A 288,358-nucleotide genomic window follows, 5' to 3' on the forward strand; every position below is an offset into this window, starting at 1 on the left:
TTTGGACCATTTCATAATCCCTTCCTCCAATACCTTCTCACCTCTCTTCTGGTAACTGTTGACCTGTTATCCATCAGTTTACATATGCTTGCATTTCTTAAAACTTCATAAAATTGGAATCATAGGATTTAATCTCTTTTTTGGTGACTTTGTTCACTCAGCATAATTACTTAGATTCATTCATATTATAGCATATATCAGTAGTTCATGTTTATTGATAAGTAGCTCTCGATTGGATAGGTGTACCATATACCACAATTACTTTATGCATTCATCTATTGACAGCAATTTGAGTTGGTTCCACATTTTGTCTATTATAAATAAAGCTTGAATGTACATTTGTGTGCATATCTTTATAAAGATTTGTGCTTTCATTTTCTCTTGGATAAGTAACTAGTGGAAGGGATAGATCATGTGATAGGTAGATGTTTAACTTTTTACAAAGTGGACTGTTTTCCAAAGTGGTTATACTATTTTACATTTCTGCCCGCAGTGGGTAAGAGATCCACTTTGCTGCCAACATGTGGCCTGGTCATCTTTTACAATTTTAGCCATTTAATAAGTCTGCACTGGCATGTCACTGTGGGGGGAATGGTTACCAAATTACTTTATTTGAAAACATAGTACACATGAGAGAATTTAAATGGATTCTTGGTACAACTTATAGAAGAGATACAGATAAACCCAAATGCATGCACTGCCTTGGTGGAAGTCACTCCCTTGGCTATAAGGGAACTAACCTAAGGTTTAGCTGTCAGCCTCAGTGTCTGTCAGGGTGAGCTTGTCAAAGACATACTTAGCTTTACCAGATTACAGGGCCCCCATCTCATGCAAGTTGGTTTCAGTGGTCACCCATCTTTATTGGATTTACCTGCTCATTGAGGTGATGACTATCAATGAAGCCACACAAATGGGGTCTGTTTTTTTTCAGTGATCATTTGTGACTGATTCATGCTTTTCTTCAGGTGTACCACATATTCTGTTGTATTCAGCCCACTCTTTCAGTGGCCGTGGCCTGGTTTCTTGATATCCTGAAGGAAGATTTGGCCACTTTGTTGGTTCTGCAGCTTCAACAGTTTCTCAGCATGTCCCCTCTCCTCATGAAATTGTTGAAGAAATTGTGAAAGTTTTTCAAAGCCACATAATCACAGTTAAAGTAGCAAGACATTGGCAGGTAGATGGGGAAGTGCTGAGCAAAAAGTTGATCGGGTGGTTGACAGTGACCTCCAAGTTGTGGTAGTAGTTATTGTGCACCTGCTTGGGGGACCAGTCATCATAGCAGGTGACAGGGAACTTGGCGCTGTCCAAAGGATCGATGAGGAGGTCTTGGAGGGCTGGTTCTAAGCAGCCAGACACCTGGGTAGAGAATGAAGTGAGAGGAGGACCAGGTTCATGGAAGCACTTTTATAGCACGAAGACACTATGATCTCTGAGAAGAACCTCTGGTCCATCTCATTGTAGATTTACTTGTATTTCCTTAAATATATTAAATATCTTATCTTGTGCTTATTTGCCACTTATATATCTTCTTAGATACAGTGTTGATTTAAAACTTTTGACCATTAAAAAAATGATTTTTGAGAGTTCTTTATATGTTCTGGATACTAGTCTTTTATCAAATGTATGCTAGGCAAAGATTTTCTCTCAGTATTGGTTTGTCTTTTTATTATTTGACATAATTTTCAAAGAATTTTAAAATTTTATGATGTCTAAGTTATTAATTTGTTCTTTTATGGATTATACTTTTGGTGTTGCATCTAAGAAATCTTTGCCTAATTCAGAATTACAAAGATTTTCACTATGTTTTATTCTAGAAATTGTAGAGTTTTGGGTTTCATATTTGGATTCGTGACTCAATTTAAGTTAATTTTTGCACATGGTATAACATATGGATAAAAGATTTCTTGCTTGTCTATTATTGCAGGTGTGCACATGGTATAACATATGGATAAAAGATTTCTTGCCTGTCTATTATTGCAGGTGTGCACATGGTATAACATATGGATAAAAGATTTCTTGCCTGTCTATTATTGCAGGTGAATACCTACTGGTCTCAGAATTTTCTGTTGAAAGACTGTCCTTTCACCATGAATTATCTTTGCACCTTGGTTGAAAATCAATTGTCATTTTCTAGATGATTTTATTTCATTGTTCTAGTCTCTATCTTTATACCAATACCACTACTATCTTAATTACTACTGCTTTATAATAAATCTAAAATCATGTGGTATTTGTGCTCTAACTCTATTTTTTTGTTTTCAAAGTTGTTTTAACCATTCTAGTACACTTGGCCTTCTTAAAACCTACAAAAATCAAAATCTAGCATTTCCTCCCAATTATTATGATGCTAGTATCTTTAATCAGGAACTGAATTTATGAATAACTAGATGCATTCAAATTGATGTTATCCATTTAGCAGTCTTGCTATCCCAGACCCAGAAGCTGTATTATTAGGAGAGTCCTGTGAGGGAAAAGAGTCTCCAAACAGGAGGAACCAACTTCAGATAGAGGGTGTTAAATCTTAAGATGGAAAATAAGAAAACGAGAAAACATTTGATTAACTTTGATTAACATATTCCAATTCCAAAGATCCTGTATTCAGGGCCCTGAAATAACTTGTGGATGTTATCTTTAAGGCACTGGTAATACAGTTTAAAAATTGTTTATATTTTAGGGTGAAACTAGAACAACAGAGATTAGCCCAAACTCTTACTTTACAAGTAGAGAATGACACCATAGGCTAGAACGATTCAATTACAAGAAATATTCTAGGATGTAACATTAAATAATTCTTTGTATTTAAAATTAAAAAAAATATTTTGTGTACTTTTAAAACATAACTTTCTGCTAATGTTATGTTGGAGTAATAATAAACCAAAGGGGACCCAGCAGACCTTCTGCTGGATGTCCTTATTCTGGCATAAATCACACCAGTTTATGGTAGAATACTGGAGCTCAGAACATCTGCCTAATGAAATCCGTAATAGTGATAAAATGAAGAAGACTTTAATAAACAAGATGGATTTTCAGAAAACCTGTGAGAAAGACAGACATATTTGCTTTGTCATGTAAAAACTTGAGATGTGTAATAAAAGACACCGTAAAGAAGTTCAAATGGAAAACAAGTCTGGTGCTTAGAAAGAAAGAAAAACTGAGACACAGATAAGAGGGAAGAGGGAGAAAGAGGGACAGAGAGTGAGAGAGAAAGAGGGACAGGGAGTAAGAGAAAGGGTGGAGGCAGAGAAGGAAGGAAGGAAGGAGGGAACAGAGATGATGACAGAAATGGAAGGAAGAAGGGAAGAAGGATGAGAAGAAGAAAACAATAGATGTGAGAGAAATAATGTCTACAAATTGAAAAAATTAAAATTACCCAACAGAAAAAACAAGCAAAAATAGGCAAAATGCTGTCAAAGAAGTGCATATCAGCAAATAGATTTTTAAAGAAAAACTCAAATCTACCACTAATGAGACAAAAATTTAAAAGATTGGTGATATCCAGTACAAATGAGAATGAGAGGGAAGTCCATACTCTCACATGCACTCGATTAGGAAATATTTCAAGAAAGGAGTCTAGAAATATTATTAAAATATAAACTGTATATAGCCTTTGACCCAGCTATCCCACATTTGAGATTTTCTCCTATAGGAAAAAGAAAAAAGATTACTATATGAAGTTTGAGTTTATTGCAGCATTGTTTATAGGGGCAAAATATTGGAAATAATTAGAATGTTTGTAAATAAGAGTCAATTAAATTATAGAAAATTAACAAGATAGAATATTGGGCACTGTCAAAAAATGAGTTGGAGGGAAAATCCAAAGAGCTGTCTATAATACATTAAGTGGAAAAAGACAGGTTACAGATTCATGAATAAATATGCTCTCATTTTACATGTTTATATATGCTTGTGTGAATGCAGAGGAGAGATACATTAGTTATCTACTGCAGGTGGGTTTGGAAAAAGATGAAGGGAGGGATGAGATTGTAAATGGCCTTCTTTTAGATCTGTTTTCTGTCTGACATACTACATAATACCAACTACAGAGTCAAAACAAAAGTATTTGTTCTTTGGAGTTATTACAAAGTGAAACAAGTGCTTTGAAAATTGAATAGAAAAGAAAATATTAGAAAGCGCAGTAAGAAATAGACAGCATGTCTCCTGGATTGAAATTAGAATGGTGCATTTGACTATAAACGTATCAGTGATAATAATATAGTGAAATAAAAGTTGTATCAACAAGAGTGGAGAATGGATTAGTGATTGGCAGAGGACCACAGAATGGTGGTGTTTATTGAGCCAAAATTAGGCAATAGAAGATCAGCTCAATCAAGCTTCAAGCTTACTCTCAGCAAGTCTGTGCCTCTTGCAGAAGTGAATTTTTAAGACAAGTGTCTCCTAGTCCCTTCTGCTTGCTCTATCCCACGCTTAGAAAATAACTTAAATTCTAAGTTTTTTTTTTTCATATTCTTTCCCACATTGGGTGAAAAACCAACTGATATTATAAACTAGGATATTTGAAATTTTAATTTGCACATCAATATCTCCTGAATTTGAAAAATATGAGTCAATCTCTACGAGTTTGATCAACTCCAAGGCTCAAACAGCAACAAAGTTTTCAATCTGTGAAACTGAGAGAGCCAATCTCCAAGCCTTAGTGACTTAAAAAAAAAATTTTTTTGAGACAGGGCCTCACTCTATCTCCCATGCTGGAGTGCAATGCATGATCATGACTCAGTACAGCTTTGCACCTCCCCAGGCTCAGGTGATCCTCCCACCTCAGCCTCCCCAGAAGCTGGGACTACAGACAGGCACCACCATACCCAGCTAATTTTTTGTCTTTTTAGTAGAGACAGGTTTCACCATGTTACCCAGGCTGGCCTCAAATTCCTGGGCTCAAACAATCCTCCCACCTCAGCCTCCCAAAATGTTGGGATTACTGGCAGAAGGCACTGCCCCCAGCCTCGTTGGTGACTTTCCTAAAACCACAGCACAGTGTGAGGTGATGTCTAGGCAGCCCCCAATCTACAGCATTGGTTCTTTTTCCCCTACCTTCCACGTATTTCAGTCAGACCCTCAGATTTGCAGGCCCAGAAACTTAGTGTTTGCATTTCAGAGTTAATCAGACTCAGATAGACTAACTCATATTTTCCAAAATGACAAAATATTAATAATAATGTCTCCATGTACCCTTAACAGCAACTAGAGACAAAGATGCTAGTGAGGTGGAAATCTAGAGCAAGATCACATCTTAAGTGACCCGAGAGACACGTAGAACAAATAAGCTGTTTCATCCAGAAATCAAACTTCAAATACCTTGAAAAGCAATTGATCTTCACTGATGTCTCAAAAACAAACCAAAGAGAGAGTAATAGAGTCAAAATTCCTAAAATCCCCCGCACTTGTGTCTCTCAGAGTCTGCAACCCCAGGCAATTATCCTCATATCTTTCTCTTCTCATACTACTCTCCCCACAAACTACTTATGTGAGCTCCAACTCTTCCTTCAGCATCCTGCCTTCCAGGCCCTTTCTGGTTCTCTGCAAAGGGCTCCATGTCTTTCTAATGTAAACCAATCTACATCCTCCTGCCTTCCTGTTTTCTTTTTTTTTTTTAATTTTTCTTTTTTGAGATGGAGTCTTACTCTGTCGCCCAGGCTGAAATGCAATTGCACAATCTGGGCTCACTGCAAACTCTGCCTCCCGGGTTCAAGCAATTCTCCTGCCTCAGCCTCCTGAGTAGCTGGTACTACACGTGCATGCATCATGCCCAGCTAATTTTTGCATTTTTAGTAGAGATGGAGTTTCACCATGTTGGCCAGGATGGTCTCTATCTCTTGACCTCATGATCCACCGGCCTCGGCCTCCCAATGTGCTGGGATTATAAGCATGAGCCACCATGCCTGGCCTCCAGTTCTCTTCTTCCCTTAGCACAACAAAGGCTCAGAACCTGAGCAGGACAACACAAGCTGAAAAGACATAAATAGTCATAAATGTAGTCCTAACTATACATTCATACTTTTTCTCTGTCCCAGAAAGAAATTCTGAGAATGGCAGTGGGAAGCGTATAAGATGAGTCAGCTGTTCTTGGGTGGCCATTTTCACTTAAGTGACATGCTAACATAAATTAAGTATATGTGGTTCCAGAATTGTTTTGCAAAGAATTTCCTTACAAGTGAAGATAGACAAGTTCTTTCTTCTTTTTTTTTTTTTGAGACAGAGTTTTGCTCTTGTTGCCCAGGCTGGAGTGCAATGACAGGATCTCAGCTCACTGCAATCTTCGCCTCCCAGGTTCAAGCGATTCTCCTGCCTCAGCCTCCTGAGTAGCTGGGATTGCAGGTGCCCACCACCATGCCCAGATACTTTTTGTATTATTAGTAGAGACAGGGTTTCACATGTTGGCCAGGCTGTTTTCGAACTCCTGACCTCCAGTGATCCACCCACCTTGGCCTTCCAAAGTACTGGGATTACAAGCATGAGCCACAGAGCCTGGTCCACTGGACAAATTTTAAGGTCATGTTCTTCCCAACATGAGGAGTTCAAAAATAGACTGGAGGACTATCATCAGGGTGTGAGGGAGGAAATTTCCACACTGAGTGAGAGGTGAACACCGCTGACCTGGAAGGTGATCCTATGCCAAAAATGGATCGTTTTGGGACCAGTTGTTTTGGCATAATTACAATAGATGATTAGTCTTCAAACTCTATCTAACAGGATTCCAACATCCATGGGTGCAAAGCGACAGCATTAATGTATTCTGTTGCTTGCCTCAGTTCTGCCCTAGCAGAGTACCACCAGGGACTGGATGGGCAAAATTCAGTAGGAGGTTATCACCAGTTTAAAACTCAAAGGTATTCTTCCCCCATTCTTTTACACTCTTGCTTATATAAACAGATATTGGCTTGGGGTGATTCAAGCCACATTTCACCCTTGACCAGCCCACCCTTCTGTGGGAATTTTTCCTTTGCTCACATGAAGGTCCACGTGAACTATTTTGGAATTCTGCAAGATGCAGCAATAAAAATGACTTTGGCTCAACATGTATGCCTGTGGAGCTATCTACCCCAGATCAAATAGTTTCCACTCTATAAATAAATGGTTGACCTGTTCATTTTAGCCAGCTTGTCTAAACATGGCAGTTTAGTAGAGAAGTGATCCAGATTTCAAGTCTGGAGGATTTACATATATAACACACATGCACCCATTTGCACACATAGGCAGCTTGTGTACACACGCATGCACAAATACAGCCGGAATGCATCCTGGTGTTCTTCCTCCTCTAATCAGCCTGGGAGCATCTGCAGAAGGATCACTCAGTGAATAATCAGTGCATGGGGGAAGAACGATCATAGGATTTTTTTTCTAGAGCAACTCTGGTTCCATAGGCATTACAGTGAAAAATGGGGCAAGTATCAATCTTAAATTGCATTGGCTATTTAGTTTTCAGCCAGAAAAGCAAAGATGGAGAAGGGGAGTACCTGTGGCCAAATGTCTGTGATTACTGTGGTGGCAGGCTTCCAGAGACACCAAGCCCTGACTTTGTTTCATCAGGATACTTCCTAAGTTGCTATTGAGAAGTATTTTCAACAATCTCATTTTTATTAGCTGTTTGTGCCCATTATAGTTTTCTAGTTGCTAGTCTGTTATGGCTTTAACATAAATAAGGTTCTAAAAATGTCTCACATGAGTAGTTGCAGAGCTGGGTATGCTATTTAGACCATATAAAAAGCCCATACAAAGGGCTTCCCTTGTAATGGGACTCTTTTATATTTAATAGAACTGTCATATAAACATATACTAGCATTTAAAATGCAGTTTCTGGGCTATAAAATAAACACCATTTCTAATATTGCTGTTGGCTTTCACATGCATGGAGCTCAGTTCATTAAATGCTCTTTACTCCATTTATGTGAAATTTTTTTTTTACCACCAGAGCAGCACGTAAAGTGCATTATGCCTTGAAATGCAGCCATGGTCAAGGAAAGAACTGTGAAACTCAGCCATGCCAAATTTCTTATGTAGATTCAAACAAATTATAGTTAATTTTAACACCTTGTCCAAACCCACAAACATGGTAAGCTTCTAATGAATTATTAAGGACAATGATAACAGCATTTGTACATAGAAATATAAATGGGAACATACCACACAGAAATGATTATAGCAGTATTTAGAGATATATTCATAGTCAATGTTAGCCTAAAAGTTGTGTAGTAGCAATATTTCATTTAAATTACAAATTGAAATAAGGCACATTTAAATAAGTGACTGCATTGACTATCTTTATAAACTTAAGTAAAAATTTACTACAATGTGGTCTATTATCTCATCTGAAAAATGGAAGATAATGCTATTCACCTGACTCATAGTTTTCTTATAATGAGTTAAAAGATATGAAGTTCTTAGATCATTACCAGGCTTACGATCTGTAATCAGTAAGTGTTAGCTAACACTGATATCACTTTTACAGAGTTTTATTTTAGGGCCACCAAAAATCAATATTTTTTTGCATAGTTGGAAAATTTTGGCTAGAAATCATGAGTATATATTTTATGATAGGTAGAAAATGCTATGTTATTTATAAATACATATTATCAGTCAACCTAGATCAATATGTCCATTAATAAATATTTTCTTTTATTTAATTTTTATGAAAGTTGAGGAGTTTGAGAGATTCAAAGAACCACAGGATGCAATCACTGTCTTTAAGAAACTCATGTGAACATCAAGAAATTAATACCATTAAATAGATTTTAAAATAATAAAATTAATTTAAAAAAAACACAGTGTCATTACCAAATGGTTGGAAACGGTTGGCACTTTGATACATGTTGTGGAACAATTGGCTATTCCTAAGAAGACAACACAGAAAAACAAACCTTTTATATTAAAGGCCTAAATATAAAAATTAAGATTGTAAAAACTTTAGGAGAGAACTTAGTTGGATATCTTTATGACATCAGGATAGAGATTAATTTGTTAAACCAAATTCCAAATCCACAAACTATGCAGGAAAAGATGTTTGAAATTTAACTATTGAAATTTAAGATTTCTATGTGACAAATGACAACATAAAAAAATTAAGACAAGTTACAGACTAGAAGATATTTGCAGACATAATAAAATCTGCTTTCTCTTAAATAGTATCTGGAGTTCCTCATGTATTATAAGCCAAAAGACAACCCAATAAATAGTGGTCAAGGAACTCACAGAGAAGAAAACGCAATGGCCAATAAATACATAAAAGTTTTTTGTCTAAAAAAAATTTTTAATCCACTTTCTAAAATAAACGCAAACAAAATAACAATCAGAGGATTTTCACTTTTAGTGATAGATGACTAGCTTGCACGAAACTAAATATTTTAATGTAAGACAAAAATATCTGGAAATTTTTTTTGTTTTAAGATTTTAGATAATAATAAAAATAATTAGGATATTAGGAACCAAGACTGCAAGGAGAACAGAATAACAGTGATGCAAGATCAACATTTACTGTTGCCTGGACCATTGAAATATTTGCCAATTCATAACTTTTGGCCAAGAGGCTAGAAGTCTAACAAAAACTGGTAACTAGAATGAAAAACAGTGGAGAATATTTTATGGTCTCCAAAGCTTGGGAGAATAACACTGAGGTTCAAGCCTCATCATAGAAGACTCTGGTAAAATACTCCAGTCATTCCCTTTAAAACCAAGAAAGTCTATACTCCTGGGCTAAGAAACATGGAAATAGAATACTTCTCACTATTATTTTAAAAAAAGAAAAACAAAAACAAAATAACCTTGAATCAGTTCAGTACAAGATCAATTACGTTTACTTATTTCTCTTTAATTGGCTATCTGCCAGAAGCAAAGATTTGTCCTCCATGTAGAAAATTAGCAACATCAGGAGCCTCAAATTATCTTTAAATCATCTCATATATAGTGTCTGACCTCCAGTAAAAATTATCAGTCATGCCAGACACAGAAACGAATCACTGAAAACAAAGAGAAAAACTTGGGATAATAGAAATAGAGCCATAGGAGATCAAAATATTAGAGTTATCAGACACAGACTTTAAAATAATGTGATTTAAATGTTCAAGAAAAATACATGACAAGATAGAGTCCTTCAGCCAAGAAAGAAAATAAAGAAAAAATCAGATAGAAATTCTACTTGGAAAAATAGAATAGACAAAATTAAGAACTCAATGGATTGATTTAACAGAGGACTGAACACTACTAAAAAGAGAATTAAGAAACTGAAAGATGTATAGGCAGTGACTCTTGCATAAAATCATTGTACTAATGTTATATAACTTTATCAATTTTCTTTTGGCTAATATTTGTGTATATGTATATTTGTTTAAATTTTTTAAATTTTCTTTCAACATTTCTACAGCCTTACATTTAAAAATGCATCTCATGTATGTCATAAATGTCTGGTTTTAAAAAAATTCATAAATTTTAATCACAGTATTCAGACTTCTTTTTTTTTTTGAGGCAGAGTTTCACTCTTGTTACCCAGGCTGGAGTGCAATGGCACGATCTCGGCTCACCGCAACCTCCGCCTCCTGGGTTCAGGCAATTCTCCTGCCTCAGCCTCCCGAGTAGCTGGGATTACAGGCATGCGCCACCATGCCCAGCTAATTTTTTGTATTTTTAGTAGAGACGGGGTTTCACCATGTTGATCAGGATGGTCTCGATCTCTTGACCTAGTGATCCACCTGCCTCGGCCTCCCAAAGTGCTGGGATTACAGGCATGAGCCACCATGCCTGCCCCAGACTTCTTACATTTAATTAAAACTCTTATATAGTTGTGTTTAAGTTGACTATCCTACTATTTACTTTCTTTTTGTTCTGATATGCTTTGCCTGTATCCCCACCCAAATCTCACCTTGAATTGTAATAATCCCCTCATGTCAAGGGCAGGGCTAAGTTGAGATTATTCAATTATGGGGAAGGTTTCTCCTATACCAATTGAGTTGTAGTGAATAAGTCTCATGAGATCTGATGATTTTATAAATGGGAGTTCCCCTGAACAAGCTTTCTTGCCTACTGCCATGTAAGACGTGACTTTGCTCTTTATTCAACTTCCACCATAATTGTGAGACCTCCCCTGCCATGTGGAATCGTAAGTCAATTAGACCTCTTTCCTTTATAAATTACTCAGTCTCGGGTATGTCTTTATTAACAGTGTGAGAACAGACTCATTGTTTTCTTTTTCCTCAATTTTAGTCAATTATTAATCAAGTGCTATTCCATATTAACTCTCCATTACTTTATAATTCATTTTACTGTTTTTTTACTGATTATCCTAAAGATTAAAACATACATTTTTGATTTATTACTTTTTAATATGTGACTAGTTTTGCTATGTCCCCAACAATATATATATATATTCTTTTCCCATCTTTTGATCTACTAGTTGTCATGCATTTTACTCACTCAAATATTGTAGACCACATAAGGTACTAAATAACATATAAGCATGTATTCAATTGTATTCACATAAAATATGTAATTTTCCAGTTTCTTATCCTCACATACTTTCAAAACTTCTTTTCTGTTCATCTCAAAATGTTTCCAACTAATTTTAATTGATCTATCATCTTAAATTATCAGTTGGATTAAAGACTTAAACATAAGACCTGGCACGATAAAAACCCTAGAAGGAAATCTAGGCAAAACTATCCAGGACATAGGAGTAGGCAAGGACTTTATGAACAAAACACCAAAAGCATTGGCAACAAAAGCCAACATAGACAAATGGGACCTAATGAAACTCCACAGCTTCTGCACGGCAAAAGAAACAGTCACTAGAGTGGATCGGCAACCAACAGAATGGGAAAAAATGTTTGCAGTTTACCCATCTGACAAAGGGCTGATATCCAGAATTTACAAAGAACTCAAACGGATTTACAGGAAAAAAACAAACAAGCCCATTCAAAAGTGGGCAAAGGATATGAACAGACACTTTACGAAAGAAGACATATATGAGGCCAACAATCATATGAAAAAATGCTCATCGTCACTGGTCATCAGAGAGATGCAAATCAAAACCACATTGAGATACCATCTCACGCCAGTTAGAATGGCGATCATTAAAAAATCTGGAGACAACAGATGCTGGAGAGGCTGTGGAGAAAAAGGAACACTTTTACACTGTTGGTGGGAGTGTAAATTAGTTCAACCATTGTGGAAGACAGTGTGGCGATTCCTCAAGGCCTTAGAAATAGAAATTCCATTTGACCCAGCAATCCCATTACTGGGTATATATCCAAAAGACTATAAATTGTTCTACTATAAGGACACATGTACACGAATGTTCATTGCAGCACTGTTTACAATAGCAAAGACCTGGAATCAACCCAAATGCCCATTGATAATAGACTGGATTGGAAAAATGTGGCACATATACACCATGGAATATTATGCAGCAATCAGAAATGATGAGTTTGTGTCGTTTGTAGGGACATGGATGAATCTGGAGAACGTCATCCTCAGCAAACTGACACAAGAACAGAAAATGAAACACCGCATATTCTCACTCATAGGCGGGTGATGAAAAATGAGAACACATGGACACAGAAAGGGGAGTACTAAACACTGGGGTCTATTGGGGGGAAAAGGGGAGGGCCAGTGGGAGGGGAAGGTGGGGAGGGATAGCCTGGGGAGAAATGCCAAATGTGGGTGAAGGGGAGAAGGAAAGAAAAGCACACTGCCATGTGTGTTCCTATGCAACTGTCTTGCATGCTCTGCTCATGTACCCCAAAACCTAAAATCCAATAAAAAATTAAAAAAAAAATTATCAGTTGGGTCTTCAGGTGGAAAATTGATTAACTTTTCATGACTGAAGAAAAATATCAATAGAACTTATCACATTTAGGCTAAGCTGAATGTTTAAGTGAAACAATTTCTTGGACCTGAGTTTCTTTGCATAGCTTTGCTATTCACATCTTTTCTAGGTGAACATGGGGGACAGAAAGGGAACCATAGAGAATCCTTCATAGTTTTACTTTGGAGAACAGGGTAATATGTGGGGCTGAAAAATCATAAAGGCAAGATTTTTCAATTGGATGTCTAATTATTTTTAATGTGTTATCTTTCTCTTAGCCTGATTTATATTAAACCCAGACACACTGTCTTTCATTAAAACAATTTTTGGTAACACTAAGGCAGAATTATTAATAGCTTCATCATTTTTCTTATCAAATCCTGAAATACTAAAGATAGATTTTTAAATTATTGATATCGAAAAAAACTCATCTCCTTCATTGTTTAAAGTTGGTGATTTCCCAAATTAACACTTAGCTGTTTCTTTAATGAGACACACAGAAATAAAAGAAAGGTAGAGATTTTTCTCTTGCATTTGGACCAAAATGACTACTTTATTACTCAGTATGGTTAAAATCATCAAAGACAGCGTCCATGTTTTAACAATGGATTCTCTGCAGTTTATAGGGATATTGTTCTACAGAGGAAAAACAAACTGAGGACTTTTATAGGAGGGCATTCTTGGTTCAGAGTGCATTATAAATGATACACTATCACTTTCAGGCATGATAATAAAAAGAGATAAGATTTTAATGTTAAAACACTAAAATTGATTTATTGATATTATACCTGTCAAGTACAGGAGGAACGGTCTTACAATGCTGATAAGGTGAGCAGAGAATTTAGTTTGGTTATAGATACAGTTGCTTATGTAATGCAATTATAAAAATAATTTCTTGATGGTTCTCTGAGGGTAGACTGAGTTGACGTAGCCCACTAGAACTTTACTGGATCCTTAGTAATCTGGAGAATAATAATGACCCCATCTATTTCAGGCAGCGAAACTTCTTTACCTTCATACCTAAGAGTTTATAAAAGTGCACGATAGCCAAGCCTGCCAAACTAATTACAGTCAGTTTTGAAGGGAGTGAAATGAAATTTTGATCAATTTCATTCTTCAGCTCTAATCTCTTCTCCAATTTATTTTAGTCTAGATTTCTCTAAAGAGAACCCCTAACACAAAGCCTTACCTACAGATAGTTTATTTGGGGAGTGATACAAGTGAGAAAGGGAGGAGGTATGAGGGGTGAGACAGAAGGGAAATAATCCAAGGGTGCATGTTGAATCAGTCATCATTATGGTGGCTGATGCACTGTGTAGCCAGAAACTGCTCAAAAATCTCATGGAACAGAACATGTCTCAGAATTATCCAACCAGGGGACAAAAAAGAGAAAAGCATTTATGAAGTGGCCCCATTTTTCCCATTAGTAAAGAAAGCTTCTACAGTCCTGTTATCTCTGCAGTTCTGGTTTGTATATTCATGAAAGCCAAGTGGGTTCATGCAAACATCCTGTGTTGTAGCATCAGAGATGTTTTGGGGAAAAAGTGATAACAGGTCTGAGTGAGGTGTAAAGAACCTCCTGAGGAAAGCTGGTGGATATCTGCACAGAAGATATGAAGTGATACACAAGAATGTGTGATGTAGTCCAACCTTTGTATTTTTTAGATCCACTTACGATTTCTACTAAGTCACACCCCTAACATAGGGTTCGCTATGTATACAGCAGCAGTAGCTGTAAGGACTCTATACACATGGCTTATTGTAATAAGCTACTGCAGTTGTTTCTGAGACTGAAACTGATATTTCTCATCTCACTCCTCCACAACCCATTCTAGAAATCTTTCCCTTTGACAGTGCCTTAGCTTGTGTAATGTGGTGACCTAGCTCTTCTTCCTTAGAGTCTAAGCCCTTAATGCCTTTCCCTTTTCTAACTATGGTTACTACATATACATTCACCATTGTCGCTGAGCACAGAAACACAAAGAGACATCCCAGAAATACCCAATGGTCTAGATACACCTCTCTCTGTTCTTATCATGTAACAGCAAACCGACATCTTCAGTGCAATTAGAGTTGATTACTTTATGATACTCCTTTTCTTGGTGACATGAGGAGCCCAAAGTAGATGAGTAATAGTTGGAACTTTAAATTCAGAGGACTCTTTACTATGTGCTCTACTGGAAGTGTTCCCTTCCCTGAGAACCGGAACACTTAATCTGGCAGAACAGAAATGGGAAACACGAATTCCAAAAGAGGGTCACCATGATGGTGAGAGTGATGTAGGGAAGGTGAACCCCAAAGTGGAGCTTAGTTCATGAGGGTTCTTGGCTTTGCCCAGGAAAGAATTCAAGAGCAAGCCAGAGGTAGAAGAAAACAGCTTAATAGAAAACAATGTTACAGTTCTGGCAGTGTTATATCTCTGTGACTACTCCTGCAGATTAGGGCTACCCTATAGGCAGAGAGTAGCAGCTCAAGGCAGTTTTGCAGTCATATTTATACCCACTTTTAATTGCATCCAATTAAGGGGCAGGTTATGCAGAGATTTCTAGGGAAGGAGTAGTAACTTTGGGGTCACTGAGTCATTGCCATGGAAAGGGGTGGTAACTCCTGAGTGTTGTCATGGCAAGGGTAAATTGGTATAGCACACTGGTGGGTGTATCTGATTGAAAGCTGCCTCCACCTTGGCTCTATTTTAGCTAGTCCTCAATTTGGCACAGTATCCCAGCCCTGCCTCTGGAGTCAAGTCCTACCTCCTACCTCAAGAAGATCCTGTATTTCTTCTGTGCTTTTGTTCCCAGACACAAGTATTCTAATGACTCTGCACCAAATATCAGGTGCTGGATGAGCAAACATACCACATCCTAGACAGTGACAACCCACCTTGCTGGTGCCTCAGTTGAGCTGCTTCTGAGCAATAAGACTTATAGTCTGGTATCGGATATCCCTTGTCACAAAATAAGCACCTCAATCTCAGCCACTTCTAGCTGGGATACCATACCAATAATTGACATTTTGTAATTACTTGCATGATGGTACTGGCTGAGGCACTACACGTAGGAAAGGCAAAGTCACATCCAGTGTGGGTTTTATTCTGACCAGGATATATCACTGCCCCCTCTGGGGTCTGAGGCAGATGTTTTGTATCTCAAAGTATTGTGCCACATTCAGATTTCCAACCATCTCTTCTCTGAATCATAGTCACTGAGGTCCTAACAGTAGACACTCAGACTCTATAAGGGCTCAAGAACACACTAGGAACTGCTTTTAAACAGCAAGTTGTCAATTTTCTGCTACAGTAGTATGCCCCAGCTCTAGAATGCTAGGTGTCTGAACTGTGACTCCCCTGGTGGAGCTTGCTAGACCTTCTATCTGCATCCTCATCCATGTGGATACCTCTAGCACTCTAAGATGTGCTGACACAAATGGCTCAAGGATCATGACAACTTTTACTGAGTCTGGATCTGGTACACAATTCTCCCTCATTCTGAGTCCTTCTCAAAACTGGTAGCCTTCTGAGCCATGTGACATGTGAGCCAGAGCAATATTCCCACATGCAGTAGAAGCTGTCTCAAAATCCAGAGGCCTGAAAAGCATCACACTTCTTTTGTAATGAGACTGGCTACAAGAAAAAGCAAGTTGTCCTTTATCTTATAAAGGATGTTTCATTATGACCAAAACCACTGGACCCATAAAAACCTTATTAATGTTACAAACCTCTAAAATAAATCAACATTTATCTCATGTCCTCTGCCATTCATCAATTTTACTAAGTATCCAAAGTATTTTTCACTATCTATTTATCCTATACAGTTAGCATCATGTAATCATGTTATGGATCAGTGTTGTGGACAAGCAGAAAACATTAATTGGGTTTTGGATATGGTAAAATAGTTGTAACAACAGATTTCTGTGTAATAATGTCCATCTGGCAACTACAAATGTAATTCTTATGAAATAAAATATAAGACAGAAGAATATAAATGAAGATATTTGATATGGTTTGGCTGTATCTTCACCCAAATCCCATTTTGAATTCCTACATGTTGTGGGAGGGACCCAGTAGTAGGTAATTGAATCATGGGGGCAAGTTTCCCTTGCTGTTCTTGTGATAGTGAGTAAGTATCTCATGAGATCTGATAGTTTTAAAAGGGGGAGTTTCCCTGCACAAGCTCTCTCTCTTTGCCTGCCGTCATCCATGTAAGATGTGACTTGCTCCTCCTTGCCTTCCACCATGATTGTGAGGCCTCCCCAGCCATGTGGAACTATAAGCCCATTAAACCTCTTTTGTAAATTTCCCAATCTCTGGCATGTCTTTATCAGCAGCATGGAAATGGACTAATACAATATTAGTTTGGCAATGGATTGTAAAGTGGTGATAAGGTCATCTAGGAATGAATTCATTCTCAGAAGAAAAAGACCCAAAAGAACAGTAAACCAACTCTGTCATTTTGAGTTGTCGTATGTCTTTATGCTGTCTTCATTTTTAATTAAAGGATAATTTTTAATTCTTTTTAAATTAAACTGAAGGCAGTGCACTGCAATCTACATGTTTGGATAATAAGTGTGAATAAATACAGCTTAAGAGACTGGGCACAGTGGCTTATGCCTATAATCCCACCACTTATGGAGGCTGAAGTGGGAGGATGGCTTGAGGACAGGAGTTTGAGACCAATCTGGGCAAAGTAGAGAGATCCTATCTCCACAAAAATAAAATAATAATTAGTTGATGGTGGTGCGACATGCCTGTAGTCATGAGGCAGAAGGATCACTTGAGCCCAGGAGTTTGAGGCTGCAATGAACTATAATCATGCCTGGGAAACAGAGTGAGAACCTGTCTCTAAAAAAGGAAACACACACACACACAAGCACACACAAAGTTTAAGAATCAAGGAAAGTGAAGAGAAGTTGTCAGCTTAAGGTGTAAGCCTGCCCAAGAAACAGTAGTTTATCTGTATCCTGGGAAGAACACTTTTGGTTTAGCCAATTTGATGAGACATGTTTAGTATGAAGAGTTAGCTTACAGGGGAAGGTCATAAAGTTGATGCATGAGATAAAGTAGTTTTTAAAATATGCATGGGAGATTTCAACAAGTTAGCTAGGGAGGAGAAGGGAAAGTACGAAATTGGTGAAGAAAAGAAACGGGGAATGGCAATTCAACAAGAGGAGATAAACCCAAAAATTTCCAGCAGAAGATTGTTGGGGAAAGAGAGGATAAAGATAATGGAAGAGTTTAAGTTAAGAACTTTATATTTAAGTTAAATAATCTACATAAACCTCTTGCCTTGCTCCATTTACTCTAAATCATCAGTAAAGGTCTATGACCTGCATTGGCTTTTTGTGAGTGTTTCGAGACGAAATTAAGGCAGGGGGCCTGTCTTCCCCATCAGGATCAACTGAAGGTATGCAGAAGAAAATAGAAAACAGAAAGGAAATAAAAGAAAGAATTTCTCAGAAGTAGAAAATCAGAGATAGAAGTGTGTAGAGACTGGGGATGTTTATTATCCCATCCCACACAAAAAGGATGGTGGGGGTGGAATCCAGGAAAGGGTGACCCCAGCTGATATCTGGGTATCACCTTACCTGTATTCCTAAGCAGCTAACAATTGCTTCTATTAAAGAAAAAACAGTTTTAAAGGAAGTGTTTATACTGAAGTCTACCATACACACGTCAAAGTGCAAAAATCCTAAGAGTACAGCTCCATAAATAATCACAAAGTGGAACATACCCATAAGACCACCCAGATCAATAAAGAGAAGGTTTCCAGATCCCCAGAAGTTTCCACCCTACTCTTGCCTGCTCTCCAGATTCATCATCATCGAGTTTTAAAACCATAGATTCGTTTTGCTTTTTTTGACTTTCATGTCAATAATTTCATAATATATTGTGTTTATGTCTGGCTTCTCTAGCTCAATTTTATGATTGCGAAAGTCATTAATATTGTTCTTTGTACCATTAAATTTTGTGGTTGTAGTATTCCATTGTATGATTACCACACTGTATTTAATGATTCTACCATTTACAGTCATTTGAGTAGATTCCAGTTTTTGGCTATGGCATATTTTTTGGTGAATATATGTTCCCATTTCTAATGGAGTATATACCTAGAAGTGCAATTATTCTGTCAAATTCATATATATAGTATATATATATAATTTTATACATATATGTATATATATATTTGTATATATATACATATATAAAAATATATATGTATATATAAATATGTATAAAATTATATATACATAAATTTTATATATATAAAAATTATATATACATAAATTTTATAGATATGTAAAAATTATATATATAGTAGATAATACATATATAATATATATATTTAGGATTATATACCATATATATATATATACCATATGTATATATGTATGGTAGATAATCCCAAGTAGTTTTTTTGTACCTATTCGCACTCTGGCCAGCAATATATGAGAGTACCAGCTACTCTGCATCTTGACCCATCACAATCTTGTGCATCTTTTACATTAGCCATTCTGGTGAATAAATGTGGTGTTTATTGTGGTATTAATTTGCAATGCTTTGATAATTCATGAAATTGAGCACCTTCTGATGGATTAATTGGAATTTTTGATATCCTTTCTTATAAAGTTAGACTTCTATTAATGTCTCTTGCCTATTTTTATATTGTGTTGTTTGTCTTTTTCTATTTGATCTATAGTGTACTCTGGATATGAGTCTTTTTATATTTATATGTGTTGCAATTATTTTCTCTCATACTGTGGTATGTCTTTCCACTATGTATTTTCAATTTCTTATTTAAAAATAATTTTAAAATCATAGAATAATTGTGAAAAACAGTATAGAGAAATCATATGCAGCTTCTCCTTATGTTAACAATTTACATAATTATAGTACAATTAGCAATGCCAGGAAATTATTATTGTACAGTACTATTAACCAAACTATATATATTATTCTAATTTTATCAGTTTTTCTTCTAATGCCATTTTTTGTTTGTTTATTTCAAGATGTAATCTCAGATACCACGTTGTATTTCGTAGTTATGTCTCCTGAGTCTCCTCCAGACTATGGCAGTTCCTCATTCTTTCCTTGACCTTGACAGTTTTTATAAGTAGTGATTAGTTTTTGTAGAATAGCTGTTAATTTGATTTGTTTGATATTTTCTGATAGTTAGATTGAGATTATGCATTTTCTGGCAACAAGACCATAAAAGTTATGTTAAGTTCTTAACGTAACATAAAGTAGGGAGTACATGAGGTCAATATGACATATTTCTGGTGATGTTAACCTTGAACACTTGATAAAGGTGTTGTCTACCAGGATTCTCCCTTTGTAATTGATAAATATCTTTGGAAAGATACTTTGACACCATTTAAATATCCTTTTTCTCCTCAAACATTTCCCCATCAATTCATCAGTGAATCTTACCTGTGGCAATTATTATTGTGATATTTGCCTAATTTTGTGTTTATATTTCCCTCTTCTATTGACATTTATTAATTAAATTTACACTGGAAGGTGGAGCTGTTGCTTCTCCTCCATTTATTTATTTGTTCAATTATTCATTTATATAAGCATGGACTCATGAATTTATTATTTTATTCTTTAGGTTATAAGACAATACAATCATTACTTATTTTGTGGCTCAAATTGTTCCATTGAGTGCTTCTTCCTGTGGCCTTTGGCGTGCCCCATCTTTTGTGAGTTCCTCATTATTTCCTGGCACCAAGTTTATCTTGTATTTTTGTTGCTCACTCCTCTGGAGTTAACTACTTTTCCAAGAAACTTATTTATTTTATTGGAGAATGGTATTTAGAAATCAGTAACTGGGTGCAACATGTGCTCATTGCTACTGGGATGTCATTGCTCCTAGGTTCTCTCAGCAGACAGAGCTGTGAAATACATATATGTGCACCAACACGTTTGTGCCATGTCTATATTAATTTATATGTTTACCTCTCTGTATGAAACCCTGAATTCATATGGATAGCTCTGATTCCAACTCAACACCAGAACATTCATTCTAGATTTCCCCTTTTCCTTATTTTTTATTATTTCTCCAATAGTGAGAATCTGGCTCTCATTATCTATTTACAATATATTCACTTATTTATTCAATCATACCATATACATAAAAGAGCTATAAAATTGCTAATCTAAACTCCTATGAAAAACAGATTTACTAAGTAGAGTACAGTGTTGTTTTTTTTTTATAGTTATATTTGTCTTTAGCTTTATAGTAGCAGGTAAAAATACTGTTTTGTCAAAGTTATTTAGGTGAATTCCTTTGCATCCCCTTTGGTGATTATTTTGTTAATTTTTAAGATGGCTAGTTTCATTCATTAGTGTTTATATTCCATTTTGGATCTCCCTACATCTCAATTGATTCAAATTATTTATTTACTTGGGTGAGGGAAGATATGTAAAAACTGCCACTATGTTCCTAAGAGGCAAAGATACACAAAAAGATATACTCAGAGAAGTGTTTCTCCCTTCTCATCCATGGTAATACATCTTCTTTCCTCCCTTCTTTCTACCATTTTCTTATCCACCACCTGTAGGTAACCCTTATCTTTAGCTTCTGGTTTACTATTCTTAATTTCTTTTCTACAAATAAATAGATACTTGTGTATTTTCTTAAATCCTTTTATTTCTTAACAAAAAAGTGGCACAATATAAATACTCTTTTGTACTTTGTTTTTGCCACTTATCATTATAACCTGGAAATCACTCCAATTGGTTCATAGAGAGCTCTTCCTAATTCTTTGTTTTCTTTTTTACAGCTGCATTGTACTTCACTATGTGGGTATATTAGATTTATTCATCCACTTTCTTATGTCTGGGTATTTTATTTATTTCCAGTATTTTGCAACTATTGTTATATTTTCTGCATTTCCCACCAACAATGTATGAGAGTGCCTGCTTTTCCATAGCCTAACCAAAAAAAGTGTCATTATGTTTTAAATTTTTGCCAATATGATAGATGAGAAATAGAAGCTCAATGTTCCATTTCTCTTGAATTAGGCTGAACATTTTTTACATGTTTGAGGGCCATTCTCATGGGGTTTCTTTGTGAATCATCTGTGGTACAGTATACAACATTTGTACATTAGTCTTCCACTGTCATTCCTGCCATTAAATCTTCAACGTACATTATTATGTTTTAAAATGCTCACCCTCAAACCTTTTGCTGAAAATTTTCCAGTCATTACAATGGTAGATTCCTCAAAAAGGGCTAATTAGTTCAGAATTTTCTAGATTCTTGTAAATTAAAATTGTTTTTCTACAGCCTTGATATTTGAACTACAGCTTAAGAACCGGGATACTTGGTATGGAAGAAAGAAGACATGTATATATTATTAATTGACTACAATATTTATAATACTAAATTTTAATTGGAAATATTATTATAAATTTATAAGGTATCATATTTATGTGTGTACATGTATGTATGTGTGTGTCTACATATATTTCTATGTACATTGACAGTCTTGGAATCAATGATTAATGCAGTTAGGAATGAGGCTCTGTAGTGCCCATATAGATTATGTTTGTAAAATACTTAAATTAGTTCAGGAAACGTTCAAGATGAGACTGAACCATCTTGTCATATCTGATTGATAGCTAGATAACTAAGAAGCTATCAAAGCACCAGGTTCATGTCCAAAAGATTGAGGAGCTAACTTGAAGATAATCTTATTGGTCAAAGATGGAATAGCTTAAGCTTAAAGATAATAATTACAGTGGATTGAAACCTATTATACTATTTAAATCCATGAATTGATAATGATATCCATGAGCTAATTGGTCACTTTTAAGGGAAATAGGAAACCAGTTAGTTAGCCAGAATAAAGATAAAGACAGGGAAAGATTCAGGAATTTATATTTCCTTTTCAATAACTGTACTCCATGGTGATCTAATTGGTGGTTAAAAAAGAAAAAAAGGTCTCTCCTTAAAAAGCAAAACTAATAAGTAGGAATTGACTGAGACTTCTGATTTCAGCCTGGGCTTATAAGAAGCTTGGAACTCATCACTCTTGTATTTACGAGAAAAATCTGAACAAACTGAAAATCATTGGCTTTCCTTCAACCACTCAGAGGACTGAAGCTGCATGGCAATTTGACACCCTGAAATCTGGAGAGGCAAATGTATACAGAGAGTCACAGCCAAGATCTTCTCGCTGGGAGCAGATGCCTCTGGAGCCACAAACTGGTAGAAATGTTTATATGGCAATTTTGACAGACTGCAGGAAACTGAATATGGACCAGCATGAGAGTTAGAAAGTTCTAAGGGCCACAGTCTTATGTCCAGGAATCACACCATGTTCTGTCAGTGAAGATGTGACAAGGATTCCCCACAGGTTCTGGCAGGAGGAAGGGAAAAGTGATCTCCTCCCCAAAACTTATAACCCCAGTCTAATCATGAGAAAAATATCTGACTAACCCCAATGCAGGAACGTTCTACAAGATACCTGACCAGTACTACTAAAAACTGTCAAGGTTATCAAAAACAAGGAAAGTCTCAGAAAGTGTCACAGCCAAGAGGAGCCTAATAGAGATGATGACTAAATATATTATGGTTATTATGGATTGCATATGTGTGTTCTTCCTAAATTCATATATGTTGAAGCCTTAACTCCCAATGTGATAGTATTTGAATATGGGGCCTTAGAATGATAATAAGAGTTAGATGAGATCATGCAGGTGGAGTCCCCATGATGGGATTAATTCCCTTAAAAGAGACACCACAGATCTTGCCCTTTCTCTTTGTCATGTGAGGACATGGGGAAAAGGCAGCTGCATGCAATCCAGAAAGAGGGTCCTCACTAAGAACTGAATCAGCTAACACCTTGCTCTTGAACTTCCCAGTTTCCAGAACTGGAAGAAACTAACCCACTAGTCCTATAGACTGATCTTTTGATAAACATAGATATTGAACAATCTGGCCTTAAAGCTTAAAACTTAATGTGTTCTGTCTGAGTTCCTTCCTCAGGACAGGACCTTCATGCCTCTAACTAGAGTATCAAAGAACCGAAACTCACCGGATCACTGCACCAGATGTGGGACCCCTCTTTCACCATGATTGCTTCCTAGCTCCTCCCTAGTTCTTGTTTTCTTACATGTTGTTACAGTTATTCCCTGCTATATAAACCCCAAGTTTAAGTCAGTTAGGGAGATGGATTTGAGACTGAGCTCCCATCTCCTATCTCCTCAGCTGCAGCATCCAATTAAAGCCTTCTTCCTTGGCAATACTTATGATTGGCTTTCTGTATAGCAAGCAACAGGACCTAGACCAAACCCCTGACATTTTGGTAACAGTATTATGGTGACCCAAGCAGACTGAGTTGGGATCCTGCAACATAAAAAGGGCATTAGGTATAGTTAATAATCCTCTACCAATATTGGTTCATTAATTATAACAACCATACTATACTATCATAAGATAGTAACAGGGGAAACCGGTTATATGGAGAGAAGGGAATATAGGCACACTGTACTATCAGCTCACTTTTTCTGTAAATCTAAAACTGTCCTAAAAAATAAAGTTTACTTAAAGTTGAAATATAATACATTAAAACTAATATGTGGAATTTTTAAAACTATCCTTTCATAACCCAAAATTGATTGATCTAGGCATATGGCATCAATAGTAGGTAAAAATACCTCCCCAAAAAAGATAATCAGACATTTTTTGCTTCATAATGAAATAGCACTTTCTATATCTTACCAAAAAAAAAAAGATTTCATTTAAGTCAGATCAAAACTTTGAATTCAAGCCAGGCACAGTGGCTCACAGCTGTAAGCCCAGCACTTTGGAAAGCTGAGGTGGAAGGATATTACTTGAACCCAAGAGTTCAGACCAGCTTGGGCAACATGATGAGCCCCTGTCTCTACAAAAAGTTTAAAAATGAGCCGGGTATGGCAGCATGTGCATGTAGTCCCAGCTACTCAGGAGACTGAGCTGGAAGGATTCCTTGAGGCCAGAGTTTCAGAGTTTGAAGCTGCTATAAACCCTAATCACACCACTGACTGCAGCATGGGGGACAGAGCAAGATTCTCTCTCTCTCAAAAAAAAAAATACTGAATTCATCTGCCAATTTGCAGAAAATACAGAGGACAGAGAAACATGTTGAACAGCACCATGAGTGTGTAGTCAGCAAGTTCAGACGGTAGAACCTATAGGGCACATGGCCCAGATTCTCAACAAATAAACTGTAAAGAAAATGACAGAAGAGGAATTTGTATTATAAGGGATGCCAAAATTCATTATGTTTTTAAAAGGTTAGACTAAAAATATATTAAATATCTTCCTTCTTTTTCAATGCTTCAGCATCTGAATCCCCATGTAATGTTTGAGGACTTTGCATCATGAGTCAGATACTCTATTTACCTGGCTCCTTTGGGAATAGGGATGGGAACACGACCTAGATGCAGCTGATCAGTTGACTCCATCAAAATCACTTAGACTTTCTACCCTGTCATCGAGTGTCAAGAGAGGCCCATATATGGGGAATAACCACCAGCTTCTCCAAAAATCTCAACTCTGTTAACATGTTAAGACAGACCCTAAAAACCCAACATAAGCAGACATCTCTTCCAATAAGTACACTGAGTCTGAGGCTACTCTCTCCCTGGACCTTTGCCACCATTTTCAGGGAGCAAAAAGGACCTGCATATTGAGCCTAAGACACAACTACCTTAAATTTCTTTATCTCTAGTCCACATTCTCTGCCTTGAATCCATCCAGGAATGCTCTCACTTAGCCCTTTTTCTCCATTTATATCAATTAGTACAAAGCCCCATGCTCCCAGATAACCCCTTGTCTTTTTATTCCCCATAAGTCTTAGCACATCCCTCATTTGTTCCTCTCTCCTCCCACTCTCCCCTATTCCAGATATCATTTCATTTTGCCTTCTGAAATGGTCCACATGCCATATTGCATGTTTCACAATGGCCACAACAATATCTCTAATTCCTATGCTTCTGCAAATCTCTGCTTGAATGTCAGCCTTTTCATCTTACCTTACCAACAACACCATTTAAAAATTGCATGTGTAAGCCCCCCTACCCTCACCCTTCTTATCTCCTGTAATGATTAATTTTATGTGTCAACCTGTTTTTCTGAAGAACTCTAACACATTCCCCTTACTCTGCTCTCCTTTCTTCCTAAAACATTTATCACTTAGAATCATCTTACCTAATTTACTTCATTATGGTATCCATTGGTATGGTCTGTCTCCCAATACCTCACTCTCCCCCACCCTCCCTAGAATATAAGTTTCAAGAGGGCAGAGGTTTATTTCCTTAGGGGATATTTCTCGAGTACCTACAATGGGGTCAGGCACAGCCAGTTTCCTGGGACTGATTCTGCAGCCTTCTCAATGATGATGTGTGACAAAATCCTTTTGAATAATTATTTTTCTGTTTAAGTCAGCCAGTGAGGAGTTCTGTTTTTTGCTAACAACTAAGAACATCCAACTGTTGGTCTTCTGAAAATGGATGAGGAAATTTCTGAAATATTCATAGGTTCAGAAAAATATCACTAAAACTCAAAGAGAAAATATTACAAGAGAAGGTAGTTCATCCAATTAACAATCAATATATGATGCTGATGAAACAACTGATCAAGAAAACTCAGAGTGGAGAAAGTCACAAAATGTGGAGATTTAAATAACCTTTACATTTCATCCAACATACATAGGCAGCCATCACTTTGCTTCCTTTTGTATGACTGGCCAGGAAGACACAGCAGAGTAAAGACATCTCTTAAAAAGCCATCCCTGGGACTAGTGTAATATAAAAGGCCATGCCTGGGAAAGGCCCAGCATGGATCCATATGGTTTGTGAGTCTTTTTCCCTGTGACATTTTTATGAAGGTTATGTATATGTCCCGTTCATCTTCATTCTCCCAGTGCTAATTGCTGTCTATTGGACCCTGCTACTGTGTACAGAGACCACATGCTTCCCTCCTGACACTGCCCCGGCTGCGGTGTGCCACATGGCCCTGCTGTCCTCAGATAAGAACCTGCTGCTGTCTAACCACAACAGCTGGAAATGTTCTGCCTTAAAGAGCTTATCGTGTGGAGACTCAAGTTGAGCTATGACAGTCGACAAGCATACAAAATGAGTGAATTCTCTGGGGGCAGTGTATGGCAACTGAAAGCTTCCCATGTCCTGTTGGACATGAGCTTCATGTTTCTAGTTGATAATGAGGTTTTGCTTGGACACTTCCTATGAAGAAAGCATTGTGTTGAAGGCAGCAAAAAGTTCAAGAGAGACATGACCGCAATTTCTCTAACAATTGGATTTTCTCTGAGCCCCTCAGTTATTTATTTCCTTTGATGAGGAGTAGAAAGAATTGAAAGAAGATAATTCTTAACTTCTTCCTTTCTCCTTTATGTCCTTAATATGATATTTGACATATACAAAAGAATATGTGTGACCTCTTTATGAATCATAAAGTGTCCACAATTCAAGAATTACAGCATCACCAAAAATTAGCCTGCAATGGGTTCTCTTTCCTAGTCCTCCATATCTGCCTCCCCCAACCCAGGTTGACCAGGATCCAAAGTTTAATATTTCAAACTTCCTTGCTTTTTAAAAATGATTCTATCACATATGTCTATAACCTAACAAAACAATATTTAGCTTCTGAGTGTTCTAAAAGTGGTATCATACTATCTATAGTATGCAGGATTTGCCTTTATATCACTTAACATTTTGTTCTAAGGTTTATGCCTGCTGTTCTGTGGTCATTCACTTTCACTGTTGTATACTAGCCTTTTGTATGACTAGATTAGAGTTTATTTATTGTATCCCTGCTGACACTTTTTAGAAGTCGGAACAGAGTTGCTCTATTATTCTGATTTCACACTGCTACAAAGATATACCCAAGAAGGTAATTGATAAAGAAAAGAGGTCAAATTGACTCACTGTTCTACATGGCTGGGGAGGACCCAGGAAACTTACAATCATGGCAGAGGGGAAGACGTACCTCTTACACGGCAGCAGATGACAGAGAAAAGTGCATGAAGGAGGAAGGGCCCACACTTATCAAACAACCAAATCTCATGAGAACCCACTCACTATCATGAGAACAACATAGGGGAAACTGCCCCCAAAATTCAATCACCTGCCACCAGGTTTTGCCCTCAACACATGGGAATTGTGGGGATTACAATTCAAGATGAGACGTGGGTGGAGACACAGAGCCTAACCACATTAGTTGCTCTAACCATTCTTGTCCATGGCTCCTGGTGCACTTGCGCTATTCTCTGTCCAGTGTGAACACCTAAGAATGAACTTACTGGTTATTTGCATGTTTTGCTTTACAAGATAGCACCAAATTGTTTTTCCAAAGCAATTGTTCTACTTTACCAGCAATGTATGAGGCCCCATTAATCCATGTTCTCTCAATATTTGGTATATTTGATTACTCATAAGATTTGTTTAGTGAGAGAGAAGAAATGTTTTCTAATGCAAGAGAATGAACTAATACTACTCAGATTGAGAACGCTGCTACCAGCTACCAGGCTTGCACTTTGGGACGCATGACTCCTTTCGGTTTTAATATGCATTTTTAAAAATTTATTTATTTTACACACAGGTTCTCACTCTGCTTATTACGCTGGAGTGGAGTGGGGCAATAATAATTCACTGCAGCCTCAACCTCCCAGGCTAAAGAGATCTTCCTGCCTCAGTCTGTCAAGTAGCAGGGACTACAGGCATGTGCCATCAGACCCAGCTCATTTTTTTACTTTCTGTGGAGATGGAGTCCCTCTATATTGCTCAGGCTGGTCTCAAATTCCTGGCCTCAAGTGATCTTCTCAACTTGGCCTCCCAAAGTGCTGGGATTATAGGCATAAGCCACTATGCCTGGCCTTAAGATCCATTATTCACACTTGTCAATAAAGCTGTTGCTTAGGTGTGGGACATTCCAGAGAGGAATAGACGAATGACTCAGCTGCAGAGAAAACAGATATACTTCTTTTTACGACCATCCCGGAACTCCCCATCTTGAAAGAAAGATAATTTTAGGGCTCTCTGACCCTTGCACTGATGATAGAAAAAAACATAAAGCAGGTGATGTTTTTCTAGGTATATCCATTGCTTTGGTGCTGATGATAGCTCCGTGCTAGATGTCCCTAAGCTTGTTCTGTCATTCAAAACACTCAGATTGGTTCTTTTCAGGAAGGAATTTGTGTGTGTGTGTGTGTGTGTGTGTGTGTAGATTTGAGAATATAGGCTTCAACTTCCACCTTTTACTGGCATTAGACTACGTGTGTTATCTTCAGAAGCAAGGCACCAGCTCAGTAATGCCCTGGTCTGCTCTGGACTAATATGAGTAACTTACTCTAGGTTACATGAAGGAATTCTGCATAGTGAAAATTTCAAGGTAGGCAAGAAAGAAGACAAGGCAGAAAGACAACTTGAAAGGTCATAACACCAGTTAGTAAGTAGCCAGTTAAGTGACTCATACTTGAGGCTAAACCAAATGTCATTTTGAGAAAATTTAGGCAGACTCAGATATGCTGATTCACTTACATGCATTTGATTTAAAGCCTGAACTTTTTTTTTCCAATATCAAACATTTTTATATTTGAAAAATCCACATTTAGAGCTGACATTTCTAGCAACCAACTGGCTGCTTCATATTACACAGACACAAATTTTAATGTTTATTGAGTTATCAGCCTGTAAAGTTTTTCAAAAGTCCTGGAAAATATGTGATATATTCAAGGTCACAATTTGCTCTTGTTCTGAAAATATCTTTGTATGCTGATTTGTGGCACAGTAGCCATTCTGAAGAAGAAAAGCTCTTGCTCATTGGGTATGCATACCCAAGATGTCCTTTTGTAAAAATGGAAATATTTTTATGTTGAAAAAGTGTTGTAGAAAGGAAGGAAACAATAGAATTGACAAGCTAAAAAAGATTGTGAATTGTGAAAATTAAATACCATGGTCAAAACATATTTCCTCTCTTGTTCCTCGTCATGAGAAGTATACACTTGAATAATAAATAAGCTATTTGCCACGCTTTCTTATTCCCTGACTTCTAAATTCACTAAATGTTTTCCAAATTAAGCAAAGGAAATCGGAAGATAAGTTTATGACTACAGTTTCTGGGGAATAAACTTGAGGCCAATTGGACATGACTTGAGTGAAGTAAAGGTGGTGAAATAGAGCAGTGAAATCAAAACAGTCTAACGACCCAATAAGGATGAATCATAATGCAGTATAATCTTAGGTTTGGAGGGATTTTAAAGGTCATCTAGCCCAGCAGCATGATTTATACCATAGAATATTTTAGCTCAGCAATATAAAACCAAAGTTGTGAAGTTTTTTCTTTAGAACCAATCCGAATTGTTCTGGCAAAATCAGATCTGTACTAACCTCAAATTCCAAGATATTAGCTTTTTGACCTATAATCTGTGAAAAAGGGAATCAAGGGGCCTTTTGAAGTGGAATGTAAAATTCTGTGGGATTGTGTGCATTTGCACTTTAATCTGATACAGTAAATATTGATCAATATAACACAAAAGCTCTTTGGGATCTTCAGTATTATAAACATTTTAAAAGGAGTCCTGTAATTGAAGAGTTTGAGAACTATTGTTTTATACATTGCTATTATTTTTCATTTCCTCCACAAAATAAGTGCCTGGTACAGTCATACACCAAGTAACATTTCACTCAATGGCAGATCATACATATGACAGTGGTCCCATAAGATTATTATACCATAGTTTAACTGTGTGGAGTTTAGCTGCATTTGTTGGAATTTTCTCAAATAACATGAAAATTGTTGATACAACTTGGCCATAGAATTGGAATGAAATGAACATCCAGAAGGCCTGTAGTGACAGTGGTGGAAGTAGCTGTTACACAGACAGCTTGCTAGATTACTCCAGCTGACTCTAAACGAACACGCCTTGGGAAAGAAGAAAAATGGAAAAGCAGAAGGCAGGAGAAATAATATAAAAGACACCAATTGGGAGACACCAATTAGGAGACACCAATTTCACAAGGCAAGGGTATTCCAGATGTTTCTCATTGCCACTGCTTTTCAAAACAAAGCACTAAAGGAAAACTGCTATGGCTAGAATGTTTGCCCCCTTCTAAACTCATACTGAAATTTAATTCCCTGTATAGTAATATTAAGGATGGCCTTTATGAGATAATTAGGTCATGAGAGCCCTGCCCTCATGAGTGGATTAAAATTAATTGTGAGAGTGGTCTCCTAATAAAAGGAAAAGCTCAGCTCTCATTTGCTATATGTCTTGTGTTCTCATTTTCCCTTCTGCCATGTTATGATGCAGCAAGAAGTTCCTCAATAGATGCAGATTCTTGATCTTGGACTTCCCAGCCTATAGAACCTAAAACCAAATGAATCTCTTTCCTTTATAAATTACCCAATTTGTGATATTCTGTTGCAGCAGTAGAAAACTGACAAGGAAGATCCTTTATGAATTTTTTTGTTTTGCTGGAAGATAACATTTTAGGAGATACCTGTTTCGCAATTGACCTGATGGGCCTTCTTAAAGTTTGAGAACCATATTTATATTAAATGCAATTTCACATTCTGTTACAGTTTCTGTTACTGCTTTCACAAAGAGTTAAAATATTAAAAAGAAGAGAAAATTAATTTCTCTTCTGATTTTCTGCTATAACAACAAATTAAAAATGGAATGATGTAATGTATTTACAGTAATATATATATATATGCTGTATTTACTTGTGTTCACATAATCTAAATTCACATATGTAATAGGAAAAACATGTTTGAAGTCAGGCAGACTTGTGTTTGAAAAAGTATGATCTTGGGAAAGTACTTAATATTTCTTCATATTTGCTTCTTCATCTATAAAGTGGAGTGTGAAATATCTCCCTAGCAGAATTGTGGTAAGATTTGGAATAAGAGATGTAAAGGACCCTAAGAACCACACTGGAAATATGATATAAACCCAGTAAGTGTTTGCATGTTACTTTTATTGCCACTATTACTGATTTGTTGGTATTGCTGATGATCTAATCAAAGACTCATTTTGAAGAATGGATACAGTAGATTAGACAAGTTTTCTAGGAGTGCATTCAAAAACAATATGACACTAAAGCAAGTTCCAAAAAACCACCATAATGCTCTTATCAGTAGCAGCAATAAATATATGTTTAGTACATATTATCCTTAGAAAACATCTAGGTCTCAAATATACAGTAATTTAAAACAAATAGCTTGTTCTTAAAACATTTTACAAGCTATATATTGAAGGACAATGTGTTAGTTGGGGAAAGTGAGGGGCATAATTTTTGTAAGACTCCACAATTTAAAATTATCAACAGAAATTCTGATCCTGGGAAAAATTGGACCTACTGAGCTGTGTGTTGTGAAATATAATATTCAATTTACTATTCTTGAGGTAACATTTCTTCAGAATCTGATGTATATAACATACACATATAAGAATACTTAATATTAATTAGGGCTTTATTATATATAAAGGCATAGTCTTAAAATTAATTTTAGCAATGGGCATAATTTGAAATTTTATTTTTTATTTCTTATAACAAATTACTAAAACTTGTGTCATTCTCTCTTTTACATATAATTTTATGTGATATTTTTAACATGATAATATTTAAATTCTTTTTCAGGAGCATATGGACATGAAGTACAGTAAATGTTTGCATAAAACGCAGTTGAAATGTTCCTAATCTTGGCTATAATTCTTGGCATATAGTATATGTTAAGAAGTGTTTGTTAAATCAATTATTTATCTGTTTTCATATTGAAGCAAAACACAAATGTAATATTGACCAATATTAACAATTTGTTAGGACCTATCAAACTGCTAATACTCAGTTATATAAATAATATAATTTAACAATATGTTTATTTTGTGCTCTTATCTAGTGAAGGGAAGATGAGAAAATCACAGTGTCCTATGAAAATTGTGGGAAGTTAGTAAAGATACTTTTACTCTGATTTACTATTCTAATAATAGAATAATTATATTAAAATAAGGGAGTCATGAATATTTTTTAAACAGGTTTCTGCAGGATGAAAAAGTAGACATGTTTATAAATACAATCTTGTGATGTTGTCAAAAGAGAATTTTGGGAACTATAGTTGTTCTACCAAACCTAAATTAGCATCAAGTCACATTCAGTAATAATGTTTGAAGATTAAAGTGAGTTACGATTTTTGTTCTTTGATCTAGCCTAATTTTCATTTAGTAATGCTAATGGCTGATATAGGTAATGAAAAGATATGACCATGTTTAGAAACATTCATAATGTTTATGCTAACATTTGAGACAGTTTCCGAAGACTGTTAATGCAATAACTGAACAAGAAAATCTAGTCAGAGTGAAATTTGTAAGAGGTTAATATACTCTAGTCACTTTTCTTTTAGAAAAGACCTGTGTTTTAGAATGTGCCTTCTCAGGAGGAGATGATGGTGCATAGTATTTACTAGTGATGTGACTGTTGAGCATAAGCATACCTTACCATCATGGCATTTACCAGCTGATCCTTGTCTTTTGTGTCACCTAGAGTGTATGGACCTGAGGGCTCTGGGCATGCAGTCTGAATTAGTCATCCTTGAATCCTCCTCAGTCTATGACAGTGACAAATAGGCATATAAAGAACAATTAGCATACTTGGTAACTGGGCTGGATATATTTTTATCAGGGGCAACACGCATGCTTTGTCCATTCTCTGTATCCCACGTTGGAGCTGGAACCAAGGAGTACTTCTTCCACAATCCCTTGCCAGCAGAATTCTGGTTCAGATCCTGACAAGAGGCATCTGCATGGAGTGTGAAATGCTGAGGGAAGGCAGACTCATTACTGCCCCTCTAGCAAGTGGCTTTGACAGATTGCAAATGTGCAGTTTGGTTGTGGTGTGAGCAATTTCCTTCAAATCACTCGCTGATGGTGTGGGCAGCTTAAATCTTGACTGTGGTTTCCTGTGATTTCTGAAAGCTACTGTGGCTTTTCTCAGAAGCTAATTCTGTAGCTTTATTACTGCTGGTAATACTTAAAATTGTTTCTGTATTGCTGAGCCATCTATGACTTAAAATGCTTAATAAAGTATCTGAATGATGTTTATCTGAATATTACTTCAAGATGACTCATTAATTAGAGATGAACCAAGAAAATTAACAATGAATTCAAAATAAGGCAACCTGGTTTTGCATACAAATCTGCAACCATATAAGCACAAGTCAAAAATGTCATTCTACACCTGTTTTCCTGTTTGTCAAATGCAAATACTTAGAAAATTCTCTTAACTCGTTGAATTTACATGAAGATTAAAATTGTGAAATTGAGGAAAATGTTGTGAAGACCAGAAATTCAAGGTGTTGTCATATTGACCTACTGCATTTATAAGTTTAGAATGTCTCTCTTGTTTTTCTTCATGTTAAATATAGTAATAGCCTAGACTAATTCAATCAATCCTATGATAAAATTAACATGTATTTTTAATATCACTTGAATTAATAAAACTCAATTACATGTAGCATACAGTAATCAAAATTCTGTTGACTTAAGTACATGACATATTTGTTTATAACAAAAATGTATCATATCCTCAAGCTTCTACTTTAAATCGTACAATGTAAGTACAAAATTCAGAAAGTCTATTCTCGAATGCTTCCCTCTTCTCTGTTATTTTATACTTATTGGAGGCATATAGTTCGTTCATTAACCATTTGTTTAATAATGATATTCTCCAATATCTGTACTAGTTTTTTTTTCTCTTCTATAAGGTTTATAGTAATTGCCTTCACTGATGATATTTTATACGTAAGTCAGACTGGTTCATTATCTTCAACATCATCCTACCTTCCCTAATTCACCACCACTGTATCTGTTCACTATATTCATTTCTAATTAATTATGTGAAATGTATATATTTTAACATACATTACATTATACATTATAACTTATATTGTTATTAATATAATATTTCTGATACAATGCATTGATTTTATTTTATCCTTGAAAGTTTCTGTGAAAATCATCTTCCTAGAAGTAGAAGAGAATGACAATAACAACCCCTAAACCTAAGTTAGGAAACCTGAATCCTAGTTCCGCCTGTATCATTAACTATGGACCTTGGGTAAGTTGCCTAACTGCTTTGTTCTCTATAGAAGTAAGTCATTAGACTATCTTCTTTCTTTCTTTTATAAAAAACTTTTATTTTAGGTTCAGGAGTACATGTACAGGTTGGTTATATAGGTAAACTCATGTCACAAGTGTTTGTTGTACAAATTATTTTGGCACCCAGGTACCAAGCTTAGTACTCAATAGCTGTTTTTTCTGATGCTCTCCCTGCTCCCACCCACCATCCTCAAGTAGACCCCAATGTCTCTTGTTCCCCTCTTTGTGTTCATGAGTTATCATTTAGCTCCCATTTATATGTGAGAACATGTATTTGGTTTTCTGTTCCTGTGTTAGTTTATTAATGATAATGGCCTCCAGTTTCATCCATGTTTCTGAAAAAGACATTATCTTGTTCTTTATTATGACTGCATAGTATTTCATGGTGTATATGTACTACATTTTCTTTATCCAGTCTATCACTGATGGGCATTTAAATAGACATCCTGTCTTTGCTATTGTGAATAGTGCTTCAGTGAACATTCCCATGCATGTGTCTTTAGGGTAGAGTGATTTATATTTTTCTGGGTATATACCCAGTAATGGGATTGCTAGGTCATATGATAGTTGTACTTTTAGCTTTTTGAGGATTGGCATACTGCTTTCCACAGTGGTTGAACTAATTTACACTCCCACCAACACTGTAAACCATTCCCTTTTCTCTGTAACCTCACCAGAATCTGTTATTTTTTTACTTTTTGGTAATAGCCACTCTTAATGGTGTGAGATGGTCTCTCATTATGGTTTTGATTTGCATTTCTCTAATCATCAGTGATATTGAGCTTTTTTCACATGCTTGATGGTCACATGTATGTTTTCTTTTGAAAAGTATCTGTTCATATCCTTTGCCTACTTATTAATTGGATTGTTTTTTGCTTGTAAATTTAAGTTCCTTATAGTTGATGTGTGATAGACCTTTGTTGGATACACAGTTTGCAAATATTTTCTTCGATTTTGGAGGTTGTCTGTTTATTCTATTGACAGTTTCTTTTGCTGTGCAGAAGCTTTTTAGTTTAATTAGAACCCACTTGTCAATTTCTGCTTTTGTTGCAATTGCTTTCGACATATTTGTTATAAAATCTTTGCCCATTCCTATGTCCAGAAAGGCATTGCCTGTGTTATCTTCCAGGGTTTTTATAATTGGGGGTTTTACATTTAAGTGTTTAATTCATCTTGAGTTGATTTTTGTGTATGGTGTAAGAAAGGGGTTTCAATCTTCTGCATAGTAAAAAATATTATGTCTAAGTTACTTCCAGTTGTAAATTTTCTTTTTATTTACATATTTATTGAACATCTACTATTGCAAAAATTTTTTTGCAAAATGTTTGTGCCAAGTACTATGATAAAAGTTGTTTTAAAGGTTCATAGAGCCTATTTAAAGAGTCTATACTCCATAAGGGGAGTAAGATGATTCAAAATGGATGACTGGAGGAAGAGAGAAGGGACCTCTTCATTCTTGTTTCTTATTGTATCTGCAATGAATTACACAAAGTCTGATACATGATAATAATAAATAAATAAATATTTAATAAATGAATATAGAGAAGGCGTAAATGTGCACTAAGTTGCACTTACATAAACTGAGTCTTATTTGATTATTTAAAATACAATCAAATTCTGGGTACCATTTGGCCACTAATTTCAATCCAATCATTTTATATTATGATTCCAAATTAATTATGTTTTCTCTATTAGAGACAGTAGCCATGTCCAAGGAATGAAAAAATATCTGAGAAATATAATCAAATGAACTACAAAATGCTTAGTTCAGATACCAGTTCGGCTGGATAAATGATTTGATATAAATTTTTCAGATATTTGTTGTATTACTTCTTGCGCTGCTAATAAAGACATACCTGAGACTGTGTAATTTACAAAGAAAAGAGGTTTAACTGATTTAATTGACTCACAGTTCAGCATAGCTGAGGAGACCTCGAAAAACTTACAATCATGGTGGAAGGGGAAGTAAGCACATCCTTCTTCACATGGCAGCAGGGAGAAAAAGAATGAGAGCCAAGCAAAGGGGGAAGCCCCTTATAAAACCAAATCTTGTGAGAAGTTACTATAACAAGAATAGCATGTGGGAAACTGCCCCCATGATTCAATTAGCTCCCATCGGGCCCCACCCTTGACACATGGGGATTATTACAATTCAAAGTGAAATTTGGATGGAGACACAGAGCCAAACCATCTCATTAGTCATAATAATAACTCTAAAATTTAACCTACATGGCTTATTTAAATCGCTGCTCACAAAAAAGGTCTTATTTAATACTTGTGTAATATAAATTATTATTCAATAAAGTATGTTGTTATTAATAATGATAAATCATTTTAACATATAATTGCAAGAATCTTTTTTGTGTATGTGGAGTGGAGGACTCTAGGAGCACTGCAGTTGGACTTTCCCTTATTTCATCTATACCCATTTGGCCTTACCTTAAAGGCAGCATTAAATATGCTACCTCAGATAATACAAAAGATTTTTCCTTTTCTGTTTTTCTACTTTATTTTGTTTTATGGAGTTAAAGACTGCAACATGACATTTTGATATACACACACATTGTGAAGTGATTGCTACAGCCAAGCAAATTAACATAATCACTGTCTCGTATAGTTACCTTTATTCTTTTTGTGGTAAAGTACATAAAATCTATTATATTGGTAAATTTCCACTATACAATGCATTAACTATAGTCTTCGTGTTATACATTAAATCTCTAGACTTCTCCATCCTATGTAACCACAAGTTAGTACCCTTCAACCTACATCTCCCCATTTCCCTCCTCAGCCCCCATCCCTAGTAACCACCATTCTACTCTGTTTCTATTTATTTGATTTTTTAATTTTAGATTTCACATATAAGCAAGAACATACAGTATCTTTCTTTCTGTGCCTGGTTAATATCACTTAGAATAATGCCCTCCAGGTCCATCCATGTTGTGGCAAATGGTAGCATCTCTAATCCTGCCATTATATTCCTGCCCACAATATTCACTATATCGTGGACTATTCTTCAGTCTTAAAACATATTATATGTATACAATAACTGTTTGTATATATATAGATCACATATATATGCATGTATAATGTGTATATATATATATGTGTGTATATATATATATATAAAACATTGTCTTTTTCATTCATTCATTGATGGCCATTGAGATTGTTTTCATATCTTGGCTATTGTGAATAGTGCTGATGAACATGGGAGTGCAGATGTCTTCACAAAGTGGTGATTTTATGCCCTAGAAGAGGGAGTGTAGATCATATGGTAGCTCTATTTTTAGGTACTTCCACACCATTTTCCACAATGGCCACACCAATCTGCATTCCCATCAACAGTGTTCTAGGTTTCCCTTTCTCCTCATCCTTGCTAACACTTATCTCTTGTCTTTTTGATAAAAGATACTCAAACAGATGTGAGCTGATGCCTCATTTTGGTTTTGATCAGTACTTCCCTGATAAGTAGTGATGTTGAACACCTTTTCATATACCTGTTGGCTAGTTCCATATCTTCTTTAGAAAAATGTCTTTTCAGGTCCTTTGCATACCTTTTAGTTGGCTGTTAGTTTTTGTTGTTGCTATTAAATGGTTTCAGTTTCTTATATATTTTGGATATTAACCTCTTATCAGATATATAGTTTGCTATACATCAATTTACTAACAATTGATAGGCTGCCTTTTCAAGAGTTTTTTTCCCACAAGAATCTCAGAGGGAACAGCCTAATGCATTAACTTTAATCTAGTTTCATTATTACTTCACCTCCTCCAAATTTCTTTACATTGAACACTAAATTCAATTCATTAAGCTTTTTTGCTTCCAATGTGTCTGTTACATTTTTAAGTGATTCTTGCTGTCCTGAAGCAGCAACATTAAATTCTTTTTCTCCCCCAAATTATAGTTTTAGATGACCATTTATCAGGTATATATTAGAGGTTAGTGCAATTTTTAGAAATTCAATCTGTTATATGCTCTTTGTGATCTTTGCACAGAACTTTCATTTGTCACAGGATTTAGCTCTTAGCAGTGTTTAGTTTTTAGGTCTTCAGAGCAAGTTAATCCATATTCAGACACCTAATGACATAATTTATGCAGTGAAAAAGACTTGACTGCCCTCTATCAACCTCTTTTAGACAATTGCTTTGAATATAGTCGTGGGTAACATAAAAAATGGACCTCTTGGCAAACCTTAAAGTTTCGTTAAAAACATGACTCTATAAATTAGACTTAAACACATTTGGCACAATGTCAGAAACTTCTAGAATATTCACTTATCCAACACTTGCCCAAAATAACCAATGTCCCAATGTGTCTGTGGATTTGTTTTGAAATCTGTTCAAAACTAAAATGTTAGAGACTGGTAACGCTAAAATCCATGAAATGAAAAAAAGTTCTACAACATGTATGACCATAATTACAGCAATGTCTTCCATTGTAAGCATCTTTCTAGGTATAAGGAAAACATAATTTATAAAGTAACAAATTATCTGCTCTATCCTTTTAAAATATATAACTTAAAAAAAAGCTGATCAGGGGATCACCTAGCATTGTTTCAGTGTCTAGTTCATTGGAATAAGTACCGACTAATATTAAAATTGAGATCTTAATTTATCTCATTAAGATTTATCTTGTGCTTTAAAAACTGAATTTGACACTTCATCAATCATTTTGCTTGTGAAAGTCTCCAAGGTGTTCCAATCTTTACCAAACAGAATTAATCATATATCCATTTCCATTTCAATTTTATTATATTACTTTGCCTCTATAAAAGAAATCTTTATGCTATATTAATTTATTAATTAATTGCAATTAATATACTGAGTTGTTGATTTCAAATAACTTTCCACCTTTCCACAAAGCAAAGATTTATGAAAAGATATTAGACACTCTGAAGTTCAGGATATTTTACAAATATTTTATATTTCTAAGTGTCTATTTGGAGGATTCATTTCTAATGACCTAAAGAAATTTTTTTAGCCTTTAGATGAATTACCAAAATTGATGTGATTTTGGCTACGAATCTTTGGAAATTTACCATAGTTCATTATAAATGAAGTCTAGCTACACATCATAAACCCATGTCTGAAGTGTGAATGCTAATATAATTAGTTAATTTAGGAATTATATTGATTTTAAAGTGTACATGAAAAGCCTTGGAATACCACAAAACATTAACTAATCATATTATCCATGAAAATATGCATCTCTAAAATGGATATTAAATGAATGGTTATTATGTATGAAGTGAATGCTAGGTTATCAAACGGCATACCTCATAAACATGTAGGCTTAATAGATTTGCCTTATAAATGCCAATTAATAGAGAATTAAGATTGTTATTACTCTTCTGCTAGCCTGAGATTAATCTCTTGACAGTGGAAAAGGAAGGTAACTTGTGATTTCTGCCTTGCTCTGGATGCTGACCTCATCTTCTACCCCTCATTCCCTCATAACATAAAAATGACATGCATAGGCTGATGCTTCTTACATCAGGGTTTTCAAATATTTTTAACAGTGATCTACAAGAAATATGTTTTGCATTGCAATCCAATGTGGTCACACGTGTACAAACATACACACAATAAAAATAAAATAATTTCTACTATTACTACAATTGACATACACGTATTTTCTCTATTATTTTATCATATTCTATTACATTTTTTAATGCTGTTTTCATACCACCAATTTCATGACACCTAAGTGGTCATGGGCTAGAGTTTGAAAAACACTGTCCTAGACCATATCTGATATGGCTGCTGTCAAGAATTTATCATAAAATATGAGCAACTTGAAGGATGATGGTCTGGAGCACTAACAATAGAGGCTTCTCACATTAGCTCAGGGCCAGAGAGAACAATGGCCTTAACTGGTACTCATGTATGTCCTAGGTTTTATTTTATTTATTTATTTATTTATTTATTTATTATTTTTTTTTTTTATTTTTTATTGGATTATAGGTTTTGGGGTACATGAGCAGAGCATGCAAGACAGTTGCGTAGGTACACACATGGCAGTGTGCTTTGCTTTTCTTCTCCCCTTCACCCACATTTGGCATTTCTCCCCAGGCTATACCTCCCCACCTCCCCCTCCCACTGGCCCTCCCCTTTTCCCCACAATAGACCCCAGTGTTTAGTACTCCCCTTTCTGTGTCCATGTGTTCTCATTTTTCATCACCCACCTATGAGTGAGAATATGCGGTGTTTCATTTTCTGTTCTTGTGTCAGTTTGCTGAGGATGATGTTTTCCAGATTCATCCATGTCCCTACAAACGACACAAACTCATCATTTCTGATTGCTGCATAATATTCCATGGTGTATATGTGCCACATTTTTCCAATCCAGTCTATTATCAATGGGCATTTGGGTTGATTCCAGGTCTTTGCTATTGTAAACAGTGCTGCAATGAACATTCGTGTACATGTGTCCTTATAGTAGAACGATTTATAGTCTTTTGGATATATACCCAGTAATGGGATTGCTGGGTCAAATGGAATTTCTATTTCTAAGGCCTTGAGGAATCGCCACACTGTCTTCCACAATGGTTGAACTAATTTACACTCCCACCAACAGTGTAAAAGTGTTCCGACTTCTCCACATCCTCTCCAGCATCTGTTGTCTCCAGATTTTTTAATGATCACCATTCTAACTGGCGTGAGATGGTATCTCAATGTGGTTTTGATTTGCATCTCTCTGATGACCAGTGACGATAAGCATTTTTTCATATGATTGTTGGCCTCATATATGTCTTCTTTCGTAAAGTATCTGTTCATATCCTTTGCCCACTTTTGAATGGGCTTGTTTGTTTTTTTCCTGTAAATCTGCTTGAGTTGTTTGTAAATTCTGGATATCAGCCCTTTTCAGATGGGTAGACTGCGAAAATTTTTTTCCCATTCTGTTGGTTGCCGATCCACTCTAGTGACTGTTTCTTTTGCCGTGCAGAAGCTGTGGAGTTTCATTAGGTCCCATTTGTCTATTTTGGCTTTTGTTGCCAATGCTCTTGGTGTTTTGTTCATGAAGTCCTTGCCTACTCCTATGTCCTGGATGGTTTTGCCTAGATTTCCTTCTAGGGTTTTTATGGTGCCAGGTCTTATGTTTAAGTCTTTAATCCATCTGGAGTTAACTTTAGTGTAAGGTTTCAGGAAGGGGTCCAGTTTCTGCTTTCTGCACATGGCTAGCCAGTTTTCCCAACACCATTTGTTAAACATGGAATCCTTGCCCCATTGCTTGTTTTTGTCAGGTTTATCAAAGATTGTATAGTTGTATGTATGTTGTGTTGCCTCCGGTGCCTCTGTTTTGTTCCATTGGTCTATATCTCTGTTTTGGTACCAGTACCATGCTGTTTTGATTACTGTAGCCTTGTAGTATAGTTTGAAATCCGGTAGTGTGATGCCCCCCGCTGTGTTCTTTTTGCTTAGAATTGACTTGGCTATGCGGGCTCTCTTTTGGTTCCATATGAAGTTCATGGTGGTTTTTTCCAGTTCTGTGAAGAAAGTCAATGGTAGCTTGATGGGGATAGCGTTGATTCTGTAAATTACTTTGGGCAGTATAGCCATTTTCACGATATTAATTCTTCCTAACCATGAACATGGAATGTTTCTCCATCTGTTTGTGTCCTCTCTGATTTCGTTGAGCAGTGGTTTGTAGTTCTCCTTGAAGAGGTCCCTTACGTTCCTTGTGAGTTGTATTCCAAGGTATTTTATTCTTTTTGTAGCAATTGCGAATGGCAGTTCGCTCTTGATTTGGCTTTCTTTAAGTCTGTTATTGGTGTAGAGGAATGCTTGTGATTTTTGCACATTGATTTTATATCCTGAGACTTTGCTGAAGTTGTTTATCAGTTTCAGGAGTTTTTGGGCTGAGGCGATGGGGTCTTCTAGGTATACTATCATGTCGTCTGCAAATAGAGACAATTTGGCTTCCACCTTTCCTATTTGAATACCCTTTATTTCTTTTTCTTGCCTGATTGCTCTGGCTAGAACTTCCAGTACTATATTGAATAGGAGTGGTGAGAGAGGGCATCCTTGTCTAGTACCAGATTTCAAAGGGAATGCTTCCAGTTTTTGCCCATTCAGTATGATATTGGCTGTTGGTTTGTCATAAATAGCTTTTATTACTTTGAGATACGTTCCATCGATACCGAGTTTATTGAGGGTTTTTAGCATAAAGGGCTGTTGAATTTTGTCAAATGCCTTCTCTGCGTCAATTGAGATAATCATGTGGTTTTTGTTTTTGGTTCTGTTTATGTGGTGAATTACGTTGATAGACTTGCGTATGTTGAACCAGCCTTGCATCCCTGGGATGAATCCTACTTGATCATGATGAATAAGTTTTCTGATTTGCTGTTGCAATCGGCTTGCCAATATTTTATTGAAGATTTTTGCATCTATGTTCATCATGGATATTGGCCTGAAGTTTTCTTTTCTCGTTGGGTCTCTGCCGGGTTTTGGTATCAGGATGATGTTGGTCTCATAAAATGATTTGGGAAGGATTCCCTCTTTTTGGATTGTTTGAAATAGTTTTAGAAGGAATGGTAACAGCTCCTCCTTGTGTGTCTGGTAGAATTCGGCTGTGAACCCATCTGGACCTGGGCTTTATTTGTGAGGTAGGCTCTTAATTGCTGCCTCAACTTCAGACCTTGTTATTGGTCTATTCATAGTTTCAGCTTCCTCCTGGTTTAGGCTTGGGAGGACACAGGAGTCCAGGAATTTATCCATTTCTTCCAGGTTTACTAGTTTATGCACATAGAGTTGTTTGTAATATTCTCTGATGATGGTTTGAATTTCTGTGGAATCTGTGGTGATTTCCCCTTTATCATTTTTTATTGCATCTATTTGGTTGTTCTCTCTTTTATTTTTAATCAATCTGGCTAGTGGTCTGTCTATTTTGTTGATCTTTTCAAAAAACCAGCTCTTGGATTTATTGATTTTTTGAAGGGTTTTTCGTGTCTCAATCTCCTTCAGCTCAGCTCTGATCTTAGTAATTTCTTGTCTTCTGCTGGGTTTTGAGTTTTTTTGATCTTGCTCCTCTAGCTCTTTCAATTTTGACGATAGGGTGTCAATTTTGGATCTCTCCTTTCTCCTCATATGGGCACTTATTGCTATATACTTTCCTCTAGAGACTGCTTTAAATGTGTCCCAGAGGTTCTGGCACGTTGTGTCTTCGTTCTCATTGATTTCGAAGAACTTCTTTATTTCTGCCTTCATTTCGTTGTTTACCCAGTCAACATTCAAGAGCCAGTTGTTCAGTTTCCATGAAGCTGTGCGGTTCTGGGTTGGTTTCTGAATTCTGAGTTCTAACTTGATTGCACTATGGTCTGAGAGGCTGTTTGTTATGATTTCAGTTGTTTTGCATTTGTTGAGCAGTGCTTTACTTCCAATTATGTGGTCAATTTTAGAGTAGGTGTGATGTGGTGCTGAGAAGAATGTGTATTCTGTGGATTTGGGGTGGAGAGTTCTGTAAATGTCCACCAGGTTTGCTTGCTCCAGGTCTGAGTTCAAGCCCTGGGTATCCTTGTTGATTTTCTGTCTGGTTGATCTGTCTAGTATTGACAGTGGAGTGTTAAAGTCTCCCACTATTATTGTGTGGGAGTCTAAGTCCTTCTGTAAGTCATTAAGAACTTGCCTTATGTATCTGGGTGCTCCTGTGTTGGGTCCATATATGTTTAGGATCGTTAGCTCTTCTTGTTGTATCGATCCTTTTACCATTATGTAATGGCCATCTTTGTCTCTTTTAATCTTTGTTGCTTTAAAGTCTATTTTATCAGAGATGAGAATTGCAACTCCTGCTTTTTTTTGCTTTCCATTAGCTTGGTAAATCTTCCTCCATCCCTTTATTTTGAGCCTTTGTGTATCCTTGCATGTGAGATGGGTTTCCTGGATACAGCACACTGATGGGTTTTGGATTTTTATCCAATTTGCCAGTCTGTGTCTTTTGATTGGTGCATTTAGTCCATTTACATTTAGGGTTAATATTGTTATGTATGAATTTGATACTGCCATTTTGATTCTAAGTGGCTGTTTTGCCTGTTAGTTGTTGTAGATTCTTCATTATGTTGAAGCTCTTTAGCATTCAGTGTGATTTTGGAATGGCTGGTGCTGATTGATCCTTTCTATGTGTAGTGCCTCTTTTAGGAGCTCTTGTAAAGCAGGCCTGGTGGTGACAAAATCTCTGAGTACTTGCTTGTTCGCAAAGGATTTTATTTTTCCTTCACTTCTGAAGCTCAGTTTGGCTGGATATGAAATTCTGGATGAAAGTTCTTTTCTTTAAGAATGTTGAATATTGGCCCCCACTCTCTTCTGGCTTGTAGTGTTTCTGCCGAGAGATCTGCTGTGAGTCTGATGGGCTTCCCTTTGTGGGTGACCCGACCTTTCTCTCTGGCTGCCCTTAGTATTCTCTCCTTTATTTCAACCCTGTTGAATCTGACGATTATGTGCCTTGGGGTTGCTCTTCTTGCGGAATATCTTTGTGGTGTTCTCTGTATTTCCTGCAATTGAGTGTTGGCTTGTCTTGCTAGGTGGGGGAAATTTTCCTGGATGATGTCCTGAAGAGTATTTTCCAGCTGGGATTCATTCTCTTCGTCCCCTTCTGGTACACCTATCAAACGTAGGTTAGGTCTTTTCACATAGTCCCACATTTCTTGGAGACTTTGTTCATTACTTTTTGCGCTTTTTTCTCTGATCTTGGTTTCTCGTTTTATTTCATTGAGTTGGTCTTCGACTTCAGATATTCTTTCTTCTGCTTGGTCAATTCGGCTATTGAAACTTGCGTTTGCTTCGCGAAGTTCTCATATTGTGTTTTTCAGCTCCTTTAATTCATTCATATTCCTCTCTAAGGTATCCATTCTTGTTATCATTTCCTCGAATCTTTTTTCAAATATTTTTTCAAGGTTCTTAGTTTCTTTGCATTGATTTAATACATGATCTTTTAGCTCACAAAAGTTTCTCATTATCTATCTTCTGAAGTCTAATTCCGTCATTTCGTCACAGTCATTCTCCGTCCAGCTTTGTTCCCTTGCTGGTGAGGAGTTTTGGTCCTTTCTAGGAGGCGATGTGTTCTGTTTTCGGGTTTTTTCCTCCTTTTTGCGCTGGTTTCTTCCCATCTTTGTGGATTTGTCCGCTGGTCGTCTGCGTAGTTGCTGACTTTTCGTTTGGGTCTCTGAGTGGACACCCAGAATGTTGATGATGAAGTATTTCTGTTGCTTGGTTTTCCTTCTACCAGTCTAGCCCCTTCGCTGTACGACTGTTGATGTCCGCTCCAGACCCTGCTTGTCTGGGGTGCACCTCTAGTAGCCGTGGCACAGCGAGGGATGCTACCAGTTTCTTTTTCTGCTCTCTTTGTCCCAGGATGATGCCTGCCTAATGACAGTCTTTTGGATATAGAGGGGTCAGGGAGCTGCTTGAGGAGACAGTTTGTACTTTATAGGGGTTTAATTGCTGAGCTGTGCACTCTGTTGTTCATTCAGGGCTGTTAGGCTGCTATGTTTGATTCTGCTGCAACACAGCTCATTAAACAACCCTTTTTTTTTTTTCTCAAATGCTCTGTGTTGAGGGGTTTGGGCTTTATTTTTGGATGTCCGATCAGGTGTCCTGCCCAGCTCAAAGGCAGACTAGCCACTGTTTGGCTGCCGAGGCTCCGCCCTCTATTTATTTATTTTTTATTGCATTTGGGGTTTTGGGGTACATGTGCAGAACATGCTAGACATTTGCATAGGTACACACAAGGCAGTGTGTTTTGCTGCCTTCCTCCCCTTCACCCACATTTGGCATTTCTCCCCAGGTTATCCCTCCCCAGCTCCCCCTCACTGCTGTCCCTCCCCTCTTCCTCCCAATAGACCCCAGTGTTTAGTACTCCCTTCCCTGTGTCCATGTGTTCTCATTTTTCATTACCCACCTATGAGTGAGAATATGCAGTATTTCATTTTCTGTTCTTGTGTCAGTTTGCTGAGAATGATGTTCTCCAGATTCATCCATGTCTCTTCAAACGACATGAACTAATCATTTTTTATTGCTGCATAATATTCCATGGTGTATATGTGCCACATTTTCCCAATCCAGACTATCATCAATGGGCATTTGGGTTGGTTCCAGGTCTTTGCTATTGTAAACAGTGCTGCAATGAACATTCGTGTGCATATGTCCTTATAGTAGAACGATTTATAGTCCTTTGGATATATACCCAGTAATGGGATTGCTGGGTCCATTGGAATTTCTATTTCTAAGGCCTTAAAGAATCTCCACACTGTCTTCCACAATGGTTGAACTAATTTACACTCCCACCAACAGTGTAAAAGTGTTCCTATTTCTCCACATCCTCTCCACCATCTGTTGTCTCCAGATTTATTAATGATTTCCATTCTAACTGGCATGAGGAGGTATCTCAATGTGGTTTTGATTTGCATTTCTCTCATGACCAGTGATGATGAGCATTTCTTCATATGTTTGTTGGCCTCATGTATGTCTTCTTTTGTAAAGTGTCTGTTCATATCCTTTGCCCATTTTTAAATGGGCTTGTTTGTTTTTATCTTGTAAATCTGTTTGAGTTCTTTGTAAATTCTGGATATCAGCCCTTTGTCAGATGGGTAAACTGCAAAAGTTTTTTCCCATTCTGTTGGTTGCCAATTCACTCTAGTGACTGTTTCTTTTGCTTTGCAGAAGCTGTGGAGTTTGATTAGGTCCCATTTGTCTATTTTGGCTTTTGTTGTCAATGCTTTTGGTGTTTTGGTCATGAAGTCCTTGCCTACTCCTATGTCCTGAATGGTTTTGCCTAGATTTTCTTCTAGGGTTTTTATTGCACCCAGTTTTATGTTTAAGTCTTTAATCCATCTGGAGTTAATTTTAGTGTAAGATGTCATGAAGGGGTCCAGTTTCTGCTTTCTGCACATGGCTAACCAGTTTTCCCAACACCATTTATTAAACAGGGAATCTTTTCCCCATTGCTTATTTTTGTCAGGTTTATCAAAGATTGTATGGTTGTAGATATGTTGTGTTGCCTCCGATGCCTCTTTTCTGTTCCATTGGTCTATATCTCTGTTTTGGTACCAGTACCATGCTGTTTTGATTACTGTAGCCTTGTAGTATAGTTTGAAGTCCAGTAGTGTGATGCCTCCTGGTGTGTTCTTTTGACTTGGTTATGCAGGCTCTCTTTTGGTTCTATAAAAAGTTCAAGGTGGATTTTTCCAGTTCTGTGAAGAAAGTCAATGGTAGCTTGATGGGGATAGCGTTGAGTCTGTAAATTACTTTGGGCAGTATGGCCATTTTCATGATATTGATTCTTCCTAACCATGAACATGGAATGTTTCTCCATCTGTTTGTGTCCTCTCTTATTTTGTTGAGCAGTGGTTTGTAGTTTTCCTTGAAGAGGTCCCTTACATTCCTTGTGAATTGTATTCCTAGGTATTTTATTCTTTTTGTAGCAATTGTGAATGGCAGTTCGTTCTTGATTTGGCTCTCTTTAAGTCTCTTATTGGTGTATAGGAATGCTTGTGATTTTTGCACATTGATTTTATATCCTGAGACTTTGCTGAAGTTGCTTATCAGTTTCAGGAGTTTTTGGGCTGAGGCGATGAGGTCTTCTAGGTATACTATCATGTCATCTGCAAATAGAGACAATTTGGCTTCCACCTTTCCTATTTGAATACCCTTTATTTCTTTTTTTTGCCTGATTGCTCTGGCTAGAACTTTCAGTACTATATTGAATATAAGTGGTGAAAGAGGACATCCTTGTCTAGTACCAGATTTCAAAGGGAATGCTTCCAGTTTTTGCCCATTCAGTATGATATTGGCTGTTGGTTTGTCATAAATAGCTTTTATTACTTTGACATATGTTCCACCGATACCGAGTTTATTGAGGGGTTTTAGCATAAAGGGCTGTTGAGTTTTGTCAAAGGCCTTCTCTGCGTCAATTGAGATAATCATGTGGTTTTTGTTTTGGTTCTGTTTATGTGGTGAATTACATTTATAGACTTGCGTATGTTGAACCAGCCTTGCATCCCCAGGATGAATCCTACTTGATCATGATGGATAAGCTTTTTGATGTGCTGTTGCAACTGGCTTGCCAGTATTTTATTGAATATTTTTGCATCTATGTTCATCATGGATATTGGCCTGAAGTTTTCTTTTCTTGTTGGGTCTCTGCCGGGTTTTGGTAACAGGATGATGTTGCTCTCATAACATGATTTGGAAGGATTCCCTATTTTTTGATAATTTGGAATAGTTTCAGAAGGAATGGTACAAGCTCCTCTCTGTGTGTCTGGTAGAATTTGGCTGTGAACCCATCTGGACCTGGGCTTTTTTTGTGTGGTATGTTCTTAATTGCTGCCTCGACTCTATTCATAGTTTTGGTTTCCTCCTGGTTTAGGATTCAGAGGACACAGGTGTCCAGGAATTTATCCATTTCTTCCAGGTTTACTAGTTTATGTGCATAGAGTTGTTTGTAATATTCTCTGATGATGGTTTGAATTTCTGTGGAATCTGTGGTGATTTCCCCTTTATTGTTTTTTATTGCATCTATATGGTTGTTCTATCTTTTCTTTTTTATCAGTCTGGCTAGTGGTCTGTGTACTTTGTTGATCTTTTCAGAAAACCAGCTCTTGGATTTATTGATTTTTTTAAGGGTTTTTCGTGTCTCTATGTCCTTCAGTTCTGCTCTGATCTTAGTTATTTCTTGTCTTCTGCTAGGTTTTGAGTTTTTTTGATCTTGCTCCTCCAGCTCTTTCAATTTTGATGATAGGGTATCCATTTTGGATCTCTCCACTCTTCTCATATGGGCACTTATTGCTATATATTTTCCTCTAGAGACTGCTTTAAATGTGTCCCAGAGATTCTGGTATGTGTCTTCGTTCTCGTTGGTTTCAAAGAACTTCTTTATTTCTGCCTTTATTTTATTGTTTATCCAGTCAACATTCAAGAGCCAGTTGTTCAGTTTCCATGAAGCTGTGTGGTTCTGGCTTAGTTTCTGATATATGAGTTCTAACCTGATTGCACTATGGTCTGAGAGACTGTTTGTTATGATTTCCGTTGTTTTGCATTTGCTGAGGAGTGATTTACTTCCAATTATGTGGTCCATTTTAGAGTAGGTGTGATATGGCGCTGAGAATAATGTATATTCTGTGGATTTGTGGTGGAGAGTTCTGTAAATGTCTATCAGGTTTGCATGTTCCAGGTCTCAGTACAAGCTCTGGATATCCTTGTTAATTTTCTGTCTGGTTGATCTGTCTAATATTGACAGTGGAGTGTTAAAGTCTTCCACATATTATTCTGTGGGAGTCTAAGTCTCTTTGTAAGTCATTAAGAACTTGCCTTATATATCTGGGTGCTCCTGCATTGGGTCCACATATATTTAGGATCGTTAGCTCTTCTTGTCGTATCAATCCTCTTACCATTATGTAATGTCCTTCTTTGTCTCTTTTGATCTTTGTTGCTTTAAAGTCTATTTTATCAGAGATGAGAATTGCAGCTCCTGCTTTTTTTTTTTTTTTTTTTTTTTTTTTGCTCTCCATTTGCTTGGTAAATCTTCCTCCATCCCTTATTTTGAGCCTTTGTGTATCCTTGCATGTGAGATGGGTTTCTTGGATACACCACACCGATGGGTTTTGGCTTTTTATCCAATTTGCCAGTCTGTGTCTTTTGATCGGTGCATTTAGCCCATTTATATTTAGGGTTAATACTGTTATGTGTGAATTTGATACTGCCATTTTGATGCTAGCTGACTGTTTTGCCCATTAGTTGATGTAGATTTTTCATTTTGTTGATGCTCTTTAGCATTTAGTGTGTTTTTGGAACGGCTGGTACTGGTTGTTCCTTTCTATGTGTAGTGCCTCTTTCAGAAGCTCTTGTAAAGCAGGCCTGGTGGTGACAAAATCTCTGAGTACTTGCTTGTTTGTGAAGGATTTTATTTTTCCTTTACTTATGAAGCTCAGTTTGGCTGGATATGAAATTCTGGGTTGTAAGTTCTTTCTTTAAGGATGTTGAATATTGGTCCCCACTCTCTTCTTGCTTGTAGGGTTTCTGCCGAGAGATCTGCTGTGAGTCTGATGGGCGTCCCTTTGTGGGTAACCTGACCTTTCTCTCTGGCTGCCCTTAGTATTTTCTCCTTCATTTCAACCCTGGTGAATCTAATGACTATGTGCCTTGGGGTTGCTCTTCTTGCAGAATATCTTTGTGGTGTTCTCTGTATTTCCTGGATTTGAGTGTTGGTCTGCCTTGCTAGGTTGAGGAAATTTTCCTGGATAATATCCTGAAGAGTATTATCCAGCTTGAATTCATTCTCTTCATCCCCTTCTGGTACACCTATCAAACGTAGGTTAGGTCTCTTCACATAGTCCCACATTTCTTGGAGATGTTGTTCATTCCTTTTTGCATTTTTTTCTCTAATCTTGGTTTCTCGTTTTGTTTCATTGAGTTGATCTTTGACTTCTGATATTCTTTCTTCTGCTTGGTCGATTCAGCTGTTGAAACTTGTGCATGCTTCACGAAGTTCTCCTGTTGTGTTTTACAGCTCCTTCAATTCATTCATATTCCTCTCTAAGTTATCCACTCTTGTTATCATTTCCTTGAATCTTTTTTCAATCTTTTTTTCAAGGTTCTTAGTTTCATTGCATTGATTTAGAACATGTTCTTTTAGCTCAGAGAAGTTTCTCATTACCCACCTTCTGAAGTTTGATTCTGTTGTTTCGTCACAGTCATTCTCCGTCCAGCTTTGTTCCCTTGTTGGTGAGGAGTTTTGGTCCTTTGTAGGAGGCGAGGTGTTCTGGTTTTGGGTGTTTTTCTCCTTTTTGCGCTGGTTTCTTCCCATCTTTGTGGATTTACCCACCTGTCGTCTGAGTAGTTGCTGACTTTTCGATTGGGTCTCTGAGTGGACGCCCAGATTGTTGATGATGAAGTATTTCTGTTACTTGGTTTTTCTTCTACCAGTCTAGCCCCTCTGCTGTATGACTGCTGAGGTCCACTCCAGGTCCTGCTTGTCTGGGGTATACCTGTAGCAGCTGCATGACAATGAGGGATGCTACCAGTTTCTTTTTCTGCTATCTTTGTCTCAGAATGATGCCCGCCTAATGTCAGTCTGATCGGTCCTTTTTGAGGTGACTCTGGATATACAGGCATCAGGGAGCTGCTTGAGGAGATGGTCTGTACTTTATAGGAGCTCAAGTGCTGAGCTGAGCTCCGTTGTTCATTCAGGGCTGTTAGGCTGCTACGTTTATGTCTGCTGCAGCAGAACTCTTAAAACCCCCCCTTTTTTCCTCAGATGCTCTGTCTCGGGGAGTTGGGGATTTCTTTATGAGTGTCCGTTGCACTATCCTGCCCAGCTAGGAGGCAGTCTAGTCACTATTTGCCTGCCGAGGCTCTGCCCTGCTGATGTGGGGTTCACCCTGTTGCTGCGGGCTCTGCCCTGCAACCATGGGCTCCACCCTGCTGCAGAGTTTCTCTGTTATGGCAGGTTGCCTCAGCAATGGCAGGCTGTGTCAGCAATGGGAGTGTACCTCAGTAGGGGCAGATTGCCTCGGTAATGGTGGACGCCCCTCCCCCACGGAGCTGCACTGTCCTGAGTTCATCTGTGCCCGCAGAGAAACTCTCCACCCAGAGCATTTCGAATTGCCAATTTGTTTGTCCCTGTGGGGGTGAAACCCACCAAGCCTGCTCGCCTGGCTCCCTGCCTCAGAGTGCCTTTCTTCCTTTTTGTTTTTTTTTTAAGTTGAACGGATGGCTCTCTCCCAGGTGTTTCGATCGCCCGCTGTTAGGGCACTGGGATCTGTGTGATTTCCCATGCAGCGACCCACTGCACTGGCTCAAACACCACTTCCCAGAAATCTCCTGGTCTGGCTCACTGTCCAAGTCCCGTTTAATCAGATGGATATGCTAATCTGCCCTCCCAAATCTCAGATGCTGGTTTAGCAGGGCACCTGGACCAGTGTGTTTTGTGTGGAGTGTTGTGGAGTGCCGCTGTGCTGCAGACCAGCCGAAGTGGCCACAACAGCCAAAATGGCTTCGCTTGCATCCCATGTCTCTCCTACACCTGGGAATTTCCCCATTCTGTGGGCAACAAAGATCTGTCTGGAAATGCGCCTTTGACTCACCCTCTGCACGTTCACTGACAGCTGCGATCCTGAGTTGTTCTTACCACGCCATCTTGAATGGATTCCCCATTTCCTAGGTTATAAAGGTTTAGATGGTTCTTTTCAACTTAACCCCGGCAGAAAAATATTTGCCAAAAGTCATCTTTGTTTTTTTCTCCTTTTCATTCCTTTTATTCAGTATTTCACCAACTCGTCTGAAATGTCACTTGGACTTTTCCTTTCCTGTCTATGACCTTTGTCTTCATTCCAGGCCAGTGCCATATCAACAAATACCTAGATCTTTGCAGCAGCCCCTCACTGCTCACCCATCTGCAACTGCTGCAAGATAGATCTTTGTGAAGCATTGTTTCAATTATTTCATTTACTCTGATTAGAACTCCATAATAATGTACTTCCTAACATGTGAGGAGAGGAAAGGGAATCAACATTTGCAGAACACTTATTTCATAGAAGGAATCAAGTTATGTTCTTTTTTATTCAGTATTTTCTATACTTTGGAAAACTACCCTATAAGATACATAATAATTGGCTTCTCTATAATAATTTGAAAAGAAACAGAATTATGGCTTTCTAAAAAAAAACCACATGGAACATTTGTATTAATTTCCTATTGCTGTTGTAGCAAAGTACAACAAATCTAGAGAACAAATATTGCAAACCACAAATACAAATATAAATTTACTACCTTATAGGACAGGAAGTCAGAATTCTCACTAAGCTAAAATTATGGTGCTGGCAGGCTTGCATTGCTTCTGGAGGCTCTAGAGAAGAATCTTTACTTTTCCACCTTCTAGAGGCTGTCCACATTGTTGGGCTTTATGTCCCTCTACCATACTTAAAGCCAGCAATTGTATTTTTCTAATCTCTGTTACCATGGACATGTGACTTTCCTGCCTCCCTTTCATAGTCCTTATAAAGGAGTAGAAGAACCACTGTAATAACATTAGACCTACTCAGATAACCTACGATAATCTCTTCATTCAGGATCCTTAACTAAGCACATTTGCAAAGACCCTTCTTCCAAATAAAGTAACATTTACAGGTCCCAGAGATTAGGACCTGATGTCTTTGTGGCCACCATTCAGCCTCCTGCAAGCAGAATAAATGTTCTTTTTAAGTGTAAATGGGACATTTCTTTAGATAGGCCACCTTATGGCCCATAAACCTAGTCTCAATACTTTTTTTTAAATTTGAAATATACAAAGTATCTTTTACGACAACAAGGAAATTAAACCAGAAATCAATAAGTAAAATGTCTCTAAAAAAGAAAATCCTCCAAAAGTTGTTCTATAATTCTAAATCATTCTAAGATCGAAAAATAAGTCACAAGGAACATTGAAAGGACATTTCAGTTAAAGAAAATAAAAATACAACATCCAAAAAATTACAAGATATTACTAAAGTATTGCATTAAATGCTTATATTACATTAAAAGTGTTGAAGTCAAATAAAAATACAGCCACAAATTTCTAGGCAAAACACTTTATCTGGGAATGCACATATATAAAAAAAGAATTGCAATTCGGGTCATACACACAGATCAAGGCAGTCTTCAATATATTCAAAGAAGAAAAGGTTGAAAGTTTTATTAGAAAGATAAATGTTGGGAGAGAGAAGATGGTGCTGTAGGACCAACTCAGGATTGCAGCTCCCAGTGAAACCGCAGATGGTGAGTGGATGCCGCATTTCCAGACAGATCTTTATTGCCCGCAGACCAGGAGATTCCCAGGTGTAGGAGCCCCACAGGCCACCAGCATGGCTGTTTGGGCTGGCGTGGCTGTTTAGGCTGGCGCAGCTGTTTGGGCCGGGGCCGCAGCACAGCAGCACTCCATACAAAATACACTGGATTGGTTGCTGTTAAACTGGCAATTGAAGATTTTGGAAGGCAGATTAGCACATTTATCTGATTAAATGGGACTTAAACAGAAAGCCAGGCCAGGAGATTCCCAGGCAGCAACGTAGTTCCAGCCAGTGCAGTGAGTCGCTGCACAGGAAATCACACAGATCCTGGCGCCCATTCAGCAGGCAAGTGGAACACCTGGGAGAGAGTCAACCATTCAACTTAAAAAAAAAAATAGGGCTCTGAGGCAGGGAACCAGGTGATCAGGCTCGGTGGGTCCCACCCCCACAAAAACAAACAAAACAGCAATTGGAAATGCTCGGGGTTATGTTTCACAGCAAGCACAGCTGAACCCAGGATGGTGCAGCTTGGAGGGGGAGGGGCATCCATCATTACCGAGGCACTCAACCCCTACAGAGGTACACTGCCATTGCTGACACAGCCTGCTGTTGCCACGGAAACCCGCCATTGCCAAGGCAACCCACCATAACAGAGAGAGTCTGCCACTACAGAGGCGGGCCATCATCACCATGGCAGCTCTAACCACACCCATATAAACAGGACTACAGGGAACTACACATGGCAGCAGAGCGGAGCCCATAGCAGAAGGGCAGAGCCCACAGCAGCTCAGCATAGCCACTACAGGGAGTAGTGATTAGACTGTCTCCTTGCTAGGCAGGAGAGTGCAACGGATACTCATAAATAAAGCCCTAACTCCCCAGGAAAGAGCACCTGAGGATAAAAAAGGGGCTTTAAGAGTTCTGCTGCAGCAGATTTAAAATTACCTGCCTAGCAGCCCTGAATGAACAACAGAGCTCACAGCTCAGCACTTGAGCTCCTATAAAGTACAGACAGTCTCCTCAAGGAGCTCCCTGACCCCTGTATATCCAAAGAGTCAACTCACAAAGGACTGATCAGACTGACATTTGATGGGCATCATTCAGGGACAAAGATAGCAGAAGAAGAAACTAGTAGCAACCCTCATAGTTCCCCAGCTGCTACAGGTTTACCCCAGGTAAACAGAGCCTGGAATGGATCTCAGTATACCTAAGCAGAGGGGCCAGACTGTTAGAAGGAAAACTAAGAAACAGAAATACTTCATCATCAACAATCTGGATGTCCACTCACAGACCCAATTGGAAAATCAGCAACTACTCAGATGACAGGTGGATAAATCCACAAAGACAGGAAGAAACTAGCACAAAAAGGAGGAAAACACCCAAAACCAGACAACCTTGCATCCTACAAATGACCACAACTCCTTACCAGCAAGGGAACAAAGCTGGACAGAGAATGAGTGTGATGAAATGATGGAATCAGACTTCAGAAGGTGGGTAATGAGAAACTTCCATAAGCTAAAAGAACATTTTCTAACTCAATGCAAAGAAACTAAGAACCCTGAAAAAAGATTTGAGGAAATGATAACAAGAACGGACATCTGAGAGAGGAATATGAGTGAATTGAAGCAGCTGGAAAACACAACACAAGAACTTTGAGAAGCATGCACAAGTTTCAACAGCCAAATTGACCAAGTAGAAGAAAAAATATCAGAAGTCGAAGATCAACTCAATGAAATTAAACAAGAAGGCAAGATTAGAGAAAAAAGTGGAAAAAGGAATGAACAAAGTCTCCAAGAAATGTGGGACTATGTGAAGAGACCTAACCTATGTTTGATACGTGTACCAGAAGGGGATGAAGAGAATGAAGCCAAGCTGGAAAATACTCTTCAGGATATTATTCAGGAAAATTTCCCCAACCTAGCAAGGCAGGCCAATATTCAAGTCCAGGAAATACAGAGAACATCACAAAGATATTCTGCAAGAAGAGCAACCCCAAGGCACGTAATCATCAGATTTACCAGGGTTGAAATGAAGGAGTAAATGCTAAGGGCAGCCAGAGAGAAAGGTCGGGTCACCCACAAAGGGAAGTCCATCAGACTCACAGCAGAGCTCTCGGCAGAAACACTACAAGCAAGAAGAGAGTGGGGACCAATATTCCACATCCTTAAAGAAAAGAACTTTCAACCCAGAATTTCATATCCAGCCAAACTGAGCTTCGTAAGTAAAGGAAAAATAAAATCCTTCGCAAACAAGCAAGTACTCAGAGATTTTGTCACCACCAGGCCTGCTTTACAAGAGCTTCTGAAAGAGGCACTACACATAGAAAGGAACAACCAGTACCAGCCGTTCCAAAAACATACCAAATGCTAAAGAGCATCAACAAAATGAAGAATATGCATCAACTAATGGGTAAAACAGTCAGCTAGCATCAAAATGGCAGTATCAAATTCACACATAACAATATTAACCCTAAATATAAATGGGCTAAATGCACTGATCAAAAGACACAGACTGGCAAATTGGATAAAAAGCCAAAACCCATCGGTGTGCTGTATCCAGGAAACCCATCTCACATGCAAGGATACACAAAGGCTCAAAATAAAGGGATGGAGTAAGATTTACCAAGCAAATGCAGAGCGAAAAAAAAGCAGGAGCTGCAATTCTCATCTCTGATAAAATAGACTTTAAAGCAACAAAGATCAAAAGAGACAAAGAAGGACATTACATAATGGTAAAAGGGTCGATACAACAAGAAGAGCTAACGATCCTAAATATATGTGGACCCAATACAGGAGCACCCAGCTATATAAGGCAAGTTCTTAATGACTTACAAAGAGACTTAGACTCCCACACAATAATATGTGGGAGACTTTAACACTCCACTGTCAATATTAGACAGATCAACCAGACAGAAAATTAACAAGGATATCCAGGACTTGAACTCAGACCTGGAACAAGCAAACCTGATAGACATTTACAGAACTCTCCACCACAAATCCACAGAATATACATTCTTCTCAGCACCACATCAAACCTACACTAAAATGGACCACATAATTGGAAGTAAATCACTCCTCAGCAAATGCAAAACAACTGAAATCATAACAAACAATCTCTCAGACCATAGTGCAATCAAGTTAGAACTCAGAATTCAGAAACGAACTCAGAACCACACAGCTTCATGGAAACTGAACAACTAGCTCTTGAATGTTGACTGGATAAACAATGAAACGAAGGCAGAAATAAAGAAGTTTTTCAAAACCAACAAGAATGAAGACACGACATACCAGAATCTCTGGGACACATTTAAAGCAGTTCTAGAGGAAAATATATAGCTATAAATGCCCACATGAGAAGAGTGGAGAGATCCAAAATTGATACCCTATCGTCAAAATTGAAAGAGCTGGAGGAGCAAGATCAAAAAAACTCAAAACCTAGCAGAAGACAAGAAATAACTAAGAACAGAGCAGAACTGAAGGACATAGAGACATGAAAAACCCTTCAAAAAATAAATAAATCCAAGAGCTGGTTTTGTGAAAATATCAACAAAATACACAGACCACTAGCCAGATTAATTAAAAAAAAGAAGACAGAATAACCAAATAGATGCAATAAAAAATGATAAAGGGAAAATCACCACAGATTCCACAGAAATTCAAACCATCATCAGAGAATATTACAAACAACTCTATGCACATAATCTAGTAAACCTGGAAGAAATTTATAAATTCCTGGACACTTGTGTCCTCCCAAGCCTAAACCAGGAGGAAGCCAAAACTATGAATAGACCAGTAACAAGGTCTGAAGTCCAGGCAGCAATTAAGAGCCTACCATACAAAAGAAGCCCAGGTCCAGATGGGTTCTCAGCCGAATTCTACCAGACACACAAAGAGGAACTGGTACCATTCCTTCTGAAACTATTCCAAATAATCCAAAAAGAAGGAATCCTTCCCAAATCATTTTATGAGACCAACATCATCCTGTTACCAAAACCCGGCAGAGACCCAACAAGAAAAGAAAACTTCAGGCCAATATCCATGATGAACATAGACGCAAGAATCTTCAATAAAATACTGGCAAGCCAATTGCAACAGCATATCAAAAAGCTTATCCACCATGATCAAGTAGGATTCATTCCAGGGATGCAAGGCTGGTTCAACATACACAAGTCTATAAATGTAATTCACCACATAAACAGAACCAAAACAAAAACCACATGATTATCTCAATAGATGCAGAGAAGGCCTTTGACAAAATTCAACAGCCCTTTATGCTAAAAACCCACAATAAACTCGGTATCGATGGAACGTATCAAAAAATAATAAAAGCTATTTATGACAAACCAACAGCCAATATCATACTGAATGGGCAAAAACTGGAAGCATTCCCTTTGAAATCTGGCACTAGACAAGGATGCCCTCTCTCACCACTTCTATTCAATATAGTACTGAAAGTTCTAGCCAGAGCAATCAGGCAAGATAAAGAAATAAAGGGTATTCAAATAGGAATGGAGGAAGCCAAATTGTCTCTATTTGCAGATGATATGACAGTATACCTACAAGACCCCATTGTCTCAGCCCAAAAACTCCTGAAACTGATAAGCAACTTCAGCAAAGTCTCAGGATATAAAATCAATGTGCAAAAATCACAAGCATTCCTATACATCAATAAGAGACTTAAAGAGAGCCAAATCAAGAAAGAACTGCCATTCACAATTGCTACAAAAAGAATAAAATACCTAGAAATACAACTCACAAGGAATGTAAAGGACCTCTTCAAGGAGAACTACAAACCACTGCTTGACGAAATAAGAGAGGACACAAACAGAAGGAGAAACATTCCATGTTCATGTTTAGGAAGAATCAATATTATGAAAATGGCTATACTGCCCAAAGTAATTTACAGACTCAACGCTATCCCCATCAAGCTACCATTGACTTTCTTCACAGAACTGGAAAAATCCACCTTGAACTTCATATAAAGCCAAAAGAGAGCCTGCATAGCCAAGTCAATTCTAAGCAAAAAGAACACAGCGGGGGGCATCACACTACCGGATTTCAAACTGTACTACAAGGCTACAGGAATAAAACAGCATGGTACTGGTACTAAAACAGAAATATAGACCAATGGAACAGAACAGAAGCATCAAAGGCAACACAACATATCTACAACCATACAATCTTTGATAAACCTGACAAAAACAAGAAATGGGGAAAGGATTCCCTGTTTAATAAATGGTGTCAGGAAAACTGGCTAGCCATGTGCAGAAAGCAGAAACTGGACCCCTTCATGACACCTTACACTAAAATTAACTCCAGATTGATTAAAGACTTAAACATAGGACCGGGTGCCATAAAAACCCTAGAAGACAATCTAGGCAAAACCATTCAGGACATAGGAGTAGGCAAGGACTTCATGAACAAAACACCAAAAGCATTGGCAGCAAAAGCTAAAATAGACAAATTGGACCTAATCAAACACCACAGCTTCTGCACAGCAAAAGGTACAGTCACTAGAGTGAATCGGCAACCAACAGAATGGGAAAAAATTTTTGCAGCTTACCCATCTGACAAAGGGCTGATATCCAGAATTTACAAAGAACTCAAACAGATTTACAAGAAAAAAACAAGCCCATTCAAAAATGGGCAAAGGATATGAACAGACACTTTACAAAAGAAGACATACATGAGGCCAACAAACATATGAAAAAATGCTCATCATTACTGGTCATCAGAGAAATGCAAATCAAAACTACATTGAGATACCATCTCATGCCAGTTAGAATGGCGATCAATAAAAAATCTGGAGACAACAGATGCTGGAGAGGATGTGGAGAAATAGGAACACTTGTACACTGCTGGTGGGAGTGTTAATTAGTTCAACCATTGTGGAAGACAGTGTGGCAATTCCTCAAGGACCTAGAAATAGAAATTCCATTTGACCCAGCAATCCCATTACTGGGTATATATCCAAAGGACTACAAATCGTTCTACTATAAAGACACATGCACACAAATGTTCATTGCAGCACTGTTTACAATAGCAAAGACCTGGGACTAACCCAAATGCCCATCGATGATAGACTGGACTGAAAAAATGTGGCACATATACACCATGGAATATTTTGCAGCAATCAAAAACAATGAGTTTGTGTCCTTTGTAGGGACATGGATGAATCTGGAGAACATCATTCTCAGCAAACTGACACAAGAACAGAAAATGAAATACTGCATGTTCTCACTCATAGGTGGATGATGAACAATGAGAACACATGGACACAGGGAGGGGAGCACTACACACTGTGGTCCGTTGGGGGGAATAGGGGAGGGACAGCGGGGAGAAGGGAGCTGGGGAGGGATAGCATGGGGAGAAATGCCAGATGTGGGTGAAAGGGGGGAATACAGCAAATCACACTGCCACGTATGTACCTATGCAACTATCTTGCATGTTCTGCTCATGTACCCCAAAACCTAAAATGCAATTAAAAAAAGAAACATAAATGTTACATATTGTTTTGAAAGAAAGCTAGTGCCAAGAAAGTTTGGCACTAGTAAAGTTTTGGGGTGCTGGCAAGATCTGATTGGTGAATGATGGCAGGAGGTAAACCCAGTCTTGGAGGCATAGCAGTTTGTTTGGCACCTACTAGATAAACCAATACTATGGTTGTAGGAGACTGTTTCAGCAGTTAGGCTTGCAGATAATTTTTCGAACTAGTACTACGTGCCCTGAGTGATTTTTTCTCCTGCCACTTAACTCTGATTTAGTTGGGTATGACAAGAATAACAGAAGGTATATATTTAATTTTCACAAAAGAAAGATCTAAAAATCAATAATCTGCATTCACCTGAAGAACAATAAAAAGGGGGGAAATTAAACTCAAAGTAAGTAGAAGGAAGGAAATACTAAATATAAAATCCGTAATCAAATAGTTTATATCTCTAAATACCTATTTTGGGGGTTCATTCTTAATGACCTAAAGAAAATGTTTACCCTTTGACTGAATTAAAAACTTTACCAAATTCAACAAACCCCCATGACACAAGTTTGCTTTACCAAAGTCATGTGTTTTTGGCTACTGAAGACTACCAAAGTTTATTATGGATGAAGTTTAAATACTCACCATAAAAGCATGTAAATTACCTAGAATAATCAAAGCTATTTTTAAAAAGAAAAATAAAGTCAGAGGGCTTAAATGATCAGATTTTAAGAGATGTTACAAATATAAAGCTCTAGTGTTAATATTAGATTTAATATTAGTTTAAAGCTCTAATAACCAATAAAGTCTGGTAGTGGTGTCATAGTATATACAAAGAACAGACATACAAATTGGAAAAGAAGAGTACAGAATAGAATATACATATATTGTTGGAAATTCTTTATGCTGTGGAATACTATGCAGCCATAAAAAAACAAGATCATATCCTTTGCAGAGGCATGAATAGAGCTTGAGGCCGTTATCCTTAGAAAACTAACACAGGAACAGAAAACCAAATACTACTTGTTGTCACTTGTAAGTGGGGGCTAAATGAAAACCCATGGAAACAGAGGGGAACAAAACACACTGGGGGCTTTTGGAGGGTGGAGGGTGGGTGGAGGAAGAGAATCAGAAAAAATAACTAGTGAGCATTATACTTAATATCTGGGTGATGAAATAATCTGTACAACAAAGTTTTCTGAGATAGGCTACAAAAAGCATGAATCCTTTCAAAATGTTGACAAATTGAATTTATATAAAAATTTAAAATATCTGCTCTTTGGAAAACACAAGAAAATAAAATATGAGACATGGAATGGGGAAAAACATTTTCAATAAGTGTATCATACAGACAAGACATCAGGTTTAATAAATATAAACAAAGAACATACACACATCCAGGGGTAGAAGTGCAGGTTTGTTGTATTTTCATTTTGGATAAATAATAAATGATTTTTTGAGGTGTTTGCCCCATTTAATATTTGGACTATATATTAACTGGCACATTATTCATTGTTTATCTGAAAGTCAAATGGAACTGGTTGTCCTGTATTTTATCTGGTGATCCTCCTTACAAACAATGTGTATTCAGAATACATAAAGAACTATTAATAACAGAAATTGGGCAGAGGATATGAAGCCAATAATATGCTTAGATGTTGTTAGTGGTGGGGATGAAAAGTTCTAAAACCACTTTGGGAAATAGTTTGCCAGTTTCTTATAAAGTTAGTCTTATACTAGTCATATGATTTCATAATTTCACTTCTAAGAGTTTACCCAAGAGAAATGAAAAACTTTTTTATTTTATTTTTGATTGTACTTTAGGTTCTGGGGTACATGTGCAGATCATGCAGGATTGTTGCATAGGTACACACATGGCAATGTGGTTTGCTGCCTCCATTCCCCCATCACCTACATCTGGCATTTCTCCCCATGTTATCCCTCCCTGACCTCCCCACCCCACTGCTGTCCTTCCCTTGGCCCCCTACAACAGACCCCAGTGTGTGATGCTCCCCTCCCTGTGTCCATGTGTTCTCATTGTTCAATAACCACCTATGAGTGAGAACATGCAGTGTTTGATTTTCTGTTCTTGTGTCAGTTTGCTGAGAATGATGGTTTCCAGATTCATCCATGTCCCTACAAAGGACACGAAAAATATATGTATTCACAAAGACTGGTAGACAAATGTTTACAGCAACTTTCTTCATTAATATCAAAAACTAGAAACAACCTAAATGTCCTTCAAGCAGTAAGTGGATAAACAAATTGTGGTATATTGATACAATTGAATACCACAAAGGAATCTACTACTCATGTACACAACAATGTGAGTAAATCTCAAAAGTATACTGTGCCAAAAAAGCCAAACACAAAAGAGTGCATATTATATTAATTATATTGACCCCTCTTTTTTCCTGAGAAAAACAATCTAACCTAAGGTGAGGCAATGCAGAGCCATGGTTATCTGGGTTGGGGGAGTGAGGGTGGGAGTGAGAGGCAGAGGTGATATCAAGGCAGAAAGAGCACAAGGGAAGTTTTGGGAGTGATGGAATGGCTTTATATTTTAATTGTAATAGTCACACAATTGTTCAAAGCAGTCACAACTCATCAAAAGGTACAATAAAATATGTGCATCTTTTCCTATATAAATTATATCTTAATAAAGATAATCAAGAAATATATATCATAAGTCATTGTAATAACCAGGTAAATAAATGAATATCTTTAAAATCAGTAGAAGAAAATTTGATTTAGCCTAAGAAATGGAGAAAGGTGAAAATACAGAAAAAAAAAACGAGCACAGTGGTGAACGCTTATAATCTCAGCTTCTTTGAAGGCTGAGGTGGGAGGATTGCTTGCATCCAGGAGTTCAAGACCAGTCTCAGCAATACAGTGATACCTCATCTCTAAAGAAAAGTGTTTTTTTAATTCGCCAGGTATGGTGGTGCAGGCTATTTCCAGCTGCTGGACTGGGGTGGGAGGATTGCTTAAGCCCAGGAATTCAAAGTTACAGTGAGCTGTGATCATGCCACTATACTCCAGCCTAGGTGACAGAACAAAACTCTGTTTCTGAAAGAAAAAGAAAAGAAAATACAGAAAAGAAAGTATGGTGAATAAAAACTGTAAAATGAAATTACAGAAATAAATTTCCACAGTGCAATAAGTGAGTTCATCAAAACTCACTTGACTTATCAAGAACATTTGATACAGTTAAACTAGTTCATTCTAGGACACTGCAATCTTCCAATTTTCTTTCTGCTTCATTAACCTGTCCTTAACCACTCATACCGACTCCATCTCATCTCCATGGTTTCTGAATATTCTACTACACCACATCTCAAACCTTGAACTTTTCCTCGAGTGCACTCATTTACTTTGTGATATCATTCTACCCCAAGTTTTTAAATACCATCTACAAGCTAACAGCTCTTAAATGTACATCTGCAGCAATTTTCCACTGAGCTCTCAACTTGTGTGTCTAAACTGCCTGCTCATTAGTTTCTTCTGAATGTCTAATTAGAATCTCAAACTTAGCACATACTGAGCAAAACCAAAACCTGACCTCTATCCTCCTCTCAGACCAGCTCTTCTTGCTGTCTGTTGCTGATATTGGCAATGCTCTCTTGTTGCTTAGGAAAGCTGAAATCCTTAAAGTCATTTTTGTCTCTGCTTCCTCTCACAACACATCCAATAAATCATCCAATCCAAGCTTGCCAGCTCTGCCTTCCAAATATATGCAGAATTTCATCACCTCTCATTACCTTCATGCGAGCACTCTGGCCCAAGCCATCACCTTTCCTCACTTGTATTGTTCTTTTATCAATCTTCCCTACTTTTCCCCTATAGAATTCATTCTCAACAAAAGAATTAGAATCTGTTAAAATGTAAGCAGGATCACATTAATTTTCTGCTTTAAATACTGCACTTGTTTCCAATTACAGCAAAGTCCTTGCTTGGGTGTACAAGACCATTAAGCGTTCTGGCCTCTCCTGCCTTTTCTGCATTCATCTCTTACCACTCATCATTTAGTTACTCAATTCCAGGCACACTGGCCACTTCTATGTTCCTCTAGTTCACATCTGGGTTTGGCAATAGCTTTTTCTTCTCCCTTAATATTCTTTTTCCTCAACTGGACTCTGACACACTTTATTACCTCTTTCAGGTCTTTTCTCAAATACCACTTATCAAAGAGGTCTTCTCTGATCAATGTCTTCCTTTCACTAGTTTCACTTTCCTGCCTTATTTTCTCTATAACATTTATCTTATATACTATATATTTTACTTATACATTTTGGTGGGTCTGTGTGGCCCACCTAGCATAACACATTCCACAGAGCAAGGATTCTTATCTGTGATCAATTTCTGACACACAGTAAGTAATCAGTATTTATTGAATATATGAATGACTTTACCTAAAAGCAGAGACATTCAAAATTGGAATTTAAAAGATTCAAAGATATCTTCAACAAAACACACACTAAAAACTAAAGGACAAGGCTGAGTGCAGTGGCTCACGCCTGTAATCCCAACACTTGGGAGGCCGAGGCGGGCAGACCATGATGTCAGGAGATCAAGACCATCCTGGCTAACATGGTAAAACCCTGTCTCTATTAAAAAAACAAAAAATTAGCCAGGTGTGGTGGAACACACCTGTAGTCCCAGCTACTCAGGAAAATGAGGCAGGAGAATCACTTGAACCTGGGAGGCAGAGGTTGCAGGGAGGCAGAGGTTGCAGTGAGCCAGGATCACTCCACTGCACACCAGACTGAGCAACAGAGTGAGACTCCATCTCAAACAAACAAACAAACAAACAACAACAACAACAAAAACTAAAGGACATACAATACTTAAAATAAAAGAATAAAAAAGACATGCCATAAAAAATATGCATCAAAAGAAAACTTGGATTCAACTCAAGATGGAAAACATTATAAAGCACCAAGATAAATATTCTTACAATAAAATAAGTAGCTGATCAAAAAGTTTTAGTTATCCTGAATATGCATGTAACAATATAATCTCAAAATATAAAAAGGAAGAACTGAAATTACTCTTGAGTGATATAGGCAGAACAATAGAGTTGCAAATATTAATGCATATTTAACTTGATTATTAAAGTAAACAAAAATGTAAACACGAGTGCCATGATTTTTAAGCTTATAATAATAAAAAGATTTCCTGAAATATTTATAAAAATTTTATTCTCGGCTGAGTGTAGTGGCATACGCTTGCAATCCCAGCACTTAGGGAGGTCAAGGTGGGAGGATCATGAGGTCAAGAGATGGAGACGAGCCTGACCAACATGGTGAAACCCCATATCTACTAAAAATACAAAATTAGCTGGGCATGGCAGTGCGTGCTTGTAGTCCAAGCTACTCAGGAGGCTGAGGTGGAAGAATCACTTGAACAGGGACACAGAGGTTGCAGTGAGCCGAGATTGTGCCACTGCCCTCCAGCCTGGTGACAGAGCAAGACTCCATCTCAAAAAAAAAGAAAAGAAAATTCCCTGGGCCACAAATAATCTCAGGAATTCGAACTAAGGAAGCTAAATTATCCAATTATAATACAATAAAAATAAATTTTAAAAAACAGTAAAAAATAAAGCAGAAAAAAATACATAAGAAAACAATGGATTTTATGAGTAAGGAGTCAATATAGGATGCAGGAACAAACTGAGTTACAGAATGACAATTTATTATAGAAATTAAACCTCATTGTGGGAGGAAGTGGGAAAGCAAATGTCCAAGAAGAAAGTTTGGAGACCAGAGGAGCCCCAAGTCAATCAATCTAAGAAGCCTAGCATATTTTGCCATCTCAATCAGACTGGAAAGGGAAGACTCCTGAAAAGGTCTATGAGAAGCTGTCCTTTTATGTTGCTACTACCTCTGTGATTTTGCTCCCAAGAATCTGGTAATGGATCTGGGATTTGTATTAGTCAACAGGGTCAGCAGGTGAGAAGAACTGGATGTGAAACAGACAAGACTGAAGATAAACTAGAACCCTATGCCACCTCTGTGTCTGTCACTGCAACTAATCACAATAACTGTCAGCTCATAATAGGTACTCCTCACTTTGACCTTCCAAATCTCACACAAATTCCTCTTTTGATCAATATGGAAAGGTACAGCAAAGAAATTCTGACATAGTTCCATTTTGACAAAGATGATACCTGCAAAGTACTACAGACACCATTTATTATAATAACAAAAATAAAGAAACAAAAGGAATTTAGGAATGAATCTAACAAGAATGCACAAGGACTTCATAAATAATTGTTAAAGTTTAATTTTAGGACATAAAAGAAAATCTCATAAAGAAAAGATACTATGTTCATGGATGGAGTGACTTAATAAACATAATGATCTTGCTCCAAATTTATCTGCAAATTCTTTACACTCCTGGATTAGTCCATTCTCACATTGCTATAAATAACTATCTGAGACTGGGTGATTTTAAAAGAAAAAGAGATTTAATTGACTAACAGTTCCTCAGCCTATACAGGCAGCATGACTGGGAGGCCTCAGGAAACTTACAGTCATGGCAGAAAGGCAAAGGGAATGCAAGCATGCCTTCACATGTCAGAGAAGGAGAAAGGGAGCAAAGGGGAAAGTGCTGCATACTTTTAAAAAACCAAATCTCATGAGAACTCACTCACTATCATGAGAACAGCGAGGGCAAAATGTTGTCCCCATGATCCAATTACCTCCCATCAGGTGTGTCCTCCAACACTAAAGATCATAATTCAACATGAGATTCAGGTGGGGACACAGAACCAAACCATATCAACTCTCAATCAAAATTCAAAATGAATATTTTGAGGACCCTGACATTTGTATACCAATAACTGTGTCAATATTCAAAAAAGAGCTGAGCAATTTTGATAAGGAAGAACAAATAGGAGGACTCTAGCCTTGCCTATGAAAAAATAAAAAGCAAGAAATTTAAAAAAAGAAAACAAATTATATAAACTGGCAATAAAGACATTCAGTATATAGAGATATTAGCGTCACTAAACATCAGAGAAAAATAAAATAATAATGAGATACCAATTTATGTCAAGAGATTGTAAGATTTAGGAAGGTAGAAACAGAAATTACATGCACTGCAGGTGGAAGCCTACCTACAGGGCAATTTCCATTCATCTGATAATTCAGGATTCCCACTCTGGGGTATACACCTGAAAGAACTGATCAAGGATATTCATTATGGCACTATTTGGGAGTATTTTAAGTGTTCATGCCAGGAAATGTGGAAGGAAATTTGGTAGATGTACACCTCGTAATGTTATGTACCAATTAGTAATAACACCAATACACATATACAAAACATATGAATAGTTCTTAAAAAGCATTACGTTTACTATTTTGAAAAACAAGAATAAGGAAGTTTGGGTTTTTTTGCTTTTGTTTTTGAGACAGAGTCTCACTCTGTCACCCAGGCTGGAGTGCAGTGGTGTAATCTCGGTTCACTGCAACCTCTGCATCCCAGGTTTAAGTGACTCTGTTGCCTCAGCCAGACAAGTAGCTGGGATTACAGGTTTGCACCTCCAGGCCTGGCTAATTTTTGTATTTTTAGTAGAGATAGGGGTTTTACTATGTTGGCTGGGCTAGTCTCGAACTCCTGACCTCAGATGATCCACCCACCTTGGCCTCCCACAGTGCTGGGATTACAGGCATGAGTCATTATGCCAGGTCCAAGAATAAGCGAGTTCTATAGCACAATGCAACTGTAAATATAAAACCCATATATACTAAAGCAATATATATTTTATGGGAATACACAAATCTAAACTGTATGCATCTATCATAACAGCATATTGTATCCCATAAATATGTACAATTATTATTTGTTGATTAAAAATTAAATTATTAAAAATGTACAGACATATCCAAAGATATAGATAATGCACAACATGTTAGTCTAAGGAAATATAAAATAAAACAACACAGAAACCCCTATGGACTGAGGATAAGAGTGTGCCATTAACTGAGAAAGATGGTTAATGCAATTATCTACTCTCTGAGAACTGAAAGAAAAAAATTAATGAAGTGTTCCCAATGAGTGTACTTTTTTTTGCAGTTCTCCAAGGGTGCAAAGATGAATGGATGAAGGTGGCTCTGTTAAGTTAGAGTACATTTAAGAAAATGAGGCATCTCCCTCATGGTAAAGGAATTCAAGGAATGTGTGAATTATTTCCTTCTTTTTAAGAATACACAGTTATTTGGGGCTGGGATATATTATGGAACTTTAATAAGACCCATGTATTCACACCAAATGTACAACAAATGATAAAAATACAGAATAAAGATGCACAATCCATATTCGTGGTAGTGCAGGTGATCACTTGCTTGCCCTGAGAGGCCCAGCAACTTGCTAAGGAGTTAGCTATGTATCAAGGACTACTTGAGAGCTACCCTAGGCTTCCCTTTTAGGTATAATTAAACAACCACTTACATACATTCATATGTGAACAATTTATCTAAATGTGTATGCTTTTGTAAAGTGGAAATAAACAGGTATTCATTTGTGAGTGCAATTAGACATTTTTTATATGTGTTACAGGTTAACCCTGAATGAGCCTTGGCACAAAAATTTTTCAATATTTGATAAGGAAAGACTGAGAAGAAGCTAGGCTCAAATTCAAGTAAACTAATCTTGACTAAATGTTGATAAACAAGTGTAGTGCTTACACACTGGGGTCTGTTGGGGGGAATGGGGAGGGACAGCGGGGGGTGGGGAGTTGGGGAGAGATAGCATGGGGAGAAATGCCGGATATAGGTGAAGGGGAGGAAAGCAGCAAATCACACTGCCACGTGTGTACCTATGCAACTCTCTTGCATGTTCTTCACATGTACCCCAAAACCTAAAATGCAATTTAAAAAAGTGTAGTGCTATTCAAGCCCAAATAAGCATAACTTTAGGGAATATACTATTGTGAAGCCATTATGTGACTATTCTGTCAGGTTCATAGGGCCATGCATGTTTCAAGAGTTAGAGCTGAACTTCCCCTCAAGGTAAAGAAAATTCTCATTGACATCATCTTAAGAATAGGTCAATATAGGAGCATACAATCTTTGCCTAAGACATACACAAAAATGGAAAGACCTCATATATTAATGAATTGGATGAATTAATACTGTTAAAATAGCCATACTACCTAAAGCAATCTACAGATTTAATGTAATCCCTATCAAAATACTAATGTCATTCTTCACAGGAAAAAGAAAATCTTAAAAATCTATATGGAACCACAAAAAAATCTAAATAGCTAAAGCAATTTTGAGCAAAAAGAGCAAAGCTAACATCATCACACTACCTAACTTCAAAATATACTACAAAACAATAGTAAACAAAACAGCATGGTAGTGAGATAAAAACAGACACATCGACCAATGGAACAGAATAGAGAACTCTGAAATAAATTCATGTATTTACAGCCAACTGATTTTTGACAATGGCACCAAGAACATATTATGGGAGAAAGGATCACGTCTTTAATAAATTGTGCTGAGAAAACTGAATATTCATATACAGATGAATGAAAATGGATCCCTATCTCTCACCATAAACAAAAATCAACTCAAAGTGGATTAAAGATTTACAATGTAAGACCTGAAACTACAAAACTATTAGAAGAAAACATAAAAAAAATACTTTGGCAGTTGTTGGACTCAGTGTCCTGCTATATATAATATGTTATTTTCCCCTGACTATTTCTGTTTTTTTCTACTTTTATGTAGTGTTGTGCAGTGTATGATGTGCTCAGGGATGATTTGCTTTTTATTCTGTGTGCATTCTGCTGAGCTTCTTAAATGTGCAAATTTGGGACATTTTTCATTTGTTATATATTTTTGCCATTATTCTTTCTCTCTATATTCTTCTGTAACTCCAATTACACATATGCTAGACCTTCAACATTGTCACACAGGTTCGTGAGAAAGCAGTCAGTCAATGCTTTTCTCTTCGTTCTTCACATTTGGATAATTGTTTTTGATCTATCTTAAAATATACTGGATCTTTCCTCTATCACTTTGAATCTGTTAAGCTCAATTAGTGATTTTTTTCCTTCAGTTATTGTATCTTTAGCTCTACAGTTTCCATGTGGCTTGTTAATAGTCTAATTACCCACTGACAATTCTTACATTTTTCACTCATTGTGAACATATTTTTGTTTATGTCCTTGAGCAAAGTTATTATAGCTACTTTAATACCCTTGTCACAGGGTGATGTTAGTAAGATGACAGACAAGGAAACTTGAATTCCCCACAGAAACATTGACATAACTATAACAATATATGCACAAAAATACCTTTATGAGAACTCTAGGGACCAGTTGAGAAGCTACAATACTCAAGCCAACATCAAATCAAGAAGTGAAAGGGGTAGGAAAATTGATTGCATTTTATGTACTCATATTTGACTCTCCTCTACCCAGCAGAGAGGTGCAACTGGAAGAAATCTTTCATACTAGGACTCCTCCCTAAGGACAGGAAAAAAAAAACTGTGATCCAGTGTTCTTGCTTGTCTGGGAGCTGCAAAGGGACTGCCTGACTTGAAGTGCTGATGGGACTGGCAGCATAATTTGGAAGCCAGTGAAAACAGAGGTGAGTGTTGCAGCATGTTGCAGCTACAGTTTTGGAGGCCTGTGGCAAGGAGCAAGAGATTCAAGAGATTACACTTCTGAGAAGAAGCAGGGGCAAGCTGTTTAGGGAATTTAGGACAGCTAAAAGCATATGCACAGCCCAGAGAAGACACATCTCTGGAAAATGTGTCAGAGGTCCTAGAACCTCTAGCAGGGCTGAGAGCTGAAGGTCTTCCCCTGCATAAAGTCAGCTCATAATGATTGAAGAGGTGATTGTTTTTTTCAAACGCCCCAATTTCAACAAAAGATCACAAGCAGACAAAGAAACAGGTAAAGATAGCCCAATCAAAGGAACAAAGTAAAACTCAAAAACATACTCTAAAGAAATACAGATTTATAGTTGGCTGACAAATAATTGAAAATAACTCTTTTAAAATCCTTGTCACCAAATTTCAAAACATGGTTGAACTAAACCTCAGGGTTTGTCTCCATTGATTGTCTTTTCTCTTGGGAATGAGTCACATTTTTCTGATTCCTTGTATGGTGAGTAATTTTGGATTTTATCCTGGGCATGGATAATGTTATGTTGTAAAGATTCAAGGTTATGTCAAAAATCCTCAAAAGAGGATTTTTTGCTTGTTGTATAACAGGTAATTAACTTGGTTGAATCCAAACCACAAATGACAGCTCAAAACCTTATTTCATCCTTAGTTGAGCATCTTTGAGTCTGTCTCACACATACATGGTCCAGGAGTCAGTCAGAGATTTGTGGAGAATTTATACGCAGAACTAGGTGTACTCTCTGGCTCTCTTCTTTCAAGGATTCTCTCCTCGTGCTTTTATTTTCCAATACCTGTGGTTGTCCTAGACTTTGACTTCTGATTCTTAAATTCAGAAATACTTTGAGTTTTCCATTGAAGTTTTAGCCACCCAGTACAGCACTATCTTTGGTCTGCCCTCAAGCTAAAAGACACATAAAATGGACACCTCACCCATGAGGCTCCCTTCTTCCCAGTGCTGACTCCCTTCTAGCATCTGTCTGCTGTTGTTCACTCATCAGTGCCTTCAGGTTGCTGTTGCTGATGTTGTTAAATATGTACTTCTTTCAGAGTTTACAGTTATTATCTGTGAAAAGACATGGTCCAATAGGCGCTTACTCAACCATACTAGAAGTGGAAATCTGAGATGATGTGCTATAAAGTATTAAAGAGAAGCACCACATCCCCTGTTACATGAGGCTTCGGTTTTGGTGTCAGTATTGACCACCTGTACAGGATGGTTTTGTATAGTAAAGAAGAAATTTGCCAGGGGCTGATGGCATAACAGATGACAAGCAGGATGGACTTGAAGGGTCTATTCATGAGAAAAACATGAAGAGTCTAGTCCTAAGAATTTGGGAGGTAGTGTCCCAATAAATTCCTTATATCAAGTAGAGAACACCTTAACGAGGACTCACTTCTGACAAGAGGCCCAGATGGAATGTATTCTATTTTAGTTTAGGTTATATAAGCAAAGGGAAGGAATTGAATCCCTATAGATGAGCTGAACTATTTTATTCATAAAACAGGAAATATTGAAGTAATTTCTAGTTAAATTACTTCAATTTACTCAATTTAATTTCTAGTTAAATTGAGAATACAATTAAAAAGGGAAAAAAGCTAATGCGCATGTGGAGGACTGCAAACTTAAATAAATATGCAATATGCAGTATTGCTCTTTCCAACACAGCTATAAAGCTTTGAAACATTAAAGACCTTCAGCAATTAACATTTACCTGGCCTATAAACTAGATTTGATGTCCCTTTATTCCTGTTGGAAAGGTTTTATTATAAAAATATAAGGAGTTATATTACTATTAGACCCATAGTCTCCAAATATTTACATGTTCAATTAAGGAGGCTGATTTTGATGTGCCAGAACTAATTAAACATATAAAGATATCATAAAAAGTCTACTTATATTACGTGTGAGGAAATAAATGCCACTTTCAGATGTACAGATGTGGCATTCCTTGTCATCATGACCTCATAAAAATGTAAAAGTATAAAATGTATAACATTATAGACATGTTTAGTATAAAGTATAAACATTGAGGCAGAGCAGTTCTAGCATAAAGACCGTGGCTAAGTTTTCCTTGAACTTACTACCTTAGAAATCAAAACACAGGTCGAGGACCCTCAGACAAGCCAAGGTAGCTTATTATTACATAGCAGCACAAAGAAGTAATACTGCAAGGAGCTAAAAGCTTTAAAACCTTACAAATCTGGGGAAAAGTAAAATATCTCAGCATGACGGCTTAGCAGTCAAATGGTAATTTTGAATTATAAAATTATGATTATATAGTAGTATGTATAATCTGCCACTTTTATGAAAATGCATTGAAAAGAAGGAAGGCAAGTGAAATTATTCCAGATATAATGATGCATTGAAAAGGGAAGGCAAGTCAAATTATTCTGGAAATAATGTATGAGAGGCGGGAATACCTGCACTGTTTTATTTGCTTTAACGAATAAATTAAAGAAAGAATAAATATAATTGGAAGCAAAAACATGTTAGAGCTGTAGAGAAAGAGATAGAACTTGTGTCGAAGAGGCTTAGGTATTCCATCATAATCTGGAAGTACTGAGATCTTGTAGATAGAAGAAAGATATGAGGAAGGGGATATAAGAAAGAATTATGTAAGAAAACGTGTGTGCTTGACAGCCATCGCCTTTTTAGACTGAACATTTTCTTTAACCTTCCTAGAATTCATTGCAACTTATTGATTGAGTGAATAAATTTATATTGAGCACCTCCTATATAATATGTTAGAGAACAATAGTCCACAAAAGGGCTCTGCCTTCTAGAAGTTTAGATTTCTGTAGTAGACACAGGCAAGCAAAAGCAAAATTTCAATACCTTATGATGGGCAGGTAGAGGTGAACTGCCTTGCTTTATGGAAACTCATAGGGAGAACACTTAACTTAAACTGAGAAGGGTAGAAAAGGAACACTTCACCAAAATAGTGCTTAATAGAACATGTTTTAGAAGCACAGGGAAGAATGCAGAAGAACTGGAGCCTGCAGTCGACATGAGGCTTTTAAGGCAAGAGCTGAGGCCGGAGAGAGTGCAAGGCTCAGTCAGTGAAGGGTCTCATATACTATGATGCAGAGCCTGGTCTTTACCTTGAGAACAGAAGGGAGCAGAGGAAGCATGATCAGATTTGCACAGCAGGAAGATCACAGAGTGGAGAACAGATAAGGGAGTGGGGCAAGGCTTGAGCCACGGTGCTCAGAGAGCTCTTGCAATATGCCATGGAGAGAGGCTGGTGGATTTATCAAAAGTAAAAGCAGTGAGGATGCAGGGAAGTGGAAAGATTTGAGAGATGACAAGGACATAGGACCACCAGAATCTGGTGATTAATCAAATGCTGAGAGTTAGGAAGAGGGACGTGTGAAGATAACTGCTGAAAATGCTGTTTTGGGTCATAAGATGAGCAATGCATCAGCTCTTGAGTAAGGAAATGAAAACAAAAAGAGAGTCAGGTTTAGAATAGAGGACTAGAAATAATGAGATCATTTTTAGGCATGCTCACTTGAGGCTTCCGTGGGACAAGACAGAATATAGAATGGTGGGTGAAATAGAGAGAGAGAGAGAGAGAGAGAAAGAGAGAAGAAGCTATGGGATCAGAGGAGATCTACCAGGGAAAATATACATCATGAGAAAGAAAACAGCTAGAAACAGATACTGGTATGAAACTACATTTCAGAGATGGGAAAAGGGCAATGATATAGCAAAGACTGAGAAGAAACATCTTGAGAGAAAGAAAACCAGGAAAGTGTGGTATCATGGGAGCCAAGGAGAGTCTTGTGGGAACATGGACGTGTTCAAAAACACTGAGAGAGGACAAATAAAATGGAGACTATAAAGTTTCCATTAAATTTAGTGACATTTACACAAATAATAACTGCCCTGTGTTGCAGACCAGTGGATTCCTCCTTTATAGAGAGGAAGTAAACTGTTTTTAATGACTCGCTGTGACCTGCCAGCTGTCTGGAATTGTTCAGTCTGCTCAGAAGCTCCGGCTCTCAGTGTGCTTGCCTCTCAGATACATTAACAAACACTAGCGTGTGTATGCGCCCTCTCAGCAGCCGACATTTGCCACGATCCCACCAATGGCTACAAATAGGCAAATAAAGAAATTCCTCCTTTGTCAACTGTTTTCTCTTCTTCTTCTTTTCCTCTTCCTCTGATTCTCCGCTTTTCAAGAGGATTCAGTACTAAGGAGTCTTAGATGTACAGGTTTGGAAAAACAAAGCCTTATAATCAGAATAATTCATTAGCATCAGGAAAAAAGGACCAATGTTTGGATACTGCTCCCCTATTTTCTACTGCAACTCATCTTTTGTACTATTCTAAAAGCATATGCTGTGGGCCTTGCTTTTATATTGCAAGAATTACCTCCCTAAGTTTTGCTACAATGAAAAAGACTTAACCATAGTTAACAGCTCATCATTGAAAGAGATGTCAGGAGGAGATCAGTCCTTACCTCCTAAAACATACGTGTACATACATGCACACAGAATCTTCTTACATACCATTTTTCTACTACCTAATGCCTCCTCTTTGGTAAATATTCTCTCTTACATCATAAGTGACTCTTTGCTTGCCTATTTTCCAGTCTGCATTTAAGCTGCTTCAAAATGGGAACAGTCTCTTGTACTTGGCTCCTACCAACACCTAACATCATGCTTTGAACATAGGAAATACTTCATATATCATTGTCAAATTTAAATTTTTTAAAATGAATTGATTGAAAATCTTATCAGTGTTCTTTTGGTTCTCAGTTCTTTACAAAGATTGGAAAGCATTATACTTTTTTTCAATTTCTGAAATAAATTATCTCCATCAGAGGCCTTCTGTGAGGATTTAACTTACTTTGTGGCTTAAACCATTAAGTTATACTCATTTTGCTAATTGACTCTTAGTGAAGTGACATGTAATAAGATACTTTAAATATAAAGCAAATGTTTCAAAAGTACAATAGTGAGCTCTTTGAACACTAGTGTCAGGAAACTCATTGAGCTTTGGCAGCATTTTCTTCCATGTAAATTACATCTTTCTAAAGTTCATTTTAAAAATTACTTTTGAATATACCAATAACTAATAATAAGACTGAATCAGCAGTCAAAAACCTTCCAACTAAAAAATCAAAACAAAACAAAAAACCCAAAACCAGATGGCTTCACTAGAGAATTCTATCAAATATTTAAAGAATCAACACCAACCTTCCAAAACATTAAAGAAAGGGAACACGTCCAAATTTATTCTATGAGGCCAGAATTACTCTAATACATAAGGCAGACGAGAAAAGAAAACTACAAGCCAATAACCCTGTAGATGCAAAAATCCTTAACAAAATATTAGAATTCCACAGCATATTAAAAGTATTATACCACATACGATTATTATACCACAACCAAGTGGGATTTATTCCTGAGATGCAAAGATGGCTTAATATATAAAAATCAATCGATGTAAGGTATCACATTAACAAAATGAAGGACAAAAACTAAATCATCTCATAAAATATAAATATTTTATAAGATTTAACTCTTTTTCCTGATAAAAACACCAAACAACTAGCAATAAAAGAAAACTACCTCAACATAATAAAGGTTGTAAATGAAGAGTCCACAGCTATCAAACTCAATTGTTAAAAACTGAGAACATTTTCTTTTTTTAATTAATGGCAAGACAAAGATGCCCATTCTCACCACTTTCTTTTCTTTTTTTTTTTTTTGGTAGATCACACATTTATTTATAAGATAACACTTCTATTCAATATAGTATTGTAAGTCCTAGCCAGAGCAATTAGGCAATAAAAAGATTTAAAATAAATAAGTAAAATTATCTGTTTGCAAAATATGTGATCCTATACATAGAAAACCCTGAAGATTCCATATACAGAAACCTGTTAGAACCGATAAGTAAATTCAACAACATTGCAAGATACAAAATCAATATGCAAAAAAATACACTTGTTTCTATACTTGAAAAGGAAATTAACAAAATAAATCCATTTACAATAGCATCAAAAGGAACAAAATTCTTGGGAATAAACTTAAGAATGTGACAAACCTGTTCACTGAAAACTACACAAGAAACAAAAACACAAATAAGTAAAAGGACATTCCATGTTTACAAATTGAAAGACTTAATATTGTTAAGATATCAATACTACCCAAAGCAATTTACAAATTCAATGCAATTCCTGTCAGAATCCCAATGGTACTTTTTGCAAAACTAGAAAAATGCATTCTAAAATTTATATGGAATCTCAAAAGACCGCAAATGGTCAAAACAATTTTGAAAAAGAAGAACAAAGTTAGAGGACTTATACTTCCCAATTTCAAAACATATTACAGAGCTACAGAAATCAAAACAATGTGGTACTAGCATAAAGGCAGAATAGACCAATGTAATAGAATAGAGAGCCCAGAAATAAACCTTAGCATATATAGCCAAATGATCTTCAGCGAAGATGCCAAGACACAAAATGGGGAAAGGACAGTCTCAATAAACAGCTTTGGGAAAACTAAATATCCACATGCAGAGAAATAAATTTGGACCTTCTCTTATGCCTTATGCAAAAGCTAATTCAAATGAATTAAAGACATAAACTTAAGACCTAATATTATAAAATTCCTAGAAGAAAACATAGGGGGAAAGCTTCACAATATTATACTCAGCAATGATTTATTGGCTATAACATAACACCGAAAGCATAGGCAACAAAGCAAACACTGTCAAATGAGACTACAACAACCAAAAAAATTTATGTATCAATGAACACAATAAAGTATAAGGAAACATATAAAATGGGAGAAAATACTTGCAAATCATGTATCTGATAAGGGGTCGATATCCAGAAGATAAAAAGAACTCCTACAGCTCAACAATAAGAAAATAAATAACCCATTTAAAAAATGGACAAAGGCAGCACTAAAAACAGATTAGCTATTAAGCCATGAAAATACATGGAGGAAATTTAAATGAATATTATCAAGCAAAAGAAACCAGTCTAACAAAGACTTCCATGTGATTCCCACTACATGACTTTCTGGAAAAATCAAAACTATGGAGACAGTAAAAATGATCCGTGGTTGCCCAGGGCTGAGGGAAGGAAAGAATAAGTGAGCAGAGTACAGGCAATATTTAGGGTAGTGATACTATAGATGTGGATCATTTTTATTATAAATTTGTGGAAACCCATAGAATATACAACACCAATACTAAAAGTTAATGTAGACTATGGACTCTGGATGATAATGATGTGTCAATGCAAGTTTATCAATTGTAACAAATGTACTGCTCCAGTAGGAGAGGTTGATAATTGGGAAGCCTATACTTGCATGAGGTCAGGGAGGTTATCTCTGTACCTTCTTTTCAATTTTGTTGTGAATCAAAAATTGCTCTAAAAATAATCTTTTCTTTAATAGGCAAAGGATTTGAATAGGCATTTCTCCAAAGATAATATACAAATGGATCAACAAATATGTGAAAAGATTCCCCAAATCGATCACTAGAAAAATGCAAGTCAAAAACATAATAGACATCCAGCCGTGTCTATTGTTGAAAAGACCATAACATAACAAAAGTTATTGGCAACAAAAAGTGTTGGTGAAGTAGAAATTGGAACCCTTTCTGCACTGCTGGTGAAATTGTAAAATGGTGTAACTGCTGGGAAAAAACAGTACAGTACTTCCTCCAAAAAATTAAAAATAGAACTACCATATGATCCAGCAATCACAATTCTGGTTACATATCTTAAAGAATTGAGTGCAATTTTGGAGCTTCCAAGAAATACACATTAAACATCAAATAACAAGTGTAGGAAAAAATACTATTGACTCCTTTGTGTACCTGTCTATTGTGGTTGTAGAAAATATAGTCTAGCAGTTTCATGAATGTACTCTAACAGAGTCAGCAAAATCAACATTTGAATGGAACTCTGCCACTTACTAGCTAAGTGGACTTGGGTTATGTTAGTTATACCTTACTGATTTTTTTTATTACTCAACTGTAAAAATGTGTCAATAGTACCTATGCTACAGGTCTGTTAAGAGAACTAAATAAAATATGTGGCAGTTCCTGGCTGCTCACTGCACAGTGAATGCTGTTTTCCTTAGTATTTTGAACCCACCCTTTTTTTTCTTAATTTCAGTTATATTTTATTGAAAATTAGTGTTACTTTAAAATTTTTCATGTTCATTTAAATACTTTAGAAGAGATTTTGATTTTTTTGTTGTTGTTGTTGTTGTTGTTTTTTAATTTTTTATTGGATTATAGGTTTTGGGGTACATGAGCAGAGCATGCAAGACAGTTGCGTAGGTACACACATGGCAGTGTGCTTTCTTTTCTTCTCCCCTTCACCCACATTTGGCTTTTCTCCCCAGGCTATCCCTCCCCACCTCCCCCTCCCACTGGCCCTCCCCTTTTCCCCCCAATAGACCCCACTGTTTAGTACTCCCCTTTCTGTGTCCATGTGTTCTCATTTTTCATCACCCGCCTATGAGTGAGAATATGCGGTGTTTCATTTTCTGTTCTTGTGTCAGTTTGCTGAGGATGATGTTCTCCAGATTCATCCATGTCCCTACAAACGACACAAACTCATCATTTCTGATTGCTGCATAATATTCCATGGTGTATATGTGCCACATTTTTCCAATCCAGTCTATTATCAATGGGCATTTGGGTTGATTCCAGGTCTTTGCTATTGTAAACAGTGCTGCAATGAACATTCGTGTACATGTGTCCTTATAGTAGAACGATTTATAGTCTTTTGGATATATACCCAGTAATGGGATTGCTGGGTCAAATGGAATTTCTATTTCTAAGGCCTTGAGGAATCGCCACACTGTCTTCCACAATGGTTGAACTAATTTACACTCCCACCAACAGTGTAAAAGTGTTCCGACTTCTCCACATCCCCTCCAGCATCTGTTGTCTCCAGATTTTTTAATGATCGCCATTCTAACTGGCGTGAGATGGTATCTCAATGTGGTTTTGATTTGCATCTCTCTGATGATCAGTGACGATGAGCATTTTTTCATATGATTGTTGGCCTCATATATGTCTTCTTTCGTAAAGTATCTGTTCATATCCTTTGCCCACTTTTGAATGGGCTTGTTTGTTTTTTTCCTGTAAATCTGTTTGAGTTCATTGTAAATTCTGGATATCAGCCCTTTGTCAGATGGGTAAACTGCAAAAATTTTTTCCCATTCTGTTGGTTGCTGATCCACTCTAGTGACTGTTTCTTTTGCCGTGCAGAAGCTGTGGAGTTTGATTAGGTCCCATTTGTCTATTTTGGCTTTTGTTGCCAATGCTTTTGGTGTTTTGTTCATGAAGTCCTTGCCTATTCCTATGTCCTGGATAGTTTTGCCTAGATTTTCTTCTAGGGTTTTTATGGTGCCAGTTCTTATGTTTAAGTCTTTAATCCATCTGGAGTTAATTTTAGTGTAAGGTGTCAGGAAGGGGTCCAGTTTCTGCTTTCTGCACATGGCTAGCCATTTTTCCAAACACCATTTGTTAAACATGGAATCCTTGCCCCATTGCTTGTTTTTGTCAGGTTTATCAAAGATTGTATAGTTGTATATATGTTGTGTTGCCTCCGGTGCCTCTGTTTTGTTCCATAGGTCTATATCTCTGTTTTGGTACCAGTACCATGCTGTTTTGATTACTGTAGCCTTGTAGTATAGTTTGAAATCCGGTAGTGTGATGCCCCCCGCTGTGTTCTTTTTGCTTAGAATTGACTTGGCTATGCGGGCTCTCTTTTGGTTCCATATGAAGTTCATGGTGGTTTTTTCCAGTTCTGTGAAGAAAGTCAGTGGTAGCTTGATGGGGATAGCGTTGATTCTGTAAATTACTTTGGGCAGTATAGCCATTTTCATGATATTAATTCTTCCTAACCATGAACATGGAATGTTTCTCCATCTGTTTGTGTCCTCTCTGATTTCGTTGAGCAGTGGTTTGTAGTTCTCCTTGAAGAGGTCTCTTACGTTCCTTGTGAGTTGTATTCCAAGGTATTTTATTCTTTTTGTAGCAATTGCGAATGGCAGTTCGCTCTTGATTTGGCTTTCTTTAAGTCTGTTGTTGGTGTAGACGAATGCTTGTGATTTTTGCACATTGATTTTATATCCTGAGACTTTGCTGAAGTTGCTTATCAGTCTCAGGAGTTTTTGGGCTGAGGCGATGGGGTCTTCTAGGTATACTATCATGTCGTCTGCAAATAGAGACAATTTGGCTTCCATCTTTCCTATTTGAATACCCTTTATTTCTTTTTCTTGCCTGATTGCTCTGGCTAGAACTTCCAGTACTATATTGAATAGGAGTGGTGAAAGAGGGCATCCTTGTCTAGTGCCAGATTTCAAAGGGAATGCTTCCAGTTTTTGCCCATTCAGTATGATATTGGCTGTTGGTTTGTCATAAATAGCTTTTATTACTTTGAGATACGTTCCATTGATACCGAGTTTATTGAGGGTTTTTAGCATAAAGGGCTGTTGAATTTTGTCAAATGCCTTCTCTGCGTCAATTGATATAATCAATGTGGTTTTTGTTTTTGGTTCTGTTTATGTGGTGAATTACATTTATAGACTTGCGTATGTTGAACCAGCCTTGCATCCCCAGGATGAATCCTACTTGATCATGATGAATAAGTTTTTTGATTTGCTGTTGCAATCGGCTTGCCAATATTTTATTGAAGATTTTTGCATCTATGTTCATCATGGATATTGGCCTGAAGTTTTCTTTTCTTGTTGGGTCTCTGCCGGGTTTTGGTATCAGAATGATGTTGGTCTCATAAAATGATTTGGGAAGTATTCCCTCTTTTTGGATTGTTTGAAATAGTTTTAGAAGGAATGGTGCCAGCTCTTCCTTGTGTGTCTGGTAGAATTCGGCTGTGAACCCGTCTGGACCTGGGCTTTTTTTGTGTGGTAGGCTCTTAATTGCTGCCTCAACTTCAGACCTTGTTGTTGGTCTATTCATAGTTTCAGCTTCCTCCTGGTTTAGGCTTGGGAGGACACAGGAATCCAGGAATTTATCCATTTCTTTTAGGTTTACTAGTTTATGCGCATAGAGTTGTTTGTAATATTCTCTGATGATGGTTTGAATTTCTGTGGAATCTGTGGTGATTTCCCCTTTATCATTTTTTATTGCATCTATTTGGTTGTTCTCTCTTTTATTTTTAATCAATCTGGCTAGTGGTCTGTCTATTTTGTTGATCTTTTCAAAAAACCAGCTCTTGGATTTATTGATTTTTTGAAGGGTTTTTCGTGTCTCAATCTCCTTCAGCTCAGCTCTGATCTTAGTTATTTCTTGTCTTCTGCTGGGTTTTGAGTTTTTTGATCTTGGTCCTCTAGCTCTTTCAATTTTGACGATAGGGTGTCAATTTTGGATCTCTCCATTCTCCTCATATGGGCACTTATTGCTATATACTTTCCTCTAGAGACTGCTTTAAATGTGTCCCAGAGGTTCTGGCACGTTGTGTCTTCATTCTCATTGGTTTCGAAGAACTTCTTTACTTCTGCCTTCATTTCGTTGTTTACCCAGTCAACATTCAGGAGCCAGTTGTTCAGTTTCCATGAAGCTGTGCAGTTTTGGGTCTGTTTCTGAATTCTGAGTTCTAACTTGATTGCACTATGGTCTGAGAGGCTGTTTGTTATGATTTCAGTTGTTTTGCATTTGTTGAGCAGTGCTTTACTTCCAATTATGTGGTCAATTTTAGAGTAGGTGTGATGTGGTGCTGAGAAGAATGTGTATTCTGTGGATTTGGGGTGGAGAGTTCTGTAAATGTCTATCAGGTTTGCTTGCTCCAGGTCTGAGTTCAAGCCCTGGATATCCTTGTTGATTTTTTGTCTGGTAGATCTGTCTAGTATTGACAGTGGAGTGTTAAAGTCTCCCAATATTATTGTGTGGGAGTCTAAGTCCTTTTGTAAGTCCTTAAGAACTTGCCTTATGTATCTGGGTGCTCCTGCATTGGGTCCATATATGTTTAGGATCGTTAGCTCTTCTTGTTGTATCGATCCTTTTACCATTATGTAATGGCCTTCTTTGTCTCTTTTGATCTTTGTTGCTTTAAAGTCTATTTTATCAGAGATGAGAATTGCAACTCCTGCTTTTTTTTGCTTTCCATTTGCTTGGTAAATCTTCCTCCATCCCTTTATTTTGAGCCTTTTTGTATCCTTGCAGGTGAGATGGGTTTCCTGGATACAGCACACTGATGGGTTTTGGATTTTTATCCAATTTGCCAGTCTGTGTCTTTTGATTGGTGCATTTCGTCCGTTTACATTTAGGGTTAATATTGTTATGTGTGAATTTGATACTGCCATTTTGATGCTAAGTGGCTGTTTTGCCTGTTAGTTGTTGTAGATTTTTCATTATGTTGATGCTCTTTAGCATTCAGTGTGATTTTGGAATGGCTGGTACTGGTTGATCCTTTCTATGTGTAGTGCCTCTTTTAGGAGCTCTTGTAAAGCAGGCCTGGTGGTGACAAAATCTCTGAGTACTTGCTTGTTCGCAAAGGATTTTATTTTTCCTTCACTTCTGAAGCTCAGTTTGGCTGGATATGAAATTCTGGGTTGAAAGTTCTTTTCTTTAAGAATGTTGAATATTGGCCCCCACTCTCTTCTGGCTTGTAGTGTTTCTGCCGAGAGATCTGCTGTGAGTCTGATGGGTTTCCCTTTGTGGGTGACCTGACCTTTCTCTCTGGCTGCCCTTAGTATTCTCTCCTTTATTTCAACCCTATTGAATCTGACGATTATGTGCCTTGGGGTTGCTCTTCTTGCGGAATATCTTTGTGGTGTTCTCTGAATTTCCTGCAATTGAGTGTTGGCCTGTCTTGCTAGGTGGGGGAAATTTTCCTGGATGATGTCCTGAAGAGTATTTTCCAGCTTGGATTCATTCTCTTCGTCCCCTTCTGGTACACCTATCAAACGTAGGTTAGGTCTTTTCACATAGTCCCACATTTCTTGGAGACTTTGTTCATTCCTTTTTGCGTTTTTTTCTCTAATCTTGGTTTCTCGTTTTATTTCATTGAGTTGGTCTTCAACTTCAGATATTCTTTCTTCTGCTTGGTCAATTCGGCTATTGAAAGTTGTGCATGCTTCACGAAGTTCTCGTATTGTGTTTCTCAGCTCCTTTAATTCATTCATATTCCTCTCTAAGTTATCCATTCTTGTTATCATTTCCTCGAATCTTTTTCCAAATCTTTTCTCAAGGTTCTTAGTTTCTTTGCATTGATTTAATACATGATCTTTTAGCTCACCAAAGTTTCTCATTATCCATCTTCTGAAGTCTAATTCTGTCATTTCGTCACAGTCATTCTTTGTCCAGCTTTGTTCCCTTGCTGGTGAGGAGTTTTGGTCCTTTCTAGGAGGGGAGGTGTTCTGGTTTCGGGTGTTTTCCTCCTTTTTGCGCTGGTTTCTTCCCATCTTTGTGGATTTGTCCGCTGGTCGTCTGCGTAGTTGCTGACTTTTCGATTGGGTCTCTGAGTGGACACCCTGAATGTTGATGATGAAGTATTTCTGTTGCTTGGTTTTCCTTCTACCAGTCTAGCCCCTTCACTGTACAACTGCTGAGGTCCGCTCCAGGCCCTGCTTGTCTGGGGTGCACCTCTAGCAGCTGTGGCACAGCGAGGGATGCTACCAGTTTCTTTTTCTGCTATCTTTGTCCCAGGATGATGCCTGCCAAATGTCAGTCTTTTGGATATAGAGGGGTCAGGGAGCTGCTTGAGGAGACAGTCTGAACTTTATAGGAGCTCAATTGCTGAGCTGTGAGCTTTGTTGTTCATTCAGGGCTGTTAGGCTGCTATGTTTGATTCTGCTGCAACAGAGCTCATTAAAAAAACTCTTTTTTTTCTCAAATGCTCTCTGTTGAGGGGTTTGGGCTTTATTTTTGGATGTCCGTTGAGGTACTGCCCAGCTAGGATGCAGACTATCCACTGTTTGCCTGCCGAGGCTCCGCCCTGCTGTTGTGAGGCTCGCCCTTGCTCCGCTGTTCTGCTGTTTTCCGCCACGCCCTGCGGCGGAGTCTCTCTGTTGTAACGTGTTGCCTCGGCAACGGCTGGCTGCGTCAGCAGTGGGTGTGTATCTCAGTAGGGACGGGTTGCCTCGGCAACGGCTGGCTGCGTCAGCAATGGGCGTGTATCTCAGTTGGGGCGGGTTGCCTCGGTAATGGTGGCCGCCCCTCCCCCTCAGAGCGTCTCCAGCCGTCTGCACGGGGCTTGTTTGAAATCGCGGTTTTGTTCGTCCCACTGGGCCAATCCTAACGCTCTGTTCCTGCAATCCCCTGGGCTGGCCCACTGTGCAAGTCTAGCTCAGTCTCAAGTCCAGCCCTCTCACGTCTCCGGTTGCCGGTTCAACAGGGCACCCGGACAAGTGCACCCTGTGGGGAGCGCTGGGTAGGGCCGGCCGCCGCCACCCTGGCTGCCGGCTTCGCCAGGCGGAATATCTGCCTGGCGTCCCGCGTCTCCTCTTCACTTGGGAATTTCCCCGTTCCGTGGGCAACAAAGATCAGTCTGGAAATGCAGCTCAGACTCACCTCTCCGCAGACACAACAAGAACTCCAATCCTGGGTTGTTCTCACAGCGCCATCTTGAGTCCTCTCTCTTCGAGATTTTGATATTTTAAGAAAGTTTACGATGAATTGCTTTATGAGTAAATTCCTTTATAAAGCAATTGTTCACATCTTATTTTTATATTTTGCAGTTTTGCTTAAATTGAAGTATACTTGTATTAAGTGCTTTTAGGTAGTGCTGTTTCTTCACTTAACTTCTTAATTCAAAGAAATTTTTTCATAGTCTCTGCAAGTGAGTGGTAAAATGAATAATAATCTATCTATAATTTTTTCACTCTTGCTAATTATCAATTAACTTTTGTCAGTCCAAATTAATTTTTGTTAGTTACATGGGCCTCAGAAGCTGTGAAATAAAACTGAACATCTCTCCATATCTAGACAGATCTTTAATTTGTAGAATCTTTGAATTATTTTCTTTTTTTTTTTTTAATTTTTTATTGGATTTTAGGTTTTGGGGTATGTGAGCATAGCATGCAAGACAGTTGTGTAGGTACACACATGGCAATGTGCTTTGCTTCTCTTCTCCCCTTCACCCACATTTGACATTTCTCCCCAGGCTATCCCTCCCCATCTCCCCCTCCCACTGGCCCTCCCCATTTCCCCCCAATAGACCCCAGTGTTTAGGACTTCCCTTTCTATGTCCATGTGTTCTCATTTTTCATCACCCGCCTATGAGTGAGAATATGCGGTGTTTCATTTTCTGTTCTTGTGTCAGTTTGCTGAGGATGATGTTCTCCAGATTCATCCATGTCCCTACAAACGACACAAACTCATCATTTCTGATTGCTGCATAATATTCCATGGTGTATATGTGCCACATTTTTCCAATCCAGTCTATTATCAATGGGCATTTGGGTTGATTCCAGGTCTTTGCTATTGTAAACAGTGCTGCAATGAACATTCGTGTACATGTGTCCTTATAGTAGAACAATTTATAGTCTTTTGGATATATACCCAGTAATGGGATTGCTGGGTCAAATGGAATTTCTATTTCTAAGGCCTTGAGGAATCGCCACACTGTCTTCCACAATGGTTGAACTAATTTACACTCCCACCAACAGTGTAAAAGTGTTCCGACTTCTCCACATCCTCTCCAGCATCTGTTGTTTCCAGATTTTTTAATGATCGCCATTCTAACTGGCATGAGATGGTATCTCAATGTGGTTTTGATTTGCATCTCTCTGATGACCAGTGACGATGAGCATTTTTTCATATGATTGTTGGCCTCATATATGTCTTCTTTCGTAAAGTGTCTGTTCATATCCTTTGCCCACTTTTGAATGGGCTTGTTTGTTTTTTTCCTGTAAATCCGTTTGAGTTCTTTGTAAATTCTGAATATCAGTCCTTTGTCAGATAGCTAAACTGCAAAAATGTTTTCCCATTCTGTTGGTTGCCGATCCACTCTAGTGACTGTTTCTTTTGCCATGCAGAAGCTGTGGAGTTTGATTAGGTCCCATTTGTGTATTTTGGCTTTTTTTGCCAATGCTTTTGGTGTTTTGTTCATGAAGTCCTTGCCTACTCCTATGTCCTGGATAGTTTTGCCTAGATTTCCTTCTAGGGTTTTTATCGTGCCAGGTCTTATGTTTAAGTCTTTAATCCATCTCGAGTTAATTTTAGTGTAAGGTGTCAGGAAGGGGTCCAGTTTCTGCTTTCTGCACATGGCTAGCCAGTTTTCCCAACACCATTTATTAAACAGGAAATCCTTTCCCCATTGCTTGTTTTTGTCAGGTTTATCAAAGATTGTATAGTTGTATATATGTTGTGTTTCCTCCGGTGCCTCTGTTTTGTTCCATTGGTCTATATCTCTGTTTTGGTACCAGTACCATGCTGTTTTGATTACTGTAGCCTTGTAGTATAGTTTGAAATCCGGTAGTGTGATGCCCCCTGCTGTGTTCTTTTTGCTTAGAATTGACTTGGCTATGAGGGCTCTCTTTTGGTTCCATATGAAGTTCATGGTGGTTTTTTCCAGTTCTGTGAAGAAAGTCAGTGGTAGCTTGATGGGGATAGCGTTGATTCTGTAAATTACTTTGGGCAGTATAGCCATTTTCATGATATTAATTCTTCCTAACCATGAACATGGAATGTTTCTCCATCTGTTTGTGTCCTCTCTGATTTCGTTGAGCAGTGGTTTGTAGTTCTCCTTGAAGAGGTCCCTTACGTTCCTTGTGAGTTGTATTCCAAGGTATTTTATTCTTTTTGTAGCAATTGTGAATGGCAGTTCATTCTTGATTTGGCTTTCTTTAAGTCTGTTATTGGTATATAGGAATGCTTGTGATTTTTGCACATTGATTTTATATCCTGAGACTTTGCTGAAGTTGCTTATCAGTTTCAGGAGTTTTTGGGCTGAGGCAATGGGGTCTTCTAGGTATACTATCATGTCGTTTGCAAATAGAGACAATTTGGCTTCCACCTTTCCTATTTGAATACCCTTTATTTCTTTTTCTTGCCTGATTGCTCTGGCTAGAACTTCCAGTACTATATTGAATAGGAGTGGTGAAAGAGGGCATCCTTGTCTAGTGCCGGATTTCAAAGGGAATGCTTCCAGTTTTTGCCCATTCAGTATGATATTGGCTGTTGGTTTGTCATAAATAGCTTTTATTACTTTGAGATACGTTCCATCGATACCGAGTTTATTGAGGGTTTTTAGCATAAAGGGCTGTTGAATTTTGTCGAATGCCTTCTCTGCGTCAATTGAGATAATCATGTGGTTTTTGTTTTTGGTTCTGTTTATGTGGTGAATTACGTTGATAGACTTGCGTATGTTGAACCAGCCTTGCATCCCCGGGATGAATCCTACTTGATCATGATGAATAAGTTTTTTGATTTGCTGTTGCAATCGGCTTGCCAATATTTTATTGAAGATTTTTGCATCTATGTTCATCATGGATATTGGCCTGAAGTTTTCTTTTCTCGTTGGGTCTCTGCCGGGTTTTGGTATCAGAATGATGTTGGTCTCATAAAATGATTTGGGAAGGATTCCCTCTTTTTGGATTGTTTGAAATAGTTTTAGAAGGAATGGTACCAGCTCCTCCTTGTGTGTCTGGTAGAATTTGGCTGTGAACCCATCTGGACCTGGGCTTTTTTTGTGTGGTGGGCTCTTAATTGCTGCCTCGACTTCTGACCTTGTTATTGGTCTATTCATAGTTTCAGCTTCCTCCTGGTTTAGGCTTGGGAGGACACAGGCGTCCAGGAATTTATCCATTTCTTCCAGGTTTACTAGTTTATGCGCATAGAGTTGTTTGTAGTATTCTCTGATGATGGTTTGAATTTCTGTGGAATCTGTGGTGATTTCCCCTTTATCATTTTTTATTGCATCTATTTGGTTGTCCTCTCTTTTATTTTTAATCAATTTGGCTAGTGGTCTGTCTATTTTGTTGATCTTTTCAAAAAACCAGCTCTTGGATTTATTGATTTTTTGAAGGGTTTTTCGTGTCTCAATCTCCTTCAGTTCAGCTCTGATCTTAGTTATTTCTTGTCTTCTGCTGGGTTTTGAGTTTTTTTTATCTTGCTCCTCTAGCTGTTTCAATTTTGACGATAGGGTGTCAATTTTGGATCTCTCTATTCTCCTCATATGGGCACTTATTGCTATATACTTTCCTCTAGAGACTGCTTTAAATGTGTCCCAGACATTCTGGCACGTTGTGTCTTCGTTCTCATTGGTTTCGAAGAACTTCTTTATTTCTGCCTTCATTTCATTGTTTACCAGTCAACATTCAAGAGCCAGTTGTTCAGTTTCTATGAAGCTGTGCAGTTCTGGGTCGGTTTCTGTATTCTGAGTTCTAACTTGATTGCACTATTTCTGAGAGGCTGTTTGTTATGATTTCAGTTGTTTTGCATTTGTTGAGCAGTGCTTTACTTCCAATTATGTGGTCAATTTTAGAGTAGGTGTGATGTGGTGCTGAGAAGAATGTGTATTCTGTGGATTTGGGGTGGAGAGTTCTGTAAATGTCTATCAGGTTTGCTTGCTCCATGTCTGAGTTCAAGCCCTGGATATCCTTGTTGATTTTCTGTCTGGTTGATCTGTCTAATATTGACAGTGGAGTGTTAAAGTCTCCCACTATTATTGTGTGGGAGTCTAAGTCTCTTTGTAAGTCATTAAGAACTTGCCTTATGTATCTGGGTGCTCCTGCATTGGGTCCATATATGTTTAGGATCGTTAGCTCTTCTTGTTGTATCGATCCTTTTACCATTATGTAATGGCCATCTTTGTCTCTTTTGATCTTTGTTGCTTTAAAGTCTATTTTATCAGAGATGAGAATTGCAACTCCTGCTTTTTTTTGCTCTCCATTTGCTTGGTAAATCTTACTCCATCCCTTTATTTTGAGCCTTTGTGTATCCTTGCATGTGAGATGGGTTTCCTGGATACAGCACACTGATGGGTTTTGGATTTTTATCCAATTTGCCAGTCTGTGTCTTTTGATTGGTGCATTTAGTCCATTTACATTTAGGGTTAATATTGTTATGTGTGAATTTGATACTGCCATTTTGATGCTAAGTGGCTGTTTTGCCTGTTAGTTGTTGTAGATTCTTCATTATGTTGAAGCTCTTTAGCATTCAGTGTGATTTTGGAATGGCTGGTACTGGTTGATCCTTTCTATGTGTAGTGCCTCTTTTAGGAGCTCTTGTAAAGCAGGCCTGGTGGTGACAAAATCTCTGAGTACTTGCTTGTTTGCAAAGGATTTTATTTTTCCTTCACTTCTGAAGCTCAGTTTGGCTGTATATGAAATTCTGGGTTGAAAGTTCTTTTCTTTAAGAATGTTGGATATTGGCCCCCACTCTCTTCTGGCTTGTAGTGTTTCTGCCGAGAGATCTGCTGTGAGTCTGATGGGCTTCCCTTTGTGGGTGACCCGACCTTTCTCTCTGGCTGCCCTTAGTATTTTCTCCTTTATTTCAACCCTGGTAAATCTGATGATTACGTGCCTTGGGGTTGCTCTTCTTGCAGAATATCTTTGTGATGTTCTCTGTATTTCCTGGACTTGAATATTGGCCTGCCTTGCTAGGTTAGGGAAATTTTCCTGAATAATATCCTGAAGAGTATTTTCCAGCTTGGCTTCATTCTCTTTACCCCTTTCTGGTACACGTATCAAACATAGGTTAGGTCTCTTCACATAGTCCCACATTTCTTGGAGACTTTGTTCATTCCTTTTTCCACTTTTTTCTCTAATCTTGCCTTCTTGTTTAATTTCATTGAGTTGATCTTCGACTTCTGATATTCTTTCTTCTGCTTGGTCAATTCGGCTGTTGGAACTTGTGCATGCTTCTCGAAGTTCTTGTGTTGTGTTTTTCAGCTGCTTCAATTCACTCATATTCCTCTCTCAGATGTCCATTCTTGTTATCATTTCCTCAAATCTTTTTTCAGGGTTCTTAGTTTCTTTGCATTGATTTAATACATGATCGTTTAGCTCACAAAAGTTTCTCATTATTCACCTTCTGAGGTCTAATTCCATCATTTCGTCACAGTCATTCTTTGTCCAGCTTTGTTCCCTTGCTGGTGAGGAGTTTTGGTCCTTTCTAGGAGGCGAGGTGTTCTGGTTTCAGGTGTTTTCCTCCTTTTTGCGCTGGTTTCTTCCCATCTTTGTGGATTTATCTGCTTGTCGTCTGCGTAGTTGCTGATTTTTCGATTGGGTCTCTGAGTGGACACCCAGAATGTTGATGATGAAGTATTTCTGTTGCTTGGTTTTCCTTCTACCAGTCTAGCCCCTTCGCTGTACAACTGCTGAGGTCCGCTCCAGGCCCTGCTTGTCTGGGGTGCACCTCTAGCAGCTGTGGCACAGCGAGGGATGCTACCAGTTTCTTTTTCTGCTATCTTTGTCCCAGGATGATGCCTGCCAAATGTCAGTCTTTTGGATATAGAGGGGTCAGGGAGCTGCTTGAGGAGACAGTCTGAACTTTATAGGAGCTCAATTGCTGAGCTGTGAGCTTTGTTGTTCATTCAGGGCTGTTAGGCTGCTATGTTTGATTCTGCTGCAACAGAGCTCATTAAAAAAAAAAACCCTTTTTTTTCTCAAATGCTCTGTGTTGAGGAGTTTGGGCTTTATTTTTGGATGTCCGTTGAGGTCCTGCCCAGCTAGGACGCAGACTAGCCTCTGTTTGCCTGCCGAGGCTCCACCCTGCTGTTGTGTGGTTCGCCCTGTTGTGCAGACTCTGCTGTTCTGCTGTGTTCTCCTCCACGCCCTGCGGCGGAGTCTCTCTCTTGTAGCGGGTTGCCTTGGCAATGGCAGGCTGCGTCAGCAGTGGGCATGTATCTCAGTAGGGACAGGTTGCCTTGGCAATGGCTGGCTGCATCAGCAATGGGCGTGTATCTCAGTTGGGGCGGGTTGCCTCGGTAATGGTGGATGCCCCTCCCCCACAGAGCGTCTCAGGCCGTCTGCACGGGGATTGTTTGAAATTGCGGTTTTGTTTGTCCCACTGGGCCACCTTAAACGCTCTGTCCCTGAAATCCCCTGGGCCAGCCCACTGTCCAAGTCTCACTCAGTCTCAAGTCCAGCCCTCTCATGTCTCTGGTTGCCAGTTCAACAGGGCACCTGGACAAGCGCGCCCTGTGGGGAGCACTGGGCAGGGCCGGCCGCCGCCACCCCGGCTGCCAGCTTCGCCAGGCAGAGGTTCTGCCTGGCGTCCCGTGTCTCCTCTTCACTTGGGAATTTCCCCGTTCTGTGGGCAACAAAGATCAGTCTGGAAATGCAGCTCTGACTCACCTCTCCACGGACTCAACGAGAGCTCCAATCCTGGGTTGTTCTCACAGTGCCATCTTGAGTCCTTCCCCCCTGAATTATTTTCATTATATGGGGATTGTTTTCTTTATACAGATAATTTAACTATGACTTTTTCCCTCTTACATCTTTTTTGTTTGCTACTATTTTACTTCTGTCAAGTAATCTTAAAAATTATCCTTATCGTGTTTACCTAATAGACCCTCTTAGGTATCCATAAAGTCTGGTAACTAACCATGTTAGGATGAATGGCACTTAATTATTAACTCCATGAATAATCTAAATGTATATTAATGCTTATTAGCCAAGATTTTTTAAAATATTTGTGATTATTTTCTTAAATTCTAAGGATGTCAACTGCAATAAGAATATAATTGCTTTTTGGTTAATAAATAATACATATCTGATGTTCCAATTTTTATATTTCTGATTTTTCAACTCCTCATTTTCAAACAAGCCAGATAAAATGAACAAGTACATCAGTATTTTTCATTTTACATAATGTCTTCAGTTCTTTGTCAATTCCTGCTACTCTGCTGCCTGAATTATTTTTCAACCACTTGAAAAGTGACTAGAATTTTTTAAATATGTCACAAATGTCCTAATTTGATTGAACCAAGATTTTTAGTGGATAGACTTTCTTCGTCCTCCTCGTTTACCACCTCACTTCCTCTGTTCAAATCCTTTTTTATTGTCTTTCACAATCTTAGAATGAGAATGCATCTTGCATCTAACTGTCCATACCTTTCTTTGTACTCAGCCCCCTCCCCTTTTTCTCCTTTTCCAGGACACTTTCTTTTAATTCTGTTCTTTATTAAGACATTAGATAATTATTAATGTTTGCATTCTTCCTTTCCAATGGAATTGATATTCTTATGCTTTACTATAATTAACCTAAAATATTCCAGGTCTTTCTGATTTTGTAACCATGCGCTTCTCTCCAAATGTCCCTGAGAAGTTAAACTCTGCTTCATCCACATAAAACACTACTGCAAGTATTTCTACCTTGAATCAAAATGGCTTCACATGAAGATTGAGAATTACTCAATTTTTACTAAGTGAAATAAGCCAGACACAGAAAGACAAATAGAGACTGCATAATTTCACTTACATATGAAATCTTAAAAACTCATTATAGAAGCAGAGAGTAGAATGGTGGCCACCAAGTGCTGTGGGAGAGATGGGAAACTGAGAGATGTTGGCCAAAGAGTACACAGTTTACGTAGGTAGGATGACTAAGTTCTAAATATCAATTTATTTATAATTAATAAATATTATAATTGTTATCATAACTATAGTTAACAATAACATGTACTTGAGAACTGCTAAGAGGTTAGATTTTACATGTTCTCACCACACCAAAAAACGGTAAGTCCATGAGGTAATGGAAATGTTAATTAGCTTGATTTAATCATTTAACAATGGTATATACATCAAAACATCATGTATATGTATAAATATATATAACTTTTACTTGTCAATTTTTAAAATTTGAATAATTATTCTCTTTTAAGGATACCATTCATCATAAAAATAACTAATTTATTTAGGTGACTATTTTTAAGGGCAAAATATTTTCCACTTGTGAAAACATTGTGCTTAAAATCCAGTTTTATCCCAAATATGTTTATGTTTCACACCTAATCTGGCTGTCTCGTGTTTTACATGAGAAAGCAGTTTCCATGAGAAGAAAATTCTATTCCCAGCACCTTTGGAAGACGCTTGGCTTATAATAGCATGAGTGAATATTTACCAAATGAATAAAAACATGAAAACTAAAATGCAAGCCTCTAAACTGATTTCTAAAATGAAGCACAATTTGTATTTTGACTAACACTCTGAATTTGTTGTTACTTAAGTCTGATTCAAAGCTCTTTCTGCTGTTGAGGCAGGATAGCACAGCCATTAAAAATGTATATCCTGGAGCCAGAATGTCAGGTTTAAAATCTAGCTCCCCACCTATCTAGCTGTGTGATCTCAAAGCAATCATGCAACATCTCTGTGCCTGAATTCCCCACTCTGTAGAATAGACATAATTGTCACACTTACCTCATAGATGTAAAAGTGCTTGGAACAGCTCCTGGCTATAAATGAGAGGTACATAAATGACTGATTGTGATTACTATTATTATTGAAATTTGGTCGCTAAATTTAAGGCCTCTAAATCTGCCCAACATGAGAAATCTACGTGGTAGTATACAGTGAATGAGGAACACATGACCAGCACTGCATGTTGAACACTTTCATTGCTGTAGAAAACCAGCCAGGAAGGGATTTCTCATTTCTATGCCTAATAAAGTGATATCTTAATGTATACTTAAACAAAATTCACTTTTATTAGACTATTTTGTTTAATTTGTCTGAATAAGAGTGTTATGATTTAATAAGTAGGCATTAAAATGTTTAGATCTTAGGTATTGCATATTACGAAATATCCAAATAATAAGTAAGAGAAGTAGGAAGAAGGCAAAGAAATAAGAGAAGTATCCCTGATGCTTTCCCAGTAACATTTGCAGGAGTTTTTTGCTCTACCTCATAAGTCTAATTAACTTATATACTTGCTCTCTAAATGAAACAAAATATTGATTTTCGTCTTTTCTAAAGAACTTAACTTCCTGTGAAGACATCATTTAAAAAGCAGTTTAGGGTTTCTGACAATGTTTTAAGGATTTCAAAATAACCTTTTTAAAAGATAAGATGCTTTGTGCTTTTAGGTGGGGGCTCTCCCAGCTCTCTATGGGAAGGTGATTTCCCAGATTATTCCTGAAATCTTTCTGGACTGATGCTTTCTGAAGCAGGTGAGGATATATGAGCATGAGCAGGTAAGAGGGACAGGTGAGAGGGTGGGTAGGTGCACTGACTCCATGTCTACTACATTAGTCTGTTCTCACACTGCTATAAAGATACTACCTGATACCTAGAAGACCCCATCCCCTCAGCCCAAAACCTCCTGAAACTGATAAGCAACTTCAGCAAAGTCTCAGGATATAAAATCAATATGCAAAAATCACAAGCATTCCTATACACCAATAACAGACTTAAAGAGAGCCAAATCAAGAACAAACTGCCATTCACAATTGCTACAAAAAGAATAAAATACCTAGGAATACAACTCACAAGGAATGTAGGGGACCTCTTCAAGGAAAACTACAAACCACAGCTCAACGAAATAAGAGAGGACACAAACAGATGAAGAAACATTCCATTATTATTCATTTTCACAAATAATTAATATCATAAAAATGGCTATACTGCCCAAAGTAATTTGCAGAATCAACTATCAGTAATTTACAGATACAGCTATCCCCATCAAGCTACCACTGACTTTCTTCACAGAACTGGAAAAAACCACCATGAACTTCATATGGAACCAAAAGAGAACCTGCATAGCCAAGTCAATTCTAAGCAAAAAGAACACAGTGGGGGCCATCACACTACTGGATTTCAAACTATACTACAAGGCTACAGTAATCAAAACAGCATGGTACTGGTACCAAAACAGAGATATAGACCAATGGAACAAAACAGAGGCATTGGAGGCAAGACAACATATCTACAACCATACGATCTTTGATAAACCTGACAAAAACAAGCAATGGGGAAAGGATTCCCTGTTTAATAAATGGTATTGGGAAAACTGGCTAGCCATGTGCAGAAAGCAGAAACTGGACCCCTTCCTGACACCTTACACTAAAATTAACTCCGGATGGATTAAAGACTTAAACATAAGACCGGGTGCCATAAAAACCCTAGAAGAAAATCTAGGCAAAACCATTCAGGACATAGGAGTAGGCAAGGACTTCATGACCAAAACACCAAAAGCATTGGCAACAAAAGCCAAAATAGACAAATGGGACCTAATCAAACTCCACAGCTTCTGCACAGCAAAAGAAACAGTCACTAGAGTGAATTGGCAACCAACAGAATGGGAAAAAATTTTTGCAGCTTACCCATCTGACAAAGGGCTGATATCCAGAATTTACAAAGAACTCAAACAGATTTACAAGAAAAAAACAAACAAGCCCATTCAAAAATGGGCAAAGGATATGAACAGACACTTTACAAAAGAAGACGTACATGAGGCCAACAAACATATGAAAAAATGCTCATCATCACTGGTCATTAGAGAGATGCAAATCAAAACCACATTGAGATACCATCTCATGCCAGTTAGAGTGGTGATCATTAAAAAATCTGGAGACAACAGATGCTGGAGAGGATGTGGAGAAATAGGAACACTTTTACACTGTTGATGGGAGTGTAAATTAGTTCAACCATTGTGGAAGACAGTGTGATGATTCCTCAAGGCCTTAGAAATAGAAATTCCATTTGACCCAGCAATCCCATTACTGGGTATATATCCAAAGGACTATAAATCGTTCTACTATAAGGACACATGCACACAAATGCTCATTGCAGCACTGTTTACAATAGCAAAGACCAGTAGCCAACCCAAATGCCTATCGATGATAGACTGAATTGGGAAAATGTGGCACATATACACCATGGAATATTATGCAGCAATAAAAAATGATGAGTTCGTGATGTTTGTAGGGACATGGATGAATCTGGAGAACATCATTTTCAGCAAACTGACATAAGGACAGAAAATGAAATACTGCATATTCTCACTCATAGGCGGGTGATGAAAATGAGAACACATGGACACAGGGAAAGGAGTACTAAACACTGGAGTCTATTGGGGGGAATAGGGGAGGGACAGAGGCAGGGGGGAGCTGGGGAGGGATAGCCTGGGGAGAAATGCCAAATGTGGGTGAAGGGGAGGAAGGCAGCAAAACACACTACCATGTGTGTACCTATGCAACTGTCTTGCATGTTCTGCACATGTACCCCAAAACCTAAAATGCAATAAAAATAAATAAATAAATAAAAAGATACTACCTGAGACTGGGTAATTTATAAAGGAAAGAAATTTAATTGACTTACAGTTCTACATGACTGGGAAGGCCTCAAGAAACTTAACAATCATGGCAGAAACAAAGGGGAAGCAAGGCACCTCTTACATTAGGGCAGAAGAGAGCACACACGGAAAATTGCCACTTTTACACCATTAGATCTTGTGAAAACTCCCTCGCTATTAGGAGAACAGCATGAAGGAAAAATCCAGTCATCTCCTACCAGGTCCCTTTCTCAACAAGTGGAGATTACAATTCAAGATAAAATTTGGGTGTGGACACAAAGCCAAAGCATACCGTCTACCAACAATACATGGTGTTTTTCTGTGAGATATAACCCCCATACCCAGCTCAATCCAGAGTAGCAGGGCCTAATCAACAATGCCAATTACAATAAAAAACCGCAATTATGAACTGACTGCTAGAGTACACCAAGTCAAAACTCAACATGAAATTTGTGCTATCTATGATCATGAAGGAAAATGCCTTCCCTTCAGTAATCTCTGCATACAAGACAGGTTCCACATATGGGCAGCGATTCATGCTGTCCAATTTAGTGGCCCCAAGAAAGCCCCTGTCCCTGTGCTTCACCCTGAACTCTCCGTAATGTCTGAAGCATTAACATTTGCCAGCCACCCATTCCTCTGGATTAGCATCACCGTCTTTGTCACTTTTTCCATTCCTTTTCTTTATCATAAGAAGTTAAGGGTTTCTATAAAACGGAGGAGCTGGAGGTGAGAAGAACACAGGTGAAGAAACATAAATCTGAACTGGGTGTTGGAAGAACTAAACTCTATGCCATATGAATATTTGGACTGATTCTTGCCACCAAACTCTTGCTCAGCTACAAATAAATCTGTGCCCAGTTCACAATGATACTCAGACGCAGCTGTTCACAATTTATGCTGAATAATTTTCTCACATAATTCTCCAATCTATTTTTCAAATTATTTTAAATAAACTCTACTGTTTTTTTAAATTAATGAATACAGGCAAAGTATGTAAAGGAATTTAATTACCTAGCAAAAGTCTTTTCTAACACACTGATTATTGAATCATTTGGACCGGAAAATGCAAAGAAATCACATCCTGCTCATTCCCAGGTCCTCTGGGGCTAAGACAGGCTGAGGGTGACACTGTGACCTGACAGGAGTCAATGACTTTGGGTGTAAAAAAAAATGTGCTTCACTGAAAATTTTCCATCCTTTTTATGAAAAAGGCCTAGGCTGGTGAGCTTTGGCTTTGGATTTAGAGGTTGTCTGACTGACAGTCATTTTTGGAGAACAGAATGAAAACCACATCCCAGCTGTGGTAGTGGCAGGAAAAAGGTCTCTTCCCAAGAGAGTTCATTGTTTGTCCATTAGGAGGCTTCAGCCTCAAATCCCACAGTGGAAAAACCTAAACAAGGATTTTACAATAGCTAGGTGCCTCCTCCCTGCAGCAACTCCTAATGTGGGCAGAGACGGCCTAATTACCACCCAAGCTTTTCCTATGCTGACTACAAGGTGACATGGAAAGAGCAAAGTGAAGGGGAGGGAGAGACATGTAATATGATCTATTATTTTGCAATTAACTGGAGTCTCAGTCCTGTCCACTATCAACATCTGCATATACACTACACACACAAACACACACACACACACACACACACACACACACAACCCAATCTCCAGAAACCCTAAGTCAGTTACTCCCCTGCCTCTCATCCTGAGAGGGGCTAGATCACCTTCTTCTTCTCCTTCATCAAAAACTGTTTCCAAGACCCCATGGATCAGGGGACCAGGTTCTTTTCTCACCCAAGAGAAAGTCAACTAATATTTCATTTGCACCTATTTCTTTTCCATCATTGCTTCATGATGCCTGTGACATGGCATAGGGTTCACTGTGCCTAATACAATGTAAGCTCTATGTAAATAGTTGTTATGTTCTTAATTTTCTAATTATATAATACTTTAATTTATTAATCATTTGCAAATTCTGACTTTTTCTGAGTGCTAACTGATACTCAGGAGTGGAGATGAATCACCCCAAATAATTACTGTATCTCCACAGTAATTATTTGATAAAATGAAAAACACCATTATCAATGATGCTTTACCTTTAACATCTAGAAATAATTCCAGAAAAACATTTTTTATTATGTCTTTAGATCATCCTCCATACTCCTGACATAATGTTTCTTCTTCCCACGTTCTCCAAGCTTAGCTGACTCATCTTGTGTGTCATTTTCTCTAGTGTTTGATGCTTGGTCAGTGAATATAAAACTTTAGTTAAAGCCTATGTAATAAACAAAGATAATTACTTGAAATAACCTCTTCTAAATAAAAGTATATTTTCCAAGTAGAATTTGCCATTTAATCAAACCACACATGCACTGAATAATGAAAGTGTTCAGGTCTGTGGACTAGTCTAAAAGTGGTCACTTCTACAGATCATTCATTTCTCATACTGCCAACATATAGACTCTGATTTCATTTCTTCGTATTGAGGCAAACTCTAAGATGAGAAAGAAAATAGGTTTTGAATTCAGCTATTTGAAAACTTTGTATTATAAGCCATGAGTCACAATGCAAAAAGCTAGAAAGCTTTATTCACCCTATTATGATGACTAGGGTCTTTAACATGTAAGGAAGAATTGACTTTAGATCTCCTTGCCCAGATGCAGAATTAACCATCAAAATTCCTACCAAAATGACTTACAACTGTAAAAAACACACGCACATACACATTTTAGGTGTGTAAATCTATAAAGCTGTTGGAGAGAGGGAGTTGTGAACATTATATGCAATTACCTTGTAACTGGAGTTATGAATCAATTTTCCCAGTGTTCCATCTTTTGCTTTCTGATGCCTTCCAGAGACTGAGTTTGATGTTTCTCATTTACAAAAAATGGTATATATCTCATTTAGCAAAAAAAAAAAAAAGTTGGATTTTACTCTATAATTTGTAAATATTTATGCATATTTCCAAAGAATCCATGAGCTTAACTAAATTTTTCCCTGATTACTTATAGGTCTAATATATCATGTTAGATCTCACATGTTGCACTTTGACAATAAAACGTTCAGATGAGAAGGCGATAACCAAAACAACCTGACAACCCATCAGTGAACACTCAGAAAAAGTAAAACCCAAAGGTAGAGATTATCTATAAAATGGGTGTAGATTTAATTTGGAGGCTGTTTTCTACTTAAAATTTTAAAAGTTGTGTTCAGGGATAAAATTGTTGTTCAGATTTTGCAGAGAGTTAATAAAACAGCCTAAAAAATGACCAACTGGTGTCAGTGACCCTTCCCCATTTCTCTTCCACCTTCACTCACATGGCAAGTGGAACATGAACACTTTGTTCTGCATTGTATTCAAAGATGACACTACTGACAGTGATTGCTCCACTCTCTGTGTGTTACTGAGAAGCCCAATATGGCACCAGGAGTCCTTCCTGTAGTTTGCACATATGAAGCGTGTTGGGGATTTGTGACTGCAGCTGCTTTTAACAGAGCCTGTCATTGTTTATATCTCTGCCTCCAAAATACAAAATGGTCCGTTGCTAGGAATGAACCATTCATTTCCTGGCTGCTGCAAGCCAGACGGGTGTCTCTGTTGTTCTTTCCCAGATGTTTCCCAGCATGGCCATGTTGCTTGAAGCTGTGCTTTGCCTCTGTCTGAGATGAGTAAGATAAATTAACTTCAATTATCAGTATCCCTCTTGTTGAAGATTGTAGGAATGGCAGGGATTTAACAGTAAAAATTGAGAACTAATCCTAAGTACCTACTATGCATTATATAGTGATGATTAGTGGTAAGCAGAACACAATGAAGGATGAGGTCTAGATTCTGCCATCGAGGTGTTTATAAGGCAGACACCCTCCCCAAATAGTGAAGGTCAATAAGTGACACAGCAAGCTGCATGTCAAGTGGAAGTTACCGGCACCAGGGACTGGTTTTATGGAAGACAATTTTCCCATAGACTGAGGAGGGGGATGATTTTAGGATGATTCAGGTGCATTACATTTATTGGGCACTTTATTTCTCTATTACTATTACATTGTAATATATAATGAAATAATTATACAACTGACCATAATGGAATCAGTGGAAGCCGTGAGCTTGTTTTCCTGTGAGTAGATGGCCCCATTTGGATATGATAGGAGATAGTGACAGATCATCAGGCATTAGATTCTCATAAGGAGCATGCAACCTAGATCCTTGGCATGCGCAGTTCACAATACAGTTTGTGCTCCTATGGGAATCTAATGCTGCCACTGACCTGACAGGAGGTGGAGCTCAGGCAGTAATGCCAGTGATGAGGAATGGTTGTAAATTCGGATGAAGCTTCTAGGGCTTACTTGCTGCTCATTTCCTGCTGTGCCCCCTGGTTCCTAACAGGCCATGGATGGCCCCAGGACTGGGGACTCCTGCACCAGAGGGAGAGATCGTTTCAGGTTTGAGTGTAAAGAAATCCTTCATCGAAGAGAGTACATTTGAAAAAAGATTATCAAAGTGGATCCTTTCAGCATAAAAACTGAAAAACAATTACCAAAGTAGTAGCAAATTGACATGGCGAGCATGCAGGTTTGGCCTTAAAGAAAGACTACAGGATACAAGAAAACAAAGTAGATGAAGCTTGGATAGAAGGGTTTAAGCCATTATAGAGATTTTATAAAGGCTTTAAAACTAAAGGACCAGTAAATCCACGTACCTAATCCTGATTCTGGCTACTGTGTTCAATATCAACAACTGTGATATTGAACAAAAAATTTAACCTCTCCAGGACTTATATCTAGATTAAGAAGGCAAGAATAGAAAAGCAGTTCTAGACATCTCAGTACAGAAATGTTTGGAAAATTATAAAGTGACAACTATGGCTCCCACAAAAATTTGAGACAGAAGAGTGATGCTGGCATCTAACAGACCTGGCCAGGGATGGCTGATGTCCTATTATGTACAGAACAGTCCCAGCCTGAAAATATAAACACAGCTTTCAAATGTTCCCCTGCTGCAAGGGAAAAACCTATTTATTATTATTTGAGCCTAGAAGCCAATTCTGTTTTGCCTTAAAACATAAATTATTTAATCAAATGTTAATATAAAACTTTTCCTGGAAATATAAAGCTTCTTCTTGTATTTGAGTTGCTAATGAAATATTCCCGTATCTCTGCATTTTACATTATCACATTCATGCTGAATCTAAGTATTTGTCAGAATATAATTATTTAGACCATATTCCAAAATGCCAATATAAAAGAAAGTATTTACAGCATGAATTTGAATAGTGTCTTTATTTTACTACAAAGTTATGCACTGTAAGTAGGTGCAAGCCTCAGACTACTTCATAGTATCTTCTAGTGTAGTTCCACCTAAGCTGTCACATTTTGAAAAGCATGTCGCTGATCTAGAACCAGAAATACCATTTGACCCAGCAATCCCATCATTGGGTATATACCCAAAGAATTATAAGTCATTCTACTATAAAGGCACATGAACATGTATGTTTATTGCAGCACTTTTTTTTATAATAGTAAATAGTGCTGTAATAAATGCTCATCAATGATAGACTGAATAAGAAGATGTGGCACATATACACCATGGAAAACTGTGCAGCCATAAAAAAGAATGAGTTCATATCCCTTGCAGGGATATGGATGAAGCTGGAAACCATTTTTCTCAGCAGACTAACACAGGAACAGAAAACCAAACACCACATGTTCTCACTCGTAAGTGGGAGTTGAACTATGAGAACACATGGACATAGGGAGGGGAATATCATACTGGGCCTGTCAGGAGGTCGGGGGCAAGGGGAGGGAGAGCATTAGGACAAATACCTAATGCATGTGGGGCTTAAAACCTAGATGATGGGTTAATAGGTACAGCAAACCACCATGGTGCACGTATACCTATGTAACAAACCTGCACATTCTGCACATGTATTCCAGAACTTAAAGTAAAATTTAAAAAAAGGAAAAGCATGTCGCCTTATTTTAAATTACTTTCTTATTATAGTCAGAAAATTTATTAAAGTTTTTTAAATGATGTATGTACCTGAAAAAACTATATGAGTTTTATTTTAGATTTTAAAGAGGTCAGTACAAAATATGTGTCATTAAAAGAGGCACGATATTTGCTGGGATTGAGAATTAATGGGTGAGTGATCTCTGTGGTCCTTCTAGATCCTGTCCTGCTGATGTGAGAGTCCAGTGTGCTCTCAGATACTTTGTGTACTACATTTTTAAACAAATACAGCCATAGATTAGTAAATGATTCCTTGATGGACTGAAAGAGCAATGCCAAAAAGAATCCATCTTTCACTAACAGAATTATATTTATCCTTACGATATTTACCATTGGGATAAATGTAAACATGAAATCCTTGAGGATTTTTTAGTGAATTCCTCACCCAAAATAAAAGGCTGTTCCCTTCACTTTTCCGAAGCATGCCTCTGGTACGCTGTGCCTCAACACAGTCACTTACTCATCTGATCATTTTAAAATGATAGTTGAAATGTCACAATATATATTTTCTTCCCTTCCCATTCTCACTCTGCCTCTTGCAGGAAAGCAGTCACGGCAATGACATTTTCACCATATCTTCAGTTCAGCAAATATTGATTTAAGGCTTTACACTTTCAGTGTGTCCTGGACTCTCCCAACATCTGTAGGTTATACCCTGCCCTGCATTGGGTACAGGCATAACGCAAAGCCTCAACTCTCAGAAGACTTCTGCTTTTTTTTTTTTTTTTTTCTTTTGCCGGTGGCTGTAGGATGTTTGCAGGGGCCTCCTGGAGATGTTCTGCTAATAGTGAGTTACAGGCTGCCTCATCTATCCAGTGCTTTGACTATCTGCCCAATCTTTATAAGCTTCTAACCTCATACTTCCTTCTTCCTCCTACTACATGTCCTTCTGGGAGACATTGGCTATAAGGATGAAACATCCTAATCCTAGGGCCTGCAGTCTTGTCAATGTGTACAACTCAGGGGTCTGTTTCTTCGTTTATCTTTCCTACTTGTCTAGTAGAGGTTTGGCAAAATGAGGAGTCTCCAGATTGCGAGTCTTGGAAAAATATCTGAGTGGTCTTGTTGTTTTTAAAATTCTAGTCATTCATAGTAGACGGCTAAAACCCTTTTACTTGAAAATGAAATTGCGTGCTTTAAATATAGAAATCTTTTCACTCTGAAAGGTCTTTCACATTCTATTATTTTAAAATTGATATTGCGCATCAGTTGTGAGTTCCTGCAGTTTGAAGATAGTAGCCAAAAGTGTAAGTTATCCTTACGTTAAAGAAGCAAAAATGTTATTTCCAAAGTAGGATCCTGTAGACCCTAGGTTAAGCCATGCTTTGTTTTTGACAGACTGAACAAATTGAAAGAAGAATTTCAGGATAGAGATTTTAGAAATGCTTTCTATTGTCTAATAATTAAAATTTCATTTAACCTGAGAACTTATGATTTAGAAAAAAAAAAAGTCCTAACCAAGTCAGATGGTGTTTTAATGTGGATGCAATATGAAGAAAACTGAAGCAAAGATGCCCTTCAATTAAGGATGAGTGTTGTGAAACCCGATCACTTGCCCTGCCTGGGTTAGAGAGGCTTGTAGATCCGGTTCCCAGGCAATAATAATGTGGATAATTAGAGTTACATTGACTCCTGACCCTTGATGTGGCCACATCTCTCTCCTGAGCAGAGGCCTTCAAAGGGGCCTGTTCATGGAGGAGGTTTTTGGTGAGGAAGGGGATGGAACATCAGTTGAATAATTTCAGTCTCAGTGGAGTTGTTCATCACAGCTAAGCTTTGTGAGTGTTGGAATGCTGTGTGTGTTATATGCAGGGAGGATCTGAGCTTCAAAGGCTGTAAAACACAGTATGTGTTATCTTACATCACTTCTCAAATCTGTGCAAATTCAGATTTCTCTCTGACAAGGCCTCCCCATTAGAATGGGAAGTTCAAAAGTCCAATGCGGTTTGGATTGACTATTCAATAATAAACATCCCTCATCAATGAAAAAGTCAAAAGCAATTGATAAATATGTTTGTCTTAAGAACTAGATACAATGTCATTTATGAGATATCATTTATCCATCAACTATAATGTACCTTTTTCCTTCTACTCATTTCTTCTTATTCTGTTTGACAGATGATTATCATTACATCTTTGTTAGCCTGAACCCTAGAATCTGCAAAAAAGTCTTATGAACTGAAACAGGAACACAATTTGTTATGCCCTAGAATTTTTCTCATTCACTGAGACTTTGAATTAAATGCCTAACGGAGGTGCTCCTTTGTCTAAACTTTATCCATGGGCATAAAATAGGAAATGGAGAAAGGGCTAGAACCGTGTTTCAGATGAAACCAAAGAAATGAAAAGTATTCTATAGTTCAAAAGACTTCTTGAGTAGATAACCTATCACAGCTGTGCTGGGCTGCAGCTAGGGTTAAATAACTAGTTCTCACTGCTAATCTGCAGGGTTGCTTATTAATCACAGAAAGTGTAATCAGTTAACCTAACCAGGAAGTTGATGTTGGGTATCATTCTTCTGCTGTACTGTAATCATTCAGTATTTTCAACAGCTCTACACACACTCAGTTAATGATAGGGCCCTTTCTCATAAGATAAGCATTCTTGAAAGAGTAGCTTGGGAGAAAATAAAAAGTATTTGGAAAAATATATCCACTGACATGACTTCCTATAATGTTAAAAAAGCTCTTGATTAGTCTGGGCACAGTGGCTCATGCCTTTATTCCCAGCACTTTGGGAGGCCGAGACAGGCGGATCACGAGGTCAGGAGTTTGAGACCAGCCTGACCAACACAGTGAAACTCCATCTCTGCTAAAAATACAAAAATTAGCTGGGTGTGGTGGTGTGCATCTATAATCCCAGCTACTCAGGAGGCTGAGGCAGGAAAATCACTTGAACCTGGGAGGCGAAGGTTGAGGTGAGCTGAGATCACACCATTGCACTTCAGCCTGGACAACAAGAGCAAAACTCCACCTCAAAAAACAAAAACACAAACATTATTTGTTTTAAAAATTAAACACAAAGAAAAAGAAAGAATAGCAATGACAAAAACCTGTCATGGTCGTGTGTTTCTAGCAAAGGAAAACAAGTAAGCCATTGATTTGAAGACCGGGGTTGGAAGACTAGGTAGTACATTGAACCATTCCTTGGTGGAATGGGAGGAATAGGGGATGGTGTAGATTGTTAAGGTCATCTAAGACTAGAAAAATTCTATGACTAAAACTTTTTACATTGACTTGAGCCCCTTCATCTTGGGCCAAGTTACTGATGGTGCTTGCGGCTGAAACTAGCTGAAGAAGGGCCATGTTTTCTTGAGAGCAGTTGTCCAGTGAACAGAGCCAGGGCCAGGCATTCGATAGTCAAAACAGCTGGACTTGAGCCTCATCTTTAGAAATAACAAATACCATACATTCTGGTGCTTTCCATGTGTCCAATACCAAACCTTGATTTTTAGTTCTTTATTTTGTTGGTTTAACACCAAGTCTTACATTTTAATGTAGAAGCAGTAAAAAGGACAATAATATTGAGAAATCTTGGAGGTTTAAAATATGGCTTTAGTGGCAAGTTTGGTGATTTCATTATTATTTTTGATATGCTACCACTCTGATCGTTCTTACCGTTATATAAGTTACTCGTCACACACTTCAGAATTACCAACCAGAAAACAAAGCTTCTTTAAATGTATGTGTATTTATTGACTCTTTAAGGGGAGAGTCGTGATCACTGTCGTGTCTCCTATCCTTAGTTCTTTCTGATGTGCTTACACTACGAATTTTGCCTAAGGCTTGAAAAATCAAGCACTTTCATAATTAGTCCTATTGTTAAAATAACCTTATAAAAATAAGATTTTACCCCAAATTGACTGTAAAATGGCTAGAATTGAGTGAAGTAGTATACATCATGGCTTTCTTAATTGTACTAAGGAATATTATATTCTGTGGAGTAAGAAATACTTCGAAACCAGAATGCAATGAGAAAGAAGAGGCAGAAATTGTTTCATTTCCCCCACATTGTCAATGACCAAATGATGGAAAGGAAAAATAGTAGTAATAAACAAGTATCTTCCTGGCTGTGAGAAATTATTCTCTTGCTTGAAATAGTATGGAAGCCGTAAGAGACCAAACACTCAAATCTTGCAAAACTTTTGCCTAGTAAGCAACTTAGGGTCAGGAAATTTTCTTTGACTTTGAGCTACATGCAAAGGGTGGGTTTTCAAGTTATTGGGATGAAATCTGAAGGAGCATGACAGTTTTTTATGGCTTAGGAACACACGTCTTCTCTCCCTTTGTTGTTTCTTTCATCTTTTTTGTATTCCATCTGCATTACCTGAGCTTCTTTTCTCTCCAAAAATACAGTAAAGACAGGGGAAAAGATAAAAGCCAAATTGAACAACTACATATTTTTTGATGTTCAGAGGCTCTAAAACTACATTTTCTCCCCCCAGAAATGTTTTCAAGGTCGAGGGCCAAAGGACCCTGAGTGAACTCAAAGATTTAGAGCATCCAACAAATTAAACTCCTTCCTTTGGCATGTATGTTAGACTCTTTGAGTCCTTAATATAATTTAAAGCAATTGTCCCTGTAGGGAGGTCTAGCATTTTGCACAGTTACGTTGCAATAGTTGACCTGCCTGAGGAAACTAGAAGAATTTCAAGGGTACATTTCAAGACTCTGTTTCTGTTGATAATTGTGTTCCAGAGTTTATGTTTATTAATATTGCTTTATTTTGGTCAGACTCCCACAGGAAATCCTGAGGAGTGTACGTTTCTGGCATATTTTATCTTAGATAGTTCCATCCCTTTGGTCTTGCACCCTGACTGCTAGGCTGAAGTGTACCTTTGAAAGCCTCTGCTCTTTAATAGAGCTGAGGATGACAACAAGCAGGAACTTCAACACTCTAGGAAGACAATCTATCTACTTTCTCCAGTTATCATTAAAATGTCTTTTAGACGTAGGTCATAACTGGAAACCTATAAATGATGTCTGTGTAGTAAGCACTTCCCACAGAGCTGAAGTCCCTGGTGATTAAAATTTATCACATTGTTCTTATGGTTACAAATACTGCTGATATGTGTCATTACTTAGACAGTACTGTTCATAACATTTTGATTTCAGTCCAAATAGCTTTTTTTTTCTGAATTTCCCATAAAATGCTCTTGATCTTCTTCTTAAAAGGTCTAATCCGCTTCTCCTTTGAAACAACAAAGAAAAGGGGTTGATTGTTCTTTACTTTAAATTTTGTTTAGTGTGATGTATTTATTGCCTAATGGAGTGCATCTAATTTTCCACTGGCTTTTCTGAGAAAGTAATTAGGAAAGAACTTAATCCTTTGCCACATGCAAGCTCTAAGCTCTTTCATGAATTAAAAATGATGGTGCTTAGTGCATATCTCTATTAAAATGATATAAAGCCCCAAGATGCTCATATTTGAGCAGTGCTTTGGTTTTCTTTTTTAGAAAAAAAATGTACACTTTGAATATACAGATTTGCTCTTCAATTAAACAGCATAGGGTGCACTGAAATGCTTTAGAGCAGGTCCTAAATATGGTAAGAGTTTACTAGAACATGGGATAACAGGGCAGTCTCTATTTTAGTCTCCTGGAAAGCTGAAAATGTAAAGTTCTTTCAATGTGATTGTCTAACCTTCATTCATTTTGCTATGCCCTAGCAGAATTTATATCTTAAGGAACAGGGTTAGAGCAGAATGTCCCCAGATATTCAGCTTTTGCGTATTTTACCTGAAAAGCAGTGAATTGAACTGGCTTGTGTTTATTGAGAAAATAAGAGTCAAGGCAGCACGTTGTCTGCTTTTCTATGTCAACATTTAATCCCTGAATGACAAGTTGATGATCCTGACAGGACAAGTCTGGTTTGAGATTTCTGTAACTGATTTCTAAATCCTAGGACTAAATGTACAGTGTAACAATATTAAGACATTGAGAAAGGAAAGAAAGATACTAGTGGAACTTAATGACAAGAGTTTTAACTAAGGAATATATCAAAACTCATATCATGATTTTGACTCCTAACTATAAAAAGTTCAGTACTTGCATTGCATTCTAACCATTTAACCATCTAATTTGGCTAACTAGTACATACACTATTGTACTAAAATTTAACATTTTACAATACTTTACAAGGGACGCTATTTAAAGATGTTCCCAAATTTTTACGTTCACAGTTTTAGAAATAAATAAAAAAGTGAAGACAAACTTCTTCATGTGGAGTATTTGGGGGTTAAGCAGACAAATATTCAGATCTAGGATTTTTTTTTATTTTCAAAACAAAATGTACTAGTTCTTTCCATTGCTGACATAGTTGGCTTCATATAACTTTTGGAACAAATTTCTTTTTGTAGAATTATCTTGTAGTTTAGAGTCATTTCGTGGTGGGAAAAAAAAGCCAGCTGGTGACTAGCAAAAATGAAATCGAGGAGGTGTTGATAGGAAGAAATACAGAATCATAGCATTGATTGCATTAATCTTATTAAAACAAACTCCAAGGAACTGACTTTCTTATTTTGTCATATAGATATTTTATAGTATCAAATATTTCTGAAAACAAGTGAACAATTGGCCAGGGCTTGACAAGTATTTGCTCTCTAGAGGTTTTTCATTGTATATTAAAAGGCTGGAAAGAGACAATAATCTGTAAGTGCAAGGAACACAAAATTCTGATTGTAATGAAATTTTACAGCTAATGTATTTTAAGAACTGCTTTGATCAGGGTTTTGTGTGTATTTTTTACAACTCATTTTGCCTTTTTATATGGAGTGTTACATTGAAAAGGCCTGTATGTGAGCAAGAGGACCCAATAAGCACAAAACAAGCGACATCTCCTAGATACCTACCCAGCAAATTGAAACTTCCAGTCAATCAACCAGCTGTTTTGTCTATGTGATAATGAAGGGTAGATTTGGTGGGGGGGGGGGGAGTTGTTTTTTAATGTCATGAAATTTCCTGAAATAATTGATTGTTTTAGAAGTTGTGTATACCAAAATCACATGTAACTATCCTAAACGTCCTTAAAATCACAGAATAGCAGATTCGGAAGAGACCACAAAGTTCTAAATCTAAATCTTTCTCCATTCCTTTCCAGGTGAGGAATGCTGATGTCCACATTCACAAAATGGCAGCCCATGCTATCTAGAAAGGACGGGTTGCAAGTAAGTCCATTCTTATATATTGGTCCTTGTAGAAATTCAACATCAGAGAGAATAAACCTTTTCCTCTTTAACAATGAAGGTCTTCTTTTCTCCAGGTAAAATAACTTCCATTCCTATAGTTTTTCTTCTTCTTTTTCTTCTTTTTTCTTCTTTTGACATGGTTTTATATCTTCTCATCAGGTACATTTTTCATTTTTAAAAGTATGCTTTTAAAATGTGGTTTCTAGATATAAAGTCAGTATTTAAAAAAAAAAAAGTTTGGCCCACTATGAAATGCATATTTGGAGTTATGTCTTTCTTAGTCTGGCAAGCTTGTTCTAAAATTGATCCTAAATCCTATTAGACTTATAGCAGCCCACCACTTTCTTAACTTACATTGAACTCACTGTTATCTAAAAGCCCTAGGCCATTGTTTTTCACCATATTTCAATGTGAACTACTTTTCTAGTTGCTATTCTGGATCCAGGTAAAGAGCTATGTGTTTATTGCTTATTCCTATTAAACTTTATCCTGTGAGATCCAGCCATTTGGCCAGCCTGTCAAACTCATTTGGAGCCTAATATTACTTTTATCAGATTCAATAAAACCCCAGCTCATTTGACAATATGCCTGCCAAATCATTAAAAACATTGGGAAGACAACCCATTCCAACATGTTATACTCTCCCTATCAAAGATTTGTTTTTCTAACCCCTAAATCATTCTTGCTGATGTTTAAATCCTTTCCCAGACAAAGCAAACTCTCAAATAAAGCATGGTTTAAAATTTAACTTACTCTATGAATTCACATGCTTGATTACTAATAGCACTTTATTTTTAAGCAGAAATAACATGACTACTAAAGTAAAAATAATTCAGGAAAACATAATGAATCCAAGTCATTCATTATGACCAACGTCTACTTTGGTTATTTATCTGGTCTTTATATGAAAGTGTTAATGATGAAACTCAGATTGTGTTTACCATAGTTAGATTTTTGTCTTTCCTTAACCTCATCTAAAGCAAAGAAAGGATTAGGCAAAGGACAATGAAATGCCTTATTAAATAAAAATTATCCAAGTCAATTAGAATTTTTATATCTGACTGTTTTCAAAAATACATATATGATTCCTATGGGATTTACTACCATTGTTCATTAGATACAATGAAATAATAATAACAAAAGCAATGATTACCATAACTTTCCTCGGTACACACACCCTAATTATAAAGAGGTCTTTGCATTTAACTTTAAAATGTACAATCATCAAAATGCTTGAGTGGCCACATGTGTAGGAGTGATAGGTCTCGCACATATTTATGAGCTGCCTTAAATCCTTTCTGGAGTAAGGAGAAAAGTAAACAAAAGACAAAGTCACATATTTAATGAGGAGGGAGAGAAAAATTTAAATTGGTATGGGGTCACTGCTCTCACAACCATTTTATTTTCTAAATGTTATATCAAAATATTTAGATGCAGCCTTTCAACCAATACCACAAACGTAGGAGACACACTACATGGGCCAATGTCACTGCTACCTGGACACCATTAAGCAAAAACACAGAAATAAAATATGTTTGTAAACAATCTGTTACCTTTAAATTTAAAAAATTTTTTTAAAAATAAATCTTTTTAGAGATAAGGTCTCATTCTGTTGCCCAAGCTGTTTCCCAGACTCCAGACTTCAAGAGATTCTCCCTCCTTGGCATCCCAAAGTGCTGAATTATAGGCACAACCACCATGCCTGACCAAATTTTTAAGTAAATACAACAGTGCTACATGCCACCCTCAAAGTGATTCCTGATTGTCCCCAAGCAGTGCCATCTTCTGTGACACTGGAAAGAATTCCATGCTCCTGAGTCATAGTGAAATATCTTTGCTCCAGTTTGGACAGGATTTGCACAGGGATAATACAATTCATGTCTTTTTTGCCCCACTTAAAAATTAAACAGGAAACACATATATGCCATATAAATGTATCTGTTTTTTCTCTTGCTGGTTTTATTTAACTTTCTCCTCCCTCTAAAGCATTTCTTCCCTTTCTCATGCATTTCTCTTATAAAAAAAAGAATAGTCAGACATTAGGAGTTTATTTGAAAGTTTGTTATAAGTTATTTTATTACATGATGTCTTGAACAAAGAAGTACTTTTCATTAGAGACAATGCTTTATTCGAGCTGTTTGTGTGTAACTGATAAGTGGCACATATGATCTAACAAGCCACAGGACAAACAGACATCCGTTGTGTAGGTTAATGCTATTTTTAGTCCCATTTACCATGTATAGCAAAGACCAGTTTCTCCAAGTGTAAGCTTCAGCCTGACTCTCTCAGCATCCCTCCTGGTGCCCCCAGCCTCACATGCTACACTCAAACAAAGCCCAAATGCACAGCATAGCCAGATTTTAACAAACTAAATCAGAATGCTTGGTTAAATTTGAATTTCCAATAACCCACAAATAATGGGTTCGTGTACATTCCAGTTATTGCATAGGATATACTAAGCCATTATTTGTTGTTTAATCGGAAGTTCAACTTTAATTGTGTGTCCTGCATTTTATCTGACAATTCTGCAATCACATCCTCCATGCCACTGTTTCAAGCTATTCTGGGCAGCCTTTCCCTCCATCTCAGATGATCTAGTTTGCCTTCTTAACAAGAAAGACAAGCTCATGTGGCATTTTCTCCTCCTCCATAAAACCTTGGCTGACCTGCTCCATGCAGCCCAGAGCTGATCATTCCCTGCTTTGTGCCACAACAGTGCCTGGTACATACTCTATTATCCCAATGAGTCACAAGCTGTATGCTACCCATTTGCGTGTGTGTGGATGTGAAGTCAGTGGGACACTGACGTCTTGGCTCACTGCAACCTCCACCTCCCGTGTTCCCTCAGCTACATCCTCACTACCAGAGCTAGTAGATACCTAGGGAGAACTTCTGGGTGGGGAAGGAGCAGATGGTCAGAGCCAGACAAAGCTGGACTTGAACCCAGGATACTGTGGCCAATACATTTACACTCTCAAGGCTTAAAGTTCCTTGTCTATGTTTTGAAAAACATAAATAAATAAAACATCCCTGGTGAAACAATTGTTAAAAATTAAATGAAGTATATGTAAGAAACTTGTCACTAAACACAAGACCACCAAAATAGTTAGTTACCTTCTAATCCCATGTTCTTTATTAAACTAAAAAATCTTTCCAGAGTCATAATGTCTTCCACTTAAAAAAAATCTGGAGAGAACTTTCATTTCAGTTTTTCAATTTAGCTTTAAATTTTGTCTGATTATGACCCGGTATGCTTAATAAGAAGGTAAGCTCAACTTTTCATAAGATATTTTATTTGTTCCTACCAATTTACCTGCCCAATTTTCTTCCTTTACAATTAAATGGCACTTCCAACTAGACCATATAAAAAGAGAAAAACTCTGCTCCCAAAAGCTTGCAAGAGAAGAGAGTTTCTAAAAATTACTCTTGTCTCATCTGTCTGACTCACATTTATCTAAAAATAAAAGGAAAACTAGGAGAAAAAATAAACGAACAGAGGATAACATGCAGCCTCATGTCTCTGAGTCAGATAACAAGATAATTTTTCTGCATGCTCTATATTTCACTTTTCTTTTCAAAATGACCTTTCTACCCTCTAACCCTATCACTAGAATATAAATCCATTAATGAGAAATCTTTTCTTCCCCTGTCCTTTTTCATATCAATTGCAGCAGGACACTAGACTGTTCTTTGAGTTCATTCACTTTATAGCTATTAAAAAGAAAATATAGCCTGGAGACAGCCTGTCTCCAATTGGTTAAGCACAAGATGAAAAAATAAATTCCCAAGTTTCTAGCTTTCATCTGCCACTGATTTTCCATGTAAAACCTAGAGAAGTGTCCAAACTTCATTTTTTAAAACTGTGAAATGGGTAAATCATTAAAAAAAAAAACACCTCTTTTAATGTTCGTTTTTGGCAGAAAATAAAAAGCTCTTAAAATATTAGTGTTTTATACTTAATGATTTTTAAATATGCTTGCTTGACTTTCACTCCCATAGAATTATATGGCATTGCTCATTAGGTGTTATGAAATAATAATAGTAATTATATTGGTAGGGCTGGGGTATGATGGGTCACTCCTGTAATCCAGCACTTTGGGAGGCCTAGGTGGGCAAATCACGAGGTCAGCAGTTCAAGACCAGTCTGGCCAACATAGTGAAACCCCATCTCTACTAAAAATACAAAAAATAAGGTAGGTGTGGTACTGTGTGCCTGTAATCCAAGTAATCCCAGCTACTCGGGAGGTTGAGGCAGAATCATGTGAACCCGGGAGGCAGAGGTTGCAGTGAGCCAAGATCGCACCATTGCACTCCAGCCTAGGCAACAGTGTGAGACTCTGTCTCAAAAAAAAAAAAGAAATCGTATTGGTAAAATGTAGTGGTCACTGTAACTCTCTCCAGAAGTATTTACATTGTAATCTAACTTCCGAAACTAAAGGAATCACTGAGAAAAATATATAGGAAACCTTAGAATAAATTGACGGATATCTTAAAAGGTATACATAGAGTGATGCCAATTCATTCAACCATTGACTTATTTGTTCACAGATGTTTAGTGAGCATATACTATGGGGATTTTCTGAGTTCCATTTCCTCAGTTTCCTTACAATCAGACTACACTAGTACATGTATAAACTATGTAACTAACTCAGGGGTTTTTAGCTTAATTGTTCCTAAACTAATCCTCTGATAACTTTGTTAATATTAGCATTCACCGAGCTTTGCTGCCTTTCGAATAACATTTGTACTTTTACTGCAGCATGGCTTTCTCCTGAAGACACAAGTATCTTAGATTTGACACTGTGCATGTCCAGTTGATAGTTAATGTATGTCAGGGACAGAACTTGAGTCCTCCAACAAGACTAACAACAAAAGCATGACAACTGAGTTTCAAAGAAGACTTTTTTGCTTGAGTTAGAATGCCAAGAAGTCTTTCACAGACCCTGGAAACTATGTTATGTCCCTCAGCTATCCTTGCTCAACGCCTTCCTTTTAAAAGGCTTCCTCTCCTTTCCTATTGAAACTGTCAGAGTGGCCGGGCGCGGTGGCTCACGCCTATAATCCCAGCACTTTGGGAGCCCGAGGCAGGTGGATTACGAGGTCAAGAGATCGAGACCATCCTGGTCAACAAGGTGAAACCCCGTCTCTATTAAAAATACAAAACTTAGCTGGGCATGGTGGTGCATGCCTATAGTCTCAGCTACTCGGGAGGCTGAGGCAGGAGAATTGCTTGAACCCAGGAGGCAGAGGTTGCAGTGAGCCGAGATCGTGCCGTTGCACTCCAGTCTGGGTAACAACAGCGAAACTCCGTCTCAAAAAAAAAAAAAAGAAAGAAAGAAACTGTCAGAGCTATGAGTGCAGGGACCAAGTGTGTCTTGCTCATCCCATAACTTCATGCCTAGCACAGCACCTAGTCTATAACAAATGTGCAAAAATGGTGAATGAACTTTAACGAAACTTTCTCAACACGTTATCCTATCCCATTTGATCCACTCCTCCCACACTCTCTTCACAAGATCACTTTCAATGTCAAGACCCATTACTGCAGTATACCACATACTCAGCAGTCAATGAACAGTCATTTCTCATCGTCTCCTTGCTGTGGGAGGGTGGGGAATGCGGCATCACAGTCAAGCAGATGTTATGGTAAGGCAAAAGAAAGATGAGCAGAAAGAAGGCAAAGTTTATATGGAAAATATTCAAATAGGAAAGCCAAGGTAGGAGGAAATTTTCCTAAGAGAGCAGCACTGTAGAGTAACCCAGCCCAAAACATTTCCAAAATAGCAGCGATATTGCTTTCTCTGCAAAGTAAACTACCAGGGATTACCAAAAGCTTCAAAAAACTTCCTGATCTTTAAGCTTTCTGATACTAAAGGAGTCTTTAAAGAAGGTGGCTAATCAAGGCACCCAGTTTCTAAAGAGCTCAAGAGCTGGCCTGGCTCCGATATCCAGCCACAGTATCTATTGTCTGCAGTGGTGTAGTACATTTCTCCCTCTTGCAGCTGAATATCACATTTATAAACCAAATGCAATGAAAAACTCAATAGCTTCTTCAGAATGTCTCTTCAATGACACTTAGTGAGACACAATCCATACTAAGAAAAGCTGAACAATACTTTGAGATCCAAAGTGTAAGGATCCCATGGGTATCTTGTGTGATTACAATTAATAATTATATGCAGGTGCATACAACTCTTAGTGCTTTCCTACCTTTTTCAAAATGGCTTATGAATTTGATCAGGGGAACCACTTTCACTCATACACCCTGGAATGTCAATTTGTACTTTCCCCATGAAGATCTTACCAGCAGACTGACTCAGTGGACACACACGAAGTGGAGGGAGAGAAAGAACAAGAACAGCCAGTTCAACCCAGAGTATCAATAGCTGTCATAGCTGCATGTCTTACATTTAGGTAAATTTCTTCCAATGATGGAAGAGAGATCTTGAGATAGTAAAACCTTGCCATCAAAATCTAAGCAGAGCACTTGGAAGATCCGTCTCAGACCAGCCTGTGGCACAGTGAAGCCTCCGAAGCCAGTCTGGGCCACCCTGTCAGGAGTGCCGTCACTTTACATCATTTGCAGAAACCACAAAAATAAGACCCCATCTTAACCCTAAAAGGGCGATCCTGATGAAATTCAAGAGGCAACCTAGAAGAGATTAACTACACTGCTTGGATTGTTTTGTAATAAGTATGCATCATTTTTACAAAAATGGCAAAAACATTTCTAAAGAGAAAAAGGAAGGAAGGGAGAAAGAAAGAGAGTGAGGGAAGGAAGAAGGAAGAGTAATGCTTTGCCCTTTTATAGTTTCACTTTGGGTCCTGCAACGTAGAGCGCTGGTAAAAGGAAAGAGAACTCCCTACAACTTCAGAGAAAAAGGCGAGAGGGCTTTCAGAATCTTCCATGCTAACGGGAAATATTCATTCTCGACCTCATTTCCTTTTCCTCCAGAGGCTTATGGCTCTTTGTAGACACAACTAGGGAGTTTGAACAACTTCTCTCATATTTCCAGGTCAAGAGAGCAACACTAGAATTGTTCAGATATTTACCGAATGCCTAATAAGTACAAAACCTAGTACTCGGCACTATATGGATCCAAAGAAATGAAGGATATGGTTCCCACTGCAGCAAGAAGAAATACATAAGCAAAAGTTAGATGACAAATTAACAGCAAACCATGAGTTTTAACAAAGTTATTGCTAAAGGCAAATGTAAAAACCATGAGACCTCTTCTGACCAAGTTAGCATATTTAATATACACTGCTTTCTTTAATAATTAATCATGGAATTATGAGTATGCACTTTGGTAAAATTAAATCAAAATAAATAATGGTTGAAAAACTACCTATCAGGCACTATGTTGATGACTTGGGCAATGGGAAAATGAGAAGCCCAAGCCTCAGCATCAGACAATATGCCCATGTAATAAACCTGCACATGTATCCCCTAAATCTAAAATATAAAAACTGAGGCCAGGCACTGTGGCTCACACCTGTAATCCCAGTACTTTGGGAGGCCAAGGCAGGCGGGATCATGTGGTCAAGAGATTGAGACCATTCTGGCCAACATGGTGAAACCCTGTCTCTACTAAAATATACAAAAATTAGCTGGGCATGGTGGCATACGCCTGTAGTCCCAGCTACTCAGGAGGCTAAGACAATCACTTGAACCAGGGAACTGGAGGTTGAAATGAGCCGAGACTGCACCACTGCACTCCAGCCTGGTGACAGAGTGAGACTCCATCTCAAAAAAAAAAAAAGAGTGAAAAATAAAGTTAAATTAATAAATAATTGATTTATTGTTTGTTAAATGAATACATACATATGCAATCACCAGTCTGTTAAAGTTGAAAAATATCATAAATATATATGAACTTTAAATGTGTAGAAACCAGAGATTAAGCAAAGATGGCATTTATTGAGCATTTTTACTGTGTGCCAGGTACTGTCCTCTAAATGCATTTTTCTCAATTAATTATTACAGCATATTAATGGGATAGAAACTATTGCCTTTTATGTCTGACTTAGGTTTATTAGAAAGGTTTAAATGATTTACCTAAGATGTTACAACTAACTCCATATTTCTGAAACATTGCACACCGTGTTAGAGAATTGGAGTGGTCAGCGTTGTACAGAAACAACTCTTGTCTGTCCTTAGAAAACTTAGCATTTCATATCAAACTCAGGAGTGTCACGGAGTTGACTTAATTATTCACATCAAAGGTCAATTATCATAAGAAAGACTCATATATTGGTAAATTCTCTGAGGAATAGAATTAACTGAATAAACTTTCTGGAGGGAAGTGGACATTTAAACCAATTTGTAAATAAAGTCTATGAATAATTCATTTATAGCTTCTCATTAAAGTCTTCTTGAACACCTAATATGTATAAGTCTAACCCTTTATGATGACAGAAACAGGAATAAAACAGAATCCTTGCCTTCAAGGAGCTGATAATAATGCAGTGTGAGGTGACGGGATGGTGGGAAGGTGAGGAGGAAGGAGACAGACCACACAAGGGATAGTAAGTCCTGTGATCAGGATATGGACAAAGGGATGCAGAAGAACAGGGATGGATCCACAAAGCTCTCTCTGTGGGAGCTGGGAATGGCTTCACTGAAGAGGTCATAGCTGATCTGGGCCTAAGTGGATTGGCAAAACTTTGCCTGAAGAATAAGTTATAGCAGACATTAGTGACAGAGAAGAAAGTAAGTACAAACACAGGAACATTATGAGGCAGTGTTTTCCAAATGAGAAAAGTTAAACACCTCTAAAATGGGACAAAGCCAGGAACTATTTCAGGTAAGCCTGGCACTAGTGGGAAACATTCTTTTTTGACCTCTTTCTCTCTCCCTCCAGAGACTCATGGCTCTTTATAAACATAACTAGGGAGATTGAACAGTCTCTCCCATATTTCCAGGTCTAGAGAGCAAGGCTAGAGTTGTTCAGATATTTACTGAATGCCTATTTGATCTTGGTGAAAACAAGAAAATGAGGAAAAGGCAAGACCAGTGAGTGTGAGAAAGGGGAAAAAAGGAAGAATTGTTAAGAAAGTATGGCTGATCACAGGAAACAAGGGAAAACTAATGTTTTTCCTTTTCAACCTCAGAAAAAAAAGTGATAATTTATCCAGTTATTCCACGAGAAAGAGAGGTGTCATGCATACCTCCTTCCATTGTCTCATTCTCTAAATCTCATCAGTCACTGAATGCATCAGTTCCAAAGCTTCTAAACGTATCTCGTGTCCACAGGCTTCTCTGCAACCTCAATGCTACCAAACTAGAACAGGCATCTGTGTCCTATTGCCTGACCTAATACAGCAGCTTTCTAATTGTGCCCCACCAGTCCATTCTCCTTCCTCTAGCCAGCATGATCCTTTTAGAAACACAAGTCCAATTATGTTACTCTTTCAGGGGCTTCCCGGAACCCTCAAGGTAAAGTTCAATCTGAGCCATATGGTTCACAAAGCCCATTGCAGCCTCTACTTATTCTGTACCCCACCCCACCTCCTAGTCCCACCCTCGCCTACTAAACACACCATGATCTACTAATGTAGGATTCCTTTCCTTTCCTAAGATACACCATGCCCTATCTTCTCCAGACTTTTACTTATCCCAAAGCACTTTTTCTGCATCTGACACACTCTTTTCTCCAAGTGTCACTTAGCTAACTCCCATTCATCCTGCGGGCCTCAACGTACATGCCACCTTTTCCAGGAAGCCTTCCCTCATGATCAGGGCAGGATTATGCATCCTCCCTTGGTGACTACATAACACAGTGTTCTTCTTCTTTCCCAGTACTTAGAGATGTATAATTGTCTGCTTAGGGATCTGTATTCCCAAATAGACCTTAAGTTCCCAAGAGCAGGGCTATATCCATCTCATTCATTATATCTCCCTTAGCAGCTGGTGCATAATAGGCCAGGAAGTACATGACTGAATGAATCTTACTCTGGGCCAATATGGAAGGGAGATAAACAACAGTGACTGAATCAAATGAGGTTCAGTTACCAATTCTGAGGCCAAACCACAAGGGCAATTCAGGTTTAATCAGCATTGATCAAGCAGGTTCCAAGCAAAATGAGACCAAGGTGTTTTGCCTACCTGGATCTGGCTGTGTAGTTTAGTGGAAGCCAAAAAACTGAGTGTCCATTCAGGACTGCAGATGGTTGTCTTCCCAGCTGAGGTCTAGAAGGTGAGAGTTATACAAATGAAAAAGCTGGAACATGGTGAAGTCAAGGTGAGGCTTAAGTCAAGGTGAAGGTAAGGAAATGATCTTATTTGGCAGATTGGAGAAATATCAGAAATTGAGTTTTAGTTCTCTACCATAAGAAAATACCTAAAATATGGGACATCTTGTTATAAGCAGTACAATAAACAACAACTTATTGTACTGCTTATAACAAGATGTCCCATATTTAAATTAAAATTACTTATTAAATTACAATTTATTCCATAAAATAATATGTATTACATACTTCAAAAAAATGCAAGAACTTACTTTCGTCATCTCCTAAATGTAAATAGGCTCTTTCCCCCTTTCCTCTACTTTGCACCTAAACCTTATTTTATTCTTTCACTGTGATAATCTTCCTTGAGTCCTTGTACTGGTTTGAGTAAAGTGGAAGGCAAGGCCAAGTGAACTATAGCTACCTACCCTCCATATATAAAATATAAGGCTGTGCATGTGGCTGAATAAAAATTCCAATAAATACCTGGATATTTGGAAAGGCCAGAGGAGTGGGCAAGAAATGACATGGGATAGAGGAGAGCAATGGTACCTGGCGAAGGCATCAGGAACGTATGCTGCACTTCTGAGTTTCAGATCTGTATCTCTTCTGCACAGTTGTTGATTGGCCTCTTTGTAGCAGCATCTGTCTAGAGGTATGAAAAGCTGGTCATTATCTGGCTTCCAATTGTGTACGAAGTCCGATAACACTTTCTGTTTTTCAAGAATAATTAAAGCTTTTCTGAACTTTTTGGGTAAAAGCACACTTAATCATCATGCAGTAAAGCTGGCAGCTGGCCAAAAGCAGGACAATCAAAGGGCTTGCTCTCAGAGAGTCCGAAGCAGATCCCTCAGCTTTGGATAAGTACTAGTGGGAGAAACACAAGGACCCTGGTTCTGGAAATCTTCAAAACCCTTCTGAGTAAAAGCAGATCCTTGTATGCTTCGGAGTAAAACTTCAGACTAGCACATGAAAAAGGACTGAATAGTCCATGAATAATAATTTTTATTTAATAAACAGAGAATATAGGACAGTTTACAATTGTGAGCCATAAAGATAATTCTTAAGCAAGATTTTTTTTAATTAACTTGTCTGAATATCCACCCTCCCTTCCCCCACTAGAATAAACCAAAGTATTACTAGCTCTGGCAGTTTTATACTAAAATGCAAGGTTATATTTAATCGGGGAAAACCTAAGATAAGCACATCCTTCCTAATGGCCTATTTCTAAGTTATGTTTCTTGTAACTCCTCCTGTTAGAAGCTCAAACCATAATTTCAGGGTATTTATCACATTTTATGCCTCTAACTCTGCCGTGTTCATCCTCATGGGGCCCATTCTAGGGAAGGCGACAGAAACGCAACCTAAGTGAATCCCTCCTTCTTGAACAAACCACATGAGTTGCCAATGCACTGATGTCATCAGCTAGATGGCTTTGTTCCTCCATTGATAATGAAGCACTCATTTTAGTTTATAATAGCTGTGAAAATAAAAAGAAATCAAAGACTTGGAAATGTGCTGGGTGATGGTCACTGGCTCTAATCTTACTTTATGTATGACCTTTAATTAATCCCATTCATCCTCTTGCCTCACTTTGTTCACTTTACAACTAGGTGTTTGGACTTCTAGAACATTCTCAAACCCCCCACTAAAATTCCAGGGGTTCTTGGTCTATTTTAGAAGTACCTTATTTAAAAACATATAAAATGTATCCTTCGTGGCAAAGACCACTTGTTCGCCTTCAAGTTTCATGTTTATTTTACATTTCGTTTTTTAAATATTCACTTGCACTTTAATACTTTCATAGTTTAATTTTTTAAATGTTTATCCAACTGAAATTTTATAACATTATAATTTAATGCAATGCAAAATTATATAAATCTCAAATAGTAGGTAAGAAAGCATTAATACATATTTTTAAAACACAAAAGCATTAAAGCGCTTTGAAATTAATTTTAAGTTTTTAACTTCTAGAAACTTAGCTGAATTGTGAAATATTCATAATGTGGTAAGATAGACTGGAGGCAAAAACCAAAATCATATGATTTTTTTTTTTAATTTTTTATTGGATTTTAGGTTTTGGGGTACATGAGCATAGCATGCAAGACAGTTGCGTAGGTACACACATGGCAGTGTGCTTTGCTTTTCTTCTCCCCTTCACCCACATTTGGCATTTCTCCCCAGGCTATCCCTCCCCACCTCCCCCTCCCACTGGCCCTCCCCTTTTCCCCCCAATAGACCCCACTGTTTAGTACTCCCCTTTCTGTGTCCATGTGTTCTCATTTTTCATCACCCACCTATGAGTGAGAATATGCGGTGTTTCATTTTTTGTTCTTGTGTCAGTTTGCTGAGGATGATGTTCTCCAGATTCATCCATGTCCCTACAAACGACACAAACTCATCATTTCTGATTGCTGCATAATATTCCATAATGTATATGTGCCACATTTTTCCAATCCAGTCTATTATCAATGGGCATTTGGGTTGATTCCAGGTCTTTGCTATTGTAAACAGTGCTGCAATGAACATTCGTGTACATGTGTCCTTATAGTAGAACGATTTATAGTCTTTTGGATATATACCCAGTAATGGGATTGCTGGGTCAAATGGAATTTCTATTTCTAAGGCCTTGAGGAATCGCCACACTGTCTGCCACAATGGTTGAACTAATTTACACTCCCACCAACAGTGTAAAAGTGTTCCTTTTTCTCCACAGCCTCTCCAGCATCTGTTGTCTCCAGATTTTTTAATGATCGCCATTCTAACTGGCGTGAGATGGTATCTCAATGTGGTTTTGATTTGCATCTCTCTGATGACCAGTGACGATGAGCATTTTTTCATATGATTGTTGGCCTCATATATGTCTTCTTTCGTAAAGTGTCTGTTCATATCCTTTGCCCACTTTTGAATGGGCTTGTTTGTTTTTTTTCCTGTAAATCTGTTTGAGTTCTTTGTAAATTCTGGATATCAGCCCTTTGTCAGATGGGTAGACTGCGAAAATTTTTTCCCATTCTGTTGGTTGCCGATCCACTCTAGTGACTGTTTCTTTTGCCGTGCAGAAGCTGTGGAGTTTGATTAGGTCCCATTTGTCTATTTTGGCTTTTGTTGCCAATGCTTTTGGTGTTTTGTTCATAAAGTCCTTGCCTACTCCTATGTCCTGGATAGTTTTGCCCAGATTTCCTTCTAGGGTTTTTATGGTGCCAGGTCTTATGTTTAAGTCTTTAATCCATCTGGAGTTAATTTTAGTGTAAGGTGTCAGGAAGGGGTCCAGTTTCTGCTTTCTGCACATGGCTAGCCAGTTTTCCCAACACCATTTGTTAAACATGGAATCCTTGCCCCATTGCTTGTTTTTGTCAGGTTTATCAAAGATTGTATAGTTGTATATATGTTGTGTTGCCTCCGGTGCCTCTGTTTTGTTCCATTGGTCTATATCTCTGTTTTGGTACCAGTACCATGCTGTTTTGATTACTGTAGCCTTGTAGTATAGTTTGAAATCCGGTAGTGTGATGCCCCCCGCTGTGTTCTTTTTGCTTAGAATTGACTTGGCTATGCGGGCTCTCTTTTGGTTCCATATGAAGTTCATGGTGGTTTTTTCCAGTTCTGTGAAGAAAGTCAGTGGTAGCTTGATGGGGATAGCGTTGATTCTGTAAATTACTTTGGGCAGTATAGCCATTTTCACGATATTAATTCTTCCTAACCATGAACATGGAATGTTTCTCCATCTGTTTGTGTCCTCTCTGATTTCGTTGAGCAGTGGTTTGTAGTTCTCCTTGAAGAGGTCTCTTACGTTCCTTGTGAGTTGTATTCCAAGGTATTTTATTCTTTTTGTAGCAATTGCGAATGGCAGTTCGCTCTTGATTTGGCTTTCTTTAAGTCTGTTGTTGGTGTAGACGAATGCTTGTGATTTTTGCACATTGATTTTATATCCTGAGACTTTGCTGAAGTTGCTTATCAGTTTCAGGAGTTTTTGGGCTGAGGCAATGGGGTCTTCTAGGTATACTATTATGTCATCTGCAAATAGAGACAATTTGGCTTCCACCTTTCCTATTTGAATACCCTTTATTTCTTTTTCTTGCCTGATTGCTGTGGCTAGAACTTCCAGTACTATATTGAATAGGAGTGGTGAAAGAGGGCATCCTTGTCTAGTGCCAGATTTTAAAGGGAATGCTTCCAGTTTTTGCCCATTCAGTATGATATTGGCTGTTGGTTTGTCATAAATAGCTTTTATTACTTTGAGATATGTTCCATCGATACCGAGTTTATTGTGGGTTTTTAGCATAAAGGGCTGTTGAATTTTGTCAAATGCCTTCTCTGGGGAATGATGTCAATTTAGAAAAATGTAAATTGTTGGGTGTCTTATTGTATTCATTTTCCCTACTTTTTATTTGGTACATTATTATGTACCAATATTTATGGATTTTGCACAATCTCCAAATATTATATACAGATAGAAACCCTTTCCTAATCTTTATGTCCATGTATTCCTATAAATATCAACATTAAAGTGTTATTGTCTTGAGCTCAATCAAGTATTGCATTTCCGTTTTGTAAAAACATTTTCTCTCCGTTGCCTCTATTCCTATTTTCTATCCCATGTTACAATAACCCCCATTATAGAAAGAATTTCTGTTACAGATTTTTGCCTCTTTGTAGCTCCTGCTTTAATGGAGTAGCCTTTTATTCATCTTCCCTGAATAAATACTTATTGAATGCTTACTATTGCTTGCCAGGGAATTAGGTGCTGAGGGGTCACAGAGCTAAGTAGACACAATCCTTGCCCTCAGTAAATTGACATTCTCAAAAAGTTATCCATCCTCCCTAAATCCCAGTTTCTTCATCCATAAAATAGGATAATAATAATTACTGAAGGAGCTGTTATGAAAATTAAATGAAACTGCAACTTTTAAGCACTTGGTAAAATACCTAACTCTCAGTAGATATTGTTTATTCCATTTTCTTTCATAGGTGTTATAATAGAAGAAACTCAATCAAGGAGATAATGTTTGAGCCATGTCGTGAAAAGAGTTGGTTTTCAAAGGAAGAAGGAACAAGAGAAGAAAACATTCTAGATATTGAGTGTATCCAGTCCATACATGAAAGAGCATATTATATGCTGTTTTAAAGAAGTAAAAATCTGCCCCATAAAGGTAGGAAGAACAAGCTGGACATGAAACTGGAAAGCTGGGCTGGTTTAATGAATTTAATCCTGCAGAAAACAAAGAGCCACAATGGACTTTGATAAAAGAAAATAACACAATTCCACTTGTGTAATGGAAATACCACTATGGCTTCACTATGGAGAATGGGTTTGTAGGGAAAGAGCCCAAAGGGAGTGAAATCAAGTAAAATATTCTCAAGATCAGGTTAGAGAAGATGATGTCTGAACCAAGACAATGACAGTTACTGAATTATATATTGAATTGAGAAATAATTTAGAGGCAGCATCTACCATATGTGGTCACTAACTATACCTTGGGTTAAGGGTTGACCCTGAGATTTTCAGTTTGGTGGTCAACCAGATGACTATACCATTAACTAAAATAAAAACTATAGACAAAGAATAATTATATTGGGGATGCAGAGGATAAGGATTTGGATAAAGTTGGAGATTATGGATATGATTTTAGACCGAGAAAACACGAAGAGAATATCAATCCTGAGAGGAAAGGGCAAAGGGAAGGAACCAATTTAAAAAGTCTATGAAGAAAGGTTATAACCACAGAGAATAACATATTGGGATCCAAGAGAACAGAGAGTTTTAAAAAGGGGGAATTAAAAATTTGTGCCAATATCACCGAGTGATCAAGTAAGAAAGCTAGGAGAAAGCTGGTTTAATCTTCAAACTCCAAGAGTGGGGGAGAGGGGGAATGGACAGCCTCCCCTCCAGCTGGGTTTGAGGGAGGAAGTGCCATCAGAGCAACTTTATGTCAAGTTGAGAAGGCAAAAGGAATACTCTATAGATCATTTAACAATCTTGGAGAAAATTAAAGATCCAGTATTGCAATGGACATGTTTGGGTGGAGGAGAGGGAGGTCGCCAGACCACCCAAAAAGGACAAGACCATCCTGGATGAAGATAGAGCATGAGGGGATTAATAATGAGGGAATTCTGATTCTTTTTATCTTTGTCTTAAATGAAATAATTCTTAGCACTTTGATTACCTATCTGACATTACATTAACATAAAAATTTAATAATCTGGCTGTCCTTTAATTCTTCCTTGTAAGTAAGCTGATACACCAATCTAGGATGGCATCTGGGATGCCAACCTCCATAATGAGAAAGCACAGTCAAGTGGGTCCAAAATTGCAAACGCTTTTCCCATTCAATTTGAATGCCACTAGTTCCCCTGTGAGCTTCTCAAGTGTCACCTCTGGAGTTTACAGTAGACTATAGTCATTTTCCCAACAAGAAAAGCTACTTCTGCATTCTTTGGACTTAGCTGTTTATGTTTGCAAAACACATATAGAGAACCATTACTTACTAGCCAAGCCAAGATGTTATTCTGCAGGAGCCACCTAAAACCCCATCATCACTGTATTAAAAAAAAGAAAAGCTGTCAGAGTCTAGGTGTGTCCTTGCACTTACTTAATAAGCTAAGAGAGAAGATAGGGTAAACTAGATGTCTAAATTGAAAGATAAAGTTCTGAAAATTGTTTTTGTCACTAGATATGCCTTGTTGAGAGCCCTGTTTTCTTTTGCCAGCATGCTGAGTCTAATATTTTACAGCCAGCTTTTTCAGCAGTCCTGTGGTTAAAGAAAAAAGATGGACTGCTAGAGATATCACATTTGGACCAGCTGCAGAAATAATTTAATCAACATGGCATGAAGGACATTGTTCAAGTCAGTAGTTTGTTCTACTCTCAAATTAGTAAATAAGCAGATTATCAAGGTCATGTGTTGATATGCTTACCCTAGTGTGGCAAATTTAAAATATGGGTAAAAAATTTCTTGACATTCATATCAAAAGGTAGGATCTATGTTCTATAGATCAGAAACACTTAGATTAGTTTAGCCAATAGAGTAGAGTGTAAGTGATGTGGTTTCCAAGGCTAAGTCATAAAAGGCCATAGAGTTTCAGTCTGGTCCTCTTGGAGCACTCTCTAGAAGAAGCCAAGCACCATGAAATAAGTCCAATTATCCCGCAACTACCATGCTGGAAAGGCCATGTGTAGGCATTCAGTAAAAACCCAGGTAAGCTCCTGTTGAACAGCCAACATAAATTCCCAGTAATATGGGAGGCATCTTGAACATCAAGCCCAACTGAGCTACTATATCCCCAAATAAGCTACTGTATCCCCAGATTACTGGATCTCCAGCTGATACCTGCCTGTAACTACAGATTTCAAGCAAGAATTGGTCCTCCAAGCCCTTTCCAAATTCCTAGCCCATAAAATTGTGAGCAAAACAAAGATTGTTTTAAGTTGCTAAGTTTCAGAGTAATTTGTTACACAGCAACAGTAACAAAAACAGAATTAGTTATCTAGAAGTGGGTTACTGGTGAAAACAAAAATAACAGCAACAAAACCAAAAAAAAAAAATGTGGATTGACTTTGAGACTGGGTGCTGAACATTCAGTTTAGGTGCTGAGAAAAAAAGCTGGAAGGGTTAAGGTTAGACTATCAGAAGTCTAATGGCTCTTGAAGAGACTCAGTGAGAGCATAAAAGTAATTGAGAAAAATGTTCCTGGAAGCTGGAGGAAAGGAGATTCTTGTTCTGTGGTGGGAAAGTTTAGCTAAACTGTTGCCTGCAGTGATAGAAAATGTGCCTCAGGAACTGATGGATTTGGCTAAGGAGATTGCTAGGCAAAATGAAAAAGTCAATTGGTTTCTTTTAGCCATGTATTCATAAGGCATAGATAGAGCAAGATGAGCCAAAAAAGAAAATATTCAGTTTCCAAGATTATGTGGAGAAAATAGAAAGAAGCCAAGGCTTAATGAACTTGAATACAAAACTGTTTCCAATCTCTCCCAGAAAAAGATTCTAAAAGTAAAAAAACTCTTAGGAAAAATGTTGAATCTGGAAAAATGTGGTCTCATGGTCAATACAAAGACTATGTTGTGACTACAAGTTTTAAAACTTCAAAATCATTTCAGATAGTGCCTCAGAAACATTTTCAAACAAAAATTATTTTTAAGTATCTTAAAGATTGCCTGGTGAGCCCTTCTGTTAAATAACAAGGCTTCTAGGACTACTAAGAAAGTGGTCTCATAGCCACCTTATAAGGAGCCCAAGGTAGAGAAGGACTTGCCTGGGAGAGATTTGTGCATGTGGATTTTATCTCATGGAGTAGATTTTAAATTGGTGCACAAGTTTTAAAAGGAATTGTGTGTGCTTGAACTGAAATGAACATAGACAATACAAAATGAAGAGACACCTTTGAGCAAGAAGCAGACTGAAAAAACTGACTCAGCTGCAACACTGGCCATTCGTTGTGGAAAGGAAGGATGACTCAGAGAGACAGAGCAAGATTCTGAGGGCAAACCAAAATCTGCAGACAATAAGTCCCAGACCACAGTGCTGATTCCTTATTTAAAAGAGGCAATTTGTGCTCAGCTTATTCCAGACACTATAGATCAGTAGTGGTTATCACTTCCATTCCCATCTTTTTAAATGAGAGTATCTCTACCTTGTCTAATGTCTATTCCACCATTTTATACTGGAAGTGTGGGAGTAGATAATGTGTTTCTTCTGTCATGGATCTTCAAATCAGGAAGAATGGTACTCACAGAGCTGAGCCCAAGAAACAATATCTGAAGAGACTCCTCCCTAGAATTGGTTTAGAGGAGAAGATTCTGAATCTCCAAGCCTGATGCTGAAATAGGATGATATACGGTTGGGGGGATAAAGAGGAGAAGGAGAATCCTAAGAGGGATGAGTCTATTTTGCATGTAGGAGAAATAAAAATAATTCGTGAGCAAAGAATAGACATTGGTTGTTTGAAATGGATCCAAAACCTTTTGACATTCCTTCTGTCCAAAGGTAGGATCTATGTGGATATATTTATGACTATTTCAATCAACAGAGTATGAAAGAAGTGATGCTATGTAACTTCTGAGTCTAGGTATGAAAATGTCATGCAACTTGTGCCTGATATTCTTGGACTACTCACCCTAGGGGAAGCCAACCATCCATCATGAAAGACGTCCAATTAGGCTGAGTCTGTCATGCTGGAGAACTCACCAGTAGGTACTCCAGTCAACATCACCAATAGCAAATGCCAGTCGTGAGAGTAAGTTATCTTGAACATAGAACCAAGTCATGACTTTAGATATTGGCAGCCTCAGCCAATATCTGATTGCAACTTCATGAGTAACTCCTGAATTCTCACCCTCAAAATATTAAGCAAAATAAAATGAATATTTTAAGCCACTGAGTTTGGGGAATAATTTGTTATTCAGCAGTTCTAAATGAAATACCTGTAAATATTTTTCAATGATAAATATGTCTTTTTAGGAAGAAAAGTCTCTCTTTGGGTTAGGTCAGAGAGAAAGATCAAATATATGACATAAATCATAAGCCCAAGAGGCCAAATGAAAGTCAGAAATAAAAGCTGGACAAACTGAAGGTTTAGTTACTGAGAGAATGCATTAAAAATGATGTGTTTACCATATAGAATATTTTGAAGCTATTGTCAAAAACTTGGGGCCATATTATTACATTTGGAAGGATTTTCGTGAGGTAACATTAAATGGAAAAAATAAAACAAAAAAGGATGTTAAATACCTTCCCTCATATATGTGTGTACATATACATTTGAGTGTGTATTTCTGTGTGGGTATGGTGTGTATATATACAGATTATTTTCTACATATGTGTTCTGTATGTACATGTGTATGTGTGCAGATGATTTTTAAGCACAATTAAAAAATATGGTAGTATACAGACTAGATTGACAATATGGCTACCCCACAGTTGGGAGGCAAAAGGTTTGGTAGTCAGAAAGGGAAGTGGGAAAAGGGAGACAAAACAAAAAGGAAAAGAATGACTGCATTAGGAATATGTGGTCAAACATTCATGAGTTTATGCACTATATATATGTGTACATAAGTTAAATTATTCATATATGTGTATATGTGTGCCTATGGGGACACAGGAGCATAGATCATAGATGAAAATATTATAACTGGCTGTCAGCAAGAATAAAGAGGGAAACAGAGGACAAAGAGAGTCATAGCAAAACAAAACACAGAGGCACAGATGTGAAACTAGATCAACACAAGCAACAATCACTAATGTAATGGTGACTAATTGAGGAACGCACAGATACAGGTCAAAGCAAATACTAAAAGTAACTGTAGTCAAAAGAATACAGATACTGAAGAACAAGATGGGAATACTGGGCAGGGTCAGGAATAAGAAAATATGAAACAATAGAAAAAGTAGAGCTAAGTACTGAAGCAGAGACAAGATTCACAGAGCTGAGAAGTCAGAGAAGGAAATGCTAGGGACCACCAGCCACACAAAAGACCTTAATACAACTGACACAAAGTCGTATCTTGGCCAAGGAACTTACAGATAAGGTTATTTATGGATTACTTGGGGACAGGCAGTATTACATGGGATAAATGTGTCTAATTAGTGACAACTAGAAACTCAAAGGCTACTAGAGTGAAACAGCTTACTATGGATACAAGCAGCATTTTCCAAGGTATGGAAACCCTTCAGAAGAGCTCTGAAATGTGTTTTCCAGAGGCTGGTGCTGCCTATCTACCCATAAATTTGACAGCAAGAAGATTCATTACTACTTTCCCTCGAAATTTCATATGGGGGTTTTTGTCCAACAAGTAGTTTAATTAAGTCATATTCATTCATTTCTAGGAAGCTCAGATTTCTTTCTCTACAGATAAATAACACTGTACATTTACACGTATCATTTGATTCATTTTGGAATCACAAATACCCCAATAAAAACTTTTGGGTTCATATGTCAATTTACTAAGTTATTCAGGTGGAAATCATAAGTATAGTAAAGCTTGCATTAGTAAAAAGAAAAAAAAAATTCTTCCCAAATGTGTCTATGATATACATCATCCAAAAAATTATTTCAGAAATGTCTCTCTATGCTAGAGAAAACAGCAAAACTTAGTGGAATAAAGTGGCAGGCAAAACTGTTTAGGGAAACTGTCTCCAAATCATTTTAACAAATTTCATAACAACAGAAATACAAGTAGCCCAGGCAGAAAATAACTAGTTATTCTGACATGAGAAATGAATTATTCTTATTTCTCCTAGTCCATGAGAGGAAGATCATATTTTCACATATTTTTATATTTTGTTACTGAATTCAGAAACCATGAGACACATGCCAAAATGTTAATAAAGCCTCCCTAGAAAACAGGAAAAGAGGTAAGGGAATTGGAATTCTTATTTTCTATTTCATTCTGAATTTTTAAATTTCTAATCAAGAGACTCTGTTATTGTTGATTAAAAATTTTTAATAATTAAAAAATAAAAACAATCCTATAAGAAATAAAACTGTCAAAGGTTTTAACTGCAATACTTTGCTTTCTCTTAAACAACAACTTTTTTATATTGCTTGCAGCAAAATACTATTATGGAGTATGGTACCAATAGCTTTTATGATTCAGGCAATATTCAATGATACATCCATTGCCACTACTTGATTTTTGACTTTGCAACAAGAGGTCTTGCCATCAAGGCATATCATTCATCAGAATGACAGTTCTTCATATACACTTTAAACATATGTTGAAATCAAATCACATGTCACAAGTCTTTTTTTCTTACCCTAACATTCAAAGAGTAATATTTTCTTTCCTCTCAAACTCTCTTACCATGGTTTTTTTTTTTTTTTTTTTGAGACAGTCTTGCTCTGTCACCCAGGTTGGAGTGCAGAGGCCCGAGCTCAGCTCACTGCCACCTCCTATTCCTGGGTTCAAGCGATTCTCCTACTTCAGCCTCCTAAGTAGCTGGGATTACAGGCATCCACCACCATGCCCAGCTAACTTTTATGTTTTTAGTAAAGATGGGGTTTTGCCATGTCGGCCAGGCTTGTCTCAAACTCTGGGCCTCAAGTGATCAGCCATCCTCAGTCTCCCAAAGTTCTGGGATTACAGGCATGAGCCACCACACCCTAGCAGGATGCATTTTTCATGATGGAAAATTTAAGTCATTTTTTTCAATTGGAAATTCATTGACATTTGCTATAGGTTTAATTGTTTTTAATGAAGAACATATTCAGAAGGTAATGTTTAAATTAGGAAATCCAAATCCAAAATTCAAATTTAAAAAAATGTCACAGCTCCAACTTGAAATTCCAGTTGCTTAAAAAATTATTGAAGGTGGAAAATATTTTTTTGTCTCTGAAGGGTTTATTTTTAAGCCTATTTTTCAACTTCACTGAGTTTGTTTCAAGCCAGTTTGGACTAACCTAAAGTCTGAAAAAGAGTGGGAAAAAATCAGTAATTCAAAGTCATTTCAAACTTGGACATGTGACCTAGCATGACTCATATGGGGAGAGAACACTGTCCAAATGTCCAGGGCCTTACATGACTATATTTTCGATCTTGGCAAATCCTAATGATTCACATTTGTTTTAAAAATATAAGCACATAGAAGATTTCTAAGCCCGTATGCAATACAAAACTACACTTATTATCTACTAAATTGGTTTATATACAAGTTACATTTTTACTCTTCTAAACTAAAACAGATTTATATATTTGACCCAGAGATTCTTCAGAATTAATCTTGCACCAATACAGTGAAATGTAGCCAGATAAAGAACATTATTCAAGTGCATGAAAACAATATCTATATTAGAACTGACTGGTGTTTGCAGTAATATCAGCCACATATTTATACAGTTAAGTGTTCCAACAATACCACTTAAACTGAGCAATAAAAAAACATTGTTTCGATTTTTGACATTGCTTTCCTAGCTCAAATGCAGAACTAGAGTAAAACATAACTATAATCTTTAATCTTTGATCTTTGTGTACTTTTTACCTGCAGTATATATGTACTATATATGTTTTGTGTGTGTGTGTGTGTGTGTGTGTATCTGTATATAGCATCTTAAAGCTTGAGTTCAAAATAATAAAAGACTTTTTCAGAGATAAAAATACAAGTTAAAATTCTAGAAGAAAAAGAAAGTAAAGTAATGCCTGGTAGAAACATTTATAAATATACACACATTATTTTATGAAACAAGAAACAGATTTGAGGCCAATATGTTTTATTACTAAAGAAATTAAATAGAGTTTGCCCATGGTTGCTGAATGCCAGAATTTATAATGTATCAACATTACTATGTGCACTATGAAAAATGATGTCACAAAAGATAAGATTATGTCTTTCAAAAAACTCTACATCTGTTTGACAAAGTAGCACACAGATTCGTGATAAATCGAATTACTTAGTTTAATCTGCTTATACTCAGTCTTGCTCACAAGGAATCTAAGATCTAGAAAAATTTAGCTATTAACAAATAGAAAGTGTTTCTATTCCATATTATCCAAAGGATTTGAGAGAGATAAATTTAATAATAAAGCCATGATTATAATACAGGTAAGCAATTGTACAAGGTAAAATGCTAGAAGTTCCAAATGAATAAAATAGACAATAGTATAAGAGGAAGAGAAACAACAGCAAGACTGACACAATATGATTAACTTACTGATCCAAGTAACACCTCATAATAGCAATTAGCACTTTATATTCATCATTTCATTAATTGTCTCATCAACAACAACTTTGGGAGAGCTTATAATTATCTGTGTTCCACAAAAGAAACCGAGGAGCTTCACACAAGCTTAAGTGGCACAGCCAGAAACTCAATGCACATTGTCTTCTACGTGGAAAGTCTGAGCTCCACACATTAATTAAGCTATTATATAACCAAATCTATTTTATGGCCAACTCTGGTTTGGGAGGCCTCAAAACATTTAGAATCTCACCAGTACTTTTCCTCCGGTGGCACGGGTACCACAAGAAAGTAACTATCCAAATGAACTATTTTTTTTCCAATGGTCATTGAATGAACAGTGTCAAGCCACTTTGGAAAGCAGTCAGATGAGCATTTTGTGTTTCTTAGGAAAAATAAAACCAGCTTTAGAGTTGACCACTTTTCAAGTAGCATCACATTGAAATATACTTTTCAAAGATAGCCAATAGCACACATGACAACTTCTGCCTCTCTTCCAAGGATAATAGTGTTGTCACTGTTTCTTCTAGATACTATCCTAGTGGAAATGTTTTCCACTCTGATATAGGCTCAGAGGAAATCTTCCAGGCGCTGAATATAAGTAAGGTTGTCCACGACTGTGGGAAAGGTTGTCAGTTCTGGTGAAATTAATTTTTATGAGAAAACTGATATAAATACATTATTTCAAGGCAAGTTAAAGATTCCTTTTAAGGATTCTGCATTCATTCCTTTCATCCCTGAGAATGTGAACTCATTTCTGGTATTCAAAAGAAGTGAAACTTTCCACATGAAACTACATTTTTTCTTGTCTGGTTTGTCTTTCTTTCACAATAACTTAATACCATGCTAAGTAAGTCAGGGCTCCTATGAGATGATTGAAAATTATAGATAATCACAATAAAACACTTTTTAAATTAGCTGTGAAGCCTACATATAGACTAATTCTTAAAATTAGAATAAAGTAGTTCACCAAGAACATGTGCTTATTTCAAAATTTAGGCTTCATTTAATTTTTTATTTTAAAGAATAACATTTAAGAGTTAGAAAGTACTTATTTGTACTGTTACATTTACTGCAGAAATGTTTTATGTATATACTTTTGAAATCCTATGTGCATAACATAAGCCTATATCAGAAGAAAGGAAAAGAAAGAAGAATAAAAGGAGAGAGGGAAGAAGAAGTTGAGGGGGATGAAGAAAGAAAAGGAGAAGGAAGAAAGAGAAGAAGAAAGAAAAAAGCAGTGAGGGAAGGGAAAAGGGAAGAAGAAAATGTAGAGGGTGGGCATAAAAGACAAAGAGAAAGAACGCTGACAATTATGGATAAAATTAAAGACTATTTGACCACACTTGGAATCCCACATCCCAGTCTCCCCTGACAGAAAATATCCACTCTCATTCTAGTACACTCTGAAGTATTATGCTTGAGATTTATTCCATCAAACTAATCACATACGCAATATCATTTGATGAGTCACTGTCATTCTGCATCATGATTTGGATTATATTCTTGTAGGTTGTTTGTGTCTAGGAATTTATCCATCTCTTTTAGGTTATCCAATTTGTAGACGTATAATTGTTCATCGTAGTCTCTTATGATCCTTTCTGTGGTATCGGCTCTCATGTCTCCCTTTTCATTTCTGATTTTATTTATTTGAATTTTCTCTCTTTTTTTCTTAGTATGGCTAAAGCTTTATCAATTTTATATTTTCAAAAAACAACTTATTTTATTGATCTTTTCTATTGTTTTTCTAGTCTCTGTTTCACTTGTTTCTGCTCTATAATTGTTTCTTTCTTCTTACTGGCTTTGGGGTTAATTTGTACTTCCTTTTCTTCTTCCTTGAGGTGTAAATTTAAGTTGTTAGAGATCTTTCTTCTTTTTTGATGTAGATGTTTATTGCTAAAACTTCCCTCTTAAGACTGCTTTTCTGCATCCCATAAGCTTTGGCATGTTGTGTTTTCATTTTCATTTGTTTCAAGATATTTTTTAGTTTTATTTATTTATTTATTTATTTTGAGAAAGAGTTTTGCTTTTGTTGTCCAGGCTGGAACGCAATGGTGTGATCTTGGTTCCCTGCAACCTCCACCTCCCAGTTTCATGTGATTCTCCTGCCTCAGCCTTCCAAGTGGCTAGAATTACAGGCATGCACTACTACACCTGGTTAATTTTGTACTTTTAGTAGAAACAAGGTTTCACCATGTTGGCCAGTCTAGTCTTGAACTCCTGATCTCAGGTGATCCACTCACCTTGGTCTCCCAGAGTGCTGGGACTGCAGGCATGAGCCACCGCGGCCCGTGTCATTTTTCTTTTAATTTCTTCTTTGCCATTGATTATTCAGGAGCATGCTGTTTAATTTCCAAATACAGGACCCCCATGGATACTGAAATGTACAGAAGCTCAAGTTCCTGATACTTGAGCACAGTATGTGTTTGCATATAACCTATCCACATCCTCTCAGATACTTTAAATCATCTATAGATTATTTATAATAACTAATTCAATGTAAACATGATTTAAACACGTTATGTTGTATCTTTTATTTGTATTACTTTTATCATTATGCTTTTTTATATATATTTTTCTCCATATATTTTTGATCCACAGTTGGTTGAATCCATGTGGAACTCACAGATAGGAAAAGACTGCTGAATTTGTGAATTTTCCAAAATTCCACCTGTTACTGATTTCTAGTTTCATTCCATTCTGGCCAGAAAAAAATGTACTTGATATGATTTCAATCTTCTTAAAATTATTAGGACTTATTCTGTGGCCCTGATCTACCCTGTAGAATGTTTCCTGTGTACTTCAGAAGAATGTTTACTCTGCTGCTGTTGAATGAAATATTCTGTATCTGTTAGGTCCATTTTGGTTATTTAATATTATAGTTAGCAGCTTTACATCTACATTCTTAAGTATTATTTGCCTGTAATTTTCCTTTTCTGCAGCATCCTAATCAAGTTTTAAAGTCATATTTTACTAACCTTATTTTGAAAACCAAACAGTTATTTTTCAATTTTCTGGAACAACTCAAAGAGTTTTGTAAACCTCATTTAGAAACTTTCTGGGCCTGAGGCTTATAATTGGGAGTGGGGGATATTTTTCTTCTACTTTGATTTTTTTAATGATTATTAATGTACTCAAGGGTTTTTTTTATTTCTTCCAGTGTTAATTTTGGCAATTGATATTTCTGTAGTTTTTCAAATTTGTTCATGTATCTTTATAAATACTTTGATTATATTTCCATGTTTCATTTGTAGTTATTTATTCTATATGTAATAACATATTCTCTCTCTCTTTTTTTTTCACTGTCTCCTCCCAAATCACTCTGATCAATGCTTTGCATATCTTAACAATGTATTGGTTATAGTACTCTACTGTTTGCTTATAGTTGTGTTCTCTGTATCATTTCTATATTTTTCTTTGTTGCTTATTTTTTTAAGGAAAGCATAAAGAATGGTCACATGAACACATTTACATCAATGCCTAGCTTAGGAAAGGAAACCTTACTAATAGACTTCAAACCCCTGTTTGCTCTTCCTCAAAAAAATCTTCTATGCACCAACATCAGAGGGAGGTACTATTCTGAATTTCATGTACATCATTCCTTCGCATTGCTTTATACTGCCAGTATGCACATAGATTTTCCTTAGCTACACATAGTGCTGTTTTGCCTATTTGTAAAGTTTGTTTACTGAACCTGTATCTGTGGGATTCATCTATGCTTCCTGAAATCCATGCTCCCAAATACTGGAGGCACTGGCTTCTCTGCCTCACGTGTCTGCTTTTAGGGGAACCCAAACTAGGACGCTTTCCACTACCAGTGCATTGGAAGATCTTTTACATTGTTAATCATAAAGAAGTGTTTAATATTTTAATATTTCTGCATCCTTTGAGATAAATTTTTGTCTCTTATTTGAAGAATTAAACTAATTCCTATTTTATTCTTTCAATTATTTGATTTTAATAATTCTCTTATTCCTGAGAAAACCAGTTTAAGCTTGATCTAATTTTTTTCTTTTTGATATTTTATTTAGCCCTTTTACATCTATGTTCATAAATTAGCCCATAATTTTCATTTCTAATATTTTCCTTATCCAATTTAGGTAGCAAGATTATACTAGTTTCATATAAAACCATTAGAAGATGTCCTTCTTTTTGATTCTTCAGGAAAAAATTGGGGTAAAAATGAAATCATGTTTTTTGACTCTTTGATTTAAATTACCTCTGATCCATGTGGAACTCGCTTTTGTGTGAGTCCATTTCCTATTGATTAAACTTATTAATGAGAAGAAGATTCATGCATTTTATTTATTCTTGAATCCACTCTTAAGTTGTAGCTTCTGTAAGAAATTCTTAGTTTTTGTGTTTGTCAAAAGTTAATTTCATAGTTTTATCTTTTTAGTCAACACTATTTGTATCTGTCTTCTTTTTTACTTCTAATATTGTTTATTTGTGTTGTTTCATATTTTCTGGCAACCCAAAAATGTCAATTTTATTAGTTTTTTTTCAAAAAATGAACTTTTGCCTTAGTTGATTCTCTCTACTGTATATTTGTTTTTCATTTAATTAATTTCCCCTTATCTTTATAGTTTCCTTCCTTCTGCTTTCTCTGTTTATTTTGTTGTTCTTCTAACTTCTTAAGTTGCTTAGCTCATTTATTTTCAGCTTTCTTCTTTTCTAGTGTAAGCATTTAGAGCTATAAATTCACCAAAAAGTATGCTTCAGTTGAATCTTGCAATTTGGGTATGTATTTGTTATTATTCATCTTTGGCTATAAATTATTTAGAAATGCTTTTTAAAATTAATTTTTGGAGATATGAATTTTTTCCTACATAACTATTTATTATTGCTTTCTAACATTGAAAAGTATCTAGATGATAAAAAGTCTACAAAACTGTAGGTAGGGTTGATTTTGACAACTGTTCCTTGTATAATTAAGAATACAGTTTATTCTTTCATGAGGGTTATTTTTCTTTCATCTCAAGCTTGCTAATTATGTTATCTAAACTTTAAATATACTCATAAAAATGTTTTGCTGCTTGATTCATCAGTTACTCAGAGGAGTTTGTAAATTCTTACACTCTTCTTATAGATTTGTCCATTATGGTCTCATACATTTTTGAGGTTATGCTAAAAAGTTTACAGATTATAATTAAATGTTTATCATCATATAGCAATACTCATTACCTTAATGACTTTTTGCCTTGAAGACTATTTTGACGGGCCTATCTATCTGTCATGATGCTAGTGGATTGGCGTCTAGTATATCTTTTCCCCTTTACTTTTGGCCTTTCTGTAAACTCATAATTTAGATGTTCCTTTCATTCTCCTTGACAATCTGCAACTTTTAACTGTCAAGTCTATTGAATTTATAGTAATTACTATTACTAATATATCTGAATTTATTTCTACAATTTTGTTTTGTGCTGCATCTCCTGATTTTTCAATAGTTTTCTTTTTTTTTTTTTTTTTTTGAGACGAGTCTCTCTCCATCACCAGGCACCAGGCTGGAGTGCAGTGGCGCAATCTCAGCTCACTGCAACCTCCGCCTCCCAGGTTCAAGCAATTCTCCTGCCTCAGCTTCCCAAGTAGCTGGGACTACAGACACACACCACCACGCCCAGCTAATTTTTGTATTTTTAGTCGAGATGAAGTTTCACAATGTTGGCCAGGATGGTCTCTATCTCTTGACCTGGTGATCCACTCACCTCAGCCTCCCAAAGTGTTGGGATTACAGGCATGAGCCACTGCTTTCTTTTGGTCTAATTAAGTTTTTTGTTTAACTCCAATGCTCCAACACATGCTCCAAAAAATATCTAGATGATATGTTTTAAATGTATTCTATTGTGGATATTCCCAATGATCCACATTTTTCATTAATTTTAAAAGTTCTGCTTGGACATCACCTTTCCATCATTCTCTATTACTGGATGTCCTGATATGTGTAAGGGCAAGTCTACCATCACCAACTTTCATGATTAAGGGCTTTTAGGTCTGACTACTCATGTCCTAGTTCAATTGGTGCAGTGTGATGAAAAAAGTCATAAAACAGAAGAAAAAATCAATTGAGATATGCATTTAAGATTTGTTAGGCATTTTGAGGAACTACCATGTCTCCTACAGTTTTTCTGTGTTAAAAACAAAAAGATTCCTACCCTCACACTGACCCATTTGCCACAGCCACCATTAATTAAACTATGACAGATATAAGTGATTCTATGAAGGAAACAAGGAAGCTTCATGTTCGATATTAAGTGTTGGGAACATGTGATGACATCTGTGGTCTCTTACAGACTGGAAATTAAGAGATGTGGTTTTTTAGGTCACACTTCTGTCATATGCTATAACCTTGCCAGGATCCATAATACCTTCTCGGCGCCTGTGAACATGTCATCACTATATTTGGACGATTAATAGATTTGCAGATTCACAACCAAGAGGTGGGATGGGAAAACCTCTACAGAGCACTTATAACATGAAAAGCACATTCATTATTATAATTTTGTGATTTCATATTGCTTTCACAATACAAACTAGAGAGGGTGGATTTGCCAAATTCCTCTTACATGGTGAAGACAGCTAGCAGTTGGACTTTTGGTTAAAACCCTAAACCTAGTGAACTATCAGAATTACTTGAGAAGCTTCTTAAAAATACTCTGAAGTGACTCTCACTCCAGGCTTTAAATATCATCCATTTTCTATACCAGGCTAAAACTTTCCCAGTTACTCCTTCACTTGGGTGAATTTTCATCATCGCTCATTCTGCAATACATAGAGTTTTGTTTGTTTATTTCTTTTAGATCAGTCTTCCATAGTGGACTATGTGGTCCATGAAGAAAGAGATGTTTACAGTTATTGTCTTCATCCTGTACATAAAGCTTACCCCAGGGCCTAGAACCTGGTAGGTGTTCAATAAATATGTGAAGGGATAAAGGAGTAATTTATTCCAACATTCCTGCTGGATTTCTGTAATCCAACAGAAATCTCATTCATGTGACCCAGGAATCTATGTGTAGAGTTCTGGAGATGATTTTGATGACCAACACACTGAAGAACACCCTAGCGAGAAAAAGGCGAGAGAAGATGGTGCTATAGGAGCAACTCAGGATTGCAGCTCCCAGTGAAAGTGCAGAGGGTGAGTGGACGCCGCATTTCCAGATGAATCTTTATTGCCCACAGACCAGGAGATTCCCAGGTGTAGGAGTCCCACAAGTTGCCAGCATGGCTGTTTTGGCTGGCGTGGCTGTTTCAGCTTGCGTGACTGTTTCGGCCAGTGCCGCAGCACAGTGGCACTCCATACAAAATACACTGGTCTGATTGCCCTGTTAAACCAGCAATTTGAGATTTGGGAAGGCAGATTAGCACATTCATCTGATTAAACGGGACTTAAACAGTAAGCCAGGCAAGGAGATTCCCAGACAGTAACGTTGTTTCAGCCGGTGCAGTGGGTCGCCACACAGGAAATCACACAGATCCCGGAACCCTTTCAGCAGGTGACTGGAACACCTGGGAGGGAATCTACCATTCAACTTAAAAAAAAAGATCTCTCAGGCAGGGAGCCAGGTGATCAGACTCGGTGGGTCCCACTACCACAAAAACAAACAAACCAGCAATTGGAAATGCTTGGGGTTGAAAGTTTTACAACAAGCACAGCTGAACCCAGGATGGTGCAGCTCAGTGGGGGAGGGGCGTCCGCCATTACCGAGGCACTCCACCCCTACGGAGGTACTCTGCCATTGCTGATGCAGCCTGCCATTGCTGAGGAAACATGCCATTGCCGAGGCAACCCACCATAACAGAGAGAGTCAGCCATTACAGAGGCAGGCCACCATTGCCATGGCAGTTCTAACCACACCCATATAAACAGGACTACAGGGAATTACACACTGCATCAGGTAGGAGCCCACAGCAGCATGGCGAAGCCCAGAGCAGCTCAGCATAGCCTCTGCAGGCAGGCAGTGACTAGATGGCCTCCTTGCTGGGCAGGACACTGCAACGGATACTCATAAATAAAGCCCTAACTCCCCAGGACAGAGCACCTGAGAAAAAAAGGGACTTTATGAGTTCTGCTGCAGCAGACTTAAACATACCTGCCTAGCAGCCCTGAATGAACAATGAAGTTCACAGCTCAGCACTTGAGCTTCTATAAAGTACAGACTGTCTCTTCAAGCAGCTCCCTGAACCCCACATATCCAAAGAGTCACCTCACAAAGGACTAATAAGACTGACATTTGGCGGGCATCATTCAGGGACAAAGATAGCAGAAGAAGAAACTGGCAGCAACCCTCACTCTTCCGCAGCTGCTACAGGTGTTCCCCAGGCAAGCAGGGCCTGGAGTGGACCTCAGCAGTCCTACAGCATAGGGACTAGACTGTTAGAAGCAAAACAAAGAAACAAAAATACTTCATCATCAACAGTCTGGATGTCCACTCAGAGACCCAATTGGAAAGTCAGCAACTACTCAGACGACACATGAATAAATCTACAAAGATGGGAAGAAAACAGTGCAAAAAGGAGGAAAACACCCAAAACTGGAACACCTCACCTCCTACAAGGAACCACAACCCCTCACCAGCAAGGTAACAAAGCTAGATGGAGAATGAGTGTGATGAAATGACAGAATCAGACTTCAGAAGGTGGGTAATGAGAAACTTCTCTGAGCTATAAGAACACCTTCTAACTCAATGTAAAGAAACTAAGAAACTTGAAAAAGATTTGAGGAAATAATAGCAAGAATGGACAACATAGAGAGGAATATGAGTGAATTGATGGAGCTGAAAAACACAACATGAGAACTTCGCGAAGCCTGCACAAGTCTCAACAGCCGAATTGACCAAGCAGAAGAAAGGATATCAGAGGTTGAAGATAAACCCAATGAAATAAAACGAGAAGGCAAGATTAGAGAAAAAGGCACAAAAAGGAATGAACAAAGTCTCCAAGAAATGTGGGACTATGTGAAGAGACCTAATCTACGTTTGATAGGTGTACCTGAATGTGATGAAGAGAATGAATCCAAGCTGGAAAACACTCTTCGGGCTATTATCCAGGAAAATTTCCCCAACCTAGCAAGGCAGGCCAATATTCAAATCCAGGAAATACAGAGATCCCCACGAAGATATTCCACAAGAAGAGAAACGCCAAGGCACATAATTGTTAGATTCACCAGGGTTGAAATGAAGGAGAAAATGCTAAGGGCAGCCAGAGAGAAAGGTCAGGTCACTCACAAAGAGAAGCCCATCAGACTCACAGCAGATCTCTCGGCAGAAACCCTACAAGCCAGAAGAGAGTGGGGGCCCATATTTAACATCCTTAAAGAAAAGAACTTACAACCCAGAATTTCAAATCCAGCCAAACTGAGCTTCATAAGTGAAAGAGAAATAAAATCCTTTGTGAACAACCAAGTACGCAGAGATTTTGTCACCACCAGGCTGCTTTAAAGAGCTCCTGAAAGAGGCACATAGAAACAACCAGTACCAGCCATTTCAAAAACATATTAAATGCTAAAAAGCATCAACAAAATGAAGAATATGCATCAACTAATGGGCAAAACAGCCAGCTAGCATCAAAATGGCAGTATCAAATTCACACATAACAATATTAACCCTAAATGTAAATGGGCTAAATGCACCAATCAAAAGACACAGACTGGCAAATTGGATAAAAAGCCAAAACCCATCGGTGTGCTGTATCCAGGAAACCCATCACACATGCAAGGATACACAAAGCCTCCAAATAAAGGAATAAAGGAAGATTTACCAAGCAAATGGAGAGCAAAAAAGAGCAGGAGTTGCAATTCTTGTCTCTGATAAAATAGACTTTGAAGCAACAAATATCAAAAGAGACAAAGAAGGTCATTACTTAATGGTAAAAGGATTGATACAACAAGAAGAGCTAACGATCCTAAATATATATGGACCCAATACAGGAGCACCCAGATATATAAGGCAAGTTCTTAATGACTTACAAAGAGACTTAGACTCCCACACAATAATAGTGGGAGACTTTACACTCCACTGTCAATATTAGACAGATCGACCAGACAGAAAATTAACAAGGATATCCAGGACTTGAACTGAGACCTGGAACAAGCAAACCTGATAGACATTTACAGAGCTCTCCACCCCAAATCCACAGAATATACATTCTTCTCAGCACTACATCACACCTACTCTAAAATTGACCACATAATTGGAAGTAAATCACTCCTCAGCAAATGCAAAACAATTGAAATCATAACAAAGAGTCTGTCAGACCATAATGCAATCAAGTTAGAACTCAGAATTTAGAAACTAACTCAGAACTGCGCAGCTTTATGGAAACTGAACAACTGGCTCTTGAATGTTGACTGGATAAACAATGAAATGAAGGCAGAAATAAAAGAAGTTCTTTGAAACCAATGAGAATGAAGACACAACATACCAGAATCTCTGGGACACATTTAAAACAGTCTCTAGATGAAAATATATAGCAATAAGTGCCCACATGAGAAGAGTGGAGAGATCCCAAATTGACAGCCTATCATCAAAATTGAAAGAGCTAGAGGAGCAAGATCAAAAAAACTCAAAACCAAGCAGAAGACAAGAAATTACTAAGATCAGAGCTGAACTGAAGGAGATAGAGACATGAAAAACCCTTCATAAAATAAATAAATCCAAGAGCTGGTTTTTTGAAAAGATCAACAAAATACACAGACCACTAGCCAGACTGATAAAAAAAGAAAAGAGAGAACAACCAAATAGATGCAATAAAAAACAATAAAGGGGAAATCACCACAGATTCCACAGAAATTCAAACCATCATCAGAGAATATTACAAACAACTCTATGCACATAATCTAGTAAACCTGGAAGAAATGGATAAATTCCTGGACTCCTGGGTCCTCCCAAGCCTAAACCAGGAGGAAGCTGAAACTATGAATAGACCAATAACAAGGTCTGAAGTTGAGGCAGCAATTAAGAGCCTACCACACGAAAAAAGTCCAGGTCCAGATGGGTTCACAGAAAAATTCTACCAGACACACAAAGAAGAGCTGGTACCATTCCTTCTGAAACAATTCCAAATAATCCAGAAAGAGGGAATTCTTCCCAAATCATTTTATGAGACCAACATCATCCTGATACCAAAACCCGGCAGAGACTCAACAAGAAAAGAAAATTTCAGGCCAATATCCATGATGAACATAGATGCAAAAATCTTCAATAAAATACTGGCAAGCCAATTGCAATAGCACATCAAAAAGCTTATCCACCATGATCAAGTAGGATTCATCCCGGGGATGCAAGTCTGGTTCAACATATGCAAGTCTATAAACGTAATTCACCACATAAACAGAACCAAAAACAAAAGCCACATGATTATCTCAATTGATGCAGAGAAGGCATTTGACAAAATTCAACAGCCATTTATGCTAAAAACCCTCAATAAACTCGGTATCAATGGAACGTATCTCAAAGTAATAAAAGCTATTTATGACAAACCAACAGCCAATATCATACTTAATGGGCAAAAACTGGAAGCATTCCTTTGAAATCCAGCACTAGACAAGGATGCCCTCTGTCACCACTCCTATTCAATATAGTACTGGAAGTTCTAGCCACAGCAATCAGGCAAGAAAAAGAAATAAAGCGTATTCAAATAGGAAAGGTGGAAGCCAAATTGTCTCTATTTGCAGACGACATGATAGTATACCTAGAAGACCCCATCGCCTCAGCCCAAAAAATCCTGAAACTAATAATCAACTTCAGCAAAGTCTCAGGATATAAAATCAATGTGCAAAAATCACAAGCATTCCTCTACACCAATAACAGCCTTAAAGAAAGCCAAATCAAGAACAAACTGCCATTCACAATTGCTACAAAAAAATAAAATACCTTGGAATACAACTCACAAGGAACGTAAGGGACCTCTTCAGGGAAAACTACAAACCACTGCTCAATGAAATAAGAGAGGACACAAACAGATGGAGAAACATTCCATGTTTATGATTAGGAAGAATCAATATCATGAAAATGGCCATACTGCCCAAAGTAATTTACAGACTCAACGCTATTCCCATCAAGCTACCAATGACCTTCTTCACAGAACTGGAAAAAAACTACCTTAAACTTCATATGGAACCAAAAAAGAGCCTGAATAACCAAGTCAATTCTAAGCAAAAAGAACACAGCAGGAGGCATCACACTATTGGACTTCAAACTATACTAAAAGGCTACAGTAATCAAAACAGCATGGTACTGGTACCAAAACAGAGATATAGACCAATGGAAGAGAACAGGCATCAGAGGCAACACAACATATCTACTACCATACAATCTTTGATACAAGCAATGGGGAAAGGATTTCCTGCTTAATAAATGGTGTTGGGAAAACTGTCTAGCCATGTGCAGAAAGCAGAAACTGGACCCCTTCCTGACACTTTACACTAAAATTAACTCCAGATGGATTAAAGACTTAAACATAAGACCTGGCACCATAAAAACCCTAGAGGAAAATCTAGGCAAAACCATTCAGGACATAGGAGTAGGCAAGGACTTCATGACCAAAACACCAAAAGCATTGGCAACAAAAGCCAAAATACACAAATGGGACCTAATCAAACTCCACAGCTTCTGCATGGCAAAAGAAACAGTCATTAGAGTGAATCAGCAACCAACAGAATGGGAAAAAAATTTTGCAGTTTACCCATCTGACAAAGGGCTGATATCCAGAATTTACAAAGAACTCAAACAGATTTACAAGAAAAAAAACAAACAAGCCCATTCAAAAATGGGCAAAGGATATGAACAGACACTCTACAAAAGAAGACATACATGAGGCCAACAAACATATGAAAAAATGCTCATCATCACTGGTCATTAGAGAAATGCAAATCAAAACCACATTGAGATACCATCTCACGCCAGTTAGAATGGCAATCATTAAAAAATCTGGAGACAATAGTTGCTGGAGAGGATGTGGAGAAATAGGAACACTTTTACACTGTTGGTGGGAGTGTAAATTAGTTCAACCATTGTGGAAGACAGTGTGGTAATTTCTCAAGGACCTAGAAATAGAAATTCCATTTGACCCCGCAATCCCATTACTGGGTATATATCCAAAGGACTATAAATCGTTCTACTATAAGGACACATGCACACGAATGTTCATTGCAGCACTGTTTACAATAGCAAAGACCTGGAACCAACCCAAATGCCCATCGATGATAGACTGGACTGGAAAAATATGGCACATATACACCATGGAATATTATGCAGCAATCAAAACAATGAGTTTGTGTCCTTTGTAGGGACATGGATGAATCTGGAGAACATCATTCTCAGCAAACTGACACAAGAACAGAAAATGAAATACCGCATGTTCTCACTCATAGGTGGGTGATGAACTATGAGAACACATGGACACAGGGAGGGGAGCACAACACACTGGGGACTATTGGGGGGAATAGGGGAGGGACAGCGGGGAGGAGGGAGTTGAGAAGGGATAGCATGGGGAGAAATGCCAGGTGTGGGTGAAGGGGAGGAAGGCAGCAAATCACACTGCCACGTGTGTACCTATGCAACTATCTTGCATGTTCTGCACATGTACCCCAAAACCTAAAATGCAATAACAAAAAAACACTAGCCTATGACAAAGTGATTTTGCCTTAACTAAGGAGAATATATCAGAAGTTTTGATGGCATGGGAGCAGGGCCAGCTTAATGAGGGTCTGATCAGGAGTTCTCAGAAGGGGTCCTTTCCATCCCCATCCTGCACTTGAGGCTCAGTACTCAGCAGTTTGGATGTTTTTATTTTTATCTTTGGATTTGTGTTGTGTAAGTGAAGTTAGATGGGATTGTGGAGCATGAGCAGGGGCTCTGAGCTTCCTCTCAGAAGCACATGCTTCTCACCACTTCACTACCTCTCCAGTAGGGGTTGCAGCTGCCTGCACCTGCCTGCACCTGCCCCTGCCCAGTGATGCTGCTACCCTTGCCCCAGGTGGGGTTATAGCACAGGTGTAGGAAGCAATAGCATCCAGCCCACACACCAAGTCATGGTATATGACCCTTGGATATCAGCGAGGGTCCAGAAGTTTGATGCTAAATAACAAAGAACACCATAACAGGTCAGTAGAGACAACAGAAAAAAATGAAAATGCTTTTTTCCTGCATTTTGAATAAGGAGCCTAGCATTTTTCTTTTATAGTCATCAATTTATGTAGCAAGCCACGGGCACAGGATATATTACTTTGACAAAAAGGGGCATGTATGTATATTTCCAGTTGAGATACACTATTCCTAGGTTTACTTTCTCAAGACATGTTACAACCAGTGGATGGTGATGCCTAGTTGTCTTTTGTTCCAAATAGAGTTCTCCATAACTTCTTTTCAACTAAATGAGACTTTCTTGATACAAATATGATTTTATGAAAAAGTTAAGCATAGATATTATTTTATTGCAAAATGTATTTTTGTCTCACAACTTGAAGAATTGTATATAAGCAACTTATTCCCTAACCCTTGTAATTATAAATTTTTATTCTTTTATCTTTTTATTTCAAATGTATGTTCTTTCCCTCCTCTCACTACCTACAATACCTAAACACTTCTAGCTTGCTTTAAAGAAGTGCCAGCAGCTTCCAGTTGGCTCTCTCAGCCTGTCTATTGTTCAACCTCTTTAGTGTATGTCCAAGAGTTTTTCTTTCTCTAGGGTGCTCTAATGTTTCCTCATGTAAATTTGCAGAAGTCTCTCAAGTGTTACGGTGTCAGTGGAAAACCTCAAGTCCCCAAAAAGTGGCCCACTTAACACCAAATGCTAAGATAGCCAAGAAGCTGCCTGGGAAATGCTGAGCCACTTGGTTAAACAATAATTTCTGATACTGAAGCAAGCTGTACTGAAACAGTTTCAGTATCTGAAATCAACCACCAACAAGAAATGCCAACTATTGTTCTTGACCATGTCTCAGCCTTGTCTCACTGCTCATGTGGTTTTTCAAATATTTGACAGATGCATAGTTTACAAATATTTTTCTGCCTTTCTGTCAGTTGTCTGTTTACTCTGTTAATAGTTTATTTTGCTGTGCAGAAGCTCTTTAATTTAATTAGATCTCATTTGTCAATTTTTGCTTTTGTTGCAATTGCTTTTGGCATCTTCATCATGAAATCTTTGCCAGTTCCTATATCCAGAATGGTATTGCCTATATTGTATTTCAGGGCTGTTATAGTTTGGAGTTTTACATAAGTATTTAATCCATCTTGGGTTTTTTTTTTATATGGTGTAAGGAAGGAGTCCAGTTTCAATCTTCTGCATATGGCTAGCCAGTTATCCCAGCACCATTTATTAAATAGGGAGTCCTTTCTCCCTTGCTTGTTATTGTCAGCTTTGTCAAAGATGGTTGTAGGTTTGTGGCCTTATTTCTGGGCTCTCTACTCTGGCCCATTGGCATGTACCAGAGAGCTGTTTATGTTACTGTAGCTCTGTAGTATAGTTTGAAGTCAGGTAAGGTAATGTGATGCCTCCAGCTTTGTTCTTTTTGCTTAGAATTGCCTTGGCTATTTGGGCTCTTTTTTGGTTCCATAGGAATTTTTAAAGTTTTTCCTAGTTCTGTGAAGAATGTCATTGCTAGTTTGATAGGAATAACATTTAATCTGTATATTGCTTTGGGTAGTATGGTCATTTTAATGAAATTGATTCTTGCCTATCCATTGGCAAGGAATGTTTTTTCATTTGTTTGTGTAATCTCTTTGTTGTGTAATTTCTTTGAGCAGTGATTTATAATTCTCATTGTAGAGATATTTCATCTCCCTGGTTAACTGTATTACTAGGTATTTTATTATTTTGGGGGCAGTGGTGAATGGAATTGTGTTTCTAATGTGGCACTTGGCTTGGCTGTTGTTGGTGTATAGGAATGCTTTAATTTTGTTTGTCAATTTTGTATCCTGAAACTTTGCTTAAGTTGTTGATCAACTGAGGGAGCTTTTTGGCTGAGACTATAGGGTTTTCTAGATATGGAATCATGTTATCTGCAAGTAGGGATAGTTTGACTTCCTCTCTCCCTACTTGGTTGCCCTTTATTTTCTTCTCTTGCCTAATTGCTTTAGCCAAGACTTCCAATACTATGTTAATAGGAGTAGTGAGAGAGGGTGTTTTTGTTGTGTTCTGGTGTTCAAAAGGAATACCTCCAACTTTTGTCAATTCAATATGATGTTGACTGTGGGTTTGTCATAGATGGCTCTAATTATTTTGAAGTATGTTCCTTCCATACCTAGTTTATTGAGTTTTTAACATGAAGGGATGTTGAATTTTATCAAAAGCCTTTTCTCCATCTATTGAGATGATCATGTGATTTTTGTCTTTAGTTCTGTTTATGTGATGAATCACGTTGATTGATTTGTGTATGTTGAACCAACCTTGCATCCCAGGGATAAAACTTACTTGATCAGGGTGGATTACTCTTTTCAATGTGTTGCTGAACCCAGTTTGCTAGTATTTTGTTGAAGATTTTTCCATCAATCTTCATTAAGGATATTCACCTAAAGTTTGTTTGTTGTGTCTCTGCCAGGTTGTGGTTTCAGGATGATGCTGGCCTCATAGAATGAGTTGGGGAGGAGTCCCCTTTCCTCAAGTTTTTGGAATAGTTTCACTAGAAATGATACCAGCTCTTCTTTGCACATATGGTAGAATTTGGCTGTAAATCCATCTGGTCCTGGACTTTTTGTAGTTGGAAGACTATTGCTGATTCAATTTCAAAGCTCCATTATTGATCTGTTCAAGGAATCAATTTCCTCCTGGTTCAGTTGTAGGAGGGTGTATGTGTCCAGGAATTTATCAATCTTTTCAAGGTTTTCTAGATTTTTGCATAGAAGTATTCATAGTAGTCTCTAGTGGTTGTTTGTATTTCTTTGGGGTCAATAGTAACATCCCCTTTGTTATTTATAATTGTGCTTATTTGGATCTTCTCTCTAGTCTCCTTTATTAGTTGAGCTAACAATCTATCTTATTTTTTTAAAAATACAACTTCTGGATTCATTGATCTTTTTAATGGTTTTTGTGTCATATATATATATTTTTTTTTAATTGTATTTTAGGTTCTGGGGCACATGTGCAGATCATGCAGGATTGTTGGTTGCATAGGTACATACATGGCCATGTGGTTTGCTGCCTTCATCCCCTGATCACCTATATCTGGGATTTCTTCCCATGTTATCCCTCCCCAACCTTTCTACCCCCCACATCCCTCCCCTAGCCCCCCTAACTGACCCCGGTGTGCGATGTTTCCCTCCCTGTGTCCATGTGTTCTCATTGTTCAACACCCACCTATGAGTGAGAACATGCAGTGTTTGATTTTCTGTTCTTGTGTCAGTTTGCTGAGAATGGTGGTTTTCAGATTCATCAATGTCCCTACAGAAAACATTAACTCATCATTTTTTATGGCTTCATAGTATTCCATGGTGTATATGTGCCACATTTTCCTTGTTTTCTTGTTTTTCTTTTTTCTTTTTTTTTTTTAAGTTTTCTCTAGATATTTAATGCAAGATGCAATGTAGCCATACTCCATGATGAAATGTGGTTACCAGTAGGGGAGTCATAGCCCTACTGAATCAATCAAAGTATTACAATACAGCTGAAAGCTTTATATAGACATGTTTCTATTCTTACTTGCACTAATGTAGACAGTTTGATAGATAAGCTTGTCTCTTGTGCTTTTTCTACTTTGGGGAGTTACATACTTTAGATAAGACTGAAAGAAACTCTACTGGCTTAAGAGTTCTAAGTTTTACTTTTACTATAAACCTTTTCTCCCCTTCAGTTTAGATGGGAAGGCCAGCCTTTGGTATAAATAACTTACTTCCATGACAATATTTAAAGGGAATCTTTGGTGTTCACTGTCAGTTGTGTAGTCTTTTGGTAAGGGGGTGGCTAGAGCTGTTTTACTCTCAGTAAGTGCTCTGGGCTGATGGGTAAACACACTAAATTTGACATCCTACTTGTTTGCAGCTCTGACAAAACCACTATTAGCTCTGACAAAACCACTATTAGCAGTCATTGTGATGGCTTTTAGGGTGTCTCCTGTCCCAAAATATGTTAATGCGCAGCTATTAATTTTTGAACTGGCCACTAGTCTCAAGGCAAGCTCAGAAGGCTGGTCTGGTACTACATTAATTCACTTAATTAACATAGTGGCCCTCTCTGTCTCTCCCCAGGTCCTCCTAAGGTATCTAAAATAGACTGAAAGTCCTTGACAGCAGATTCACAAGCAAACAACTCCTTGTCCTTCATAAAGTCCTCCAGCTGAGGTAGAACCTACTCTTTCCTGTTTTGCTCTGCTTGTTTTGTGAGCACTTTTTCTTTGAAAATGAAGTAGCAGCATCCATAGCTGAGGGCAGATACATATGTGATTAAAGGAGTAATGTCCAGATTTACTCTTTTGCACACATCGATCTTAATGTCTGTTGCAAATGCAACACTTGCTAGTATATTTTCTCAGTCTACTCTGGTCACCGGCAAAAGCTCAGGGCCCTCATCGTCTGATTCACTCTCACTCAGTTGGAGCTCTTCAGGGTGATCTAACAGAGAGTTGACTGCTACTATGACTCCTCTCACAGATATGCCCATTTCTTTCAGCTTCTCTGCCATGGAGCTGGAGACACCATTGTAAAATGCAAAGATAATATGATGTTTGCTATATTGCACTGGCTGCTGGTGACTGGCCTGGGGGAAGTCTTCAGCCTGCTCAATGATGCTTTTGTCACTATATTGGTCCCTGCCCAGCCAGATGTTATGAAGAGCTTCAGCCTTCCAGCCAATAACTTCCACCCAAGTAGGACCACCATTTGCTACCTACCATTTGCTAACTACATCTACCACAAGGGACTGCTTTTCTCCCAAGGTATCTATGTAACCAAAGACACACCAACAACTTCTTCCAGGTTTTTTGCTGATTCCACAATGGCTCTCAGATGTATTAGGTTAGTGCTATGTAAATGAAATTCTTTAATAGCTACTTTTCCAGCTTCTACTTTCTGTAAGAAATGCCTATCATTGATGGTCATTTGGGTTAGTTCCAGGTCTTTGCTATTGTAAACAGTACCACAATGTACATACGTGTGCATGTGTCTTTATAATAGAATGATTTATAATCCTTTGGATATATACCAAGTAATGGGATTGCTGAGTCAAATGGAATTTCTATTTCTAGGTCCTTGAGGAATCCCCACACTGTCTTCCACAATGATTGAACTAATCTACACTCCCACTAAGGGTGTAAAAGTGTTCCTGTTTCTCCACATCCTCTCCAGCATCTGTTGTTTTCAGATATTTCAGTGCTAGCCATTCTAACTGGCGTGAGATGCTATATCAATGTGGTTTTGATTTGCATTCCTCTAATGAGCATTTCTTCCTATGTTTTTTGGCCTCATATATATCTTCTTTTAAAAAGTGTTTGTTCATGTCCTTCGCCCACTTTTGAATGGGTTTGTTTTTTTCTTGTAAATTTGTTTCAGTTATTTGTAGATTCTGGATATTAGCCCTTTATCAGATGGGTAGGTTGCAAAAAATTTTTTCCATTCTGTTGGTTGCCAGTTCACTCTAATTATTTCTTTTGCTGTAGAAGCTCTGGAATTTAATTAGATCTCATTTGTCTATTTTGGCTTTTCTTGCCAATGCTTTTGGTGTTTTAGTCATGAAGTCCTTGCCTATGCCTATGCCCTGAATGGTTTTGCTTAGGTTTTCTTCTAGGGTTTTTATGATGTTAGGTCTTATATTTATGTCTTTAATACATCTGCAGTTAATTTAGTAAGGTGTCAAGAAGGGGTCCAGTTTCTGTTTTCTGCACATGGCTAGCCAGTTTTCCCAACATTATTTATTAAACAGGGAATCCTTTCCTCATTGCTTGTTTTTGTCAGGTTTGTCAAAGATCAGATGGTTGTAAATGTGTGGCATTGCCTCCGAGGCCTTGCCACACATCTACAATGTTCCATTGGTCTATATCTCTGTTTTGGTACCAGTACCATGCTGTTTTGATTACTGTAGCCTTGCAGTATAGTTTGAAGTCAGATAGCGTGATGCCTTCAGCTTTGTTCTTTTCCTTAGGATTGTCTTGACTATGTGGGCTCTCTTTTGGTTCCATATGAAGTTTAAGGTGATTTATTCCAGTTCTGTGAAGAGGGTCATAAGTAGCTTGATGAAGATAGTGTTGAATCTATAAATTACTTTGGGCAGTATGGCCATTTTCATGATATTGATTCTTCCTAACCATGAGCATGGAATGTTCCTTCATCTGTTTGTGTCCTCTCTTATTTCATTGATTGTGTCCTCTCTTATTTCATTAAGCAGTGGTTCATAGTTCTCCTTGAAGATGTCCTTTACATCCTTTGTTAGTTGTATTCCTAGGTATTTTATTCTCTTTGTAGCAATTGTGAATGGGAGTTCGCTCTTGATTTGGCTCTCTTTTAGTCTGTTATTGGTGTATAGGAATGCTTGTGATATCTGCACATTGATTTTGTATCCTGAGACTTTGCTGAAGTTGTTTATCAGTTTAAGGAGATTTTGGGCTGAGATGATAGCTAAATATATAATCATGTCTTCTGCAAATAGAGACAATTTAACTTCCTCCTTTCCCAATTGAATACCCTTTTTTTCTTTTCCTTGCCTGTTTGCTCTGGCTAGAACTTCCAATACTATGAATAGGAGTGGTGAGAGAGGGCATCCTTGTCTAGTGCCAGATTTCAAAGGAAATGCTTCTAGTTTTTGTCCATTCAGTATGATATTGGCTGTGGGTTTGTCATAAATAGCTTTTACTATTTTGAGATATGTCCCATCATTACCTCGTTTATTGAGAGTTTTTAGCCCTTATGGCTGTTGAATTTGTTCAAGGCCTTCTCTGGATCTATTGAGATAATCATGTGGTTTTTGTCTTTGGTTCTGTTTATGTGGTGGATTACATTTATAGACTTGCATATGTTGAAGCATCCTTGCATCCCTGGGATAAAGCCTACTTGATCGTGATGGATAAGCTTTTTGATGTGCTGCTGCAATCAGTTTGCCAGCATTTTATTGAAGATTTTTGCATCTATATTCATCATGGATATTGGCCTGAAATTTTCCTTTTTTTTTTTTTTTTTTTTTTTTTTTTGTTGAGTCTCTGTTGGGTTTTGGTATCAGGATGATGTTGGTCTCATAAAATGATTTGGGATGGATTCCCTCTTTTTGTATTGTTTGGAATAGTTTCAGAAACAGTGGGGCCAGCTCCTCTTTGTATGTCTGGTAGAATTAGACTGTGAACCCATCTGGACCTGGGCTTTTTTTGTGTGGTAGGCTCTTAATTGCTGGTTCAACTTCAGCCCTTGTTATTGATCTATTCAGGGTTTCAACTTCTTCCTGGTTTAGGCTTGGGAGGGTGCTAGTTGGCCAGAAATTTATCCATTTCTTCCAGGTTTACTGGTTTATGTGCATAGAGTTGTTTTTAATAATCTCTGATGGTAGTTTGTATTTCTGTGGAATCAGTGGTAATATCTTGTTTATCATTTTTTATTGCATCTATTTGATTTTCCTCTCTTTTCTTTTTTATTAATCTGGCTAGCAGTCTGTCTATTTTGTTGATCTTTTCCAAAAACCAGCTCCTGGATTTATTGATTTTTGAAAGGTTTTTTGTGTCTCTATCTCCTTCAGTTCTGCTCTGATCTTAGTTATTTCTTGTCTTCTGCTAGTTTTTTAGTTTTTTTGATCTTGCTCCTCTAGCTTTTTCAATTTTGGTGATAGGGTGTCCATTTTAGATCTTTCCTCACATCTCATGTGGGCATTTATTGCTATAAATTTCCCTCTAGACACTACTTTAAATGTGTCCCAGAGATTCTGGTACATTGTGTATTCATTCTCATTGGTTTCAAAGAACATCTTTATTTCTGTCTTCATTTCATTGTTTATCCAGTCAACATTCAAGAGCCAGTTGTTCAGTTTTCATGAAGTTGTGTGGTTCTGAGTTAGTTTCTTAATCCTGAGTTCTAATTTCATTGCACTGTGGTCTGAGAGACTGTCTGTTATAATTTCTGTTCTTTTGCATTTGCTGAGGAGGTGATTTACTTCCAATTATGCGGTCAGATTTAGAGTACGTGTGATGTGGTGCTGAGAAGAAATGTATATTCTGTGGATTTGGGGTGGAGAGCTCTGTATATGTCTGTTAGGTTTGCTTGGAACAGATCTGAGTTCAAGTCCTGAATATCCTTGTTAATTTTCTGTCTTGTCGATCTGTCTGATATTGATAGTGGAGTGTTAAAGTCTCCCACTATTATTGTGTGGGAGTCTGAGTCTCTCTGTAGGTTATTAAGAACTTGCTTTATGTATCTGGGTGCTCCTGTATTGAGTGTATATATTTATTTATATATTTAGGATATATATTTTAGGATATATTTAGGATAGTGTATATATTTAGGATAGTTAGCTCTTGTTGCATTGATCCTTTTACCATTATGTAATGTCCTTCTTTGTCTCTTTTGATCTTTGCTGATTTAAAGTCTCTTTTATCAGAGACTAGGATTGCAACTCCTGCTTTTTGTTTTTTTTGGCTCTCCATTTGCTTGGTAAATTTTCCTCCAGCCCTTTATTTTGAGCCTATATGTGTCCTTGTACATGAGATAGGTTGCCTGGATACAGCACACCAAGGGGTTTTGACTTCTTATTCAATTTGCCAGTCTGTGTCTTTCGATTGGGGCATTTAGCCCATTTACACTTAAGGTTAATATTATTATGTATAAATTTGATCCTGCCATTTTGATGCTAGCTGGTTGTTTTGCCCATTAGTTGATGCAGTTTCTTCATTATATTAATGGTCTTTACCATCTGGCACATTTTTGAAGTGACTGGTACTGGCTATTCCTTTTTATGTTTAGTGCTTCTTTCAGGAGCTCTTGGCAGGCAGGCCTGGTGGTGATGAAATCTCTGAGCAATTGCTTGTTCATAAAGGATTTTATTGCTCCTTTGCTTATGAAGCTTAGTTTGGCTGGATATGAAATTCTGGGTTGAAAGTTCTTTTCTTTAAGGATGTTGAATATTAACCCCCACTCTCTTCTGGCTTGTAGGGTTTCTGCGGAGACATCTGCTGTGAGTCTGATGAGCTTCCCTTTGTGGGTAACCCAGCCTTTCTCTTTAGCTGCCCTTAGCATTTTTTTCTTCATTCAACCCTGGTGAATCTGATGATTATGTGCCTTGGAGTTGCTCTTCTTGAGAAATATGTTTGCAGTGTTCTCTGTGTTTCCTGGACTTGAATATTGGCCTGCCTTGCTAGGTTGGGGAAGTTCTCCTGGATAATATTCTGAAGAATGTTTTCCAGCCTGAATTCATTCTCTCCGTCACATTGAGGTAGACCTATCAAACGTGGATTTGGTCTTTTCACATAATCCCATATTTCTTGGAGGCTTCATTCATTTCTTTTCACTCTTTTTTCTCTAATCTTGCCTTCTCACTTTATTTAATTGAGTTGATCTTCAATCTCTGATATCTTTTTTCTGCTTGGTTGATTTGGTTATTGACACTTGTGTATGCTTCATGAAGTTCTTGTATTGTGTTTTTCAGCTCCATGAAATCATTTATATTCTTCTCTAAGCTGTTTATTCTTGTTATTATTTCATCTAACATTTTTTCAATGTTCTCAGTTTCTTTACATTGGGTTAGAACATGTTCTTTTAGCTCAGAGAAGTTTTTTAGTACCCACCTTCTGAAGCCTGTTTCTGTCGATTTATCAGACTCATTCTCCATCCAGCTTTGTTCCCTTGCTGGTGAGGATTTGTACTCCCTTGGAGGAGGAGAGGCATTCTGGTTTTTGGTGTTTTCATCCTTATTGCACTGGTTTCTTCCCATCTTCATGGGTTTATCTAACCGTCATCTGTGTAGTTGGTGACTTTCAGATGCAGTCTCTGAGTGGATGTCCTTTTTGTTGATGTTAAGTTATTTCTTTCTGTTTTTTAGTTTTCCTTCTCAGTCAGGCCCATCTGCTGTAGGACTATTGGAGGTCCACTCCAGATCCTGCTTGCCTGGGGATCACCTGCAGCAGCTACAGAACAGTAAGAGTTGCTGCTGGTTTCTTCTTCTGTTATCTTCACCTCAGAAGGGTACTCGGCAGATGTCAGCCTGAGCTCTCTTTTATGAGGTGTCTCTTTGGATATACAGGGGTCAGGGAGCTGCTTGAGGAGACAGTCTGTCCCATATAGTAGCTCAAGTGCTGAGCTGTGAGCTCCACTGTTCTGTTCAGAGCTGCTAGGCAGGTATGTTTAAGCCTGCTGCTGCAGAATTCATAACCACCTTTTTTTTCCCAGGTGCTCTGTCCTGGGAAGATTGGGCTTTGTTTATAAGTTCCTAATGTGCCACTGCCTTTTATCAAAGATGCCCTGCCTAGCCAGGAGGTAGTCTAGTCACGGTCTGTCAGCAGAGGAATTGCTGATCTGCTGTGAGCTCTGTCCAGCTGCTATGTGAACATTCTTGAGGTTTTGTTTACAGAGGTACAGTTAGAACTGCTTTGGTAATGGCAGTCTGCCTCAGTAATGGGAGTCTGCCTCAATAATGGCTGACTGCCTCAGTTATGGTGGATTGTCTCAGTAAAGGTGGATTGCCTCAGTAATGGCAGACTTCCTTGGTAATGGTGGACTGCCTTGGTAATGGCTGACTGCCTCGGTAATGGTGGACTGCCTCAGTAGTGGTGGACTGCCTCAGTACTGGCTGACACTCTTTTCCCACCTGAGCTGGATCCCCATCTCAGATTCAGCTGTGCTTGCTGTGAAACTCTCAATCCAGAGTGTTTCAGATTGCTGGTCTTTGTGGCAGTGGGACCTGCTGAGCCAGATCACCTGGCTCCCTGTTTCAGCCCCCTTTTTTTCAGTTCAGTGGGCGGCTCTGTCTCCCAGGCATTCCAGGCGCCAGTTGAAACAGCGCCCAGATTTGTGTGAGTTTTTGTGCAAAGACCTGCAGCACTGGCTGAAACAGCCATGCTGGAAACCCATGGTGCTTTTCAGCCTGGGAATCTCCTGGTCTGTGGGCAGTAATAATTTGTTTGAAAATGTGGTGATCACTCACCCTCTGCATTGTTCTCACTGGGAACTGTACACCAGAGCTGTTCCTATTCAGCCACCTTTGATCTCTCTCAGTTTTTGTGTCTTGATCTTCTTCAGTTCAGCTCTGATTTTGGTTATTTTTTGTCTTTTGCTAGCCTTGGTGTTGGTTTTCTCTTGTTTCTCTAGTCCTTTTAGTTGTGATTTTATGTTGCTAATTTGAGGTATTTCTAACTTTTTGATGTGGGCATTTAGTGCTAGAAATTTCCTCCTTAACACTACCTTAGGTATGTCCTAGAAATTCTGGTATGCTGTTTTTTTGTTCTAACTAGTTTTAAAGAACTTCTTGATTTTTGTCTTAATTTTATTATTTACCCAAAAGTCATTCAGGAGCAGGTAGTTTAATTCCCATGTAATTGTATGGTTTAAAGCAATTTTTTTAGTCTTGATTTCTATTTTTATTACACTGTGGCTCAGGAGAGTGTTTGGTGTGATTTCAATTCTTTTGCATATGCTGAGGATTGCTTTATGTCTGATTGTGTGGTTAATTTTAGAGTATGTGCTATATGGCAATGAGAAGAATGTCTATTCTGTTGTTCTAGTGGTGGAGAGTTCTGCAGAGGTTTATCAGATCCATGTGGTCCAATGTTGAGTTCAGGTCCTGAATTTTGGCTAATTTTCTGCTTGATGATCTATCTAATACTGTCAGTGAAGTATTAAAGTCTCCCACTATTACTGTGCGGGAGTCTAAATCTCTTTTTAGGTCTTTAAGAACTTGCCTTATGAATCTGGGTGCTCTTGTGTTGGGTGCATATATATTTAGGATAATTAGGTCTTGTTGATTTTAACCCTTTACCATTAAGTAATACCCTTCTTTGTCTTCTTAAATCTTTGTGAGCTTAAGGTCTGTTTTGACTAAAATTAGGACTGCAACCCCTGTTATTTTATAATTTCCATTTTGCTTGATAGATTTTTCTCCATCCCTTTTTTTTTTCTGAGATGGAGTCTTGCTCTGTCACCCAGGCTGGAGGGCAGTAGCATGATCTCGGCTCACTGCAACCTCCACCTCCCAGGTTCAGGTGATTATCCTGCCTCAGACTCCTGAGTAGCTAGGATTAAAGGTGTGTGCTGCCATGTCCAGTTAATTTTTGTATTTTTAGTAAAGACGGGGTTTCACCATATTGGTGAGGCTGGTCTCAAACTCCTGACCTCATGACCCACCAGCCTCAGCCTCCAAAAGTGCTGGGATTACAGGCATGAGACTCAGTCCCTGGCCCATCCTTCTATTTTGAGCCTGTGGGTGTCACCACTTGTGAGATGGGTCTCTTGAATACAGCATACCATGGAGTCTGGTTTTTTATCTAGTTTGCCACTCTATGCCTTTTAAATAAGGCATTTAGCCTGTTTACATTCAATATTAGTAGTAATATGTGTGGATTTGAACCTGTCATTTTCTTGTTAGCTGACTATCATGCCGGCTTGTTTGTATGGCTGATTTATAGGGCCACTAGTCTGTGTACTTCCATATGTTTTCCTATTTCCTGGTAACAATGTTTCTTTTCCATATTTAGTGCTTCTTTCCATATCTATTGTAAGACACATCTGGTGGCTACAAACTTCCTCAGAGTTTGCTTATCTGAAAAGGATCTTATTTCTCCCTCATTGAGGAAGCTTAATTTAGATGGATATGAAATTCTTGGTTGAATTTCATTTTTGGGGTTGAAATTCATTATCAAAATGAATTTCATTATTTTTTTAAGAATGTTGAATATAGGTCCCCAATCTCTTCTGGCTTGTAGGGTTTCAGCCAAGAAGTCCACTGTTAGCCTAATGGGGTTCCCTTTGTAGGTGACCTGCTCTTTCTTTCTAGCTGCCTTTAGCATTCTTTTTTTCATTTCAACCTTAGAAAATATGATGATTATGTGTCTTGAGGATGATCTTCTTATGTAGAATCTTGCAGGGGTTCTCAGTATTTCCTGAATTTGACTGATGGCCTCTCAAGTGAGGTTGGGGTTTTGATGGATGATATAATGAAACATATTTTCCAAGTTGTTTACTTTTTTCCCATTCCTTTCAGGAATGCCAATAGTTCCTAAATTTGGCCTCTTTACATACTACTGTATTTTTTGGAGGTTTTGTTCATTCCTTTATTTTTATTTTTTTCATGTTTGTCTGACTGACTGTCTTATTTCAGAGGGCCAGTGTTCACGTTCCAAAATTCTTTCCTTAGCTTAGTCTGTTCTGCTGTTAATACTTATGATTGCATATGAAATTCTTGTAGTGTGTTTTACAGCTCTATCAGATCAGTTAGGTTCTTTTTTGTACTGGCTCTTTTATTTGTCAGCTCCTGTATTGTTTTTGTGATTCTTGGTTTTCTTAGATTAGATTTAGCCATTCTCCTGAATCTCGATGATCATTATTTCTATCCATATTCTGAATTCTATTTCTGTAATTTCAGCCAACTCAGCCTCATTAAGAACTTTTGTTGGAGAACTAGCGCAGTTCTTTGGAGGACATATGACACTCTGTTCATTTGAGTTGCTGGAGTTCTTGTGTTGGTTCCTTCTTATCTCTGCATGTGGGTGTTCCTTTACCTGCTAGGCTGCCTCTGATTAAAGAGATCAGGTGGGGCCAGGGTGGTTGTGCTGGAGTCCCAGATAAGATGGCCCTACCCAGTGAGGAAAAGTGAGAACCAGAACCCTGCATGGAGAATAGTTGGCCCCTTTTCCATGATGTGAATGCTCTGTGCTGGAGATCCAGACCAGCTCCTGGTCCCTATGGACTTTCCAGAGCCTGGCAACAAGGGCAAGGGCTGTGAAACAGCAAAGATGGCAACCCGCCCCCTCCCACTGGAAATTATAGGGCTGCTACTGTCTCTGCAGCCCCAGCAGAGTGTGACTGGAGACTTAGGACCCTCCCAGTGAGGAGATATGAGATCAGGGGACCCTGTAACAAAAAATCTGCATGCTGGGAGTCCACTTCAGTCCCTTGTCACCTTAAATTTTCCAGTACCTAAAGGTATTAACAGTGAAGGCTGCAAAACAGCAAATATGGCAGCCTCCCCGTTTCTCTGAAAACTCTGTCCCAGGAAGGTACAGACCTGTTGATGATAGCCCGAAAAAGCTGTAGAGGTGGTTGTAGACCGCAGTCAAAAGACTCCAGTCAGTGAAGAGAAACAGAATCTGGAACCCTCATGAAAAACCAGTTTGGCCACTCCTCTGTAAAGCTGCTGCATTGTGCTGGGTGACCTCTCCAGTCCCTAGTCACCTCAGACTCCTTAGAGCTCAAATGCAACAATGGCTTAGCCTGTGAAACAGCAAAGATGGCAGCTCATCCTTCCCTGTGGGAGTGCCATCCCAGGGAGGCTCAGAAGCACTGCCAGTTGCAATACACTGGTGGGGGTGGCTGGTGACCCCAGTTGGAAGGTCCTGCCCAGTGAGGAGAAGCAAAGTCAGTGACCTATGTAAAAAAAGCAATCTGGCTGCTTTTCCTACAGCGCCTTTACTAAAGCCAACAATGGCTAAGGCTGAGAAACAGCAAAGATGATGGCCTTCTCTGGTAGCTCCATCTCAGGGAGATGTAACACTGCTACTGGTGGCTGGCTGGAGTTCCAAGCCAGTGGGTCTTATCCTGTAAGGTGCCGTGGAAGTGGGGCCTGAAGACCATTGCTGCTCAGCTCCCTGGATTCAGTCCCTTTCCTAGAGATATTTAAAGGGGTCTATTCTCCTGCTTTGCCACAGTTGCAGTCGCTTTTGCTGGGGAGCTCAGATATCTAAAGTTCCCAGAGCTCTGAGTGTGCCTAAGCAGCTGAAACTCCACATACCTCTTCATGTCAGACTGCAGGCCCTGGTAGAACTGATTCACAAAGGGATCAACTGACCTGAGGGTTACAAAGATCCATGGGAGAAGCATGGGTCCCAGAGTCACTCATTCACTCACTGCCTCCCTGGGTAGGGGAGGCTCCCCTGGCTCCATGTTGCTCCTGGGTAAGCAGTCATCTGCCTTGCTTTTCTTAATTTTCTATGGGTTGTTTTCTTGATAAATCCCAATGTGTATGCCTGGATGTTTTAGTTCAAAATGCTGTATTTATTCACAACTTCTATTTCTCTCCATGAGAGAGGCACACATTAGATGCTCCCAGTTGGCCACCTTGGCCAGACTCGTATTTATTTCTTTAAAAGATGAGGTCTCCCTCTGTCACCCAGGCTGGAATGTAATGGCATGATCATAGTTCGTTGCAGCCTTGAACTCGTGGGCTCAAGTGATCTTCCTGCCTCAACCTCTCTGAGTAGCTGGCCACCATACCAAGCTATTTTTTTTTTTTTTTTAGGTTTTAGACACAGGGTCTCACTATGCTGCCCAGGCTGGTCTCAAACTCCTGGCCTCAAGTGTTCCTTTCCCCTCAGCCTCCTGGGTTGTTGGGATTACACATGCAAGTCACCATGCCCCACTCTTTTGCCCATTTTAATATCAGATTATTTGTTTTCTTGCTATGGAGTTATCTGAGTTTCTTATATATTCTGGTTGTTAATCTCTTATCAGATTAATTATTTGAAAATGTTTTCTCCCATTCTGTGGGTTGTCTCTTCACTTTGTTGATTTTTTCCTTGACTCTGCCAAAGCTTTTTAGCTTGATATAATCCTAGTTGCCAATTTTTGTTGTTGTTCCTTGTGTTTTTGAGGTCTTACACAAAATATCTTTGCCTAGACCAATGAAGCATTTGTGCAAAGTTTTCTTACCGTAGTTTCATAGTTGCAGGTCTTACATTTAAGTCTTTAATCCATTTTGAGTTGATTTTTGTATATGATAAAGAATGAGAATCTAGTTTCATTCTTCTGCATATCGATATCCAATTTTTCTAGTATCATTGATTAAAGAGATGGTCTGTTATCCAGCATTTGCTCTTGGTGACTTTGTTGAAAATGAGTTGGCTATTAAGTCTGTGTATTTATTTCTTTGTTTTCTATTTTGTTCCATTGGCATATATATATATATATATATATATGCTTTTATGCCAGTATACTGTTTTGGTTACCACAGCTTTGTAGTATAATTTGAAGTCAGGTAGTGTGATACCTCCAGCTTTGTTCTTTTTGCTCAGGATTGCTTTAGCTATTTGGAGTCTTTTGTAGTTCCATACAAATTTTAGGATTGTTTTCTCTATTTCAGTGAAGAATTTCATTGGTATTTTAATTGCATTGAATCTCTACATTGCTTTGGGTAGTAGAACTTTTTCTTTTCTTTTTTTTTTTTTTTGAGATGGAGTCTTGCTCTGTCACCCAGGCTGGAGTGCAGTGTCACAATCTTGGCTCGCTGCAACCTCTGCCTCCTGGGTTCAAGCGATTCTTCTGCTTCAGCCTCCCAAGTAGCTGGGATTACAGGTGCCTGCCACCACACCTGGCTAATTTTTGTATTTTTAGTAGAGATGGGGTTTCACCATGTTGGCCAGGATGGTCCCGATCTTCTGACCTCATAATCCCCCTGCCTCGGCTTCTGAAAGTGCTGGAGTTACAAGCATGAGCCACTGTGCCTGACCATAGAAACATTTTAACAATATTAATTATTCCTATCCATGAGCATGGGATATCTTTCCATGTATTGTGTCCTCTTCAATTTCTTTCATTAATATTTTATGGTTTTCCTTGTAGAGATTCTTCACTTCTTTATTTTTATTGAGGTAACATATACATACATAATTTACATCTTTAGCATTTTTGTGTACAGTTTAGTGGTAATAAATACATTTATATTCTTTTTTTCTTAATTTCTCTCCTCTCCCTTTTTCCAGGCCTCTGGTAACCACCAATCTAGTCTTGTCTTCATGAGATTCACTTTTTCAGCTCCCACATATCAGTTAATAACTCTATTTTTAACTATATTTCTGCAAATGGTAGGATATTATTCCTTTTTATGACTGAATAATATTTCATTGTATCTATATATGACATTATCCATTTCAGCCATTGATGGGCACTTAGGTTGATTTCATATTTTGACTATTATGAATAGTGCTGCAATAAACAGTAGTGAAGGTATCTCTTTGATGTACTTATTTCCTTTCTTTTGAATATATAACTAGTGATAGGATTGCTAGATCACACTGTATTTCTATTTTTAGTTTTTTGAGAAACCTCCATACTGTTCTTCCTAGTGGTTGTACCACCTTACATTTATTTCAATAGTGTATGAAAGTTCTTTTTTCTCTACATCCTCACCAGCATATGTTATTGCCTCTCTTTTTGATATAAACCATTATAACTGGGGTGAGATAATATCACTGATGGCTTTGATTTGCGTTTCTATGATGATTAGTGATGTTGAGCATTTTGTCATATACCTATTGGCCATTTGTATGTCTTCTTTGGAGAAATGTCTGTTCAGATATTTTGTCCTTTTCTTACATTGAATTATTATTATTATTATTACTATTGAGTTTAGTTACTTATATATTCTAGTTATTAATCCCTGGTCAGATGAATAGTTTGCAAAACTCCCATTCTGTGGGCCGTCTCTTTGTTGATTATTTCCTTTGCTTTGCAGAAGCTTTTCAGCTTGCTATGATCTCAGTTGTCTATTTTTGCTTTCTTTTTTGTGTTTTTGATGTCTTAAACAAAAAATCTTTGCCTGAATCAACATTTTACAGTGTTTCTCCTATGTCTTTTCTTCAGTATTTTCATAGTTTTAGGTCTTAGATTCAACTCTTAAATCCACTTTTATTTGATTTTTGTATACAATGAGAGGTAGGGGTCTAGTTTCATTCTTCCAAATGTAGTTACCCAATTGGTTACATTTATTTCTAAGTATTTTACTTTTGTAGCTGTTTTAAATGAGATTGCTTTCTTGATTTCATTTTCAGATTTATTGCTGCTACTGTATAGAAATCTGGCTGATTTTTGTATGTTCATTTTGTATCCCACAACTTCACTAAATTTGTGTATCAGTTCTACGAGTTCTTTCATGGGGTCTAGTTTTTCTAAACATAAGAATATGTCATCTGCAAACAAGAATAATTTGACTTTTTTTTCAAATGTGAATACCTTTTTATTTCTTTTTTTTTTTTGCCTAATTTCTCTGGCTAGGACTTCTAATACCATGTTGAATAAAAGTGATGAAACCAGTGCAGTATGATATTAACTATGTGATTGTCATATATAGCCTTTATCATGTTGAGGTATGTTGTTAATAAAATCAAAAACAAGAACCATATAATTTTTTTCAATAGATGCTGAAAAAGTATTCAATAAAACTCAGAAAATCTGTTTTGCTCACCATTTTATCTTCAGATTCTTGCATAAAATATCCCATCATACACATTCCATCCTCTGATGAGTTGCTTCTACTAACTTGTTAAAATTAAACCTTACGAAGTGCAAGGGCAGACAACAGAAGGAGAGAAGATGACAACAGAAAGAGAGATGACAAAAGGAGTGGAAAATAAAAGTAAAGGCTTTCCATAAGAACCTCATCTACCCACCAGAGATTGAAGAAAGATTGCTCCAGAGCATGACTGGGAAAGCCTGAGCACTGCATTTTTTTTTTTAATTTTTTATTTGATTATAGGTTTTGGGGTACATGAGCAGAGCATGCGAGACAGTTGCGTAGGTACACACATGGCAGTGGAGCACTGCATTTTAAAACCACCACTAGTGTTCAGTTTTGTTGTTTCTCTAGGAGAACTCCCAGGGGCAACTCTGATGTTAGTTTGGCTCCAGACTAGCTGCCCAGACCCTGAACTTTTCTGATAGCCCTTCTGACTTTCCCTGAGCAACCTAAATATTTCCCAATTTTTCCAGCCTAGCATCTCCCTATTCCTTGGCCCCGTACCATTCTGTTGGAGTTACGCAACAGGAAGTCTGAAGTCCGGTTGGGAAATAGATAAGCCATTCCAAGGCAGTGGTGTCCTGGATGCCACGAAATAGAGATGTTTTAAGAAGAGAACAATGTAAATATAATAATGAATAGAAATTTTATTTAAAAAGAGAAAAAATAAATGACCAAAATTGAATAAACAATTAGGGTTAAACGGTGATAAGGGATATGAAGAAAAAAAGCAGGGATGGGGAAAAAATGACAAAAGAAGAGGACAGCAATGTGTTTAATCATGCAATTAGGGAAGGCCTCTTTGAAAAGTTGATGTCTGAGCAGAGACCTGAATTATGTGAAGAAGTGGGAGAAGAATATCTGCACTGAGGGAAGAGGTGTGGAAAGGCTTTAACGAAGGAAGGAGCACAGATGGTTTGAAGAATGTCAAAAAGGTAAGCATGGCACAGGTGGAGGTAGTCAAGGAGAAAGTAATAGGAAAGTCTGACCACACTAGATAATGCAGAATAACGGGCATTATTCCAAATGCAATGGGAACAAGTGAGAAACTGATCACAGAAATGGCACAGCAGAAGCGTGAAGCCCAGTGAAGAGGCTACGGTGTGAGGCCAGGCCTAGCATGACAGTCAACTGTTTCAAATTGGGTGGGAGCTGTGACAACAATGAAAGGTGATCAGATTCAGGATGTATTAGGAAAGCAGATCCAAAAGCACTGGTTAATGGATTGGGTATGGAGGGTAAAGAAAAGACAGAGATCCATTATACTTTCTAGTTTGAGGACCTGAACAAAATATTAATGCTACTTATTCAATTGGAGGAGCTTGGGTAGCATATGTTTTGAGTGAGAATATAAAGAATTACGTTTTGGACACATTAACATTTGAGATGCCTATTAGACATTCAAGCAGAAACTTAACATTTAGGTTACATCCACAAATCTGAATTCCAGTTACATCCACACATCTGAATCTCAGGAGGGAATTTGTGACTGAAGAATATAAACTTGAGCATACTGAAGGTATTTAAAACTATTACACAAGATCGGTCATGGGGGCTCAAGCCTGTAATCCCAGCACTTTGGGTGGATGAGGCAGGTGGATAATTTGAAGTCAGAAGTTCAAGACCAGCCTGGCCAACATGGCAAAACCTCGCCTCTACTAAAAACACAAAAATTAGCCAGGTGTGGTAGCAGATGCATGTAATCTCAGCTACTTGGGAAGCTGAGGCAGTAAAATCAGTTGCATCTGGGAGGCAGAGGTTGCAGTGAGCCGAGATTGCACCACTGCATTCCAGCCTGGGTGACAGAGCAAGACTCTGTTTCAAAAACAAAAAACAAAACAAAACAAAAAACACTATTACACAGAATAAGGTCAGCTAAGAAAAGTGTGCCAATGGAAGAAAAAGGAGAACTGAGGCCTGAAACCTGAAGTGTGCCAATATTGAGACATCAGGGTTGGGAGAGGAGCTAGTCAGGGGAAAGGAGCAATTAGTGAGGTAACAAATCTTAAGAGAGTGGTGTCATCTCAGATGCTGAAAGAAGGAAGTGTTCAAAAAGGTGAGATTGACTGACAGTCCAAAATGTTACACAGAGCACAAGCCAGGAGGCAACAGAGAACCGACCTTTGGCTTGGCAAGTGGGGAGATGAGTGGCTTTATGAACAAGAGCAGTTTCTGTGAAATAGTGAGGGTGAAAAGCCGATTAGAGTAGGTTCCATATATTTAGGATATACTGAGTATCCCTAGTCAAGGTAGGAATTTTACTAAAGAAGAGCAAAGAAATGGGCTAGACATAAGGATGGGGTCAAGAGAGGGTTTGTTTTTATTTAAGACAAATGACCTTATACTTGAAGTTTTATGAGAATAATTTAGTTAGAAAGATAAAATAATGATGCAAGCAAGAGATGACAGTTGCGGAAGAATGGATGGGACCAGTGACCTTAGAGGAGCACAGAACTCCTCATTTTAACAAGATAAAAGTTGATATACAAGCACATGTAAAGGTTGGTCAATTTGATGATGCAAAGATGAGGTCATCCTCTTCTGAATACTTCTGATTTCTCACTGAAATAACAAATGAGGTCACCGGCTGATAATGAAGAATGGGAAAATGGAGCTGAAAGTCTGATGACAGAGGAGATGATAACAATTTGCCTTCTCAGAGATGAGGACAGCAAGTACACAAGGGAAATGGAGTAGGGCTCACAGAGATCACTTTTCCTGATTCCTTTCACTGCTCATGGCCAATCCTGAACAGACTGCCCTCTTCCACAAACACATGATTGTTTTAGAAAATCTATAGAATCATCATTCAGAACTGAGATGAGCTTCAAGTAACCATAGCCTCCATTTACTCATTGCCATATATATAGAAAACCTGCTTCTTCCTAGCTTATAAAAAGGCATACTGGTCATCTGAATAATGAGTAGGAAATCCTTTGAGAGGAGAATCATCTTCTATACGTGCAAGACAGAGATGGAATCAGCCAACTACCCTTTCTGCAGGAGGAGTATCCCTCTCTTCCTGAGTGAAATTGACTAGAGATGTTAAGTGGATTTTAAAGAGTAACCTTTATATTAACACTAGTGTATCTAATTTTTATTTTTTATATTTTTTCATTTAACTAATGAATCATGTCATGATTCAATTTTCAGTTGTTCACATTAGGGTTAAAATGAAGATGCATTTGCAACAATTTAGGGAACTCCATAAAAAGCAGATTAAACTCCAGTACTATATTTTGTCAGCTTTTGGGGGCCCCCAAAGGATTGAAATGCAGCAGCTACTATATTAAATTTAGTTAGAATCAAAATAAATTTTTACACATAGAGCCATCCAGCCAAATAAGTCTAAAAGATAGGGAATAATATGATTAATGTCTTTTACATTTTTTACTTGTGGTTATATTTGGAAAATTTGAAATAAACCAGTGTCCATTATTTCTATGGAGATATGTGAGAATGCAGTTTTTAGAGGAAATCTGTCTGATTTAAATAATAAACGAACATGATATGTTTCTGTTGGGAAACGAAGAACAACTTGAGGTAAGAAGCAAACACGAAGAGGGTATGTAAAGTCAAAGACCCATAAATGTCCTCTAAGATGTTAGTAAATATTTTGTTTACTTGTCTGATTTCTCTGTAACTTAGCAGTGTTACATGAGGGAAATGGCCAAAATTCCTAGAAACTACTTTATACATTTGCACAGTTAGAAGTTAACAAATCTTACAATCCCCTTGGCAAACCCTTTATGTTTTCCCTGTGGAAATATGATAAACTTGTTTATTCTATTTGTCAGTTTTCTGTTTCTGAGTTTCTTCATTGAATTTGTTATCTTCTTTATGTAACCAAGCTGTCCCAAGCATTCTATGACCACAAGTACAAAGAGAAATTAAGCATATGAGTAATAATAAGGAATAATAGTTTGCATAGCACAAGGTTTTGTTAATTGTAAACAAAATAGGACAATTATTTTAGCTTTAAATCATATTACATATTACTTAAAATATGTCTTCTGAATTGTCTTTAAGAAGTACATTTTCTCCATCTCTCTGTAACAAGATAAGAGTCTTTCCCCTGTGCTGAGTGTCACATTCTGATGCTGAGATGTGCAGGTTTGGGAGAAGCCTGGCACAATATGTCACTGATATGGTTAGGTTTTATGCCCCTGCTCAAATCTCATCTTGAATTGTAATCCCTGTAATCCCACCTGTCTGGAGAGAAATCAGGTAGAGTTAATTGAATCACAGGGGCAGTTTCCCTGATGCTGTTCTCATGATAGTGAGTTTTCACAAGATCTTATGGTTCTATAAGGGGCTCTTCCCCCTTTGCTCTTCATTCTCTCTCGCATGCCACCAGGTAAGAAGTGTCTCTTCCACTTCCAACGTGACTGTAAGTTTCCTGAGGCCTCCCCAGCCCTGCTGAACTGTGAATCAATTAAGCCTCTTTTCTTTATAAATGACCCAGTCTCATGTATATCTTTAAAGCAGTATGAAAATGGACTAATACAGTCATGGAAACCCCTCAGACCCAACTCTCTTGGCCCTCAGATCTGCCAGAGAGAAAATGATGGTGTGAACATGCAACTAAGCCAGGCGAAAGCAGCACAGGAAATCACACTGGAGAAATTATGTGTCAGCTAGCATGGTAGCGGGGACCCTGTTATTGAAGGACTTTTTTTTAGTAGACAAAAATGAAGATACCACTAGAAATATCTCAACATCTGTGTTTCAGTGACAGTCATAGGAATGAGACTCCTAAGTTCTCCTGTTCTCTCACTGGGACAACAGGAAGTGGGACAGGCTCATTGGACTGTGTAAAAATTTCAGAGAGGATCTTGAAGTTATTGTTGGAAGAAGATCTCTGGGAAAGAAGGAAAACATTCTCTTATTGGGAGACCATATGCTCAATCATTTAACCCGAATACTGTATACTCCAAGATGAAATAAGAGGTATCAATTACATCTGCTACCTTTAAACATAGGGAAAATAAATTCCTTTCTTATAGAAATTCAGTAAGGATCTAATAAATAGATTCTATCTAGATTTTGTAACACATCAAAAAAAGAGGATTAAAGAAGTAGCACCAACCTTCTGAATCATGGTATTAAATAGATTTGCCTCATTCCTTTTAAGGAAAAACATAATTCTTTGCACATTATGGTCACTCAACACTTCTTAATTGGAGTATTCTAAGATTTTAAAGAATTGTTGAAACATGTTGCATCATCCCTAACTAACCATCTCATAAGCTATAAAACAATCAATTATCAAATCTAACGAGGATATTGTTGAATAAGTCTTACAGCTCCTTAAGAAACATTTTTTTGCATCAAAATAAATCTTTACACTTAGATCCGCATATAATTTTGAGTTCAAAATACTTAATAGACTAATTAAATGTACACATATTCTTGTGTACATGCATTAGAAAATCTTTGGAATAAGCCAATAAATTATTTTCAAAAGGTAATTGTTAATGTATGCTCAGCATTTTAGGAAGTGCTTGCACATACATGATCTCATTTGTTATTCACGACAACCTCATTAGTTGGGAATTTCTGCGTTTCACAAATATGTTAACCAAGGCTCCAGGAAGATAATTAACTTAGCCATTAGTAAGAGGCTAAATGTGGTTTCTTTGTATCTAGATGCCGTGCCTTTCTTATGTTAATGCAGAGTCTGACATAAAATAATGCTATAAATGTGTGGCAAAATTAAAAGGAGATCATAAGCATCCTTCTCGTAATCCCAGAGTTTACCCAGGCATCTAGCCTACCTTGCTTTTAAGCTACCCATGAGTCCTTTCTCTATATGCCATTTCATGGATGATCAGCCCTTGCAGTGGGTCTGGATCTCTATAATTAGCAACTAATAGGACAGCTTCCCTGTCATATTTCTCTGGCTCCCTGCCACATGTTTACACCTGGTAGCCTTATTCCAATGCTTGTAGCTTATTGACCCAAGGTGAATAATTTCTCTACGTTGAGTGCATTAAATTCCTTCTAACTGAAATTTGGAATTGGGACCTAAAATAAATAATCAGTCCATCCTTTACTCGACCTAAATAACATATATCTGGAACCATTGAGTGACCAAGTTCCTCTTTCTGGACTATAGGAAGAAAGAAGCACATACATGAATTTCATGAACTTATCCTTCTAATAAATCCCACATTTTTTGCTCAAACCAGAGGCTGCCAAGATTTTATTATTTGTAACTAAAATCCCAAATAATATATCGAATAATCCGCTAAACTCATCACTCTTCTTAACCACTTCATCCTCAACCCTTCAGCAAAACTTCCAAAATTCAGTTAGGTAGATGATTATGAGCAGACAATAAAAATTCAGTTACTATAAACTGTGAGAATTTTCAAATTGAAAATACCATAGATGAATTTGTGGTAAATAATTTAGCCTTGCCCAAAGAGAGGTCTGGCCTTGCCCATGGTTACTTGTAAGAAATCTCTGAGCTCCTGGAATGTCATGCCCAATAGGACAATCTTTGTCTTGTCAGGCCTCCATGTGCAAGTCCAGACCCAGAAAGTCTGAAGTCCTGCCAGCCACGGCTGATCACCCCCTACCCCTCGCCGGCGTTCACCATTGTCCCTGATTGCCCAGCTTCCCCTGGACATTGAGCTTCTAACCCCACACTGCCATCTTAACTGTTATTACAATAATACTCTTATCCCACCTGCCATTATAACTGAACTTATGGTAACATATACTCCTTGCCCCTACCCCTACCACTGTAATTAATCTTACTCTGTAACTTTCCACTGCCCACCCCAAACCTATAAAACCCACTCCTATCCCACCACCCTTCACCCTTTTCGGCCTTATCCCGTTTCGGCCTTAGCCCACCTGCACTGCCCTTTCGGCCTTATCCCATCAACCTTTTGGCCTTATCCCACTGCCCTTTGCCCTTTCGGCCTAATGCCCTTTTCAGCCTTAGCCCACCTGCACCCAGGTGAATAAACAGTCATGTTGCTCACACAAAGCCTGTTTGGTGCGGTCTCTTCATTCAAAGCATGCATTTTTAATATGTTTGCCTGGCAGACTTGAGCCACACTGGATAGTCTTAACAATTTGATTTAGAGTGGGGGCTGGAAACAACAGGTAGTCTTATTAGGATACTGATTGAGTTGACAGAAACAATGTCATCAGGGTGGGCACTTTGGATCATGTGGTATTGGTTGACCTCTGGAGAAACGGGAGACAGATCAGCTATATCAGCAATCAATCATGCCTATAAGATGAAGCCTCAATAAAAACTTTGGACATCAGGCAAGCGTACCTGACCAGCAATATTCTACGCATATTGTCACTCATTTACATTAGTGAAGGAATGCTGTCCTGAGTCAACCACAGGGGACAACTGGAAGCTCCCTTTTTGTTTGGTATACTCCTGTACATTCCCTATATGTCTCTTTCTTTGGCTGATTTTAATGTTTTTTTTTTCCCTTGCCAAAAAACCATAACTGTGAGTATAACATCTTTTAGTGAGTTCTGTGAGCCCTTTTAGCAAGTTATCAAACCTGAAATCGCTTTGGGAATCTCCTGAATTTGTAACTGGTATCAGAAATGAGGGTGGCCTGTATGCACTGATCCCTCTAACTTCACAGTTAACTTACACAATAGATGACCCTGCTTTGTTAGAAGCAAACTCTTTTCTATCACTTCTTTTAAAGACTAAGAATAGTCCTCAAGTCTACTGGCAGTCTAGAGATCCAAAAGACTTTGAATTTTATGCATGCTTCTACAATTGACTTGATAACTGTGTTCATTGTATTTGTTACATTTCTCTCTGACCTTGACAGTGATGTTCTTGAAGACAGAAACTATGTCTTCTTACTCATTACAGCTCTAGTTCCTAGCATAATACAAATACATAGGTGGCACTTAAAAATGCCAAGTGGCCTATGGATGAATGGCTGGAAGGAAGGATGGATAGGTGGATACGTAGACGAATTGTTGGTTTAATATCACAATCTTGTAGAATTACAATTAGATGTACGATGGCCTAGTGAAATTCCTGTGAGGATTAGAATAAGAGCTCTCCTCTTTTCCCCTGATAGCCAAGTTTATAGAGGAGCTTACTGGGGAGTATTAGGGGAAAGCCTGTCCTATAGTTCTGTGCTTTCCCAGGTTCAGAACCAACCTAAATAGTGTGAGAAAAATGAGAATTGAAACCAATATTACTTTATGGATACCAGCCCCAGGCATGCCCATAAAGAGATAATTCAGTCCTGGACTTTCAGGCAAATGCCTAAGTCAGCACTGAAAAACATTTGTGTTGATTTTTTAAAGCTTTGATATGTAACTGTTTTCATTATTACTTCTAATAGCTCCCATTAATTTGCTCATATATGCTTATTTGCTTCTCACGGCAACCCAATGGCTTCAATATTATTAGTCCTTCCCTTAGGGAGCATATCTCCCAACACAGGAAAAGAGGAGGATGCACAGAAGATAGTCTAATAGTCCAACACAAGCTGCGGAAAAGGCTGAGCAGCAGGAGAAAGCATCACAGGGCTCCTGAAAGGTTTGCGGTTAGTGTGGTCAGGGAAGATTTCCTAAAGGAAATGGTATAGAAACTCATGCTTGAAGACATGGCAAGGGGTGGCCAGGTATAATGGCTTACACCTGCAATTCCAGAACTTTAAGATGCCAAGGTGGACGAATCACCCAAGGTCAGGAATTCAAGACCAGTCTGTCCATTATAGCAAAATTCCATATCTACAAAAAGTACAAAAATTAGCTGTGTGTGGTGGTATGTGCCTGTAATCCCACCTACTCAGGAGACTGAGGCAGGAGAATCATTTGAACCCAGGAGGCAGAGATTGCAGTGAGCCGAGATCATGCCATTGCACTCCAGCCTGGGTGACAAGGGTGAAACTCCATCATGGGAAGAGAAGAGAAGAAATAGAGGAGAGGAGAGGAGAGGAGAAGAGAAGGGAGAAAGGAAGGGGGAAGGGGGAATGAAGGAAGGAGAGAAGAAAGAAGAAAGAAAAAGTAAAAGAAAGAAAGAGAGAGAAAGAGAAAGAAACAAACTAGGGGTATTTAGGCAATGTATTTTTTTTTTCCTATGAAGGAATGCCTGAGACTGTGTAATTTCTAGAGAAAAGAGGTTTGTGTGACTCACAGTTCTGCAGGTTGTACAAGCATGGCACCTGAAACTGCTCAGCTTCTAGTGAGACCTTAGGAAGCTTTTTCTCATGGCAGAAAATGAAGAGGGAGCAGGTGTGTCACATGGCGAAAGAGAGCAAAAGAGGGAGAGGAGAAGGTGCCAGCCTCCTTTAACAGCCAGATCTCATGTGAACTAATAAAGCAAGAACTCACTCATTGCCACAGGGATGGCAGCAAGCCCTCATGAGGGATCTGCCCCCATGATCCAAACGCCTCGACTAGGCTACCCCCAACACTGAGGATCACATTTTAACATGAGATTTGGAGGGGACAATTATCCAAACCCTATCAGGCAGAATGAGCAGGATGAAGACAATCAGTATCAAACAGAGCATGTTAGCCCAGTTTGCATGAAGTATGCAAGTGTACATTTGGGGCCAGCTCTCTTTCTCTCAGTAGCTACGTCACTCCTTCACTTTCCTGAGCCAAAGTTTTCTCCAATTATCTATATTCATAAAAATGACACCAAGCTTAGACAGTTGTTATGTGGATTGAATAAGCAAATAACAGTGTGGTGTAGACTCAATAAATACATGTTGTCTTTTATTAACGGTGTACTCATAGGAGTCCTCAACCAGGGACAGTCTTCTGCTCCCTTCTCCAAAATTTGTGGACACGTTTATTATTTTCAGAATGCCCAGAGAGTTCTCCTGGCACTTAGTGGACAGGCTGAGTGTGGCTAATTGCTCTATAATTCTTGGGACATTATGGTTCAACAAATAATACTCCCTCCCAAAGGCCAATAGTCTTACCCAAACAAGGGTAAGAATAATAGAAGGAAAAGCTGGAGACATAAAATGAGGCTAGGTTACAGTAAACTTTGAATACAAGGTTACAGAGTTCATTTTGATAGATAAGGAGAAGCCACTGAACTTAAGTGGGAAGTAACAACACCAATGGTTTCAGAAGGCGATATAACACAGCTGGCAGCATAGACTGAAAGTGAGGGAGGCTGGTGGAAATGTTATAAGGTAGCAGGTGCTCACCTTTCCCCTGCATGAAGCACTAGAGGGTTGTAGTGAGCCGAGATCATGCCACTGCACTCCAGCTTGGGCAACAGAGCAAGACTCTGTCTCAAAAAATATACATATAAAGTGAAAATTAAAAATAAAGTTAAAAGTCTGTGAGGGCAGAGACTATATTCATCTCCTCCACTTTATCTTCATCACCTTCTATGGTACCTGTCTCCTAACTAGTATGCAACATTTGCCAAATAAAGATACAGCTGAAGTTATGGATGTGAAAAAAAAGTGACCTCAAAAGTAACTATTTAAAAAAGATGTAAAAGAAAAGTATATTTCAATAATAAAAAATTATTACTTATTATTGCTGTTGCTACCATTTGCAGAGTACCTGTTACCTAATCTTCACAACCACACTGCAAGGTTGTAGATCTTATTAACCATATTTTAAATAGGAGTGAAATTGTGCCTCTAAAGTTTATACCACTGAAAAAGTTCAGGGCTAGCATTTAGACCCCAAACTTTTGACTCCCTATTCTAAATATTTCTTGGAGTTGATATTTCTCGAATATCAACTTTTCTTCAGTGAGGGAGGGACAAGGAACCCTGACCATTGTGTGCAACCTAGAAAGAAAGAGAACACATCAAACAGTTGTAGAGATACGTCAGGTGGCTTGGCAGGTTTAGCTTTCTTGGGTAACCAGAGCTGCCTGAGAATCACTAGCCACCCCATATATACCCAGCATTGAATGTCAACTTTGTTGGTTCATTCAAGGAGCCTTTCCAAGAGAGATTCCAGCTGTTGCTGCTGGTCTTAGTTTGGCCACTAACTTGTCTTAACTTTGGTTCTTCTGTTTCTGATAGAAACTTCTGGTATATAATGGCCTAATTACTTGTCTACCTTCTTCAGCAGCCACCCTGCTGATGTGACATACATGCCAGGTGCCTCACAATAATGAGGAAGACGGGTGCCTCATCAACTTTGGCTTTTGCCCATACTTCTAAGGATCACTATGTGAGAACTCAGAAAGTTTCCTATTGATTTTATCTCCTAAAAATCTCTTGAACCTCTCTACTTTTCTCTTTCTCTCCACCGCTACTATTGACAACTCTCTCCTGAATGGTTTTAATAGCCCCTGATATGGTTGACTGTGTCGCCAGCCAAATCTTATCTTGAATTATAATCCCCATAATCCCCAGGTGTCATGGGAGGAACCCAGTGGGAGGTAACTGAATCATGGGAGCAGCTTCCCTCATCCTGTTATGGTGATAGTGAGTGAGTTATCACAAGATCTAATGGTTTCAAAAGCAACTGGCATTTCCCCTGCTTGCTTGCATTCGTTCTCTCTCCTGCCATCCTCTGAAGATATGACTTCTGCCATGATTGTAAGTTTCCTGAGCGCTCCCCAGCCATGTGGAATTATTGTGAGTCAATTAAACCTCCTTTCTTTATAAACTACCCAGTCTCAGGTATTTCTTCATAGCAGCATTAAAACTAACTAATACAGCCCTTTATCTGGCTTTGTCTCATTCACACCCATCTCCCTCTCTAATTTATCCTCCACAATACAGACAGAGCAATTTTTGTAAAGCCCATATGGTCTTTCCACCTTTTTTCTTAAAATACCTTAAAACTTACTTTGGGTTTAACATGAAATCAAAATGTTTAGCATGGTTTTAGATCCAACAAGATCCAGACCTGACTGAACTCAGGGGACATATCCTCCCTCACCTTCTGTGTCCTGGGCACACTAGTCTTCCTTCAGGTCCTCACAGATGCTGTGCTCTTTCTCATGCCAGGACCACTGTACATGCTATCCTGGTTCATTGTGTGCCTGGTTGACTCCCACTCATCCTTCACATCACAGCTCAAGGGTTACTTCTTCGCAAGGTTCTTCCCAATTCTTCAGCCTCAATCAGGTCTCTCAAGACTCCAAACTTATTTCTCTCCATCATACAGATCCCGATCTGTGATTACATAGTTGTGTGTGATTATTTCATTAATGTCTAATTCTCCACTATTGTATTCTCAGTACCAGTACAATGCCAGCTAGCACTCAATGAGTATTTGTTGAATGAGTAAAAGAATGAGTTTACAATTTCAGGAAATAGAATGTGTTTCCTTAGGAGAAAATCTATACCATGTGGAATGTTTCAAAAAGGACATTAAATTTTGAATGATTCCATAATATTACTTCTTGTTTGCTATTCCATGAGCAATTCTATGTTAAGTAAAAACATTCTGTGGTTGAAAAATCAATAAATTAGTATGATTCACAATAACAGCAACAAAAATTTAACTTTCTAGTATTGGTGAGGTTCTTTCCTGAGTATATAACTTTAAGCTACTTTATTAGTAAAAAGATGATATTTTAATGGGCTTTTCTGCTTATCTAGATTTACAGTATTTAAAAATCTTTGCTCTTCAAGTGTCATTTTTTCCTTTAAGGATTTTCAATCCAAAAGTTTAGTAGTGAAGCATATGTACAGTTCGTGAACATATTTTAAGACTTTTGGGAAACACTCAAAACAAAAGCTATTTTGAGAATTAGGAAATAGCTTGTCTGAATATTGCCAAGAGAATTTGGAATAACCTTTTTGTGGGATGCAGTGAAAAAGAAAGACAAAAACTTCAACATTCTCAAGTTAGTTCAAGGTTACAAGGAAATGTGAACAAAAAGTGTTTCTCGTTCTGTTAACACTAGGACACTCAGAACATAAAAACAGTGTCTTCTTTCATTTAAAAAAATTTGAAATACACACAAGGAAACTTTGGCCTTTTTACCTTTTAGCTTCTCTGGGAGAGTTCTGCATAGATTTTGATCCCTTTTTCTTCTGGCCAACATTTTACTGTGTATTTAATGAGCCTTGGATGCCTATGCATCCAATATATTCATAATGAGTTGGCAGTGGGAGAGGAAGAACAGGCCTGCAGATGCTGTGTGTATAATGGACAATGCTGCTGTAATGTCAGGACTTCCCCCTCAGTTGCAAACTGAAGGAGAAAGAAAAATGTTACTTTGATAACACATCAAACACAAATACCATTTTTGTTTGTTTGATTATTTTTATTTTTGTAGGAAAGGGTTTTGCTATGTTGCCCAAGCTAATCTTGAACTCCTGCTCTCAAGCAATATTCCTGCCTCAGCCTCCTAAAGTGCTGGGATCACAAGTGTAAACTGCCATGCCCAGCCAAAATACCCTTTCTAAAAAAAGAAGTGAGCTGGCAGAGTCAGACCAAATAATTGGTCAGGGTATCAGCAAATTCTTAGGTAAAGATAACTCCAGCTTTTAAGAATTAGGAACCTTATTCTGAACATGTACATCTTGAATCAAATGTCTTGCACCATAATTAAAAACTCAGAGCCTTGAGTACTATTTTGTTCCTATTCAATCTGCTAACTAATGTAAAATGTTATAAGGATTTTAAATAAGTAGGTAAAATAAATTAAGGATTTAAAATAAAATAAAAATGTGCTTCAGAAATACTGCATAGAGAAAGAACGTTACAATCTGGAACCCAGACCCAAAAGGAATTTCGAGTTAAACCAAATGTAGGGTGGCCAGCGCCCCCACTGGACAAGTGAGATACTGCACCTGGTCAATACCTACCTACCCGGGCAAGTAAAAATTCTCGCATGCCAGTGTTGTTCACCTGAAGTTCCAGCTACTCTGGAGGTTGAGGCGGAAGGAGAGCTTGAGCCTGGTAGATGGAGGTTGCAGTGAGCCAAAATTGCCCCACTGTACTCCAGCCTTAGCAACAAAGTGAGACACTGTCTCAAAAAACAAAAAAATATTGCCAGGACCTGGGCCTTAGAGTCAGGGTATTTCCTAGAACCACAGTGCCAGCATGATGCAGTAGAACAGAACAGTTGCAGAGAGGAGAACTGAGTGTGAAAAAGAAATCCAAAAATTGTTACTATGTACTGGATTAAAAGGAATTATCCTGTGAAAGCAGACTCCCAGCTTGTGTCTGTCTTGGAGCCAACAGGACAGTCTGCCTCTTCTTTGCCCAATGCTTCCCAATTATAGCACTTGAGCAAACTTCCTCCTGTAAAATACATCTCAGTTTTCAGAAAAGAATCTTACAGAAAATAATTCAGCTCATTCATTGTGACCTAGACACAGACATGAGGGAAATACATTTATTCAATATGGTACCAAATATCATTAAATGTATTTATATTAGTCTATTTTCATACTGCTGTAAAGCACTTCCCTGACACTGGGCAATTTATAAAGAACAGAGGTTTAATTGACTCACAGTTTCACATTGCTGGGGAGGCCCCAGGAAACTTAAAATCATGGCAGAAGGGGCAGCTAGCATCTTCTTCACAAGGTGGCAGGAGAGAGAAAAACCTAGGGAAAACTGCCATTTATAAAACCACCAGCTCTTGTGAGAACTCACTCACTATCACGGGGACAGCATGGGAAGAAATGCCCTATAATCCAATCACCTCCTACCATGTGGGGATTATGAAGATTACAATTCAAGATGAGTTTTGGGTGGGGCACTGCTAAATCATATCAGTATTAAATATGCTACTGAATAGAAATAGATTTATTTAGTATGCTATTAAATGTGTAAGTCAATACATTTATTCTGTGCACTATTCATAAATTGAAAAATATACTAAAGCAAGAGGCTGAAAGCTAAGTAACATTTTTAGAAAATCTGATACCATTTTACTTATAATTCACAAAGCATAAATATATACAGCAACAGAATCAAGCTATGATAGGACAAAACTAATAAAAAACCAATGATAATTTTAAATGGTCCAAGAAACTATAGCACCTCATCAAAAATAGTATATATTCCCTAATTTTAGCCTTTTTGGAAGTGGCCGTAGGTTAACCACTTTCAGCTAATGAGAAATCCATAGCCCAGCCTCCTGGGATCACAGCTGCTTGAGCAAAACAAGCAATAGAACTCAGGTCATTTTTAGGCACCAGAAATCTAGATCTTTACTCAAGATACACTCTCCATCCTATGAGTTTACTCCCAGAAATCTCATTTTTCTAAAATCTTTCCCTTCTTTGAAAGTGGTCATCATATCAGCTACTTTTTCAGACTTTTGTAGTACATAGCATATATCTGTTTTTACTTTATTTATTAGTATTTTGAAAATTGGATAATTAATTTTCATATTAAATAAATAAGTTTAAAACTGTCCTATTTAAAATGATGTAATCAATAGGCCTGAACATTTTAGTGAGTTAAAAGCAATAGCAATTTATTTCTCACATGTGTAGCAGCAGAGGACTGGTATTCATAACTAGTGTGCCTCTCTCCTCTACTTACTGTGTGGCTCTCCTATCATCTAATAATGTACCATCATCCATATCCAGTGGACAGAAACTGGAAAAGAGCATGGAAAACCCTACAGGTGCACTTATAAAAAGCCTCAGCCAGCTCAGATGTGACATAAGTCACTTTCACTCAAAACCCAAGGAAGAATGAGAAGTGAGATCTTAGCATTTGCCTGGCAATAGTTCCTTCACTAAAGTAGAGGAGAGACTGAACTCAGGTGGTCAGCTGACAACCACAGTCCTTCTCTCAAATCCAGTTCTGAAGGCTACATCTTAATCAATAAGGTAAAAAGTCAAATCTACAGAAAAATGCTAAGGTTTTTTCCTTGTACTTACTTAATTCACCTATTATTTATTAAAGGCTTGTGCTGAATGCCATAATAATAAATCCCTGACTTCACACAACTTACATTAATTAGCAAAGAATACAATTAAAGTTGCAAAAATAAGATTTTTTAAAATCAAAAGCATATTCAAACTGAAATTGGCTTTCAGTATCACCCAAAGCACAACATTACTATTTAAAAAATTAATCAGCCAATTAATTTGCCCAAGACACTGTGTTCTGCGATGCTCTGAGTACACACAAGTATAAGATTTGCATCTTATTTCTTCCTCTCTAATTGTGGAACTCATCATTGAAGGCAGTGTATAATTTCTTTCTTAATTTTAAAATCTGCAATGCCACTGCCACGCATCTGAGCTAAGGTCATTTCCTTGTTACACGTAATCCTGCTCTCTTTTCAGTTTTTGCTTCTGTTTTGATGATTTTTATTTATAAAGAGTTCCCCTGTCCCCAAAACACTACTTCTTCATCAAATATATCAGGTATGTATGATTCAGTCTTTGTCTCTTCTATCATCACGTCTCATAGACAAAGCAAGAAACTCCGGTCTTGGTCCAATTACATCTTAGCCAAATGAGTGCACGCTGAGCAGTGTAAGCCCAAATCAACAGGCCACCCACAAAGAGAGTAAAAAGAAGACCCTGAGTCCTCCCACAGAGACCTGGAAGAGCTTCTGATGAAAACAGGAGATAATTGTGTTTTGCCATTGGCAAATGCAAATAGTACCTAGCATAGCAACACATATGCTTTAGTCTTTAATAAATATTACTGAAAGTGTGATAATGAAAAGAAAAATAATGGTCTGACAGACATGTAGGCCAGTGTCTTCTTCCCTACCTCCTCCCCATATTTCTGAAGGAGCAATTCTAGGACGAACCTAGTGGGGAAAAAATATATAGTCACTTGTATTAGGTCACTTACATTTGACTGGGGTTTTTCAAACTAAGATTCGAGACACATTTAAATTCAAAGGTTGTGAGCCTCTAAGTGTATTTAAAAATATTAAGAAAATGTATAATTTTTTTTCTACTGCCTTGTAATGCTCTGGCAATTTTTCACTTCACAGAATTCCTAGTTTGTTTTTAATGTTAAATTTTGCCAATTGGAAGCAAGTAAAAACTTGCGGATGTGCTACAGATAAGTGAGTCTCAAATGGGAGCTGATAGGAGAATATCAGAATCTCTGCAGTGATAATGGAGCTAGGAATGTGTGGTTTGGAAAAACTCCCCAAAGTGATTCTACAACTCCCCCACTCTCATCCTCATTTGGAACTACTGTTTGAGCTGTTACTTCATAATGAGATCAAACTGCTGTCATAGATGTGGAAGACCAAGACAAATGGCTAGAAACCTTGTGCATGAAAATAATGACCCACCCAAAGTTTCTCTTTTCCTAGGAAGCTTTGGAGAAATAAAAAAGTATCAGAGAAGAGCAGCCAAGAAAATAAAAAATTTATTAAAAGACATATGGGTGGGAGAAGAGCAAATGATTCTTACTTTATCTGTAGAAATTGAATTTTGCTGCAATTAAGAGAGACCTGGAAAATAGTGATTTACACAAACAAGATTTTGTTCCACCAAGAAAACTGATATTCAGCAGACCAGGCTGATTCATTGGCTTCATGAGCTTTTCAGCTACCCAGGAACCTTCCAGGTCTTTGCCAATCATAGAGCTAGTAACTGCCTTCATCTCGTCATGCAACATGGCTGCTAGAGCTCCAGACATCACGTGGATATCTGAGTTGGAGGAAACTAGAAAGAGGGAGAAAAGAAGGGCATGCATGCTCACTTTAAAGAAGACTTCTAAGGAGAACCTCCTAAAATTCCCCAACCTATTCCCAAAACTCATTTGGCTGCTTTCAAGCCTGGAAAATGCAGTCTTTAAGCTACAAAATGCTAAGACAAAATTAGGTATTTATATTAAAGACAGGAGAAGGGTAGTTGGGAGATAACAGTTTCTGCTGTAGAGATCTTTAACAACTTCAAAATCAGTCATAAAATTACATTTATATGACATGTATGTAAATTAGAAATATATATGAATTTGCATTCATTGGAAATCATTTGGAAAAAGACAGTCCAAAATTTGGGGTTGTGTGACATATCAATCAAATGTCAATGTAAAAGAATAACATAAAATCAGTCAGGTCAGGATAAATAACCTTATTTTCTCCTTAGCAATAAGTCTCACTCTATCTCAAACTTTAAATTGTTTGTAATTATTTTTTCATGTAAATTCAATGATTATCACCAACTTTTTCTAAGCATCCAAAATTGATGCTGCAGCCCTGATGCTTCAAAGTTAACTTATATTTCTATGATTTGTCAATTATAAAACAGAATTTTCTCCACTGTTTAAGATAAACAATACATTCACCTTTCTGATAACAGGTATCTCCTATCTGATTTTTCACAACATAATAATTAGTGACTGTCCAACACTAAACTTATATTTTTTAAGATATATAAGTCCTATATATCTTAGGAATATAAATAATTTAATAGATGATGGCAAAAAGAGTGATATTAAAGATAATAATTTACAAAGGTAGCATGAAGTCAAATATTAAACAAATGAGTAACCAATATTTAACTAATATATTTAAGGACTTTAATGAATGATTAGGTCATCTTTGATATGAACACATCTTAATTATTGAAATAATACTCAACAAACTTCTTCCTTATTCAATTTGGCTTTGTAAATTTTCACTAGATTTGAAATCCATATGAATGGAAATCACAAGAAATGTGAGTTTAATTGAGGAGTTTTAATAAAAGAAAATGCTTAAGGAAAAAAAATTGAATTAAATAGAGCAATTTCAAAGTCAAAAACTTCCAGGATCTTGTCCTACACCCTACTCATTCCCATTGACATATCCTAGCCCTTGCCATTACCAATTGCAGCCTTTCCAGAATCTCAATTTTAAGCAGTCCATTCTCTGACCAACAGCTTCTATTTTTGCAATGCATTCCTTCTACTACTCCAATCTGACCAATCCATTCACAGTTTCACCTTCTCACTGTCTCTCAGTGTACTCAGTTCCTCACAACTCTCCTTAACCACCTAAAATTCTGTGGCTACTCAATGTAGTCGCTCCCCTGAATATACCCAAAACACTTCATCCTCCTTTGCCTGGTTGAATTTGCTAGGAAAACCTCCACCAATGGTTATATGCATTTTTCCATCACTCCACACCTTTATATCTACTGAACATAGATAGAGAAAAACACATGACGAAGTCAAATCTCCAGCAGCTCTTTACCCATCCTCATTCTCAGTGGATAACCTGGCTTTCATTCTTAATGAGAATAACAGAAGCAATCAGAAGTTCTACAAGCTCTCACCCCATACCCATCTATATTCACGCACTTTCCTTCCCATCCTCTTCCTATAAATGAACTGTATGTGGTCCTTCATCTCCATTTGAGTACCACATTCCATCTCTTCTGGCCTATTAAATGACATGTCTCCAGCAGTTCTCCCTCTCTCTTCTGCCTCATCAATTATTTTTCCTCTCTTGGATCATTTCATTAGCAAATCAGTAAGTTTTTACTTTACCCATCTTACAAAAATAAAAGGCAAAACACAAACACCTTTTTGCCCCATTTCCTTCCTCAGTGTATTAGTCCATTTTCATGCTGTTGATAAAGACATACCAGAGACTGGGAAGAAAAAGAGATTTTAATGGACTTACAGTTCCACATAATTGGGGAGGCCTCACAATCATGGCAGAAGGCAAGGAGGCACAAGTCATATCTTACATGGATGGCGGCAGGCAAAGAGAGAGCTTGTGCAGAGAAACTCCCGTTTTTAAAACCATCAGATCTCATGACACCCACTCACTATCACAAGAACAGCAGGGGAAAGACATGCCCCCATGATTCAATCATCTCCCACCAGCTCCCTCCCAGGGGGTCCCTTCCACAACACATGGGAGTTATGGGAACTACAAGATGAGATTTGAGTGGGGACACAGAGCCAAACCATATCACCCAGCTATCACTCTCTGCTCCATATTACAGGAAAACTCCTTGAAAGTGTTATATATATTTGCTGTCTCACTCTTCTACCATTCCTTCTTGAACCCATTTCATTCAGGCTTTCCTACAGACCACCTTGTCTAAGCTGCTTCTGTCAAGAGCAGCTTAGCATTGGTGGCCTCCACATTGCTGCATCCCAAAGTCAATTCTCAGTTTTGACCTCACTTCATGTATCAGCACCATATGACAAGCTGATCATTCTTGAGATACCTTGTTCACTCAGCTTCTAGGATAACATGCTCTCCCAGTCTTCCTCCTCTTTTACACTGTTCCTTCTCAGTCTCGTTTGTTCATTGTTGGAATACTCCCAAGCTCAGTTCCTGGGCTTCTTATACATCTACTCACTCCCTTGGTAATTTTGTTCAGTCTCAGGCTGATGACTCTCAAATGTAGATTATTACCCAGGACCTCTTTCTTGAACTCCAGGTCTTTATAGACAACCAGTTACTTGAAGTTCCACTTAAATGTCTAATAGGCATCTGAAATCTCACTTACCTAAACTGAGACTCCTGGTCTCTCTATACACATCCAGCACATGCTTTTCTAGCAGACACATCCGTCTCAGCTAATGCCAACCCCATCTGTATTAGGCAGGCTTAGCTGGATTCTGCTGGAGGAATAAGCAAACTTAACACTATACCAGCTTCCAATAGCAAAGGTTTAATTCTTGCTCCATATATTCTGCCTGTCTCCTGCAGTTGCCACCCACATCAGCTTTACTCCAGAAGCCAGACTGACAGAGCAGCCCTTATCTGGAAATTGCTGGGTTTGTGGCAAAAGGAAAAATGACACACTAATCAAGTGCTGGCTCTCGAAGCTTCTGACCACTTCTATTGGTCAAGCAAGTCACATGACTTCCTATTTTCTACAGGGCAGAGGTGTATTGTCCCCTCACAGGAAGGGAACATACATGGAGCGAAACTAAAATATTGGGTAAACAGTAAAACAGTCTACCACCCTGGTCCCCAAGTTGCTCTGGCTAAAACTCTTGGCTCCTCTCTTGTTCTCAAATCAAAACCATCAATAGATCTAACACCGCTAGATTCAAGCGCCCTGGTCCAGATGCCATGTATAGGTTTCCATCTGGTCTTACTGTTTCTATGCTTTCCCTGCTAGCCTATTCTCCAGGTAGGGGACAAAAGTGAAAGTTTTATTTATTTATTTTAATTATTAAAATTTTAGTTTAATAAATTATCCTCAGAATTCTACATTATTTAATAATTTCTTTTCAACTTTTATTTTAGAATCAGGGGTATATGTTCAGGTCTAATCATACCTTTGTTATAAAGGTATGACCTGAGGTTTGGAGTACAAGTGAATCCATCACCCAGGTACTGAGCATAGTAGACAATAGGTGGTTTTTCAAAACTTGCCCCTCTTCTTCCCTTCTCCCACTTGTATTCCCCAGAGTCTATTGTTCCCATCTTCAAGTCCATGAGTACCCAATATTTAGTTCCCCCTTACAAGTGAGAACATGTGGCGTTTGGTTTTCTGTTTCTGTGTTAGTTTATTTCGGATAATGGTTTAGTATTGCATGGTGCATATGTACCACGTTTTCTTTATTCAACCCAGCGTGATGGGCATCTGGGTTAATTCCATGTCTTTTCTATTATGAATAGTATTACAGTGAAAATATGGGTGCTGATTTTTGGTAGAATCTGTGGGTATATATGCAGTAATCAGATTGCTGGGTCAAATGGTAGTTCAGCTCTTAGTTCTTTGAGAAATCTCCCAACTTCTCTCCACAGTGGCTGAACTAATTTATATTCCCACCCACAGTGTATAAGTAAGTGTCAAAAGTGATCATCGTTAAACACAAGTCAGATTCTGTTGTGCTTCTGCCCAAAACTCTCAAATGGCTCCCCCTTCTCACTGAGGATAAAAGCCAACATCTCCCCAACAGCTCTATGAAATCTGACATGATCCTCTCATCCATCACCTCCCCAATTCCACTGGCTCTTCTTCATCTCCAGGTTGCTCTCTTCCAGCTATGCAAACTGCTCTGTTGTCCTTAAATAGACCAAGTACATTCCAGCCTCAGGACCTTTGCACTTGTAATTTCCCCTTCCTGAAATATACTTCTCCCAGATATCCACATGGCTCACTCTCCAATCCTCTTCAGGTATTTCCTCAGATGCCACTTTTTCAGTTGGTCTTTGCTTGTCCATCAATTTAAAATTTTACTCCCATCCCTCACCCTGAAACTCCCCCTTCTCTTCCTTTCTTAATTGTTTCCATCACACTCATCCCTATGCAATTTTCTGGTGTATTTTCACTCATTGTCTCTCTGTTCCACTAGAATACATGTTCCTTGACTGTCTGGATTGTTGTCTATTTTAGTCATTATTTTAGCCCTAACATATTGTATCTGGATCAATTGACAATAAACATTTATTTAATGAATAAATTAGTGAATGATTCTAACAATAAAAAGGATTGCAGAACTCAAACATAGAAAGATGTAACTTAAAGAAACAGAAGAAAATATAGTAAATATGTGCATTCACACAAACCCAAGAGATTTGCTGGGTTATCTGTCTCAAACTAAAGAAAATGAAAAGAATCTGAGTGGGGAAATAACACTAAGATAAAGCACTAAAAGTGTTATTTCTAAAACTATAATATTAATGACCAAGGCAAAACTCTAGAGTTCCCTATTTCATTTATTACAGAATACTTAATTTAAATTCCAATTTGAAAGTGTATATGTTTTCACTATTTGTCTCTGCCGAAGCAAAAAAGTAGTAGACTATTTCATAAATAGCTGCATCACTGTAGGTGGTCAATCAAAGCTTACTTCAGTTCTGATTCCAGATTAAAAGGAAAGCCTTTGGCTAGATTAATTACCTGCATCCTAGGCTGGTATTATCTTAGAGCAGGGTTTCTCAATCTCAGCACTATTCACATTTGTGGGCTAAGTAATCCTTGGAGGAGGATACTCTTTGCATTATAGAATGTTGCACAGCATCCCTGGCCTCTACCCACTAGATGCCAGTAGCACTTCCCCAGTTGTGACAACAAAAATATGTTTACAGACACTACCAAATATCTTTGGGGTGGAGGAGGGAAAGGGATATCATCCTCCTTTCAGAACCACTGCAGTAGAGTATGGCATTACCCATCAAGTCAGCACTCCTGTATAATTTCAAGTTGTGACCCGTAAAATGTTCTGTGGTATTATTATGGATTATTGCACCAAACTAGGGAAGCGGATTCTAAAAGTATGACTTGGGGAAAGGATTCCCTTGAAGTAAAACACTCCTGATTTTTTTCCTTAAAATTACTTCATCTTGGAAGTATAAAAAGATGTTGCCTGGAGGGCATAACTTATTATAATGCATGTCGGCCATTAATGCTTTAATAATAGTCTAGCATGAGAGTTCAAAACCAAGGGGAAAGACAAAAGAAGTTTTAACAGAGAGAATGAAAGAAAATTCCAGAACATAGGATGGAGACTCTACAGTGGGTAACCTTATTTAAGGAAATACATGAGGTTTATGAGGTTTCTGGCCATGGTAAGAAGAAGAGGATGAGTCTTTGAGTGCAAATTCTGCTTTTCAACAATGCATTTAGAATTGGCTCTGCATAGTAACCTCAACTGAGGAAAAAATAAAACTGAAATGATCAATTAAAACTACTATGATAGTTTCTCATCAATGTTAAATAACTAATTTTACTATTTTTATAGTCTGTACTAACATCTCAAGTTTAAACAAATTGAAAATGAAATTATTCAAAACTTATAGGAACTCTGACATAAGTACATTAGTCAAATCTGAAATACTTTTGAAATCTTTTCAATGAACTAACTCATCAAGTGTTAAAACTTTTTTAAAAAATCTTCCTAAGCCTTTTATGTCTAAAAACTTTTATTTTCTTTTTCTGGAAACTGTTAAATTCTCAAATTTAGTGTTAAAAAAAAAGAAAGAAAGTAGTAAAATAGCTGATTGATTATACCAGAGAGGAACCTTTAAACTCTGAGCAGAACCACCAGCAATGCTGGCTCAATTCTTCTTCTGGAAACCAGAAATAAGAGTCATTAGACAGATAGTTAAAGCATTTAAAGATTTTAAATAAATCAAGTTTTAGCTATTTTTAAAGAAAGTATATTATTAAAGTTAAAGTCAGAGAAATGTAAATTAAAACCACAATGAGGTATCATCTCACACTATCAAGAATGACAATTATTAAAAAGACCAAAAAGAACAAATGCTGGTGAGGATGCAGAGGAAAAGGAACTCTTATACACTGTTGGTGGGAATGTAGATTAGTACAACCTCTATGGAAAACAGTATGGACGTTTCTCAAAGAACTCAAATAGAACTACCATTCACTCCAGCAATCCCACTATCAGGTATCTATCCAAAGAGACAGAAATCGATATATCAAAAGATACCTGCACTCATACGTCTATTGCAGCACTATTCTCAATAACCAAGATATGGAATCAACTTAAGTGTCCATCAATGAATGACTAGATAAAGGAAATGTGGAATATATACACAATGGAATACTATTCAGCCATGTAATAAAAAGAATGAAATCATGTCCTCTGCAGCAACGTGGATAGAACTGAAGGTCATTATCTTAAGCTAAACACTCCAGGAGTGGAAAGACAAATATCACATGTTCTCACTCATAAGCGGGTGCTTTAAAAAAAATGTGTTGACATGGACATAGAGAGTTGAATGATAGATAATAGACATTTGGAAAGGTGAAGGGGTGTGAGGGGGAAGGACAATTTGGAATTAGTTAATAGATACAATGTATGTTATTTGGGTGATGAATACCATAAAAGCCCTGACTTGACCACTACACAGTCTATGCATGTAACAAAATTGCATATATAGCCCATAAATTAGTACAAATAACAAGAAAAAATAAAATATGCTATCAAATTATTGATTCTGTATTTCTTTTTCTCTGGCGAAGACATTCTAGTGTTGAACTATGTATGCTTCTTATCATTTAAATCCATTTTTCCATTCTACATTGTAACTAGAAGATGTGGCATAAATAAATCTTAATGCAAACGTCATTAGAAACTTAATTCCAGTTTGCAAGTAATTTAAATCTTCTCAACTCCACCTAACTTTGTACTAGAGCTGTATTCAAGGAGCAAAATTGATTTGTTTCATTTTTCTATCCTCATCCTGAAAAAATGCACAAATTAATTACAAGACCAAAGTAAAAAGTTAATGAACATTTTTAACACTTCATGTATCTCTTGAGTCCACAAATTGGATAACTGTTCTCTAAAATTAAATACTAGTCACAATTACATGTACTTTAAAGTATTTGTAGACTAACATCTAAATATTAATTGATAAACCAAAAGAATATTTTCCTTCATCTGTTTTAAAAACTCTTAAAATATGCTTTTGTTTATATATGTCACTTTTATATCTTTACTTTTTTTCTTCTTTGAGACAGAATCTCACTCTGTGGCATAGGCTGGAGTAGAGTGGAGCGATCTCGGCTAACTACAACCTCCACCTCCCAGATTCAAGCTATTCTAGTGCCTCAGCCTTCCAAGTAGCTGGATTTACAGGTGCACGCCACGATGCCCGGCTAATTTTTTTGTATTTTTGGTAGAGACGGGGTTTCATATATTGACCAGGCTAGCCTTGAACTCCTGGCCTCAAGTGATCTGCCTACCTCCGCCTCTCAAAGTGCTGGGATTACAGGTGTGAGCCACAATGCCTAGCCCATGTTTACATTTTGTACTACAGTTTAAAATTAGTTTTAAAGGGAGAAAAAAATATAACTCAACAATCAGTACTGTGAATTAAGGCTTTCAGTTCCAGAAGAAAACTATGAACACAGCCCAAGTTCTCAAGGACCCATTTATAGAAGATCTTCCATTCTTCTGCCAAAGCTGATTTTTTAAGAAACTGTGTTAAGAAATAGAGCAAAAAGAAACATGGAGCAGTTTCCTACCAAATGGCTTACAATGTGCATATTCTTGAGTGATTTTTAAAGTCTCGGTTTTTATTTAGTTGTATTTCCAACCGTTTAGTTAAACTTTATTGACTTGTGTATAACTCTCAGGAATAGGAATGTATCTGTGAGTGGGGAGAAGTTTCCTGGTGCACTCAAATGAACTGTTTACTTCCTTTGCTAAATCTCATGTCTGGTTAGGGATATGGAAGTTTCTAAGGCCCAAAACAGTCACCTGGAATACTGTGTCCAGAGGAATGGGTTACATTGTTGGGTATGTGTGCTATTTGAAACAAAGAAAGAGCTTTCTTTGTTTTATTTTAGTTGATATGAGTCAGTTCTATTGCTTGTCACTGGCATTAAAAACTAGGATCCCTGAAAAAGGCACACAGCATTCCATGAGAGAGGAAAAATGAACCAGACCAGTCCTGAGATGCGTGGCACAGTGCAAATACAAGTTAAGAGGGTGCTGTGACTGGCTGAACACCAGAGACAGTAAGGCAAAGGTACTTTTGGTTGCCTGGTGACAAAATATTTAAACCTAAAATATTTTAATCTGAATTAGCAATAGACACATGCTTGCCAAGCAAAAGCAAAGCATACAACAAAAATAAATGTGTGCTGTGTTTCCCATCTCAGATAATAGTACAAACTCAAGCCACTTTATCCCCGATTTCTAGCTCCCTAGACCTTCACAGCCATTAGTCACCGTGTCTTGTCTATCATACCTCAAAATGTTTATCAAGTAAACACTTTCCTCCCCATGTTCATTGTCGTTGCCTTGTTTCAGCTTTATCCTTTTTCCAATCAAATATCATGACAGTCTCCACCATGCAACTTACACTCCTGCTTCAACAGACCATTTGCATGTACCAAAAACACCAAGTATTCTCTGGCTGCTCTTTGGGTTGAGGCTGTGTTACCTCTATTCATCCTTCAAGATAACCCATATCCCCTACTTCTAGAAGAATTAGTCCGTGTCTTTTTAGCATCTTCCTAGTCCTGTATTGCCATAGCATTACCATGTCTGCATTATAATTAAATGAAGATAATTTGTACCTCTTCTAATAGAAAATGATTTATACCAAGGGCAAGACTTGTCTTATACAACTTTCTATATTTAGCCCCCTTAACAACACTCAGCATCTGATTTTAAAAATCAATAATTTGTTTAAGTAATCGAAAGACCACAGAACAACTGATTAAACAATAGAGCACTTAAAATTAGCAACTCAAGGTAAACCTATTCATTGATAACTTACATAAGATTTAGTTTGGTTTCAATGCTTTTAACAATCTTTATCCATGCTTTACGATCCCCTCATAGGAATCAGCTTATGTTAGAAGAAATCAAGAGAGAAGTTACAGTGAAATCTTCGATTTTATCAGGGGTGCTTGATAAAGTACCACTTTTCTCACCTTAAACAGCAGGTAGTTCCTGGGATCATGGACTTTACACCATCTCAGCATTCAAATGAGTGTTAAACAAAACAAAGCAACAACTTCCATACAACATTTGGACAATGTCAGAAAGAAAAATTGATAATAAGAAAACTTAATAGGATTCACTTTCTAAATGTTGACTGCTTTTAATTTTTTTTTTTTTTTTTTTTTTTGAGACAGAGTTTTGCTCTTGTTACCCAGGCTGGAGTGTAATGGCGCAATCTCGGCTCATGGCAACCTCCGCCTCCTGGGTTCAGGCAATTCTCCTGCCTCAGCCTCCTGAGTAGCTGGATTACAGGCACGCGCCACCACGCCCAGCTAATTTTCTGTATATTTAGTAGAGACAGGGTTTCACCATGTTGACCAGGATGGTCTTGATCTGTTGACTTCATGATCCACCCATCTCGGCCTCCCAAAGTGCTGGGACTACAGGCTTGAGCCACTGCGCCCGGCCGAACCTGCTTTTAATTTTATATTAACTTTTATTTCACTAAATAGAAGAGTTTTTCATATGCCATATACATTTATAATTTCATCAAGAATAAGAAGCATCATTTGGCTAAAAATATAATAATAATATATTTAAACCAGTTAAGAAACCAGTTTCACGCCCCCTTTAAATTTAAAACAGTGGGCAACCAATATAGAGTTCCAAATGTATACAGAAATTATTGAAGAATTTACAGAGTAAACAGACAACCTACAGAATGGGAGAAAATTTTTACAAACTATGCATCTGACAAAGGCCTAATATCCAGTATCTACAAAAAACTTAAACACATTTTCAAGAGGTGATAACCCCATTAAAAAGTGGGCAAAAGACACGAACAGACACTTCTCAAAAAAAGACACATGCAGCCAACAATCATATGAAGAAAAGCTCAACGTCACTGATCATTAGAGAAATGCAAATCATAACCACAATGAGATACCATCTCAAACCCATCAGAATGGCTATTATTAAATGTCAAAAAATAACAGATGCTGGCAAGGTTGCAGAGAAAAGGGAATGCTTATACACTTTTGGTGGGTGTGTAAATTCTTTCAACCATTGTGGAAGATGGTGTGGTGATTTCTCAAAGACCTAAAGACAGTAAAATCATTCAACCCAGCAATCACATTACTGGATATATACACAAAGGATTATAAAGACACATGCATGCCTATGTTCATTGCAGCACTAGTCACAGTAGCAGAGACACGGAATCAGCCTAAATGCCCATCAGTGGTAGCTTGGATCAACAAAATGTGGTACTTATATACCATGGAATATTATGTAGCCATAAAAAATGAGATCATATCCTTTGAAGGAACATGGATGGAGCTAGAGGTCACTATCCTTAAAAAAGGAATAAACAAAGGAACAGGAAAACCAATACCACATGTTGTCACTTTTAAGTGGAAGCTAAATGATGAGAATACGTGGATACATAGAAGAAAACAACACACACTGGGGCCATCAGAGGATGAAGGGTGGGAAGAGGGAGAGGATCAGGACAAACAACTAAAGGGTACTAAGCTTAATACCTGGTTGATGAAATAATCTCTACAACAAACCCCCATGACACATGTTTACCTATGTAACAAACCTGCACATGTACCCCTGAACTTAAAGAAAATATATGTCTGTAAATAATAATAATATTTAACATTTCACACTATCTTATTACAAATGCCCTTTAGTTAATTATTTTTGGCCTCATTTTACAAATGAGGAAAATAAAAGCTAAATAATTTGGGCACTGTGACACAACTAGAAAGTGGCAGAGCCTGGATTGAAACGCAGCTGTGAATTCCAGAGTCCATGCACTGAATTGCAAAGTTTTGTAAAGTAAGGATAGGAAAGGGCTAAGAAACAGGAGGCAAAGAGATGCTGCCAAGCAGATCAACCAAATTGTACTATTCAGTAACAACATGTGTTATCTTTCAGCTTTTTTGTTCTATGTTTAAACACTCCAGTGTAATATATGTATATGGATATACACACACACACACACATTTTACTCTGAACTATCTAGGATCTTTTTTTTAGGAAGAAGAAATATACAAATATACAAAATGTACAAATACATTCTGAAAAGGAAAACAGTATACTAGAAGTCTTAAAAATGACAAGTTTAGATATCATGAGATTAAAGAGAAATAACCATGATTTTAAAAAAATAATCCTGGGAACAAAAGAGGTAGGTCTTCAACACATTAACATTTAAATTCTCAGCTTCAGGAGAAATGGAGTTTTCATTTGTGCTCTGAACCCTCTTCCATTAGCAATGAAGCCTCAGCATCCCTTGCTTCTCCTGTGCCCTCAAGTGAGAACTGAGTTATGGCTGGCTGTCTGAGGAAGAAAATAACTATTACAGGACATAAGATGGGCTGGGCTGGGGGAGGGCTAAGGAAAGGCCTACCATTTAGCTTGTAAAGTGCAGCAGCTGTGGCCTGTTTTCACTAATATCTGACATTTTTTTTGGCCACTTGCCAAATTGAGCTGTACCCAACACTTCTCCCATCCTTCCTGTGCCTCCAGGATCCTTTGTAAATGCTACTTGAAACTCCAGTCCACTCCAAATCAATCCCCTTGGTTCCTTCCTCCCCTTAATGCGCAGGCATCCCACTCTAATTAATTAACCCAACACCAGCTTCATCCAGGACCTTCCCACACTTTGCCCCTTCACGCAGCCCAGAAACATCAGCACATTCCTGACTTCATCACTTGTCAACTCCCTTTCTGTTAAAGACCAGTGTCCCCTTTCCCTGACCTGGCCTCTGATTTGATCTCACTTTAAAGTATCCCACTTTAAGAGACAGTAACAAATGCTGCCTTTTTCCTGTTTGGTTTGTTTATTCATGTTCACCCAGTCTATTATAATTAAAGACCAAGGGAATTCTAAGAAGAGCCAGGAAGAAGGTTTATGCATTTGATATGTGGATAAATCCAACACTGGATTTTTAACAAAGTTCACTCCATCTATTGCTAACTGTGAACTTGGGTGAGTTTCCTAAGCTCTTTTCATTCATTCAAATACTTATTGAGTGCCCATTACTACGCCATGTTCTATTGTAAATGCTGATGCTGTGATTTAAATGGGTAAGCAAAAGTACCTGCCCTCTGTGATGTTTACTTTTTTTTTTCTTTTTTTTTTTTTTTTTTTTGAGACTGAGTCTTACTCTGTCGCCAGGCTGGAGTGCAGAGTGCAGTGTCGCAATCTCGGCTCACTGCAACCTCTGCCTCCTGGGTTCAAGCGATTCTTCCGCCTCAGACTCCCGAGTAGCTGGGACCACAGGCATGTGCCACGACACTCAGCTAATTTTTTTTTTTTTTTTTTTTTTTGTATTTTTAGTAGAGACGGGGTTTCACCATGTTGGCCAGGATGGTCTCGATGGTCTCCTGATCCGCCCACCTTGGCCTCCCAAAGTGCTGGGATTATAGGCCACCACGCCCGGCAATGTTTACATTTTAAAGAGGAAAACTAATTGTTAATAAATAGATGGATTTAAAAGTATAGACATTTTAAAAATAAATAAGGAATGAGAGAAGAAGGATAGGGAATGTCAGGATTATGAGTAGAAGGGGAGGTGGCAACTTGGAATAGGCTAGTTCATAACTTCCGGATATGGTGCTTCACCAGGCCTGAGGTCATGTGATAGGTGAGAAAAATAGCATTCCCTAAAGAGGAAACAGAAGTGCAAAGGCCCTGAAACAGAAGAGTGTTGCCTGGCATGTTAAGGGATTAGCAAAAAGTCAGCTATGGCTGGCAGGCAGCAAGAAAGCAGTAGGAGGTGATGTCAGAGTAACAGGGACCTAGAACTCAGAGGGCCTTGTGCATGGAATAGAGAATGTGCATTTTACTTTGATAGGAACCGGAAGTCACTAAAGGGTATTGAAAAAGAGTAACATGATTTGATTTACCTCTAAAGAATCTCAACTAACTCCTCTGTAAAACAGTGTAAAATGTATAAGAAGAAGAGTGGCAAAGACCAGCCTGCCTGCTCAAATCCCAGTGCCACCACTTACTACCAGTGCGACTTTAATTATTTAACCTTCCTAAGCCTTGATTTTCTCATTGTTTTCTCTTTTCCAGAGGTAATCAAAAGTGTTCTCATTTTTAAGGTGGAACTGATAGTAGTTCCTTTTTTTGTAAGGCTAAGAAAAAATAAATGCAACAGTGCATACTGAGGTGCTTAGCACACTGGATACCACATGGAAAGCCTGAGACACACTAGTATCAGGCTGGTGAGAACCAGGTTCTGTAATGTATGTGTGGTATTTGCTTGTGTTGCCCAGCATAGTGGCATAGTGAGCACTTACATGTCATCTACTATTACTTACTAGCATTACCAACTACTAACCCACTGGCTGTTTTAAAGTAACTTTGTACATTTAAAAATTTTATAATATATCACCTTAAAAGAATCAGAATAGCAAAAATTCACTGATAATTTTCAGATGTCCCTGAGCCTTCTTATTCAAAGTACTCTGCAAAGCACTAGAAAGCCGTATGTACTTGGGTGAAGAAGAGAGTACACACATACAGTCTCCCTCTTTCTCTTTTGTTTTATCATATATGTAAAACAGATACATGTATATAACTATCTATATATTAAGCATATATATATCTTTCCCCTTTAAAAATTATCTATATATGTAGAGAAATAATTTTACAATAGATAATTTTTAAACAAGGGAAATTATCTACATATAGACAGTAAGTATTTAAAAGAAGGGGAAAGAATTAGTTAAGACGAGTTTCTGTGTGTTGCTGACCCCTGTTGGGTGGAAAAATTAAACTTGGTCTTCTGAAAGAAACAAATATGAATTCTCACCTCCCTGGTCATGATCCTGACCTGGAACCTACTCTCATCCATTTTATTGATTCCACGCCTATGGCCATCAATGGGGACATTGGAGGCCTACTGGTTTGTCACAGCCCTGCTTCATTACCCAAATGTTACGCAGCTCACACCTCATTTCTTTCCTGAGACCTAGACTACCTTAAACTGAGAGGGTAGATCTCAACTACCCTCTCATTCCCTTGCCCACCATACTCACACACACATACATATGGACAAACTCCCAAAACAAACACACTTCCCTCAAGCATAGGTCTCTTAGAAAACAACCACATAGGCCGGACGCGGTGGCTCAAACCTGTAATCCCAGCACTTTGGGAGGCCGAGGTGGGTGGATCACAAGGTCAAGAGATCGAGACCATCCTGGTCAACATGGTGAAACCCCGTCTTTACTAAAAAAATATACAAAAAATTAGCTGGGCATGGTGGTGCGTGCCTGTAATCCCAGCTACTCAGGAGGCTGAGGCAGGAGAATTGCCTGAACCCAGGAGGCAGAGGTTGCCATGAGCTGAGATCGCGCCATTGCACTCCAGCCTGGGTAACAAGCGTGAAACTCTGTCTAAAAAAAAAAAAAACCAACCACATAATCCTAATCTGGTCTTGATAGCTCACAAGAACAGAGAGAAAGATTAATGTAGAAACCTGCACTAAAGGCCGAGTGCAGTGGCCCAGGCCTGTAATCCCAGCACTTTGGGAGGCCAAGGTGGGTGGAACACTTGTGGTCAGGAGTTCCAGACCAACCTGGCTAACGTGTCGAAACCCCATCTCTACTAAAAATACAAAACTTAGGTAGGTGTGGAGGTGCATGCCTGTAATCCCAGCTACTCTGGAGGCTGATGCAGGAGAATAGCTGGAACCCGGAAAGTGGAGGTTGCAGTGGGCTGAGATTTTGCCACTGCACCCCAGCCTGGGGCAACAGAGCAAGACTTCATCTCAAAAAAAAAAAAAAAGAGGAAAGAAAAGAAAAAAAAACCTGCACTAGAATAAATCCTAGTTCTTTCTTTAAAGACTGACAAAATGCGATGTTTTAATTCCCGTTTTACCTAATAATAAAGAATGTACAGTTAAAATCAATTAGGAAATTATTCTTGTCCTATTGTCGTTTTTTTTTAATTGTGCTGTTCTGCACAGGACCAGTTTCTCTAGAATGTTTCCTTGCTGACGACTTTTCCTCTAATAGTATCAGTTATACAGAAAGTCAGTTGTACTCTTTTGCTTGATTTTACTGGGCACCATCAAACTAACAAAAGAGGTATATAAAGGCAGAAAGAACTACCTTTGCTATTAAAGCCTCTTCCGGATGAAGAGGCCACACCTCTCCTTATCAGTTCTGTTCCGGCAGGTGGAAGACGCCTCTGATCTGGGATCTCTACCCAGGAGGAGGAGGTTAGAACACAGGTGTCGTCTTCCCTTGCGTCCTCCATCCTTTACCAAAGTTGTGCAATAAGAATAATGAAATGCAGCCGTGAGAAATTGCTAACGCCTGTAATGCCAGAGTTTTGAGAGGCTGAGGCTGGAGGATCGCTTGAGCCCAGGAGTTCAAGGCTGCAGTGAGCTATGACTGGACCATTGCACTTCAGCCTGGGCGACAGAGTGAGATCCTGTCTCTAATAATCATCATGATGAATGACAAATATCAAGAAACTGGGTGTGCCCCTTTTTAAATACACTTAGGGAACAGTTAGAAATCTTAACTTCAGGTTTGCTTTACTTCTAATCTTATTCTTTTTGTTTATGCAGATTGACCATGCCTACAGGGACAACTGGAAAACTGAAATGAAGACTTACAAGCCAAGCACTCGGGCAATCTTTGTCCTCCCAGTTGACTTAAGAACACTTGCGAAGGAAACGTGAACTCTCCAGAGCTCAGGTAAGGGATCCAGCTGCTTTGTTTTTCCTGATACACCATCCTGCAGGGTAGTTAGTTGGGAGTGAGGTATGCTGAGAAGGAACAAGTCGTCCGCTTTAACTTGACAAGGCACTGCTTCCCCTGCCTCCTACTAGAAGTATTATAGTCTCTGGGATAAAATGCTCAGGTGTTTGGGGTTTTGTCTCTTCCAGATCCGCCCCTCTGCGCCTCTCCTGCACAGGGCGCCTTTTCCAACTGGGTCTCACTGCGGGCTGCTGGGTTTTTTTTTAATTATTATTCGGTATGGGCGGGGAGGGACTGTGCCGGGTCCGTGCCCCTGCCTCCGCGCGGCCTCTGGCCCCGAGAGCCCTGGCCTATCCCGTGCAGGATCAATTCCACGAGAGCCCTGGCCCATCCTGTGCAGAATCAATCAGGGCTCCTCACTCCTGCGCCTGCTCTGCGGGGGCTGGATCCCCTCCGGCCCGGTCGCCAGGTGCCTTGAGATCCCTGGCGCTCCACCAGGAGGCCTAGATCGAAATTCGCGCGGCCGGCCCTCTTGTTACCAGTTCTCTCTGGGCTTGTGGAAAGAATTTCCCAACCTGGGATCAATACCCAGGAGAAGGTTAGGACACAGGTGTCCTACTCCCTTGCATCCTCCATCTTCTCCTCCTCTCTTACTCTCCTCTTTCCTTAGTTTGTTGGTGCCCAGTAAAATAAAGCAAAAGAGTACGACTGGTTTTCAGTATAACTGATAATTCTAGAGGAAAAGTCAGCAAGGGGATGTTCTAAAGAAATTGGTACTGTGCAGAATGGCACAATTTTTAAAAAGTGACAGTAAGACAATTTCCTACTTGATTTTAACGGTACATCCTTTATTATTAGGTAAAATGAGAATTAAAACGTCGCCATTTTGTCTGTATTTAAAGAAAAGAAAGAACTAGGACTTATTGAGGTTTGGGGTTTCTTTTTTTCTCTTTACTTTTTTTTTTTTTTTTTTTTTTTTGAGATAGAGTCTCGTTCTGTCACCCAGGCTGGGGTGCAGTGGCGCGATCTGGGCTCACCACTCCCTGGATTCAAGCTGTTCTCCTGCATCAGCCTCCAGAGTAGCTGGGATTACAGGCATGCGCCCCCACGCCCGCCGACCTTCCCTTCTTGCTGTACTCTTACCAAGACCGCCCTTCTCTTCTGAGTAGCTTTGGTCTGCCCCTTTCTTGGATTCCTTAATATGGGTAAGGAGAGAAGAGAGAAAGCCTAACTGGCCAATAAGGAAACACGAACTGGGAAGTATTTCCGAAGCATCACTGTCAGCGTTATCAGAGTAGTGGTGGCCCATATTACAGTGTCGCTACTTATGTGTCTTCCCCCGCAGGGTGTCCAGGGCACCGTGAGGACAGGGCAGCTATTACTTACTCTACCTTTGAAACTTCAAAAGGTACAGCACCCAGCCCAGTGCTTAGCACAGAGTCGATTGATGTTTGAGAAATAATAATCTACATCGAAATTTGGATGAGGGTTCTCATCTTTGTGTACTTACTTTTATTTGATTTTGACCTTATAATTGGAAATGCAGAGACAAATATTTACTATGTTGTTTAAAATCTTAATACTATACTCCTTTTAGCAAGTAAGATGTGGTCATCTTGCTATATGCTAGCTAAAGCATCTGACTACATCTTGCTTGCTATAAGGAGTATTTTTGCTTTTAAAAAATCTTAAAACTTTCCAGAAAAACCTGTCAAAATAATTATTATTACATCCTAACACCTTTTTTTTTTTTTTTTTTTTTTTGCCTAAAACATCAGAAATGTATTGTCTTACAGTTATAGAGACCAGAAGTTTGACCTCAAGATATCAGCAGGGACATGCTCTCTTGAAGGCCCTAGGGAAGGATCCTTCTTTCCTTCCTCAACCTACTGGTGTTCACTGGCAGTCCTTGGCATTCCTTGACCATGACTTCAATCTATGTCTCCTTCTTCACATAGCCTTCTTCCCTCTGTTTCTATGTCCAGATTTCTCTAGGTGTATAAGGACACCAACCATTGAACTATGACCCACCCTAATCAGCCCCACTTCACCTTAACCTGATTATACCTGAAAAGACTTTATTTTTAAACAAGGTTACATTCACAGGTATGGGTAAACATAGATATTGGAGGAACACTACTCAACTGAGTGCAACAATTATATTTGGAGATTTTAATACTCCAGTTTTAGTAATTGACAGAAGAAATAGACAAAAATCAGTAAAGATATATCAACCCACTTGATCTAATTGACATATACAGACTGCTGTAACCAACTGTGGCAGAATAGTCTTTTTAAGTGCATCTAAAACATTCAACTAAATGGGCTATATAAAAACCAAATTATAATCCATTCCACAGGATCAAAATTATGCAGAGTATGTTTTCTGACAATAACAGAATGAAAACAGAAAACACAGACAAAAAGAAACATATAGAAACCCAAAATACTTGAAAATTATGAAAACACTCTAATAAGACATTTCTAAGTAACTTTGGAATGACACAACAAACTTCTAAATTTCCTCTGTATCCAAACAAGACATCCAAAGTAAAATTAGAAATATTTTGAACTGAATGTGACTGAAGACAATGAATATAATATCTGTTTTTATAAACATAGCTGGAAAACTGGCATGTCATGTACCTGAGAATCCAAAAACTGTTCAAGGGATGAAGGTAAGATGGTGTGATACAGCTGCACTTAGATAAACTACCTCTAGGTCAGTTGCTTGTTTTAAACATACTCTTATTTCATTAATATATTGATTCCTAAAACTCAGTACATCTACCTGTCTTCTATGGAAGTAAACAATCCTTAAATAGAAGCAACCAAGATTTTTGAGCTTTCAACCACTTGAGGAAATTTTAAAGGAAGTTTTAAAAAATGTAAATATATGTATAGCCTATAGTATATATAGTGCATACATACATATCTATGAACATATATCCACATCATATATCAGTTTGTCACAGGGCTTTCTAACCTGTGACCTATAAACTTAGAGACATGATGAAAGCTTTACTGAATATTCAGATTTTTCCATTGTGTGTGCATTTTTCTGGAGAAGACTATACAGCTTTCATTAGATTCTCAGAGAAATCCCTGAACCCAAACCTTTAAAAAATGATCTTAAAGACAAAAGTGTGTTTCAATACTCTACTCTTGACAGTATCTTTCTAATAGGGACCCTTTAGGGTCTTGGTTTGTTATTGAGATCTGGGATGCCCAAATAGTGAACATTGCAAAACATTAGGAATAATCCTAATGCAAAGAATGACCAGATGGGATAACGTAACACAGCCCTGTTTGAGACCCTTGATGAGTTTAAAATGTAAGTATCATTCTATCTCTCTTCAGCACCAGCTTAAAGTTAGCATGGAAACAGCTTTTATGCTCTCTCTGAAGTCAAAAATGAAGGCATTCACAAATTATATGCAAGGCATAAATGTTGACCAAAAGCCTTAGCTAAGCATTGTGTTAAAAAAAAAAAAAAGTGTATGATTTAAAACCCAAAACTATTTAGGAATCAGTTTCTCATTTCCAAATTTTAAAATTAGAGATAAAACCAGAAAAAAATGTTTAAATTGGTATGTTTTAAGTATTCTCTTTAGATTTAATAACATCTTTTTAAAATCAAACAAAATTGATCAACAGCTGATGTAAGCAGTCATTCAGGACTGAAGAAGACTTCTCTACTTAGATTAACAAGAAAATGGTGCTAGAGGCAGCTTGGTGAGACACTGAGAACTAAAGTTAGCAAAACAAATGTGTACTGGGACAAATGATTTTACACACATATTCTGAATGCTTCTGCTTAGATTAATATTTTTCTTCAAATAAAACCGGTCAAAGTTCAATATTGCAGCTATAAAGATGAATCTGCAGTAAGCAAGGCACTTGGTCATTCAGAGCCAAGAGATGAGAGTTATTCTAGAAAAGTATTAAATAACCAAAAATACTTTGGAATCTCTAACTATAGCACATATAAATTTTTTTGCACATATGACAATGGATAATGGAACCTCCAAACAAATCCAAACTTACAATGTCTTCAAGATGTATGTGTCAGCATTATATAGCATGGGAAAAGCAAGTACCTTATTTGGCATCCCGTTTAAGCCATATATGGATTTTCTTTGCCTCCTGAGTAAAATGTCCTGCCATTTACCCTTAATTGTCATGCTAACATCCATCTCAGAATCCACTTCCATCTTGGAAAAGGGTTAGTAAGATGTGTATGAATAGTTATCTCTAACAAATCTTGATAATTTGCTTTCAGAAGACTATAGTATAGAAATAACATCACAACTAAGACATCCTCTTGACTTTGAACTCAAGTCAAGACTTAGCAATGCATTTTTCATGTTATGGCATTAAACATGCTTACCTTCAGGATGCTGTCAGAGGTACAAATCACGTATTAATAACTATATAAATGAATATAAGTGGAAGGTTTATGAGTCAAGGGAAAAAGACGCTTAGAAGGCAGTGTTACCTCCTGCTGTCTAAGGTCTCAGGAAAGCCCAGTGGACCAGGGCCATCCCCTCTGCTGCTTTCTCTTCCCTGACTATCCATGTATCACAGAATTGACAAATCTACACTCTTAAGCTGTGTTTCCTAACTTGGTCTGACACTAAGCGCTCCAATCTGTTGTTTAGGAATCACTCTCTCACTATAATAAGAACTTCATTATTACTGAGTAATAAGAACTCAGTAATAAGGTTTTTTCATTCTTCAGTAATGATTCCCAAAAGGCATTGAATTATAGGAAGAAAAGAAGCATTCTGAGAATGAGATATTCTGAGAAATGGTGTTTGGCAATCCTAATTACTGTCAATGAAGACTCACTCTCTCACTGTTTCATCGTTTGGGGGCAGTACACAGAAGTTGCTAATTCCAAGGCCTATGAAGCCAGGTGGTTCTTGTACAGTCAATGGAGAACAAAAGCTTGTGCCTGTCACAAAATGAGTAGTCCCTGTTCCATTCCACCTGTTACCTTAGGAAAAGAACATGAAATATGGCTTTTCAAGGTTTTTCTCAAGATAACTTAGATATCTGCATTTTTATGTGACTACTCCGAATTGTTAAATGCAGACATTTAACAATTAATTAATTGTTAAAGAATTAATCCCAAATTCTTAAATATTGCATAGGCCTGCAGACCTGACATAGCAGCAAATGTTTCACAAATCTGTGACCTCTAAGAAAAGAACTTCTTGAAACCAGGTTTAGCCATGTAGCCATGTGAACTTGGACTCATGACCTCATAGCTAGGGCTTCAGTGACCGCATCGTAGGATAGATGAGAAGATTGCCCTGGCAGCAGCCTCTGGAGTTCTTCACAAGGGGAACAATTCTCAGAACTCCACAATTCTGAATTATAATCATCCTCCCAACGTCCAATTTCAGCTCTCAGTTGAGGATGTGGCTTCTGACCTAACTGCTGACAAAGTATTAAGTGTACCTCAGTCTATCAAGATCCAGTGTGGCTAGCTTTCTATACTCAATTCTGCAGCAAGAATTATTTTTAAAATTTATTGTATTTAGAAAATCAATTAAGATTCAATGCAGAAAAATTACTGAATACAGATATACAAAGGGAAATCTCCTTCAAGTCCACCAAGTACCACCAAGTACTTCGATGTAGATCCTTTTAAATCTTTTTCTATGTGTATATTGTTTTTAGAAAAATAATATCATTATCTACTGCATTTTTTGTAGCCTGCTTTTTTTACTGAATATATTTACTCAAAAAACATGAATTCTTTAGAGGAGTAGAAGAAATATAACTGTTATAATAAGATAAATTTCAATGCCGTGTGGGCATAGTGGTTCACACATATAATCCCAACACTTTGGGAGGCTGAGGTGGGTAGATCACTTGAGGTCAGGAGGTTGAGACCAGCCTGGCCAACATGGTGAAACCCCATCTCTACTAAAAATACAAATAATTAGCCAGGTGTGGTGGCATGCTCCTATAATCCCAGTTACCTCTGCCTCAGGAGGCTGAGAAAGAAGAATCACTTGAATCAGGGAGGCAGGATTTGCAGTAAGCCAAAATCGTACCACTGCATTCCAGCCTGGGTGACAGAATGAGACTGTCTAAAAAAGAAAAAAAGATAGATTAATCTCAATTCAATTTTTTAACATAAGCACAAATATGTTTAATTTGTCATGAGTATAGGGTTTAGGATTAAAAACATAAAACACCAAATGCAAAGCAATCCTTCCCCCCAAAAAAAAGTTTACCCCCAAATCACTCAGTAGTTTAATGGTAGAATTCCCAAAATATTAAGAAATCTAGACTATTACCCTGTAATAATAAAACCCTCAAAATCTAGAGAAAAAATAGATCAAAATACATTTATTATTGAGATATAAGGACAAAGTATGAAGACTATAAGTTGTTAATAGTCTGAACAATTAACAACTGAATCTAGAGAGAATAGGGGGAAAAGGATGGGGGTCATTGCAACCAATTCTGAAAATTCAAGAATGCATATGTGATTAAAAAGAGAAAAAATATATACAGTCTATATATATTTATATATTTAGATAATATATTAATATACATTAAATAGATTTAGATAATATATTAATACATCTTAAATATATTTATGTGTTTGCATAATAAGGTATATATTAATAATATAAGTGAAATGCAAAGTATATTGAACACTCTGCTAAATCTCTTAATTAAAACCTAACTGTTCTGTTACTTTAGGATTCAGCAGTGGTACAAATTTAAGTTCACATTTTCCTGGAGGACTTAATTAGTGAAATAAATGACTAGCAGAGTAATTCATCGTAGAAAAATAAGAATTCGGCATTTGGAATGTGATATCTTTGTTGAATCTCCTCCTATTCCTTGGCCTTCTCTTGCAAAGTCTGACAATGTTATAAAAGTACACAGCCAAGAGTGGGTGAGGTCAGAGCAAATGTGAAAAATTCTATTGTACAGAAAGACAGTGAAATATTTTTCTCAGAAGAAAATTCTCTTTCTATCAATAGTCCCAAATACTAATGCAGACTTTACTCTTTCTAAATAAGTTTCTTTTGTCAATTTGTTTTAAATAAATTCTGATCACTTTAAAAGCAAATCTCGGAAGAAAACTACATATTTGTGGGTTTGATCTATTCAATAGTCTCACGGTGTACTCTCAAACTTGGGTGAACCAGGATTAAGTTTCATTAGTCTTACCAAAAAAAAAAAAAAAACCACAAAAATTTGTTAAAGATGCCATATCACTTGTCTTATACTCTTAAAGAAAAATTATCAGGCCTATCCAAAGATGATAGAACTTTCCGTGTTTTCAGTTACTTCAAGTATACAAGCCACAGATAAAGTTCCCTACTAAGGCATCCTTTTCTCCATTCCGGAGATTAAATAAATCAATACTAGAAATCATCTTGCACTACAGATGCTTCCTTCCCCAACTGAAATATTCTTATAAAAATTTAACAAGAAAAATTTAAAACATCTCATAATGTTGTTTTTACAAAGCAACTGTTAGTTATAAACAAGTCTTTTAGGTCTCAAGGAGATTTAAGATACTTCAAAGGCTTGGTCTAAACCCTCTAAATCCAGGTTGCTTTCATATATTTTCTAAAACATACTGTGTTAAATGTAATGTTTAAAAAAATGTTTTAAGTGTTGTGCTATGTGATGGAAAAATTTAAACAGATCTTATTCTAAGAAATTAGCATTTTCTGGAACTTCCATTTTTACTAATTCCTTTCTTTACAAAAAAATAAGTGCCTATGTTAACTGTTTTTCTGTAAATGTCCTCAAACTTATTAAAGAAATAACAAATCTACCCAAGGCAGTGTATATTAACATATTTTTATGTACATTTAAAAAAGAAATTCCTCACAACCTAGTTGCAGATGTTCCTCTTGGTTACTCTTCTTATCAGGAGAGAGACTGATCTGTCTTCTTTTAGTATATCCTATAGGTCAGTGGCAAGAAAAAACAAATAAAGGGCATTTTATTAATTATTAGAAGTTTGTGCAAATATTAACCACAAAGCCCTGCTACTCTGAATTGCTCAGTTAATACTGAATGATACATAATTTTTTAACTCTGACTTGAATAATTTATAAAAACATGGACAGTGGTATTTATTTTAAACTAAAAGTTATAGTATACTTTTTTTTCCTATAAGCTTTAAGTGATGATGCAGGTTGGGTTTACCCTGATGGCTTGGGTTATCTGAAATAAAAGAAGTCACAGTTTCTTAGGGTGATTTTTTTTTTATTTCATAACAGTGATTGAATTGGAATGAATAAATAATTTTTCAGTTTTCCACTGTTCTTTCCTAGGAAGAAAAGGACTGTATGCAATAATGATTTATTATTTCTTGTTTTAGTATGTATTTTGAAAGTTTTACAACCAAAAGGAACACAGATAATTCTTTAACGGTTCATTTCCTCTGAAATAAAACAATGTGTAGCTCTTACCACCAGCTGGACATATTTCCTTCAATTTCAAACTAAAAGAAACAAATGTTGGTCCATTAGTTATATTTGTTATAATTTCTATTTATCTATGCAAAGTAGCAGAAGCTTTAAGAGACATTCATTTATACCTATTTTGCACAATGAGATTCTGTAATTTTTCTGTTGTATCTGTAATATAAAGAAGGTGTTAATTAGTACACAGAAGAGTCAACCATTAAAAAAAGAAACATAGCCATATTATGAGATTTAATCAGAATTGAGTCAAAATTATAATTATTTGCTACTTTACACTTTCTGAATTTTCAAATTGTCCCAAAATATATCAAATATGTATATTTTTTAAAGAATGAAATTAGAATCATAGTTTTTAATGTTCTAAGGACTTGTCCATTGATCTCCTAGCTCATCTTTTAAATATAAATAGACATTAAAAACACAGGAGTAACAGAAACCAAAGATTGGAGCTATTTCCTTGAAGGAAAAATTATGTAATTGATTTTTAGTTGACATTTTGTAAGGACTACTGATAAAAGAATACTGTTCTATAGTGAAAACTGAGTTTATTCCATCTTCTGTTATAAAACTAATAATTTAATAATTTTCTCTCATTTATTCTTCTGAGAATTCTAAATAAGAAATTTTATTTTGAGCACTTATGTACCTAATTTTGTTAGTTACTATGGAGTAACAAGTTCAAGTTCTTTTATATCTCCTCTTTTTTCACACATATGTGCACATGCACAAAAGCACAGTTTTGTATGTGAACCCATAGTAATCATTCAAGTGATCATGGGCCCTCACTGGGGCCCAACGTTCACTGGGCCCAACATTCACTGGGCCCTCACAGTGTTACACAATAATAGAGCTCGGGTTCCTAAAGTGGAAAGATCAGTGTTTACTGCAGTTGCTTTATCCTCTGTATTTTCATCAAGATCCAGCCCCACCCGTTAACACAGAATCTACAAAAGAATTAAACTAAAACATTTTAAATTCCCAATGACATACATGCTTATCTTCAAATATTCGTTCCCTCTTCCCCAGAACATGAGCTATGAAAGCCTGTGTAGTAAAATAGCCCAAACTGTTCAGCTGTCCATGTAGTAATAATAGTAACTTGCATTCTTACAGAACAAGGAGACAAGAGAGATGATAAAATGCAAATTTCCTATTAGATTCCAAAGTTTATGATAAATTTTTTTCTTCCCTCCTACAAAGACAACAGATATCTGGATTTTTTGTATATTTATTCCATCATTCATTCTTTTAGTTATTCACTTATCTTTGTGTATTTAACTGGAAACCATTACAGTCTATACAATGGTTTTAGAGAGTGATTTGCATGCTACTAATGTCAAAATATCTATAGTTTAAAAAGACACATGCACATGTGTGTTCATCACAGCATTATTCATAATAGCAAAGACATGGAATCAATCTAGAGGCCCATCAATGGTGGACTAGATAAAGAAAAGGTGGCACATATACACCATGGAATACTACTCAGCCATAAAGAAGAATGAAATCACCTTTGCCATAGCACAAACATAGCTGAAGGCCATTATCCTAGGTTAATTAATGCAGGATGAGATAACCAAATACCATGTGTTCTCACTTGTAAATGAGGGGTAAACATTGAGTACAAAGAGGAAAACAATAAACAGGGGGGCCTACTCGAAGGTGGAGTGGGGGAGGAGGGAGAAGCTCAAAAACCTACCTATTGGGTATTATGCTCACTATGTGGGTGACAAAAGCATTTATACAACAAACCCCAGCAACCCAGGTAGTAAACCTGCACACGTATCCCCTGAACCTAAAAGTTGAAAAAAAAAAAAAAAAAAGAAAACATAACCCTTAATTTGGCTTAAAAAATAGCAAAGTAACTTTGACCTCCCTAGAAAATTCAGATGAGATCATTTCTATCATATTAAATATCCACCAACAAATTTATAGTGTTTGTAAGATGCTATGCATTTATAAAATCACAGAAGACTTATTTGAATACTGATTATTCATTTGTAATGTTTCATCATTTTGTTTCAAAAGTCATTAGAGAGATGTTTATCACACACACACACACACACACACACACACACGCAAAGATTAATTGCTGTATTCTATTCTGAGGCCAGTTTGTCAAGATGCCACTTGTCCTGTGATATGTAAATAACATATTTGTGTTATAAATTTCTGTGTCATTAAAAAAATAAATATGCACAACTTTAAGAAGTATTAAGTTTATTTATATCGATGAAAGGAAGTCAGATCTCTTTTCTTGCAAAGAAAATTATTAGAGGATAATTGTGCAATGAAGAGTCCTATGCCTGGTGCAACATTCTTCATTGCATCAAAGCACATTCCTACAGTATTTAACACCCAGATATCCTTGGTTCCATGTAGAAGCACACTTGGAACCAAGCTTTCCAACATTCAAGGGAATGTTTGCTGTGTACACTATCTTTTGAAGTGCTAGTCAGGACAAAGCAGTAAAAAGCTTTAGTTAATAAGATGTCAACTGGGTGGAGTATCCTCATCTGAACTCCCTACCGCAAGAAACATGCTGCCATGTTTAAAATTCTGTTCTCAGACAACTAGCTTTACCCAGTTCCAAACACACTTCTTGCCTATACAAGTTTTTAAAAAGGGACTTGAAGGTAAGAGATATAGCTTGCATCAAGGTTTAGAACATAGATGCATTTAATCAAAATCACACATGAGAGACAGAGAATCGGAAAGCTCTAAAATCCTGTTGAATCTTCTTGCATTAACTGAATAGCTTACATAGTTCAGGAAAACCCATGTTCTCTTTCAAACAAAATACAATATTGAATCTGGACTGCTGAGATTGTAAAAGAGTCAACGACATCTTTTTCAGAGGCTACTATTTTAACCCTGATGCCATAGCTGCCTGAATAACTAGAATATGTCTAAGATTATTTATTGCAAATTGAAAGAGATCTACTTTATTTCATTTGAAACATTATATATGTTGAGATTTTTGGCCAAGCACAGTGGCTCATGCCTATAATCCCAACACTTTGGGAGGCCGAGGCAGGCGGATCACCTGAAGTCAAGAGTTTGAGACCAGCCTGGACAACATGGAGAAACCCCATCGTTACTAAAAATACAAAAATTAGCCAGTGTGGTGGCATATGCCTGTAGTATCAGCTCTCAGTAGGCTGAAGCAGGAGAATCACTTGAACCTGGGAGGCAGAGTTGCAGTAAGCCAAAATCATACCACTGCACTCCAGCCTAGGCAGCAGAGTGAGACTCGTCTCAAAAAAAAACAAACAAAAAACCATTATATATGTTGAGATTTTTGCAGAAGCATTGCTGATGCTACCAAAATAGGTTTTCTGAATTATCTGCAATTATTAATTTGTGTTAGCTATGTAGTAGTAACCACTAGCTCTATAATTCACTCTGCACAATGTAAACCTTAATTCAGTTGGAATTGCATTCGTTATTACAAAGATCATGTTACATGTTACATTACAAAGATCATGTTACATGTTTCATTTCAAAGATCATGCTACAGATCATGTTCCATGTACTTTTGAGTTCCAAAAAGGTCTCAGATGGTCTAACAGGTGCTAGGTGAATCTATATAATAAATAACACTTTTATAATATCCTAAAGCAGAAAGATTTAAATATCTATAGTTTGAAATCAATAAATATCTATTGGATGAATATATGACCCCTTCTTAAAGAGAACATGTATAAGTGCTAACAGCCATTCATACAATCCAATATCATACCATGTTATGTCCCTGGAGTTCTTCTTTGGAACCAATAATTGTTTTAAAATACATGACAGAGCCAGATTCATCACCATTGCAAGACGGAATACCAGAAATATTCTGCTTAACCTCCAAAAAAAACAAAAGCCTGCTGCCATAGAAATCAAATATTCCTTGATATGATTGTACCAAATAAAAGAAATGAAAGGTTAAAGAAGCTGTACTTGCCAAACGAAATAGAATACTACCTAAAGTGTAAGATGCATGTTCTATGGGAATACAGATGCTCCGTGACTTACTGTGGGGGTTGCCTGTGATGAACCCATTCTAAGCTGAAAATATCGTAAACTGAAAACGCATTTAATACACCTAATACACCAAACAGCATAGTTTAGCCTAGTCTACCTTAAGTGTTCTCAGAACACTGACATTAGCCTACAGGTGGGCAAAATTATCTAATGCAAAGCCTATTTTATAATAGAGTGTTGAATATCTCATGTAATTTATTGACTGCAGTGCACTGTGTAGTATCTGTTGTTAACTGTTGTGATCGTGTGGCTGCCTGGGAGCTGCAGCTTGCTGCCACTGCCCAGAGTTAGAAGAGGGTATTGTACCGTGTATCGCTAGGATTAAAAAGATCAAAATTCGAAATTCAAAGTGTGGCTTCTACTGAATGAATTGCTTGCACATCACTGTAAAATTGAAAGCTTGTTAAGTTAAACCATTGTAAATCGGGGGCTTTCTGCATAGGAATTACAATCGCAAGCATCCAAGAATTGGGGGTTAGCAGAATCAAAAAATAATCATCCAAATTATAGCAGATGGAAAGTCCATAAGCAAATATAGTTAGTTGCTAACACTTGAAAGTAACTTAATTTGGTTAATTACATTAATTTTCCTACCTGCAAACAAAACAATTTTTTTTTCTGCTTTCTAGATCTTCTGTTTCCAATTGATTCAAATAAATAAATAACTCTTCATTCCCATGGTATTTCTTAGAGATAAACCACATGCATGAATCAGAGGAAATAATTCACAACCTGGTAAATGAACAGGAAGAACTTGGGTTAGAATTCTATTTCTTTTAAGGTAGAGGGCAAATTTTCGTAATATCACATGGACATAAAGATCAAGCCAGGCTTGGCACTATCTACACAATCAAGGCAGAGAACACAAAAACTTGCACAAGAATGTTCACAGCAGCATTATTCATAATAGTCAAAAAATGGAAACAACCGAAGTGCCCCCCAACTGATGCATGAATAAACAAAATGTGCTGCATCCATTCAATGGAATATTATTCAGCCATTAAAAAGAAGAAATTACTGATACATGCTACAACATGAATAAACTTCAAAAACGTATGCTTGCCTGGGCACAGTGGCTCATGTCTGTATCCCAGAATTTTGGGAGGCCAAGGTAGGCAGAACATCTGAGGTCAGGGATTCAAGCCCAGCCTAGCCAACATGGTGAAATCCCGTCTCTACTAAAAATACAAAAATTAGCCAGGTGTTCAGGCACCTGTAATCCCAGCTGCTCTGGAGGCTGAGACAGGAGAATCACTTGAATCCAAGAGGCAGAGGTTGCAGTGAGCCAAGATCATGCCTTTGCACTCCAGCCTGGGTGACAAGAGCAAAACTCCATCTCAAAAAAAAAAAAAAAAAAAAAAAAAAAAAAAAAAACGTATATTAAGTGAAAGAAGCCAGTCATAAAGGACCACATATTGTATGGGAGTGACTGCCAATGGGCAAGAGGTTTCTGGTGAAAACATGGAGAGGAGGTTTGAATAATTATCTGAGGTTAGATTTGTTATTTGGAGGCACCATTACCTGCTTAATTTCCTACACAACTCAAATTCACTAGAAAATTACTGTTGGCTATACTTTTTGGATAAGGTAATTCCTGTATTTCAGAACTGTTATTAAGGCTTTTCTTAATCTCTCCCTTAAAAAAACTGAGGCAGTTACAAAGTACAACAGATATTTTAAAATTTTACTTCAAAACAAGATAATCAAAAGTGATACAAACATCACAATAGGCATTAAATTATTGTTTTGATCTTCATATTTTATTCCTCATTCATTTGTTGTTGCTTTTTGTCTGTTCTAATGCTATAATAACTTATCTCAACTTTACCAAAATGAAACTTTGTTTTCATGCTTTGTTAACCTGAAGCTAATAATTTTACCTTGGGTGTTATCAAAAAATGACTTATTTTTAGGATAACTTAATATCTCAAACAACAGTGTTATGCTCTGTCACCTTCCAAACTCTGGGGTGAGAAAATTTAACCATCAAATAAATTCTATATGCAGGCTTGGTGGCTCATGCCTATGATCCCAGCACTTTGGGAGGCTGAGGCGGGTGAATCACGAGGTCAAGAGATCAAGACCATCCAGGTCAACATGGTGAAACCCCGTCTCTACTAAAGATACAAAAAATTAGCTGGGCATGGTGGCGCGTGCCTGTAATCCCAGCTACTCAGGAGGCTGAGGCAGGAGAATTGCCTGAACCCAGGAGGCAGAGGTTGCGGTGAGCCGAGATCGCGCCATTGCACTCCAGCCTGGGTAACAAGAGCGAAACTCCGTCTCAAAAAAAAAAAAAAAGAAAGACCTCAAGTAACAAAAATTATATGTCTTTCTTGGCTCCATTAACAGCTCCAGACTTCTGAAATATGGTAGATCTTTTACCAAAGGAAGATCTTACTAACTCTCAGTGTATATCCGTTCCTTATCTTTATCACTGTTTAAAATCCATTGCTAAATAACAAATAGGCCAAGATCTCCAAAATTTATACTGGCGAAACTGCTCAACAGCGTTCCAGAAGTTCTTAACCTTAAGAGTGATGCTACAGTAGAAAGTAAACCATGAAGCATCACATATCTTGACTGAAAATTATACCCCACACCCACTGAGCTAATCTGGAGCTGCCATAGAAGACAGGGAAGTTGGAAGTAGAAACCTTTGCATAGGGCACCACCCCTCACCATCAATCAGAACAAATTCAGTGAGCTTCTAATGAGAGCCTAGAGCTCTGCTCAGCAGCACAAAGGCAGAGCCAGACGGAAACAACTCCAGAGCCACACCTCCTCTGGATAATTGAAAGACAATTATCAGGTGAGATTTTCAAATAAAATCACTGGGGATTATCCACTGTCTTCCCAAGAAATTCAAATGTTTAGAAATGTAAACACAACACATACTTTTTTTTTTTTACCGATTTCCTCTGGGATAAGTTTCAATAGATTTTAGATAATCATATGTATGCCAAATGATTTGTAAAGTGTAAAATTTAAAAAAGATCAGATATTAAATTGGAATTTTTGTCTGTTTTAATGCTATAATACAACAACAATAAAAAACATTTTACTAATGGACTACTAGTTTTTGCTTTTTTGAAAAGAAATACAATAATGTTATTTGTTCATATAAAATGTACTTGACACTTCTGCAAATGTTTAGGGACAGAAAGTGTGTCTCCCTTTACATTTACTATTTCTCACTGAAGCCAGTTTCATTTCTTCCAACATCCTGGCCATCTGCATTCATATAAAGTGGTTATTTTCATGGATAATTCACCTCATACATGAAAAATAAAAGTAAAAGATATCTGGAATAAATTCATTGCAAAACTGATGTTACTTGTTAACTCTTCCTAGTAATTGGTTTTCACCAAAATAAAATGAGTGAGATTTGCTGCTTTCCTCTGATTTTTTTTTCTACTTTAGTAACAATTTTAGAAGCAAGTGAGTAATTATCGTTTATTTTAGATATCTTGAAGTTTGCTTGAAGTCATTCTGGACTCCTTTACAAAAGCTACCTGTGGACCAATCCTGGGGCTCATATTAATTTTACAAACATCGGGCACCCAGGGTTGCACCGAGTAGGGGAGGGAGGAGTGAGCGATGCCACGTGTAAGTTAGCAATCATCAGCTCTATTAAAGCGGTTCCATATCTTCCAGCCCCGCACTCAGGATTCACAATAATGCCTAGTGTTAACACTCGCTAATAGACCATTTGATGGGGAAGGTGAGGAGGAAAACGACCCTGGAAGCAGAGTGCTGGTTTCACACTCGCTGGGTATCTGTTACAAATGAATTTCCTCTGGCGCCAGCAGGTATTTTGAGCAGGCATCTAGAGGGATCCCAGAGGGGAAGGATGGCAGTGCATAACATGGAGCTGTAAGTCTGGGGATCAAAGCTTTAGAGATCCCAGAGGAAATCGGTAAGATCCGGATTGATTGGCCGAAGGGATTTAAGTGAAATGGGGAAGATAATTCGAATTTCTGAGGTTTAGAGGAGCAGGGGAAGAGGGTGGAAAGGTAGGGAGTAAACAAGATCTCAGAGGAAAGCCCACAGGAGACAGGCGCACCTGGAAGATGGGAGGCTTTACCCTCGCTTTTAACCCTGGGGACCCCAGAGGAAACTCCAGTCAGCAGATAGTGCCAACTTGCAGGGAATGGGCTGCGACCGCTCCCAATGACCCCACGAAACGCGGAGGGGAGGCTGAGGCTCTGAGGCCAGCCAGGGGAGCTGACGATCGTGCAGAGGCCGCGGCGAGTCTTCCCCGGAGGTCTAGGAGGCAGAGCCATTAAAGCCCGCTGCCCGCTGAAGCGCACAGTAAAAGTGACTGAGATTTATTTGGATTAGTCACTATAAAGGTCTGAGGAGACAGCTATTTATTCGATACCGGACCTTGACAAATTGGTCAGTGCAAGAGGGGACAGTACTCTGACCTCAGGCTGTGCTTGGGCGGAAGGTAGGATCCTCCCACCTGCTCCTGGCCCCAGGGGGCGCGCATGCCCCGCGAGAGCGCAACTTCACCTGCGGAAGCGCGACAGAAGCGCGGCCGGCCCCAGCCAGCCAGGGTGCCCCCTCTCGGCTTGAGGGGTTCGGGCTGCTGCCACCAGGCCTCCAAGAAGATTTCCGCTCACTCTCCAGCGGCACCTTCTCCCCAGCTTCCGGGACGGTCACCAAATCTGAGATCCTGCCCGATTGCCCGGCAGGTGACCCAGTACCCCCGAAGGGTCCACCTGAATAAAAGTCGTTTGATCTGGCAGCATCCGGGTTATGTATCTGAGAGGTCGTTTAAAAGTCTTTCTTTTTTTTTAAGCACTGACAAGTGATTAGAACGTGAAATTTAAATCCATTTAATATGAAATGTGATTATAATACACTAGTTCTTAACAGCAGATAACACTTGGTATCAGCGACTCTGCATTAGATCTGCTCCAAAACCCTGCAAGCCTTGCTCCTACAACTCATACACCTAACGTGAAAAGAACAAACCACTGTTAAATTCATTCGTTCTGTATTTCTGAACTTTATTTCTGTCGTTAGTATATTAAGTGCGACATTAACATCCTTTAAAAACCAAGACATTTGTATTAAATATCTATGCATAAACATAAATAGGTAAATTTCTAACTGCAATGCAATCAAAAGGAATTATTTTTCCAGAAGCTTGTTACTTTTAATGTAATTTATTGCTGCCCCAGCTTTATGGCCAACGCTGTTTTATCGGCATATACAGCCTTAGATACCTTAAATACGTAATTTCGGGCAAGGACTCCCTTGTTGATAGTAAGTAAACTTAATCACTTGGCTTTCAGGATCTGAAACAGCACTTTTTGGACAATATCTAAAAAGCTGTGCATCAAGCAGTTAGGTTAATTTGTTTAATTGTTTGCCTTTATTTTGGTTAAAGACCTAAGACTGGGAGAATAAGTTGAATAAAATCCTTTCTTATTCAGTAAAAGCAATCGGATCCTTTGAGTTAAAAAGATGAAAGTTCAATGTGGCCAGAAGATGAGGGTTTTAGCTCTTTTGATGGAGTCTATTTGAACCTGAAAATTTTGCGTGGCTATCTATCTTGCTAAAAGTCAGGGCGAGATAAAGTGTAATCTGGCTCTGATTTCGGCTGGAAAGAAAACATTGAAATGACTGCTCATTTATCACTGAGCCCACCCTCCCCCTCCTCCACCTTGGTTTAATTGACAATGTAACACCGAGATGTTTGTGTCTTCCCTTGACTGTTGGAAATAAAACCAATCCGGTTGAAGGGAGAGTTCTAAATTATTGGGTTTATTATGTAAAGAAATTATAAGAAAAAAAAAGCAGAGGAAGCAAAGAAGAAATTGTAAAAACTCTACTGTCTGCATGAATACTGGAGAACCATCCAAATTTTGTGAGAACTCATCAGGCTTTCCTTCTGGTCTGGCTGCTTGGTGAATATGCATATGTAGGTTCCCTGACAAAAGCAACTATTTAAGAGTTTAGTCAAGATATTATTTGTGGCACTGTCGTTAAACTGATCGCAAGAATATTTAGTGATTATGGAAAGCAAAATGATCTATCAGTGCATTTGTTTCTAGTCCAGATAGTTATTTTAACCACATAGACACAGCATTAATTTCTTCTAAATAAATGCCTAAATTCACAAAGGAAAAAAATAACCGATATGCATATACATTAAAATTCAATCTCAACTATAATCATTTATGTAATATTAAAATAATGATAGGATTCCTTTTCAAGTTGTCTAGCCAAAATTTCCTAAGATGCAATACTCTATATTGACAAGAATTCAGTGAAACAGCCACTCCCAAATACTGTTTGAGAATGTGTAAATTAGAACAACCTAGGAATGTCCAAAAGTATTGGTAAAAGACTTTAAAGTGCATATATCCTTTAACTTTAGCAATTCTATTTCAGGGAATGTATTTGATGAAAAAACTAAGGATATACACAAAGATTTTACTTAGAGAATATTCACAGTAACAAACAACTGGGAATAAATACATACATCACAACATGAATAATTGTTTTGTCATCAATTATGTCATAGAAGAAAATTTTATGACATCCAAAGATTTTATGACAGTAGATGACACATGGATTATTATAAAATATAATTCACTTTTCTGTGAAAAATAAAGTCATAAGAAAGATCTGAGAAGATATATATGAAGGTGGCTCATCACAGGATAATGATGTTTCACTTTTTTGTTCAAAATGTTTACATGTATATAATTTTAAAATACAAAAAAATCATACAATAGAAACATTTTTTCCTTATCCAGTTGAATTTGAGCTGTTGACTTTTTTCTTATTGGTTTGAAAACTTCTTGATAGATTAAGGAAATAAGCTGTCTTTCTGTCATATATTTCCAAATGTATTTTCTGCTCAAAATGTGTCTTTTTATTTTGTTTATTTTTACATGTATGTGTAAACACATTTATCAATCTATTCTTTCATGGTTTTTAGGTTTTACATATGCTAAGAAAGCTCCCTCCCCTGTATACACATACACACACGATAAAATTGCATTTTTAAAAACTTTTCTCACTTTTCTTCTAGTACTTTTATAGTTTTCATTTTTTACTTTTAAATCTTTAGTCCATTTAGAAATTCTTTGGGTTCAAGCAGTGAAGTAAGAATACAGTTTATTTGTCCAAACACAATTTATGGAATATATTTTTCCATTGATCTAAAATATCAACTATGCCATAAATTAAATTTTTATTTATATTTGAGTTTCTAGGGTCTTCACATTGGTTGAATAATGTGTCTGTTTACACAGATGTCAACATATAATTATTTAAATTAATATATATGTTAATATATGACATCATTCCTCTCTCATTACTTTATTACTTATTGTTTTCTTTAATGTTTCTGGCAATATAAGAACAGGTTTACTTAGCTTTAAAAAATGTACATATATCCTGATTGAGATTGCATTGAATTTATTAATTAGATAAGGAGAATTGGTGTCTTCGAAATATTGAATCTTCTGACCCAAGAGGAGCTATGGTTTTATGGCAGAATTTCTTCCCCAATTTATAAAAATGTTCCTCAGAGAGGTTTAGATTGTCCAGGAAGAAGCATATTATACTGATTAAGAGCATAGACTCATGTTTATGAGACCTTGAGCAAGTTACATAAACATTTTATGCCTCCATTTCATCACAGACAAAATATAAATAAGAGTAACACCTGCCTCAGGGAGTTGTAATAAGAAAATGAGAAGTTTCATTCAAAGTACTTAATGTCTGACAACAGTAAATTCTCAAAAAATATTTATTATTATTATTAGGTCCTGAGCATTGCCTCTTGAGTTTTTTCTAAATATTGTTTCCTTTGTTTTATTGTTTTATTTTTATCCTTACCATAGCTTTTCAATTGATTCTCTTCAATTATCTAGGTATAGAGGTTTATAATCTGAAAACAGTAATAAATTGTCCTATGCAGTTTACTAATTCAATTTCTTCCTCTTTTTTACTTGCCTTGGCTAAGACTTCCAGAACCATAATAAATAATAGTAAAGATAATATATCTTTTGTCTTTGACTTCAGTGAGATTGTGTCTAGTGCTTCATCATATGTTTTTGTGATATTACTAAAGTTTATATTTAGTTATAACAAGATTTTATTTTTATTTTTTATTTCAGGTTTGGGGGTACACGTGAAGGTTTGTTACATAGATAAACACGTGTCACATGGGTTTGTTGTTCATATTATTACATCACCCAGGTGTTAAACTCAGTACCCAATAGTTATCTTTTCTTCTCCTCTTCCTCCTCCCACCCTCCACCCTCAAGTAGACCCCCATATCTGTTGTTTCCCTCTTTGTGTTCATAAGTTCTTATCATTTAGCTCCCACTTATAAGTGAGAATACATGGTATTTGGTTTTCTGTTCCTGTGTTAGTTTCCTAAGGATGATAGCCTCCAGCTCCATCCATGTTCCTGCAAAAGACATGATCTTATTCTTTTTTATGGCTGCATAATATTCCATGGTGTATATGTACCACATTTTCTTTATTCAGTCTGTCATTGATGGGCATTCAGATTGAGACCATGTCTTTGCTATTGCGAATAGTGCTGCAGTGAATATTTACGTGCACGTGTCTTTAGGGTAGAATGCTCTATATTCCTCTGGGTATATACCCAGTAATGGGATTGCTGGGTCTAATGGTAGTTCTGATTTTAGTTCTGAGGAATTGCCATACTGCTTTCCACAATGGTTGAATTAATTTACACTGCCACCAACAGTGTGTAAGGGTTCCCTTTTCATTGCAAACTTGCCAGTATCTGGCTTTTTTAACTTTTTAATAACAGCCATTTTGACTGGTGTGAGACATTATCTCATTGTGGTTTTGATTGGCATTACTTACATGATCACTGATATTGAGCTTTTTAAAATATGCTTTTTGACTTACAAGAAAAATACAAACCCATCCAAAAGGCGAAGAATATGAACAGACATTTTCAAAAGAAGACATGTATGAGGCCAAGAAACATATAAAAAAAAGGCTCATCGTCACTGGTCATTAGAGAAATGCAAATCAAAACCACGTTGAGATACCACCTCATGCCAGTTAGAATGGCGATCATTAAAAAATCTGGAGACAACAGATGCTGGAGAGAATGTTGGTGGGAGTTTAAACTAGTTCAACCATTGTGGAAGACAGTGTGGCACTTTCTCAATGACTTAGAAATAGAAATTCCATTTGACCCAGCAATCTTGTTACTGGGTATATACCCAAAGGATTATAAATTGTTCTATCCATGACCACCATCAAATTTTCCAGAACCATGTGGACTTCTTTGGCTGATGAAGCACTAGCCATCTCTTGCTTTGACAGTGCTTTCCTAACTTCACAGTGTGCTATTTCTGAATGACAATCTTATCCATGGAGTCATGGTCATCACAGGTTATAAAGGCAAAGCCCCTTTGCTTGCCACTGCCTCAGTCAGTCATGGTTTCAATCACTTTAATTTTTCCATACTGTTCAAAATTATCTCTTGTGTGATGTTCTTCAGTGACTTTTTTAATGCCATCAACAAATATCTTAATCACAGTTAAGTGGGCACCTGGTCTTTGAGAATCTCCTCTTGAGATAGCTCCCTTTGGTTCCACAACTCTTCCATCCACCTTGTGTGGACTTGCATTTGTGGCTGTATCTACCTCCTCCACAGTGGCTTATGTGACAAACCCAAAGCCCCTGGAGCCTTGGTGTTTGGATCTCTCATTACCACACAGTCTGTGAGGTTTTCCCATTGCTCAAAATGGCTCCTCAGACTCTCATTAGTTGTTCAAAGCTCAGCCCTCCAATGAAGAGCTTCCTCAGCTGTTCCGGCTCTTTATGAGACTTAGACATGATGGCAGGGAGATGAGAGATTCTATCGATGCTTCTTTGGCAGTGTCCACTGCTACTGATTTTTGTACATTGACTTTGTGTCCTGAAACTGTACTAAAGCTGTTTATCAGCTGAAGGAGCTTTTGGACTGAGACCATGGGGTTTTCTATATATAGAATCATGTCATCTGTAAATAAAGATAGATCGACTTCCTCTCTTCCTATTTGGATGCCTATTCTTTCTTTCTCTTGCCTGATTGCCCTAGCTAGGACTTCCAATACTATCTTGAATAGAAGTGATGAAAGAAGGGATCCTTGTCTTGCGCCAGTTTTTAAGGGGAATGATTCCAACTTTTGTCTATTCAGTATAACGTTGGCTGTGAGTTTGTCATAGACAGCTCTTATTATTTTGAGGTATGTTCCTTCAATACCTAGTTTATTGAGAGTTTTTAACATGAGAGATGTTGAACTTTATCAAAAAGCTTTTCTGCATCTATTGAGATAATTATGTGACTTTTGTCTTTAGTTCTGTTTATGTGATGAATTACATTTATTGATTTTCATGTTTTGAACCAAACTTGCATCATGGGATGAAGCCTACTTGACCATGGCGGATTAGCTTATTGTTGTGCAGCTGGATTTGGTTTGCAAGTATTTTGTTGAGGATTTTTACATTAATGTTCATCAAGGCTATTAGCCAAAAGATTTCTTTTTCTGTTGGGTCTCTGCCAGATTTTGGTATCAAGATGATGCTGGTCTCATAGAATGAGTTAGGGAGAAGTCCCTCCTCCTCAATTTTTTGGAATAGTTTCTATAGGAATGGTACCAGTGCTTCATTGTACATCTGGTAGCATTCAGCTGAGAATCCATCAGGTCTTGAGCTTTTTTGTTTGGTAGGCTATTTATTACTAACTCAATTTTGGAGCTCATTATTGGTCTGTTCAGGGAATCAATTTCTTCCTGGATCAGTCTTAGGAGGGTGTATGTGTCCAGGAATTTATTCCTCTCTTCTAGGTTTTCTTGCTGTGTGCATAGAGGTGTTCTTAGTAGTTTCTGATAGTGGTTTTTATTTCTGAGTGGTCAGTAGTAACATCCCTTTCATCATTTCTAATTGTATTTATTTAGCTCTTCTCTCTGCTCTTTTTTAATCTAGCTAGTGGCCTATCTATTTAATTATTTTTTTCAAAAACCCAACTTCTGGATTCATTTATTTTTTGAACGGTTCTTCCTGTCTCAATTTCCTTCAGTTCAGAACTGATTTTGGTTTCTTCTCATCCTCTGCTAGCCTTGGAGTTTATTTGTTCTTACTCCTCTAAATTTTTCAGTTGTGAAGTCAGGTTATTAATTTGATATCTTTCTAACTTTTTCATATGGGCGTTTAGTGCTATGAATTTCCCTCTTAATACTGTCTTAACTGTGTCCCAGAGATTCTGGTATGTTGTATCTTTGTTCTAATTATTTTCAGAGAACTTGATTTCTGCCTTAATTTTATTATTTTCCCAAAAGTCATTCAGGAGCATGTTGTTTAATTTTCATGTAATTGTATGGTTTTGAGCAATTTTCATGGTGTTGCCTTCTATTTTCATTGCACTGTGGTCCAAGAGTATGGTATAATTTCACCTCTTTTACATTTGTTGAGGACTTTTACATGTCCAATTATGTGGTCAATTTTAGAGTATGTGCCATGTGGTGTTGAAAATAATGTATATTTTGTTGTTTTGGGATGGAGACTTCTGTAAACGTCTATCACATCCATTTGGTTCAAACCTGAGGTCAGGTTCTGGACATCTTTGTTAATTTTCCTTCAATTATCTGTCTAATACTGTCAGTGGAGTGTGAAAGCCTCCCACGATTACTGTGTGGTAGTCTATGTCTCTTTGTATATCTCTTAGAACTCACTTTATGAATCTGGGTTCTCAATTCATCAAGAAGTCCTCATTATCTTGGGTTGGGTGCATATATATTTAGGATATTTAGGTCCTCTTGATAAATTGAATCCTCTACCATATGTAATGCCTTCATTGTCCTTTCTTATCTTTGTTGATTTGAAATCTGTTTTGTCTGAAATTAGAATTGCAACCCCAGCATTTTCCATTTGCTTGGTAGATTTTTCTCCATCCTTTCATTTTAAGCCTGTGAGTGTCATTATTTGCGAGATGTGTCTCTTGAAAACAGCATACCATTTGGTCAAGGTATTTTATCCAGCTCACCATTCTGTGCCTTTTAACTGTCTCATTTAGCCTGTTGACATTCAAGGTTAGTATTGATATGTGTGGATTTCATCCTGTCATTGTGCTGTTAGCTGGCTATTTTGCTGGCTTGTTTGTGTTGTTGCTTTACAGTGACACTGGTCTGTGTGTCTAAGTGTGTTTTTGTATTAGCTGCTAGCAGTCTTTCCTTTTTATATTTAGTGCCTCTTTCAAGCTCTCTTGTAGGCAAGTCTGGTGGTAATAAAGTCCTTCAACATTCGCTTAACACAAAAGGATCTATCTAATTTCTTCTTAGGCAGCTTAGTTTGGCTGGATATGAAATTCTTTGTTGAAGATTTTTTTCTTTAAGAATGTTGAATATAGGCTCCCAATTTCTTCTGGCTTGTGGGGTTTCTGCTGAGAGGTCCACTGTTAGCCTTATGAGTATCCCTTTGTGGATGACATGCTATGTCTCTCTAGCTGCATTTAACATTTTTCTTTCATTTCAACATCAGAAAATCTGACAATTATATGTCTTGGGGACGTTCTTCTTGTGTAGGATATTAAAGGAGTTTTCTGTATTTTCTAAATTTGACTCTTGGCCTCTCTAGCAAGGTTGGGGAATTTTTCATGGATTATATCCTGAAATATATATTCTAAGTTGTTTGCTTTCTCCCCCTCCCTTTCAGGGATGCCAATGATTCATAGATTTGGCCTTTTTACCTAATCTCATACTTCTCAGATGTTTTGTTATTCCTTTTTATTCTTTTCTCTTTATTTTTGTCTGATTACCTTATTTCAGGGAACCAGTCTTTAAGTTCTGAGATTTCTTCCTCGAATTGGTTTATTCTGCTGTAATATTTAATTACATTGTGCAATTCTTATATTTTGTTATTCAGCTCTGTCAGAACCATCGGTTTCTTTTTTATACTGACTATTTTATCCTTCAGCTCCTGTATTACTTTATCATGATCCTTACTTTCCTCAGATTGAGTTTTGTATTATTTTATCATAATCCCTATTTTCCTCAGATTGGGTTTTGGTCATCCTCCTGAATCTCAATGATCTTTGTTTCTATCCATATTCTGAATTCTATTTCTGTCATTCCAGCCAGTTTGGCCTGGTTAAGAACTCTTGTTGGAGAACTGGTTTAGTCATTTAGAGGGCATATAACACTCTGACCATTTGGGTTACTAGAGTTCTTGCATTAGTTCTTTGTCATCTCTGTGTGTGGATGTTCCTTTAACTGCAGTGCAGATTGAGTATGGTCAATAGACTTCTTTTCTGGATCTTTTCTGGACCAAGCCTTTGTGTAGGGTCTCTACTTGAAGCTGACTTCTTGCCTCTGGTTTCAGCGGTATCAAAGTGAAGTATTTTGGGTGTTGAAGCTTGGGGGTGTCATCCAGCAGGTGACACTTAGGTGTATTGTTCAGTTGGTTGACTCTTGCTCAGTTGCATGGCTCACTTATGTTTCCTCAGTTGCAGCCATGTTCCTTCTCAGTTCTCTGAAAGTGTGGGTTCCTCTTTCCCTTGAGTGCTGCCTATAGCTCACAACTTGGCATTCCTGGGCTTCCCACTGCAGCTCTGGGACAATCTCAGTGTTTATGTTCCTTCCCCAGCTTAGAGGCAACAGAGGAAGAGATCTTAGTAGCCAAGGGCCATTTGCTTGTCTCCTGGGGTCTCCACCCCAAGGAGATGCAGGTCAGCAATCACTCAGTGCAGTCAACCCAAGATGGAGGGTTTGTGCTGTGAACCCAAGCCAGGGGTTCCCTGTCCAGTGATGAGCCATGGGGAATGTATGGAATTCATGGAAAATGAACTAGCCTCCTCTTGTTGGGTGGACTACAGTTTGTTGAAGGTATGGATAAGGCACTTAGGGTCTTTGCTCCTTCATTAGTCTGAGGGTGGCAAGGGCAATTCCACTCCAGAGGCACTGGCTAAGAGTCTTTCAATTGCCTCTGGAGGCTCTGTCCAGGTAGTTGCTGAGTTGGTATGAGCTCAATACCTCTGGCAGGAGATGGCTGGGGCCCAGGCCTAGAAGACCTGCCTGGTAAAGAGATATGGGAATAGCCACTCATGTAACAGTCTGGTCACTTTTCTGTAGGGCTGCTGTGGTATGCTTGGTGCCCCTTCTAGTCTCTAGCCACCTTGGATTTTTCAGAACCTAGATGTGTCACCAGTGAAGGCTGCAAAAAGGCAAAGGTGACAGCCTGCCCCTCCCTCTGGAAGCTTTGTCCTAGGGAGGTACAGACCTGTTGCTTGCCCAAAGACACCTGTAGGAAGTGGCTAGAGACCCTAGTTAGGATATCCCAACCAGCGAGGAGGAATGGGATCAGAACCTGCTTTAAAAAGCAGTCTGGCCATGTTTTGGTAGAGCAGCTACAATGTGCTGGGGGTTCACTTCAACCCCGGGTCACTTCAGACAATCTGAAGCCCAAAGGCTGGAATGACTAAGTCACCCAAACAGCAAAGATGGTGGTCCACCTCTCCCTCTGGGAGTGCTATTCCAGGAGGAATTCAGATCTCTGTCAACAGGAGAGCTCAGGCAGGAGTGGCTGGAGGCCCTGGTTGGAAGGTCCCACCCAATGAGTAGGAACAGGGTCAGATACCCACTTAAAGCAGCAGTCTGGTCCCATTTTGGCAAAGTAGCTGTGCTGTGCTGGTGATCCCTTCAACCCCAGGTCAGCTAATACTCTCCAAAGCCCAAAGGCCAGAACAACTAAGTTGCCCAAACAGCAAAGATGGTGGCCTACCCCTCCCTCTGGGAACATTGTCCCAAGTGGAATTCAGGTCTCTGTCAGCCGGAGAGCTTGCAGAGGGGTGGCTGGAGGTCCTGTTTGGGAGGTCCAGTCCGGTAAGGAGGAATGGGATTCTGCCCTGAGTCGGCTCAGACTCTCCAAAGCCTGAAAGCTGAAACAGCTAAGGCACCAGACCAGATACCCTAAACCATCTCTCTAAAGTTCTAAGTTCCACAGATTTCTAGGGCAGGAGCAAAATGCTGCCAATCTCTTTGCTAAAGTATAAAAGTCACCTTTGCTCCAGTTTCCAACAAGTTTCTCCTCTCCATCTCAGGCCACCTCAGCCTAAACATCATTGTCCATATCACTATCAGCATTTTGGACAAAGCCATTTAACAAGTCTCTAGGAAGTTCCAAAATTTCCCAAATATTCCTGTCTACTTCTGAGTTCTCTAAGCTGTTCCAACTTCTGCCTGTTACCCAGTTCCAAAGTCACTTATACATTTTCAGGTATCTTTATGGCAGCACTCCATTCTACCAGAACCAATTTACTATATTAATCCAGTAATGAAGAAATACCTGAGCCTGGGTAATTTATAAAGGAAAGAGGTTTAATTGACTCACATTTCCACAGGGCTGGGGAGGCTTCAGAAAACATAATCATGGTGGAAGAGAAAGTAAACACATTCTTCTTCCCATGGCGGCTAGGAGAAGAAGGATGAGAAAAGTACAGAGCAAGGAAAAAAAGCCCCTCACAAAACCATCAGATCTTATGAGAACTCACTCACTATCATGACAACAGCACAGAGGAACTGCTCCCACGATTCAGTCACCTCCCATGAGGGCCCTCTCCCCATGTATGGGGATTATAATTTTGACTACAATTCAAGATGAGATTTGGGTGGGGACACAGAGTCAGACTGCGATGGTTAATATTGAGTGTCAACTTGATTGGATTGAAGGATACAAAGTATTGATCCTGGGTGTGTCTGTGAGGGTGTTGCCAAGGGAGATTAACATTTGAGTCAGTGGGCTGGGAAAGGCAGACCCACTGTTAATCTGGGTGGGCACAATCTAATCAGCTGCCAGTGAGGCTAGAATATAAGCAGGCAGAAAAAATTGAAAAGGGAGACTGGCCTAGCCTCCCGGGCCTACATCTTTCTCCTGTGCTGGATGCTTCCTGCCCTCCAACATCAGATTCCAAGTTCTTCAGTTTTGCAACTCAGATTGGCTCTCCTTGCTCCTCAGTCTGCAGGCAGCCTATGGTGGGACCTTGTGATCGTGTGAGTTTATACTTAATAAACTCATATACGTACGAGTTTATTATATTCCATTAGTTCTGTCCCTCTAGAGAATGCTGACTAATACACAGACCATAGCAATGACTATGTGATTTTCCTGACATATGAATAGAATGAATATGTTAATAGATAAAAGAGTCCCTGATACTAAAACATCAGGGACATTGTTTTCATACACATAACAATGTATAAATGTACTTATATGTATCATATTAGTCTGTTTATATGCTGCTTCATTCTTTTCATAAATAATTTGGTTAGGATTTTTGCAAAGATTTAGATGAAAATGGACCACAGTTCTTGGATATGGTGGCTAGTTGGGTACATGTGTGCACAGGTTCAAATGCACCAGCATTCTTAACATTTAGTATTGATGTTATACTCACTTCATACAAATAATTTGGAAACTTTCTTTTCCCTCTATCTTCTGAAACTATATAAGTAATAATGGCCTTATTAGTTCCCTGGAGATCAAATCCCATAATAAAACCATGTAGGCTTGTTGATTTTTTGATGAGAAGACAGTGGAAAGTCTTGATAGCTTTTCAATTCTTCTAAGGACTGTTAGATTTTTTTTGTCTCTTCTAGTTTAAGTTTTGCTATATAATATTCTTCTACAAAATAATCAGTGTTTACTCTTTAAACTTAGAGAGAAATGTCTTTAAAGTTATTTAGTAATTAAAGTAATCTCTTTAAATTTTGCTGGTTATCTAATTATCTGTGGTAATTTTCCCTTTCTCTTTTCTAACTTAAATCCTAGTTTAACATTTAAGAACAGCAACCTTGCTCAGTTCTCATTTATTAATCTAATTAATGGTGGTTTCAAAAAAATATTTTGTGTAGGTCTTCTTAACGAGATTTTGCCTAACACTGAAGAATCTAATGAAAACAGCTATGAGTTACTAAATACCTTTTATATGCCAAGCTCTCCAAAGCAGATTTTATACGTTATTTTCCCTTTTAATCCTCACAATAGGAACTGTTGGTGTCCCTACTTTCCAGAGGGAGAAATTGAAGCCCAGAGAGCTCAGGTAAGTTTTCCAGTGAGGAAGTAGCAAAGCAAGCAGGTTTCAAACATTGGCAGTCTGACTCCAGCAAAGTCTATATTCTTAAACATTACACTGCACTCCTATCCATCATGTTGATCTTATCAGTGAGTTTTAGTACTAATATGATCACTCAGAAAATTCCCTTCAAAAACAAGTTTCCTCTTCATAACAAGTAATAGTAACTTTTCATAATATTAAACCACGAGGGAACACATTGAAGCCACTACTCATTTCTACATATTTAAAACACTAAATAAATGAGTGTATGTGCCCCACTCAGTGTACCTCCCACCAAGAATCGGCATTGGTTTTTGCCATAGTTTTAATGTTTGCGTCTCCTGAAAATTCATATGTTGAAACCTAATCTCCAATACAGTAGTATTAAGACGTGGGCCTTTAGGAGGTGGTCAGGTTATGAGGACTCTGCCTTAATGGATGAGATTTGTGCCCTAATAAAAGTAGCCTGAGGGAGCCTCCTTGCCCCTTCTGCCTTATGAGGACACAGAAGGTGCCATCTTTGAGGAAAAGACACCAAATCTGCTAATGCTTTGATCTGGGACTTTCCAACTCCAGAACTGTCAGCAATAAATTCCTATTGGTTCTAAATTACTCAGTCCAAGGCATTTTGTTATCATAGCCTGGACAGACTAAGACAGTGTTCAACTTAAATGCAATGGAAATGAAAGAGTTTTAAACAGAAGACTAACCTAATTAGAATTGTGTTCCCAAAGATTATTTTGGCTGCATGACAGAGTAAATAGAAGTGGGCAAAAAAGGTTTTGGAGAAATTTCTTTGTACTAATCCAGTTGCAGTTATTGGGGTGAAGGATAATGATAACTTCATTAATATTAGCTAGAAAGATGGAAGAAATGGATGTATTCCAATGGTTTTTAGAAGGTAGAGTTAAAAGAAATTGGTGACAGATTATCTAATGCAGAGAATGAGACAGAAAGAAGGACCAAGAATCCATCCTGGGTTTCTGTCTTCTAGTCAGTGTTACTGGGAAGAATGAAGCTTCCTTGAGCTATGTGCATGGCCTGTACCCCTGAAAACAGGAGTAACTCAATTTTTAAACTCAAGAAAATAGAGACATAATTAATAAGTGTATAGATACATATATATGCAGTTAGTAGATATCTACACATATTACAAAGATACTAAGCCAAGTCCCTAAAATAGTTTGAGCATCCCAGCAGTTTGGGAGGCTGAGGCAAGAGAATCACTTGTGGACAGAACTTCAAGACCGACCTGGACAACACAGCAAGATACTATCTCTACAAAAAATTTAAAAACTAGCCAGATGTGATGGCATGCGCCTATAGTGCTAGCTACTTATAAGGCTGAAGCAGGAGGATCGCTTTAGCCCAGGAGTTCAAGGCTACAGTATGCACTCCAGCTTAAATGACAGAGTGAAACCCGGTCTCTAGAAAATAAATAAATATTTTGAAATTTTGATAAATAAAGATGAAATAGTTTGAACAATTCTAAAAATATCCAAGAACCCATTACTGAGAGAATGGATAAAGGCATTTGGAAGTTTCTAACAAATAAAGGTATTTGGAAGTTTCTCTACTAAGAAATATTTCTACCACAAGCAAATAATTAGGAAGTAGTGTGAGGCAATGGAGAAACATCACTCAGAAAGACTTGGATTTCATCAGCTTCTCCCTGCTTTGAAAGAGTGAACTTGAGTAAATAATCATTCTAAGTATTGGTTTTATGTGTGTAAAGGGAGATATTATCTACATAGAAACATTATTATGAGATTGAATAAGATGTTGCATGTCAAGCCCTCAACCCACCTAGTATACAGTAGATCTTTTCCTTCAAATTAGAGGGTTTTTTGAATTGATAAATTTGCTTTTAATTAGTAAGTGATTGGTGAACATAAAACAGTGAGTCCTCGGCACCTTGGTACAAATTATTTTACTGCCTTTTAAATGGAAATAGTACTTTTGGAGGCTAATATTGAAATGAGCTTATATTCTTGTAAATTCTTAACATTCAATGCAGAAAGAATTGTTACAAAGGATCATATAAAATTTGTATTTGTATGAAATTACCAAATGTGTTGAAGAAATGTAAAATATAATATTATCACAGTGAAATATGGCCATTAAAAGAGTCATGGTATACAAATTTTTCAAATATGTTTCTTTGCTTTGAACTTCTTTAAATGTCATATGGTAGAATAGTGTTCTTATATCTGTCCACATGTATAACACAGCTTAGTAGTTTTATCAAAATTATGACAACAATATGGATCTAATTCTTTTATAACAAAAATTCAAGTATTTTAAAATCTCAAATATTTCGATTGCTCTGAAATTCACATTTTAGTCATTATTAAAATACATAAATTCCACAGATTTTATAATCATTTTGTTATGCAGAGATTTTCATGGTAACTTTGTTTGCTAAAGCACATAGAATTGGGATTGATACCTTACAATTCCTTAAAAGTTCACATTATACAGAGAATGATGATTTTTCTAAAAAGTTTAGATTAAGGTATACATCTAAATAAACAAATAATATATTTTACTTAAAGAAAATGGCAGAAAAAAAGCTCTAACCTAAAACATACAGGAAACACAAAATAGAGCATGTCATAATGAGTTAATAGTTACCAGGAACTTAAGATGCACGTATGTGTGTGTGTGTGTGTGCATGTGTGTGTTTGTGTGTGTGTATACAATCTCACATCATCCTCAAAACAATCCTATGAAGCTACATAGGTTAATTATGCCCAATTTCATGCAAGCAGAAAGGAGCAGAATGATCCAGTCATCTGGCACTAAACCTACCTGTACTATCCTGTTTCTCAAAGACATTCTCTCCAGCAGTGAGTTCACTGAAAAAAGAGAAAGGTCACAATAAACTAGGCATCTCTTTTTGCTTCAGAATCTGGCTATTTTGCAGCCAACAACCTCAATTGTTTTGTTTAAGGCACAAATTTAAAACAGACTATGTCAGGAAAATGTGACAGTTCAAAACGTGTGTTAAATGAAAGGAGAAAATAAACGCCCATTCAACATTTCATCTGTTGATTTGCAGTTTGCAAGTACAGCTTGCTCCCCTAAACAAAATGCTGTGCCTTGTATTTCAATCCAAAGAATACGATAGAGATGGAGATGAACAAGAGGCAAATCATAAAAGTCCACAGAATCTTGTACATTACTTGGTACATGGAAGGTACTAATAAATATTTGCTGAATGAAAAAGAGGCTTGAGGGGCAGGCAAGAGGCATGAGTTGTTATAGGTATTGATAGCATTATTTTATGTATTTAAGGAGAGTTCTGCTTAAACAGGAATAATCCCTATTGTTTATACTTTGTATATTGATCAATTTATTGATTTTATGGTTTTATTAATGCAAATGCTACTTATAAAACTAGTAAATCAAAATATATAATTAAAAAAATTTCCTAGCATTTCAGTAATGATTTCAAATTTATAGAATTCTCAAAAATATTTCATAGACATTCCTATTATTTCTTCATATCAAATAGCCAAGGCTTCCTTCTCATCAGTAATCAGAGTTGACATGAAGAACTTAATTTGAAAGAGAAAGGAAAGAGCTTAGTTTGGGGCATGCTGCCTGTGAAATACATGCATATGGAAATTATCAGACGGTGTATGAAGATTCATTTCTAACCTGCAGGATTTAAATCCAGAGTAAAAACCTAATTGGACAACCATACATGTAGAACTGCTAATTAAATACTTGGAAATGTCTTTAATTAATGACCATTTAATGTAAAGAAAGAAAATTAAAAAAAAAAAACAGCAAGAGAAACTGAGAATGCTCACATTTAGGTAGCTTGTGTAAGAGGACCCAGTGAAAATCAAACAAGTGCTCAAAGATAATGGGAAACAATATGAAGTGTGTAGTGTCACAGGATCCAAGCAAAAGGAGTATTTTTTTAAAAATAGATAAAGTGCTATAGCATTATTGGAATAACATTTTTAAAAGTTAATGTAAATGCCTATCAGGAAATGATGAAATTATGTTGTAATAATACCACAGGATATTACACAACCATTGGGAAAGGTGGATCTATGCTTCCTACAATGGAAAGATTTCCAAGCCCTATTATTAAATCACAGAATAATATATATGTGGTTAAGGTTTCAAATATGTAAAAAGAAAATTTTAAACATTATAAAATATATGTAAAATATATACTCACACACACACGTGTTTATCTATATTGATAGATGATAGATATTCACAGACTGTAAGTATTTGGTGGACTTCAAGGTTGACCACCACACGAAGAAAAGAGGGGCCGTTGAACAGCAGTGTGAAGTGGGACTTTCTCACTTTGATTCTGCTTTATTTGAAGTTTTACAATAAAAAGTTTTGCTTAGGCACTCTTTGTGTAAAATCAGATAAACACTATAAAATGTTTATAATAAAACAATAACAAGCCAGCTACCAATGTTGTATGAAAAAAAAACAAAGAGGATGAAAACCAAGATAAAGGCCATTGGTATTTTTCATTCAAAATGTGACAGTGGCCTTACAAGAGCAAGTTTAGAATACTGGCAAGGAAAGAATTCTGATCACAAGAGTGAGCATAGGTGAAAGAGGGGGTCAGAGATACAACATACTCAAAATATTCACCTGTGCTGGGGGGAAAGACTAGAGAGAACTAATAAGCCACAAATTTGTTCAGGGTTAAATCTGCTGTCCAGTGAGCCTTTCACAGCTGCAAACCTTTTGCTGGAGCTTCGAGAGAAGATCATTCCCTCTTCTTCCCACCAAGGCTATGCCTGGGAAGATGTCTGGACCATCACGCAGTGATGCAAATGCCATTTGTAGCCTGACACAGAAGTCAACCAGCAGAAGGCTGGTTGTTTTTTTTTTTTTTTTTAGACAAGGACTTTTACTTTTTATTTCATAAAAATATTTAAAAATAAATTAAACAATAAAATTTTGAACTTAAAAAAAAAGACAAACAAACAAAACAGGCTGCCAAGGCAGGGCAGGAGAGATGGTGAGTCACTGCTGTCCAGCAAGCAGCTCCCCCTGAATTGATCTGAATGAACTGACAAGGGCTTGCTTCAGAGATGCAAATGACTGTGGCATTTGCTCTGATTTTTCAGCTTTGTCTTTGATATCTTTGATTTTGCCAAAGAGTTGCTGGATAGCTTTGTGAGCCTCTTCAAGTGCTTGCCGTCCATCCTGCCCCACGTTCATCTGACCTCTTACAACAGTTCGAATATTGTCATCCACTCTCCTTATTTTCAGCCTAATTTTGTTCACGACTTCGTCTATGTTTGCCAGAGATTGCTCCGTTGGGAAAAGGGTATTGATGTACTCGACAGCATTGAAATCTGCTCAATCTAGAGGGTCCTGGCTTGGAAATACCTGCTCGATGGCCAGCTGCACCTCGGCCAGGCACAGTGGGTCACTCCTGCAATCCAAACACTTTGGGAGGCCAAGGCAGGGAGATCACTTGAACCCGAGTTTGAGACCAGTCTGGCCGATATGGTGAAACCCCATCTCTACAAAAAAAATATATAAAAATTAGCCAGGCATAGTGGTGTGCACCTGTAGTCCCACCTACTCGGGAAGCTGAAGTGGGAGGATCGCTTAAGCCCAGGAGGATGACACTATAGTGAGCCAATATTTCACCACTGCTCTCCAGCCTAGGCAACAGAGTGAGAGTCTTTCTCAAAAAAATAAAATAAAAAAGAAATCAGAGAGAAATGTGGACTGATTTCTAATAATTTAAGCTCTGTAGTTGGCAACTATATCCTTGTACTTTTGACCTATACAGGCCAATAAATTCCCCACTTCTTTCTTAAATCAAAATGGGTTTTCTGTCACTTGATACGGAATCCATCCAAAAGGCCTATTTTTATTTGTTACTGTATTTGAAGAACACCTTTCAATAGATAGCAAGTTTCACAAATCCAAAATATTTGGTATGGCTATTAATTTCAGTGTCTGTCCCAGAACTCTCACCGGAACAGCTTGCTAACCAACACTAAAATAACACTGAGCGTTTTGAGTTTCACCTCCTCTCCTTTCCTTTCCCTCCTCTCTAATGGAGTGCATAATGAGTAGTGAAAAATTCCGAAAGGTGAATGGAAAAAGAACTTCACAACCAGTCCCAAGGGCTAAAGCGGTGAACCCCAAATATATTCAGTCAAGTTGACAAAAAAAAAAACGATGTTTGGTCTCACTGAAGTTATCACTTTTAACAGGTTACTTTTCCTGACATATGGCTAGAGAGTGGATTGTAGATTTTCTTTTGAATGCTAACAGTGGAAATATTCAGTACTATGAAAGAATGGCTATCATCATCATGAATATAAATCAGTTTCCACCTTATTCCAGAAGGTATAAATTAATGACTTTATAAAACTTCTGAGCTTGTATTTAGTTTCATGGTTTTATATCAGACAATTACATAATTATATATATTTGATCCACACAAACACCTTAGTCACCATTCATTTAAATCTGTCACCTAGTAAATCTGTTTACAACACAGAAACTACATTGCCAACATCAGCAAATCTGTTTTTGTGCTCCTCCAATCACATAGCCCTATAATCCCTAGATAAAATCACATTCTGAATTTTGTTTTCAACAATCCCTTATATTTCTATATAGTTTTATCACATATATGTTTATCTCTGAACAATCATACTGTATGTAGTCTATGGCTTGATTTTCCATTCAACATTCCTATGATTAAGCATGTTTCTATGATTCATCCATGATGTTGAATATAGCTATAGTTTGTCTCAATATCCCTGGTGCATAATGCTTTTGCTTTCTATCTTGTACTGTTGTTCAATTTTTTCCTCCTTTTTCATACCTAATGTAATCTGGGAATAGGAGCAGAAATAATATATCCAAGCCAGTGTCTGCATGAAAAGATTATGGTAGTAACATAGTCTCTTTCTCAGGAATTACTGATAGAAAAAGCTGGTCTATCTATTACAACTTTCTCACAACGAATTGAAGTGTTGTAGAAACCTAGGTAGAAACTGGTAGAAACAGTCATCACATTATGTTATGGTTTGAGAAGTGAAAGGAAAAGTACTTATTTTGTTTCTCTTTAAAGTACTTAATATATAGTTCTCAATACTAAAGTCAAAAATGCTGTCCTTTAGCTTGGTCTATAACATGCCAAATATCTGGTTAAAAATTGAAATGAAAGAATACCACACAACAATTAAAAGAAACAAAATACAAATATATGCCATAATACAGATGAACCTCAAAAATATGTTAAGTGAAAGAAGGAAGATATAGAAGAGATAAAGGATTACATATTCTGATTCATGTATTTTATAATTTCTATAGTATGTCTAGAAAAAGCAAATGTTTAGACACAGAAAACAGAGCAATGATGGCCTGGGGCTAGGTAAGTGAGGATTAACTGCAAATGGGCAGGAGAGAATTTTTGGGGTAATGGAAATGGTCTAAAATTGGATTGTAGTGATGGTTCAACAACTCTGTGAACTTGCTAAGATCATTGAATTGTAAGAGGTAATTTTATGGTATGTCAGTTACACTTTCATAAAGCTTCTAAAAAGTGAACTTCTATCATAATGTCTCTAAAATACTGAGTCTGGTTAATTTTTTTCTTTTCAGTTATTTAATGCAATCTATGCATTGTTTGCCATTTCAAAGAGCTTCGGCGTGCTAAATTTTAATATTTACATACACTGTTTGTGTGCCCATATTGAAGTGAAACTAGAATTTTTCAAACTCAGCAATTTGAGAAGACCTGCTCATGAAGATGATATCTGAGTAAGAATGAATTGGATCACTTGTTAAGAGGCCCTGAGATGGCATTGGAAAGATAACCACTATTCCACATAGAAGCAGAGAAATCCTGCAACAGCAGCAGATTTCCCAAGGGATCTTATGTCACGATGAGGAAGGATTACAGGAAACTTCTACTAACACTTTATTTTCCTTCCTGGAGCTTGGAGAGAGGTTTCAGTAACTCAGTAGGCAGGTCAATAGCTACTTACACTATAGAATTACCCACAGCCCTCACGATAACTTATGCCTTGCCTACCTTCTGAAAAATCCTTTTCCCTTTTTTCAGAGGCATTGAGGTTTTTTTGTTTCCATGAGTTTACAACACTCAGTCAAGTCTGGTTGTGGAATTGTAGTTGTTAACTGTAGTTAACGTTGTGTATGTTGTCGAAGGAAATCAAGTATAGAAAGCTAGGAATAAAAAGATGATTTAGCCAAAGTGACCCACTCTTTCGGGTGTAATTTTAAATGAAACAGAGCACACTTACTTCAATCTGGCCCATACCAAAAAGTAAAATATGAGAAAAGGAAGCTAAAATATTTTAGAATATTTAAGAACTTACAATGATTGTGAAGCAGAGGAAGGAAGGCAATTGTTTAGATAATTTAAGCTCTTTCCCAAAATACCAGTTTCTCTGTTATCTTTATATTTTTGGGAAAAAAAAATTGGCATGGATTATCCTAATGATGAAAATTCCTCTGATGGTTTTGCATACTTAGAAACAATGTAAGTGAAACATGTTAATGTAGTTTATTTAACATTTCAGAAACAAGCAGTCAAAAAAGACATCATCCCTCTCAACATTTTTCCTGTAAAAAAACTTGTAGGATGATAAAGTATGCTGCCATCTTACAAATAGCCATCAGCCTAGTGTATACTACATTTTTCTTTCATATCATGAAAACAGTATTTTTTGAAAAATGTATCAGTCACTTGATATAAAAATTCATGAGTATTCTAAGAGGTGAGAAAGAATGTTTTATTCTTATTTGTCATTTTGTATAGGTGAAGGACAAAAAAATATCTGCAGAGGCTTTGAGATAAAATTACTCTTGAACTTGTTTCACATGGTATGTGTCAGTAACACTTCCAGTATAAAAGATGGAAGCCTCTTACAGCGTGAGTTGTTTTTATATGTCAAAGTTTAATTTTTTTTTTAAAGAACACATCTGACCAAGCATATTACATTAATGCTGTCTTTTAAGGACTTTTTTAAAAAATTTACAACGCAAATTGAAAGAGCCCAAGGGAAAAAGATCAGACTCTTGATCTGTCTGATCAAGAATCTCTTCCACAGTCAGAAAAGTTATTAAAAAAATAAGAGCAAAAAATGAAAATGTTGCCTAACCTATATGGTTTATGTGAAGTTTCTAAGGCTAACTCTTTATTGCCTGGAAAGTCTATAAAGCTTTTGATCCAATGGATAAAAGTCTATATGGTATGAGGAAATAAACTACAGTTATTCTAAGATCATTCGTCATTAAGATAGTGACTTTGAACACTTTTTAAAAGACAATTAAAGGGGGGAGAAAACGATGCAAAATAATTGGAATCAAGTAGAGTCACTTGGTAGAAATAAAAAAATTGAAGGTGAAAGAAACATTTAAGCCTTTCATTGCTTTTCTTCACATAACAATAGACTATAATTTTTTAAATTTCTTCTCAAAGACAAAATGATAAACAATACATGCAATAATTGGTTTAGTTCCCAGATGATTTTTAATTTTTAATTTGTACTTGAAATATAAATAAATATGAATGCATACACAAAATTAAAATAAAATGCATATATTTAAGTAAGACTAAAATGGAGGTTTCATTATTCTATTACCTGCCCCTATTTAATGGGAAATTATATGTAAATATTATTATTAGAGAGGCATGACTATTTATTCCTTCTCTCTAAAAGTTTAAAGTCATTATTCAGTAGCACCATTTTTTGAGACAGCGTTTTGCTCTGCCACTCAGACTGGGGTGCAGTGGTGTGATCAGAGCTCACTGTAGCCTCAGACCCCTGGGCTCAAATGATCCTCCTGCCTCACCTTCCTGAGTACCTGGGATTACAAGTGCATGTCACCAAACCCAGATAATTTTTTTGTTGTTGTTTTTGGTTTGTTTTTGTTTTTGTTTTTGTTTTTTTTGTTTTTTTTTGAGACAGAGTTTCGCTGTTGTTACCCAGACTGGAGTGCAATGGCATGATCTCGGCTCACCGCAACCTCCGCCTTATGGGTTCAAGCAATTCTCCTGCCTCAGCCTCACGAGTAGCTGGGACTACAGGCGTGCACCACCATGCCCAGCTAATTTTTGTATTTTTAGTAGAGACGGGGTTTTACCTTGTTGACCAGGATGGTCTCGATCTCTTGACCTCGTGATCCACCCGCCTCGGCCTCCCCAAGTGCTGGGATTATAGGCGTGAGCCACCACGCCCGGCCTGTTTTTGTTTTTTATAGAGACAGGATCTCACTTTGTTGCCCAGATTGGTCTCAAACTTTTGGCCTTAAGTGACCCTCCCACCTCAGCCTCCCAAAGTGTCAACAGCATCATTTTTAAAAGCATTCTTGTTTATTTGGTTGGTTTCTCGATTGAGAGCTTCCCTCATCAGCAATAGCAAATTTGGCTCCATTTCCATATGTATAAAGATTTAACGCTAGTCTAATTTTTTTCATAATACAAACATATGACTATCATCTTTTACTATTTTGAATAATCTTGTTATTGCTGAAAGTCTTATAGTCTATAAAATCTTACCCCTAGCCAAAAATGGAAATGGGAAAAAAATGGAATGTTACTGTTAAAAAGGGCCTAAGAGATGGCAACGACCACCATTACAACAACCACCGGTATTTATGTGTTTACTACATGTTAAGCACTAAACAAAATCCCTTTGTATGCATCATCTCAATCAACCCTATGGAACCATTCCTGCTGTTACCACATGAAAGAAGACACTGAGACCCAGTGAAGTTAAAGGGCTTGTCCAAGTTCATACAACTAGTTAGATGTATAAACAGAACTTGGACCTGGTCCTTTGGTTCAGAGTCCAGGAGTCTTTTATTCTACCACAGTAACTTCAGAGAAAAATATAAAATGAACAGAAAATCATAATTCTATTAAGGACTTCCCTGTTTTATACATTGATAGGATGTGAGCTTTATGCTTTCCATCCAATATTTAGTTTACTCTTCCACTCAAATTCATTTGAGAAGTATTAATCCTACCCTTCCTGGGCAAATTACTTCATTGTAGATGGCTTTGCAATAAGGTTGACAGGAGAAAAAACTTACTCATGTGAGAGGAAGAGATATAGTATCTGCTTAACATTCTAACTTAAAATAATACTGGCTTTATCTTAAATGTGTCAAAGTGACCAGTTGAAAAGACCCCAGTACAGTCTATCAACTGTTTGTTTTGTGTGTAGAGTAACCCCCCAAAATCATTTGGCAAATGTTATTACCAAATTGATCTAACCCATGTATACTTCTGTGTGGGAGTGATGTGGTGTACTCAAGTGTGCTAGATAAAAAATTCCTAAATTCTTCTACTTATGATTCTTTAAAATTGATTTAGAGCTTCTAACTAAAGAATAGACCTCCTCTCTCTTTGCAAATTTTCGAAATGAGAATCAGATGACCACCCTCATCATAGATCACGAATCTAGATGTACAGTTCTTCATTCTACTGATTCCTCAAAAAGGAAAATTAAGACAGCCAATGCCTGAGGTTTATTGTTGTTACCATCATTGCCAATAGTATAAAATCTGCAGTAAATCTTCAAATGACAGAAGAGTTCTAGGACTATCTTCTCTTAATTCTGAATACATTGAAAGTTGGGAATAATAATAAAGAAAAAGCATTTTTCGGTTATAATTTCTAATTGTGAATTTGATGGGCTGAATTGTGTATTCCAAAAGTCACGTTAAAGTCCCATCCCCCAGTGTAACTGTATTTGGAGACAAGACTTTCAGGAGTCATTTTTGTTACATTAAATGAGGTCTTGAAGGAAGCTCGTAATTCAATAGGGCCAGTGGCCTCATAAGAAGAAGAGATTTCTCCCTTTCTCTCTCTCTCTCTCTCTCTCTCTCTCTCTCTCTCTCTCTGTCTCTTTCTGCTTGTCTCTCTGTATGCACTCAGAGGAAAGGCCATGTAAGGACACAGTGAGAAGGAGGCTGTCTGCCAGCTAGGAAGAGAGCCCTCACCAGAACCTAATCATGCTGGCACCCTGATCTTAGACTTCCAGCCTCCAGAACTGTGAGAAAATAAATTTCTGTTGTTTAAGCCAGATGGTATTTTTTATGGCAGCCTATGCTAGCTAAAACAGCACACTACTATCAAACCTTGAAAGTATGTGAGGCCAGGTGTGAGGCTCATGCCTGTAATCCCAGTACTTTGGAAGGTCAAGGCAGGAGGGTTGCTTGAGTCCAGGAGTTTGGGCCCAGCCTGGGAAATATAGTGCAACCTCATCTCTACAAGAAATTAAAAAATTAGCCAAGCATAGTGGCACACAGTTTTAGTCACAGCTACTTAGGAAGAGGAGGTGTGAGGATAGCTTGAGCCCAGGAGGCTAAGGTTGTAATGAACCAAGATTGTGCCACTGCTCTCCAGCCTGAGTGACAGAGCAATTTTTTTTTTAGAAAGAGCTTCCACTCGCTCTCAACTCTTATAACTATACCTGCTGTATAATCAGATTAATAGAAATTAAACAACTTGCAGGGCTTTAGTGAGTGCCAATCATTGTTAGTAAATATAAGACAAACAATTTTACTGGTCTAGCTTCAAAAACAGTAGTTTTATAGAGGTGTTGTTTTGAAGGTAAGTTAATGATGACATTAGTTGGAATGGTTCACATTAGTGTGCGACTTCAAACATGTAGCCAGAGGTGAGTTTTAAATGTTTTTCAACTGATCCTGAGCTTCAAATAAGACCTGAAGCCTACTAGCACTAGATTTTGACTAATCATAAATTTCACAGAAAACTGAAGTCTGCATAAAAGCAATGAAGCTAACATACAGAAAGTAAACTTTATATCAGGGTCAAAAAAAAGATTCAGGTCTTTACAGTTACAGTTAACTTTATCATTTATGCTTTAAATACACTGGCAGATTCTGTGAATTGGCTCCTCTTCTTTTTTCTAATAGATTCCCCCAACCCTAAGTTTTAGCACAGCATATTTAGAAACCATATTTCCAAATTTCCCTTCAGCTAAAGAGGCTAATGGATAGGGGTGGAACTTATATGTATAACTTTCAGATCCTATTATTACAAGGAATCTGCTTGCCTTCCACCCTCTTTTTCCTACTTCCTCAGGGCTGGTGAAGGTAAGCCTGCTTTAGTCATGTATGTCAACCCCCAAAGGATGAGAGAGTAACAGGGCAGAAAAAACTTGGATCCCTGGGTGTCCTTATGGAGCAGAGTCACCCACTTACCTAGGTCTGCAGTGATATAAAAGAGAAAAGTAAATTTGTGGCTTATTTAAGCCACTGTATTTTCAGTTTGTTAGTACTTTAAATAATGATTATATTTTACAGTTTACAGTGTACTTTCCAAATGTTAAAATCTAAAATATCCAACATTGGGAGCTGAGTGATTTTTTAAAACAATAAAATATCAATTTATTCATTCTTTCATTTATTCAACAATTAGGTTCCAAGTACACCACTGATCAGGACACATCAAGTCCCTGACTCGTGAAGCTTTCATTATGGTTGGAGAGAGGTTGGCAGAGAGATAATAACAATGTAAACAAAATTTTTAAAAATAATAACTTCAGAACATGGTAGTTTAAAGTGAAGGCTCAAGTCAGATTGCCTGTGTATTAAACCAGACTCTGGCATTTATGCACTGTGGTAACCAACTTCCAAGGATGACCCCCACCCTGCCCCCCACCACCCCCACTGAGCCACACCTCCTAGTATTCATGCTCTTATATAAACCTTGCTCTTGAATCTGGGATGGCCCTAGAACTCATTTTTGACTAGGAGAAGGAAGCAGAAGCGATGTGTAACTTCCAAGGCTATATCATAACAACACTTCCATCTTCCATCTGGGTCTGGTGGAATGCTCCCTCTGAAAGAAGCTGGCTACTATGTTAGAAGTTCAGCCACCTAAGATTGTCAGGTTGAGGAAGCCATGTGGAGAGGCTGTCTGGAGAGAGATGCCGGCCCAGAACTAGCTGTTCCTGCCATCCCAGCTGAGGCCTGGATGTGTGAATGAGGAAGTCCCCTTTGATGTTCAGCGTAGTCTAGCCTTTCCACTACTCTAGCCTTGTAGGATGCCTTCCGGCTGCCACACCATGACAGCTGCCCAATCAACCCATAGAACCAAGAGAAATCATAATAACTTAAGTCACTCATTTGGGGTATTACACAGCAATAGACAACTAGAACACTAATTTTACAAATTAAATAAGTTTCTTGATTTCTCTGTGTTTTAGTTTTCTCATCTGTAAGTTTCCTACCTTATAAAGTTGTTACTAGGGTTAAATTTGTTAAGCTGGAAAGGGCTTTACAACAGTGCGTGGTGTTAAGCAGTAAATGTTAGCTACTTTTTTATTATTAATAAATAAAATAGAATCATGGAACAAAAATATTCTTCATTGGATGCTCAGAAAATTTCTCACATGAAAGTGACGCTTGAGCATAGACCTGCAAACTAAGGGCTTGGCCACGCAGAAAGCCAGACACAAACATCCAAAGAGGAAAACCAGCAAGGCCAGGGTCCTGAGAGAGGCAGGGGTGTGGTGTCTTGGAGGGGCACAGACATGGCTGGCGTGGTTAAAGGGTAGCAAGCAAACCAGAGTCACGCAAGCCACAATAGGAAGTGTGGGATTTTATATTAAACACAATGGGAAACTTTAAGAGATTTTAAGCAGGGAAATGACTTGAACCACTTCATTGCCAATAGATTTTAAGAGGACAAGTATGGAAACAAAAATACCCTCTAAGAGACTGTTGCAATCGTCTGAGTGACTTAGTGACTTGATCCAGTGTTTAGAAGAGGAGGTGGTGAGAAGAGGGCAGATCTGGGGATGTGTTAATTGAATAGGCAGCCCTCGGATGGCTCATCAGGTTTCTATGGTAGAGATGAGATTTTTATTTTAACAAAGTCCTTCTGGCATTACATTACTTAAATCATTTTGGGGTTCTAAGTATTATATTCCAGGACAGCTCAAGTCCATCTCGCTTTGTATAATTCAGGGATCAATAATTACATATTCTAAATAGGGAATAACAGAATAAAAGCTTTCTCAGATTTACTATGATTATTCAAACAGCAAAAACCATTAAAGGCAACGTGGCTTGTTGGAAGGCATGTTAAGAGGCAAATCAGGACACAGAGTCAGGTGGGGAGTACTGTCCCTGACATCTCATGGGAACAGAATTCGTGTTTATTGCCTCCTTGGTCCTCCACCTCATCCAACTCTGACAAACTATTAGTTTGTGTCTCCATTTAAAAATGCTTCATTACCTGGAAATAGTTCACCTTCCTAAAATCAGGATTCACACTCAGAATTTTCCTGCTGGTCCTAAGATCTCAACCCTGCAACTCTTGGCTCCTTGAAGCTGAAAGCACCTGCCACAAGGAAATAATCCCAAAGAGATAAACACACGAAGAAGCCTTTGATTCCAGTGTCCGTGCTCTCCCAAGCTGACAGGAAGGAGACTGACAGCAAGTTGGCCTGTATTTTTTTATGCCCATCAATAAACTATATTTAACATGGAAGTGCATTACAGGGGTCTCCTATACAACCTAGAAGATTTATTATTTTGGGAAAAACTTGGGAGGTTTTGCTTTTAAGCTTTATTTTAAGATACGGAATAGTCATCACTCAAGCCAGTTTTTCTAAGACTTCATTACAGGGGAAAGCCTCTGGCATACATTTCTAATACAGTATTCATTTCATGTGGCAGCTCTTTTTCTAGTAGTGCCAACAGAAAGGAGAGAAAATACACAAAACAAGAGAATGGAGGCAAAGTTCCCTGCATGGTACCTGACTCAGGAGTGGCTCAGGCTTTTTCTCTCTCTTTGCTAACATCAAGAGGGTCTAATAAAATTATTTAGTATTAGAAAACTTAGGAAGACATTAAACTGGCTTTGCAAAAGTTTTAACTCTCTTTGTCTGCCCGAGTTTTCTCCCATCCACTTACACCTCAGGGTAAACTCTGGCTTTCATGTGCACAGGCTTGGCTGCTTTCAAAGCTGTATTATGGAACACCTGAAATGCAAGATTAACTCTTGGATTCAAAGAACCTTGAAAAATCTTTCTCTAGACTTTATTGTTGTTATTTTCCAGCTTTAAATCTTAACACTGTGGCATCTTATCTACCATTCATTGAATTAAATGTGAGAAGAGGAGGTTAAGGTATAGTGAACCTGCAGAAGACTTCTGATTACTGAATGGATTTATACCATCCAGGATTTATACCATTCTCCGCTGGTGCCAGGTGAATGTAGCAACAGCCAGCATCACCATTATTGACCCTCTTAGCTAACCACCAAGGTCACTAGTGCCATATTTACTTTGGCTGCCAAAATATAACAGGCCAGCACCACTATAATTTAAAACGAGCAAAGAGAGGTAATGCTCACTTAATGAAATAAAGTTAAAATTTAATGAAACAAAGTCAGATCTTGATAGGTGTATAAATGGGAGATAGAAAACAATCAGCAGCAAACAAAGGGTTCAGAGATAATTATGTAAAATCAAAAAAGAGGTACTGGGGTAGGCATAGTGGCTCATGCTGTAATCCCAGCACTTTGGGAGGGTGAGATGGGTGAATCACCTGAGGTCAGGAGTTTGAAGCCAGCCTGGTCAAAATGGCTAACCCCCATCTCTACTAAAAATACAAAAATTAGCCAGGCATGGTGGGGGCACCCGTTATCCTACCTACTCGGGAGGCTGAGGCACAAGAATTGCTTAAACCCAGGAGATGGAGAGGTTGCAGTGAGCCTAGATCATACCACTGCACTCCAGCTTGGGCAAAAGCGCAAGACTTTGTCTCAAAAAAAGGGGGGCGGGGCACCAACTTGCAGAGAAAGTCAGAAAATATTTGAAGTGGTGGTAGTACCATTAAATAAAAAGACTAAAATATCTGAAGATGCTAATTAAAAATGAAGAAAAAAGAGAATGAGAGAAGAGGCAGTTTTGCCAATTTGCCTATGTGTCTCCTAATCAATGAGGAGTAAGAAAAAAGGATTAAAATTTGAATTTAAAGGCATATTTTTCCCCTGAGAAAGATTATGTAATGGCATATGAAGTCACTTCAAAAGAAGCCTGTGATGTATTCCTTCTCATAAAAAAGGAAGCAAATTATTCCTTCCAAGTGCAACTGAATCAAATTTGAACTTCCTGTAAATGTATCAGTTGATAAACTAGGATTTAAGTTCAAGGATACATTCCATGCCTAATCTTCATTTTACAGCTTTCAGAGATAAAATTTCCTTAGCACTAAAATCTTTCAAAGATAGTCTTTCTTGCAAAACAAATTGTTAGAAGTGAGCAGCAAATTGGCCAGATGCCTCTGGGGCACAACTGTTTCTTACAAGTCAGGTAAGAACTTTTAGAAATGATCTCATACTTTCAAATCACTCGTTTTCTGTTTTGTGCTTTGGAACAGAAATGGTCAGCGTACCAAAAGGGTTAATACAGCTTCTCAAAAGTGCTTCACTTCTCACAGAATATAGTTTATATTTTGGGAGAATTTGGCACAGCTTAAGTTACAGCTTAACTGCTGTGCTCAGTAGAATGCAACATGAAGCAATTTCCCCCACCCAGTTGCCCCTAAGTGTTTATTAGCAGGGATAGACACAAAATTGTAAAAGAAAAAAAACATTTTTCATGTGAATATTCTTTCTCCAAGGCTTCATACCAAGATACATAAGCGACAGCATTCTTCACATCTTGCCATCCTTTACAGAATTTTAGAAACACTCCAAAATTTATTATCAGCCCACTAGCCTTTCTCAGCCTAAATGTCTCACTGCAAGATAAATGGACAGGGTACTTAATGATTGCTTATATGGCTATTTTTAAAATTGCTAAGCATAAAAACCAGCCTGTGACATGAGACTAATTTTGCACACTTCCAGAAAGTGGTACTTTTCAGTTCTCAACATTGAAAAATACATAAATAACAGAAATATTTTCAGTGCTACATATTACTATGAGTGTTGCTATCCCCTCAAACAGCCTGAGCAGTCAATTAACTAAGATATAACAGAGAACCAGAGCCAAAAAAAAAAAAAAAAGTGACTCCAAAAAGAAAAATTACAGCTTAATAGCCTGGTATGTAGTAAAGCCATAGTGTGGATTTGTAATTATTATCACATTCCAGAGGCCAACTTAATTATTTGTAGTTATTTTGCAGATATTTCAGTAGCTACACACACACACACACACACACACACACACTTTCACAAAGTATTGGCCAATGCCCATTTTCACATAGCTCCTTAGTCTAAAAATAACTGTAACTTTCATGTCTTACCAAGACTGAAAAAAGGGAGAGCAAATCAAAGGAAACTAGTCAGGGAATGAGTGGAGAAATTTTTAACAGGCCTGCTGGGTGTTCTCTTATGGCTGTCTTGAACCTCAGATTAAATTATATTTTCTGTGTTGTAGTACTGGGTCATTTGTACATGAAGACAAAGGCAACTTCAACTTGATATTTCTGTCATCCCTGCTGTGGGAAGAGTCCTTTTCCTGGTTTATAACATCAATCACTCTCGCAATAAATCTTAGGGTAGATGTGGTCATTTAAATCTCCACCTGCACAAACAACAGAAAATAAGAGAGCTCATAAATCTCTACACTGGTGATTAACAAATTTTGGATCCTCAGCGAAGATATTATGGAAGAAGGGTCACTAATTCATTAATAAAGACTGATTTGCTGACAACCTGTTTAGTTTACAGCATAGGGGGAAAGCAAACAAGACCCTGCTAGCAAAACAAAACATTAGAGCTTAGAGAATTCCCAGCTGAGCCTAGGATTAGAGATATGATATCTTAATGTAGGAGAAGTCTCCAGACCCCGAGCCAACCACTCAGAAACCATTCTTATATTTTGCTCCAGCCCTTCATCTTCAATGCCTACCTGCAAGGAAAGAAAACCTGTCAAAGAAATAGTAAGAGAGATTTATGCCTTCAGTCTCCCTGGTTTCATTGCATCAATTTCATCCAGTCCCTAGGTTCTAGTTCCTCGTGCTTTTCTGCCTACTTCCCAAAAGACTTCCTTATTCTCTAGGAAAGATGGTTAGAGTTGGGGTTAAAGATGGATAAGAACCTTTCCCAAAAGGATAATCTTGCTTTGTGTTTTATAATGTCAGCTTCATGTGAGGAACTATGGCAGCAAAGAAGATGGAAGAAGTAAAGGCAGCAGCATTGGGAGGGAGGGCGCATCACAAAAAGGGCCAGACAAGATGATTTCTGAGAGCAACTAAGACTCCCAGGCAATATTAAATGCACTTCTAGAAAAAAAAATGAAGGGAAAGGTTTTGTTTATTTGGAAAAGATGATCAACTAACAAAATGTTTTCTACACATTCACTCATACTGCCCTCTCATTCCCTACCCACTCCCGCTAATCTGTGTGTGGTTGGATTTGAGTGTGCAAATCAATTATGTTTGTGTACACATAGGCAGTTCTTTGATGTCTTGAAAATGACCGGGTGTAGATGAAATTTTTTATACTTACTTTTCCATCACTGTAGAGATTCTGTGAAGCACTTGTCTTCTTCATTGATCCCGGGAAAGGTGGAAGGAGATCTTGGTAAAGCCTTGGAGTCTAATGAGGTGTTTGCAGGATGCGATTGATACTCCCTGTGTTTTAATTCGTGTGTTCTTGGGAGGAGAGAGTGCATGGAGTGCTTGTGAAATTCGTAGGTGGAAGGCCCAGAAAGAACCAAAGGATCTGTTCGTTTTTCTAAAGTTCTCAGTAACAATCAGTTGTGACATCTTAAGAGTGAAAGAAGACCTTTTAGAGATGAATAGGACCTGCTCCTGCTCGCCCGGCCAAAACTAGGAGAAGGTGGCCAGTAAGTGCGTGACGCAGCTGAGTTGATTTACATTACAAATTGCAAATCTGGGTCTGTGAGTGAGTTTCCCTCTGGTTGTTAAAGGGGTCTAAGCGCTTTCCTGGGGCCTGGCAGGCCCCTCCCCTGGGCTGCAAGGATCCGCCCCTCTATTCCCCAGATAAATTCCTAGTGTCCACCAAATTCCTAAGCGCTCGCTCACACTCCTCTACGGCCACGACTCCAGGAGTGGGGAAACAGAGAGCCCGTTCCTCTGCGGCAGAAGCCCTTGAGGTTCCTTCTCACAAGTCTGAGAAGGGAAAAGGGCTGTGAGACCCAACCAGACCCTAACTCCAGCTCCCAACAGGAGGTGTCTGCTCCTCACGCGGGAGGCCCCTTGGTTTCAGGGTCTCTCTCTCTCTCTCTCTCTCTCTCTCTCTATCTATCTATCTATCTCTCTCTCTCTCCTCCCCCCCCCACTCCCCCAAATATGTCCACCGGCTCCCTCAGCGATGTGGAGGACCTTCAAGAGGTGGAGATGTTGGAATCTGAAGGGCTGAAAATGGACTCGAACAAGGAGTTTGTGACTTCCAACGAGAGCACCGAGGAGAGCTCCAACTGCGAAAACGGGTCTCCCCAAAAGGGCCGGGGAGGCCTGGGCAAGAGGAGGAAGGCGCCCACCAAGAAGAGTCCCCTGAGTGGGGTCAACCAGGAGGGGAAGCAGGTCCAGCGCAACGCCGCCAACGCGCGGGAGAGGGCCCGCATGAGGGTGCTCAGCAAGGCCTTCTCCAGGCTCAAGACTACCCTACCCTGGGTGCCCCCTGACACCAAGCTCTCCAAGCTGGACACGCTCAGGCTGGCGTCCAGCTACATCGCCCACTTGAGGCAGATCCTGGCTAACGACAAGTACGAGAACGGGTACATCCACCCGGTCAACCTGGTGAGTGTTCCCGGGACTGCAGCTGCGGCCCGGGCGTGCCGGCAGTCCCTCCTGCGGGGGGCGCGAGTGCGCACGAGGCTGGGAGTCGGGGTGCGGGCGCGGCGGTGGCTTACACACCTCGGCCACCGCGGGCCTAGAGCCTCCAGGGACCGGAGGCGGGCGGTCTAGACAGGGCCCTCGCTCTTGGCCCTACCAGCCCCCGGAGCGGGAGTGATTTATGCGAAGGTTTGACGTGGCAGCCCAATTAAATGTTTGCAAGTGTATTGAGCTGGCACAGAGGAGGGATCCCCCGCGCCCTCACCACCGCCACCCTCGCTGGGTTGGAGTGGCTCCTGAGAAACTGAGAAACTGACAAGACACTGCGCGCGCCGATGAGGCATTTTATTAATCCCTTTATTCTTCTTTTAGCTGAGTGGAACTTGATTTTCCTTTCCTTGTAAATAAACAGGACCGTTAGATAAGGACACATCCATTCCCCCCACCCCCAAATTGTCCATTGAAGCCCCCAACTACTTATTCTGTGCTTCTCCTAAGTGGATTAATATTTTTAAATCCTAGAAGGCCTAGTAAGTAACTATCAGCAAAATCAGTAAATTCTCACTACTATGTGTGTAATAAATATTAAAATAGGTCACTCTCACCCAAGATTTAAGAAATGTTACCTTTTATCTTAAGAAGTAGCGCCCATTGAGCCCAACTTTTTTAATACAACAAAACTAATAATTGTTGAGTCTTTTTTCTCAAATGCATTTTACTGTTTAAGAAATATATTTTAATTCCTTGTTCATTGGATTTTATTTTAAAACTTCTAAGATCTAAAGAAAAACAATAACAACAACTTACTAGGACCTCTGTTTGTATATGATAAGAACGAGAGATTTTCCTCTTAAAAGGCAAGTCTTATCAGCCAGCACTAGAGCACTAGTGAAAGAGGCCTGAATTGTCTTCTCACTGAACTGATTTCTGGAGTTGCGGGAAAAGAGACAAAACCATATTTAGCCATGAAAAATAGTTTTTCCCTCCAATTGGAAGTTTGGGACTTTTTTTTCAATGAGTAAATAGCTTTTGTAAAATCTGCACCTAAAATGAAAGTGTTGCCTAGAATATTCACAATTGCTACTCTCCTCATTTTTTAATAAGAAACTTAAATGAGCTTTATTATAAAACAGCTTGGAGAAAGGAAGAGAAAGCATGCTTTCTCAGTCCCGCGTGAAGACCATCTTAAATTAAAAGTCGATGTAGTTTTATTAGCTTTTTTCCTTTTCCTTTTCCTTTTCCTTAAGAGATGGTGCTTAATTTAGAAGCTGTAGTCAAAACCAGTGTTTGCGATAAAGGAAACGAAAGTCGGGACCAGGGAAATAGAAGGCGATGAAAGGCTAGGAAATCGACAGGGCCCTGAAACCCGACCCAGCCTCAGAAGAGGGGCCAGGAGGGGCTTCGCCCCGAACTTGGTGCCCAGCAGGCACAGGATCCTTCTGGGCTTTCCGGCTCAGGCTGCCAGAGCGTCTGCCTCCAGGCAGTGCCACAGCACCACCCACTCTCTGCTTGCCCAAGGCTTCCTGCATTGGGTCTCACAAGGAACCCAGTATGAGCCCTTCTGGCTCTCGTTCTAAAAGACCACCACCACCACCACCACCTTCTGGAGCTGTGACTTGGCGACAGGGCGGCTTTTTGCTTTTTCCAGTTGGGGCCGCGCTAGGACGGGGAGGAAACAGCAGAGATAAAGGGTCTCTCCTGCGCACCGAGCCCGCTCCTTTCATCTCTGGCCCCGAGCCCACCCCGCCTCCTCCGCCACCACCACTTACCTCCTCCACCCTCTTCTTTCTCGCAGACGTGGCCCTTTATGGTGGCCGGGAAACCCGAGAGTGACCTGAAAGAAGTGGTGACCGCGAGCCGCTTATGTGGAACCACCGCGTCCTGACCTTGGAGGTGCGAGTCTGGGAAAGGCGCGCTCCCGGGGGGGAAGGCGACCCCTGCCCTCCTTGCTCTCTGTCTCTGCTTCCCCCTCGCAACGCTCCTCTCTCTGTCCCACCCGCGAGAACACTTTACGACGACGAGGAGATTCGTTTCCAAACCAGAGGAGATCAATTGTACTTACAAAGATCCCCATCTATTTAACTTTATTAACTTCTACCGTGAATGACTCTGCAAGCCTTGCTGGTCCAAGTGCAATATGTAATTATAAATATATAAATAGATAAGAGCTTATCAACGTATCTTTTGTACAATATGTTGTAAAATGTAGATCATAGACTAGCTGACTTTGACAGTCACATTTATAAAGTAAGTCACTTAAAGATATATATTTTTTTCAAACAAGTTTTGCTACTTTTGAAAATAAATCTTTCTCTATATTGCTAAAAGCTCTGACATTTGGTGTGATTTTTAAAAGCATTTGGAATAGAAAACTGGGAAACTGCGGGGAAGCTTGATATTAAAAATCGTTCTTTTAAACCTCAAGCTAAACTAGAGACAAAAGAAAATTGAATATGAGTTTCATAATGAAGATGCAGATTACGTTTTATACTGAAACCTTAAAAAAGAAATGTGTCAGTTACTTTTAAGGCCAATAGAAATTATATAACTGCAAACAAAGAATGGGCAGTATTAAAGTTATTCACAGTTACACTGTTCAAGAGCAAAAACGCACCAGAAAAAGGAAATCCAATTTTCACGGATTCATAGTACGGCTGCTGACAGGGGCGAGAACGTAGACTCCACCTTCTGTCACCTTCCAGGAGGTGTGGGCATGGCTGCAAACTAGTGAAGAAATCACAGAATCTATGAAAGATGTAAATTCCATACCCCTTAGGATGTGTTTCACGATTTTTAAAGCTCTGCAGCATACAATATCTACATTTCTTATTAATAATCCATTAATTAATTCTAACGATAAACCCGCATGCCTGCATTTTGGTTGCAGTTAGCGGGTGCATTTAACTCCCGCCACTTCCGGCGGACTAGGTTTAATTTAAACATTTTCCAGGCTACGAAACAGCTCCTAGAGGAAGATTAAGTTGAGATAAACAGAGAAGCAAGGCCGAGGAGCCTGGGACCGGGCTCCCTCACTGCCCCAGCGCAGCCCGCGGCGGCCGATGAGCCAGATGCCACCGAGGCTGTTTAATGTTCGGGGTTATGACCGCAGTGTTTACAAGACGTCTTCGGTTATTTATACTGTTATTCCTCGCAGAGAGCCTTGAAACTTCCGCTTCATTTGCTCTTTCTTTTCGATTTTTCCCTTTTTTTCTCGGCTTCGTTTGGTACCTGGAGCGAGCCCTTGCTTCTCCGCCCTCCCACCAACCCCACAGGGCGCCTTGCGGGTGGAGCCCTCTGCGTGCCCTTGGAGGAAGGAGCCCGAGAGGCAGGTCCCGACTGGAGAGCTGCTCTGCCAGGTGTGTCCTCTGTCAGTGATAGAGATCTCATTACCAAGGGGTAGTGACCACATTACCAAGCACAATTCCCCATTCTCCAAGGGTTGAGAACTTTGGTGACTTCATCCACCTGTCCATTTGCACATGGAGGACTTTTCAAGATGTCAGGATACCTTTCCATCACCCCAACTTGACTTTCAAGAACATCTTTAAGCTCTGGTCAGAGCCCCTTTCTTCAAATTCATGTGTTCTGTCCTTTCTAGCAGAGGGATAGAACCCAAGCCTCAACCTAACCAGAGTTCAAATCAAAGAGTCCCCAGTACGATTCAATTGTTTGACTTCCACCTTTTGCAGATTTTCCAATCTCACACTGACGTTTTTACAAACCAAATGCTCTGAGCATTCCAGGCAGGCTGTCCATAAAGAAATAACTTTTTCTTGCTCATTCTTTTACAACCCCAATCTACACATCGATTTTTGAAAGTCTTCATGGCTATCCACAGTCCCTTATCTATAATTCGAAGCCTTTGCTCTAGGCAGGAGGTATGGGGCTATGAATAGGAGACACCTAGATTTCACCCTGGTTCTGCACCCAGCTGGCTGTTTCTTGCAAGAGCCTGGATCCTCAGTTTTCCCATCTCTGCAAGCAGGGATAAAGGTGATGAGAATGATAATAATCATTATATGCAGACCTTCCTCTTCTGCCTTAAAAAGGCTTAGTGGGGCTCAAATGAGATTATATCTGTAAAATCCCTTGGTAAAGGAAAGGCTCCTTGCAAATGTCAGTTACTTGTACCAAGTGGCAGGTAGTGAACTATCTGTGCCTAGACCCAAACTGGAAGTGTCTCATGCAGGAAACTCAAAAGAGTGTTTATACCGTGCAGGCAATGTTTTTTTGTTTTGTTTTGTTTTGTTTTGTTTTGCATGAACTAAAATATCTCTTTTGGGTGTCTGTTGATTCTTTCCTTCTCTCTCTGTCTCTCACCTTTCACCTCTCCCCAGTGTTCCGTAAGTTTGTCCACAGCTTTTTACCATTGTGATTTTTTCCTAGAAATCCAAAAAAAAATTCAGAGAACAAAGTCAGTGCTTGGCACCTGCAGATAGGATGACACTGGTGTCTAATGATAAGGCTGCCCAGTCCCATCAGGAGCCTCAGCCAAGGAGGGGCCTGGACATTCAGGTCCCCATGGCTGTCCACTGAATGGAGTGAAGATCAAGGTGGGAATGACTGGGTGGGGGCTGCCACTAGCCCAGGAACATAACAATGTGACCACACCTCACATGCTTCCAACATACACTCCCAGTCTAAACATCTGTCCTTCTCCGTGGGCCCTATTCCCATGCCAGATCACTAGCACACCTACACCCACCACAGGTCTCTCTCCTCTGGTCTTCCCAGAAGGGTGAAACTCCCAGTCTACCCTGCTATGGGTAGTTGATGTGTCTCTGTTTGAATAAGGGGTGAGCAGCTTCATAGAAAGAGTAGGGGACTCCCTTGGCCTCCAGCCCGCATAGTTTGGAGGTTGGGAAAGTTTTAAGGGTGGGGAATATCCTGCCTGTGACCTCTAGGTTATGAAAACTATCTTAGAAGGTGCTTTTAGAAAGAACCAGGAGAACAACCAAAGCCGCTTACAGACGCCTGAATGGAGAATGAAGTGTTTCAAGTAAGCGAGCCTGCAAGTTCTCAGAAGAAGACAGATATCCAGTCTGGACTGCAGCCAGGGAAGTCCTCTCTCTCTTTCTCTCTCTCTCTCTCTCATTGCTTGTGTGACTTTAAAAGCAACTCAGTATCCTTCTATCAGGCTTTCCCACTGTCAAACAGAGACTTCATTCTAAAAAGAGAAGTGATAAACAGCTCCTTCACCCGCTGACTCTATATATTTACTGATTAGTAGAAAACACTGACCGATGAGACTTTTAAGCCAGTAGTTCTTCAGAATCACCTGGACACCTCCACCCTCCAGAAATCCTGAGTCCAGGAGTCTGAGGTGGGGCCCAGAACTGGTATTTCTAATAAGTTTTCAGGTGATGCCAATGCTGCTGGTCCTAGGACATTTTAACGATCAATGTTTTCAGATGTCTCACGAGGGACGCTAATTAACGCAGTGGGAAAGAAAATATTGCAGAGGGGAATTTTTTCCTAAAGAAGCTGCATGTTCTGGGCTCCAATTTAGTTTAGTTTTCTATTCACTTCAGGATTAGAATTAATTCCCAATTCTTAAATGCCATTCAGTCTGGACTTAGCACTTTTCTTCAGAAAATAAAAGATTTGTTCCAGCGGGGTCTATGGACATGGATGCGCTCATCCTGTGTTCTCAGACAGATTTGAGTCATTGGACGATGTTTTTAAGTCCGGAGTGGATTAAAGCCAGGCTGCTGTTGGCTCCGTTGCGACCTCTAAGGGGAAGAGAAATCTGGGCGCCCTGGAATCACCACGTCCCCTGCAAGAGAGTCCCTTGGTCCAGCCTCAGGCCAGAAAAGATCTCCCCATGACTCTAGTGGGAGTAGTTGGCTTGGCTTTGCTCTGGTCCGGCAATGCATGCGTCGGGAAGTCGGCCTGGAGTTGGGGTTGCAAGGACACCAGGGCTGGTGGCGAGAGCAGCAGGAGTGCGTGGGGAGCTCGCGGCCAGCGGGGAGCTGCGCGCAAAGGCGGAGGAGGGAAGCAGCCTCCTAGGCTTCCCTGCCTGGGAGAAGAGGTTTTGGAAGTAGGCGGGAGGAGGAAGGCGTTCTGAACCCTAGCCAGCGCAGCCTCCTTTCCGTCCCTTTCTGGGTGCAATCTCCGGGCCAGCGAGTGCGTGTCCCGCTGTGGATCCGCCGGCTCAGGGATGAGGCGCAGGGCAGGTTCTGCTGCGAGAGGAGCACAGTTGGCCTGCCAACATCCTTTCTTAGCTTTGCATTTTTCGCTCCGAATGCTGGCTCTGCCCTTGGAAAATCGCTGGATGCCCGCAGCACTCTGAGAGTTCGCCGGGCTTACTCCAGGCGTCTGGGAGGGACACGCCTTTTATCTTTGGGTCAGGGCAAGTTCCGCGGGCCCACACTCTTTCCAGTTCGCGGAAAGATTAACCACCTCCAAGGACTGTTTAAGAACCCCTCCCAGGGCCAAGCGGGGAGAAAGGGTGGGAAGAGGAAGAGAGAGCTTCCGTTTAGAATGCCCCAGAGTGATGAGAACAGACTTCTCCAAAACGTCAGGCGGCCTTTTGTACCCAGCACTCAATGTAGTGCCTGACGCCTCAATAAATGTTGAATCATGAATGAATCATTAACTCTTTGAGGCTATATGATAGATAAGATAGAGACTAGTGAGGCAAGATTACAATGAGGCTGTTGCTGTGGTTAAATTGAACTTGAACTTGAACCTCTTACCTTGAAGTCTGGATGCACATTTGAGAAAAGAATAACGCAAATAGATATGATGGGACCTGGTGAAATCAGGTGGCAGTGGAATGTTTGCAGCACTCACAAAATATGTTCTCTCCTTTTCCAGTAAAATATGTTACTAGAGGTTAATTTACAAGGGCCTGCACTGGAATCATTAGTCTAAAAGGTGCCTTAATAATGAAAACAATTTGAGACACTTAAGCAATTCACATGACCTTATTTTAAAGTTAGCCCAATTGGTGATGAGGGAGTAATGTACTGCCCTTCACAGATGCAGGTGAGACCCTGGTATAGTGGAAAGAGCTTTTGACTGTGTCCTTGGACAAGATACTAGACCGTTCAGGAGCTTGCTTCTTCCATCTCTAAAATGGGCATAATAATGAGATAATGTGTAATTGGACAATGCCTGGATCATAATGGACACTAATTAAATTGGTCCCCCCACCTTCTTCTGGTCACTAAATTACAAAAGTGCCTGAAAGGACGATATGCATTTCCCCTAATTATCTAGTCAATAGTAAACAATTATTGAATTGTTATAATCCAATAGCATCAAATCACCTTGAGTGTGATTAAAACAGATTATCATTCAGATCTCTTATTTCTTTAGTGAGATCTCACCACCTTATCTGCAGTGGGTCCTGCCCTTATTTCTGTATTTCAGCACTTATCCACTTAGTGATAATAGGTAATTATTATTTTCTTTCATTTCTCTGTTTGTGTCTATCTCTTCTAGCTCCATGAATGCAAAAACCATGTCTGTTTGGTTCCCTTGGTTTTCTTAACACCTACCACAGTCTCAGGTACACAGTAGGTGCTCAAAGAGAGATGCACAAAGTTTAATGATAAGCTTCGTAGAGATACCTGTGTCTGCTGAGTAAGGTTATACTGCACTTCGAGGACCATAGACTGGCTTTAATATGTTGTCTAATTTTGATTTCAGGATTTGGTAATATGCCATAGTACTTGAACATTTAACTGACATTTATTCCACAGTAAAAATAAATCTATACTGGAAAAAATACCATCAATCTTGTTGAAGAGGGATTAATATAAAACATTGGTCCACATGACATCACACATGGATTCTTTTTTTCTCAGACAACGGTCCACTAAATCTCAGGCAAGAGTCCACAATAAGCACTGTGTCCTTCAAAGCAGTGTATCTTCTGCCAGCATTCTGACCATTGCTGAGAAACAGTCACCTCCAAAGTTTTCTGCTTGGTTCTTGGGGTCATTTACTAGTGAATCTCATCTAGAAGCATTCTTCTTTTTTAGTTTATGTGAATACCACCATCTTTTGCTGCCCTGAAATCTCTTAAGTTCAGTCATCCATCTCCCACTCAGTAGCTCCTTCCCCTATCCTTTTTTTTTTTTTTTTTTTTTTTTTTGAGGCAGAGTCTCTGCCACCCAGGCTGGAATGCAGTGGTGCAACCTCAGCTCACTACAACCTCTGTCTCCTGGGTTCAAGCAATTCCCCTGCCTCAGCCTCCCAAGTTGCTGGGACTACAGGCACATGCCACCATGCTCAGCTAATTTTTTTTTTTTTTTGCAGAGATGGGGTTTTGCCATGTTGGCCAGGCTGGTCTCAATCTGCTGACCTCAGGTGATCTGCTTGCCTCAGCCTTCCAATGTGCTGGGATTACAGACATGTGCCACCACACCTGGCCCTCTTTTTTTTTCTTTCTGGTTTGTTGTTTTGTTTTGTTTTGTTTTTTTGAGATGGAGTTTTGCTGTTATTACCCAGGCTGAAGTGCAATGGCATGATCTTGGCTCACTACAACCTCTACCTCCTGAGTTGAAGCAATTCTCCTGTCTCAGTCTCCCAAGTAGCTGGGATTATAGGTGTCCACCACCATGTCCTACTCATTTTTGCACTTTTAGTAGAGACGGGATTTCACTGTGTTAGCCAGGCTGGTCTCGAACTCCTGATCTCAGGTGATCCACTTGCCTCAACCTCCCACACTGTAATCCTGTAGGATTACAGTTGTAAGCCACCACACTCTGCCTTTTTTTTTTTCTGTTTTCTTAACAATCATACTTATCCTCCTTAAAAGAAAAACGACTCTTTTCTACACAGTCATAACACTTCTGACACCAAATGTGTGGAGTTTTCTCCCATACAAATAGATTCTTCAATTCTCTATGGACACCAACAAGGTATCCTACAACTCAATTCTGATGCTAACTCCTTGCTAATTTGCTATAACAACTAAAACTTATTTGCAGTTACTAGTTTATTATAAAGCATATGACAAAGGACACAGATGAACTAGTTTATTATTTACAGTTACTTGTTTATTATGAAGAATAGTTTATTATAAAGGATATTGCAAAGGATACAGATGAGCAACCAGATGGAGAGGTATATAGAGCAAGGTCTGAAAGGGTCCTGAGCATGGGAGCTTCTGTTCCCATGGAGGCAGAGTGTGCCACCCTCCCAGCACATGGATGTATTCACCAGTCCCAAAGCTCTATGAAACTTGTTGGTTAGGGGTTTTATAGAGATCCTACTACATAGTCATGATTGATTAAATAATTGGCCATTGGTGATTGAACTCAAATTTCTAGCCCCTTTTCCCTCCCTGGAGGTGAGGTGGGGCCAACCCTCTGATCACAAGGTTGGTTCCTTAGGCAACCAGCCCCCACACAGTAGCTGTCTATGAACCATGCAGTGATTCCAACCACCAGTCATCTCATTAGCATGCAAAAAAAAAATCTTATCACTCAGGAGATTCCAAGGGTCTTAGAAGCTCTTGTGCCAGCAACCAGGACAGAGATCAAATCTATATTTTATATCACTAAGTAATATTCCCCAACAAGGAATAAAAGAAATATAAGACATCTCTAAACCCAGGAGAATTTTTTAAAACTAACTGGGTCATATAGTTACAAGGAGTAAAAATCCATACAAACTGGCTTAAATATAAAAGGGGAATGAGGTGTTGTAAAGATAGTCCTGGGAATCTGGCTGACATCTCCTGGCACAAAATAAATTGCAGCTAGGAATTAGGGAATATCTCCCAGAAAACTGAAAAGTCAGAAGCTAAACTCTCTCCTCTCTGAAGCTCTCTGGGCCCTTGTCTCTGCTTCTCTTGCCTGTCTTCTGCATTTTGTCCTCTGCAGCCTGATTTTCTGTGCTGGCTCACTTTCAACTGCTTCTGAACTGTCAATTTACATAGGTTTGGTTTATTAAATTGCTGACTATGGCCTCAATTCTACAAGAACTGAATTCAGTTGTAAACTCCACTATCCAAAACTTACATCTCCGTATCTCTTGAATTTGAATTTTCAAGATAGGGACCACTATTGACTTCTTCTAGAAGTCTCTGGTTAGATTCTCCAGGTTAGTTGTATGCCCCTTATCCCATCAGCTGTAGTTGGCTGGAGATGGGTTGGCTGTTGGCTGGGGCAGATTTTGTGCAATGGACGCTTTGAATGCAACGAGAATCCCAAATGGGTTTGCTACAAACATAATATAATGCCATGAGGGCTGGAGCGTCTACATATGGACCACCTGGGTTTATTCTGCTACCTCCATGGGGAGCAACATGTTTTTGGGAAAAGGCCATGTTCTCAGGTCTTATTGTGTCTATGATGTGGGAAGGACCAGGGATAACAACAACAAAAATTCATATAACCTAAATGACCTACTTTTTGGCCTAGAACAATTTTATTGAGGAAATCACTAGCACTTTGTAGCCAGTAAAATGTTATTACAAGGCACATTTAAGAAATACCAGCATAGACTCAGCTTTCTTAATTTTTTTCATCCATTTGCATTCACAAAACACATTTACAGACATTATCATATGTCATCTTCAAAACAACCCTGACCCAGAGGTATTAGAATCCTCACTTTGTTTATAAGACAACTGAAATTCAGAGAGGCAAAATAAATTGCCAAGAGCTATATAATGAAAAAGTGGCAGAAAGCTGAGTACAGAATTATTGTACTTTGTTGACACTGTGACCCTTGGAGGGTCACAGAATGAAAGAAACTTAAAAAACTGTAGCCCTACAAAGGAAAGAAATACTTCCAATAAAAGCATGACATTATGCCTTTTTTAAATTAGAATTTTTATTTTATACTTACTTAATTATCTCTTTTAGACTTATTTCTTTATTGTAATCCTTTATTGCCATTAAGGATACATAAAAGGAAATAAGCAAAATAAACTAGTAAAATATTCCAGAAATTATTTTATATTCAGAGTCTAATTCATTCTGAAACACTTATCAATCCCAGTCATGAAACTCTTGTGATTTTTTATTATGTAACAGTTTTTATCATAAAAGAAACCATCCTCAAATCCAGTGGCTTAAAGCCATAAGCTTTAGTTATTCAGGAGTATGTAAGTCAGTTAAGACGCTACTGATCTGAGCTGAGCTCTGCTGTTCTTGCTGGGGCTTGCTCACATATATTTGGCTGGCTGGCTATTTGGCTAGGAGCTAGCTGGTCAAGAATGGCCTCACCCACAATAATGGCTAGCTGGTTATTGGCTAGAGTATGAGGAAAATTGAAGCATGCATCTTTTTTTTTTTTTTTTGGACAGGGTCTGGCTCTGTCACCCAGGCTGGAGTGCAGTGACACAGTCTTGGCTCACTGCAACCTCCACCTCCCATGCTCAAGTGATCCTCCCACCTTAGCCTCCCAAGTAGCTGGGGCTACAGGCACACACCACCATGTCCAGTTATTTTTTTTTTAAATAAAGACAGGGTTTCACCATGTTGCCCAGACTGGTCTTGAACTCCTGACCTCAAGCAAGTTGCCTACTTGGCCCTACAAAGTGCTGGGATTACAGGCATGAGCACTAGGCCCAGCTAAATCATGCATCTCTAATCATGCCATAGGCTAGTTTGTCCTTGTGGCAGCTAGGGAGGGAAAAGAAAGTCATAAGTTCTCTTGGGCCTATGTTCAGAACAGGCATAGTGCCACTTCTGCTGTGTTCTATTGGCTAAAGCCAGTCACAAGGGCATCCCAGATTCAAGGGATAGGGAAATAGATTTACCTCTCGATGGAAGAAACTACAAGTGCACTTTGCTTAGAACATAGAGACAGTGTAAGAGTGGAAATTTAGGACCATTTTTATAATTAATCTACCATACTAACGTTTGTTTTGTTTGGTTTGGTTTGGTTTTGGTTTTGGTTTTGAGATGGTTTCGCACTGTCACCCAGGGTTGGAGTGCAATGGCATGATCTCAGCTCACTGCAACCTCGCCTCCCAGGTTCAAGCAATTATCCTACGTCAGCCTCCTGAGTAGCTGGGATTACAGGCGTCCACCACTATGCCCGGCTAATTTTTTGTATTTTTTAGTAGAGACAGGGTTTCACTATGTTGGCCAGGCTGGTCTCGAACTCCTGACCTTGTGATATGCCCACCTCGGCCTCCCAAAATGCTGGGATTATACAGCCATAAACCACCACACCTGGCCCATACTAAAGTCTTGTAAAAAGAATTCTTCAGCCCTTCTGAATAATTTTCCACTTTGAAATGTCAGTGTCTAGTGATTTATCACCCAATTTTATCCTTTGGTTTATTAAGAACATTTCTTACAAGAGTTCTGTTAGCTCTGTAATTTTCTTCCAAGCCACTGATACCTAGTCTATAGTTTTAATATTGACTCTTTCTTGATTTTTTTTTTTTTCCAGCAGGGAGCGTAATGAAAATGCCAATGTAAATTAGTCACACCTTCTTTTACTTACTCTTACAAATTTGGAGGTTTCCCTGATCCTAGTTGCATTGTTTGGCCTGTGCAGTGGGCTAAATGGTGGCCCCAAAGAGATCAGATTCTAATCCCTGGAAACCCTAAATGTAATCTTATTTGGAAAAGGTGTCTTTGCAGATATGATTAATGATTTGGAGATGGAGAGATTATCCTTGGTTATTTGGTGGGACCTAAATCCCATCACAAGTGTCCTTATAAGAGAAAAGGAAAGGGGGATTTGATGCACAGAAGAGAAAAAGGTGATGTGAAGACAGAAGTAGAGATTTAAATGATGCAGCCACAAGCAAAGGAACAGTAGCAGCCACCAGAAGCCAAGAGAGGCAAGGAAAAGATTGTCGCCTAAAGCCTCCAAGGGAGCATGGCTCTGCCTCGCCTTGATCTCAACCCAGTGAAACTGTCATTGAACTTCCAGCCTCCAGAACTGCAAGAAGAGTAAATTTCTGTCCGTTGAAGGCACTAAGTTTGTGGTGATTTATTAAGGCAGCCACGGGCACTCATACAGCATGCGTTAGGCAATCCTTTGCATATATCTCAGTAACCAAATGTCGCAGGATCATCTGCTTATTGCTTACTTTTTTCTTACTCCCCAAAAAGCACTTGGATGTTAATTTGTAAGAAAATATGGAATTATAGATATTCTTCCAATGACAAATGCTTTTGTTACTATGCATTACTTCTCTATTTCCATGACTTTCTATGCATAAAATAGTATTTTTTTCAATATGGAATCAGAGCATAATTTTTGTAAAGACATCCTTCTTTTTTTTTTTTTTTTTTGGAAAGTCAGGGTTTCACCTTGTTGGCCAGGCTGGTCTCGAACTCCTGACCTCAAGTGATCCGCCCACCTTGGCCTCCTAAGGTGCTGGGATTACAGGCGTGAGCCACCATGCCCGGCCTGTAAAACATTCTTTAACTGCAATTAAATCCATTATGGGTCCAACAATACAAATCACTGAAACTAAGAGACCAATGTTAAGATGCATCCCAATTTTAGAAATGTGAAAACGGGCCAGGTGTGGTGGTTCATGCCTGTAATCCCAGTACTTTGGGAGGCCAAGGCAGGTGGATCACTTTAGGTCAGGGGTTCAAGTCCAGCCTGGCCAACGTAGTAAAATCCTGTCTCTACTAAAAATACAAAAATTAGCCAGGTGTAGTGGTGCATACCTGTAATCCCGGCTACTCCAGAGGCTGAGGTAGGAGACTCACTTTATCCCAGGAGTCAGAGGCTGCAATGAACTGAGATTGTGCCACTGCATTCCAGCCTACGTAGCAGAGCAAGACTTTATCTCAAAAAAAAAATTAATTAAAGGGAAAATGTTGTGGGGGGATGCATTTTAGAATGATGACATACAGTAACTCATTTCACTCTGAGCTGGGCTCTACTGTTCTTGCTGGGGCTTTCTCCTATATCTGTGGCTGGCTGGCTACATGCATCATCATGGAGTGTCCACTGTAGGCATGACCCTGTGCTATGCACTGGAAATAAGGCTGAATGAGAGGACATGTTCCTGACTTCCTGCTTGGGTCATCCTCAGATGACTCAATCACTTTTCTACAAGGACCTGGCAAGGCAGGGCAGGACAGTCTTGTGTTCTGAACAGTGCCAACTGTGCCAGTTTCCAAAAGGGTCAGCTACCAGGACATGCTGGCTGGTCCTGCCATACTCTACCACTAGGCTACTCACACTTCATCTGCCATTCCTGCAGCTAGCCCGACATGGAGCACTACCACCTGCCTCTATCCCAGACTAACCAACTTCCCAACGGTGGGCAAGTATCTGAAGAAGTGATTCCAAAAGATCCCTCCCTGTACCTAAGTAGTTGTCCTGGAGGTTTTTAACTTCCCAAGGCTAAAATTGGACTTGGGCCATTTGGAGATGAGCTATATGTGGTGGGCCTTCATTCTGCTACATGGTATGGGCAGCCATCTTGTAAATATGTACTCTTGGTCCTAAGTGAAAAATGTTTTAAATGTGGTAGATGTATTCACAGAAACTTACCTCCACTACTGGAAAATCAATTCAAAAACTAGGAATGATAGACCATCAGAGTCAGTGCTAACTCAGTGCTACCTGAGTAAACTTTTCATTCCCCACCTACCAAGGCCCTCTGCATCATCTTAGGGACCTTACCCTCAAACAGTTCATAAACTTTCCAAACCTTTTTGTCTGTAGAACCTGTCTTTTGCTTTTTCTTCTCTTTTGAATCTTATACATTAACTCACAAATTATATGATACTGAATTTTGCTATCTTTCTTAATATTTCATATCAGGTACATTTAAATTTATTAGAATAAGGTTTTCAAAAGTAATATTTCCTTTTTTTTTTTTTTTTTTTGAGACAGGGTCTCTCTTTGTCACCCAGACTAGAGTGCAGTGGCATGATCCAAGTTCACTACAGCCTCAACAACCTGGACTCAAACAATCCTTCTACCTCATCCACCCAAGTGGCTGGGACTACAGGTGTGTGCTACCATGCCTGGCTAATTTTTTAATATTTTTTGTAGAGATGGGATTTCTCCATGTTGTCCAGACTGGTCTCAAACTCCTGTGCTCAAGCAATCAGCCCACCTCGGCCTCCCAAAGTGCTAGGATTACAGGTGTGAACCATGACACCAGCTGAAAAGTGATATTCTCAAAAGCTCACAGACAGACCTAAGGTTGGAGGCTCTGCAGTCTACCTGCTCTGACCCCAAGCAAATGCTTTAATGGAAGCTGATCATAATCCCAAAAGACACAACCCCAAATGCTATAAACCTGAATGTTGGAATCCCAAAAGATCAAAATCTCAAAAATGTAATTCTGAAAAAAATTTAATTTTTTAAAAAATTTTTACTTACACTTTTAAAAGGGGATTTACTTGAGAAACATAAAAATGCAACACAAGACCTCATAGGCCACTTAACACAATAAAATAGGCCAAAATAATGTATATATTTTTGCAAGCATAAACACTCAGGCATGCTAACGATAGTCACATGGACAAAACAGTTGTGAGCAGACAAATTGTATTCATAAAGAAGTAGGTCAGAAAAGGAGATGTATCAGTGCATCTCACCATGGTTGGTAATTGAGTGTACCCAGCTTGATAACTGTGGTCATCTGAAATACCATTATGAACAACCCAAGTCTTCTGACAAGATGAATTAAAAATCTCAGTGGGTCACCACCACATATACAGTTACCCTAAGAGCTGAGATCTTGAGAAATCTTATCTTTCTCAGATGCAGATGTACAAAAAGAACATCTGTTCACTTATTGAAGAAGTTTTAACATTTTTATGTACATGTGCAGTGCTTACACACAAAGACAACATTCTGATAATGCACCTTCATGGAGTCCAATTTGCAAAACATGCATAAAACAAATTAGAATGCTCTAAAAGTCTCTATGCAATTTAGACCTCAATACTGGAAATGATGTGAAGATTAAATACATAGCATGTAGGATTGTAAAAAATAATGCTGACCACTTAAAATAGTGAAACTTTTTTTTAAAAAGGAAGAGAAAATTAGGACACTAGAAAATTCAGCATATAAAAAAAGTGTAATATAGGGATAGATTTGGGCAATTTGCATGGAGATAGTTCATAAGAGCTTGTCAACTGTGATTCAACTATCCTGTGATGGTGATTTTCAGGATTTTAGATATTAGGGGTTTAGAGTTTGGGGATTTTACTCTTTCTGGATTTCAACATTAAAGATTACAGTGTTCCAAAATGTGTCTTTTGATATTATGATGTAAATGGTCACTTAATCTCTCTGTGCCTTGGTTTCTTCACTAGTAAGATTTCTAAAGTTCCAGCAATAAAAACAATTTTTAAAAAGTCATAGCTCTAGAGAAAAATCCCAAGGTTTTTGATCCAGACTCTGTTATTTGGCCTGATAAATACTCGACCCAGTCTCAACTGTATGTTGCAGGAAGTCTTAAAACTAGTTAGAACCAATACCCAAAAGAGCATGAGATTGCTTCTAAGACTCTTTCTCTCTCTCATTAGAATAAGTTCGTTTTCCACATTACATAATATTTAGAGAAAATTCTGGAACAAATTATACATTCACATCTGTTTAGCTGTCGTTATGACCCTAGGTCTGGGACCCATCTCCACTTTGCTTATGGATTGCATACACAAAATGGGGCTGAGAAGAGAAGGATGATGGTCCTCTCTGAGAAGAAGAGAGCATAGTACTCCAAGAACTTGCTAAACCTTCAAAAAATGTAATGTTTTATCACATTTTATTTGTTCAATCTACAGTTGAGCTAACAATCCCATGATTTTCAGGTGTCTAGTTTGTGTCTGATTTTGCAGTTTCACTTGGGGTTCTGATGCACATTTTAGAACCTTGTCTCCATCTTCCAGAAGTAGAATTCTGGCCCACAGATCATGACCAGGATGCTGATACACATTTAGGATGTTGATGCACATTTCTAACTTGCTTCTTATTTTATACCTCAAGCCATCACTTAGTTCACTACTTTGGGTTAATTTTTAATTTAACTATATTTTTCTCTTGCCGCAAAGGGAAGTCTAACCACTCTGCAGATAAAGAGAATGAGGAGCTGAGATGAATGAGTTTATCTCCTCTCTACAAATTCATACCGTGACCACAATGTGGACGATTAAAAGCACATCTGTGGGCGAGTGAATAAACTGGCTTCCAACGTTTTGCTTTTCCAGTCCATCTCTAAGAACCTTTAAAAACACAATTCACCATGAGAGGCTTCTATCCCAAAACCAGAACCACCTAAAACAGACTCTGTTAATTAACTTGGTTTTCTGACCATAAACACCATTATGATTATTTTAAAGCATTTGGGAAGACAGGGTTTATTTCCAGAGACATAGAGGATAAACATAACAAAATTAGGTTAATATTGTGTATGCCATTTATATTCTACTTTTGTCACTCAATATTACAGATTAAGCTTGTTGCCATCTCATACAATTATTTTGGAAAACATATTGAATATTTTTAAATGTTACATTTAATGTATAAATAATAATTTATTTTTGGACATTTAAGTTGTTTCCAACTTTTTCTATGATAAGTAATGCTGCATGGGACATCTTCATACATTCTTAATCTTTGATTACCTCTCAAATTATCTTTCTTTTTCTTTTTTCTATTCTTTTTTATTTTTTGTTTTTCAAGTTATGTTTCTTATAATGGATTCTTAGTAATTCTTTATGAACACATATTGCAAAATTGCTTTACAAAAGGGTTGTATCCATTCAACTCTCGCCAGCAGTATACAAGAACGCCCATCACAATAAACTCTTATAAACACTGAATATTATTCTAAATCTTTGTCCAAGACATTTCATTGACTTTATTATTATATTTCCAGATGGTTTTCAAATCAGGTTTTGGAAACTTTACTTATAGATCTTGTGAGAAAGACAGATAGAAAGGGAGACAGAAAGTTTCCACTCCCAGAATTGTCCAAGGATTGCTCTGAGAGGCAAGTTACTTCCCTTTGTGTCATTTGAGTTGGGTAACTGCTGGCTTATGTGGTCGACTGGAGTTAGGCACCAGCACCCCATCATGTGATCCTGTCACGTTTGCCTCTTGATGAACTTTACCATTAGGAAATATTGACAGACGCGTAGAGCAAATGCTCAGTCATGCCCCTTGATTAGCATGGACTCAGAAGTCCTATGAGAAATAACTTGAGCTCCATTTACAGCTAGAGGTAGATGTGTATCCCCAAAGGAAACTGGAGTGGAAGGAGGACAGGGATGGCCTCAAGAAAAACACCACCATGAGTAAAAAGGAGTGTAGTGGAGGGGGCCACTGTGCCACAGGATCTGGATATCGAAGAGAGCATTTGTTCTGGGGAGAATAAGCAACTGAGTCAACCATCCTCTAAACTAGCCACTCAGGGCTGAAAGAAGAGTGTCCCAGGACAGCAAATTGCTCTGCTGTAAGAACCTGCTTTTAAAGAGTGAATCACTGAAACTAGAAGATTTCCCCTGTAGCTAATAGGAAGAGAACACTGGGAAGCTGTACCCAGAAGATCAGCAAAGATGGGGGCAGGAACCCACAGGAGGAAAGGGAGTGCTAAAAGCTGACATTGCTTAAGCCGTCAACAAAACAGGAAGGTAAGAGGAGCCAACACTGACCCAATGGAACTAGAGCCACCACTTTGATTACCCTAAGGGAGTAGCTCCAAACTTCAACCCAACTCTTGCCCCTTATTCCTCAGAGATTCTTACATTTAAAATGACCCTAAACAGGGTCATTCTCTTAAGAATTCATTAATCAAAAGGCTACAGCTTGGCAGTCAAGCCAGTGGGTGCTCAGAGCATTGAGATGTGTAGGATGCAAAGGTGAAAGATTATTCTCATCAATCAATAAAGTCTTTTTCATCTTTATGAAATTTATGGGCATGCTCTTATCTGGCTGGAACTATATATCCCATTGTTTATAAAGGAAACATTTTTGTTTCTCAAATTTAAAACACATTGGTTATTATAAATTCCAACTTTTTTAATACTATTTTGTGATCATTGTTAATAATGAAGGCTGGATCCTTCTGAATAGTTTTCTTTCTTTATAGAAAATGTAAACATATAGGCTAACAATAATACACAAACAGATATATACAAACATACATATAGTACATACGTGTGCATATCAGATGTTGATTAACAGTTTCAGCTTCATACAAATAACTCATAAGCCAGTTTCACTTTTCTATAATCTATGCTATGTCAAATTTCCTTTCCTTAGTATGGAACAGATCTCTAATAATGTCTTGGGCTGTTGCTACAGCATTTCCAACACCTTATTGTTAAAAGACAAATTCAATATTTTCCCATTGACCACTCAGATCTCATATCTGATGTAGATTTCATCTCCTCCACTCGCCCTGGGCCATCTCTCAGGGAGCTGCAGTGGGTTTGCTCTTCAGTTTCTCCAAGTCATTCATGTGGGTTGAAGCAGAAGGCAAAAGAGTCTGGAGTCTAACTTTTTCTCTTTTTTTTTTTGAGATGGAGTCTTGCTCTGTCTCCCAGGTTGGAGTGCAGTGGCAGGATCTCGGCTCACTGCAACCTCTGCCTCCTGGGTTCAAGTGATTTTTCTGCCTTAGCCTCCCTAGTAGCTGGGACTACAGGCACACACCACCATGCCTGGCTAATTTTTGTATCTTTAGTAGAGGTGAAGTTTCACCATGTTGGTCAGGCTGGTTTCAAACTCCTGATCTTGTGATCCACCTGCCTCGGCCTTCCAAAGTGCTGAGATTACGGGCATGAGCCTCTGCACCTGGCCAGAAGTCTGGCTTCTTTTCCTTTACCTTATTCAAGGTCTGGTGTCTCTGGTGTTGGGGGTTGAAGGAGTATGAGAGAGGATTTTTCTTTATTAACTGCCCACTGGCCTGGTCCTTTGTTGGTTGTTGCCACTTCTCACTTGGTCTGGCTAACTTTTATATAGTGAGAGTCTAAATATTTCCTCTCCTGTGGGCTCAACAATAAGTTTTGCAGTCTCTTTACCAGAGAGACGTGCACTGAGAATGGAGAGGAGGCCTTGCAGCCACACTTCTGCACAGCTCCCTAGAGTGGAGTTTGTCTCTGTAACTTTGTGTCCAGCTTTCACAACCCCTTCAGCCTCTGTGCTCTTGCCATCAGGGTCTCCTCACCCTGTGGTCAACTCTCATCTGTCTTCCATCTGTCTCCAGTTCTGTCTTCACTTGCTCATGAAGGTGCATAGTTGACGAATCAACTACTTAGGCTAAAATCCAAAAAATTCCTTTGAGAAACAAGAGGGCATTTTTTTTTCCGGATACACTCAATGTCTTAAGCAATTATCATGACCCTCTTTTCCTTACTTGATTTGTGGACAGGGAGAAGCATCCTCATACCCTTTCTTATGAGAAATCAATGGAGAATTAACAGGGTTTTCATGTATGCTGAGAGAATCTGACTCCACAGATTTTTTCCCTACCTTACCACTATCCGAGGTCTCCTATTTATAGGGCTATTGGGGAGCACTGGGCGATGGCTGAGACGGGAGGAAGGATATGCATGGGGTAATGAATGGAGGTAGTAGTGCAGATTTGCCTGGTTGCTTGTAAGCTCTAATGGAATTGTCAGCCCTCAAATGTTTGAGCTTTCTTAAAATAGGATACTTGATGCCTCTCTGTTGACAGTTTATAGCCTTAGTTGTTATCAATTTTAGGAAACATGCAAAGCCCCACTCAACAATTTCCTTATTTAAAAAAGTGGGAAGGACCTGGCATGGTGATTCACACCTGTAACCCCAGCACTTTGGGAAGCCGAGGTGGGTGGATCGCTTCAGCCCAGGAATTCAAGACCAGCCTGGGCAATATGGCGAAATCCCATTTCTACAAAAAATATAAAAATTCGCTGGGTGTGGTGATTCATGCCTGTAGTCCTAGCTACTCGGGAGGCTGAAGTGAGAGGATCACTTGAGCCTGGGAGGCAGAGGTTGCAGTGAGCAGGGATCAGGCCACTGCACTTCGGCCTGGGTGACAGAGACTGTCTTTAAAAAAAAAAAAAGGGAGGGGGGAAAGTGCTATAGATCCTATTTTGTAACTTGTTTTTAAAATAGTCTTGCCACCTATAATTGCATTGTATAGATACCATAATTAATATATTTTATATATATTTGACCATTTCTTTAAGGAATATATATATATATATTATTTATACAAATTATTTATAGGTAAATTGCTTATTATTTTCCCTGTTACAAACAATGCTAAAATAAACATCTTTATTCTTAAATCACTAGTGTTTGTATTTGTGTAGAGTAGATTCTTACAGTAGGATTGCTGATCTTTCTCAATTTTTTGGGTTGCTCTCCTCCAAATTTGAAAAAGTTCATACTCCCAGGACTGATTTCTTCACATTCTTGACAATATTCGGTGTTAACATACTTTTCACTGAGAATTTTCACTGAGAACATCTGCTTCCAGGAAACTGTAGTAGACGTATTTTTCTCTATTCTGACTGCTAAGTACCACTAAAAACTCTGGACATATATTAAGCAAACATAAGACACTGAAATCAGCCAGGAACCTTGGGATCTGAGGATCACATGGAACAATTCCGTTTCAGAGTCAGTGAAGACCCAGTGAGTAAACTGAACTCCCATCCCCACCCAGCAGTAATAAGATGGCCCTTCCTTTCCTGGCTGGGGTAGTATTAAAGGAGGTCTAAGGGAGAGACAAGACTTTTACCATCAACTAGCAGTAACAAGGCCACCTTCACTGCACTGTCAGTGGAGATGATACAGAAACCAGAACTCCTACCCTTGCCCCCACCCTCAGGTATCACTGGAGGACAAACAGGACATCTGGACTTTTACCTCTGCCTGGTAGTAATAAGATGGCTACCACTTGACCCTGCCAGAGGAATGTTTGAGAAAGCCAGCTAAAACAGGAGTTTTAAATAGAACAGAGCATAACATGCTACAAAAATGTTCAGGTTAAAATTTAAAATTATACCAAGAACCAGGAAGATCTCAAAGTGAATGAAAAGAGACAATCAAAGATGCCAACACTGACATGACAGAGGTGCTTTAATTATCTAATAAATACTTGAAAGCAGCCATGATGAAAATGCTTTAATGAAGAACTACAAATATGCTTGAGACAAATGAAAAACAGTGAAGCCTCAACAAAGAAATGGAAAGTCTCAGCCAAGAAGAAGAAGAATGGAGAAGGAGGAGGAAGGGGAGAGAAAAGAGAGAGGCAGAAAAATATATAAAGAAATTCTAAGTGATTATTTTATTTTATTTTTTGAAATGGTGTCTCTCTGTCACCCAGACTGGCATGCAGTGGTGTGATCTTGTCTCACTGCAACCTCTGCCTCCTAGGTGCAAGCAATTCTCTGCCTCAGCCTCCCAAGTAGCTGAGATTATAGGTGCCCATCTCAGCCTCCCAAAGTGCTGGGATTACAGGCATGAGCCATTGCACCTGGTCCTAAATGACAATTTTAGAAATGAAACATCTAATAAGCAAATATTAAGCTCAGTTGATGGGCTCAATGGCAGGATGGAGGGAACAGAGAAAAGAATCTGTGAAGTAAAAGATAGAGCAATAGAAATTACCTAATGTAAACAACAGAGAAAAAGTACACTGGAAAAGAAAATGATTAGACCCTCAGGGATCTGTGGAATTATAACAAAAGACCTGATGTTTGTGTCATCAGAGTCCTATAAGGAGAGAAAAAGAGGGCAGGTCTACAAAAGTACTCAAAGATATAATTGCTGAAAACTTCCTAAGTTTTCCAAGAAACATAAAACTACAGATTCAAGAATGTGAGCAAACTCAAAACAGAATAAACCCAAAGAAATACAGGCTGAGATATAATTAATATTCTGAAGACTAAAAGCAAAAAAACAAAAAACAACTTTTTTAAACGATGCTTTTCTTGAATGGGTAAACAATTTGAATGACAATGTATTTCTCATCAGAAACAATGGAAGCCAGAAAGAAGTGACATGATAATTTCTAGGTACTGCAAGAAAGAATTGGCAAGGCAGGACACCACACCCATAAAATATTTCTTTCAGAAATGAAGGGAAAAATAAAGACAATCTCAGATGAAGGAAAACTAAAAGAATTAAGGTGTTGTTTTTTGTTTTGCTTTGTTTTGTTTTGTTTTGAGATGGAGTTTCGCTCTGTCACCCAGACTGGAGTGCAGTGGTGCAATCTCGGTTCATGCAACCTCTGCCTCCTGGTTTCAAGTGATTCTCCTGCCTCAGCCTCTGGAGTAGCTGGACTACAGGCACTTGGCACCAGGCCTGGCTAACTTTTGTATTTTTAGTAGAGATAGAACGTCACTGTGTTAGTCAGGCAGGCTGGTCTTAAACTCCTGACCTCAAGTGATCCACCTGCCCATTTTAATTTTGATAGAGCCCAATTTATTAACTTTTCCTTTTATGGCTCTTGCTTTTGGTGTTATCTTTGTTCAGGCTGCTATAACAAAAATACCATCGACTGGGTGGCTTAACAGAAACTTATTTCTCACAGTTCTTGAAGATGGGAAGTCAAATTTCAAGTCACTGGCAGATTTGGTGTCTGGTGAAGGCTCACTTCCTGGTTTGTAGATGTTGCCTTTTTTCTGAGCTCTCACATGGTAGAAGGGGAGAGGATGCTCTCTGGGGTTTCTTTTATAAATGCACTAATTCTATTCTCAAGGACTCTGCCCTTTTGACCTAATCACCTTCCAAAGGCCTCACCTCCTAATGGCTATACTTGCAGAGCTCAAAGAGACAAAAAGGGAAGACTGGGCACGACTCTACAGACACATACATTTGACAACTTAGATGAAATAATGAAAGACCAAATGTTTTCCTTTCTAATAACAAAAACAAGCCAAGGATGTTAGTTATCACTGCTTTTTTCAATATAGGGCTAAAAGTTCTAGCCAGTGCAATAAGGCAAGAAAAAGAAATAAGTCATGTGGATTGGAAAAGAAGTAAAACTGTCCCTATTTACATATGACTTGATAGTCTATGTAGAAAATCCCAATCTACAAACAAACAAAAGCTCGTAGAACTCACAAGAGAGTTCAGCAAGGTCACAGGATAACCAATAGACACACAAAAGCCAATTATATTTTCATTTACTAGCAATGAACATGTAGACACTAAAATCAAAAATACATCATTTACAATTACTCATAAAAAATTAAGTTTAACTAACAGAAAATGTACAGGACTTGTATACTAAAAATTATAAAATGTTGATAAAAGAAATCAAAGTGGCTCTAAATAAATACAGAGACATATACCATGTTCATGGATTAGAAGATTCAACATAACATAGTAAAGCTGTCAGCTCTCTTCAAATTAATAAATAGGCTTAAAAGAAGTACTCTCAAGGTACAAGCAAGATTTTTATAGATGTAGACAAGATAATTTTAAAATTTACATGGAAAGGTACAGGAATTAGAATAGCTAAAATAGTTTTGAAGTAGATGAACAAAATGGGTGGAAGCAGTCAGTCTACCTGATTTTACAACCTACTTCACAGCTACAGCAATCAAGGCAGCATGGTACTAGCACAGGGAGAGACACATAAATCAATGGAGCTGACATAGAGAACCCCAAAATATACTAACACAAACATGTTCAGCTGTTTTTTGACAATGGAAGAAAGATAGTCTTTTCAATGAAGGGTGCTGGAGAAAATGGATAATTACAGGCAAATATTTAAAACAAACAAATCTAGACCTAAGTTTCCTACCTTATACAAATTTAACTTAAAATGGATCATGCACTTAAATGTAAAATATAAGACCATAACACTCTTTAAAAAATAAAATAAGAGAAAATCTTTGTGATCTAAAGCTAGGCAAAGAATTCTTAGACTTGCACCTACTACAAACTGAATGTTTATGTCCTCTTAAAATTTTTATCTTGAAACCTAATCATCTGTGTTAGGAAGTGAGGCCTTTAGAAGGTGATTAGGTCATAAGGGCAGAGTCCTTGAGAATAGAATTAGTGCCTTTATAAAAGAAACCCCAGAGAGCATCCTCTCCCCTTCCACCATGTGAGAGCTCAGGGAAAAGGCAACATCTACAAACCAGGAAGTGAGCCTTCACCAGACACCAAATCTGCCAGTGACTTGAAATTTGACTTTCCATCTTCAAGAACTGTGAGAAATAAGTTTCTGTTAAGCCACCCAGTCGATGGTATTTTTGTTACAGCAGCCTGAACAAAGATAACACCAAAAGCATAATCCATAAAAAGAAAAGTTAATAAATTGGGCCTTATCAAAATTAAAACTTTTCCTTTTGAATGACTGTGAAAAGAATGAAAAGACAAGCTGTGGAATGAAAGAAAATATAGTTGATACTTGCATAACAGGTTTGAACTACACAGGTCCACTAATACACAGGTTTTTTTTTTTAGTAAATATCATCAGCCCTCCATAGCCACAGGTTCTTTATTCACAACCAAACACAGTTTAAAAATGGTATTTGCAGAATGCCAAATCCTCAGATATGGAGGGTTGATTTTTCAAATCCACGAGTTAGATTCTGTATGGTTACTGGGGGATTTGAATATGCATGGACTTTGGTACTGGGGACAGCCCTGGAACCAATCCCCTCTCATACTGAGGAACAAATGTACTTTTGAACCACCTATCCAACAAAAGACTAGTATGTAGGATTTATAAAGAACTCTCAAAACTAAACAGTAAACAATTCAATTCAAAACAGACATGAAGAGACATTTAACCAAAGAAGACATACAGATAGCAAATAAACACAAGAAGAGATATTCAACATTATCAGTCATTTGGGAAATGCAAGTTAAAACCACACTGCCTACCTCTCAGAATGACTAAAGCATTATTTTAAAAAATAATAACATCAGCTGGGCGCAGTGGCCCACCCCTATAATCCAGCACTGTGGGAGGCCAAGGTGGGTGGATCACAAGGTCAGGAGTTCAAGACCAGCCTGGCCATGTGGTGAAACCCTGTCTCTACTAAAAATACAAAAATTAGCTGAGCATGGTGGCGCGTGCCTGTAATCCCAGCTACTCAGGAGGCTGAGGCAGGAGAATTGCTTGAACCCAGGAGGCGGAGGTTGCGGTGAGCTGGGTGATAGAGTGAGAGTCCAACCTGGGTGATAGAGTGAGACTCTATCTCAAAAAAAAAAAAAGTAACATCAACTGCTGGTAAATAAGCAGAGAAATGGGTCACTCATACATTGTTTTGGGTAATATAAAATGTGCAACAATTCTGGAAATGTTTGGTAGTTTCCTAAAAAACTAAATATGCAATCACCAGGCACTGCCAGTCATTTATCTCAGAGAACAAAGACTTGGGATCACGTGAAAACCTATAATGAATGCTTATGGAAGCTTTACTCATAATAGCTCCAAAAATAAAAATGCTACAACTATCTCAAAATTTAAAGTTTGGTTTTTAAAAGAGTGAAAAGGAGGTTCAGAAGTATTAAATAATTCCTCTAAGGTTGCCCTACTAACAGGATTAGGATTTGAACCTCATGGCAAAACAAACTCTGGTAAAAAGGAAGGAGCTATTAGTTCACGTAACGATCTGGATGAATCTGTAGAGAATTATCTAAGTGAAAAAGCCCATCCCAAAAGTGTACATAATGTATGATTCCATTACATAACATTCACAGACAAAGAAAGGGCTGCTGTATTGGGTGGAGTAATTTGTCCTGATTACGAAGTGGAATTTGGGTTGCTACTACGCGTGAAAGTAAAGAAGAATGTAAAGAGATACCCTAGTGCCATCTCTCAGTACAGCCAGTTCTCGTTATTTGTGGTAGTTATGTTCCACAACGAAGCTGCAAACAATTAATTAGCAATATTGAACCATTGTTCCTAGGGTGTGTGCTCCTACATATTTCATATGTGTGCAAGCATATCTCACATCGATTATAATCTTAACTCCTAAAAACAATGTATCCTTGTCGATTCTATATTCTTTATTTTACAAAAGTGAAAATATTATCTCAAAATTTGAAGTTCGTTTTTTAGAAGAGTGAAAAAGAGATTGAGAAGTGTTAAATAACTCGCATGAGGCTGCCACACTGAGTTGGAATTCAAACCTCATCAGACTGACCCTAAAGCTGCAGCTTCTTGCACTACACTGCACTGCCCCCTACTGGCTGCATTCTCTGGTCATCACTGTATGAAAGCTAAGACTGGAAAGCGGAGCGTTGTCTTAATAACCTCAGCGAGAGACTTGTTCTGAAGACTCAAATTTTTCTCTGCTCTGTGTAGGTCTTTATGACCAAGAAACCCCACATTTCAGACTTGCCTAGCCAGCCCCCACAATCACATAAGCCGATTCCTTGCAACAAATCTCTTAAAATATATATTTCTCCTCCTGGTTCTGCTTCTCTGGTTGAAACCCGACTGATACCTAATGCAAAAGGTAACTTACCAATTAGCTGTAGTTGACTTTAAGATAGTGCAGGTGTCATGGATTGTCCAGGTGGAACCAGTTCAATCACAAGGGTCAAAGAGAGAGGCAGAAGAGTCTTTAAAGATAGAAAGAGGTGGGGCGCGGTAGCTCACGCCTGTTATCCCAGCATTCTGGGAGGCCGAGGCGGGTGGATCATGAGGTCAGGATTTCGAGACCCGCCTGATTAAAACTGTGAAACCCTGTCTCTACTAAAAATACACAGATTCGCCGGGCATGGTGGCAGTCGCCTGTAATCCCAGCAACTCGGGAGCCTGAGGCAGGAGAATCGCTTGAAACCAGATGGTGGAGGTTGCAGCGAGCCACTCACGCCACTGCACTCCAGCCTGTACAACAAGAGCAAAACTCGTGTCCTTAAAAACAAAAAAGATAAAAAAAGACCACAGGCCAAAATACTGGTAGCCTCTAGGATGGGAAAAGACAAGGAAACAGATTCTTGTTAGAGCTGTCAGGAAGAAGGCAGTCCTGCTGTATCTTGATTTTAGCCCAGTGAAACCAATTTAAAGTCTCTGACCTCCAAAAATGTGAAATAATAAATTTGTGTTCTATTAACCCACTAAATTTGTGGGAGTTGGTTATAGCAGCAATGGAACTAATATACCAAATCTATGTAAGCTGTCTTAAAATTTTCTTAGAATAAAAGAGTAAAAAAAATCCCATAAATCTAAATTATTAACATATATAATTTGTTTACATAAATATGTTTTATTTATTTAAAATATGTAAACACATAAATTTTGATGCAAAAATTGTAGCATTAACTTAATTTATGCTTTATAAAAGAAATTCAGAAAAAGAACTTACCATTGGGATTAGCCTTTCTGTAAGATGTTTACATTGAAGTTTTTGTTAAGATAGTACACTGTAACAGATGTAAGATTCAAGAAAGAATCCATTATAAAGGATTTGTAAAGAAACTGGTCCAAAAACGGCTTCATGACCCTTAAACCCCATAAGCAAATCAAGAACAAAAAGGGAGAGGTAAGTGTGGCGAGAAAGAAGATTTCTGTGAGAAGAATATCTTTGGAAGAAGATGTAAATGGTATGGGGCTGAGCTGTGAGCCCCATCTCACTCCTATCCCAAGGGGGAAGGAGACCTTTCCTGGGGTGGGAGAGATTTCCCGGGATAATTCCTACCTGAGGCCACAGAGGCTCAATTCCTTCGTAGCAGAGGCAGGAAAGAAAAACTGCTGGGATCTATGGCCATGTACCAAATAGCAAAGTTTCAGTCAGTGATGGACCACATATACCACAGTGATCCCGCAAGATTATAATGCCATATATTTATGGTAACTTTTCTATGTTTAGATACACAAACACTAACCATCGTGTTACAATTGCTTACAGTGTTCAGTACAGTAACATGCCATATAGCTTTGCGGTCTAGGAGCAATAGGCTAGAACCATAAGGCCTGGGTGTGCACTGGGCTAGACCATCTAGGATTGTGTAAGTGCACCCTATGATGTTAACACAATGGCAAAATCACCTAAGGACACATTTCTCAGAATGTATCCCCATCATTAAGTGGTGCATGACTATATTTACCCAGAGCTGTCATCCACAGGAGAGCAAGCTGGCATGAGGTCAGCTTGGTCCCAGTCCAAGCAGACCAGTTGGAGAGGCAGAAGAATCCAAGCAGAAAGATGAAGCCCAGAGACAGAACCTCAAGGGGCCACATGAAGTGGAGATTCATCTGTCTGGGGCAAGGGACAGTTCCCACAAGAAAAAGGTTGGCTCTAGACATTGGCATGTCCAGAACTTGAGAAGCCAAATAGTAATGATATTCTGTTCAATATTTCCTTTCCCCTTATGAGTCTCCAAATTCACCCCTTCCTGTTTCAACTTTTGGGGGTCAGAAACTGGCAAGGTTAGGGGTAGAGGAAGAGAAAAACATGGAGAGAGACTAAGATGAAGCCACTACATGCCCTTTTTCCACTTCCAGCCTCAGGCAAATCTGTGCTGGAAAGCTGAGGTTTAACACATACAGTTCAGAGTTCCTATTAATATCTTGACTTGGACTTCATAATTACTGAATTGAAACTCTATGACACTTAGTCTGTCTACTAAGAATTTGCACAAAAAGTATGGAACCTGCCAAATCTTCATTCATGGGAATAATAGTAACTTCCCCCACTAAACCCTTTTGAAAGACACAATAAGAGAGTAGATAAATAAGTAAGTAGGACTGGGCATGATGGTCCCTGCCAGTAAATCTGAGCATTTTGGGAGGCTGAGATGGGAGGATTGGTTGAGCCAGGAAGTTGGAAACCAGCCTGGGCAACATAGTGAGACCTCCACCCCCATCTCGACCAAAAAACAAAAATTGCAGGTGTGTTTCTAAATTAGAAAATAGATAAATAAATAAAGTGTTGAGATTAGATCATCCTAGCAGTTATAGTAATTATAGGGACTTTCTATTCCTCACACCACATTTCTGTCGGATTGGAAAATTAGCACTAACATGTTTTCCCTATGATCTCCTGTTTCTGTTGCCACAAACTGGACAAGTCTCCAGTTATCAACGTCTCCTCTCTTATATCCACTCATTCAGGATCTCATGTATTTTTCCTTCACATTGTTTTATACATCTATTCCTTCCTTTCCATTTCCCCTACCCTCATGACTCTATAGGTCCAAATTGCCTCATATCTTGATTAATACAGTCATTTTCTCATTCATGAGTTTGATTAGGTCTCAGAATCATACCCCAATCCAATCTATTCTACACTGAAACCAAATCTTCATGGAAACATAATACACCTCCACGTTTCTTTGCTTGGCATTCGAGACCTTCTATGTTCTGACTTTACCTTCATCTCAATGCTATCTCTACTTTTTCCACCATCAAATTTGTTTGTTGGATAAATGTTTACACATCTGCATCTTTTCCTTATGCCTGGAATGTTCCCATGATCGTGGCTGTATTCCACTTTTGTAAAATTCCATCCTTCCTTCAAGGTCCAACTCAAATGCCACCTCCTCCCTGAAGGCTCTCCCAATTACCTTACCAAGAAGGTGTAAGCTGCCGTGTAAGTGAGATAAATTGTAGGATGGTACAGAATCAGTTAAAATCAGCTTATAACAGGAAGAGGCATAACATTTGCAGGCTCCTATCAATATTGATTTGACCATTCCATGAAATTTATACATCTGAGCCAAGGATGGATTGATAAAAGGGATGTCATTCATATAAAGAACCAAAATCTCCATTATGTATTCAGAATTTCCCAGAAAGATATGAGGGACAGAGGAAATTTGGACACAAGAAAGTAGAATAGAGTTCTACTCTATTCATGGTAGAATACAGTCCATTGGTTTTTCACAGAAGTTGGATGAATGACCCACCTTTGCAGTTTGTGTCCTATCAGAGAGCAGAAACCAGATTGTAATCTGAATACATTTAGTTTAAAAAGTTGACTACTGGCCAGGTGCGGTGGCTCATACCTGTAATCTCAGCACTTTGGGAAGCCGGAGCGGGTGGATCACTTGATGTCAGGAGTTCAAGACCAGCCTGGCCAACATGATGAAACCCCCTCTCTACTAAAAATATAAAAAATCAGCCAGGCATAGTGGCATGCACTTGTAATCCCAGCTACTCAGGAGGCTGAGACAGGAGAATTGCTTGAATGCAGGAGGTGGAGATTGCAGTGAGCCAAGATCACACCACCACACTCCAACCTGGGTGACAGCAAGACTCCATCTCTAAAAAAAAAAAAAAAAAAAAATTGACTACAGCAGAGGATAACTATATTAACTATAAAAGGAGAACCCTAGGGATGAGTGAATATACCACCAAGGGAACAAAGTTGGAAGAGAGGGCCCCTTCCCAAGGTTGGGATTCAGACCTCACTAGAGAAGTCCATTGGAAAGAGGAGAGGTTCCTGGGTTGATTGGGGCCATAGCTGCTCTGAGGAAAGGCTTGCAAACTAGAATTTCAGCCAGAGCTAGCAAGCAGGAAACTCCCTATTGGGGTGCAGGCTGGCAGAGGCTGGCAAGCTGGGAACCATCGCTGGGTTATTGGGAATCTGCCCTCCATGACTTAAGGGGAAAGCCACCCACAAGAGGTGCCACACCTAGGAAGTCGCTGTAAAGCCACTTAAGAAGGCTGTGGATGTCAATCTCCATAAGGGAGTGGCTGTGTTCTGGCCACCAGATGCTGCTGGAGGTCACACCTGCTGCAGGAGCATGGTCTGCAGAAGCCTGCCAGGAGAAGCACAGTGGGTGATGTGGTGGCTCAGGCCTGTGATCTCAGCACTTTGCGAAGCCGAGGCCAGTGGATCACCTGAGGTCAGGAGTTCAAGACCAGCCTGGCCAACATGGTGAAACACTGTCTCTACTATAAATACAAAAATTACCCGGGTGTGATGGCAGATACCTGTAGTCCCAGCTACTTGGGAGGCTGAGGCAGAAGAATCACTTGAACCCGGGAGGCAGACGTTGCAGTGGGCCTAGATCATACCACTGCACTCCAGACCAGGTGACAGAGCCCGACTCTGTCTCAAAAATAAATAAAATAAAATAAAAAGCCTGCTAGGAGGGGCACAGTGGATGAATGCGAAAAAGGAAACATTTCTCCTTGCAGTGTCCCTCGGGCGCCCTCTACTGATAAAGTGTAGCATCGTGTCAGCTGCAAAGGAGAGATGCTGATAGAGCCCAGCTCCAGAATGGTGGGTTTCCAGCTGAATAGGCAACCAGGCGTGGATTTGGAGGTGAGAGCCAACAAATGAATAACTGGGACACTGTCAAATCATTTCCTTCCATATTCTTATTTTTCTATTCATCAGACAAAATAAGTTTGTAAGTGCATTCCCAGATTCCTAAATCCCAGGGTTTCTCTAGACGCCACCATCAAAGAATTCCAAGGCAATAAAAACAAAAAAAATTATTCAGGCTTGCTCCAGGATAGGTGTTTACATGCATTATCTCCCTGCTGTAGTGGTAACATAGTGAGTGCCATATTTTTGGTAAGCTGTCTGTAAGTACTTGCTACTATTCTTATTTTTTTTCTTTCTTTCATTTTTCTTTTTGAGACGGAGTCTCACTCTGTCACCCAGGTTGGAGTGCATTGGTGGTATCTCAGCTCACTGCAAACTCTGCCTCCCAGGTTCAAGGGATTCTCCTGCATCAGCCTCTCGAGTAGCTGGGACTACAGGTGCACGCCACCAGCCTGGCTAATTTTTTTATTTTTAATAAAGACAGGGTTTCGCCATCTTGGCCAGGCTGATCTCGAACCCCTCACCTCATGATCCGCCCACCTCAGCCTCCCAAAGTGCTGGGATTACAGGCTTGAGCCACCATGCCCAGACCTTCTTCCTACTTTACGTATGAGAATAGTGACGTTCAAGAACACACAACTAGTAAGTGATGAATCTGAAAATCTGAATGTAAGATTATTTGACTAGAAAATTGGTGCTCTCTTCACTAACTCAGGATGAACTTTTCACCAAGAGACTAATTTTTTGGCTTGATGTGCTAAGAAATTCTGAGTTCTAGGCTGAAAATGTAGTGCCTTAACTAAAATCCAGCCTTTGAGAAATCCTGCGGGCATTCAACAACTGCTTTTTGGGTGACACATATTTTTTGTAAATGTCTAAAAAATGCAATGGAAGTTAAGTTTTTCTCTTTAAGCTTCATTGTGAGTGTGCTCAGAATATAGCTGTATTCACATCTCTAGTGCTGGGAGAGTCTATTAGCCTAGCATTTATGGAGTGCTGAGTAAATGCTAGGCACTGTGCTAAGTGCTGTGCATGCATTTACCTGTATAATCCTTGCCACCACCCAGAGGACAGGTTATTATCCCATTTTCCAGATAAGGAAATTAGAGAAGGGAGGGGTTCAATAACTTGACCAAAGTCATCACCTAAGTGGTGACACTGGTGTTTTAATCCAAATAAGTCTTACTCCAGGCGTCAACTTTTTTTTTTTTGGCCAGGATCTCACTTGGATACCCAAGCTGGAGTGCATGATCTTGGCTCACTGCAACCTCCGCCCTCCTGGGTTCAAGCAATTCTCCTGCCTCTGACTCCTGAATAGCTGGGATTACAGGTGTATGCCACCAAGCCTGGGTAATTTTTGTACTTTTAGTAGAGGTGGGGTTTCACCATGTTGGCCAGGCTGGTCTGAAACCCCTGACCTCAAGGGATCCACCCTCCTCAGCCTCCCAAAGTGCTGGGATTACATGCATGAGCCACCACACCCAGCCAGCTCAACTTCTTGACCGTGCCATGAGGCCAGGGCCCATCCAGTCACCTTTTGCTTCCCCTCTGATGTACAGTTTTTTTTGTTTCAAATACTTGAGATATGTAAGCTTTAAAAATATAAAATGGGATAATATATTTTTTCAGCTGCTTTCAATTAATAAAGGAAATTGCTCTTTTGAAATTATTAGGCTATTGTAAGAATGTTAGGCAATTTTATAGGAGAAGCCTATTTCTAACTCTTTTAGATCAGCAGAGGAAGAGCTGCTGATACAGTGTCCGCTGAGCATTCTCATTGATTCTGGGTAAAGTAGTGCAGATATGTGGGTACATGCCATGAGCAATTTGTGATTGTCTAGGACCAGGATAACTGCTGATATTTTTGGGATTTATCTTTCATTGCCTTGCTTCTTATCCTGGGTCAGCTTGCCAGAAGCATCACATCTACAGAGTGGCCTTTATGACACTCGAGCAGTGAGTCCACTTGTGCTTCCCTCTTATTTCTAACAAAAATATATCTCAGTGCACATTTCTGTGACAAACTAGAATACAACTATGCAACTACTAAAAGCAAAACCTATTTAAATACTGAATTCTTAAATATTTGCTTCACTTAACATTTGTCAAATTCTATTTAATTAAATTATCTCACCAACAGAACATAGCACCACTGCTTTTCATGCCAAAACTATCTGATTGTAAAAGAGATTGGAACACAAAAAGAATGCTAACAATTTAATATCCTATAACATTGTTTCACTTAATATGATTTTATAAAATAAAATTATCCATATCTAGGTCTATTTTTAGATGAAAAATATTCCTAAGGGCCTTGTATAGACCTCTCAATCCATGTACATCTGTCAATTATAAAATCTTCCTAAGATTTAAGGCAGCTCCATGGCTAGGTCTACTAGGTCTAATGGCTGTCCAGGAGTTGCTGATGTACTGTAAGGAGGATTTTACAAACTTATAGATCTCACCAAGTCCTGGAGGCAATTACAAACAGTTGACAATTATTGTTCCAATGAATGGACATTCACCTTTCATAAGGTTCCCAGTCTTAGCGCTTCTCTGTACAAACCCCTTCTTTCTGTTCACCTGTCATACCACATGGTGGCAGCCTTGTCTCTCATTTTTCTCTTCTGCATGTTCACAGCGGGGCTCTCACTGCGGCCTAATAGGTACCCAGCTAGGGAAGAAAAGAGAGGAAAATTCTCAGAAATCAACTAAGGTAGAACCACGCGCTGGAGGAAACTAGTAGACAAAGTGAGCAGGCTTTTGTTTCCTTATTTGTAAAATTGAATTAGATGATTTCTAAAGTTATGTCGAGCTTTAATTCATGATTCAAAGCTGAATTGATACTGAACTTGAACCTGCTGAGTGAGATTGGGCTTACACAGGAGACAAAACTGGTTGGGGTCAAAAACTTCATGGGCAAGCTCAGCAGGCACACTCCAGAGAGTGGTGAAATAGTAAGAGAAAGCACAGGCTGAGATGCTTCCAGGATTTTCCAAAAGAAAAATATAAAAATAACGAGTTCATCAACTCTTTGAAAGTATGAAGGTCTCCAGGACAAAAACAATTAATAAAGATTTTGATGGAAGCTATGAATGATCTAGAAAACACTGGTTCTGTGTTTAATTTCCAGACCCTAAAAAATGTGCTAAAATCAACTCTTATGCTTAAGACTGCCAATCTCAGAAAAAGCTAACATCAACTCCTAGTGTAAGTAACTCTGCTTAGAGGAGAAACATACCACCACCCCCATCCACCTAAGGCATAGTTTCAGGGGGGAAAAGAAATATTAATCAATAATATTGTAACTCCTCTGGAGAAAAAATAAGTTAAAATAAAGGTAGCCATCTGCATGATGCCTAAAAAAGGGGAGACAGGGAAGAAGAATTTTGTCTTCTGCAGCATTGTGCAGGAGAGAAAGTCATGTTCACTTTGCATATAGATTTTGTCCATTTGAAATGTGTATACTTTTAAACAAGATACTGCCCTTGTTTGATAACGCTTGCCACTGAAAATATTCAAAATATTTTTCCATGGATGAATTTCCTGATCACTGATGGTTTTGTGATGGAGAAAATATCTTAGCTTCAATATTTATTTGGAAACAATGTAACCAATGTTTCAGAGCACAAGTTTTAGAATCAGACAAAGTAAGTTCAAATTGTTGTCCTGACACTTGGCCCAAGTTACTCAATCTAAAACTTTTCCTCATCTTTGCGGACAAATGTAACACATAGGTTTGCTTCTGAGGATTAACTGAAACAATGAATATAAAGTGCTGATGAGCCCAATTTCTGGCACATGGTAGATATACCACAAATGGCAGATAGTGATACCGATGACCAATTATTTCATTGAAGTTTTATTAGTTTTGATTTGTTTTTCATTTGTTTGTTTGAGATGTAGTCTCACTGTGTCAGCCAGATGGAGTGCAGTGGCATGATCTGGCCTCACTGCAATCTCTGCCTCCCAGGTTCAAGGGATTCTTCTGCCTCAGCCTCCCGAGTAGCTGGGACTACAGGCGTGCACCACCACACCCAGCTAATTTTTGTACTTTTTAGTAGAGAGAGTGTTTCACCATATTGACCAGGCTGGTCTCGAACTCCTGACCTCGTTCATGATTCACCTGCCTCAGCCTCCCAAAGTGCTGAGATTACAGGCGTGAGCCACTGCACCCAGAATTTAATGGATATTTTTAATTGATTTCATTGGTTTTTTCAGACAATACCATCACATACTAACAAAAATCACTTCACTCTGCTTTTATTAGTTAGTAATGTTTCAGTTCTTTTCCTTATCGTACTGTATTGGCTAGAACTTCTAGAACAAACAAGGAGAAATAATGGTGATCAGAGAAGTCTTTGTCTTAGCTTTACTTTAATGAGTGTGCTGAGTTGAAACAAATAGTGCAACAGGAAAGACATCACAAATGACCCAAAGTCTCACTTCTCACCTATCCCA

At 38.2% G+C, this 288,358-nt stretch overlaps 1 protein-coding gene and 1 pseudogene across 1 annotated transcript; one reads left to right on the forward strand and one right to left on the reverse strand.

Moving 5' to 3' along the window:
• Nucleotides 1–1,131: 1,131 nt before the first annotated feature.
• Nucleotides 1,132–164,035, reverse strand: LOC100400503 (UPF0415 protein C7orf25-like; annotated as a pseudogene).
• Nucleotides 164,036–251,034: 86,999 nt separating this feature from the next.
• Nucleotides 251,035–254,128, forward strand: TCF21 (transcription factor 21). Its single transcript, XM_002746981.5, has 2 exons — nt 251,035–251,765; nt 253,597–254,128. The coding sequence occupies exons 1-2, from the start codon at nt 251,316–251,318 to the stop codon at nt 253,684–253,686; spliced, it is 540 nt and encodes a 179-aa protein (XP_002747027.2). The 5' UTR covers nt 251,035–251,315; the 3' UTR covers nt 253,687–254,128.
• The last annotated feature ends 34,230 nt before the right edge of the window (nt 254,129–288,358 follow it).

Source organism: Callithrix jacchus, chromosome 4 (genome assembly GCF_049354715.1).
Source record: "Callithrix jacchus isolate 240 chromosome 4, calJac240_pri, whole genome shotgun sequence".
In the NCBI taxonomy this organism is placed as follows: domain Eukaryota; kingdom Metazoa; phylum Chordata; class Mammalia; order Primates; family Cebidae; genus Callithrix; species Callithrix jacchus.

Bases quoted from the DNA above. Each gene is read 5' to 3' on its own strand.
- TCF21 (XM_002746981.5), top strand. From the start codon at position 251,316: ATGTCCACCGGCTCCCTCAGCGATGTGGAGGACCTTCAAGAGGTGGAG. The intron at 251,766-253,596 runs GTGAGTGTTCCC...TCTTTCTCGCAG, and splicing joins ACATCCACCCGGTCAACCTG to ACGTGGCCCTTTATGGTGGC.